Source organism: Cervus canadensis, chromosome 26 (genome assembly GCF_019320065.1).
Source record: "Cervus canadensis isolate Bull #8, Minnesota chromosome 26, ASM1932006v1, whole genome shotgun sequence".
Lineage (NCBI taxonomy): Eukaryota > Metazoa > Chordata > Mammalia > Artiodactyla > Cervidae > Cervus > Cervus canadensis.
This window is the reverse complement of record NC_057411.1, coordinates 4,956,635-5,244,992: the sequence shown is the minus strand read 5'-3', so window position 1 is coordinate 5,244,992 and position 288,358 is coordinate 4,956,635. Positions and strand designations below refer to the sequence as shown.

At 40.8% G+C, this 288,358-nt stretch overlaps 9 protein-coding genes, 1 long non-coding RNA gene and 1 pseudogene across 32 annotated transcripts in view; 6 read left to right on the top strand and 5 right to left on the bottom strand.

Annotated features, from left to right (window-relative positions):
* Positions 1-28,917: 28,917 nt before the first annotated feature.
* On the top strand, positions 28,918-60,002 carry HOPX (HOP homeobox). Of its 5 annotated transcripts, none has more exons than XM_043448248.1 (3): positions 28,918-29,044; positions 51,311-51,470; positions 59,198-60,002. In XM_043448248.1, the coding sequence occupies exons 2-3, from the start codon at positions 51,327-51,329 to the stop codon at positions 59,273-59,275; spliced, it is 222 nt and encodes a 73-aa protein (XP_043304183.1). In that variant the 5' UTR covers positions 28,918-29,044; positions 51,311-51,326; the 3' UTR covers positions 59,276-60,002. The 5 variants fall into 5 exon arrangements, with proteins under 5 accessions (XP_043304183.1, XP_043304182.1, XP_043304181.1 ...); XM_043448247.1 differs by lacking the exon at positions 28,918-29,044 and adding an exon at positions 50,778-50,899; XM_043448246.1 differs by lacking the exon at positions 28,918-29,044 and adding an exon at positions 50,803-50,899 and having other exon boundaries at positions 51,314-51,470.
* An 8,437-nt stretch (positions 60,003-68,439) lies between these two features.
* Positions 68,440-68,913, top strand: LOC122428407 (40S ribosomal protein S11-like). The gene has a single exon (XM_043448401.1). The coding sequence runs from the start codon at positions 68,440-68,442 to the stop codon at positions 68,911-68,913; it is 474 nt and encodes a 157-aa protein (XP_043304336.1).
* Positions 68,914-95,930: 27,017 nt separating this feature from the next.
* THEGL (theg spermatid protein like) lies at positions 95,931-133,420 on the bottom strand. Its single transcript, XM_043448059.1, has 9 exons — positions 132,836-133,420; positions 121,829-121,859; positions 118,516-118,581; positions 116,049-116,177; positions 114,666-114,803; positions 106,724-106,838; positions 100,171-100,302; positions 97,810-97,985; positions 95,931-96,263 (listed from the first exon to the last, which is right to left on the bottom strand). The coding sequence occupies exons 1-9, from the start codon at positions 133,290-133,292 to the stop codon at positions 96,149-96,151; spliced, it is 1,359 nt and encodes a 452-aa protein (XP_043303994.1). The 5' UTR covers positions 133,293-133,420; the 3' UTR covers positions 95,931-96,148.
* LOC122428218 lies at positions 126,451-126,915 on the top strand (annotated as a pseudogene).
* A 4,772-nt stretch (positions 133,421-138,192) lies between the features above and the next one.
* Positions 138,193-152,950, bottom strand: ARL9 (ADP ribosylation factor like GTPase 9). 2 transcript variants are annotated; one of them, XM_043448552.1, is made up of 4 exons: positions 152,731-152,950; positions 148,973-149,135; positions 145,767-145,942; positions 138,193-138,635 (listed from the first exon to the last, which is right to left on the bottom strand). In XM_043448552.1, the coding sequence occupies exons 2-4, from the start codon at positions 148,986-148,988 to the stop codon at positions 138,360-138,362; spliced, it is 468 nt and encodes a 155-aa protein (XP_043304487.1). In that variant the 5' UTR covers positions 148,989-149,135; positions 152,731-152,950; the 3' UTR covers positions 138,193-138,359. The 2 variants fall into 2 exon arrangements, with proteins under 2 accessions (XP_043304487.1, XP_043304486.1); XM_043448551.1 differs by lacking the exon at positions 148,973-149,135 and having other exon boundaries at positions 152,731-152,866.
* A 1,674-nt stretch (positions 152,951-154,624) lies between these two features.
* On the bottom strand, positions 154,625-181,420 carry SRP72 (signal recognition particle 72). The gene is made up of 19 exons (XM_043448547.1): positions 181,265-181,420; positions 179,312-179,432; positions 177,187-177,310; positions 175,733-175,876; positions 175,542-175,653; positions 173,982-174,013; positions 172,569-172,693; positions 172,418-172,475; positions 168,185-168,316; positions 167,198-167,326; positions 166,198-166,270; positions 164,607-164,671; positions 163,245-163,340; positions 162,271-162,374; positions 162,055-162,132; positions 161,121-161,258; positions 158,872-158,909; positions 157,325-157,484; positions 154,625-156,613 (listed from the first exon to the last, which is right to left on the bottom strand). The coding sequence occupies exons 1-19, from the start codon at positions 181,371-181,373 to the stop codon at positions 156,436-156,438; spliced, it is 2,016 nt and encodes a 671-aa protein (XP_043304482.1). The 5' UTR covers positions 181,374-181,420; the 3' UTR covers positions 154,625-156,435.
* Positions 181,421-184,016: 2,596 nt separating this feature from the next.
* PAICS (phosphoribosylaminoimidazole carboxylase and phosphoribosylaminoimidazolesuccinocarboxamide synthase) lies at positions 184,017-222,999 on the bottom strand. 8 transcript variants are annotated; one of them, XM_043448539.1, is made up of 15 exons: positions 222,618-222,999; positions 218,645-218,731; positions 216,735-217,166; positions 211,640-211,711; positions 210,388-210,453; positions 207,683-207,819; positions 203,376-203,442; positions 198,722-198,919; positions 193,603-193,781; positions 192,305-192,484; positions 192,093-192,206; positions 190,597-190,680; positions 189,569-189,749; positions 188,240-188,398; positions 184,017-186,846 (listed from the first exon to the last, which is right to left on the bottom strand). In XM_043448539.1, the coding sequence occupies exons 1-15, from the start codon at positions 222,997-222,999 to the stop codon at positions 186,680-186,682; spliced, it is 2,505 nt and encodes an 834-aa protein (XP_043304474.1). In that variant the 3' UTR covers positions 184,017-186,679. The 8 variants fall into 8 exon arrangements, with proteins under 8 accessions (XP_043304474.1, XP_043304475.1, XP_043304479.1 ...); XM_043448540.1 differs by lacking the exons at positions 216,735-217,166; positions 218,645-218,731; positions 222,618-222,999 and adding an exon at positions 215,310-215,373; XM_043448544.1 differs by lacking the exons at positions 207,683-207,819; positions 210,388-210,453; positions 211,640-211,711; ... (1 more) ...; positions 218,645-218,731; positions 222,618-222,999 and adding an exon at positions 204,514-204,531.
* LOC122428489 lies at positions 186,788-192,215 on the top strand. The gene is made up of 5 exons (XR_006265726.1): positions 186,788-186,878; positions 188,097-188,149; positions 189,296-189,325; positions 191,346-191,448; positions 192,061-192,215. It is a non-coding gene; the product is annotated as an uncharacterized LOC122428489 (long non-coding RNA).
* PPAT (phosphoribosyl pyrophosphate amidotransferase) lies at positions 204,079-238,625 on the top strand. 2 transcript variants are annotated; one of them, XM_043448548.1, is made up of 11 exons: positions 204,079-204,386; positions 224,635-224,701; positions 228,135-228,341; positions 229,340-229,452; positions 229,556-229,701; positions 230,350-230,422; positions 231,170-231,321; positions 232,004-232,131; positions 232,978-233,199; positions 234,505-234,625; positions 235,823-238,625. In XM_043448548.1, the coding sequence occupies exons 1-11, from the start codon at positions 204,259-204,261 to the stop codon at positions 236,086-236,088; spliced, it is 1,623 nt and encodes a 540-aa protein (XP_043304483.1). In that variant the 5' UTR covers positions 204,079-204,258; the 3' UTR covers positions 236,089-238,625. The 2 variants fall into 2 exon arrangements, with proteins under 2 accessions (XP_043304483.1, XP_043304485.1); XM_043448550.1 differs by lacking the exon at positions 204,079-204,386 and adding an exon at positions 223,200-223,358.
* Positions 238,626-247,929: 9,304 nt separating this feature from the next.
* On the top strand, positions 247,930-276,884 carry AASDH (aminoadipate-semialdehyde dehydrogenase). Of its 6 annotated transcripts, none has more exons than XM_043447899.1 (15): positions 247,930-248,068; positions 250,556-250,830; positions 250,923-251,043; positions 255,430-255,749; positions 258,579-258,771; positions 263,539-263,816; positions 264,120-264,226; positions 264,756-264,928; positions 265,355-265,547; positions 266,160-266,275; positions 267,747-268,542; positions 272,453-272,616; positions 273,828-273,950; positions 274,485-274,616; positions 276,399-276,884. In XM_043447899.1, exons 2-15 carry the CDS (start codon positions 250,601-250,603, stop codon positions 276,810-276,812), a joined length of 3,360 nt encoding a protein of 1,119 aa, XP_043303834.1. In that variant the 5' UTR covers positions 247,930-248,068; positions 250,556-250,600; the 3' UTR covers positions 276,813-276,884. The 6 variants fall into 6 exon arrangements, with proteins under 6 accessions (XP_043303834.1, XP_043303833.1, XP_043303836.1 ...); XM_043447898.1 differs by having other exon boundaries at positions 247,930-248,205; XM_043447901.1 differs by having other exon boundaries at positions 247,930-248,349; positions 263,539-263,780.
* Positions 276,885-286,369: 9,485 nt separating this feature from the next.
* The window catches only part of CRACD (capping protein inhibiting regulator of actin dynamics), a 292,820-nt gene continuing 290,831 nt past the window's right edge, over positions 286,370-288,358 (bottom strand). For all 5 annotated transcript variants that reach the window (XM_043447891.1, XM_043447895.1, XM_043447893.1 and 2 more), the window contains one exon: positions 286,370-288,358. This exon is cut by the window's right edge and continues 919 nt beyond it. The gene's annotated coding sequence lies outside the window, so the exon portion shown is untranslated.

Genomic DNA, 288,358 nt, shown 5'->3' with positions numbered 1-288,358 from the left:
TCAGCTTTCTTCCTGATCACTGCTCCAAGCTCTGTCTGCTCAAGCCGTGCACTCTGACAGGATGCCTTCCTTGTTCCCCATCCTCCAATGCCACCAACAGGTCAAGGCCCTGCATATTTCACCCTCTCCAAAGTGCGGGTCTCTCTGTGTCCATGCTGACTTCTTCCATTCCTGAGTTCCTGTCACCCTTAGGGTCAGGATCAAGTACTTGAGTTCAGCCTTTAACTGTTGGACTATGGAACCTTCCCTGTGCCTGGGAGTTTTAGTCTGCTAGTGAATATCTGTATCTCTTTGTAGAAGGGTATTTGACAAATCAAGAAGAGTAGGTAATTAGAAGGACTGAAAAAACCCAGTGTTGGCAAGACTGTGTAGCAACTGAAACTCTAACACACTGCCAGCAGGAGGGAAAACTGTTTGGCAATATCTATTAAAGCTAAATATTTATATCTACTTTGACCCAGCAACTCCATTCCTGGGTACACACCCAAGGGAAACAAGTGCTTATATCCACCAAAAGACATGTACAAGCATGTTTGTGTCAGCTTTATTCATAGAAACAAAAAACTGGAGACAATTCAAATATCTTATCAATAGTACATCAGATAGTATTTTATACAATAGAATGTTACACAGCAATGAAATAAATAAACTTCTGCTATATGTAATGAAATGGGTGAATCTCATAGACATAATATTTAGGGAAAGAAGCCAAACATAAAAGAACATACACTGTATGATTCCACTTACATGACGTAAAGCATAGGCAAGATAATCTATGCTGTCTATACCCCTTTCAAAGAGTTATCTCTGCAGAGTTATGATTGGGAAGTGACACAGGGGAAAGTTTGAGAGTTCTGAAAATGCTTCAATATTGATTGGGTGATGATTGCCCAAGTGTACATGCAAAGAGTTATCAAGCTATATATTTAACATTGGTATATTTCACTGTCTCCAAGTCATAAATCGATAATTTTTTTTTGAAAAAAGAGTAGGTTGTGAATAGCTCTTGCTTTTGCTATCCAGCATTTTAAAAAATCCTTTTCTTAAAAAAATCCTTTTATTAAAGGAATTTGAACCTGACTTACCACTGGCCTTTACCTTCAGGAGATGTAGACAAGGCACATATAAATGTCACATGATCCAGGACTGGTCAATCAGAGTTTTTCACACCTTGGCCACAGTATTTGGTTCAGAGATGGACATGTGATTTAAACCAAAGTAATGAGATTCACTTCCACTGCATAATCATAAAGGATTTGATTTAGGTCATACCTGAATGGTCTATTGGTTTTCCCTACTTTCTTCAATTTAAGTCTGAATTTGGCAATAAGGAGTTCATGATCTGAGCCACAGTCATCTCCCGGTCTTGTTTTTGCTGACTGTATACAGTTTTTCCATCTTTGGCTGCAAAGAATATAATCAATCTGATTTTGGTATTGACCATCTGGTGATGTCCATGTATAGAGTTTTCTCTTGTGTTATTGGAAGATGGTGTTTGCTATGACCAGTGCATTCTCTTGACAAAACTCTGTGAGCCTTTGCCCTGCTTCATTTTGTACTCCAAGGCCAAATTTGCCTATTACTCCAGGTATCTAACTTCCTACTTTTGTATTCCAGTCCCCTGTGATGAAAAGGATGAATTTTTTGGGTGTCAGTTCTAGAAGGTCTTGTATGTCTTCATAGAACTGTTCAACTTCAGCTTCTTCAGCATTAGTGGTTGGGACATAGACTTGGATTACTGTGATATTGAATGGTTTGCCTTGGAAATGGACGGAGATCATTCTGTCGTTTTTGAGATTGCACCCAAATACTGCATTTTGGACTCTTGTTGACTATGAGGGCTACTCCATTTCTTCTAAGGGATTCTTGCCCACAGTAGTAGATATAATGGTCATCTGAATTAAATTCGCCCATTCCAGTCCATTTTAGTTCAATGATTCCTAAAATGTCGATGCTCACACTTGCCATCTCCTGTTTGACCACTTCCAATTTACCTTGATTCATGGACTTAACATTCCAGGTTCCTATGCAATATTGTTCCAGGTTCCTATGCAAGATTGCCAGGAGAAATATCAATAACCTCAGATATGCAGATGACACCACCCTTATGGCAGAAAGTGAAGAACTAAAGAGCCTCTTGATGAAAGTGAAAGAGGAGAGTGAAAAAGCTGGCTTAAAATTCAACATTCAAAAAACTAAGATCATGGCATTTGGTCGCATCGCTTCATGGCAAATAGAAGGGGAAAAAATGGAAACAGTGACAGACTTTATTCTTCTGGGCTCCAAAATCACTGCAGATGGTGACTGCAGCCATGAAATTAAAAGATGCTGATCCTTGGAAGAAAATCTATGACCAATCTAGAGAGCATATTAAAAAGCAGAGATATTACTTTGCCAACAAAGGTCCATCTAGACAAAGCTATGGTTTTTCCAGTAGTCATGTATGGATGTGAGAGTTGGACTATAAAGAAAGTTGAGCAGTGAAGAATTGATACTTTTGAACTGTGGTGTTGGAGAAGACTCTTAAGAGTCCCTTGGACAGCAAGGAGATCAAACTAGTTCATCCTACAGGAAATCAGTCCTGAATATCCATTGGAAGGACTGATGCTGAAGCTGAAACTCCAATCCTTTGGCCACCTGATAGGAAGAACTGACCCATTTGAAAAGACCCTGACACTTGGAAAGACCGAAGGCGGGAGAAGGGGACAACAGAGGATGAGATGTTTGGATGGCATCACCAACTTGATGGACATGTGTTTGAGCAAGCTCTGGGAGTTGGTGATGGATAGGGGAGCCTGGTGTGCTGCAGTCTATGAGGTGGCAAAGAGTTGGACACGACTGAGTGACTGAACAGAGTGAGATTCAAACCCATAACTTGAAAGTTAATCCTAAGCTTATGTGTACATTTATAAGAAAGTGAGAGGTTCTATCGACATATGTCAACTATCTGTTGTTAGATCTATCTCCTCAGAACAAAAAGAACAACAACAACAAAAGGACTCCTAATCCTCCAAGTCCCCTTACTGAAACTGTTTCCTGACTCTGAGAAACAACTCCCTTCTATATCCATCCCTCACTTGCCTGGAAGTTGTTTGCCTCCCTGGTGAAGCAGAAATGAGTAGAAAGAGTATGGTTCTGCCTTTGTCAGATATCTTCCGTACAGACTCACGGATCACATGACCACACTCTAGCTGCAAGAGAGTCTGGGCACTGTAAGAGTCTGACTTAGTGGCCTTCATCACATCCCATTCCTATAGAAGAAGATGGCAACTCACTCCAGTATTCTTGCCTGGGAATCCTATGCACAGAGGAGCCTGGCTGGCTACAGACCACGGGATCACAAAGAGTGAGACACGCCTTAGCAACTGAACAACAACAACAACAATCACATCCCCCTGGCCACTTCTAACCTCAGCTACAGCTACAGTGCACAGCCATCCCATGGGAGCCCAGATGCTGCTCTCCTGACACCATCCCTCTTCCTGTATGAAGTCTTGTTCTTCAGTGTTCTTCCCCCTGGGCCTTCTCCAACACCCTGGGACCCTGCTTAGCCTATAGGCAATAGTACCCCAAAGTACAGAGGTGTTAATGTCCCTCTTGACAACTTCCAACCACTGAAGGGCAGAAGCTAGTAGATAAATTCTCTTACCATTAGGTGAATGGCTGTAGGAGACCTTCTGTACTGTTCTCCTCTTGATAACACACTTTCCTTCTTGACATCACACTCCTCAGGGGTCAGGTTTCAGGGGTCCCTTCGCAGTAAAATACCTAGGCCAAGTCCTGCTGTCAGACTCTGACTTGGGAGGAACTCAAACTGAGACAAGAATTCATGGAACACCTGCGGAGCACCAACTGTTCTCAGACAGCAGTCTGTGGAGCACTGTCTGTCATCTTAAGGAAAAGTTTGGAGATGCAAGAGCCTATTGGAAAATCCCAAGTTAAGGCCTCAGTGGTTTGCAGAACCCTTGGGAGAGGCAGCAGTATCAGACCATCTTTGCCTCATCTTGGATTTTCAGTTCAGTTCAATCACTCAGTCGTGTCCAACTCTTTGCAACCCCATGAATCGCAGCGTGCCAGGCCTCCCTGTCCATCACAAACTCCTGGAGTTTACTCAAACTCATGTCCATCGAGTTGGTGATGCCATCCAGCCATCTCATCCTCTGTCATCCCCTTCTCCTCCTGACCCCTATCTTTCCCAGCATCAGGGTCTTTTCCAATGAGTCAACTCTTTACATGAGGTGGCCAAAGTATTGGAGTTTCAGCTTCAGCATCAGTACTTCCAATGAACACCCAGGACTGATCTCCTTTAGGATGGACTGGTTGGATCTCCTTGCAGTCCAAGGGACTCTCAAGAGTCTTCTCCAACACTACAGTCCAAAAGCATCAATTCTTCGGTGCTCAGCTTTCTTTATGGTCCAACTCTCACATCCATACATGACTACTGGAAAAACCATAGCCTTGACTAGATGGACCTTTGTTGGCAAAGTAATGTCTCTGCCTTTTAATATGCTGTCTAGGTTGGTCATAACTTGGATTTTACTCCAGGTCATTTCCACTGTTATCTTATCTGGCTTATGTTAAAGCAGGTCATGCTGAGAGGATGGTTCCAGTCTGAAGTCCTTTGTGTAAATGGCAGTGACCTGTTGTAATTCTGCTGAGATGATGTGATTGTGTGGCTCTGATTTTTAAATAAGATTATGCCCTCATTTCAGCCCTGATCTGTGACAAATCTGGCTGACACATATAAAGTTGAATAATTATTACTGTAGCCTGGTGGGCTACAGTTTATGGACTCGCAAGAGTTGACACAACTTAGTGATTAAACGACCACCACTGGAAGCTAGGAAGAGGCAAGGTAAGTCCTTCCCTAGAGCTGACACCTTGATTTCAGATGCTAGCCTCAGAACTATGAGACAATGGGTTTCTGTTGTTTTTAAGCCACATTTGTTGTAATTTTTACATCCACCATAGGAAACTAACATAGGGGGTCTAGATGGCTTGGATACACAAGGGCCTTCTCTGTGTGAATTCATCAAACTATATGTGATGTATGCAGTCTTCTATGTATATGGTACACTTCAATTAAAGTTTAAAAAAGAGGGGCTTCCCTGGTGGTCCAGTGTTTAAGAATTGACCTTGCAATGCAGGAGACAAGGGTTTGATCCCTTGTTGGGGAAGATCCCACAGGCTGAGGAGCAAGCCCAAGTGCCACAACTACTGTGCTCAAGAGCTGAAATTACTGAAGCCCGCATGCCCTAGAGCCCGTACTCCACCACAAGAGAAGTCATTGCAATGAGAAGCCAACTCGCCACAACTAGAGAAAGCCTAGGATCAGCAAGGAAGACCTAGATCAGCCAAAAACAAAAATCAATTTAGAAAAGTGTAAATAAAAAAGAAGAAAGGAAAGTAATTAAAGCATCTCCCTTCCTTATCTGGGCCCACACCTGTGCTGCTCAGCGCTGCTGGAGAAAACCTGCCCACCTCAGCCAGGGGCGCCTAATCTCTGCAGAGCTCTTGAGCTGCCCGCCAACCCCTTCACACGTCCGTGGGGAAGGGCTTTCTCTTGCTCCCCATGAGGCTGCTTCAAAGTTCTCTTCTTAAAATTCACTCCACAAGAGGATCTCCTCTTCCACTCACATCAAATGACCCCGCTGGTAACTTGTCAATGAAAAAGGACACCTCCTAAAAGGCAACTCCCGAATACCCTGCTATTCCTCCTCCACACCTCACTGTTCCTCTTCTTTCCAGTTAAAAGGGAGGAGCTTTCCCTCCTCCTGCCAAGAATCATTCTGGTCTCCGGATCCCATCTCTTCTCGCCTCTGAAAAGCTCATACTCTTTGCAGCGTTTTCGTATTTGTAAATAAATCTGAAGAAGGAATTCATAGGGGCTGGACTCCATCTCAGGCCTGTCCGTGCTGATCGTGCTAGGCCGCCTCTCCAATGGACTCTGAACTCTGTGCTTAGCGCCTGTGGGAATGACAATGGAAGGATAAGAGCCCCTCTGGGCAGGGGAATCTTGAAGATCACATCCAGGTTAAGAGAATACAGACACTAATCACCCCTGCCTCCGGACAGTATCTATCTGAATGTAACCACAGGCTTATCGATTGTTAACTGGTTGGAATATAACCGCAGGCTTATTGATTATTAACTGTTTGAACACATAACATGTGAATGATGGGGTTATTGTGATTGCATTTACCCTTCCTTTGTAAGCCTCAAGGGATTTGGGCTGGTGGGTTTGGACGCGTACACATGGGGTATAAAAGATTTTCACAAATGCTGGTCGGGGTCCTTGGCTAAGAGGAGACTCTGACTTGGGCCCGCCGGTGTAATAAACTGCACTCCACTATCTGCATTGTCCTTCTGAGTGAGTTTGTTTCCCGGAAAGCATGGCTATAACAAATCCACAGTTCCTTCGGCTAATAGTATGATCTCTCTCACCCCTTCTCCCTGCATGTCCTGGAGGTTCTGAAATGTGTTCCCTAGCAAGATGTGCTTGGGGAAGTTTTGAGAATCCCTCCATCTTCTCTGTGTCTTTATCTGTGTCATGTATTGACCTTTTGATCTGGTATTTCCTGTTGACCCCTCCCCTGCCCCACATTCAGGCAGCTAGGCATTTTGTTTTGTCGTCTCAGGGAAGGGGTGACACAGCAGAATGTGGATAACAAAAGAGGCTCATTTTAGGCTTTGGGGTTTCAAAATCGCAGGCCTCAGAGCAAACACAATAAATTAGGAAAAATATAAACAAGCCAAGCGACCTCTGCAGAGTAGACAATGAAGAGTGCAGAGAGAGCAGCCAGCGGCACAGAGAGCTCAGAGCCAGCCTGGGGGCGGTGGGGGGTTGCTGTGGAGGCTGCCCACACCCCACTCCAGGACGGAATGACCCTTCCCCCAGCTTCCTGGAGTGCTGACACTGAGGCTCACACCCGAGTCCCTCCCCAGGCGTACAGAAGGCCGCTTTGCCCAGAGTGTGCCCCCTCCCTAGAGACAACCAGAGATTCTTCTGTGTGGTTGAACAAAGGTCCAGCCCTCTTGCTTCAACTTAGAATAACTTTTCGAGGACATTCCACGTCCAAGCTTCCTGAGGAGCTGGTGGGGGCATCTGCAGCAACTTCACCCCAGTTCAATCTCTCCCTCAGCCTGAACTTAGCTGCTGTTCCCCAGAGTTTCCCCATCCCCACGCCTTTCTAGCTTCTTGTACTCAAACATGCATCCACCTAAATAAAGGCTCCAATGGGTCCTGCCCCCTCCTGGGAAGACACCTCTGAAAACTGAGGAACGGAAGGAGTCTGGAGGGGCTCCTAGGGCCCCCGAGGCCCAGCCTAGTGCAGGAGCGTAGAGGGGTGATGCTCGACCTGTGTTGGCTGAGAAAGCCTGAGTGAGTCTCTCACTTCCCATAGGCCTGGGCTTCTGCTGGAACAGTAAGGGATCGCTGACCTGCTCAGGAGGGTCCCAGACATGGCACTTGAGGAGGTGGGTGCATGGGCCTGAGGAGGCCTCAGGGGTGGGGTCTGCATGGACCCACACTGATGACCACATTTGAGTAAGGGAACCTCAGAAGGGGCTGCTATGATGGACAGCGATACAGAGAGCCCAGGATTCTGGCCCTTCACTTCCAAGTGTTGATACTGTACACACACTCCCTCTGAACTTCCTTAAGGAGAGAAAGTCAGCCTGGGGATGGGCAGAAATATAGTTTACATGGGCTATGAAATCATATTTATCAAACCTCCATATGACCTCCAAGCCAAAAATAAAAAATTAAACATAGATTAGGGGAAATATCCAGCAAACAGGAAGAAAACAAAGGATTATTAATTTTTTTATATATTTATCTATTTATTTCGCTTCACTGGGTCTTAGTTATGGCAGGCGGGATCTTTGGTTACAGCATGCCAACACTTAGCTGCAGCAAGTGGGATCTAGCTCCCTTCCTAGCAATTGAATCCAGTTCCTCTGCATTGGGAACTCAGAGTCTTAGCCACCAAACGACCAGGGAAGTCCCAGGACTACTATTTTTAATATAAACCATCCATACCAAGTCCACACTGATGGATGAGAAAAATACAAAGACCCCCAAATGGGGGGAGGGTCTCTTATTTGCATATATTACCTTATTTAGCTATTACTTCAGTTGTCTTTTAAGCAGGTGCTATGTTTTCTCTGCCTGAAGAATGTGACGGACAGGAGAGGATGACCACCACCCAGTGGTGGAATCAGGATTCAAACCAGGAGACTGACTCTGTAGACACGGTCTTGATGCGTATGTGGTATATATAAATATATGTATATACATACATATTTGCAGTTAAAATATTTATGAAGACAATTACAAACATTAAAAATACCAATGAGATAATGTTACCTGAAAGGTGGATGCACGCGCACAGTGATTTGTGATTTTCCGTGTACATGCATCTCTGAAGAGGCTGTAATCATGATATGCATGATGGTGATCTTTTCTCTTATTTGTAGAAGTCCAAAAAGTAAGTATCAATCATGAGCCGAGGAGTGAAGTCATTTGTACACAGTTCAGGTGTCCACACTGGACCAGCTCCCTCTCCTTCTTACTCTACCACCCTGCTGCGTCACGCCGGGCTATCATTGTTGGTGTCATTGTTTGTCTCCCCAGACAGCACCATTGGTTCAAAAGGGAACTAGGGATCAGAGAGGCAAAGTGTTTTGGCCAAGGCAGCACGGCTGGGAAGAAGACAAGCATGGACTTAAATCCAGGGTCTTCTAGATTTGACACTAGTTTTTCTGACTTCTATTAAAGTTTCTATTTTCATTCCACTATTCTACTTCCTTATCTATCTAGGAATTGAAGCCTGTTTTTAAAATACACTTTTTATTTTGGAATAATTTTAGACCTATAGAAGAGTTTCAAAGATAGTATAGAGAATTATGTATGGTCTTCTCCGGTTTACCCTAAACGTTAACATCTTTCAAACTTAACTTTGTCAAAGTTAAGGAATTGGTATTATTATTATTACTATTATTAACCAAACTCCAGACTTTATTCAGATTTCACCAGTTTTCTCATCAATAATCTCTTTCTGTTCTAGGAACCAATCTGCATGTGTGCATGATAAGTCATGTCAGTCATGTCTGACTTTGTGACCTTACAGACAGTAGCCTGCCAGGCTCCTCTGGCCATGGGGATTCTGCAGGCAAGAACACTGCAGTGGGTTGCTGTGCCCTCCTCCAGGGGATCTTCCCAGCCCACAGATCTAAACTGCATGTCTTATGCCTCTGGTGTTGGCAGGCGGGTTCTTTACCGCTAGAGCCTCCTGGGAAGCCAGGAACCAATCTAAGATACTGTATTTAGTTGAAACCCATTTTTCTTTCATACATTAAAAGCATCAAAACCCACTCTTTAATTCCAGTGGAAAGCACTGTACAATTCTGGCTGTGGTTTTCCACGTCTGCTCAAACAGCTTTCAGTTTTTTGAACATCTTTGGGGAACCATGATTCTGACCATCATGAGGGCTTTGAGCAATGGAGTAATGATCACTCTCGCTGCTCTGTTGAAAACAGTTGTGGGAAAGAAAACAGGGAAACTGGTAAAGAAGCTAAAGCAGTAATTCAGCAGAGAAATGCTGGTGGCCAGGATCAGGGGAGGGGTTGCGGAGGAGGGAGTTGAGGTTGGATAAGTGATGGTAGGTTTTGTGTGTCAGCTTGACTAGGCTATAGTCCCCAGTTATTCAATCAAACATTGATCTGGGGAACTTCCCTCATGGTCCAGGGGTTAATAATCTGCCTGCCAGTTCAGGGGACACGGGTTCGATCCCCAGTCCAGGAAGATCCCACGTGTCATGGGACAACTAAGCCCGTGTGCCACAACAACGAGAAGCCCGTGCGTTGCAGCCAGAGAATAGCTCCCACTCCCGCAACTGGAGGAAGCCCAAGAGCAGTAAATGAAGACCAGCACAGCCGAAATAAATACATTTAATTTTTAAAAATTATTTTTATAAAACCCCACTGATCTGGGTATAATTGATGTGATTATAACCCACCCACATAATTGATGTGATTAAGTTTCTACTATTCTGTTGCTAAGCCATGTCTGACTCTTTGTGACCTCATGGACTGTACCAGGCTTCCCTGTCCTTCACCATCTGCCAGAGTTTGCTCAAACTCATGTCCATTGCGTAGGTGATGCCATCCGATCATCTCATTCTCTGTCATCCCCTTCTCCTCCTGCCTTCTATCTTTCCAAGCATCAGGGTGTTTTCCAATGAGTCAGCTCTTCAAATCAGGTGGCCAAAGTATTGGAGCTTCAGCTTCAGCGTCAGTCTTTGCAATGAATATTCAGGACTGATCTCCTTTAGGATGGACTGGTTGGATCTCCTTGCTGTCCAAGGGACTCTCAAGAGTCTTCTCTAATGCCACAGTTCAAAGGCATCAATTCTTTGATACTCAGCCTTCTTTATGGTCCAACTCTCACATCCGTACATGACTATTGGAAAAACCATAGCTTTGACTATCCGGACCTTTGTCAGAAAAATGATGTCTCTGCTTTTCAATACACTGTCTAGGTTAGTCATAGCTTTTCTTCCAAGGAGCAAGCTTTTAGTTGACTTTAAATTGGGGAAATCATCCTAGATTCAGGGTGGGCCTGATTCAATCAGCTGGAAAGCCTTCTGGGTGGAACTAAGGTTTCCTTGATGAAGAAGTTCTGCCCATGGACAGCACCTTTGGCTCATGCTGCGTCTTCTCCTGCCCTTCCTCATGGCCCACACCACAGATTTCAGACTCATCTAACCAGCCCTACAATCATTTAAGCCAGTTCCTGGCAATACATCTCCTGGTTCTGCTTCTCTTGTTGAACCATATATACAGATACAGATATTGAATACATTTTGTGATTTAGGTTGTTTTAAATATGAAACAAATTTCTAACGTGGAGCTGACAGGACATGCTGGTGGACTGGAAGTGGGATGTGAGGAAGAAAGGAGTCAAGGATGATTCCAAAATTTTCACCCTGAGCAGCTAGAAAGTGGCTTACTAGTCTCTTTCTAAGGTAGGAATCAATCAACTATGAAAATCATCCAAAGGAGCCCATTCAAATGACATGAAAAAAATGCCCCATTTCCTCCCAAGGAAGCCCCTTTTGAGAGAGAGGGCGTCACAGGCAGGAATGGGCAGGAGAGCCTGGCCAGCCTTGAGGTGGGCAGGCTTCAATCCAAGGGGGGAAATAGGGACTAGAGTCCCCCTATGTTTCCTGCCACTCATCCAGAGATAGTATGGTTTTATCCTGATTCTGGAAGAGCAGATCTTTTCACTGTCCCCTGCTGTGAACCCTACCTCCCCCACTGGTGTGCACTGTGTGGAAACAAGTTAGCTAAACCCTGAGCCAAAAACAAGCCGGGAGGGCTGAATAGAGACTTTATGAGTACATGCTGCTCTTTGGGCTTCTTTTTCCTGTGAAGGAACAGGGTGTGCTTGAAAGCAGAAAGTGACCTGGGTTTTTTATTTTGTTTTTTAAAAAATCTTCCTGGAAGGCAGAAAGGAAAAAGGAGAAAAGGAAAGCACAGCATTTGTTTGTCACTCGTTCTGCTCTGGTGAACACGGCGGTGGGGCCTCTGATCCCAACCTGGCCCTGAACAAAACTGAAGAAATGAAAGGGGCGTTTCCATAAGTCTGGCTGCTCAGAGAGACACTGAGGCGGCAGAGCTGTGAGGTACCAGCCCACACACCAAGACCTCCATTTCTTCTGCCTTCCAGAACGCAGCCAGCAAACTGGCAGTACTATTTCACCAAGCCTCCCCAGCACATCAGCCGTTCACAGAGAATGGGAACCTCCACCCCTGTGGGTCTGCAGTGAATGCCTCAGTTTCTAGCCTGGTTGTTGCCAGTATAAATGTCTAAGGGGTTGTCCAGTAAATAAATCCATGGATTTCCCATGTGGCACAGTAGTTAAGAACCTGCCTGCCAATGCAGGAGACTCGAAAGACACAGGTTCGATCCCTGGGTTGGGAAGATCCTCTGGAGAAGGAAATGGCAACCCACTCCAGTGTTCTTGCCTGGAGAATTCCAGGGACAGAGGAGCCTGGAGGGCTACAGTCCATGGGGGTCACAAAGAGTCAGAGACAAATGAGTGACTGAGTATACACACACACACACTGGTAAATAAATCAATAGAGCATCTTTCATCTGAAGGGGCCAGAGACTGTGCTTCTTCAGTCTCAGATAAACAGCCAATGATTTCATGCCAGGAAGCACTTTGTTAAACCAGCTGGTTTCCAGAACCTTCTTTCTCCCTCTCTCTCCATCTGCACTGGACCTCCAGTGAGAAATCAGGAGCAGGCCCTTTGACCCAGAAAAGGATCAAGGTGTTTGTTTTTCCTATAAAAGCCAAGTCTGGAACTTCTCTGGTGGTCTAATGGTTAAGAATCCACCTTCCAATGTAAGGGACATGGGTTTGATCCGTGGTTGGGGAACTAAGATCCTACATGTCTTGGAGCAACTAAGCCCATATCGCAACTAGAGTCCATGGCCATCAACAGAAGATCCTGTGTGCTGCAACTGAGACCCGATGCAGCCAAATAAATAAATATTTTTTAAAAAGCCAAGTACTCAGGTTTCAGGTGCACTTTGAGTGATTTCTGCAGGGTCATTGCTTCCTCTCCATCTGAAAGTCTCATTGCTGACGGAAAATTGGATGAGATCCTAATTGCTCAGGTCTGTGCTGCAAAGAAAGTGAAGTATTTTTGTCCTACCTCCCTCTGCCCTTGATCGCTACAGGAAAGGGAGAAAGCCCCAAGGAGTCTGGTTTGGGGTAAAAACATGCACTGTACAAGATTTTCATGAAGATTAGACAACTTGGGCCAAGGGCTTGACAACTTGGAAGCTGCCAAGGGCTCTACAGATGAGATATACAGAAGTCTTGGCTGAAAACCGACTTAGATTGACAAGCCTAACGCAGACACGAGAAGCTGAAATGGCCTCTGCAGTCTCTGGAGGGGCGGGGGGCAGGGGTTTTAGCCAGACAAGGATGGGAACAGAATCTCCCAAAAGAAGACTAGAAGAATCCTCAGCCCAGCAAAAAGCTGAGGAGAGGGGACTGCGAGTGATGTAAGAGGATCTGTGTGGTTTTCCCATTTCTAGTCTCCAGGGCTTTATGTGTATGAAGGACACACTCGGTGCCAAGGGTGCGGCCCAGGGGCCTGTGGGAAACCAGCCCCGGGAGCCCCCGTCATCTCTGTCACAGTGCACAGGGTGAAGGACATCCAGAGCGTGGGATCCCGGGAGCAGAGGGAATTTTGGCTTCTATATGGTGTTTCCAGACTAAATATTTCTTCCTTTCTGTTCATGAAGCTTCTTTTCTGATGATTCTGGCAATGCAAGCCAGCATAAGGACTGCGCTGACCATGCCTGTCCCACATCTTTCCAGCTCTTTCCAGCAGTGCTTGGCAAAGGAAAATGAGGATGGAAAGTGTGAAAGCAAAATGCCTCAGAAACATGCAGAAGGGCCCGCTGCTGGGGAAGATGAGGACAGAGCTAACGTACACTGACTGATGACCTGCTACGGGCCAGGCATTCTTCTAAGTATTGTTTATCATTAGCTCACTTGATCCTCAGTACAGTCCTATGAGGCAAGATAATTCTTGTTGCCACTTAATGCATGAGGAAGCCAAGGCATAAAAAAGTAATTCTCCCAAGGTCACGAGGGTAAAGTCAGGCTTTGAACACAGATCACCTACCTGCATAATCTTCCATTAAATGGATATAACATATTTCCCTAGCTTGTCATCAGAAAATGAGGAAACAACATGCCAGAAACGGTAAGACACAGGGTGGACTATAAAGATGTAGCTAAAGAGGTACTAAAGATGTAGCATCACAGCTTAGAATGTAAAATGGTTTTGACTACTGTATCAGTAACTTACTCTACAAATAAAAGAATATCTATGGGGCTTCCCAGGTGGCGCTAGTGGCAAAGAACCCGCCCGCCCCTGCAGGAAACTTAAGACATTTGGGTTTGATCCCTGGGATGGGAGATCCCCTGGAGTAGGGCATGGCAACCCACTCCTGTATTCTTGCCTGGAGAGTACCACGGACAGAGGAGCCTGGCGGGCTACAGCCCAAGGAGTCGTAAAGAGTCAGATACGACTGAAGTGACTTAGCATGCACACAGACTATCTAACCAAAATTAATTAAGCATAAAGACATTTATTCTTTCACATAGCAATAAACCTAGATTCAGTCCAACTTTAAAGGACTGGATCAAAGATGTCTTCATGGATCTAGATATTTTCCATCTCTTCCTGGGTAACTCAACCATGTCTCCTCCTACTCACAAGATGGCTGCAGCAGTCCCAGGCACCACATGTCAACAAGAATATATCCAGCAAAGGAGCTTCCCATAAGGCTCTCAGCAGATGTCACAGGTCAGTGGTACTAAATTGGATCTCATGCCTGTGCCTTATGCTGCAGGAGAATCTGAGGATGTGAGTAGCTACAATTCATAGCTCTACTGAAGGACAAGCACCTCCACCAAGTCAGAATGAGGTGGGGTAAGGGGTGTGGTGCCACTAATTCAACCAGCTACTTATTGTTTTTATATTTCACTCGTCTTTATCTCTAAGGTGTGGATACACGAAGAACAAATCAAGGTCATGACAACACTAATTGCTAAACCATGACCCAAAGCCAGCTCTAGTCGTGTTCCTGATCTGAGGCTGGGTTTAGATTTACATAGCTCAAAACATCCACTTCCGATGCTGCTGTGTGGTTCCCTGAAGAGACGATGCCAACAGTGAGACCCCGTGTCCCCATGGTGTCATGGGTGGTGGCAGCCTAGAGTCCCTAATTTTAGTCCTACTTTTCCCCACCAATTTAGAAAGACTCTATGTTTCTCTTTTATTCCTCAATCAAATATCTTCCTGCTCACTCCAAAGAGAGAGCTGAACAGTTAAACTGGATCATTTCCTCTTAACAGAATTTTTGTAAAATCCTAGAAGTGTCTCACGGCCACCAGAGAGACGTCAGCTGCGTGCAGCACCAGAGTGACAGGAACTGTGACTGTTAGAATTAAGTTCAGCTGCAACAGGGATGTTAAACATGGCCTAAATATGACTGCTGTGTATTTCTGTCTCGTGTAAAAGTCCTGATTTAGCATTTCAGGGCTAGTCAGAGGGTTCCACAGCATGTTCCAGTGGTCATGTATGGGTGTGAGAGTTGGACTGTGAAGAAAGCTGAGTGCTGAAAAATTGATGCTTTTGAACTGTGGTGTTGGAGAAGACTCTTGAGAGTCCCTTGGACTGTAAGGAGATCCAACTAGTCCATCCTAAAGGAAATCAGTCCTGGGTGTTCATTGGAAGGATTGATGCTGAAGCTGAAACACCAATACTTTGGCCACCTCATGCGAAGAGTTGACTCATTGGAAAAGACCCTGATGCTGGGAGGGATTGGGGGCAGGAGGAGAAGGGGACGACAGAGGATGAGATGGCTGGATGGCATCACCGACTCGATGGACATGAGTTTGAGTAAACTCTGGGAGTTGGTGATAGACAGGGAGGCCTGGCGTGCTGTGATTCATGGGGTCGCAAGGAGTCGGACATGACTGAGCGACTGAACTGAACTGAACTGAACTGAATATTAACTGAGCTTTATCTATTAATATGTGTCAGTCCTGGGTAAGAGCTCTTTACATATTCACTCATTTAATCCTCACACCACCACTATGAGGAAAGGATTGTCATTATCCTCATCTTACAGATGAGGACACTGAGAGATTTGTTGTTGCTCAGTTGCTAAGTTGTGTCTGACTCTGCGACCACATGGACTGCAGCATGCCAGTCTCCCCTGTCCTTCACTATCTCCCGGAGTTTGCTCAAACTTATGTCCACTGAGTTTGTCATAGCTTTTCTTCCAAGGAGCAAGTTTCTTTTAATTTCACGGCTGCAGTAACTGTCCACAGTGATTTTGGATTCCAAGATTAGGTGTCTTAATAAGATTGTGTCTTTAGTTAGTGCAGAGCTGAGAGGCGAACCCAGCTTGTGTGATTTCTGAGCTCGAGAGCATAACCACCCATTTGCACCACTGTACCCCACGTCACAGACCTCCCACCACCCCTCTCCCTCGGTCCTCTGGCTGTAAGACAGTCACAACAGGAAAAGTAAAGCATATGCTAAGAGCTAATTGGTAACATGAGGCAGTAGGGGCTGAGTGCTGAACTCGTGGTGTGATTCGAACAGGGAGAGGCTCCAATCCCTGGAGTGAGCAGGGAAGGCATCACAGGGGAGAGGGGCTGAGCTGGACTGTGACAGATGGAGGTGGGTGAGCCGGGTGTGGGGGATGGAGTGGGTAAAGGCTTGGATTCCCCAGGTGGCTCAGTGGTAAAGAACCCTTCTGCAGTGCAGGAGTTTCAAGAGATACAGTTTCAATCTCTGGGTCGGGAAGATCCCCTGGAGAAAGAAATGGCAACCCACTCCAGTATTCTTGCTTGGAAAATTCCATAAACAGAGGAGTCTGGAGGGTTACAGTCTGTGGGGTCACAAAGAGTTGGACACGACAGAGAACGCACCACCACAGGCTTGGAGGTGGGGAAGGAAATAGCATGTTTAAGGAATAACAAGGAATCAGTCCTGGCTAAATCATAGGATTCTTACAGAGGAGTCCTGAGGAAGACATTTGGAAATGAAGATTGGAATTAGATTAAAAAGAAACTTGAATGTTGTTCTAGAAAGCTGAGCTGTATTCAGTAGACCCTGGGTAGTCATTAGGGGGTTTTGAACAGTGAAATCACATGATGGAAGCAGTTTCTTGAGGAATAATGTGGTGGTGGGAGGGGTGACATGGAGCTTGGGAGACGGGCTAAGAGGCCCTCGAAATGGTCTGGACATGAGGTAATGTGAACTTGAAGTGTTAGCATAAGGTATGGATGGAATGGAAGGGACATGAGAGGCATCGCTAGAGCAGAAGTGAGGTGACTGGTGAGCTGGGAGCCCGGGAACAGGAGGGGCTGGGGGTGACTGCCAGTTGTTAAGGGTGAGTGATGGGAGAACACTGTTATAAACAGAAGCTCTGACTCTCACAGTCAGAGAGGAACCCCGTGTGCCATCCATCCCCTGAGAGGTCTCTATCAGGGTACCTGGACCAGCCAGTTGTCTTCTCGTTCTTCTTCGCTGCAAAGTCCCACTTCCTCCAGAGAAGAATCTAGGGTAACAAGGGAAAGCATGGATTTAAGGTCAAAGATAGGAATTTAAATCTTCCTTGATTGTTACCAGCATGGGCACATTTCTTATGGCACATTTCTGTCACCTTGGACACATTTCTTCATTTCTCTGAGATTCAGTTCTTTTAAGGAGGATAACATATACTTGATAGGGTTTCAGGGGGCTTCAATAACACGAAGCAACCCAGCTGGGGCAGTGGTAAAGAATCTGCCTGCCAAAGCTGGCAGTTTCAATCCTTGGGTCCAGAAGAGCCTCTGGAGTAGGAAATGGCAACCAACTCCAGTGTTCTTGTCTGGAGAATTCCATGGACAGAGGGTCTTGGTGGGCTACAGTCCATAGGGTTGCAAAGAGTCGAACGTGACTGAAGTGACTTAGCACGCACGCAAAACATTGTGAAGATTTTATAACTGAAAACCTAAACTAAGACTATATAATGAAACTGAGCACTAAATTGGGCTCTGAGTTACTCAGCAGCCAATGTGAAATGAGAAATAGGATGAATTTACTAGTATTGATTATGAAAATAAGTCTAAATGATTATATGCACATGCTTAGGATTTGTGTGCAAGACACAAAGATGGTACCTTGATATGAATATGAGATGCCTCAGTTTATATTCTTGCTCATAAAGAAGTCCACATCATGTGCTATTCCACCTTAGTATCATATAATCAAAGTATCATATAATCAAAGTGAAGCATACCTCACTAAATATACTTCTGTCTAGTAAAAAGCCAGTCACAGTTTTAAAGTAAATGACTAAAGAAAAAAGCAAGGAAAAGGTATGTTTGATACCTCAGGAGAGGAGAATGTAATTTGGTAAATGTAATTTTGCTTCAATGGTCTGCCTAAGAGGAACATGCTGGTCTGAGTGGCATCTTGAATTATCTTAAACAAGATAATGTGCATGCCATTGGTTTCCCTTCACTCGAGTATAAGACCAGCCAATTACATGCAATCTTTCCTCACCAGAGAAATAACTGAGAACTTTGTAAATACTACAGGCCATTATGTGCCTACCAGTCTTCAGGGAAAGGCTGCCACATAAGATGTCTGGCACCCTTTCCTGCAGAAACTTCCTTGAATTAAGAATAAAGGTTGCTATTATTGTTTTTCGCATAGCACAAGACCGAAGTACTGGGGGCGGGGCTTGTTTCTAATAGAGTTCGTGATCAAGAAGATGACAGTGTTATAGGACTAGAAGGAACACATTCCATATCTTTAGTAGTAGTATTACCATATGGCCTGAAGTTCCCAGATCTCACTACTCAGTAAGTACCAAAGAAATTGCTCTGCGATGCCCACCTGCTGACTCATATTCCAAAGCCTTTCCTTAAGATTTCCGGGCCTTACAGGGGAAGTCCTACAAACACTAACAACAAACCTACTCTCAGTGGGTATCTGCTAGTCATCCTCCTTGTTTGTTGGGCATGTACCAAACCCTGCCTTTCCTGCTGCCCCTCTAATGACTGCAGAGCAAGGGGGAAAGTGGGCATGTGGCTTCTGGGAAGAGAAGACAAGGATGTGGCCATGAGAATCTGCCCCTGGGCTTGCCCTGGACAAAGCTTTAGTTCACGGAATGGCAGACCTCTGTGTCTACTCCTGACTTGTTACATCACCTTGCACAGGTCACCTTGGTGCCTTGGCTTCAATGTCCTTTACTAAAAATGGCAAGAATGTTCACATTTTACAAAGATGTAGTGGGAACTGGCTATTAATGATTGGATGGTATTTTGAAAACAACAAGTGCAAGGTAAGTGCTAGGTCAGGAAAGCCAAAGACTTGTGGCTTCCCTAATGAGACAGTGGGATGAGCCTTTTTTTTATTTGCTTTTTTGCTTTAGGCATACAAAGAAAATAAAATTTAAAATGTGTGTATAATATTGAGAGAGACCAATATCAAATACCCAAAGTCAATAGATTATTCTTTCAGTCAGTTCAGTTGCTCAATCATGTCCGACTCTTTGCGACCCCATGGACTGCTGCATGCCAGGCTTCCCTGCCCATCGCCAACTCCTGGTGCTTCTTCAAACTCATGTCCATCGAGTTGATGATGCCATCCAATTGTTTAAGCCTCCTTAAATAAATTAAGTTGCTGCATATGTGAAACCCAGGTTACAAGGAGGATAAAGTCGTGAAAAATTCTATGCCGTGTGAAGTTACATAACTAGGGGTATTAGGACGATAGAAAATTTGGGAGGGAATGAAATCGCATAGACAACATTTGATCATTACATTTTAACAAAAACATTTAATCCTAAAATATTCTAATGGCATTAACAGCCTTAATGAAAACCTTTCCTTAAAATTTAAAGGTTTTTAGGAGATGCAAGAATACTGGAGTGGGTTGTCACTTCCTTTTCCAGGGGATCTTCCTGACCCAGGGATCAACCCTGGGTCTCCTGCACTGTAGGCAGATTCTTTGTCCTTTGAGCACCATGCTGCTAATGGGTATGGCTTAATAGGCTACTCTGATAATCAAATTTCTTGACTTTTAAATTAATTGTTCTAGATTTTAATTGTCTTTAGAAAAGAGTAGGGCACATAGGAGAAAAGATGATCTGATAACCTAGAAACATCTACTTCTCAGATTTCCCCAGAATTTGGGGGGCAGTTTTGTACACCCCCTAAAGCCAGCACTGTTGCTCTCCTTGACATTCTGCCCCTTTGTTAGAGAATGAAATGTGAAGGAGGTACTGTTAGCTGGCTTTGACACCTCTGGTTTTACTCCTGTTTGTGTAAATCAGTAAATTCCTCATTGCAGAGTTCTTTTTTCCATCTACTCCCAAATGTGTCCTAACTATGCAAAATTATTCCATCAGTTGCCTTGAACTTCCCTCGTGGCTCAGACAGTAAAGAACCCACCTGCAGTGCAGGAGACCCGGGTTTGATCCTCAGGTTGGGAAGACCCCTGGAGAAAGGAATGGCTACCCACTCCAGTATTCCTGCCTGGAGAATCCCATGGACAGAGGAGCCTGGCGGGCTACCATCCATGGGGTCACAGAGTCGGACACGACTGAGTGACTAACACTTGCCTTGGACACAAGCTAGTTAGTTATCATTGTGCCAGAGTCTTGCATGCTGAATTTTCCAACTTTTGAAGACTTCTATTTTCAGTTAGACCCTAGCACTAATTGTAATGATTCTTATTTTATTTGCAGTGAGGGTGAGAGGGCTGGAGTGGTGATGATGTTTATACTTTAAATAATCCCCCGACCTTGGGATTCTCCTAAAAAGGGCCACCTCCTGTCCTTAGCACTGACAGAACTCTGCTCCATTAATGAAAGACCATCTCCCCCAGTCATTTCCTTCCTTTCAGAGAAAGCCTGGATCCCTTTGACACCTTCATGTTCCAAATACTCCCTATCAGCCTGTGGCTTGTTTTCTATAATAGCGTCTTTGATTAAGGCCTTCTTCTATCAGGGCATTTGAATACACAATCCCCACCCCCCACCCCCACCACCCCGCCTCTCTTTTGTCATCCAAGTTCTTGCTCGATGCTTCTGGTCTCCAAGACAGCCCTCAGCCATCTGCCAGGGATTAAGATGCCTGTGAAATCCACCCTTGTGCTGCATATGCCGCAAAGGAATCTTTTGAAAACATTGACTTCTTTTCCCTTTTCAGCCCTGAAACAGTAGTTACCAGGAGATATTCGGAACATGACTACTAGGTAAGACACTCTGCAGACAATAGCTAAGGGGCAGCAAAGAAATTGAAGAGGCTTCATGATCCCTTATTTGTGCCTCCCAAGTGGTAGTTGCTAAAAGTGACTTCTGCAAACAGGCATCTGCTTCTGCCATTTACACTTAATCAGATAATCATAGAGCTGGGAGAGCCCTTAATCTGCCCTTTCACATTAGCCAGGGCCTGCAAGACTTTCTGCAGACTGTCCCAGAATCCTCAAGTGCTGTCCTCACGCCTACACCTGGAAAAGGAAAAACACCTGGGGAGATGAGACATCCACTCCTTCTGGGACCAGAGGATATAGTTTTTCTTACCCAATCCTCTTTTCTTCCTGAACAATCTTTGGGTGGATATCAACCCCAGTCCTCAAATACCATACAAGGTTGTTATCATTATCCTCATTTCACATATGGAGAAACAAATGTTCAAAGAGGTTAAATTAACAGCTTCCCTAGTGGCTCAGGCGGTAAAGAATCAGCATGCAATGGGGCAGACCCAGGTTCGATCCCTGGGTCGGGAAGATCTCCTGAAGAAGGGAACGGCAACCCATCCAGTATCCTTGCCTCCTGTGGACAGAGGAGCCTGGCGGGCTAGAGTCCACGGGGTCTCAAAGAGTCAGACACAGCTGAGCGGACTAACATTCTGACACTTTAGCTGACGTGAAAGAACTAGGGTCAAGTGACCATACCAGACTGCATAGGGCTAGAGGGTTTTCTGGGACAAGGGACGCTGAGAGCTAAAACCAGGACAATGCTGGGAAAGGCAGGAAGATTGTTTGCCCAAGGGTTGAACCAGGTCTCTAGAGCCTTTCCCCGGAACCCTGAATCATCCTCAGCCTGAGCTCTGACCTTGGAACAGATGGGACACCATGCAAAATGCAGAGTTCATTTCCCTTTGAGTCAGAGAACAAAGTCAGGGCCGTCGGATTTGGGAGATCAGCTTGGGACACCCAGTTGCAGGCTCCTCAGAACCACTGGGATGAAGAGTCCGGGAGCTCCCTCTGCAGAGAGCTGAAAGCCAGACACAAGAGCACGCACCAGCACTTAAATGCAGTTCCTCACATCATGAGACACTTACAGGAGACCTCAAATCACTGCCCACTGCGCAGCCAGGGCCTCATTACAGAAACCTCAGAGAAGGCCATGGAGGAGTCAGGTTTTTGCTGAAATGCACAGAGTAAGATTGAGCTGAATTAGTTTACAAAATCAGACCACAGCATATTTTTTTTCAGGGATGATCCCTTCCCTCTTTTCTCCCCTCACCCTCACCCCCAGGCTTTCTCTTTCAAGATGTCTCCCTGGATGACAGCAGACTAAACAATGATTGACTAAACACCGTGGTGGAAGTGTTGTCGCTGGAGCCCAGTCCTGAGTGGGTGGTCCCCCCCACACACACACTGTGTCAGGTGTTACCCCCTCACTGCTGGATCCTGGGAGGGTAGGGGGTCCCAGGTTACTGAGGGGGAGGACCAGGGAGTGGATACTTACCAATAATAAGGGAGTGGCAGGTTCCAATGTTATAAAAACTAGTAAAACTGTGCCTGGGTATTGAGTCTCCTCTCAGCCCTAAGTGGGGGCGCCATACTCCCACTCTAGTTGCTGGGGGTCCCTGCTCTCCACCCACCTGCGCCTGACTCTGTCTCCTTGGAGGACAGAAGATTAAAATAGAAAGGGCCTGGAAGAGATCACCTAGTTGGACTCCCTGCTCACGCAGGGCTGAGGCTGGGGAGGAGCTGAGCGCTGGCAACGCGGCCAGCCCGGGCGTCCACAGGCGGGTGCCTCTGGGGTGGAGAGGAGGAGGCAGGAGGAGGCAGATCTATAGCTTCTGGTCAAAACTCTCCCCTCCCTTCTGCTGACCCACAATTTTAGCCTGAATTATTATTTTCAACCCTTTTTCCTCCACTATATAAAACATGCAGATCTCTCTGTTCTGTTTTGTCTTCAAACATCATATTTTTGTTAGCTCTGTCCTCCTTTCTTCCTCCTCTCTGTTCCCAACTCAAATCATTCACGGAAGTCAAGCGTCTTAAATAGACGGAGCTCAGAGCTGAGGGGCCATCGGGGAGGAGGAGGGGCCGCTCTTCCTCTCCTTCTTGGGGCTCTGCAAGTCGCTGTTAGGAGACTACAGGCTCTGGGGCGCGTGGTCTTCAGTAGTTGCGGCCCATCGGCTCAATAGCTGTGGCTCACGGGCTCACCGCAACTAGAGAAAAGCCCCAGCAGCAACCAAGACCCAGCGCAACCATCAATAAATAAATAGACGTATTTATTTTTTAAAAAAGAAGTGGCTGTAAAGATCATCCCACGCAGCGGTCAGGAACGTGGACTATGCCTGGGTTGGACACCCGGTCAAGCAAGTTTTTACCTAAGGGTTTTGCTTTTCTTTATTCCCCTCCCCACCACCTGCTTTCTGAAAGCACAGGGCCCGTCCCTGAAATTTCAGTAGTGGGTGTGGGGACTCTTTCCTCACTCCACGTGCTAGGGGATTACAAGCAGGCTGAGGTGGCCCCAACCTGCAACATCTTCCCATTATTCATGGACCAGGAAGCCTCTCCAGTGAGGCTCCACCCTGAGAAAGTCACCACGCTGCTTCTCTTGCAGCTCATGTCAGGGATGGTAGGTCCTCATACTGAGGGAGTCAGGGGTGAAACAAGGCATCTGGGTTGAAGAGATGCCCCCTCCATCCTCATTCCACAGACAGGGTGATGCTCCTCATTACCAAGGGCCTTTCCCCCTCTGACCATTAGCTGAATGGGACTTCAAAGGAAAACAAGGCCCCTGCCCTCCCCATTCATTAGACTCTGGATGAAACTAAATGGAATGAGAAGAAAAGGCATCACGGGCCACACCAGAGGGAACAGCCTTGCCCAGGCCACTTTGTAAATGGGTGCTGCTTACAGGCGGCAGCAGTCTCGCCCCCAGTCATCCGCTGACTCAGAACTCCGTAGGGACAACAGATGGATTAGGTAAGAGGATGGATTCCACACTGAGGATGGAATACCTATGGTTCACCGAGAGAATGACCTAATCACTACTAGGTATACAGCAAACTACAACGAACAGAGTGTGGCCATGTTGTAACCGCCAGCCCCACTTCACCAGGGAAGCTGTGACACCCACTGATGGGAACAGCCAAGGGAGACACTTCCTACCCAGGCCAACTGGCACCCTCTTCTGGACCCAGCTTCTCTGTCGTGGGCAGATCATTTTCTGCCTCCCACGCTGCTCTGTTCTGCACCCTGGACAGGCTGGACCAGGCAGGGCACTCAGGAGTCAGAACTTCCACATCACCTGTAGAGAATTCTCAGTCTCTCTGTCTACAAGTTCATACCCTGGGGGCAGAACTTCCAGCAAGTATGCTTCCATATTCTAGTTACCCCCTCTTCCCCATCTGCTTCTGTACAAGTCAGATTTTGGCCTTTGGGAGGTTTGTATCCTTCACAGTGAATTTTCTTAAATGCTTTTGATAGTTTCCTGACTCCCAAGGAATGACCTCTCTCTGCAGTATAGCTCAGTTGCATGCGCTCCCCATTCATAAGGGGATGCACCCAGTGATGTCTAGCTTTGGATCGGAAGAGAACAGCTGTTCAGATATCACTGCCTTCTATGTGACTCTACCAAACACCTTTGTTTGTTGCAGTACTTGGGGGTTTTAGGCTCAAATACTTTATACCCACCATGTGTGGGTTCCACAAAGAAGACTAAGGAAAATCTGGGGTCCTGTTTTAAGTATTTGCAGTAGCTACTAATTGTTGATCACATACCATGTTCTAGGCACTATGCTAAGATAATTTACCTCTATTATATCTGGTCTTTATGGCAAACCTGTGAGATAAGCATCATTATTCCCATTTTACAGCTGAGGAAACTAAGTCTGAGAGAAGTTACACAACTTTCCGTGGGTCACATGGATCGAAAGTGGCAGAGGTGGGGCTTAGATCCAAGTCTATATGATTCAGAAGCCCATACTCTTTCCTTTCCACCATTTTTCCAGGCCCTCGGCAAAAACTTATTTTTTTTTTAACCAATTCCCGGACATTGTTCCTTCCTTGTAGAGCATAACATCTAGCTCACTTCATCCTTTATCCTAATTCTCTCTCTTTTTCTTTCTTCTGCTAAGACAGCAAAAGAGATGATTTATTGAACACGTTACATTCAGCCACAACTGGGAAGAGAACTAGCCCAGAGTATCACAGGTCCAGGGCAAAGGACCAAAAGAGACGGCTTTGACGTGAACAAGGTGAGTCTCCCAAAGGTGGTCGAGGGGATCAGAATGGCCATAGATGTTCCAGATCCACTGAGACAAGTTCTAGATGGTAGGCAATTCAACAATTTGTACCAGCGTCCCTGGCCTCTGGCTTCTCTTGTTTCCGCGTTGGTGGCTTCCACGGTGTACGAGTTTACTTGGACCTCTGCCTCATCTTTCTTCTTTTGCGCTTTAGCCCACATTTTCACTTCTTTCCTCCACTTCGCTCTGCTGTTTCTCAAAAGATGGCGCCAAGGCTGAGAGCCAGCCTAATTCTCTTGATGTTGACAACAGAGAATTCCCGAAGCTCACCACAGGGAAGAGGTCTAGAACAGCAAAGCAAGGGAAAGTAATTACCCATCTGCAGGTGTTAATTTGAAGTCTGTTAACCACCAGGAGAAAAAAAAAAAAAACCATGTGAGAATTACTGTATCAACCATATATTTCTAATTCACACATCCCAGGCAATAGCTGCAGCTCTCAGGCAGAGGCAGATGCAAACATGTGGGATTATGTTGTTCACCAAAATATAAAAAATATAATAGACAAGAGGAGGAGCAGGAAACTGAGCCTTAACCCCCCCATACCTTGTTTTGCAATCCTTTTTATAATTAGTTGCATTATTGAACTTGATGTTTCTAAGAAGTCAACAGCTTCATCAACCCCATTTGACATAGGAGAAGATGAGAGGCTAATAGATTGTATGCTATTCCTTGCACATGCAGAAAATCAGTGGTCATATAAAGACGTAGGATCTAAATCTATAGAAAAAAACCACTATGGTCAGCTACTTCCCTTAATTGTGGGTTGATGAAATCATTTTGATTCTGCTGAGAGCCAAAGCAAGATTTTCTCATTTAAAACAGGTGCGTACATGCATGCTAAGCTGCTTCAGTTCTGTCTAACTCTTTGTGACCCTATGGACTGTAGCCCCACAGGCTCCACTGTCCGTGGGGATTCTCCAGGCAAGAATACTGGAGTGGGTTGCCATGCCGTCCTCCAGGGGATCTTTCCGACCCAGGGATTGAACCTGAATCTCTTATGTCTCCTCATTGGCAAGCGGGTTCTTTACCACTAGCACCACCTGGGAAGGCCCCACTTAAAACACACCCACACAAATTGAAAACCCAATTTTTGAGGCCTGGGTGGTGCCTAAGCACTAAAGCCGTTGAAGTTATCATACTTCAAAGGACTTCTTAGATTGACAGAACTGTTGGTAGCACTTCTCTACTACCTCTCTATTCACTGAACCCTGATTTTGTTTAGATAACAGGGAAACTTGTCTGAGGAATATGGAACCTTTCCTCGGGGCTCATGAGATAAACTTTGATCAGTGTGATTCATTTCCTCTCTGCAGATAATGGATTTAGCCAATGTGGTGTTCATTTGATCCACTTCTCGGCAAGGAGACATAACTGGAAATCTGCTGATGCTTTCTGGATAGATCTTCCTCTCTGACAAAGAGAGATACTAAGGAGAAAGCCCACATCACCTCCTACCTGTCTTGTTGTTGCTTAGTCGTTAAGTCATGTCGGACTCTTTGCGACCCCATGGATCGCAGCACGCCAGGCTTCCCTGTCCTTCACCGGCTTCCAGAGTTTGCTCAAACTCATGTCCATTGAGTCAGTGATACCATCCAACCAGCTCATCCTCTGTTGCCCCCTTATCCTCCTGCCATCAGTCTTTCCCAGCATTTGGGTCTTTTTCAGTGAGTCAGCTCTTCACATCAGGTGGCTAAAGTACTGAAGCTTCACCTTCATCTAAGGATGAAATATACCAAACTACTGCAGCAACCTTGCCACCATGAGGGGTGGTAACACTGCCACTTGAAGGCTACAGAATGAAGAATAGAAAAAGTCTGGGTCTTAAGGACCTCATTGCACCACTGGACAAACTGAAACCTCATGCCTGCAGAGTTCTTAACTGATGTAAAACTGCTCTATGGCTTCAGCCACTTTCAGTTTCATCTCCATGATACACTGGATAAAGAGAAACAGCTTGAAACCAATGCATTATACAAGAGCGAAAGAAATGTGTCTGGAGCAAGAGAAGACTCTGCTGATGTCAGACTCTCTGTCTCCTGGGATGCACAGCCTTCAGAGGAATTTAGAAACTGAACAAGCAGGGCATATTTATTGAGCAAGCGCCTGCTTTGTGCCGTACACTGTGCTGGGTGCTGGGGTTACAGGACTGGAAGAGTAGGCAAGGTCATTAAGGTCAAGGAAATCACATTCTGGGAGACCCATGATAAACAAGTAAATAAATAAGAATAGGTGAAAACATTCTTAGGCAACTTTCAAAATATTGCTTCAAATCAATCCTGAGTATCAAATCAACCCAGACGCTGGAACCAGAGGTAGGGATTCAAATTCTACCTCTACCACTTGCTGTGACCTTGGGAAAGTCATTTAATTTTTTCTGAGTGTCAGTTCCCTCATCTGTGAAATGATGATATTAAAAAACCTAACTCATGGAATTGTGAGGATTAAATAAGCAAGCAAACTCTCTGTAAACCATTTTGCCCAGATGCTGGCACGTAGTCAGTTTCTCTAGATTCTAGATGATGATGATGATCACCTTTACTGTCACAAGAATTTGTGCCAGGCACTGTGGGTGTCAAAAGATGAACATAGACCCTGTATTCAAGAAACCTGGGAGGCGAGAATCCAGATTTGGCCACAGAACAGTCAGAAGTTAGGCAATGAATTAGGAGAAACAAAAGAATTCCTCTGGTAACCAGGGATGGGGTAGGCTAGGCTCCCTGTCTCCGCTTTTCTCCCACACATGTTTTATGACCATTAACCCCCTTTTCGGAGAGAGAAAGAAATATTCTGAATGATTGCTGCTCTTCTTTCACTTACAGCTGCTGTTCCCAGGAGAATCAAGTGGGCCTTTTCTTTCTCCAGTGAAGTGAAAAATATAGGTTGTGTTTATCTGGATGGTACTTACCAGTATGGGCTACATACCAGCAAATATACACAGATACTCTCATAAATGATCTCACCAAACCCTGTCTCCCTTCCTTCATCCTCTTAAAATCAAACCCACTTAATGTGTTTAGTGTCATGCAGTTGACTATTAACTCCTGTATCTAGCTGTAAAATCCAGATAAACACTGACTACCTGGGTCCCCACACCCACACACATACCCTCACCCTGATGGCCACACAAACCACAGAACATGCGCCCTGAGAGTGCATCTTCCCACAGCCTTGCTCACACACTGGTTATTTATTTGAGCTCTCATGGGGAATCCTGCAACTCTCAGCTAGGAATTTCATTAACAAAGGGAGAGGAGGGACAACTGGGAGGACAGTCTAGATGCAGAGGGAAAGAAATTAAAATCTCTTTCAAAGGGGACCTCACATTGTATCATCCTACCCTGATCCTCCCTTATAACTGTTATTTGTACGTTCTGTGCCTGAAGAAAAAAAAAACAAAAAAACTTTTCATTGATTGGGCTGTTGCCCAGGCCTTTAGTTTGTCATCCAGTCCACGGAGCTGCAAAATCAACCTCACCGAGCTTTGAAACGAGGCAACATTTAACTGGAAGTCCATTCAAAATAAGGAGCTCAGGCCAAGGGTCCAGGGTCCTGCATTTCTTCCTTTTTCTCTCAGCAGCACCTCTCTCATCCGATCTTGGTGAAGAGTTCTCCTTTGCCAAGAAAGAGATCAGGGATAAGAAGGCAGTTCCATGAGACTCTCAGAAGTCACCGCCTGAATACCAAACCTGAATAACCAGGAGAGACGGAACTCTCGGCTGTCCTCCTCCTGCCCACGCTGCAGGTTTTTCAGGTCCCTGCTTGAGCGTGCACTCCAGGCGTAAATAAACGTACTATCCACAGCCTGCGTCAGCCAACCCGGCTATTTAAGCAGGCTGGCATCAGCTAACTCAGCATCCAAATCCAGGGCTTGCTTTTGCTGCTTCCACGTAAGTAACTTTCAGAGGTTTGCCTCTCGGGCAGAGGAATGAACTTGTGTAGAGACTGGACTGAAATGCTGTCGTGACCGTGTTTGCTAATCTGATGGGAAAAGGCAGAGGCAAAAGGGAGAATTAAAGAGCCGGCCCCAAACAGGGAGCCAGAGAACGCTGAGGGGTGTGAGGCATCAGACGTTTGTAACCCAGCCTGGGGGTGGAGGGGGATTTGGAGCTGGGGGGAGTCTGTGATGACCTTTTGGCTAGCAGGTGAGATGTTTTTGTTTTTCTCTCCTATCTCTGAAAGACACAGTAAAAGCAGCGCTTGAAGGACTGTGCTCAATGCATATGAATGTCTATCCTTTAGAAGTCCATACTGCTATTCTACATCTTAGTCTAAAATCAGAAGTAGTATTATTTAAAAATATTTTTTGACCCAAAAGGAGTCAAAATTTCCAAAAGGGGAGGTGTCTCTGGGTTGATTAGAGGTGGCTCCGCTGAGAATCTGCAATGCTGTTTGTTGTTACCTCTGGTTCTCATAATCCTTATCAGTGATAACAGTGAAAACATTGATCTTGTTTAAGATGAAAATAAATATGCTCTGGGGCGTTGCAGAAATGTAACTTTGTGATATTTGAGCACCAGGTATCTAGGCAGATTGTTAAGTGGAATAATAATTAAAAGGCACAACATACCACAAAGCTTAGGTGAGAAGATCTTAGACGAGGAATGCAAAAAAATTTCCATGAGGTAGCACGGACAGTCAACAGGGCCCTGGGGTGTGTTTAGTTCAGTAGGGTTAAGTATAACCAGAGTCCAGAAAACGAAACACAGGTACTGGGGATTGGGGAAGGAAAAAGTAGGGGGAGCAATAGTAGGGGGTTTATAATTAGACATCATATTCATAAATGCATAGGACTAGAATAAGGAATGAAGCATGATGTGAATTCCATGTGTGTGTGTTAGTAGCTCAGTCGTGTCCAACTCTGTGCAACCCTATGGACTGTAGCCCACCAGACTCCTCTGTCCATGGAATTCTCCAGGCACAAATACTGCAGTGGGTTGCCATTCCCTTCTCCAGGGGATCTTCCCGATCCAGGGATCAAACCCGGAATTCCATAGTTCCTCCTTTTGGATCAAGAGTCTGGTGCTTAAAAATCTGGGGAAATCCAAGAGCTTTTTCCATGTAGTTCCCCTACCCTCTGTCCGCAACTCTCATCTGGATGCTCGTTTTCTGGATCCCTAACAGTCCATGACCCTAAATAAAGACTCAAGTACAAGGATATAAGAAGTCAAGCAAAAAATAGTACATACTGCATGGCACAAAATGACAAAATATGCAAGCTATTCTATAGTAACAGCAAGCAGCTCAGTGGTTACCTGAGTGGTTACCTCAGACAGTTACGCAGATTAGGAGGGTTTGGGGATGATGGGTTTCACTGTCGTGATTAGGCAACCATTTCTCACTCGTGAAAACTGATCAGGTCGCACACTTTAAACGTGCAGTGTTAGAAGCCAGTTATATTCAACAAGCAATAATTTAACAATTCATCTTTTTTTAGATAACTAAAAGCATTTCTAAGAATCTGCCTATGCAACATAATGAAAATGGAAACCGAGTATTTTGGGGAAAAATTATCTCAGTAAATAAAGTGAAGGCCCAAACCATCAGGGTTGTGGACGTTTATAGAACTGGAAGGGCCCCAGAGATCATCTGAGGCAGTGGTTGTGCACCTGGAGAAAAGTACCTGGGATTGAGCCCCGCCCCAGCCTATTAAATCAGAACCCAGGAATGTGTGGTCCCAGTACTACTTTTTAAAGCTCTGCAGGTGATTCTCCTGTGCAGCTGGGGATGGGAACCAGTGAGACCCAAACCACTCACGAGACTTGTGGACAGGGCAGGGCCTGCCCTCGGCCACACGGCCCCCAGCCCCTCACCATCGTGCCCCAGGGACCAAGGAGGACAGCGGTAGGACCTCAGAGGATGGCCCCCCAGCCCCTCATCACCGTGTCCCAGGGACCAGGGAGGACAGTGGTGGGACCTCAGAGGATGGCCCCCCAGCCCCTCATCACTGTGTCCCAGGGACCAGGGAGGACAGCGATAGGACCTCAGAGGATAAGGGATCCCCAGACCACTGTTTCTGGGTCCTCAGCACCACACTTCCAACTTGAGCCAGGGAAGGGTATCCGGCGCGTTTCCCACAAATTCTTGGAACCCAGACATGTTCCTGGTGGCAGGCGGGACGAATTAGTCAGAGCCTCAAAGGTGCATTATTTAAGGATTGTGCTAACGTGTGATAAGGGATGTTTCAAAACTAAAGCTTCCTTTTGTTTTCTACATAATATCTAGTTTAAGCCAGGGGATTATAATTATTGAAGAGAATCAGGGTGGATGCACCAGGCGCTCTGCTCTGGGGGACAGCCAAGTCGGTCTTTCAGGAGCTAGCCTGGGTTCTCAGCATTGGGATGAGTCTATTTGGCACCATGGGTCTTTTCATCATGATTCCCAGGTCAGCTCGGGCAGAAACATGAGTGAAGAGGAGTCTGTGGTTTCTGCTCTTCCTGAGGGGCCCTCACCTTGGCACCTGTGTCCATGCAGGGGAGGCTCTGGGGCTGCCCTTGCGGCCACAGAGCCTCACCTGCTCTGCCTGGGCCACCTGCCATGTTTCGGGTGGTTTCTTCCATTTCTCCTCCAAGTCCAATCATTTCCAGGGTCTCATCCCCTTAGGGCTTTGCTTACCCAGCTCTGGAAAACTAATTAAAGTTATAATGTTAATAGACAATGATTGTTTAATGAGTTATGTCCCTCCCTGGCATATTACATAGGTCCCAGCAAGATAACGCATCTGGGAGTTCTTTGAATATAATTACCATTGGGAGTAATCAGCAGAATCAAAGTTTTAGGCAAAATGTGCTGTGCGGGAGACCTGAGTTTGATCCCTGGGTTAGGAAGATCCCCTGGGGAAGGGAATGGCAACCCAATCCAGTATTCTTGCCTGGGAAATTCCATGGACAGAGGAGCCTGCTGAGCTACAGTCCATGGGGTCGCAAAAGAGTTGGACACGACTTGGCAACTAAACCATCACCATCACCATAATCCCTATTACTCAGAATCCCAGGCAACTTGCTGGGGGAAATTATACCAAGATTGGGAGTTTTCAATAGAAGTCCTGCAGTCTCTTCCCCTATGGACCTTCTGACACATTGTGGGCCCTAAGAGATTTCTTTTTCTGACTGAGTCTATTCTTTGTTAAATGCGTTCGTCCTCCTCAGAGACGGCTGCCTTTCATTTATCTTTCTGAGAAATGGAAAGTCACCACCAGGTCACTACAGTAGAGATTAAGAAGTCAATAAATTCTGCTCCCAGGGTTCTATAAATGCTACCTGCTTCCTTCTCAGGGCAGAAGGCTGGCCCTGGCAGAGCAACGTGCCCAGGCTTGGTGACGGGGGGCCTCCTCCCTTGGGGACCCAGTGCTGCAGCCTGGGTCCAGGTGTCCCCTTAGTTCCTGTGACTGACAGACTTTCTTCCATTTGGAAAGCTTGCTGCTGCCGCTCTTGTTGGCAAATGGCAGCTCTACTAGGTAGGGCCAGCTTCTGAAGAGGGGTGTGGTCAGGGTGTTCTGAACCTCTCTCTGGGGAAGCAGAGTCCGCCTGATACAGGAGCCACACGGCACAGAGTCCCAACTGGTGAGAACAGCCCTGAGCGCGGAGGGGAAAGGTGAGCATCGTCCTGGGCCCCTGGGGACCAGGAGACCGCAGACCCAAGCTCTTGGCAAAGGATTAGACTGTTGCCAGCAGAGTAGCACCCTCAAAATTTGGTTTAATGCTGCTGATGAAGCCAAATGTTTCTTCTAATCTTACCATGCAGAGTTTTACAAAAAAAAAAAAAAATTTTTTTTTTTAAATAAGTGACAGGTTTGCACCACTGATGAAATAGGGTTGTAAAACAATGACAGAATTTCTACCTTCTTGGGATGACATGTCTGAATTTTCCCTTGATCTTTGTTTCTAAATTCTCTCAGTGTGGAACGGCTTACTTTTCTTGGATACACACATATATTTTAAGGCCGTGTCGTGATCTGTCACCCAGGTCAGGTTTTGGATTTTGTTGACGGCTTCCTCCAACTTGAAAAAGCCAGGTGAACAGGGCTATGCCATGGTGACATTGTTGGAGGGCTGGCCTGTGGCCCGGAGTGGTGTATGAAGTGCTAACCTGCCTGTTAAAAACCAACACCTGAGGAGGGACTCCGTGTTTCCACGGAGGGGCACAGGTTCAATCCCTGGTCAGGAACGAAGACCCTGCATTCCATGTGGTGCCACGCCCTCCACCCCCCAGAAAAACCCAGCAACTGAGGATCCCAAGGCAGCCCCTGGACCACACCCATCCTGTCCACCAGCCTTGGGCATGGAGAAGAGGCTGGAGGCTGCGAAGGAAAGGGCCTGTCCCACGCGGGGGTTGCCCGTATCTGCCCTCTTCCTGGCCCAGCTCCCTTAGCCTCCCCTGCCTGCCGGGGACCTTGATGTGGCTTTAGGGTTTCAGTGCTGTTGATTCTGAACATGGGCAGGGTCTGGGGTGTATGCGTGCCTGACCAGGCGGGTGCAGATCAGGCTGTCCTTTTTCATGGCTGGGCAAGTGCCTTGATCTTTAGGTGATACAGTGAACACTCCTCCACAGATCTCCGGGGTAGACAGGTCCTCGCAGTGCAGACAGCCTAGAATGGGAAGCAGAGCAGGAGTCTGGTGGTCAGGAACCAGTTATATTTTCAGCTCTACTTCAGCTATCATGGAATTTTAAAGCGGGAGGGAAAAGCCTGAAGCATCAGTTGTTCCAGTGGATTACTACTACTGCCTCCTTTCATTCTCAAAAATACCTGACCTTGAGCAATATACTATTTGGTCACCTGTGACTACAGTATATGAAGGTACAAGAGAGTAGGGTGAGTTGCCCTGTATCTTGGGTTAGTTGGAGGCTGAGCTGACTGTGAACCCAGGCCTCCCCACTCCTCGTTCCGGCCTCTGCCAAGTCACTCCCCAGTGATTCAGGTTGCCTGTGGGAAGCATTGTATCCGTCCTGCCTGGCCAGAGAGCTGGTTTATTTATACTGGCGCACCAAAAAGAAGTTCAAAGTGAATGCTAGGGGTTCAAGGAAACTTGTGATCAACAAATCACAGTCAAGTTACTCTGATATTTGCTTTAGGCTCTTCTTAGCGCATGGCCATGTTTAGGACATGATAGAAGCTCTTTTGAAAGTAGAGAAGTTGAGTTTCTCAGGTGGTACTAGTGATAAAGAACCCTCCTGCCAATGCAGGAGACTTAAGAGACTTAGTTTCGGTCCCTGGGTTGGGAAGATCCCCTGAAGAAGGGCAAGGCAACCCACTGCAGTATTCTTGCCTGGAGAATCCCATGGACAGAGGAGCCTGGAGGGCTACAGTCCACAAGATTGCAAAGAGTTGGACACAACCGAAGAGGCTTAGCACGCACATTACTTTTACCCATCCTCATATAATTTCTTATAATTTACTTCTGGTGGCTTTGATAAAAGTGCTCAAACATAAAAATCCAGTCGGATCATTCATGAATGAACTATTCTATCTTTATATGTTAAAACAAAAACAAAGTCACATACAACATAAAGCAGACACTGATCCCTTCTAATCTCTTCATGTACACTGGGCAGGAAACTGATGTCGGTCATTCCAACTATTAGATCTAGATGGATCATGAAGGAAGCTTCCTGTAATTCTTAAAGGGCATGACAGATCTGTTTAGATAGTCTAGTTTTTGTTGATGTACTTTTGTTTCCTTCCTGTGTGCTTGCTCCCTGAGGAAATTTACATAAACGATTTCCCCTAGTGCTTATATTCCCTCCCTCCTTTCCAAATTTCTAGTCTACTGGTCCAGGAGTGAAATCTGTTTTTAAAAAATCTTTAATTCAACAATTTATTCCAGGAAGTGTCTATCACTTTATTATGTGTTCTTCACACTCTTTTTGAATAGTAGAATAGCATCCTTTGGAGCTGACTAGAACTGAGGTTTGTGAAGCATGTGTGAAGAAAGAGGAAGGTCTTCTCCTGCCTTCATTAGCCTGGTACCCAGTTCAGGATTCCACAGTTTAAAAGGAAAGAGTCTTTCAAACTAGCTCAAAAGAAATAAGTCTATGAGGAGTGGCAAAAGGCCCTATGCTGTTTAAACTGGGTGAGAGGAGGCTAGACGGTCATTTGATGATGGTACTGAAGAGCATGGGGTACATGGACATGGAAGTCAGTGGCCAGCTACTCACCTTGCCCTTCAGGGAGAAAAGTCAGCCCAGGAGGGCTGCGGCATGAAGGGTATGAGGTAAGCTGTGAAATATTCCCTCGTTATGCAGCAAATACATTGGAACAAATCATACAGGCAAGCTCTGAAAGATGGGGCAGTCCAACAATATTTTCGTCTTTGAAGTCTTTTTTTTTTTGTCTTTAGGCTCATGTCAAATTAACATATTCCTTAATTCATAGTACATACAAGACTCTTCTTAGGTTTTATATCTCATTCTATTTCTTTTGCTCTCCCAGTTTCCCTCTTTCTTGCTCTCTCTTTTAACTCAACACCACATTTTTATGGTCTACCTATGTTGCCAATTATATTTCTGATACTTCCAATGTGTTATTTCTAACTCCATTTTAATAGTCTGCTACTTAATCCATTGGTTTATCTAATCCTCTAGTTTTAGACATTTCTTCTGCCTACAATTCTCACAAATGTTGCTATAATGAATACCCCCACAGGTATATCCAACCACCGTTTAGATCTGGTTGGTGGAAGACAGGGGAATGGAGTGAAGTGGGCTAGATGGCCTGTGTTTTCTCTAAGCAATATGGAATATTGAATCACCCATACGAAATGGAGATGCCTGATATTGTAAGTTCTATTAGTATTTCACAGAGAAGGAAATGGCAACCCACTCCAGTACTCTTGCCTGGAGACTCCTGTGGATGGAGGAGCCTGGTGGGCTGCTGTCCATGGGGTCGCACAGAGTCGGACTCGACTGAAGTGACTTGGCATGCATGCATGAATTGGAGAAGGAAATGGCAACCCACTCCAGTGTTCTTGCCTGGGGAATCCCAGGGATGGAGGAGCCTGGTGGGCTGCCATCTATGGGGTCGCACAGAGTTGGACACAACTGAAGCGACTTAGCAGCAGCAGCACTCTAGTATTTCAAACATTTAGAAGCTTCCCTAAGTTTCTTTTATAAGACTTTAAAAACTGATTGAAATAATTTTCTAGAATTTAAAGAGCATGATCTTCAGCAATCACTCCTTCTCAATGTTATTTTCTTAAACCTGAGTTGGCAGTTTTAGAAGCATTTCATTTCTTTGTATTGCTGACTGATTACTGGACAAACTAAATGAAGTATTTTAAGAAATCTTATTAGGAATAAATCAGAGTGAAGTTTCTATGGTGTTTTGCTACATTAATGATCGCAAAACCTGATGTTATCAGTTGCCCAACGTTGTATCCTGAACCACTGAAAGCTGGATTAGAACCTTAACAATGGTATCTTATATCTATACCATGCTTATAATTTATAGTGATATTCATAAACTTAATCTGTCTCACTGAATCCTACAACAACCCTGTAAGACAGGTGGAGTAGGATTATAGCTTCAATTGGAGATGAAGAAATGGAGGTTCAAAACAATTAAGTGAGTTGTCCAAAGTCACTTGAAGACTTAAGTGCTACTGTTGGAAGGAGCATGCAGGTCTTCTGATGCTCCATCCAGGCTCTCTCTGCAAAATTATATCTGATGCTCAGAGAAAAGATCTACTGCAGGTTCAGAGCTAGCTTTCTGGTGTATCTGTCCTTTCCAATTATTTTGGAATTGTGATGTTAATTGTGATGTTAATTGTGATGTTAATGGTTAGGCTAGAGCTGCACGCCCTCTGTTTATCCCATTAGCTGAACACCTGTTCATAAAAACCACTCAATGGGGGGAAAAAATAAGGCCCATATAACTAAGTATCATGGCAACAAGCAGCATGCATGGTTGGACTTTGGCATAATTTGGAGCTCTACAAAGAAACCAGGTGCGTTATTACTTAAAGTACAGTCATAAAATAAGAATGGTAGTTGGACCATAAAAAATAATAATTGATTCAAGTGTATTTGTGCAAAGAGATAATTCCATTCTATCAAAGAACCTTTCCAGCAAATGCACAAACAACCTGAGGAAGTTACGCCTGCTTGCCCTGGGCAGGTTTCAACAGCCTATGAGCCAGCAGCCAGAACATCTACTGATCATGCGTGTGTAGTCCCATGAAGATGCCCAACTACTGTTCCTTACTAGGTAATTAGGACTCAGGCAAAAATACTATATAACCCAGAATACATTTTGAAAAACAATAAATCATGATGACATGTCACCAGAATTACAAATGAACAGTGCTCTTCAGAGTCAGGCACAGGAGCGAGATTATTTTCAGAAGGAAACTAATTTTTTAACATTCTAAAGTGACAGAATGGCCACAGAGAAATATGACAATTCTACTTTATTCTCAATTATCTATGCATGGTTTAGAGGGACCAAATTTTTAAAATACCAGACTGATTTCCATCATCAGCATTTAAAGTTTATGTTTATTTTTTATTTGGCTGTGCTAGGTCTTATGAGGGATCATAGTTGCAGCATGGGGAATCTAGTTCTGTGACCAGGAATGGAACCCAGACCCCTTGCATTGGGAGGGCAGAGTCTTAACCACTGGACCACCAGGGAAGTCCCAACTTTTAAGTTTTTGAGCATCCTTCCTTTTCTATGCAACAAACACATGCACCTCAATACTGACTTAATATAATTAATGTTCTAAATAAAACATAATTAGGAAGCTTAATGGGTGACACAAAAACTAATATTAAAAATATACTCTAAAACATAAAAAGAATGTTAATCTGCCCTTTTGATTTATTTGTGCCATTTTTCTTCTCCACAAACTTCAGAAAGTTGATCTTTTGTTACTTGATTCTAAGTTTAGTAGTGCAAATTTCTCTTTATGTTTAATGGTTTTCTTTAGAAATACCATAACAGAAGTCTAATTTCTTCGTGTGTTAGAGCATCAGACATTTTTCAAAGAGAAGGTTGGATGATTCAGTTTTCTGCACAAGTCTCATGCCTCCTGTGTCATCTGGTTTGAAAAGGCTTGGCTCTGTATCATGGAAATCTCTAGTACAAGCCATTTCATGTTATTTATGTTTGATCATATGACCAATCTCTGTTTGATATGCAACAGGTATTCACACTTACTAAGCTCTAGTACAACTCTGCTAACAATACCCAAAGCAGGCAGAAGCCCAAGCATTATTCACTCTGTGAGATAAATTCTATTCTGTGTATTCAAACTGAAATAAAGAGGAAAGTTAGGAAATTTGAAGCTATAGTGTACCCTCTTACCTTTTAACCATAGAGCTGCAACAGTATGCTTTCGTGAGAGCAAAAAGCAGCCTCCTATTCAATACTTTGGGTAGGTATATGTGGTCTGTCCTCAAGATCCTAATAAGGCCTACATCTTGCTAATACATAATAGTAGCTCAGATTGCTAAATTCAAAGGAGAATTTTTACTATCCCACACCAAAGTGAGAAATTTAACATTTTACATGTAATGAGGGGATTAGACATCCAGGTTTGCCTGGATATTTTTGATATATGCCTATTGCTCTGATGTAATTATTCAAGTATCCTTTTTACACTTAAATGTCATCACTCAAGTGAAGACAAATTATATGACCATGTTAATTTAACAGATAGACTGAATATTTAAAAAGCATCGTGGCTCAAAATGTTTCTTGGATCCCTTGGATGTCCTTTGAAGTAGAAACTAGGTACAATGTGTTGAGTAGATCATGGACATGGCCTAGAGGGACACTGTACTCCCCTTTCTCAGACCCGTGACATCATTAAACTGCTGAGGAAGAATAACATGAAAATTCAAAACCCAGGCCATTCTCATCACCAGAATTTAAAAAGAAAAACGATCTCAGAGGTCATCTGACCCAATAACTTTACTTTTTCTGGCTGAAGAAATAATCATAACACTCTTGGAAATGTGTATGTTATTTTACAGCTTTCTAAGTTGCTTCATGAGCATGATATTCAGTAATTTCACTGGATCACAACCAGAGTAAATAGGCAGGAAGGGAAGTTTTTATTCACATTTTACAGAGACAAGAACTAAATTTCAAATAAGTTAAAAAAAAAAATCCCCAAACCAAAAAAACCAAACCTCAGCCAAGGTAGTGTAACTATTAAGTAGAGGTGTTAAAGTTGAAATCAGCTCTGACTTCTTGCTCAGTGATCTTTCCATTATTCCATACCAGTTTAGTATTTTCACTCATTCATGAGGATTTAACATGTATCTCCTACATATAATTCATCTGTTAAAGAAACACAAACATTCCCTCTTTAACTAAAGCTACATACTCGAAAGAACTTTATTTCTGCTTCTCTTTCCCTTCCCACCTACAAAGAGCTCTGGCCAGCAACTAAACTGTTCTTGTCTGACAGCACCACTTAGGGACTGGCTAAGGAAATGTGAGGCACAAAATCTTTTCTACCCCCTTCTTCCTTGTGTCTTGGGCAAAAGGATAAGGAGGAGAGGACCATGCAACGTAACCTCTGTCTTTTTCTTTACCATTCACATCATTAATCGTATCCCAGATGACCTACTTTTCACATCAGTCTTTCTCAACATTCCCCTTTTCTTCTTCTTCCTCTTTCCCCCTCCTTAGTTCATCTAGGACACACAGACAAAATGTAGTTCTAATTACTATGCCTTCATATCAAGACAAAGAAAAGCCATAATTTTGGAGTGAAAATAAAGTTGAATCAACATGCGTTTGATCATAAGCCTTCACTGCACACCCAATAAAGTGTCAGGGACTATTCTGCATACTTCACATGCATCAAAGTTGTGCTATAAGCCTCTAATATTCTCAAAACTTTCCCTGCCAAACCCCTTTCATATCTGCACCAAAACCTCATCTCTCTAAGTCAAATTTTAATTAACACTCCTTTTTTTAAGCATTGCTTTCAAAATAAAGAAATGATTTCTTATTAAATTTCACTAGTATAATTCATCAGGATTATTTTCTATTCTTTTCTAGTTATAGCATTTCAGTTACACTCCCTTTTGTGGGTTAGCCTGGGATTCTATCTACTATCATTATAATACTATAGTTTATAGTATTATTTCTAGAGAAAAATTTCTGAATTCATAACAATCATAGTGGAAGTAAACCTTTGAAAAGCAACCTGCTTACAAAATGGAGATCTCCTCTAAGAAGATTGTGGAAATGGGATTGCCCTCTTTCATTTGCCAATTTCTTTCCAAGGAGGTACACTGAGTGCTCCACTTATTTCACAAAAGGAGTCTGAGGTTTTATTATTGATTTTCACTGTTTTCCCATGTTTCCATATACAAATCTTTGGATTAGAACATGAGTTGGGCTATCAGTGAAAAGAACTCAGTGTTCAGGCAAAGAATTTTATGTCCAGAGTTAATTAATGATTAATTCACTGCTGGAAGTCATTCACTTCCAACAGTTTTTCATATCTTGCTATTTTCTGTAAATGGCTATAGAAGGTCTGGACTGCTGAAGGATTTGTTCCAACAATAGTCTTAGGAGGTTCCTTAATCAAGTCAACAAAACTGTGTACATGTAAGGGTTAAAAATAGCAGCAATACTCATTAAGATCCAGCTGATCTGGTTGGAGCCAACCCATCTGACCCATTCTGTCAGATGCTGTAACTCTTTCTCATTTGTATACTGTATTATTCATATAATGTCATCTTTCAATTACATCTGTACCAATTAAAGAAGAGCATGTGGGGGGGAGTGTGGAAAGCTAGCCTGACTGGTGGTGCTGCTGGTATTAACTGAAATCACAACTAATCCATTTAGCTGGGTCAGAGTCATGTCTGGTCACCAGGGTTGAGAAGCGTGTCACACGGAGGAAGCTCTGCTCTCAGACCAGCCCCACCCCACGGAAACCGGAGCAGACAGGGGACACAGCCTCACTCCTCCCCAGAGCACCACTCAGCGTGACTGCCCCCTTCCCGCAATCACCTGTCAAGGTGCTTCTATCTACCTGGCTACTTGTGCACAGAGGAAAGGCAGTGTAGTGGTTAAAAACATGGATGCAGAAATCACACTTTCTGCGTTTTAATGCCTGCTCTGCCACTCACTTGATTTGTGACTTGGAGAAAGTTATACACATCTCCTTGGGGGAAGTGTATAATTTCCATCAGTTTACACATGTATTAAGTGGAGACAATAAGAGTGTCTATCACATAGTATTATTGTTCTTCTAACAATTAAATGAGTCAATATGTCTAAGACATTTAGGACTGTGCCTGGCACATAATAATTACTCAATACATACGTTGTTGTGAGGTTTCTGTATCTGATTCGAAAATAGGAGTCAGCTCTGTGTTGTTTGGGGCAGTAAGAACCAAAAGGCATTATTAGGAGGCTAGAATGTTAATTTTTCCAGTGTTATGTTTTGGTTTTAAACATGGCCGGTCCTGATTGTTGAAAACATAGAGCACTGTCTTCCTAACTTTTATCCTAAATCAAGTCATGCCAGGTGACATTGGCTACATTCAGTTCAAAAGACACACAATGAGCACCTATTAAGTGGTAGACACGCCTAATGAATGCTGGAGAGATGGAAATGTGTAAGAGATGACATAAACACCAAGGAAAGCCTATAATTTGGTGGGGAAGACAAGCCCATGAACAAATTATTTCAAAACGACTTCAATTTGGTCTTTATTCTCATAGGCTAAGACAGACTCAAAAACTCTACTCACCAATTCATAGAATAATTGTTCCTGCTTATTAACTTCCTCACTACTCAACTTCTGTCCTAGTAATGCTTTCTCATTAGTAGATGAAAGTATAAGTTAGGGAGTGGTGGTGAGGAATGAGCAAAGAAACTAATATTTATGGAAAATATCAACAGCTAAGTTCAAATCAATATACAATGTGTAGAACTGCTAATGAGAAAACCTGCCACCCCCATCTGGTTAGTACTGAGAAGTTCCATCTAGGAATATCTCTTAAGATGGAGCAATATATACAGCATTTGATTTTTTTTTTTTTTTAAAGGTTCTGATTTCAACCATTGTGCGTTACCATTCCAGAAAGATAAAAAAGGGATTGAAACTCAGAAAGAGTAAAACTTACGATTCTTATCAGTTTGCTACCCAGAAGATGTCCTACTGAACTATGGTTTTTAAAAAACAATAGTACAAGGACTGGGGCTTCCTAGGTGGTGCTAATGGTGAAGAACCCTCCTGCCAGTGCGGGAGACACAAGAGACATGGCTTCTATCCTGGGTCAGGGAAGATCCCTTAGAGGACAGGATGACAACCCACCGCAGTATTCTTACCTGGGAAATCCCATGGACAGAGGAGCCTGGCGGGCTACAGTCCATGGGGTGGCAAAGAGTCAGACACGACTGAAGTGACTTAGCATGAAGACACGCATAAGGATTTCCCTGGTGGTTCAGTGGGTGGGACTCTGCACTCCCAAAGCAGAGAGCCTGGGTTCCATCCCTAGTCAGGGAACTAGATCCCACATGCTGCAACTAAAATCCCACATGCCACAAGGAAGATCCGGCACAGCCAAATAAGTTAGTTACTTTAAAAAATAGTATTTTCCATAAGCAAACACTTTACAGTTTAGAAACACTTTCCTTACAACGATATCATATGAACTTTACAACAGAGCTGTGAACTAGACTTAGGTGTGCATTATTCTACCCCTTCTTTCCATGAAAGAAATATGCAGGCTCAGCAAAGTGATATTTCAAACAATTAATGCCCAAGATTTCTAGTTGTTTGACCATTTGACTACATTAACTCAAGTTTCAGTTTGCTTTTAATTCTGCTGAGTTTCCTGAAATAGAGGAGCTTCTAAGGCAAGAGGAAAGCAAGTCTAAAGAGGAGGACCTGGAAAGTACTAAGCCGAATTAGCAAATACCCAGAACCCAAATAAAAGTGTACATAGGATATACAGAACTTAAAGCAAGGCAGCATTTCATATTTTTAAGTCTTGGCTTAACTCCTAAGAGATATGCAACCCCAGAGCAGGGCTGAAACACTGAAAACTAAATCTGATGATACCTTCGCCTAACAAAACTTTGAGAAATGAGAGGTACTTGGGATGGTAGCATTGCTGGTGACCAGTTGGAATGAATGAATTCAAGCACTCAGCCTTCCTGCCCCAGGGAGTCAAGTGCAGCATGTTTTGGGAGAATAAAGCGTGCTTGTCATTGTGAGCTGGCAGATGGTTCCATGTGTGCCCATAGCTGTTACGCTGGATCAGAATTTAAGAGTTCAGATCTTCCCAGAAAAACTTGAATGTTTCCCCAAAATGTACTTCAAAGTGTGGAGTCAGAACAAAACTTGAAAGGGGGTGACTTCATTCTCTCTGTTGCCTTGGTGTAGATACTAGGGCTTTCCCAGGACAGGTGAGGAATTCTGCAAGAGGGTTGGGCTGTGGCCACCACTAAGGGAATGAGACTGGAGAGACCAGTCAGTCAGAAATGGCCTGGCTGCCCCAGTTCCAGTTCTTCGCTAAAGGGAAAGGCCATGACTATAACTGGAGCTCAAAGAGCCAAGTAGGTGATTTAATCATATCTTAGAATTTTTGTGACATCAAAAGAGTGTAAGGAGACTGCATTTTGGAAGTAGGCATCAATCTTGCTCATCACATCAAAAGCTGACGTTACAGCTGTGGCCAGAATAAAAAGAATTCTGAGTCTTCCTCTGATGCTGTAGATAAGTTAGTTAACGTTTCTTGACCACAAAGTGAAGTCGCTCAGTCGTGTCCGACTCTTTGTGACCCCATGGACAGTAGCCTGCACCAGGCTCCTCCGTCCATGATATTTTCTAGGCAAGAGTACTGGAGTGGGTTGCCATTTCCTTCTCCATTTTGACCACAAAACAGGACCACTTCCATTCTGATTTCTAAGAGGATTGTGAGCAAAACTGAAAGAACTAATAGGAACCCGCTTTTAAACTGGAAGGCAGTACCCCCATGATCATGGTATTGCAGTTCAAACACTGAGCACATTAGTTGATCTCACATGTTTATATCCTATTTTAAGCCCACAGCCAAATAATCTCTTTTATTCTTCCTGCCTATCCCTACCTCCTTTCTTCTTCCTTATTCAGTCATTTTAAGTCCATCTCTGTTGTGTTGATCTGGAGACTTTGATATTTGCTTTAAGGGTGCGGTAACAATAAACTGACATGGTTAACACATTTTTTAAGTGCAGAGTCAAGTCCTGACTCCCAGAAGCTCTGTAGAAGGAAAGATAGAAACATTTTTAGCATTATACAGACAAAAGGTCTGCTGTAATTAGTTTTCCATCCATCTTTCGTATTGTTCTTGGTGACAAGTGGAAATAACGAGCTAGCCTGAAGACAGTCTAAACTCTCCAAAAATACCTCACATCTCCTTCTGGGCTCCAGCAGGAAACACTCTTTTTACACACTACATAGTGAACATATGGAAACTTAGAGCATCAAGAAGCTAAGCAGGATGGAAACATAAACAGCTTCAAGAAGGTTTAGATATTGTTCGTGGACAAAAAAAAAAAACCTAACCATTTTGGAAAAAAATTTAAAAGTTTGACAATACAAGTGTTGATGAGAATGTAGAGCAAAGGAAATGGTGTCCACTGCTGGTAGCAGCACAGTTTTTCTTTTTTTTTCATTTGCAGTTTTTTAAAACTAATCTTTATTGGAGTATTGTTGCTTTACAATGTTGTTAGTTTCTACTGTACAGCAAAGAGAGTCAGCTATACATATATATCCCCCTTTTGTTTGGATTTTCTTCCCATTTAGGCCACCAGAGAGCACTGAGTCCCCTGTGCTATATTAGCCCCCTGTGCTATATTAGCTATATTAGCCCCCTGTGCTATATTAGCTATATTAGCCCCCTGTGCTATATTAGCTTTATTAGTCCCCTGTGCTATATTAGCTATATCAGCCCCCTGTGCTATATTAGCTATATTAGTCCCCTGTGCTATATTAGTTATATGAGTCCCCTGTGCTATATTAGCCCCCTGTGCTATATTAGCTATATTAGTCCCCTGTGCTATATTAGCTATTTAGTCCCCTGTGCTATATTAGTTCCCTGTGCTATATGAGTCCTCTGTTCTTATTAGTTATCTAGTTTATACATGATATCAATAGTGTATGTATGAGCGGTATAGTGTAGTTTTGTTCAACAATTTTGGAAAAGAAGTTGGTATAATGTTGTAAAGCCACTAGTCAACATACTTTATGACCGGTTCCACTCCTAGAGAAATCCTCCTAAAAGTGCTTCAGAGAACATAATACAAAAATGTTAAGAGACACCATGTTCATAATAGCAAAATACTGGAGACAACCCAAATATTCACCAACAGGAAAAGACATAAATACATTGTAGTATATTCACTAAATGGAAACAACTGAATATGAATGAACTTCTCTACATGCTAAGATATGAATGAATTTTGGAAACATGTTGATGGACAAAGCAATTCACAGAATTATATATAGTGTGATATTGTTTTTATAAATCTCAAAAACATAAAAACTTTTTAAAAAGCTCTTTTAGGGATTCATACATATGTGATAGAACTAATTTTTCCATAATATTGTAAAGTAATTAGCCTCAAATTAAAATAAATAAATTAATTTTTAAAACTAAAAATAAGTAAATAAAAAATAATTTTTAAAGAAAAATACTAAATCTTCTAATTTCAAGGTAACAAATATTAAAAAAGAGAAAAATATAAAAAAGAAAAATTTTAGGTCATCTGTAGTCCCACAGTCTAGATATAAACACTGTTAACATTTTGTTGTATTTTCCTCTTTTTAAACAAGTAAAATTGTAATCAATATAGCATTAAAAAGTCTTTTCCTATTTAGATTTGGAACCTTGTTTATCTGAAGACAGCAATGATACTATGTGTGTAGGTGTATTCATAATCTAATGTTCAGTTTTCAGTTGTATTACATAAATTGTCTATGTAAATGATAACTTAAAATTTAGCGTTTCCTGCATTGGAAAATTCAAGAATTTAGAGAATCGTTTGTCAAGGTTGACAAATCTCTTCCAATGTAATCTTTGATTTCTAAATCAATTATGGAAATTTGTATGGTAATAGGCTGGAAGGAATTTTCCTTATGATGATCTGCTGTCTTAATTCTACTCTTGGAGTTCCCTGGGGTCTCAGTGGTTAAGAATCTGCCTGCCAATGCAGGGGACGCAGGTTGGATCCCTGGTCTGGGAAGATTACACATGCCGTGGAGCAACTAAGCCCGTGGGCCACATCTGCTGAGTCCGAGCTCTAGAGCCTGTGCCCTGGAACAAGCGAAACCACCACAGTGAGAAGCCTGTGCTCCGCAACAAAGAGAAGCTCGTGTTCACCACAACTAGAGAAAGCCCATGCAAAGCAAAGAAGACCCAGCCCAGCCAAAAATAAATTTAAAAAAATTCTAGTCTAACACAGGAATGTCTTTTTCTATGAGGAAGGGGCTATATGTATAAACTTCATTGTGAAGCAGAAAGTTAACACAACATTGTAGAGCAATCGTACTCCAATTTAAAAAAAAGAAAAAGCTTGAAAGAAAAAAAAATTTTTTTTTTTAAGATTTATTTCATTTTTTGGCTGTGGTGGGTTTTTGCTGCGGCATGAAGGCTTTCTCTAGCTGAGGTGAGCCGGGGCTGCTCTTCATCGTCTGCTCTGAGTTCTCATTCCGGCGGCTTGTCTTTTCATCCCGATGGCTTATCTTGCTGCATGGGCTCAGGAGTTGTGGAACACAGGCTTAGATGCTCCTCGGCACGTGGGATCTCAGATTCTTAACCACTGAATCACCAGGGAAGCCCAAGGATATGTTCTATTTGAAAAAGATTTTTAAAGGGTATTTTATTATTTCTGAATTTTTCAAAGCATAGTGAAATTTCTCGTGATAATTCATATGAAAGGTAAAGTGTATAGTGTAAAGGTAAAGGTATAGTGTAATGTCTAAATTTCTTCTCCAATGTGTATTTTTAGGAGTTATTCCTTTAAAACTACCTCAACCCACTGTCTGCTCAAGTGTTGAGATGATATACAGCAGCAGAGTTAGAAGGTACTTTAAAGCATCTTTACAGTATAAGAAAGAAGAAGTCCTAAATGTTTATAGTTTATTTTAACGATTAAGTTGCAAAAGCTTGTGCGAGCCGAAATACTTTTCGTGTTTCTGCCATGCTGGCTTCCTACGGTGTGGTTTTGGTTCAGAAGGTCTGTAGTGGTCCTGGATGTTTCTACAGGTGATTGTAAGTCCCAGCACGCATGAGAACTACTGTTCTAAGCTTAAAGACATTAACCACCAGGTTCATATTTGAAGAACAAATGAAAACAAGAAAAGTCCTTTCCTTTAACACAGCCTTGTGTTAGCCTGAGGAAGCAGATCAATATTCTACCCCTGTGTGTCAATTTCTGAGAGACACTGGCAGCCGGGGCGATCCCCCCGGCACTCCATCCGGAGTAGCTCAGTAAGTGACGAGGGAGAAAACTCTGCTTCCAAAGACCCACCACTTTCCTTGGAGAAATGGTGGCTTGTTATTGTTTACACTTAGGAAAATACAGAATGCTTCAGGAGCTCATTGCTCCCAGAAAGCCCACAGTGAACATGGAGACACAGGCTAAAGTAACTTGGGACATGACCCTGAAGAATGATCCTTCTGCTTCCTTGGTTTTGTCGGTTCACCATGGGACGGTTTATGAGGAGAATCTGCCACTGATCACTTTTTTTTTTCACATGTATTTATTTGACTGTACTGGGTCTTAGTTGTAGCTTATGGGATCTAGTTCCCCAACCAGGAATTGAACCCAGGGCCCCTGTATTAGGAGTGAGGATTCTCAGCCACTGGACCACCAGAAAAGTCCAGGAAATCCCATGCCACTGACAACCTTTTTCTCTTAGTTTGGTATTTGCGGCATTACAGAGAGGTCAGAACGGCTGGGAAGGGGAAGAGAAGATGGTAAATGTGAGCCCAGAGGGATTTCTGCAGGTTCCAGCTAGTAACACTCTCCATGACCTGGTCCATATAGGTAGATGCTTTCAAAAAAAAAAATAAGTAAATGGCTATAGGATTAGGGGACAAAGGTAAAGCTGTAAGATTGGCACAAATGTCTCTCCAGGCATTGAAATTTATAAAAAAGCCAGCAGTTTTCATTTAACCTCATGCAAAGGTTTATGTATTGTCTTCTTGCAACCACAAAAGAAAACACAACCACAGGACTCTTTGAATGTTTCATAAGATATTAATAACCACAGCAACGATACAACTTATGCTGAGTAAAGTTTAAGAAGCTTTAAAATATTTTTAGTTCCTTTCATCTGACATTGTTTAGACTACCTTCAGAGATATTTTTCAACCGTTTCCTTACTGGAAAGAGTTGAGAAGTTTTATAAGGCCAAGGTTACTAGGGTGATGTGATTTATAAATTTCCTTTGAGAGAACGAGAGGGAAAGAAGAAATGGAGGAGGATCAGCAAACACATGTTAACCAAAGAGAACTGACACAACAGAGACTGAGTTTTGTGGAATAAAAGGTAGAGATCTCTACTGTGGTTAGATCTTCTATCCTCATTTCTAGAAATCAAGTTTGTTTGGTGTGCCTTAGAAAAGTAGGTACTTTCTAATGGTCCTCCCATAGCAACCAACCAAGTCTAATGCCCTCAGTCAAATAACTCAAGGAGTGCTTTAAAGCCAAGTGCACCTATCCATAAAACCTCATGCGAAGTCCTGTAACAGGGAGCCACAAAAATATAAGAGAAAATGCACCTGATTAATAACGTGTCACCTTTGAATCATATAATAATGGTTAAGAAACGAAAAGAGGAAAAGAGTACATGAGGAACAGTCCTTGAATCTGAGCTCAGTTTAGAAATCTGTGCGTTTGATGAACACTTCTGGAAGACCAGGGATTCTACAAAGCAGCAGCAAAAATTTTCCTGGAAGAGCCACCATTAACTGTGTGACTGGAAATAGTTGGATTCTTTCTAGGGCAAGGAATAAACTCAGAGGCAGCAGTTTCCTCTTGCCTGTGTTTTCTTTTTTTTTTTTTCCAGGCAAAATGAGCAGTGGTGGGTGGTTCCAGTGGGCAGCTTTGGCTGGAGTGGGTATCCTATGAGGTCAGTCAATGCCCATTCAAAATAGCAACAAGCCCCTGCCTGATTTTTTCTGCCAAACTGAAGACAGGATGGCCTGTTGAGAAGGGTCTAGAAGAGCAGTGCTGAAACAGAAGCCAAGGCTTTCCATTCCAGGATGCTGGGCACCAAGGTTCTTTCCAGCTTGGAAGTTCTGTGTCAAAGAAAGAGGCGGACAGGTACCAACAGGAGAAGAGGCATTTACGCCCTGGCATTAACCTCTTCCTGCCTCAGCACTGTGACAGGCATCACTGGGACAGATTTTAAAGTTGGGGAGCACAGAACTGCCCAAAAACACCGAGATTTCACTATGACCTAACAACTGGTTTGACCCCAGGATCTCTCACAGTAGAATGATTTCTTGTCTCACCGGAAACCCTCTTCAAGTGACCAAGAGGAGACGGAAAAAACATTTAGGGAGCCCAGGATGCAGGTCACGGTAGAAAAGTGTATCACAGCCTCGGGGACGTTATGCAGGCAGGTCAGTGGACTGCGGCTCACCCTCAGGCACAGACTACATCAAAATCCACTCAGGATCGTGCTGACTGATTTTGCGATTGTTTGTTAAAACAACAAACCAAGGTGTTTCCCACACATGTGCTTGTCTTTTACTGTCAGTGATGGCAAGTCCTGACCTGTCTGTCCCAAGTCCTCAGCCAAGAACTTGAACACTCTAACTTCCTATATCTCAATACATCTTAAACTAGGGGAAGGGGAGGGGTGCACATCTGCCATTTTTTAGCCCCATTTCAGAGGCTACTTAAGTATGAGACATGCCGCAGGAAGTCATGTTGCCTCAAATCTGCTACAGCAATCCATACATGCATGCTAAGTTGCTGCCGTCGTGTCTGACTTTGTGACTGCATAGACTGCAGCCTACCAGGCTCCTCTGTCCATGGGATTCTCCAGGCAAGAATACTTGAGTAGGTTGCCATGCCCTCCTCCAGAGGATCTTCCCTGACCCAGGGATTGAACCTGCATCTCTTATGTCTCCTGCATTGGCAAGTGGTTCTTCACCACTAACATCATCTGAGAAGCCCTTGCTAGAGCAATGTTTGGCTCTAAAGTAAGGAAATATAGAAGACCTTGAAGCTGGTCAAAGACCTGTTCTCTTGACTTTGCAGTTATTTTTAATACAATCACAGGGGATGTCTGATTTAAAAGATAGTTGCTGTAGATCCTCCTCAGCTGGGTTTGGGCTCTGTTTTGGAGATCCTCATCTAAAGAGGTTCATAGTGAAGTGGGCTCTACTGTACCCTGCCGGAACCATGTCCGGGCCACCCTGGGCCATGAACAGCCGGTTGACAGGAGGCTTCCTACTCACACCTTTAGTTTGAAAAACCTGGGCTAAAGGGATGGAGGAGGTTGCAGATTGCAGGGTGACTCACACAAGCCCTCAGGTGGAAATTTCTCCTGCAGCGGAGTCCCTGGCCCTGGGAAGTGCAGGGGTGAAGCGCTGCGGACCTATCTCCATTGTAAAAGGGAGAGATTAAAAGCGCCGCCCCCAGTTTCCCAACTTTCAAAAGTAACTTCTGTCCTCTGGGTCATTTCTCTGAAGGAGGTGTGGGGTGTACCGCCCTCCCTGGAGAGGCTGCAAAGTGCTAAACCGCTTTAGAGGCAGCAGGGCTTGCAAGGGTGAGGAGTCCCGCCGTGGAACCGGGCTGCCAGCCCAGCTCTCCGTCAGGACTGTCCCCAGGGCAGCTCCCTCTGCCCGGAGGAAGCGTTTGAAGGCGGTTTTTCAAAAATCACCGCCGCTCTTCCTCCACTCCTTCCTTAAAGCCTCAAGGCGGGGAGGACGCGGCCGCCTCCTCCTCCCGTTGTCCCAGAGCAGTAGCCCCGGGGAAACCTGTTGTAAAAACAGGGGTGAGGGGGGAGGCCCAAGGACGCGCAGGTCTACGGGGGGACCCCCTGGGCGCGCCCCCGGAAGGGCCCCGCGCAGGCTCCCGGCACAGCCTGCAGCGCTGGATACCCGCTGCACCCGAATCGCCGTTCCCCCCTGCACCCTGCCCACAGCCTCGCTCATCACCGCCGCTTCTCCCTCCCCAGCAGCCGCGCCGGGACCATGTCGACCGAGACCGCGAGCGGCCCCACTGAGGACCAGGTGGAGATCCTGGAGTACAACTTCAACAAGGTCAACAAGCACCCGGACCCCACCACGCTGTGCCTGATCGCGGCGGAGGCAGGCCTCTCCGAGGAGGAGACCCAGGTGAGCCCCGGCGCGCGCCCCGCGCGCCCACACTGTCGCCCCTCCGGACAGCCTCGATCTCGGGAAGGGGAGGGCCTCCCTCACCCTCGGCTCCCGCCTGGCCTTCTTCCCCCGGATCTGTCAGCGTTTCTGCCGCACCCCGGGAGCCCAGACCTGCATCGCTTCCCGCGCAGCATCCCTGCTTCTCGGCTCCACCCGCGCCGGGTCTGCCCTGCACCCCAGCCGCGTGTCTCCCGCAGGAGCTGCTTAGAAACCCCACGCCCACCCTCCCGTCTGCTTGATTTTGCTCTCTCCCCTACAGCCAGAGAAAGCACGCTCTCCTCCCGCCGGGCTGGGAGCCGCGTCTCTGGGCCCACGTTTGTCTCGCTTTCCCGGGTTTAGTTTCTCCTCTGGGCTCTGAGCGAAACCTTCCGGAGAGGCGCCGTGGGCGCCCACTGAGCCCGGCGTCCACGAATCCAGTCCCAGCGGGAGTGTCAGAGCTGGACGGGATCCTAGTGATAAGCTCTAAATTCAGTCCTCGGGGTTGGTAAACGAGGAAACAGATTCAGAGGGAGGGAATTGTCATGATGGCCCAGGTCGTTATGCATGCTCTTGCCACCACATCTCGCTGCAGCTTCCGCTCAGCTGCAGAACTAAAATTGCGGGGAGTCAGGGAGATTTGGTTCTGATTTTTAAAAATTCCACGGCTCTAAGGAGATCTAGGATCTTTTTTTTCTGGAGTTTTCTGACAAGGTAGACATCTAACATTACAACTGAAGGGAGTGAAGAAAGAGGTCACTGTAAGTGCATTGATTTATTTATTTTAAAAGCTTCTGTATTATCCTGAAAATCGTTTAGGACAGAGAATGTAACACTGCCCAGGAAGGAGTACTGGCTTCTTCAACCGACTGGTTTTTGTTTGTTTGTTTTTTAACCCTTGCCTAAACTCTGACTTCTATTTTCCCTTTGGTCATGGAAAGACAATTAGTTATGCTTGATAATACCACTTGGAACTCCTCTAGCATCTCTCCCATGGGAACCCAAAGCACTTCACACCAGTAGTCTCAAATCTAATGCAGAGACTTTCTTATTCTTCCCATTTTATAGACCAGGGCATCAGACATTTTTTCTCTCCTCACCATGAATCATACTTAGATGAAGCTTAAGAGCTTGTAATGGGTGCTTCAGTGGATCCTAGAATCAAGACCCCAAGATACATCTTGGATCCCAAGTCCAAAATGATTTTTACTAACTAAGCCTTTGAACGTAGTGGGCTACAGTCCATGGGGTTGTAAAGAGTTGGACTAACACTTTTTGGAGAATTTGCCTGTAGGAGATCCTCCCATTCCGAGGTCAAACAGAAAGTCAAACGTATCTTTTTAGAGAAGGAAACAGCTGTCTGGCTAACCAGAACCAGAACTTAATAGAAGGTGATTTAGTGTAACCCAAGTCTAACAGCTCATGTTTCTGTGAACCACCCCCTCTTTCCCCGGGAGGCAGCCTGCTGAACTTTTGTCATTTAAAATCCCACGCTATATTTAGAAAAGAGGAGTGATCAGAGAGACAGTAACTCAACTTCTTAAAAAGAAAGCTGTGGATTCACTGTGGGCTCTGTGAAAGTGTTAGTCACTCAGTCATGTCCAAGCTCCTCTGTCTGTGAGATTTTCCAGGCAAGAATACTGGAGTGGGTCACCATTCCCTTCTCCAGGGGATCTTCCCCACCCAGGGATTGAACCTGGGTCTCCCACATTGCAGGCAGATTCTTTATCATCTGAGTCAGATTCTCCCTTGGCAAGTTACTGTCATTCCCTTACCCGTAAAACAGAATAATTACGTTGACCTTTAGAAGAGATGATACGTGCCACCTATTGTTCCAGGTATCCTCTAAGTATTAAATCCTTTGTTTTCCACAACAATGCTGTGAAGTAGGTACTTTTGGCCCATCGCACAGATGAGGGAATGAGACACAGAAAGGTTAAATAATTTGCTTAAGACCACAGCTGGGAGGTGGCAGAGCTGGGATCTGTTCCCTGGGAGTATGGCCCCCTGGCCTGGATGCTGAAACACCTTGCTGTTTTCTCCCCACAGAAGAGAAATGGAAACAACTGGGTGGGGTGGGAGGAAAGGACTGAAAATTCAATTTATGTTCTCTTTCTTCCTGGGAAAAAAAAAAAAAACAAAACTATATCATAAATGACAGTCATCTCAGGCTGCATTCAGTCTTTCCTCAGGATATATCTTATATGAGAGAACTGAACTGAAATCAGGTTTGAGGCAGGAAGAAAGAGAGGGCACCCTTCTGTAATCAAGGTCAGCCAGTTCAGGCCCCTACACAGCAGTTTCCTCCACCCTCTAAGGCAGCCCTTCTCCCATCTCACCTCTTCTTCCACCCTCAATGGGCAAATGGTCGACCCAGCTCAGAAGTGAGCCTTGGCGGGATGAGTCAGCCTCATAGCAGGGCCCTTCGCTTCCTTTTCCTGCCACAAGGCCAACACCTTCTTCCTCCCCAACATTGCCACAGCTTGGCTTTACCCCTCTGTCTTCCAGCACCAACCACAAGGAAGCATCTGAGACCCCAGAGCTCAGAGAGAGGCGAAATTTACCAATTTCAGAGGAAGAGGCTTCCTAGGTGACCCTCTGTCGTCTCTTATCAGATTGGATCTCATCTTCCAACTTCCTGTCCTCCCCACCACCCACTGCCATCCCCTTAACCTCTTGCCAGCCCTCCCACCCCCGTGGGCACTGGTGGGTGGGAATGGTTTCCCTGGAGGGACCCTTTAAATAACTGATGGAGGCCAACGTGTGCTGGGCCTGTGTATAGGCAGTGTCTGGTATCAATGCTTTCTCTGTTTCTTTTCTTTATTAATGTTGCCTTTTTCCATAAGAACAGATCGTCAAAGCCAAGATAATATTTATTTCACATGCTTGCTCCCTTTATGCCTAATACCACCCACTTCCAGAATTGGATTCATATTCTTTTTCCTAGAACAAGGAATACTAGAAAAAGAAAAATAAGCATGCTATGCTACTGTGAGATATTAACAGTTAACTCAAGCTGATTCACACTGCTGATACTTTGACAAAAGTAAGAGGGACTAAAAGGTTAAACTGTCCCCTGACTGGGGACTTTGACACCTTTATGGCTGTTGCACTGTAGGACAATGTTCTCTACTTGGAGGGGACACCAGCAGGAACCCAGCGTGACGTGAAGGATGCTCTAATGGGAATAACTTTTTAAGGTGCATTTGCTGGGATCCTTGTTGTTCAGTCATGTCTAACTCGTTGGGACCCCAGGGACTGCAGCACACCAGGCTTCCCTGTCCTTCACTAGGTCCCAAAGTTGGAGCAAACTCCTGTCCATCGAGACCATGACGCTGTCCAACCATCTCATCCTCTGCTGCCTTCTCCTTTTGCCGTCAATCTTTCCCAACATCAGGGTCTTTTCTAATGAGTCAGTTCTTTGCATCAGATGGCCAAAGTACTGGAGCTTCAGCTTCAGTCCCAGAATGGATTTTTTTCTCATGACAGTAATTAGATTTCCCCTATATTTAAATTAGATAAACTTTACAGAATCCCAATCCCTGTGTCTTTTATTATTTTGAAGTCAGTGTGAGAAGGGGCTGGGAAAGCTCTCCTCAGTCCCTTGGGAGGTTAGGATGATCTGCCATTTTCTATTATCACTGATTCAATCCCAGTGTAGTTGGCATTGGTTCTTAGATTGGTTTCCAGAATTTTTATCTCCTTTTAACATCCTGGGATTCTTCCCAGAACGCTGGTTTTAATTGTTAGATGCTTCATCAGTGAAAAAAAACCTTTAAAGGTCTCCTCCTAAAAAGAATGAAATGTTAGTTACTGGAGAAAAGGATAGGAACAATGTTATTTTGCCTTAACCCTTCTACATCACAGGGTCTAATTATCATCTGTTCCCTTGGAGTAAATAAATCTCCATCAGTGGGTGAGGCTAATGAGGGCATCCATTTATAAGCAAGCAAGGGATGAATGTCTTTCCCAGGGGATGACTGACCAAAACAAAGAAGAGGAGAAAAACCAGGTGGAAAATTAGTCTCGACATGAGTGAGATGTGATAAGATTTCACTCTGAAGGTGAAAAAAAGCAAGCAAGGTGTTTAATGCTTTTTGTTGCTGGTTTGCTAAATTATTATACATGTGTGTGATTTAAAATATATATCTTTAGAAAATAGCTGAGCTTTTCTTGAGCCTCCCTGATCCCCCAATGCTAGGGTTCAATTTATTAAGCATTTGGATGCCAACTCACCAATTCACAGATGTGGTCATTGCTGAAGTTATTTTCAGTAACTGTATATTAATATTCTGCTTCATTACTCATGTAAGAATTGGCTCTTCTGAATGAGTCCAGCTCAATCATTTTGTCCTAAATGAATCCTGATAGAAAATGAGGCTTTCTCCCTCCAAATTTTAATTAGTTGGTCTGTAAAACTCTGCCGTTTATTCAGCTCTAGTAACTGGAAATTCTGTTGAATCAGACCTTGTAGCCGCAAAACCCCTGCAGAGGCACCTCGTTAATGAGACTGGAACCACAATGCCCTCACACCAGATTCCAGAGTTAACTAAATACACGTATGGATCACCGAAGCGAATATGCCCATCTTTAGCAGTAGAACATGGGCTGCAGTGTGAAGTGTTGGTCGCTCACGTGTGTCTCCATTTGAACCTGTGGACTGTAGCCCACCAAGCTTCTCTGCCCATGGAGTTTTCCAGGCAAGAGTACTGGAGTATATAGCCATTGCCTTCTCTAGGGGATCTTCCCCACCCAGGGATTGAACCCCGGTCTCTGGCATTACAGTCAGATTCTTTATCATCTGTGCCACCAGGGAAACCCAGAACATTGGTTAAGGCCACCAAAAATACATGAATTCTCTATTCTCCTTAAGGAGGGAGACCCCTCAGGAGTGAAATACTGCATCCAGAAAGCAAGCCCTAAGAGAAGGTTTCCCTAAGAGAAATAAGCTGCCACACCAATAGTACAAAGGTGTGTAAGACCACAGATCTCAGTGACTGTGTAACGAAGTCAGTGTGTAGACGCTGTTGAACAGTTAGGGTGACATAGAGGCGTGGTCCCTTGCTGTTCAGCCAGCCGAGCCTTGGTGCAGACCCTCGACCATCCTGTCTCCTCGCTTCCTTCAAGCTCTCAGGCCTTGAGACACAGAAGCACTCCTCCCCCTGTGGTCCTTGCCCTTTCTTCTCATCTTGGGTGTATGCTGAAGTGCCCTTTGACTCCCTAGATCTCTGTAGAGATGAGGTCTCCCCCAGCGTGGCCCTGGAGCCCACCCTGTTTTTTGGGAGGCTGTGCAAAGTCAGAGACATCTAAGTGTCCCCACACACTCTCCACACCATCTCCATCAGAACATCCCAGGTCTGGCGTCCGTCCCACAGCTGTGTTCCTTCTCTCTGCTTCCTTTCTGTCCCCTCATCTACTGGCCCCTAGAATAGGTACATTTTAAGTTCATTTTGTTTTTTAATCTGTGTTTGTTTATTTGGCTGTATTGGGGCTTAGTTGCAATGCACAGACCCTCTAGTTGTGGTGCATGGCCTCAGTTGCTCCCAGGCATGTGGGATCTTAGTTCCCTGACCAGGGATCGAATCTGCATCCCATGCATTGCAAGGTGGATTCTTAACCACCAGACCACCAGGGAAGTCCCAGGAATAGGTAAGTGTTAGAAACCCAAACAGGACAATAGAAACTCCCTAAGCTTCCCTCTTCACTTATAGTTGAGCTGACTGGCGCTCTAACTTCCTCAAGTTCTCAGAGCCAGTTGGTTAGAAGAGAGCTTCCTGTTGGCAGGGCCCAGGACTGCAGAGCCCCCAGCAGTCACCTGCTCAAGCAGTGAGGTGGAGAAACGGTGTGTCACGTTGTGTGAAAGGTTGGGAAGAACAGGAGAGTAAAGCCTAGAGGTTCCGTCCCTCCCATAGAGCCTTCTTCTCATCGTCTCCCATGTCGATCAACGCTGGCTGCTTCTATGCCTTTACTCTTCCCTCTTCAATGTTGTTTTCTTAAAAATCCAGATCCCTTCTGGCCAACCTTGTTCATACCCCAGACTCTTCCCCAGCATGGATCTCCTCATTTCCCCTTTGCAGAATTCCTCACCCCTCGGTGGTATAATAATATACAAGCATGTTGTAGCTCAGTCGGTAAAGAATCTGCTTGCAGTGCAGGAGACCTGGGTTCAATCCCTGGGTTGGGAAGATCCGCTGGAGAAGGAAATGGCAACCCACTCCAATATCCTTGCCTGGAAAATCTCATGGACAGAAGAGCCTGGTGGGCTGTAGTCCATGAGGTCGTAAAGAGTCGGGCACAACTGAGCGACTACCACTTACTTATGATCAGTTGTGTCTGACTCTTTGTGACCCCATGGACTATAGCCCCTCCAGGCTCCTCTGTCTGTGGAATTTTCCAGGCAAGAATACTGGAGTGAGTTGCCATTTCCTTCTCCAGTGGTATAATCTCAATGGTGTAATAAAGGCATCTCTGTATGTTATAACTGATGCTTTTGAACTGTGGTGTTGGAGAAGACTCTTGACAGTCTCTTGGCCTGCAAGGAGATCCAACCAGTCCATCCTAAATGAAATCAGTCCTGAATATTCATTGGAAGGACCGATGCTGAAGCTGAAACTCTAATACTTTGGCCACCTGACGTGAAAAACTGACTCATCGGAAAAGACCCTGATGCTGGGAAAGATTGAAGGTGGGAAGAGAAGGGGACAACAGAGAATGAGTTGGTTGGATAGCATCACTGACTCAATGGACATGAGTTTGAATAAGCTCCAGAAGTTGGTGATGGACAGGGAAGCCTGGCATGCTGCAGTCCATGGGGTCAAAAAGAGACAGAAGCGACTGAGCGACTGAACTGAACTGACTGATATGTTGTAAGGCAGTTTTACAACATACGAAGAATGTTTTAGCCTTTCATCTGGGCCTTTTCTAAATCCATGGTTAATTTTGTGAGGTATGAATATTTGGGTCACACAAATCTAGAAGATTTTGAGTAAACGGGGAGTTCTACTCTATCTTTCCTCACTGCTCAGCGGCCCTGGAGCAGGAAAGACTGGGCCAGACCCCTCCATAGATTCCCCCAAAAGAAGTGCCCCAAGGTTGGCCAGTGCTTAGTTTTTCATTCATTTTATTCGACAAATGCTAACGAAGCACTGGTGGATGACTGAGGCCCTTGGGATCACCCCACATTGATGAGGTAAAGCAGCTATATAGATTTATCTGGGGAAACAAGGAGATGCTTTGATCTCTTTTATCATTCAACAAACATTGATTAATCTCTGTTAAGCCCTTATGCGAGGGGCTAATAGTGATAAGACGGATGCAGACTCTGCTTTCATGGCTCTTATCTTTTAGAACGAAATGTAGACTAAAAGCAAGTGAATGCACAAGTTAATGAATTCATTACAGATATTCAAAGTTCTGTGAAGGTAACCAAGTATTAAAATAGAGACTAAGGAGATGGATAGAGAATCTACTTTAGATAAAATGGTCAGGGAAGGCTTCAGTGAGAAGGTTTTATTTAAGCATAGGAAATAGCATGTGCAAAGGGCCCGAGGCAGAAAGGTAAGGATCACAGTGAGAAGATCCAGCCCCATGGGCTCATTCTTACTTTCCTTTTTTACAACTGGGTCACAGAAGCTACTCTGAGAAAGGGAGAAAGGGAATGGACATTTTTCAATCTATGACAAGTAATCTTGCACATTTTCCTCCTCCAGAAATGGTTCAAGCAGCGCCTGGCCCAGTGGCGGCGGTCTGAAGGCCTACCCTCTGAGTGCAGATCCGTCACAGACTGAGGAGGTGGTGGGCATTGGCGCTCCCCTTCATGAAGACCATCTGCTATTTCTCTTCTCAGCTTCATCAAGCTATTTTGGTTTTTCAGTGTAGCATTGTTGTGTCCCACTGTTAGTTGTCCTGCTATTTAACACAATGTTGTATTTTTTAAAATGTACATAACTAGAGAAGATAATAACAGTTTTTCTGTGTGCAAGCACGTAGGAAGCTATGTGCAGCAGCTTCTGTGTAAAGCAGAGGTGTGGCTGCAAATGATGTGGCTGGCATTTCCTTTTGAGTCATGATGACAGATGGTGTTAAAAACCACCTAAGTTTCCTTTTGACCATCACCTCCCAGTAACAATTTACTGTTAACATCCATTTCAGAATGGTCAAGGCTTCTGTTGAAAAGACAACATGACCAAGAGAAAGACGTATTTCCTTCTAATTCCACTAAGTCATTTTCCTTGTGTTTCATTTAATACATTGAGTGAGAATACAGAGGGACTTTGAGTCATGTGGATTTCATAAAGCAATTCCTTGGATTATAGCTGAATTAACTTGGAAAGCACTCAGGCTGGAAGACAGAAATTCCAACTGGCAAAAATCAAATAACTAAGGGGAAAAATCCACAAAAGTCTTGAATTTCCCTTATTTAAATACATTTGTCGATTTATTTTGCTAAACAACATGAACTGCTTTTTGTCTCTGAAATGATGTTCTAAATAAAACCTTAACATTTTGTGAAAATGCATTGAGTCCTCTGCAGATTTTTACCTGAATCACAAGCATATCAAAGGAGAGCAGAGTAGCTTAGCGTAGGAGCAGCCTGACAAAAGAGCTGTCATTTTCTAATCCTTGCTGTTCAAAGCGTGGCCCAGGACTGGCGTCATCAGCATGAGCTGCAAGCCTGTGAGAAAAGTGCAGAATCTCAACTCCAATCCAGACCTACTGAATCAGAATCTGCATTTTCAACAAGCTCTCCAGGTGATGAACATGCACATGAAAGCTTGAGCAGCACTGATCGAAAAACTCTACAGTCGATTTGCATCCATTTTCCATTATACATGGCACATGAAACGGCTTAGCGGGGTCTATCAGTTAAGACTATGTTTGAGTGCATGGAACAGTAACTTAATTACAATGGATTAACCAAATAGGCTTTCTATATGTTTGTTTAATTGACTGTTTTTACGTAAGACATCATCAGCAGGTAAGGGTGACAAGAAACTGCAGTCATTTTATTTTCCTACTTTCCCATCTTTAGCATGTGGCTTTTGTGTTCATGGAGACCAGATGGGTGCATTTTAAATAAAAAAGGAAAAAACAAAGGCAAATGCAAGGTAAGACTCTTCCCTTTAAAAGTTTCTGGAGGCCCCTACCTAGGGACTTGCACCTACATCTCATCGGCCAGAATTGGGTCACATGGTCACTCCCGACTGCAAGGGAGTCTGGGAAGGTGAGCATATGTAATTGGGCATCATGCTGCCTTAAGAAAAATTAGGGTTCTCTTGGTAAGGAGACGAAAGGGGAGGATGGATAGTGGAAAGGCCACTAGCAGTATCTGCCAGCCCAGCCTAGAATGAGGCTGGCGTGCACGTCTGAACTCTTAACCGACAATGGGGACACAGCCTTTTCAGTTCTTTAAAAACAGCCCGGAATAAGAAACAATAACAGTCATTTGGAATACAAATGTTTACAAGATCCCATTGAACATCCTTGGCAAGCTTCCTCGTCCTTTACCTTAAAGCATTTCTTCTCTAAACAATTCACAGTGAACCAGCGTCTGAGCAGAACAGCCTCGTCTGGCAGACTCCGCTGAGGCCCGTCGGTGGTAGTCTGTCAGCACATGACTCGATGCTGACATCATGTTCTGGAAAGAAAGAAGGGAGATGCACAGGAATGTGTGCACTTCAGAAACACCTGCATAGGGAGAGCATTCTTTACTGTTCAAAGCGCTTTCATAGTCACGGGCTAACAGGGAAAAATGCACCGTTAGTATGACAGTAGGCGAAGCACACCCAGACAGGGCAGGAGATGTGCCCACGTCAGGCAATGAGACGCCAGGTCTCAGCCCCAGCTCAGAAGTCTAGCCAACACACCAGAGAAATGATTCAAGAACAAGCCATCCAGGATGAGAAGAGTTAACCAGCTGAGCAGAAAGCGCGCCTTTGGCTTGGAGTTGAGAAGCATGTTTATGGTAGAGAATCACTTCCTGTGTTTATCTGGCCCAAGAGTCGAATCCTTGAATGGCAGGTGCTGGAAGGGAATGAGATCAGGCATCCTTTAACAAATTAATTATTCAATTAATATATGCTTCTAACTAGGGTCAGGGTTTTTGTTTGTTCATTTCTTGCATTTGAAGTACTCCTTGATGATATCGTTGTCATGGTCCTTAACCACCATGACACATGACCACAACTGCAACCAACCACTATGCCAGGTGTTTCTGTCAGTGTTTCAGCGGTCTGCCCACTGCCCTCATTTCTTGTTGTCATCAGCCTTAAGGCTGATTTAGTGTTTAGCAAGTGGAGCAAGCCCGGTCTGTGCTTCTGATGGACAGGCTGTGAATTGGAGGTTTCATGATCTTCTCCTCGGGGTGGATTGATTTTCCAGAGCAGCTCACAAAACTCGGGAAAAGTTTACTCCCTAGATTACCAGTGTATTATAAAGGCTGTAACTCAGCAAAAGTCAGATGGAAGAGATGCAGAGGGCAAGGCACGGGGGAAGAATGTGGAGCTCCCAGGCCGGCTCTGGGCGCCACTCTCCCAGCACCTTCTCCTCTTTACCAAGCCAGGAGCTCTCTGAACCTTGCACTTTAGGGGCTTTTTACAGAGACTTCATTATGTAGGTGTGATTGATTAAATCATTGGCCAATCATGATTAAACTCAACCCCCAGCCCCAATCCCCTCCCTGGAGGTCAGCAGTGGGAGGGTGGGAGAGGGCTGAAATTTCCAGCTAACCACCTGCTTGATTCCCCTGGTGACCAGTCCTCATCCTGTGGTTATCTAAGGCTTTCCAAAAATCACCTCCATAACACAAACTCAGGTGTGGTTGAAAGTGAAGTGAAACTCACTCAGTCATGTCAGATTCTTTGTGACTCCATGGACTGTAGCCTGCCAGACTACTCTGTCCATTGGCTTCCCCAAGCAAGAATACTGGAGTGGGTTGCCATTTCCTTCTTCAGGGGATCTTCCTGATCTAGAGATTGAACCCGGGTCTCCTGTATTGCAGGCAGATTCTTTACCATCTGAGCCACCAGGGAAGTCCTTGTTATTCATGACGAGGTTCCTTTTGCCTTTCTCACTCTGGAGCTACTTCAGGAACTGGAGCTCTTTGAGGGCAAAAGACCAAATACTATTAAAAAAAAATAATAAGACGTTCCCATTGCTCTTATCACTTAGGAAATTACAAGGGTTTTGGGAGCTGCGTGCCAGGAGCTAGATGAAGAGCAAACATATATATTACTTATTAATAATCATGAGATCACAATATCCTTAGAAAGATTCTTCCTAAGGGAGAATTTGCTCTTTTGTTTATGAAAACACCTTGATGAGTTTTGGGGGCCATAAAAACATAAGCCTAGAAGGGAAGAAAATGAAGAATTCAGTGGCTGTGTACAAGAAAGCAGCAGAAACTTGGGACTGTGTCCCATGGATGCTCAGGTGGGTGGCTAGCTGGGGCCCTCAGGCACCAAGGGGAGTGACGGAGGAGCATGATCTGGGACAGAGCAAGACTCCAGCAACATGCCCGCTGACCCAGAAGGCTGGTGGGGTTGACTCAGGGACTTTTAAATGCCATTTTATATTAACACTGCATAGCGGCTACCATTCCACCACTGATCTTTGTTATCCGTCACCTCGAGGACGGGGCTGTTGCACAAATTGGCCTTGCCTTGGCGATGCTTTGGTGGGTGGAGCGGGCAGGAGCTGCTTGGGCCATGTCTGTGGCCTGCAGTGGGCAGCAGAAGCACTTGTTGCAGTCTGCTGTCTTCCTGTGAAGGGGTAACAACACCCCTTTGCATCTGGGGAGCACCTCCCACTTCATGTGGTAAAGCAGTTAATCATAGCATCCCCATTTCCCCGCCCTACTCAGAGTTAGACACACGACCCAGGCCAGACAATCACAACACCACGTCCCTTCGCCCCTGGGGACTGAACCTAGATATGGGCTTTGGGTCTAAGCTGGGCCAATTAAAGTCCCTCACCTGAGTTTCCCCAGCTGGAATGGTAGGGGTAGTTCTCTACTGTCCTCATGCTTAGAAAGTCGTGAGGGTGGAGGCCTGGGGTCGCAGGCAGCCATCGACCCAGCTAGGGAGAGAATGTCATGAGAGAATGAAGCCAGGCAGAGATGGAAGTTAGAAAGAGAGAGACACAGAGAGTGAAAGAGCATCCCTGCCGTCCTAGGTCTGTGAACTAGTGAATCCCCTTCTTGGTGTGTATCTGCCATTTGCAGCAGAAAGAATCCTAACTAATGGCAGAGTGAAAAAAGGAAGAGATGAGTGCATAGAAGGAGGAATACTGGCCACTAGTGTAACTATGAATCCAGAAGAAGCAGGAATTCAGACTAAAAGAAAGCTAGGAATACATAGGCCAACAAACCCTAAAAATAACCGGACAGAACACCAGACAATTCTCAGTTGATGGGGACTTGAGAAAAAGGTTATTTTTGCATGTTAAAGGAAAAGATGACCACTGACAGGTAGATAACTTATGGACATTAAATATATACTTTTTGTAATTAAGTGCAAATGTTTGATCGATAAGATTTTGTTACCTTCTTGGGGATATTTGGCTACTCTCCCTCAACCCTGGCCATCTCCATGCAGCAGTCTTGTTCCACATATTCCACTTTCCACTAAAGGGTCATTTGAAAACCTCAACAAACTGTTTCAAATGTATCCCTGCCCAAACTCAATGCCATAGTAACTAGCAATAACAACGGTAATAAGAAAAGTCATTTAAAAACGCCATATTCTCGGACTTCCCTGGTGGTACAGTGGACAAGAATTTGCCTGATCCAGAAAGATCCCACGTGCCTTGGAGCAACTCAGCCTATGCACCACAACTCCCGGGCCCATGCACTGCAACTACTGAAGCCCGCCTGCCTAGAGCTCATGCTCCGCAACGAGAAGCCCCTACAATGAGAAGCGTGTGCACAGCCACTAAAGAAAGCCTGCTTGCAGCTACAGGGACCCAGTGCAACCCAAAGATAAATAAACAAATAATTTTTAAAAAAAACCTTCATATTCTATTCCCATGATGGAAGTCCTAGGAGGTAGCGGGGTGCACAGAAGTCAGGCAAGGATACGGAACATGAGCCATGCTTTTATTGACAAGGCAGGAGAATAAGATTTCTTGGTCTTATGAAGCCCAGGGCTTTGATGGTATGGTGTCTGTGAATAATTATAGGCATGAAGAAGTTAAGGTTTCTAGAGAGAGTCTCCCTTCAGCTTCACCATCAGCTGTCATCTTACAAATATTCAAACACTGCTCCATTGGGGATGTACTCCTATAAACATGAGTTTTCATGTGACTTCTTATAAGAGTTTACCACCTAAACTTAGAAAAATATGAGAAACATTGGACTTGAATCTCAATTTATGTAACGCATCCAACTACCGAAATACTCATGACTAACTGACTCACAGTTCATGTGACTCATCCTTGGAGTTCCAGATGAGCAATGCAGAAGGATTTTCTTTCTCTTTCTTCTAGATGCAAGCTCCCTCTCCCCCTGCTTTTTATTTAAAAAAAAAAAAAACAAGAAACCTTGTACCTTGGAATTCGACACTGCCTAGGAGCGAAGAAGGCAAGTTTCTGACGATAGTGATGCTGAGGATAAGAATCCTCAAGGCACAGCATAGGAACCATAATACAGAAGCACAGAATCTTTTCAAGATACAGAATGTGTGTTCATGAACCAGGAGAGGAGTATGCACGTATATTTATGTCCCCTTTCTCCGGGGGAGAGCTGAGGCAGAGAACGCTGGTTGTCCCCTTAGGCCTTCTCTCTCTCTCTTTTTAAAAGAGTGCTTGCTGTTGGGTTTTTGTTTAGCTGGTTATGTGTACACTAGCATGTCTCTCTTTCTTCCTGTAATTTTATCTGAGGAGAATGGCTCTCCAGCTAAAGACTAAATAGTGTCATTTCCCATGTAGTTAGATTTTTTAGCCAGCCTCCATCGAGCTCTGCTTCCTGGTATTCACGTATTTGCATAGGCCCTTCTCATAAGGAACCAGGGCTGGTCTGTGTGGCCAGTTAAAAAAAAAAAAAGCAGAAATGATGTGTCACTGCTGAGATTAGTTTCTAAAAGATACTGCAGCTATTCTCTCTCTCTCTCTCTCTCTCCCTGCTTCTTGGATTAGTTGCTCTGGGGAAAGGCAGCTGCCATGTGGAACTGAGACCCCTGAAAACAGCCAGTAAAGATAGAGGTCTGCCGAGAACCCTATGAGTAGGCTTGAAAGCGCATCCTCCAGCCCCTGTCTAGCCTTCAGATAACTGCAACCTCAGAACCACAATCACTCAGCTACACTGCTCTTGAGATGGTTTGATAGGGTAAAGGTCTGTTGTTTTAATCTGCTAAGCTTTGGGATAATTTGCTATGCTGCAATAGATAACTAAAGCATGCATGTGACCAATGAAGTGATGTGTGCTACTTCCAGGTAATGCTCCTACGAAGAGTGAGTGTGCTCTCTCGTCACTCTTTCCCACTTCCCATGATCAAGGATATGAGTATCCCATGATCAAGGATGTGAGTGTCTCAGTAAGTGGAAAGCCCAGGTGGCCCAGTGGTAAAGAATCCACCTGCCAGCGCAGGAGATGCAAAAGACGCGTGTTTCAATCCCTGGGTCAGGAAGATCTTCTCGAGTAGGAAACAGCAACCCACCCTAGTATCCTTGCCTGGAGAATCCCATGGACAGAGGAGCCTGGGGAGCTACAGTCCATGGCGTCGCACAGCTGAGCACCATCCACACAAGGCTTTGAGCTGTCTCAGCTCATAGATGACAGTAACCCCTTAGGCTCAGGAGGGCAACAGAACAGAAAGAGCCTGGGCCTCAGGATTAGTCAGGAAATGCCAGGTTTAGCTGTGCTGGCAACCTCTGATCTCAGTGGCCTGAGAGCAATGCTGTATTTCTCACATCCACGAATCTGAGGCAGTTCTGAGAAACTCTTCAGGATGGCTGTCCTTCATGTCAATAGTCCTCCCTCAAATTTCAGGGGGAGAGAAAATAAGCACGAGAGCCTTGCACTGGCATCTAAATGCTTCGGTGACACACCTCACACTCATTCACATTGTTGTTGTTCAGCAGCTAAGTTGTGTCCGACTCTTTGTGACCCTACAGACTGCAGCACGCCAGGCTTCCCTGTCCTTCACCATCTCCCAGAGTTTGCTCAGACTCATGTCCATTGAGTTGATGATGCCATCCAACCATCTCATTCTCTGTCACATTTCACTGGCCAAAGCAAGCTGCATGACCACAACTAACCCTAAGCGGGGTTAGCAGAGAAGCACATTCCTTCCTTATTCCCAGAGGAAGAAGACTGGAAACACTTTTTCGTAGAACTAACAACCACCAAAGTACTCAACACCATCAACTCATTACACCAACCCTGGACTTCTATGCAGGATGATAACTGGTAGAGAAATAAACTTACATATTGACTAAGTAACAGTGTTGGGGACCTCTTATTATAGAGCCTAGCTTTTATCCTAAGCAATGAAGGCATATAGATTAATGAATGGACCTATATTTTAGTCAAGGCCACAGCTTCTGGCAGGAGGGCCTTTCACAGCTATAAGTCTCTTCAGCTTCCAGTAACCTCTTCCTCTCCTTGATCCATTCTAATCCAAGAGGTAATAACTGTTACCAGCCCCATGTTTCACTTCCTTGTTGGTTCCCTTAATACCCCTTACATCCTTGTACAGTACTTTCATTCAGTTCAGTAGCTCAGTCATGTCCCACTCTTCGCAACCCCAGGGACTGCAGCACACCAGGTTTCCCTGTCCATCATCAACTCCCAGAGCTTGCTCAAACTCATGTCCTTCTCCTAATTACTTCTGATATCTATTTCCTGTCAGTACCCAAACCAATACAATACTCCTCCCTGGACTTATAGCTGTTAGTCAAAATAAGCGATGACATAAGAAATGGGTAGATGTGAAAATCTCAGAAGGATGGTGATGATGTTTTAGATCAACAGTGAAATAAAAGAGCAAACAGGGATTAGCACCCAGATCTCACAGTGCACGGGAAATCTATCCCCTCTATTGGCATCATCAAGACGGTGAGAAGCCAAGTGGCATGTTAAATACTTGCAACTTTACACTAAAACTGTTCCAGCAAAAGCTATTTGACACACTTATTCAAAAATTAAAGCTTATCCCCAAATATCTCCATTATTCATTTCAAATATCACTGGCTTACCAACTTAATTCCTTAGCTGGAGTTCAACTGAGTTCAGCCAGGAAGCTTTGAATTAGAACATGGAATTTGCCAGGTTTCTGTTTGAACAAGATTCAAGGCGCCTCCAAATTTCACAGGTCACAAAGTGTACAGCTCACAGCCTAACTCATCTAGGGTAAAAGAAGGAAAGAGAAAAAATAGTGAATGAGAGAGAGTGTGTGTGAGAGAGAGTGGTGGGGTAGGGGGCTAGGGGAAGAGAAGGAGGAAGGTTAACGAGAGAGGGAGGGAGGAAGGAAAGAAACTGCCTATCAAATTCATAGTAAGAAAGGTGATTCTTCAAATGAGGAGCTGCCTCTTCCACATTAAAAAACCAAAATACCCTCAATTTGGAGTGCTCCGCAAGGCCAAACAGCTAGGGGACCCAGTAGAGAATGCAGCTTTGCTGCCAGACACATCAGCTTCCTGTGGAGGGATCTGCAGGGGCTGAAGGAAGAGACAGATCAAGGAAAATGACTTTCATCCATAAAGATGTCTGGGATATAAATTCCTCTAAGATCAAACAACACAGTGGAGAAGAAAATGAAAAATATGAGTCTTCATCCATTTATTAAAATATTCACTCTTTCTAATACAAAGCAAACAATGCCAACAAAATCATGCGTATTTTGTCAAGATGCTTTAGGCTCCAAGTGAGTGAATATCCAACTGAAAGTGTCTTATCAGGCTTTCTATTTTCTCATAGAAGAAAGGTAGGCCTTCTTTTTTTCAGGAAACGGGGAAGATGGCAGACATTCAGACTGACCATGCGTGCCAAAAGCAACCAACCATCTTTCAAAATAAGAAGAGGGTCCTGCTTAGAGAAACTGGCAAGGAGACGCTCCCACAATACCACAAGAACATAGGTCTGGGCTTCAAGACACCCAAGGAGGCCATTGAGGGCAACTACATCGACAAGAAATGCCCTTTTACTGGTAATGTCTCCATCCGAGGGCAGGTTCTGTCTAGTAACCAAAATGAAGATGGAGAGGACCACTCTCTCATCCTTCCAGACTACCTCCACTACATCGGAAAGCATAACCGCTTTGAGAAGGGTCACAGGAACATGTCTGTGAGCCTCTCCCCCTGTTTTAGGGGCGACCAGATCGGGGACGCTTTCACAGAGGGCGACTGCTGGCCCCCGAGCAAGACGGTGCCCTTCCACATGCACAAGGTCACCAAGGCTGCCGGCACCAAGAAGCAGGTCCAGAAGTTCTGACACTGGACCCCCTGCCCACTCCTCCAAACAGAACAGTTATTTTCCCAGTCCAAAAAAAAAAAAGGAAGAAAAAAAAGTAGGTGACTCTAGGTTTGGCTAATTCGACAACCTAACTAGGCCAGAGTGCTGTGTCCTCCTCTCTGAGTTTCTCTTCTCTTTCTCCTCATGGTTGCAAGATTACTATTTCAGTTCCAAGCATCACCTCTCACATGACACCATCCAGACACAGGAAGGGAAAGCCTTGGCTTTCTCTTCAAGTATCTCTCATCTTACTCTCCTAGAGAGAAAAAGCCTTCCCCAGAAGCCCCCAGCAGTCTTCCCCTCGCCCCTCATTGTCTGGAATTTGCACCGCATGCCCACTCCACGCTTATAACTAGCAAAGATAATCAACACTTAGAGCAGACTGGTGCATAGCAGGAGCTCATTTACCATTTGCCAAATAAATGAAAGGTGAATTGGACTGACAGGGTTGCCTTAGACTAATTACAGTCTGTTTCCTAGAATTCATTTTCCTAGAACACGTCGTTAGGTGGCTGAAGGAAATTTGTATTTTCTTATCAAGGAAGAGGGAAGGGGCTCGTCTAGTGGCTTAGTGGTAAAGAATCCGCCTGCCAATGAGGGGACGTGGGTTCAATCCCTGGTCTGGGAAGATCCCACATGCCTCAGAGCAGCTAAGCCCACTCGCCACAACCACTGAGCCCACGTGCTGCAACTACTGAGCCTGCACCCCAGAGCCTGTGCTCCGTAAGAAGAGGAGCCTCTGCAATGAGAAACCCATGCACAGCAACTATTCATAGAGTAGGCTCCGCTAGTCACAACTAGAGAAAAGCCGGTGCACCAGTGAAGACCCAGCACAGCCAAAAATAAATCAATAAAATTATTTTTTAAAAAAAGGAGGAGGGAAGAAAGGATTTTGAGCAGTCAGCAAACAGCATGTGCCACATTAAGTCATTTATTTTTTTTTTAATTAATTAACTTATTTCTTGGCTGTGTTGGATCTTCGTCGCTTTGGACGGGCTTTCTCTAGTTGCAGCAAGCTGGGGCTGCTCTCCCCCGCTGCGCTCGGGCTTCTCATTGCAGAGACTCCTCCTGTTGTGGAGCATAGGCTCCCAGTGCTCGATCGTCAGTAGCTGCCACACACAAGCTCAGTAGCTGAGGCTCACAGGCTCTAGAGTACAGGCTCCATACTTGTGGCACATGGGTCTTGTTGCTCTGTGGCATGTGGAATCTTCCCGGACCGGGGATTGAACCCATGTCCCCTGCACTGACATGCAGATTCTTATTCACTGTGCCACCAGAGAAGTCCAAGTCATTTCTTTTCTTTCTTCTTTTTTTTTGGTCAAATCAAGTGGCTTGTGGGATCTTAGTTCCTCTATCAGGGATTGAACTCAGAGCCCTGGCAGTGAAAATGCCAGGTCCTAACTACTGGACCACCAGGGAATTCCCGCACCATTTCTTCTTTAAGCAGAGAAAAAGAGCAACCTAAGAAAGAAATTATTACTAATAGTTACTTTAGGAAAAAATCGTTCTTTGGATTTAAACAAATTGTTCATGCAAGGGAGTAGTATCTTATTAGGGGAGAAGTTACCATGTTCTAGAGAGAAATGAACTTTTTTCTTCCCCAGCTGAGACATCAGTTCCTTTAGGATATTCTCTGCCCATACCGAAAGGTTGTTGCTGAACAATAAGACCCCGGGATTCTTGGCCTCTGGAGGAGACGAATTCAATCCGGGGCCAGAGACGAGGCTGGATCGCTCAGAGCTTTTGTGTAATAAAGTTTTATTAAAGTATAAAGGAGATAGAGAAAGCTTCTGACATAGGCGTCAGAAGGGGACAGAAAGAGTACCCCCCTGCTAGTCTTCAGCTGGATGTTATATAATCACTAGCAGTCTGTTAATGAAAAGAAAGGAATGTCTTAAAACTCAGGATGGCACCAGGCCCCTCATCATAAATTGCATTTTGTGATAATCTTGGCACCAGATGATTCATCCCAGGCCATAAAATGATTGACTTGAATCTTGTAGAAGGGCAGATTACCAAACAAATAGTTTCGTTTGCATAGATTAGGGGAACACTATCTGAGTATAACATACTGGTCTGTCAAGTAGGTTCTGAGCCATTTGGAGGAACTTACAGAGTCTGGGGTAAATGCCTAGCACATTAACATAGCTTAAGACAAACATTTCCATAAGAAAAATGTATTGGTTAACTCAAGGTTTTGAGAATAGTTAGCTTCAGGTGAAACCAGGTGTCATGGCAAGACAGTATTTTAAGAGAAACCTCCTTTTAAATTTGTATAGAGAACGGAAAAAAATATGGCCAGTTTGTTTCCTCCTGCTGCTTAAGAGAGATAAAAATGTCTGGCACTTGCAGCCTATTTCCTCCGTTTGGAGACCCCCGGCCTTCCTGCCTGTTACCCTCTCAATGCCCAGTCTGGGTTAGGTGTCTTTCCCGTGTATTATCAAAAGCACTCTTTACCTCCCCACAGCATAGCACTTGCCACACCAGATCGTACGTCACTGTCGACCCCTGCTGTGGAGACTGTGTGTGTTCACTAAGCTCTTTCCTCTGTTTTCCATGCGCTCAGTTATGTTTCCCAACCTCCCCTGCAGTTAGCTGTGACCACGTGACTCAGATTGGTCAATGTGGCATGGGTGAAGTGATGTTTGCCACTTCCAGGCTTGGCCTTATCATGATAACTACCCATGCAGGCTCCTAAACTCTCTTTCGGATCTGCTGGCTGAATGGAGAGGGTTCTGTAGACATAAAAGAATGTGGAAGGAGCCTTGGACCCAGAAAGACCGCATGGAGCAGAACACCTGTCTTCATGCTTGAAGAATCTGGTTTTTTTTGCATGTGTGCTAAGCCACTGAGAATTAGCTGTTTGTTTGTGTGTTTTTGTTAGTGAAGTCATCCCACCCTGACTAACACAGTTCCACATTAGAATGAAAACCTCTTGAGAATAGAAATTTCCTCTCTCTTTTCCACCAGGTATCCCTTGCTTTGGGTAGACTCTGGCAGTTGGTGATGGACAGGGAGGCCTGGCGTGCTGTGGATCATGGGGTCGCAAAGAGTCGGACACGACTGAGTGACTGAACTGAACTGATTCCTTGCTTTAGTATAGTGCCTATCACACAACAGGCCCTTAAAGCATTTTTTTTTCATTATACTGGGAAATATTTCACTCTTTGGCCTCTTCCTTTGTTCTTTGAAATAACCAACTCTCTGACCCTCCCTGGTTCAATCACGGCCACATAAAGGAATTCCTTCAACAGCAGCTTTTTACCCCAAGGAAGCAGAGATGACAAGTGGCTGACTTTTTTTTCTGCTATTACTCTGCCCCCAATACCCCATTCTATTTCTGCTCCTCCATCAAAATCGTCAACATTTTTTTTAATGAGATAAATGTAATTGTCTCAACATGTGTCAAGTACCTGAGTGAGTGTTAGTCAATCAGTTGTATCCAACTCTTTGTGACCCCACCGACTGTAGCCTGCCAGGCTCCTCTGTCCATGCAATTCTCCAGGCAAGAATACTGAAGCGGGTCACCATGCCCTCCTCCAGGGGATCTTCCCAACCCAGGAATCGAACCTAGGTCTCCTGCATTATAGGCAGATTCTTTACCATCTGAGCCACCAGGGAAGCATCAAATACCTACTATATGCCAAAATAGCTTTAACTTTGCAGTAATGTATCAGTAATTTTTGATATCTCCTCACAGCTCTACACTGAAACTAACAGTAAATCCTTTTAAAAGAGGACTGGGGCCCCCACGTTGATTGTCCTCCTTGGCAACGAGGAAGGGAGGAAAGAAGCTGACTCTCACATGTAAACTCTGCATTGCGAAGAAGATGACACCCGGGGGCAAAATGAAAGGCAGAAGCTTTCCCCCAATTTTTATGTGTTTAAAAAGAATACTCAACAAAGCATTTAAGGATCAAAAAGATCAGTGTCAACAAGGTGCTCTGATGTAAAATGAGTCAGAAATATTCTTGCTATTACCCCCAGCACACATTACATGCAAGTATTGCTGAACCTCTAACCAATGTTTTGGAGTAGTATTTGAAACACCAGTGATATCACCTGGGGTATCTTTTTAGAAAAATATTTGTTTATTTATTTGGCTGCGCTGGGTCTTAGTTGTGGCACATAGGATCTTCAATTTTCGTTGCAGCATGCGAACTCTTCAGTTGCAGCATGTGGGATCTAGTTCCCTGACCAGGGAGTGAACCCATGCCCCCTGCATTGAGAGTACCAAGTCTTAACCACTGGGCCACCAGGGAAATCCCTGGGGGTAACTCTTTAAAATTGCAGATTACGAATTTTTAATTAGCTTTCCTCCCAGTAAAGTTCGAGGGACACTGCTACTTAGCCTGTTTTTTTTTAAAAAAAATCACCCATTTTCAACACACAAACTGGAAACAACTTTAGCATCTCCCATTCTGTCAAATCCCTTTCCCTTTTATTAATAACTAGCTAACGTCCCTGCTAGGAAACCACCCCAAAATAGCTGCAGGATTTTCTTCCTTCTGCATTGGTTGGGGTGGGACAGTCACAGGTGCCCTCCATGGCCTCTGCGTATTATTTTGCTTTCATCACTCAACTGCAAAGCATGGCCAGTTCATATCCCACAGGTCATGGCAAATTTATGCAACCAGGAACTTGGCTCAGGTTAAGGTATTTACTGATTTTCTGTTCATCTCAAAAACACCCACTGGAGTTCTCAATGTTAGTGAATGTGTCAAATGATACAGCCATCTCTGAAAAATTGTTTGATAGTATCCACTAAAGTTAAAACATATCTTCTGTTTAACTAAAGATAGTTAAACCTATTTTCTGACCCATTGGTGGGAAAGTTCTTTACCTCTAGCGCCACCTGGGAAGCCCCATAAATACTGTATCAGTTCAGTTCAGTCGCTCAGTTGTGTCCAACTCTTTGCAACCCCATGAACCACAGCACGCCAGGCCTCCCTGTCCATCACCAACTCCCGGAGTTTACTCAAACTCACGTCCATCGAGTCGGTGATGCCATCCAGCCATCTCATCCTCTGTCGTCCCCTTCTCCTCCTGTACTGTATAGATTGAGGCAAATACAATGTAAATGATATGTAAATAACTGCTTACAAATGGCAAATTCAAGTTTTGCTTTTTGGAACTCTGGAATTTTTTCTCAAATATCTTTTGATCCATGGTTTGTTGATTCTGTGGATGTGGAACCCTGGGGTTCAGAGGTCTGACTATATTTACCCCCATCACCTACCACCAGGTGGGTTACTAGCTAAAACCTCATTGCCCTTCTGTAGCCAAATGTAGCTGTTGCTGATCCTTTCTTCATGTCTCTTTGAAATCTTCTAACTTCCTTTTTTTTTTGCCCATTTCCATCTTTTTCACAAATTGGCTTCAGCTTCTAGTACCTTGATTGGTGGATTTAAAAAGGACCTATGACCAACCTAGACAGCATATTAAAAAGCAGAAACATTACTTTGTCAACAAAGGTCCATCTGGTCAAGGCTATGGTTTTTCCAGTGGTCATGTATGTATGTGAGAGTTGGACTGTGAAGAAAGCTGAGCGCCGAAGAATTGATGCTTTTGAACTGTGGTGTTGGAGAAGACTCTTGAGTCCCTTGGACTGCAAGGAGATCCAACCAGTCCATCCTAAAGGAGATCAGTCCTGGGTGTTCATTGGAGGGACTGATGCTGAAGCTGAAACTCCAATACTTTGGCCACCTGATTTGAAGAGCTGACTCATTTGAGAAGACCCTGATGCTGGGAAAGATTGAGGGCAGGAGAAGAAGGAGACAACAGAGGATAAGATGGTTGGATGGCATCACTGACTCAATGGACATGGGTTTGGGTGGACTCTGGGAGTTGGTGATGGACAGGGAGGCCTGGAGTGCTGTGGTTCATGGGGTCGCGAAGAGTTGGACATGACTGAGCGACTGAACTGAACTGAACTGAACTTGTGGTTTGGGACACAGTCCACATAGATTTGCCAAACAGAACGAATGTCATACAAAAGCAGCTTGGTGAACTACTGGCAACGGCGGGTTTAGGACACTAAAAGCTAAGGTTCTGGGAAGCCAAGATGAAGATGGTTAAATAAACTATTACAGTTAGATAAGAAATACAAAACAGAGCACATAGGCCCGTGAAAGTCCCCATATTTCTAGCTCCTTTCATCTTAGCTTTTTGCTCAGAACTTCACAAACTATAAAATGCAGGTTTTTCAGGGCAAAAGTGCCAACCCATTTGGACAGAATTCAACTTTTGTTCCAAAGGGAACAAATGATTCTCTGCCCACAGTTGAGTCATAGCAAGCTAATCCAAACTAAGAAAAAACTTCAAAGCATCAAATATCCCTCTTTAAATTACTGAACATTCTGAGTCACCCACGGAAAGGAAAATAATGGTGAATTAGGAGGAACTAAGGGACCTTCTTGACTTGGAGGAGGAGTCTGTCCTTGAGGACAAGCAGCTATCTTTGCTGATTAATGTTAATGGAAAGAAGATAGGGCATGAGAGTGGTCACTTCTTGAAGGAACCCAGCTTGCTAAGAAGTCACAATGCTCTGGGCTTCTTAAGTGGCTCGGTGGTGAAGAGTCTGCCTTCCAATGCAGGAGACACTGGAGACATGGGTTTGATCCCTGGGTGGGGAAGATCTCCTGGAGGAGGACGTGGCAACCTACTCCAGTGTTCTTGCCTAGGAGATCCCATGGACAGAGGAGCCTGGCTGGCTACAGTCCACGGGGTCACAAAGAGTTGGATACGACTTGGCGACAGAACATGCATGCATGTTTGATGCTCTAGGCTGGTGGTTCTCAACCTTGGCTGCATGTTGGATTTCATATGGTGCCCTAAAAACCACTGAGGTCTGGATTCTACCCTAGAGACTCTGATTTAATTGGTCTGGGCTGTGGCCTGAGCATCGAGATTTTTAAAATCTCCCACATGATTTCAATGTGCTGCCAAGGTTGAAAACCACTGACTTAAGTTCCAGAACCCAGCAGGGAACTTAGCAGGCTACCAAACATTCAGTAAATACTTGTTACCATTGGTCATAATAATTTTAAAAAAGAATTTTTATTGAGATAAAATTCACATAACATAAAATTCACCATTTTTTAAAAAACTTATTTATTTTTAATTGGAGGGTAATGCTTTATAAAATTGTGTTGGTTTCTGCCATATATCAATAGTCACCATTTTAAAGTATTTAATTCATGGGATTTTAGTATACTCACAGAGTTGTGTGACCAGCACTATTATATAATATCAGAACATTTTCATCACTGTAGACTCTGTATCTATTAACAGACAGCCCCTATTCCCCCTTCCTTCAAGCCCCTGGCAACCATTTAATCTGTTTTTTCTCTTTATAGATTTACCTATTCTGGACATTTCACATAAATGGAATCATACAGTACGTGGCCTTGGTGTCCAGCTTTTTCAGTTAATGTAATGTCATCAGGGCTCATTCATGTTGTTGTATGTATCAGAGCTTCACTCCTTTCTATGACTGAATAACATTCCATGGGTATACATTCATCAGTTGATGGACATGTGCATTATTTCCAATTAATATGGAAATTGCTGCTTCAATCATTCATGTACAAGTTTTTTTGTGTGTGTGTGTGAATGTATATTTTCGTTTCTCATGGGTGAATACGCAGCTAGACGTGGCATGACTGAGTCACACGGTAAATCTGTATTTACCTTTTGGAGGAACTGCCAAACTGTGTCCACAGTGGCTGCACCATTTTATACGTCAGCATGTGAGGATTCCAGTTTTTCCATATGGTTGGCAACATTTATTGTTCTCCATTTAAAATGACATATAGTGCCTATGAAGTGGTACTCATTGTGATTTTGATTTGCATTTTCCTGGTGAATAACTTGCTGAGCATTTTCCATAAACTTATCGGTCATTTGAATACCTTCTCTAGAGAAATGCCTGTCTAAATCCTTTACCTATTTTTAAAATGGGTTATTTGTTTTTGCTTTTTAATTGTTGAGCTGTAAAGCTTTTCATATATTTTGGCTGTTGGATCTTTATTCCATACATGGTTTTAGAAATATTTTCTCCCACCCTATGGATTGTCTTTTCACTTTCTCAATAGTGTCCTCTGATGCATAAAAGTTTTTAGATGAAGTCCAATTTACCTATTTTTCTTTGATTACTTGTGTATTTGGTATCATATCTATGTGACACTAATTTTGATAAATAAAGCCATTTTTTTCTCTTTAGCTGGGGCAAGCAGCATCTGAGACGGCTCCAAATCCCGACGCCGGAGATTCATGCTCTTGTGGAATCCCCTACCCCTGCCTGGGTTAGACCCCACGACAAAAGTGATGGGGTGTCACTTCCAAGATTGGGTGACAGAAAGACTGCTGCTTGCTCTGTTTTGCTCACCCTTACTCTGAGGGATCCTGCTGCCCTGTGGAGAGGCCCACACGCCAAAGACTGAGGGAGGTTTCCAGTCAACAGCCAGCCTGGAGCTAGGCACCCACCTAAGCTGCACCCAGATTCCAGACCCACAGACACTGAGATAACAAACGCTTATTATTTGAAGGCACTGAGTTGCAGGGTAGTTTATTACACAACAGTAGATAACTCATACGATGACTTTCTGCAAAGGCAAAACAAGGAAAAACGATCAACTAGACTAAGGCCCTGGCAGCCAAGCACTCTTGCCTCTGAAGTGCTCAGTCGCTTCAGCCACATCCGACTCTTTGTGACCCCATGGACTGAAGCCCGCCAGGCTCCTCTGTCCATGGGATTCTCCAGGCAAAAATACCGGAGTGGGTTGCCATTTCCTACTCCGGGGTATCTTCCCAACCCAGGGATCAAACCTGTGCTTCCCATATTGGCACACGGATTCCTTACCACTGAGCCACCTGGGAAGCCCTTAATATAACATACATTATATGTTATATTATATATTAATATATTAAATGTAAAGTAATATATTTATTAATAAATTAGGCATGTGTTCATAATATATTAATGTACTGTGTATTAATATAATACATTAAATTTAATACAACATGTAAATAGATGTACATATTAATATATGCTATGTAATAAAAATAAAATATAAATAACTAATTTTAGATCAGTAGTACCCATATTTCCAAAACACTCATTCAAAGCACCTCAACCAGTTTATCGCTTCCCTTCTTCCTCTTACCCACAACTGTTTGCAGTACCTTCAAACTGGTATGAGGTTACAGAATACAAGTAGTTATAATATCTGTCTAAACACAATAAGGTTAGGCAAATAACTTCATTATCCAAGTAATATGCAATATAAATAAAGGGACCATATAATACATTCCCAAGACAGTCTTGATTTCAAACCTCCTTTTTCACGTTAATCACATTAAGAAAACAGTTTGCCACATATATACCACAAGGTCAAACAGCAACCATTTAAAATCTATTGCAAGTTTAAATAATTCAATTGCATCTCAACTAAATTACTCCATTTGCACCAATAATTGGGAGCTACGAGGGTTGAGTTAATGAAACAAGAACAGAAGTTTGGTAATTAATAAATCAGTCATAGACCATCTGCTTTTTTTGAAATTTGGCTTTCCCAGGTCTAAGTTGCGGCATGCAGAATCTTTAGTTGCCTCATGCGGGATCTAGTTCCCTGACTAGGGATTGAACCCCAGCACCCCACAGTGGGAGCGCAAAGTTTTAACCACTGGACCACCAGGGAAGTCCCAGTCATAGATCATCTTCAAAAGCCCAGAAAGTTTCAAAATAGCAGCAACCTAAGATTTCCTGTTTATGAATTTAACTGCGTCTAAACAAGGATATTAAGCAGGGAACTTGCCTTACCCAATCAGGGAGAAAAGCCACGGCAGGGTCAGGTCTAACTCAGATCCCAGACAGAAGGGTTGTTTTGCTTCCAGGAGCTGAGCAGCTGGCCGGAGGAAAGCGAGAGAGAGCCTTTGGTATTCCTGCCCTGGCCAACGCGGTCATTCCTTTCATCTTTTCTCATCAGGAGTCCGCTTTGTTGTCCAGTCTTGGTATAAAATATTTATTCCATAAAAGCACATAACTGTGTGGTCTGAAGATTATAAGGGGTCTTTTTCTTCACTTTCTGCTCCTTTGTCCACTGCACTCCTTGATGCTTGAGGAGCATGGAAAACAATTAGAAAAGCAAAGACAAAGAATTAGAACCATCTGAGTCACTCAGTAAAATTAATTTATCTTTTTTAGAATCTGTGACTTATTAGAGGATATTAAAAAGCTTGGCAAGGTACACCCAAATTCCCCAAACACAGACTAAATGCAGCTCATTTCAATACAGTAAACATGGAGGGGATGGCCCCCAGGTGGCAGACACGGGGCTGGGCCCGGGGGTTAGGGATGGATGAGGCCTGGACCACTCTCACTGGACAGGCTGCTCAGCACCCAGCCTCCACGTTTCATGCAAATAGCCAATCATTGTGTGGTACAACTGAAACTAATATAACTCTAGATGTCAGTTACATCTCAATAAAATTTCTTAAATTGATATAGTTGAAAAAAAAGTTAATGGCCTTGACAAGTTTCAGGGTTTCGAGGGGTGAGGGGCGTGGAGAACTCCATCAGCCCTAGGTGGTGGAAGCAGGAGAGGAGAAGTGACTGGAGCAGAGAAGAGCTTATTCCCCTTTCTCTATCATCACGGTACCTCCCAGGGGGAGCCACCCGGGGCCCTGGGACTCCAGCCCACACAGCCAAAACCCTGGGAAGCTAAATACCACTCGATATGCAGAGCGGCAGGGGCTTCCCTGGTGACTCAGATGGTAATGAGTCTGCCTGCAGTGCAGGAGACCTGGGTTCGATTCCTGGGTCAGGAAGATCCCCTGGTGAAGGGAATGGCAACCCACTCCAGTATACTTGCCTGGAGAATTACATGGACAGAGGAGCCTGGTGGGCTACAGTCTGCAGGATCACAAAGAGTCAGACACAACTGAGTGACTTCCACTTTCACACACCGCGGCAGGCTCCTTAAGGAGTTGATCAGAAAATGACTAAAGCTGTCATCAGACAACTCACAGAAAAGAAAGCGGATGTGTTCACACAGCGCCCTTTCCGCAGATGCAGGGCCTACCAATGCTGGACAAAGTTACAAACCTTTGGGCTGGTTTCTGAGACCCTTTCCCCTTCCATTTCTTGCCCTAGTCTCCCATGGTGGGGGCGGGTGCGGTGGCCGTTGCTGTGGCCTGTTCCTTCCTCCCTCTCACTTTCTTCCATCAAAACTTACTTGTCTAGTGTCTCATTCCTTCAGGGTTTGCTCTCTGCCGAGTATCAGGCAGATGTCATCTAAGAGCATCACCAAAGAGCACATTTACATTTTAAGACAGGCCTCTGGTGCCTCAGCTTAGAGAAGTATTCGATGTGAGGTTGCTGGGGAAGCACTGTGGCATTTAGGGGTAGGAAACGCAATGTAGTAAGGTTTCCACCCCTTCCCTCCCCCCGCCATAGTAATATGGTTGTTACAATCACCATCCTCTTAATGATTTGGACTGAAGCCTTTCCATTTGATGAAAAACAGTTTTAAAAATCCACCTGATCTGGTGAGCTGTGTTCAGAGGTATTCAGTGTCTGCAAAGGTAATTCAGTGTCTGCAAAAATGTAATTGTTGGCAATGACTAGGAAGGGAAATCTTAGGGTTTAGTGGCCGGGATGTGACCATCACTGCCCCACAGAAGCAATTCAGAGCTTGCTTCAAAGTTGGGCAAGCTCAAAGGAAGAACCACCGAAGGTCGTCAGGAGCACACCTTCTCACTCCACAGGCGCTGGGGAGGACATAGGAAAACCAGTCACGCTATCAGACAGCCTAAAATACATTAACAGAGATGAGCCTCCATGCAGATAAAATATGTGGCCAAATAATATTTTCAAATACGGATTTCTTCCTTTTCGTCTCTGTAGGGCTCCTTCCCTTTCTTCCATCACAGCAGGCTCTGGCCTCATTGCCTTGAGGAAGGGTTTCTCATGGGAGAAAACATATAGTTTGAAAGTATTTTTGCTTCTTGTTCCAAAAACTTAATCGTTTAGGGAATCCTGGGGGTGGGGGACATTGCAGAAAAAATTAAAGAAAGAGAATCCATTCATCTCCAGACTGGAAGGTGTTTTTACAGGTGGAAGTCAAGAGGAAAAAATGAGAGGTGATGGATTCCAGGAGCAGAAAAGGTCTGTGCCTGCCTTTGCAGCAGGCTTCCCAGGTGGCGCTAGTGGTAAAGAATCTGCCTGCAGGAGACGCACTGGCTTCCATCCTTGAGTCAGGAAGATCCCCTGGAGGAGATGCCTGGAGAATCCCATGGATAGAGGAGCCTGGTGGGCTACAATCTACAGGGTCGCAAAGAGTCGGTCACGACTGAAGCGACTTCACTCACAGTACTACTGTGTGTTAGTCACGACTTTGCAGCACAGTCACTACTCAGGCAAACAATCCCAGAGAGAAGACGGCTGTGTCGAGACAGACAGGATCAGAGGTAGCCCTGCCAAAGACTCCTACATGCCAGTCACAAGGGAAACCAGCGGAAAGCGGGAAGACCTGTAAGGAGCTTGTGGAGAGAGATGACATGTCTAAGCAGTAACCTGCATGGGCCAAGGTCCAGAGGATCCTCCCCACCCCACCCCATCCCCACCACGCAGCGTCTTGGCATTCAGAGGTTCCTGGAACCCCAGAAAGATGGGAGGCTGTTTTTCCACCTTCTCAGCATAGTAAGGCTTGAGGTCAGAAAGCAAGCTGAGTTACAATAAAGGCCTGGGGTTTTGTTTGTTTCATAGACCTGAGTTTATGCCCAGGATTCAAGGCAGAGAAGGTGGTGAGTGGCCAGAGCGGGGAGTGGGTAAGTGGCTCCAGGGCTGGAGGAGACTGAGGTCTGATTGTGAGAATGAGTGTGAACTCTCCAGCATTATGGAGTTTCCACTGCAGAGAAAGGGTTACAGAACTGGTTCTCCCCTGAGCAAAAGCTGTGTTCTGATGAAGTGAGATGGCTGATCAACAAGATTCTAACAGAAAAGCACTTTGTTAAACACCTTCAAATATATTTTCTGATACGGTGACTCCTGTAGTGAGAATTGCAAAGATACAGAGTTTTCTTACCAAATCAGTTGAAGAAGATTTGGAACTTATCCTATAAAGGGTAAAATTTGTTCCTCTGAATAGATTGATTCAATGTTCATAACAGTCACCCAAATGAGAAAGCTTCTTTTGGCAACGGGAGCAAGACATTCTATTGCTCTCATTTTGTTCTTAATCCTTATGCCCTTGCAAAATAAACAATGCACCTTTAGGCAAAGTAAACAAAGAACTGGAAGCATGTTTTAGCCTTGATGATTCAAGATTTCCCTAAGGCTCGGCCATCTCTTTATCCACCAATTTACCTCTTTTCTTTAATGAAAAGACTATTAACTGGGGGTCAGTTTTGCATTTTCAGATAAGTTGATCAAAGTTCAGAGTTCCCATATACTTCCTCACAGCTACTCCCCACCCCCCAATTTCTCCTGCTAGGCTCAGTCATGTCCAACTCTTTGCAACCCCAAGCACTGTAGCCTGCCAGGCTCCTCTGTCTATAGAATTCTCCAGGCAAGAATACTGGCATGGCCATTCCCTTCTCCAGGGGATCTCCCTGACCCAGGGATCGAACCCAGGTCTCCTGCATTGCAGGCAGATTGTTTACTGTCTGAGTCACCAGGGAAACCCAATATCTTTTATTAATGTGGTACAATTGTTACAATTGATGAGCCAGTACTGATACATTATTATTAAGTAAAGTCCACTGTTTAAATTAGGGTTCTCTCTTTGTGTTGTGTAGCCTTCGGATTTTGACAAATATATAATAATACACATCCACTGTTACAATATCATACTGAATAGCTTCATTCCCCTAAAAATCCCCTGTGCTCCATCAGTTTGTCCTTCCTCCCTTCCCCTCCCAAAACTGTCTACCACTCCAATTGACTTTTATCATTAACACAACTCTAGAGAAAATAAGGACCTCGTAAATGTCAGCACTATTTACATAGGTTTAAATTAAGTCCTCGTCTTTGCCAGTAGGCAGGCTTGTATTTTGTCCATAGTTGAAATAACTGTATTATTTTGAATTCTAATTGTTTTCAGTCAACATTATTTCACAGATCTATTGCCATGTGCAAGCAGAGTTCACATACTTATCATCTCTAATCTTGTCATAATTTTAAAGATGAATTACTTCATAGTTGCCATGATTTTGCAGGATTAATTGCCCTACAGTTTTTTTGTTCAAATTTTGTTCAATTTTGAACAAAATTGCTCTTTGTTCAATTTCTAGCTCTTCTACATAAACACTTGCCATTGAATCACAGTTTGATGCTTTACTCATGAACTAAATGATGTCTTAGTTTTTGTCCATATTTTACTCAAGGAACAAGCTTCTGTAGTTCTTTCATAGGTCAAGCTCATTTCCCAAAGGAATAGTGTATGAGGAGTTCATTCCTAGAGTACAAAGATCTGTACCTATTGCAGCACATTTTTACTTTAATGCTCCTTTTAATTTTTAAGCACTATTTAAAATTTTCCCACAGGGCTATCTCTTAAAGTGTGCTAAGTCACTTCAGTCATGTCCAACTCTTTGCAACCCTATGGACTGTAGCCCGCCAAGCTCCCCTGTCCACGGGATTCTCCAGTCAAGGATACTGGAGTGGGTTCCTATGCTCTCCTCTAGGCGATCTTTCTGACCCAGGGATCAAACCCACGTCTCATGTCTCCTGCATCGGCAGGAGGGTTCTTTGCCACTAGTGCTGCCTGGGAAGCCTTAATAGCATGGTATTAATTTGGTTGATGGCCTTATAAACACCATTTATCATATATAACTTTCATTCTGTAGTTTTTGACTTATAGCTGTATTTTTCAAGGCTTAGTTTTAGCAATATCCTGACTTGAATAGTATTTGATAGGATTTATAAAGCCTTTCAAATTATAGCAATAGCAAATGTCAGAATAGTCTCAAAGAGTCACACACCGCTGAGCAACTGAACATGCAGGCATGTCAGGATAACAATGTAATTCATGCTAAAATGACAAATAGGATTCCAGATGTCTTCAAGTAACCATAGTTCTGCTGACGCTGAGGATGAAGAGGACTAGAGCTGGCCAGCTAACAGGACTCTGCCAGGTGCTGGCAGCAAGAGAGAACAGTTCACAAGTCACTTCCTTAGGCGGCAAGGCAGTATTTCTATATCATACCACCATTGTTGGGACCTGGAGTTGATACAAAGATTTTTTTAAACTGAAGATTTAGCAGTTTTAAGTTTGAGATTCAGCAGATGCGGAAAGAAACCTTCTCAGAGCTTCCCTTATCTGACTAAAAACAGCAGCTTCTGGGAAATGAGGCTGCCATAAATCCCCTCTGTGGCTCTGAAGGCAGAAAGACTACTGCACCTGCATAAACAAACATTATTACAAACGTCTTATCCCATTTGCTCTCCTAAAAATCCACATGTCTTTCCTAAGGAAACCCTTTCTCCTCCCTCCCTTGTTCCTGCTAAGTCTATAAACCTCTAATTTAAACCATTTAAAGAACTGCTTCTTTTGTTGGTTTTCATATGCAAACAAATAAACCCTTTTCTCTTGTTAATCTCTCTTGTGTTAATCTCTCTTTAATTCACAGGCTCACAGACACTAAACCTCACAGAATAGAGAAGTTTTTCCTTTCTAACATTTTAGATTCACAAGAATCAAATTTGCTTACCATGCATTTCCACAGCTGAATGCAGCCCTCCGCCTGCCCCACTGAATTTCATATATGCATTAAAAACATTAGAAATTTGTTTTCTTCCTTTCAAGCTGCAACTCGTTTTATCTGCTCACCAAAAAAAATTTGTGTGTGTGAAATGTAATCTTTTTAATTATTTTAAGAAAATTGATGTGTTACTTTTTTATTTTTTAAGAAAATTTACATTATACCAGTTTCAAGTTGTTGTTGTTCATTAAGTTCTGTCCCAGTCTTCCTGACTTCACGGACTGCAGCACACCAGGCGCCTCTGTCCTCCACTATCTCCTGGAGTTTGCTCAGATTCATGTCCATTGAGTCGGTGATGCCATCCAACCATCTCATCCTCTGTCGTCCCCTTCTCCTTTGGCCTTCAGTCTTTCCCAGCATCAGGGTCTTTTCCAAGGAGTCAGCTCTTCGCCCCAGGTAGCCGAAGTATTGGAGGTTCAGCTTCAGCAACAATCCTTCCAATTAATATTCAGGACTGATCTCCTTTAGGATGGACTGGTTGGATCTCCTTGCCGCCCAAGCGACTCTCAAGAGTCTTCTCCAACACCACAGTTCAAAAGCATTAATTCTTTGGCACTCAGCCTTCTTTATGGTCCAACTGTTACATCCATACATGACTACCGGAAAAACCATAGCTTTGACTAACCCTATTAGTTGCAAGAGCACATATAATTATTTGACATTTGTACATATTGCAAAATGATCACCACAATATGTCTACTTAACATCTAAGGATTTTCTTTTTTTCAACATGAGAAACTTCCAAGGAGCTAAAAACAGCAACTAATTTAAAGAGGCTTTGTCCTGGCTGTGTAAGAATCAGTCTGACCCCTGGGCTATGATTTTCTTTTCCTTCAGAGTTACTTTGCAGAAATAGGAGGCAGGCTGTAGCTGTGGTCTGCCATTTTCCATGCAGCTTTTACAACTTGCTGCTGCAGGAAAAGGCTTTGAAACAGCCATTTTTCAGCTAACTTCTTACATTTGTTTCAGTAATATAGATGCTGAAGAACCCCAGCCTGCCAGCCTTGTCTGTGACTCTGAGGTGCTGCCTAAAACCATTACAATATTGTTAATCAGCTATACCCCAATACAGAGTAAAAAGTTGGGGGAAAAAAAGAACCACTCCATGTGTATCAAACCTATGGAGATGAGTTTTTGTTTTGTTTTGTTTTTAACAAGGAAGTTATAGGAGTTTTTAAACATATTTTAGAGATTAATCAGATTAACCCCTTTTCAGATATACAATTTACAAATATTTTCTTCCATTCTCTAGATTGCCTTTTTACACAGCTGATTGTTTCTTTTGCTGTGCAGAAGCATTTGAGGCTGAGCTAGTCCCACTTGTTTATTTTTGTTTTATTTTTTTGGAATGAAAATTCATGCCTGGAAGGCTACAGTCCTTGGGGTCACAAAGAGCTGGACGTGACTGCGCTATTAACACTTATATCTTACACTCCCTGGTGAACCCATACTATTTCTGTGATCTGTGTAATTTAGAGCCTTGCTACTGAAAGCGGTGGGGTTCACACACTCAGTAGACAGCATGTGAGGGGATAAACTGTGTCTACCCCCTGCCAAGACCTTAGAATGTGACCATATTTGGAGGCAGGGTTTTTAAAGAGATAAATTAAAATGAGGTCATTAGTGTCGGCCCTAATCCTATATGCCTGGTGCCCTTTTAAGAAGGAGTTTGGACACAGACGTGCAGAGAGGGCGGACGTGTGAAGGGAGAGGGAGAAAGACGGCTGCTGTCTGTAAGGCAAGGAGTGAGGCCTCAGAAGAAACCAACCCTGCTGATACCTTGATCCTGGATTTCTAGACTCCAGAACTGTGAGAAAGTAAATTTCTGTTGTTTAAGTCTCCAAGTCTGTGATTCTTTGTTATGGCAGTCCTCAAAAACTAATACGGAGCATTAACATCACCTGGGAGCATCTTAGACGTACTCATTTTCAAGCCCCAACTCAGACATACCGAATCAGAATCTCTGGGGAGTGAAACCCCAAATCTGTGTTTCAGTAAGTCCTCCGAATGATACCTGTGCAGCCAAAGTTTACGCAGCACTGATCCGGAGTAGTGTTTCTCAAGTTGTGCACCAGCCATCACCTGGGCGGCTTTGGTAAAAAGAGCAGTGCCTGGGCCTCACCATGGCATTCTGGTTCAGCTGGGTGAGGGTCCAATGGGCAGTGGCCGCAAAGGCAGACCCGGTTTAGATATTTTCTAAAGCGGCCCTGTTGACTCTAAGGGACAGCCAGGGCTGAGCTCCCCAGGTCTAGAGCCTGCTGACGTGGTCTGGAAACCTACAGAAGAGATGACTGAGTGTGGGTACTTTGGGTAAACTGAGGCAGCTTACTAACCTCCTAACATAAGAGGCCTCATCAGTAGTGTGTGATTTCAAGAGCAAGACGGATTCCTCCTCTAGAAATGATGACCCATCCCTCTTCTACCTGCAAATCCTCAGTTCCTCTCTATGACTTGGTGTGATGGTTAGTTTAATGTATCAACTTGACTGAGGTGTCCAGACCAAACATTATTTCTAGGTGTGTCTGTGAGGCTGTTTCCAGATGAGATTAACCATTTGAACTGGTGGACTCAGTATATGGCCCTCCTCCACGTGGCTGAGCTTCATCCCATCCATTGGGGGTCTGAGTAGAACAAAAAGCAGAAACGGATGGAATTTGCCCCTTTTTCCCTTGCCTTGTTTCTAGAGCTCAGACATCTCAATTCATCATCTCAAGTCAATCTCAAGCTGAGATTTATGTCATCAGCTCCCCTGGGTCTCAGGCCTTCAGACTTCAACTGAATTACACCACCAACTTGGCTAGGTCTCCAGCTTGCAGATGGAAGATCATGGGTCTTCTCAGCCTCCATATCTTGTGAGCCAATTCCTCATGATAAACTCCATTTAGATAGATATGAAGAAGGAAGAAGGAAGGAAGGAACAAAGATAGGAAGAAAGAAAGATTTCTTTCTGCTTCTGTTTCTCTGGAAAAACTTGGACAAGCACAAATGCCACAGCGGTAACAGCATCTTACTAGATGGGACCAGCCTGACACCAGATTGAAAGGGGGAAATTCAGGGGTTCTGGACCTGGTGTTATTGCCCTTAGTCTTACATGGACTGGGGATGTGCAAGGGTCCTTCAGAACAGCTTAAGGATGTATGTGGCCATTTCTCTGAGGGCTTAGTAAAGCTTATATTCTAAGCTTCCAGGATTCCTGTTTAGGATTTTATAAACTCTGAGGTGTAAATACCTGATTAGATTTGCTGAGCCCTTTCTTCCTGTGTTTGCATTTTAAAAAGGGATAAAGTCTTTAGGTCACAAGAAAACAATTCTGGAGGTGAAATCATTTTATGTACTAGCAAACTGGCAGGAGAAATGGGGGCTGGACTGGAAAATAATGCTACTAATGGTAACTATTACTGAGTATTTCTGCCTGCCAATGCAGGAGATATAAGAGATGTGAGTTCAATCCCTGGGTCGGGAAGATTCCCTGGAGATGGGCATGGCAACTCACTCCAGTGTTCTTCCCTGGATAATCCCATGGACAGAGGAGCCTGGTGGGCTTTAGTCTGTGGGGTCACAAAGAGCTGGACATAACTGAAACGCCTTAGCACTCACATGACTATACGTTGAGCACCTCATCCATCGTCTCATTTAACCCTCACAACAATGCTGGAAGTAAATCGGGAGAACTTGAACCTAAACCATCTGGACCCACACAGGTCACTGTCTGTATTAGCATGACTTTCACCACTGCCTCCAGTAATATGCTTTAGGAAACTCTTGCCCAGGGAGATAAAACTATACACAATTTTTGCTACTGTCCTGAAAGTACTCCGTGGATCTTATCAATTCTCAAAAGTTCCTTTAGAAAACTTGCCCTGCTGTGTCTGTTAAGCCCTTGCTCAGTCCTAAACAAGCCCCAAACATATAAATCCCCCACCACTGCCCTCTCTTCAAGAGATGCTGCTAAGACTCTGTCGAGGAAGGGATCGCCCTGATCTCAGCGAGCTACAAACTCAGCTTCGCTTTGTCCACCAGTTCCTTCGTGGTGCCCTGTGGAGCAGCATTTGACAGCACCATGCTTATATCCATTTTGCAAATTAGGAAATTGAGGCTTAGTTAATTTATCCAAAGATACAGAGCTAGTAAGTGGTGGGTCCAGGGTTCAAATCCTACCATTCAGATTCTAGAAAGCACACTCTCCGCCACATCTACACCACCTCTCTTTACATTTGAAATCATATAATACAGTCACTTATTCTTCCTCTACCAAGGATCAACCAAGAAAAACAAATACAAACTGTGAAAGAACATGTGCCCTCAGGCTCCTCTCCTCACTGCCTGGGCTGTGTCTCTGCTGACAAAGGTGGTCACAGGCCAGGACTTCCTCAGATAGGTTGCAGAACCCTTTGGAAGAAAGAGGGGAGAGTTAGGTAATGTGGGAAGCTCCACTTTGTCAGTGATCAGCGCACTCCTCTGCCTCAATCCACGCAGCTTTACACTAGACAAGAGTGTGCATGAGTGCACGCTCAGTCGTGTCCGACTCTTTGAGACCCCAAGGACTGGGGCCCACAGGCTCCTCTGTCCACGGGATTTCCCAGGCAGGTGTACTGGAGTAGGTTGCCATTTCCTTCTCCAGCGGATCTTCCTGACCAGGCATCAAACCTAGTCTCCTGCATCTCCTGCATTGGCAGGAGGATTCTTTACCACTGTGCCATCTGGGAAGCCCCAACCTGACAATCATGGGTCACTTAAAAATCGCAGAGGAGCCAGAACTTAAAATGGATGGCTCTCTGACCTACGCCATGCTTTAAGCTTTGCTGAAGCCAGGACTGTGGTGCTATCCAAGCCCCAGGACACTCCTGCCTGCTGAGATCATTACAGAAAAAGCAGTGTGTTACCTGGGGTCTGTTACTGCTTTCCTTTGATGCCCATCTGCCTCAGCCACCCTTGCCCACTCAGAGAGCACTGCCTGCCCACCACCATCATGTCCCTGGCATCCCAGGGTGAACGCGCTCCCCACTTCATGCTGAAGACCAGCAGCTTCTTCCTGCTCCCCACCCCAGAGCCCACTTTCTCTGTCTCCAGCCTGCTGCCAGCCCTGTCTTGCAATGCAAAGTAGGAAGTCCAACGTCCTGGAAATTCCAGCAGACCACGCCTTGGCAACAGAGAGCAGGCAGGCAGATGCCTGCTGCAATGGGTGGGGAAGCTTTCCGACCTGGCAGCACCTCCCAGATGGAGATGAAAACCCAACACAAACTGTGGAAGAACGTGTGCCTTCAGGCTCCATCTCCTTACTGCCTGGGCCGCGTCTCTGCTGTTAAGAGTGGTCACAGGCCAGGACCTTAGGAAGCAAGATCCTCTGGGGGAAGTTAGGTAACGTGGAGGGCTCAGCTTTGCCAGTGACCAGTACACTCCTCTGCCTCAGTTCACGCAGCTTCTTACTGACCCACCAGGAGCCACTTAAGTTCAGGTCTGCTACAGGTTAGATCACACATGTCAACGAAGGGACTTACAACAGCTGGTTGAGGAGAAGTGTGTGCTCACTCATTTAGCAGACCTGAACCAAGGACCTGCTCACAAACTGTGGACATCAGCCCACTGCAATCAGCAACCCCTGTGGCCCTCCCCACCCACCACAGCTTCAGTCTCTTGCTCCACCGGCTTATTACCTCTTTGCTCACTGTTGCTGAATAACAAATCAACCCCAAACAGGAACTTTAAACAATAACCATTTTCTTTTCTGACAATTCTGTGGATTGGCTGGGCAGTCTTTCTGTTGGTCTTGTGGGCTTGATCACGTGAATGTGTTCAGCAGAGGGCGAGCTGGACGCTGGGATGGGACCTCTCTTTCCAGGAGGTCTCTGAAGGTCTCTCGAGGGTTTCTCTTTACGCTGTTCTGGAGCAGTGATCTAAGAAGGCAAGAGCAGAAGTTACAAGTTTCCCTGGGGCCTTGGAAGTCACTTCTGCCACCTCCTGTCAGTCTCAGCAAGTCACAGGGACCCTAGACTCAAGGCGTGGGGGAGTGGACTACACTTCCTGATAGGGGTATTGTGTTTTCACTGGGGGTACAATGAGGAAGTGACTCCATTCTCCACAAAGACATGGGAAGCTTTTTAATATTCACTATTAATAATGACTAAGCAGACAAAGCCTACTTACCATGTACTGGGTACTGTGCTAAGCACTTCACGAGAACCCAGTGATAAACATTATCTCCCAATGCTCCTGTTTCCATGTGGAGAAGGAGAATTCCCCAGAGAACTCCCTCATTTTTGCCCTCACCCACCCCTATTTCCTCCTTCCCATGGCAGCAGTGACCCTCTGCTGGTGAATCTAGAAGGAGTGCGTTTCTTCTTCCTTGAGATCTCAGAGCCATAGGCAGTGTGCTCTGTCTGCTCTGGGGGCAGCTGTGCCTGGAGGAGGGGTATTTAGAAATCCAATTGGTTCACTAAAATCACCTTCTCCAAACAGCTTAATCAGTGGTAAAGGAGTTATGCTGAACTCCATCTGTCTGGGTTTCTCGACTGTTTCTGAACTACGGCAAGGAAAGGATGGGTGTAATTTATTGGAGACTTTCAAATCTCAACAGCACACACTCTTAGCTCCTTTTCATTGAGAAGTAATTTGTACAAGGTTGCACAGCTAAGACTCTGTGAAGCCTCATTCTGGAACCAACAACTTTGAACAGAAACAGCACTGCCTTCACCTGCTCTCTCCTAGACTGCAGGGAGCCACGTAACATTTATGCTCCCATTTTCCTTCCTTCAACCAAGTTCAGGTTAACAAACAAAAGTCAGCTTCTTCTCTGTTTCCACTTGCTCTTCACCTCTTAAGAGTCAAGCAGTTGGAACCCAGAGATCAACAGAGGCATCCTGACCTTGGAAAATTCAGTTAGGGTTGACTCGAAACCCTTTCGCACCAGAAGTGTGTTGAAAGTTCTAACTCTCGCCCACTCCCCTGGATTTGGGGTAGGAATACCAGTTTATCTCATTTTACCTTACTTTAGTGGGTTGTAACTCCACCATCCTATTTCCACCAAATTATAAAATATCTTACCATCTTGTATATGCCATTTCTCCCCTACACCAGCCATGGAATACAGACAAATTACCTTGACTTTCCCACTTACTTAGCCCTAAGACCAACCATGTGGGAGGCAAGCAGACCAGGCTGGTGGCGGGCAGTCTTGCGAGAGTTTTGTGCTGTTCAGGCCTCTCAAGCCTCTGTTGAGAACTGTAACTGTCCGTCCTTGCTCCCCTCAGACATTCCACTTCATTATGTAAAACTTCAAGCATGTCTAATAGAAGAGAGAATGTTACAATGAGCCCTATGCTTCCATCACTTAGTTTCAACAATCACCAACTCACAACCAAGAGTCGTTTCATCTATATGACTCATCCACTCCCATTGGGATTATTGCAAAGCAGACTTTAGCTAGGGCACCCCAAGTGGCACTAGTGGGAAAGAACTCACCTGTCAATGCAGGAGACATAAGAGATGAGGGTTTGATCCTGGTTTGGAAAGCTCCCCTGGAGGAGGGCATGGAAACCCACTCCAGTATTCTTGCCTGGAGAATCCCATGGACAGAGGAGCCTAGTGGGTTGCAAGGAATTGAACATGACTGAATCAACCCAGCACACACATGCAAACTCTAGATATCACTTCATTCACAAATGTCTCAGCTTCCATCTCTAAAAGAATTGCTTTTAAAAGCATGACCAGGACTTCCCTGGTGGCCTTGTGATTAAGAATCTGCCTGCCAATGCAGGACACACGGGTTCAAGCCCTGGTTTGGGAAAATTCCATCTGCCTCAGAGCAACTAAAGTTTATGCACCATAACTACTGAAGCCCGTGGGTCCTAGAGCCTGTGCTCCGCAGCAAGAGAAGCCAGCACAGGGAGAAGCCTGCACGCCGCAGCTAGAGAGCAGCCCCCGCTCGCCACTGCTAGAGAAAGACCACACGTAGCACCAAAGATCCAGCACAGCTAAAACATAATATTTTTTAAAAAGCTTTTAAAAGCATAACCACCGTATGAATACCCTCCTAAACATGATCAACAGCACTTCTCCAATACCAGCAAGTACCAAAGCAGGATTCCTCGCCTCCTCTCAGCAACCCCCAGTCCCAACCACAGCTAACTGAGATGACTTGCACGCGTGTATCTCTGGCAACTCTCAGGTCTCTACGCTGCCACCCAGACCCAAGGACCACCTACCTGAACGCGGTGGACTGCCTCCCGGGCAGAGCAGGCTCAGGGCCTACAGCCCGCAGTACTTCTAGGAACTTACAAAGATGGTTTAGTTCTTTTTATACGAGAAGGAAAATATGAACTTTTAGTTTAAAAAAAGTCTTAATATAAAATATAAAAAATATGTTCATCTTTAATATAGTCATAAAATATAATTTTAATATGGTTTAACTAAGCTTACCTAATGAGAACTTTCAATTAAACTTTCATCTTAAAACCAGAGGAGTGAACCATGGAATATTATCAGAGGCAGAATAAAACAGTTTCAACCTTTATCCTGTGTCCTGAAAAATTTCAGGACTTTCTGAGCTAGTGGCTTTAAAAAAAAAAAAAATCCTTTGATAGTTTTGGTAGACTATGAATAGTCTCATTGATGCCATTTTCCAAAATGAACAATATTAACTTACCCAAATTTCACAAATCTAATAATACTATTCTCCACCTTTCTGCTAATAAGGAGCTGAAAATCACTCCAAGGCTTAACAGAGACAGTTAATACAACCATCTGGGAATAAAAGCTGCAGAACGGTGAACATTTGCAGCTGTAACACTTGACAGTTAAAAGGGGTGAGAAGACATTTGAAGCTTCTTAGAGAAATTATTATAACTTTTGGTAGTTAATCACAAGCCTCTGTATAATTCCTCAATAATCTTATTTAATAACTGCTTCTTTAAAGGATTTAGGAAACTTTCAATTTATACACAAACACAAAATAAAGACAGGTACACATACATATGAACATAAACACACACATATCCACTCCAGGGAGCAAATAAAAACAAATTCAGATTAAAGTATTGATACAAGTAACCAAGCAGAAAAGCGGCACAGACCAGCTGTCAATCTCCTGGGGTAGTGGTGGGGGTGATGATGGTAGCAGCTGTTATTTTTTGGTTTCCTGCTATGATTAGGCACGATGCCAGGAATTTTATTTGCTGAGGGGGCTCACCACATTTGAACATTACATTCATTAAGCGCTAAGATTCTTGTGTGCAAGTCAGAGGAGACAGGTAAAAAGTGAACACAACTTAGGGCTTTAAAGACAGAACTGGAGTTTGTGGCAAGACGCAATCTGCTTAAAAGTAGTTTGAATGTCATAGACTCTCACCTTTCTTACTGAATTTTCACAGATATCCTTGAATAGATGTTTCTTTATTTGCTGTTTGTCTTAAGGGTCATTTCCAGAAACTTTAGTTTTTGTTTTACTTGGCTGTGCCAGGTCTTAGCTGTGGCATGCAGGATCTTCCATCTTTGCGGAGGCGCCCAAACTTTAGTCGCAGCATGTGGGATCTAGTTCCCTGACCACGGTTAGTTCCCAACCCAGGCCCCCTGCATTGGGAGCATGAAGTCTTAGCCATTGAACCACCAGGGAATTCCCCATATTTCATTTTAACCAATAAACCTAGCTTTTTTTCTTTTCCTTCTATCTAAAAAAACAAAAACAAACAAACAAAACCCCCAAAAATCAAACCAAAACTACTGCATGCTATTACCTCTCCATGACACCAGTTATTAGCTTAACATAAAGGCTTTAGAGATAGAGCTCAATCATCTGTAAAACTGGTTTCCAAACAAGCTCATATTCATGCAAATCTAGATAGGCCATAAAAGTTAGTTTACTCCATAAAATACTAATCCATGGAGATAATAAAACAAATTAAATTTAAAAAATTCTGGGTGGATGCAGTTTGACAAAGCATTACAGTGCTTACCAAATGCCTAGTTTCTGTCACTCATGATAAATGACTCTGAGCGTGAGAGAAGGAAGAGGCTGGTGGAGATGGAATCATTTAATCTATTTCCTGTGGAAACACGAGGCAGCACTGTTTTTTGTGGGAAAGCACTGCCTTCACCCTTGGCTGCATGACATTTATGCTTCTGCAAAATGGAGACCAAAACACTCCACCGCAGCAACCCCAAGAAGAACCAAAAGACTCCATCACCTTATTCCCCAGAAGAATCAGTCTTTTGAGCTACAAAAGCTGCCCAAGGCTCCCTTCTGCTTCCAGCTGTGATGATAAATAAATAGTAGTAAAACATAAAGTCTACTGGTTTAATCAAACATTTTGAGAAATGAAAAGCTATCCTCCAGAATACTGCTTCATAACCTTTTCCAGGTCGTGAATTAGTTTCAGACTATGGACTATGATAAGAACCATGGATGTGGACTTCTCCGGTGGTCTGGTGATAAAGAACCCAACGACCAGTGCAGATGACATGGTTCATTCCCTAGTCTGAGAAGGTTTCACATGCTTCCAGAGAAACTAAGCCCACACGCCACAATTACAGAGCCTGGGTGCTGCAGCTAGAGAAAGACCACAAGCAGCAGGAAGATCCAGCACAGCCAAATAAAGAACCATGGGTGCTATTCCCAGAACACTCACATACGTGCAATTGTACATGGACTCATAGAAGATCTATGGACCCTGCAAAGGCTGTCTTCAGACTCTAGGTTAAAAAATTCTGATCCAGAGTAAGCAGAAATTACCAACTTCATCAATAATTTGATTTTAATATATAACTATATCTTTTTATAAAATGATACTTCAATTTGGAGCTGAAAGTTACAATTTGACTTATAACTCTATGGCAATATAATCTAGGCTGGATCTCAGTGTTCTCGCTTGTAAACTGAAAATGATAATAATTATCTCATAAGGTTACTGAATTTTCTTTTATATGTATCTAGTGCAGCACTTGCCACAAAAATATTGAATAAATGTTCACTTACTCATTCAAAAAAATATAGTAACCTGTTTCCTAAATTTCATCTACAGATTATAGAAAGCATTTTGACTTATCCACAAAGGCTTCACCGTTTTTCAGTGTTACTTCTTGGTAATGAGGGGGCAATGGAAAAATAACACGAAGAATGATTTCAGTCTTCAGGATTTATTTGAGAAGACAGTGAGATGAGATCAGCTACTGGAGAACATAGATCTCACCAGGAAAAGAAGAGCAAAACCAGCAAATGTAAGGAGGCTTTGTTTCTTCAGGTCAGTCAGAGCAATGAGACCGATAAGACGTGCATGAGGAAAGAAGTAAGGATAGTAAGGCGGGCTATCATTTTCTCTTTAAAGCATGCTGGAGTCCCCAGACCTGCTAAAGACATGATTGCAGATCACGCAGCGTGTTCCCTGGAGGTCCTGTGTGTATTGAGGGGCGGGGGCTACAAACCAACAGCACCAGACTAGGGAACTGCGGCTTTCTGGTTTTAACGTATAATAGGTTCTGCCAACTCCTGGATCCTCGGAGAACACTGTGTTTTCAAAGCAGCTGGCTTGACTTTAAAGACTTCTGGATCATAATATACAATATGCATAGGAGTCCTGAAATGGAAAAAAAGATTCGACTTGAAATAGGATGAAAGGGAAAGAGAACTAACACTCCTCAGGCATCCACTATATGTTAGGCACCGTGATATTATCCCGTTTTACACTTGATCTTAGCCAAAAGGCCGAGAAGCGATTCTTATCCCGTTTTGATTTTCATAAGCATCTCATAAAACAGGTATCATTGACCTCCACTATACAGGTAAGGAGATGAAAGCTCAGGCAAGTCGTAAGAATGACCTGTGGTCAAACCTAGATTTGTGTCAGATTCCAAGGCCTTTCCTCTTTCCATAGAAAGTGAATTCTGGAAATTCCTCAATAATTTGGCAATGTTAAAACAAAGCCAGACAGTTCACTAGTGAACTTGAAGAAATCATGTTTTTTTGAAGTTTCCATCCTTAACCACCAAATAAGAATTTTGCTACCAGGACAGAATCTTGAGTACCTGGTCTTACTCTTCCCTTTCCTTTGTCAGTGTACGGAGAATAAGTGCCATTTCATTTGATGTTTAACTTTTTTTTTTTTTTTAAAAAAAGAAAAAACCTATTGCAAAATTTTAGAATATTTTATTATATAACATTGAATATATTTCCTATTCCCTGAGCTCAAGACTACTGCAACTTTTTCAGTTATGTTTTCTTGATGGTGCTAGAAAAAGGGGATCAAGTATTATCCCTTGAAGGTAACAAAATGAATTGAGGTTCAGGCAAGTTGAGAGGTCTTCTGAAAAATGAACAGGAATTAGAGGCAAGTTTTTCTTTGTTTAATATATTTTCTGATTTATTTGAAATAGTTCATCCATGTACATGATGCAAAAACGTTCAAAAATTACAAAAGTCTATTTAGGGAAAAGTAAGTCTTCCTCCCATCCTAGCTCCCTAGGCCCCCAAAGTAACCATTGTTACCCGCTGATTATGTACTCCTCTGAGATAATATAAGTGGGCTTCCCCCATGGCTCAGCCCATAAAGAATCTGCCTGCAATGTAGGAAATTGTAACAATTATGTTTCTGTCCTATAATTTGTTTTCCTCAACAATATAAGTATAGATGTGTGTGAGTCACTCAGTCCTGTCCCACTCATTGCCCATGGACTGTAGCCCAACAGGGTCCTCTGTCCATGGAATTCTCCAGGCAAGAATACTGGAGTGGGTAGCTATTCCCTGCTCCAGGAGATGCTCCTGACCCAGGGATCAACCCCAGGTCTCCTGCATTGCAGGCACATTCTTTATCACCTGAGCCACCAGGGAAGTCCCAACAATAGAGATAGATTATTCCCCTAATAATATAGATAAATAATCCCATATCCATAATAACAGAGTTGTATCCTAGGTCTAAAGCTCAATACTAGTCCACTATTTAATTGAAGTCTTATCAACAATTCATTGTAAGAAGACCATAGATTTGCCACAATAAATGTAACAAGTGAGATGATTTAAAAAAATCTATTGTTTTCCTACAACTCATTTCACTGACCTTACTAGATCAGCTTTTCCCTCAATATCCCCAGGCTCTCCTGTCCCATCTTAGCCTTTACTTGACATACCTTGCATTTGGGTTAGCTAGTTCTTGAACTCTGGGAGATATCTTGGAATGGAGAGCAGCATAAGATACTGGCCAGAGGGCATTGCGGGGAGGTAAATAATCTTTATGAAGAGGCTTGGCCTTAGCTAGAGCTAGTATTCGAGGGCTAGGGTGGGCCAGCAAGGCAGCGTGGGAGATCTATAGTGGAAACAAAATGACAGAAAAATCTCACATCTCTCTTTCCAGGTATAGCCTTTATCGAGTCACCAGTATTTCTCTCCTGATTCCTCTCCGAACTGGCCTCTCTGCTTCCCTTCTTGCCCCGTACTATCCAGCCTTCACACAGCAGTTACTGAGGGCGAGAAGGTGCATTTTAACAAGCGTATTCCATGAGCCAGAGAGTGTTTTCAGTGATCTGCCTGTATCATTCCCATGCAATCACCATAATAACTTGATGAGGGATGTACTTTCTAAGGCCCAAGTCAAATCATGTCACTCTCAGGGTTTAAACCTTCCAGCAGCTTTCCATTTTGCTAAGAATAACATTTAGGCTCCTTACTGTGGCCAAGAAGGTCCTACATGATCTGCCTGCTATTGTCCATGACCTCACCTTCCTTCCATCTCTCCCTTGATCACTAAGACCCCAGCCACACAGGCCCCTCTGGCCCAGCTCTTTCCATCTCAAGACCTTTGCACTTGCTAGTTATGCTTGAAACTTTCTTTCCCCATTCTTGTCATGCCTCCTCTTCCATCATTCAAGTCTCTAGACTCAAACATCACATTCTCAAGAAGCTCTTCCCTGACTATCCAAGATATATCGGCCATTCTAATTACCCTCTTCCACAATACTTAATCTTCTTGACAGAACTCACCAACATCTGCCTTAGCTCATTTATTTTATTGTTGGTGTGTTCATTGTCTGCTTCTCCCCACCAGAGTATAAGCTGCTTGGGAGACATACCTGTTTGCCCAAAACTAGACTAGATTCTGGAGCATAATTATTGCTGAATAAAGATATGTTGACTGACTGACTCATTGACTCCTTTTGGTCCTACTTTGGAAACCACATCTGCAGGAGGCCTTTCTATTATGTTGCTTTATTGGTAAAATAGGAAAGATGACATATAGCTACTATTCTCTCTCTCTCAAGAGTATAATTATCTGCAGTAGTTGCTCAGTCACGTCTGACTCTTTGTGACCCCATGGACTACAGCCCACCAGGCTACTCTGTCCATGGGACTTTCCAGGCAAGAACACTGGAGTGGGTTGCCATTTCCTTCTCCAGGGGATCTTCCTGACCCAGGGATCGAACCCTCATCTCCTTCGTCTCCTGCATTGGCAAGTGGAATCATTTTTTTAAAAGATTTTTTTTAAACCCCCAAACAATTCTAGCAACTAAAGACGGCTATAATCACATACCAAGGAAACCGAGAATCAAGTTTTGATTTGTCCAAAGGTCACAAGTCATTTTAGCAAACTCAAGTCATTCTCTCAAGGTTTTTTTTATTTCCTAGGGGATTTCCTAATAGAATTCCACATCTAATCCTCAGATTCCTATAATGATGAAATTGGTCTGACTTCCTTTGGCAACATGATCATTAGGTATTTATTGAAAACTCGATTGGGATTAGAAGTCAAGTAGCCACTACAGTGAATGGAGGGGAGTGTCCGGGAGGAAGAGTGAGGGAAACCACCAAAGATGTTGGGCTCTGTGCTAAACACCTGCCTTATCGATTACCACAAGTCACAACAGGCCTGAAACTGGGAACTATTATCTTGACAATCCCCTTGCTCACAATGCCATCACAGCTTTAGGACTTTGGCATGTGCTCTTCCCTTTACGAGAACATTCTCTTCTCTTCTTATTCACTTAGCTGACCCCTTCTCATTCAGCTCAAATAGTCCTTCCTTCAAGAGGCTTTCCCTGATTACCATACACAAGAAGCGTATTCTCTACCCACAGCCATAGTCACTCCTTTCCCATTTTCTTCATAGCACTTATCACTAACTTGACATCATCTTATCTGTTTACTTATTTTTTTTTCTCCCTCCTTTGTGTTCACCAGCCTTGGTGTCTGGCACGCAGAAGATATTCAAATCCTTATTAAATGAATAAGGCTCAAGAAGGTTATCACATCACAGAGCTAGCAGTAGTGAGGCAGGAACCTGAACTCAGCTCTTAATGACTCCCAAATTCATGATGCTCTTCGCCCACAACCCTCAACCTCTCTCCATATCTTGCAGCTAGGTCTTCCTTCCTGCCACAGACCACTCTTTCAAGGTTTCTTATCCAATGACTTTGGTCTATGCCCTATGGAGGCAAAGTAACACCTGGGAATGAGCAGAAAGTGAGCTGAAGGATGCCAAGGTAGTGACAGCTTACAGGACGAATGGGCTTTTCACTTCTTTCTCTTTCAAAGCACAGACCCTCTATCTTGATCCGTGGATGGGCAAGGTCTACAATTCTAGGAGCTGCAATAGCAGTCAGGGTAGACGACAAAATCTTGGTTTCAATCTAGGGGAGAAAAAGAAAACAGTACTTATAAACATCAAACACTAAGTACTATCTAGGTCATAGTTACAAAGTAGCATCTGATTGCTGGACCAGGCTTCTTAGCACATTCAACAGAAGAGATGAGAATATTGTAGTAACCCATGATTATAGCCGAAAGCATCAATTTCCATCCTTCTGAAACTAGGTTGTATAGATTCAAACTCAGTTATTTTGGAACTTACTGTTAAACTAAAGATGGAGAAGAACTGAACAGTCCTAAGAGTTACTATTAAAAAAGACTTAGGATGACATTCACAGAGGTAAAAGGACTTCTTACAGCATATCCATCCAAAGTCTCTGGTGGCAAGTAACCTCAGGTACTTGTAATAGTAACTTGACTTCTTTTGTGGGCGTGTGTTATTTTTAAACTCTTAGAAGATTTAGAATTAACTGTCAAATAGCTAAGAAAATACAACTCATAGAAATAACACTTTAACTTCAGAATAAGTATGTGCAAAAATTGATGAAGTTTGAACAGGGACTGTGGAATAGATATGGTACTACATCAGTGTTAAATTTCCTGATCTTGGTAACAGGACTGTAGTTCTAAAAGATAATATCCTATTGTTAGGAAACACAACAAAGCGCTGAGGAAAGGGGTATACGATGTCTGTAACTAACTTTCAAAAATGATTCAGGGAGGGAGTTCTCTGATGATCTAGTTAGGATTTGGCACCTTCAAATGCCGTGGCCCAGGTATGATCCCTGGTCAGGGAACTGAGATCCCAAAAGCTGTGCAGGGTGGCCGAAAAAGGAAAACATGTGAACTGAAAAGTGATTCAGGGAAAAAAATTAAATACACACACACACACACTACACAGAGGACAGAGAACGACAAAGCCAATGGACTTTAATTTTTGCAGCTTGTCAATAAATTTGAAATTACTAAAAAACAAAAAATAAGCATATGTTAGAATAAAAAGTAGGCACACGTTTTAAGAGAATTTGGCCTGTAAGAATGATAACATTACAACTGCAATTTGCAGTGTATCATGGAGTAACTGATTTAGAAGGATGACATTCAGTTGAAATCTTAACTTTATGTGATTCTGAAACAGGCTGGGACCTGGGACCCTTTATTGCAGTGCCTTTACCTCGACAAATGCCTCCTGGAGCAACAGAATACAAAGAAATTATAAGGGGACTAAAAGAACCACTTATGTGCACAGCTGGGGCAAATTATGACTAAGTAGAAGACACAAAAAGGCCAAAACTCAACTGCCACTTTGAGATACCAGGAGCAAAAGCAGGATGCTATGCATGATCCCTGCACGCAGCGCCACCAAGGGAGCTGGCAGACCACCTAGGCCACCCTTCCTGTCACCTACCTCTGTGCTCGGGCACTCAGCTGAGCCCAGCTCTCTGCAGTCCCATGGTCTGCAGCCCACCAGGCTCCTCTGTCCATGGGATTCTTCAGGCAAGGATACTGGAGTGGGTTGCCGTTTCCTCCTTCAGGGGATCTTCCCAGCCCAGGGATCGAACCTGCCTCTCCTGCACTGGCAGGCAGATTCTTTACCACCGAGCCCCTGGGAAACTTCATCTGCCCCCACCCTCACCCTGTTTAAGGGAGCAGCTCAGCCCCCTCTCAGGAAGCAAGCAAGGGCACCTGTTACTTGTTTTCCCGATGAAGCCTTGCCTGAATTTTTCATCTGGCCTCTTATCCATTTGTTGATTAAAGAGTCCAGGAACCTGGGCCAGTATCAATGCTTACAACATTAAAAAACTTCAGAAAAAAAAAAACATTCAGGTTCACTGTATTTATAAGTTTAATGTCTTCTATTTTTAAATAACTATTTAATATTTGAGGTTTTATTAATGTAGATGGTTGACATAAAGTAACTTTAAAAGAAATCAAATATAATATATTTAGGCTTCCCAGGTGGTGCAGTGGTAAAGAATCTGCCTGCCAAAAAAAAAAAAGAATCTGCCTGCCAATGCAGGAGACACAAGAGATGCAAGTTCGATCCCTGGGTCGGGAAGATCCCCTGGAGAAGGAAATGGCAACCCATTCCAGTATTCTTACCTGGAAAATTCCATGAACAGAGGAGACTGGTGGGCTGCAGTCCATGGGGCTGCAAAGAGTCAGATACGACGGAGCAAGTAAGCATGTATAAATATAGTTTAAACTATTTGAATGAATTTAATTAAGTTTGTGTATCAGATATTACTTAGGACTCTTAAAAGTTACTGTCAAAAACTTCTAGAATTATAAATAGAATAATAAAACTACCAAACTAAACTTAAAAGCCTAAGAAACAGATCTTCTAATTTGAAATTTTAAAAATTGGCTATTAATTACTGAAGAGCATACCTTTGCACAATCTTTTCTGGATACAAAAATCATGCTCAAGGATACCAAAAGACTTGCATCACTGGGTGTGGAAGTTTTTTTCTTAAGTGCCTATAAATTCTTTGCCACTTCTCTCATGGAGAGGTGAGGTTTGCAGCCCTGCCCCCTTGAATTTGGCCAGACTTGTACCTGTATCAATCAACAGAATATGCCTGCAGGGACATAATGTGACTTCCAAGGCTAAATCATAAGAAAAACATGGAGCTTCTACCTGATTCTCCAGGAAGGCTCACCCTTGGAACATTACAATTTAGGATATTCCTTCTCAGAATACAGCTGTCATGCTGAGAGAGGTCTAAGCCACATGGAAAGGCCATACAAAGGTGACCCTGTAGACAGTCCCAGCTGAGTTTAACCTTCAAGGCATTCCAGCTGGGGGCACTACAAATAGTTGTTGTAATGGACTGAATCAGAGATCAAATTGTGAGCTATCATTTCATGGAGAAAGCAAGGGAGTTCCAGAAAAACATCTGCTTTATTGACTACACTAAAGCCTTTGACTGTGTGGATCACATTAAACTGTGGAAAATTCTTCAAGAATTTTGAAGAATTCTTGAAAGAAGAATTTTGAAAAATTCTTCAAGAAAATTCTTCAAGAGATAGGAATACCAGACCACCTTACCTGTTTCCTGAGAAACCTGTATGTGGGTCAAGAACTGGATATGGAACAACTGATTGGTTCAAAACTGGAAAAGGAGTATGCTGCTGCTGCTGCTAAGTCTCTTCAGTTGTGTCTGACTCTGCAACCCCATAGACGGCAGCCCACCAAGCTCCCCCTGCCCTGGGATTCTCCAGGCAAGAACACTGGAGTGGGTTGCCATTTCCTTCTCCAATGCGTGAAAGTGAAAAGTGAAAGTGAAGTCGCTCAGTGGTGTCCTACTCTTAGCGACCCTATGGACTGCAGCCTACCAGGCTCCTCCATCCATGGGATTTTCCAGGCAAGAGTACTGGAGTGGGTTGCCATTGCTTTCTCCAGTATATTGTTACCCTGCTTATTTAACTTCTATACAGGGTATATTATGTGAAATGCCTGGCTGGATGAATCGCAAGCTGGCATCAAGATTGCTAGGAGAAATATCAACACTCTTAGATATGCAGACGATACCACTCTAATGGGAGAAAGTGAAGGGGAACTAAAGAGCTTTTTGATGAAGGTGAAAGAGGAGAGTGAAAAAAATAGCTTAAAGGCAAACATTTCAAAAATGAAGATCATGGCATCTGGTCCTATCACTTCATGGCAAATAGATGGAGGAAAAGTTGGGCTCCACAATCACTGCAGATGGTGACTGCAGCCATGAAATTAAAAGGCGCTTGCTCCTTGGCAGAAAAGTTATGACAAACCTAGACAGCATATTACAAAATAGAGATATCACTTGGCCAACAATGGTCCATGCAGTTGAAGCTATGGTTTTTCCAGTAGTCATGAATGGCTGTGAGAGCTGGACCACAAACAAGGTTGAATGTTGAAGCACTGATGCTTTCAAATTGTGGTGCTGGAGAAGACTCAAGAGTCCCTTGGACTGCAAGGAGATCAAACCAGTCAACCCTAAAGGAAATCAACTCTGAATATTCATTGAAAGGACTGATGCTGAAGTTCTACACACTTTGGCCACCTCATGCAAAGAGCCAACTCATTGGAAAAGACCCTGATGCTAGGAAAGACTGAAGGCGGGAGGAGAAGGGGACGACAGAGGATGGGATGGTCAGATGACATCACTGACTCAATGGCCGTGAATCTGAGCAAACTCCAGGAGGACAGAGGTGCCTGTTGTACGTGGGGTCACAAAGAGCTGGATGTGACTTAGCAACTGAATCACAACCATGGACTGAATGTTTATATCCACCCCCTCAACACCCCTCTAACCTCCAGCCAAGTTCATATGTTAAAATCCTAACCCCCAGTGCAATGGCACTGGATGTGGGCCTTTGATAATTAGGTTCAGATGAGGTCATGAGGGTGGAACCTCCACAAAGAGACTAGTGTGCTTATGAGAAAAGGGAGGGAGATCAGAACTCTCTCTGCTTACATACAAAGCATAGGTCATGGGACACATATCGGGAGGATGGCTGTTACAACCCAGAAGAGGGTCCTCATTAAAAAAAGAATCTAGGGGCACCTTGATCTTGGATTACTCAGCTTCCAGAATTGTGAGAAAGAAACGTCTGTTGTTTAAGCCACCCAGTCTACGGTATGTTGTTAACAGCAGGCCAAGCAAGGCAGGTATGGAGCTTTCAGTGGATTTCAGCTCCCTACCATTTGAGACACCCAAACCCATTAGAAATCTCTCAGTTGAGGCTCCAGACATCATGGAGCAGAGACAAGTCATAACTGCTTCCCTGTCAGAGCTGCTGACTCAAAATCCTTGAGCAGAGTGGGCTTCCCTGGTGAGTCAGGGGTAAAGAATCCGCCTGCCAACATAGGACACAACTCGGCAACTAAAAAAAGCCTGAGCAGCAATGAAGACCCAGCACAGCCAAAAATAAATATATTTTTAAAAATTTATTTTAAATCCTTGAGTGTAACAAAATGACTGTTGTTCTAGATCACTATGTTTGGGTGTGGTTTGGTAGAAAGCAACAGAAAACCAGATCAGAACTTAAGGATGAGTGCTCTGTTCGGGCATACTGGGTTTCATTGCACTTTGCAAATACTGTCCTTTTTTTTTTTTTTAATTAAAGGTTTGTGGCAACTCTGCATCAAGCAAGTTTATAGGCACCATTCCCCCACCAGCATCTACTCACTTTGAATCTGTCTGTCAGATTTGGGTAATTCTCACAACATTTCAAACTTTTTCATTACTGTTATATTACACCGATCTGTGATTAGTGATCTTTGACTTTACTATTGCAAAAAGATTATGACTCACTGAAGGCTAAGATTATGGTTAAGAATTTTTAGCAGTAAAATATTTTTTAATAAAGGTATATACATTGGTTTTTAGACATAATGCTATAGCATACTTAATAGACTACAGTAGTGTAAACATAACTTTTATATGCTCTGGGAAACAAAAATATTCATGTGACTTACCTTATTGCAATATTTGCATTATTGGGGTGGTCTAGAACTGAACCCAAAATATCTCCAAAGTATGCCTATATTAGTCCTAGACTATCTGGAATTTGTTCTCTGAGCAGATTAGTTTTAAAGCTATTAATGATCCTATTGCCAGGGGTCAAAAAAAAAAGAAGAAAAAAAGACACCGGCAGTCCGTGGCATGTACTGATAGAACTGAAGCATGATTTGGGGAGCCAAGCAGGTGCTGACGGAAATCTTTTTAAGGAAATAAACAAGTGTCTGGGGTGGGTTTATCGCCCCTAAGTGCACTGGAGAAATGGAGAAAAGAATTATCAGCTCAGGGCTTTAAATTCCCACTTGAAGGTGTAGTTAAGAGACTGGAAAAGTTTTTGTGACTTACCCAAAATAAATCCTTATCTCCTATGGTCACAGGACTGAAAATACTGAAAACCAAACTTGAAATCTACTTCTGTGAATAGTGTAGTTCAGTGCAAATTGAATTCCCAAACTTATACCGTCTCCTATGTTAAAGTTAGGGCAATGACTGAGAAGGAATTGGACCTTGAAAATTGGAATTGAAACATAAGGGCCCGTTCCAGTGAAGCTGGGTACCCGTGAGTATCCTACGCCTTCCTCCCTTGTCTGAAGAGGTGAGACTCTCCTAGACGGGAGAACCTGAAATGGCCACTGAAGTATTTTCCAGGGAACTGCTCATTTGCCCCTACTCTCTCTCATTTCTCCTAGATCTATGACCAGACCCAAGTCCCAGCTGCCATGAAAGTCTTCCATAGACTTCTCATCAGCTCCCATAATTTCTTAAGGTTAATTTAACATAATACTCATTGTGAATCTGCTTCTCACATCAATCCTGACAGAAAAGTTCATTTGATGAGAGTGGAAAATAAACAGGAAGAAAAGAGAATATCCACCTAGAAATAAGAGGGGAGCACATCACAGTTACAATCAGGTTACAAAGTCTATATAGAACTGTTTCTTTCACATAGACCACTTACGCTTTTTGGAGGAACATAGTTTGGATTTGTGGCTTTGGCTATTGAGAGTCGTAATATCCGAGGAGAAGGATCAGAGAATTGAACAGAATCTCTTATTAAGTAATCACTGAAGGGTCTATAGGCAAATGGAACATGAAATATTATAATCACTGGAAGAACCATAACTCCATTTTCATTGCTATAATTAACCGCCAATCAATTATATATATATTGTTTCTATCTCAGGAGCATCTTTTCCCAAAATCATTCATGCTCCTTCTGTTAGATTGGTATTTCTCAAAGTTGTTTCACTATGATCCACAGTACCAAGTACATTTTATATTATGATACAGTATATGTAAATTTGCCTATCTGAAACTAAATGATCATGAAACGATGCTCTCCCTAGGCAATATATTCTGATTTTTAAAATTTCATTTGATTTCATTAAAAAAAATAATTGGAATTGATTTCATGATCCACTGATGGGTTGAGACTTGCAGTTTAAAAAACACTTCACTGTCTACCAAAACCTCATATTAAAACCCTGAGATAAAAATTCCAGTCGCTATCGAGAACCTTCTGTGGTAGACTTCTCTGCAGAGCAGTCTGAGAGTACTGGCCGTAACTTCCAGCAACCTGGTCGATTATCATAGTGGTTTTCCTATGTATGCCTTTTCCAGAACAGAGATCTGTCAAGCAACAAACCTACAAACATAGTATGGAAAAAGTTTTTCTCAAATAAATACGATTACCCTCTAGGATTAGTCTGTTAGATTTAAAAGCTGAAATATTGCTGGCATATCATAGAATTTACCCTTTTGAAATGTACAATTCAGTGTTTTCTGGAACATTCACAAAATTGTGCCATCATCACCACTACCTAAATTCAGGATGTTTTCAATGCTCTAAAGAGAAATCCCACAGCTATTAACAGTCCTTCCCCATGACTCCATTCATCATCCCTAGAACCAGTACTCTACTTTCTGTCTCTATGGATTTTCCTGTTCTGGACATTTCAAATAAATGAAATCACACAAATATGTTGCTTATTGTGTGTGGCTTACTCTACTCAGCATCTTTTCAAAAATCATGTATCAATTGTCATTTCTTTTATGGCTGAATAATATCACATTATATGGACTTGTCATATTTTGTTTATTCATGCATCCACTGATGAACATTTGAGTTGCTTCCACTTTCTGGCTATTTTAAAACACTGCTGTGAATAACCATGTAAAAGTTTCTGTGTGAACATGTTTTCAATTCTCTTTGGTGCATGCCTAAGAGTAGCTTTGCTGATCATACGATAATTCTATGTTTAACATTTTGAGGACCTGGAAAACTATTTTTCACCCCTTTTACATTCCCACCAGCAATGTATGAGGGTTTCAACTTCTCCAGTACAAGTTATTTTATGTATATTAATTATTATTGACACTCCAGAGGTGTGAAGTAGAATCTCATGGTTTTCATGTGCATTTCCAAGATGATTAATGATATTTAACATTTCTCATGTGCTTTTTGGTTTATTGTATATTTTCTATGGAGAAATGTCTATTGAAGTCCCTTGCCTATTTTTTAAATTGGGTTGTCTTTTTTGTACAATTTTAAGAATTATTTATATATATATTGAATACTAGTCCCTTATATGATCTGCAAATATTTTCTCCCAATGTATGAGTTGTCTTCTCATTCCCTTGAGAGTGCCCTTTGATGCAAAGAAAGTTTTTACTTTTGATGAAGTCCAATTTATTATGTATTTTTTGTCACATGTGTTTCTGGTGTCATGTCTAAGAAGCCACTGCTTAGTTACAGAGATATATGCCTATGTTTTCTTCTAAGAGTTTTACATTTTTGCTCTTATATTTAGGTCTGTGATTCATTTTGAATTAATTTTTATGCTTGGTGTGAAGTAGGGGTCATTTGCAAAAGAATGAAGTTGGACCCCTATTTCACACCAAACATACAAGGAATGAAAAACCCAGTTATCATGGGCTTCCCTGATAGCTCAGTTGGTAAAGAATCCTCCTGCAATGAAAGAGACCCTGGTTCAATTCCTGGGTTGGGAAGATCCCCAGGAGAAGGGAAAGGCTACCCAATCCCATATTCTTGGACTTTCCTTGTGGCTTAGCTAGTAAAGAATTCACCTGCAATGTAGGAGACCTGGGTTCAATCCCTGGGTTGGGAAGATCCCCTGGAGAAGGGAAAGGTTACCCACTCCAGTATTCTGGCCTAGAGAATTCCAGACTGTATAGTCCATGGGGTCACTAAGAGTCAGACACGACTGAGCGACTTTAAAAAAAAAACAAACCAGTTATCATAGCGCCATTTGTTTAAATGACTATTCTTCTTCAATTAAATTTTCCTGGCATCCTTGTAAAAAATCAATTGATATAAACATAAAGGTTAAAAAAAATAAAGGCTTATTTCTGGACTCTCAATTCTTTTCCATTGATCTGTATGTCTTTTGATCTTTCCATTGATCTATATCTTTATGCCAGTAACACACTGTTTTGATTATTGCAGATTTTTAGCAAGTTTTCAAATTGGAAGCTGTAAGTCTTCCAACTTCGCTCTTCTTTTTCTAGACTGTTTATTTGCTACACTAGGTTTCTTGCATTTATATATGAATTTTAGAATCACCTTGTCAATTTCTACCCAAAAAAGATAGCTAGAATTTTAATATGTGTTGAATTGAATCTGTAGATCAATTTGGTGAGACTTGTCTTCATAACAAAATCAAGACTTTCAATCTATGAACAAAGAATGTCTTTCCATGTATTTAAATTTTCAGTTTCTTTCAACAATGCTTGTCATTTTCTGTGTACATATAATTCTTTTGTTAAGTTTATTACTAAGTATTTTGTTTTTATTTTTAATTATAGTAAAATACATACAATGTAAAATTTACCATCTTAATCATTTTAAAGTGTGTAATACAGTAGTGTTAAATGCATTCACATTGTTGTGAAACCAACCTCCAAAACAATTTTCATCTTGCAGATCTCTAAATCCACTAAATGGCTCCTCATTCTTCCCACCACCTCGTCCCTCACAATCACCATCCTACTTTCTGCATATGAATTTGACTGCAGTTGGTACTGTGTATAAGTGGAGTCATATAGCATTTGTGCATGTGATTGGCATATTTCATTTAGCATAATATCCTCAAGGTTCATCCCTATTGTACCATGTGTCAGAATTTCCTTCCTTTTCAAGGCTGAGTAATATTCCACTGCATATATTATTATTATTATTCCATTGCATGTATGATTTTTGTATATTGATCTCGGATTCTGTGCCTCCTTGAATTCATTTATTCAACCCACTCCAGTATTCTGGCCTGGGAAATCCCATGGACAGAGGAGGTGGGCTACAGTCCATGGGATTGTGCATCAAACACAACTTAGTGACTACACCAATATTTTTACATGGATTTCCTGAGATTTTCTATATATAAGATCATGTCATGTATGAGCAGAGAGAGTTTTACTTCTTCCGTTCCAACATGAATACCTTTTATTTCTTTTTCTTGCCTCATTGCTCTGACTTCAATCTGTAGTATGATGTTGAATGGCAGCTTCCCTGGTGGCTCAGTGGTAAAGAACCCACCTCCCAATGCAGGAGACATGGGTTCGATCCCTAGACTGGGAAGATACCCTGGAGTAGGAAACGACAACCCACTCCAGTATTCTTGCCTGGGAAATCCCAGGGCCAGATGAGTCCTAGCAGGCTACAGTCCATGGCGCTGCAAAAGAGTCAGACACAACTTGGTGACTGAGCACGCACACATGATGTTGAATAAAAATGGTAAGAGCTGATGTTCTTGTCTTACTCCTGATCTCAGGGTAAAAGCATTCAGTCTTTCACCATTAATTATGATGTTAGCTGTGGGTTTTTGTAGATGTCCTTTATCAAGTTGAAGAAATTCACTTTGATACCTAGTTTGTTGAGTATGATGTGTGTTAAATTTTAAGTTCTTCTTTTGAGTCTATTCAGGTAATCATGCTCAGTTCAGTTCAGTTCAGTCGCTCAGTCATGTCCAACTCTGTGATTCCATGAACTGCAGCACGCCAGGCTCCCTGTACATCACCGGAACTTGCTGAAACTCATGTCCATCAAGTCGGTGATGCCATCTAACCATCTCATCTTCTGTCGTCCCCTTCTCCTCCTGCCTTTAATCTTTCCCAGCATCAGGATCTTTTCCAATGAGTCAGTTCTTCCCATCAGGTGGCCAAAGTATTGGAGTTTCAGCTTCAGCATCAGTCCTTCCAATGAATACTCAGGACTGATTTCCTTTAGGATTGACTGGTTGAATCTCCTTGCAGTCCAAGGGACTCTCAAGGGTCTTCTCCAACATCACAGTTCAAAAACATTAATTCTCTGGCATTCAGCTTTCTTTATAGTCCAGTTCTCACATCCATACATGACCACTGGAAAAATCATAGCTTTGACTAGATGGACCTTTGTTGGGAAAGTAATGTCTCTGCTTTTTGATATGCTGTCTAGGCTGGTCATAGCTTTTCTTCCAAGGGCAAGCATCTTTTAAATTTCAAGGCTGCAGTCACCATCTGCAGTGATTTTGGAGCCCAAGAAAAGAAAGTGTCAGTTTCCATTGTTCCCCCATCTATTTGCCATGCAGTGATGGGACTAGATGCCATGATCTTAGTTTTTTGAATGTTGAGTTTTAGGCCAGCTTTTTCACTCTCCTCTTTCACTTTCATCAAGAGGCTCTTTAGATCCTTTTCACTTTCTGCCATTAGGGTGGTATCATCTGTATATTTGAAGTTATTGATATTTCTTCCAGCAATCTTGATTCCAGCTTGTGCTTCTTCCAGCCCAGCGTTTCTCATGATGTACTCTGCATATAAGTTAAATAAGCAGGGTGACAATATGCAACCTTGATGTACTCCTTTCCCAATTTGGAGCCAGTCAGTTGTTCCATGTTTGGTTATAACTGTTGCTTCTTGACCTGCATACAGATTTCTTAGGAGGCAGATAAGGTGGTCTGGTATTCCCATCTCTTGAAGGTTTTTTGTTCTATTTGGTTTACTACATTGATTTCAGAATGCTGAACTCAATATATTCTTGTATTCCTGGAATAAATCCAACTTTGTCATGGTGTATAATTGTTTTTATATGTTGTTAGATTTGTTTTCCCAGTATTCTGGTGTGGACTGCTGCATGTATATCTGGACTTGGTTAGGTAGTAATTTGGTATGAACTGTTACATATATACTCATAAGAGATATCATTTGTCATTTTGTTCTCTTTGACCTTTCCTGGTTTTGGTGTCAGGAATAATATGGATCTCATGACCTAGTTTTTGGAGGAAACTGAAGGACTGGTGTTAGTTCTTCTCTACATGTATCACTAAGTTTATCAATGAAGGCATCTGTTCCTGAGCTGTTCATAGGAAGTTTTTAAAAATTATTAATTAAATCTCTTTACTTATTATGAGTCTTTTGAGATTTTCTATTATTCAGTAAGTTTCAGTAGTTTGTCTTCCTAGGAATTTGTCTGTTTCATTTATGTTATCTAATCTGTTGACCTTATAATTGCTCAGAGTAATAATCCCTTATAATCCTTTTTTATCTCTATAAGTCAGTAGTACCAACTCTTCTTTTGCATATGATTCCTTAGAAAGGTCCCTTCTTTCTCTCATGATGGTTTAGTTGCTAAGTTGTGTCTGACTCTTTGCAACCCCATGGACCATAGCCCACAAGGCTCCTCTGTCCTTGGGATTTTCCAGGCAAGAATACTGGAGTGGGTTGCCATTTCCTTCTACAGGGGATCTTCCCCACCCAAGGATTGAACCTGGGTCTCCTGCATTGCAGGTGGATTCTTTGCCAACTGAGCCACCAGGGAAGCTCCTTTCTTTCATGATTTTAGTAATTTGAATCTTTTTGTCTTGATAAGTCTAGCCAAGTGTTTTTGTCATTGCTGTTGATCTTTTCAAAGAGCCAGCGTTTGATTTTGCTGATTTTTCTCCATCTCCCTAGTTCCTATTTGTTTCTACTATGATCTTATTATTTCCTTCCATCTGCTACTTTTGAATTAGCTTGATTTTCATTCGTAATTTCTTAAGATGGAAGATTAAGTTATGGTATTCAATCTTTTATTTTTTAATGTAATCATTTATAACTAAAATTTCCTGCTAATAACTATTTTAGCTATAAGTTGTGGTATATTGTGTTTTCATTTTTATTAATATCAAACTGATTCATTCTTTGACCCATTGTTTTTGTTTAGGAAGGTATTAAATTTCACATATTTAAAATTTCCCTTCTGCTATTGGTTCCCAATTTCATTTCACTGTGGTCAGAGAACTGGTTTTGTATGAATTCAATTCTTCTCAAATTATTGACATTTGTTTTATGACCTAATATATGATCTATCCTAAAGAATATCTCATGTACACTTGAGAAGAATGTGTGTTCTGCTGTTATTGGATATACTGTCCTATAAATGTCAGTTAGGTATTGTAGGTTAATATGAAACATCAAAAATGTCTCAAAAATTGGTGACAGACAAATATTCTTTTAGTTTATAGACTGAAATCTCTATCAAATTTACATGTATATTTTAACTAAATTAACAGATTTTATTGAATGAATTGATAAATAAGCAAATTTTGTGGAGGAACTGGGCCACTTTTGCTGGATTTTATGATGGAAAAAGACTCAAGTGGTCCAGTTCAACCACTCCCTGAATGCAGGAATCTTTTTTAAAATCCACCTAAAGTCATCATTTCTGTTTGTGCTTGAACATTTTCAGGGATTTGGGTGGAGATAGCAGTTGATTTCTCCAGATAAACACTTTCCCTACTGAATAGCTATCAGAAAGATTTCTGTACCCTTAGGTGACACTGGCTGCTGTATAAATCCCTTGTTCTACTTCGAGTTCTAGAATCAGCATTAAGTAACTTTAATTTGATTTTCCCTTCCTCTTTCAGATGCTGACCTTTTAAACAGAGCTATCACCTTTTAAACAAACAGTTATCACTGTTTCCTTGGTGTCTTCTCTAAGTTAAACATATTATTTCTCCTAAGTATTATTCATATAACACTTTCCAGAAGACTCAACATCTTATGCATTCCCATCTGAATAGTCTCAAATTTACTGTCAGCTTCTTAAGGTATAACATCCGTGAGTGGACATGTACACCTAATGTGCTCTGACTAACGTAGTTCACGGCAGTAGTTTCACACTCCTGTATGTGAACCTTGTGCATATTCCACTAACACAGCCTAACATTTCTTCCAATGACCTCATTACAATCATAGTTCTCATGTGGAAGATATCACCTAAGCTGTCTTTTAAAGTGAAAGTCGCTCAGTCGTGACTGACTTTTTGTGACCCCATGGACCATAGCCTGCCAGGGTCCTCTGTCTATGGGATTCTCCAGGCCAGAAAACCAGAGTGGGTAGCTGTTCCCTTCTCCAGGGGATCTTCGCAACCCAGAGATCTTTTAAAGACAAGTAGAAATCCAGCATTTAAAGCAAAAGGAAGAGCGTTTATAGTCACAGGGGCATAAGAGAACATAAGAGAATTGTAGGGTGGAGAGGGAGGTGGGAGGGGGGATCGGGATGGGGAATACGTGTAAATCTATTGCTGATTCATGTCAATGTATGACAAAACCCACTGAAAAAATAAATTAAAAAAAAAAGAGAGAGAATTGCAAAAACCTGTAATGTTTCATTTGAATATTTTTGAAGTCGCTGACAATGGTGAGTATGGTGTGAATTTTAGCTTCACTACAATTTGAGTCAAATGTAATTATTGATGATGATCTTCTGATTACCTACATTTGCTGTAAACTTTAGATTTTTCACTCTGATCCTTTGAAAACCAAGTGGACTTCTTTTTTGTGAAATTGCATATACTCAAATAAGAGCAACAATATTGTGACAGTCACCAAATCAGATGAGAATTTACAGAGATTCTCAAGGCACTCTACCTGTCTATTAGGTACCCTCTCTTGTATCTGTTGGGCTGTGCCAGCTTCTGGATCCTTTTGGAAGGTTGGCAAAACAGTGCAGGAGAGGAGATCTCCCAGATTACAGACTCTCTACCGCAGCTATAGCAATATTGAACCCTGCAAGTTGTAGAAGAGAAAGTGAGTGAAACAGGCATGAATTTGAATTATTAAATCCAACCAGCCTAATAGTGTAATAGGAGCCCACAAAGAAGTAATAAATTCTATACATTTTCCAACCAATTCTATGAAGACAGCATTACCATAAACAAAGACACTACAAAAAGAACGACATTAGAAAAAAACTACAGATCAATATCTTATGAAGACAGATGCAAAGATTCTAAGATTTTGTTGGAACACAGGCACAATTGTTTACATATGTCTATAGGTGCTTTCTCAGAGTTGCAGCAGACAATTTATGGCCAATTTTACATCTGGCCCCTTCCAGAAAAAGTTTGCTGACTTTTAACTAAATTGTATATTGAAGGAGGTAGAGAAATGGCTACCTCAATTATCATATAAACCAAACTTCAAATAATGGTTATCTTCACTTTTTTCTTTACTTTAACTTCCCTCATGCCTGTACCCATCCTCCCCACACCTTATCATCTTTCCTCAAAGTGCCAACTAGCAGAAAGTCCAGTCATTCAACAAACATCCAAAGAAAACAAATTTGCAAAGGGCATCAAAAGTCTTAACAACATTATTACTTTTAGATGCCCTACTTAACTCATTATAACCACGCCCATGGGTGCTATACAAAATTCATAGTTTCATGAATAAAATAAGAGTTATATATTGTGCTATATATAGTATATAGTATATAACACAATATATATGGTATATAGTATATAACACAATATATATAGTATATAACACAATATATACAGTATATAACACAATAGTGTTATATATTGTACATGCATCTGTGCTGTGGCTTCAGTCACACCCAACTCTTTGTGACTTTATGAACTGTAGCCTGTCAGCCTCCTCTGTCCAAGAGATTCTCCAGGCAAGAATATTGGAGTGGGTTGCCATGCCCTTCAGGAGATCTTCTCGACCCAGGGATCGAACCCTCATCTCTTATGTCCCCTGCATTGGCAGCTGGGTTCTTTACCACTAGCACCACCTGGGAAGCCTGGTGTATATCCTTGCATAACACCCTCATTTTATTAAAAAATCAAAATCATGATAAGCCAAGAAACTGTAAGATATAATACAAGTCTGCAGTAGCTAAATATTAGATGTTGCTCTGGAAAAGTTTTACTGTAGCATCAGATTGGAAATGGATATAGAATCTGTAATATTTAACAAATTTTGTGTTTCTGAAAACACACAACCTGGAAACACACAAATACTAACCTATTAGGTACATATCGGTGGGAGACTTCCTTAGGCTGGGCAAGGCTCTCTAATCTTCGGGTCATTTGAGCTTTCAAAGCACTCTGGGAAACAGGGCGAATAGGATCTTGATTCCCCCAAAACAGTTTTCTGTTAAAAATCACGAAAAAAAATGCTAAGAAAATTCACTGATAATTGACATCTTAGAAATGGCTCTTGGTGGCTTCTCTATTGATTTTACTACACTTCAAGAACAGCTCTATTATAAAATTTTACAATTTCCAGGCATCAGGAGCTGATAAACTGCTTATGGAAGTTAAAACAAGAACAAGGCTGTTTTATCTACTGTCTTAAAAGGTGATGACCAAAAATGAATCTATCAGAGACAGTTCTGTTTCTGCCATCATGTAATGGACACTGCAATTACAGTAAGATCATCATAAAATGGGCACACCACTTATCCACACTGTGACTCCACTTTGGGTGAAGCACTGTACCAGATCTAATTAACTCCCGTAGACCCCACATTCAAATACCATCACACTAGGGCTTGGGATTTCAACATGTAAATTTTGGGGGGACACAAACATGCAGTCTATATCATCTGATAAAGTACTGGCATTCAAAAATACAAAGAATTATTAAAATTCAACAATAAAAAACAAACAACCCAATTAAAAAGTGAACAAAAGATGTGAACAGACACTTTAAAGAAGATGATACACAGATGGCAAATAACCATATGTAATATGCTCAACATCAGGTCATTAGGGAATTGCAAATTAAAATAATGAGGCACCTCTGCACATTTATTAAAAGGGCTAAAACACAAAACACAGATAACACCACGCGCTGGTGAAGACGTGAAACAACAGGAACTTCCATTCGTTGGTGGTAAGAGTGGTACAGATCATTTGAAGACAGTTCTGCAGTTTCTCACAAAGCTAAGGTCATAGTCTTACCATATGATCCAGTCGTTGTACTCCAAGGTATTTACCCAAATGACTTGAAAACCTTTATCTACACAAAAACCTGCATATGACTATTTACAGCAGGTTTATTCATAATTGCACCAAGTCAGAGGCAACCAACATGTCCTTCAGTAAGTGAATAAACTATGGTACCTCCAGACTATGGAACATTACTCAATGCTAAAAAGAAATGTACTATTGCAACGAAAGGCCATGGAGGAACACTAAAGGCATTTTGCTAAGTGAAAGAAGCCTGTCTGAAAACTTACATATTGTACAATTCCAACACTACATAACATTCCAGAGAAGGTAAAATTATAGATACAGTTAAAAGATCAGTGGTTGCAAGGGGTTTGGAGAGAAGGGAAAGAGGGAGAGGGATCAATAGGTGGAGCACAGGTAATTTTTAGGGCAGTGAAACTATTCTGTAGAATAATATAGTGTGAATACACAACGTTACACATTTGTCAAGACTCAGAGAACTGTGCAACACAAAAAGTAAACCCTAATGTACACTATAGGCTTTCGTTAATAATAATGCTCAATATTTGTTCATTAACTATAACAAATGTACCACACTAATGCAAGTTAACAGACTTCCCTGGCGGCTCAGACAGTAAAGTGTCTGCCTACAATGTGGGTGACCTGGGTTCGATCCCTGGGTCAGGAAGATCCTCTGCAGAAGGAAATGGCAACCCACTCCAGTACTCATGCCTGGAAGATCCCATAGACGGAGGAGGCTGGTAGCCTACAATCCATGGGGTCGCAAAGAGTCAGACACGACTGAGCGACTAAACTTTCACTTTTCAATGCAAGTTAATAATGTTAATAATAGGGGAAACTAGGGGAGGGGTGGTAATACAGAAACTTTCTCTGTAGTTTTTTCTGTAAGTCTAAAACTGCTTTAAAAAATAAAATCCATTAATTTAGAAAATAAAAGATCAATGGATGAGGGAAAAAAATCAGGCTTTGTTCAGACCAAAAAAGAAAAGGGGACATCCTGTGACCAAGAGTGGAAAGCCAGTGGGTCCAGCCCGCTGGAGACCCCAGAGAACAGGTGTGCTCTTGGCAGAGGCCTAGAGACACAGGCCCAGATGTTAGAAGCTGCAAATGCGAACTTGGAGGATGGACACAAGTGTGTCCCATGTGTGTAGAATAATGCCCTGGGACAGTGATTCTCAAACCTACCTGCCTGTTAGGATCACCTGGGGAGTCTTTAACACTCCTAAAGTCTAGACTGTGCCCCAGGCCAAGTGAGTCAAGATCTCTGGGGATGGAACCCAAGAATCAGTCAGCTTTTAAATTTTCCAGATGACTCCAGTGTGCAGACAAATTTGAGAATCACTGACCTAAGTTTCAGCTTCCTTGTGCTGACTCAGCTGAGGTGACAATACTGATTCAGTGGCCCCACTTGAGCACAGAGGTGCTAGGATGCAGAGTAAGTGGACAGGTGAAAATAATACTTATTGAATGTAAGGAATAATCATCACAAACAAGACCACATAACATTACCTTACCTATCTGGGGCTCCCCATTGTTTCTTAGGCCTAGAAAGATCTTGAATTCTCTTCCTAGAAAAAGAACTAACAAATACCAGCAGATTAATTCAATGAGGATGCTTAACAAATATGTTTACATTAGATGTAATCAAACAAATCTCATCTGAGGGAGAAATAAAAACCAAGGTCCTATTATACGGGATTTGAAGAGTGCTAAAAAAAGCTAAAAGTATTCAATAATATTGTGAACCCCAAATTCTCACTTTTAAAATCATTAAAAATATACTATACAATAAAAGACAATAAATACACAATATGACCAAGAATGTACTATCTCCAGAAGAATCCAAGTAAAATGTACACTTACTGGCAAAAACCCTCAATTTTCATAGTAAGTAAATTTGTAAATGCTTGATAGCACTGGATGTTGAAAAGACTGTACAAGAAAATTTCCAACAGAATTTGTGGCTTCAGGTAAACTATGAAACAGGCAAAATATACTCTGGGTACCACTCAACCTCCGACCTGCCCTATTCTGCTCCTTGGACTTCCCTGACTATTCTGAATCCACCTGCAGCAGAGACAGTTTGTGGTCCCCAAGTATCCGTGTGTTCCTTTGCATTTTCCAGACTCCTTTGCAGCTATTTGCAGCTATGTGACTAATTATGTCTATCCTCAGCAGAAGTTAATGAACAATAACAACAAGTCTTTCCAAACATGAGATTGTGATGGTGGTTTGAGATAACCAAAAGATTCTTCAGTGGTTAAATGTTTGAGATCTGATATGTAATTGATGGATTTCCTAGGGGGCTCAGTGGTAAAGAGTCCATCTGCCAAGGCAGGAGATGCTGGAGACACAGGTTCAATCCCTCTGTGGGGAAGATCTCCCTCTGGAGAAGGAAAAGGCAATTCACTCCAGTATTCCTGCCTGAAAAATCCCACGGACAGAGCAGTCTGGTGGGCTACAATCCATGGTGCGGCAGAGTTGGACATGACAGAGTAACTGAACACATACATATGTAACTGATGCAATGTACCCTGCCCCAAGCCATGTCTGCTATTGTCTGGAAATAATGAAGATACTGTCCACTGCCAAGGGGAAAAAAAAAACTACACCCTTACTCAATTAAAAAAAATGATTTTGCCACGCAAGTCGAACTCTGCTATGATGGCCCGAACCAACTTTCCAGGGAGGGTGGGTGGCTAGGTGGCGGAAAAAGCAAACTATAGTGCAGACAAAATATCTTCTTATACATGAATCTTTGCAGGCAATTTAGCTCCTGGCTCCATCATCACCTCTAAGCCAGGTTTTCCCTCTCTACCTTTTCGTCACCACCTAAATAATATTATTTTAATGCATCATTTTATATATCAGACTACTGACAGTTTCTCCATTGTATTTATATAGATAGTTAAACTGTATTGTTACTTTAATTGGAAATTATCTCATTAACACCTGTTAATCTTGTGTGATCATTCACTTATTGTGGGTTGTGTCACCAAAGCTACGCCTTCAACCTACATCTCTTCATCTTAATGTAGGCTTGCCCTCTCTCTCAAGTATTACATTAAGTAATTAAGTAATCTACTTAATTACATTAAGTAGATACTTACAGCATCTACTTGTGACCCTGTGCAGAAACAAAAGAATGTGGTGGAGGGATCTGAACTCTTCAAGGCATATTTTTTTTTAATGAGGATTACTTTGCTTTTACATGTCTTCATTGATAATTAATCTCCTGTAGTTCACCAATAGCTAACAAAATTTTGGAAATTCTTACCTTAGGAGCAGAGCAATAAATATATGTTTATATAGCAACAATTAGGAAACAATTTCATGTCTGAATTGATGGGGTAATTCAAATAATTCTTTCTTTTGGTCAGAATGCTCTTTTACACTTGACTATTTTGCTTATCCTAGAGTAGGAAATGGCAACCCACTCCAGTATTCTTGCCTGGAAAATTCCATGGACAGAGGTGCCTGGCAGGCTACAGTCCATGGGGTTGCAAAGAGTTGGACATGACTGAGTGACGGAACACCCATGTATATTTTGCTTATACTAAATATTTCTTTTAAAACCATCAGGTACAGCACATTTGTTTAACAAGATTATTTAGAGAATTGGGACAGGCACAGATAATAGAGAACAAAATTTTCTCACAGAAACAAACCAAATTAACCAATCAAATGAAAGCAAGAAATAATATAACAACAAAAACACTTAAAGAAACACTCTTCATAGTCTTTTTTTAAGTATAAAAACTTTCCAGATGTAAATGATTTCACTGTCTGTTTAGTAATAGGAGAGTCTGCTCACTTGGCATGCATTTATTTGAAGTAATTTGGTATTTTAAGTGGATATTCAGTAATACTCAGTAAAAGTTAGTTCTACCAGATTTGCTGCCTACTCATCTTACAACCTTGGGAAAGTGACATGATTACTCTGAATTTCACTTTCTCTCAGAAAATCTAGCTGATTATATCCACCCTATCAACTTCTCAGGATTCCTGTGAGAAAATAAAATTTAAACAGCAAAGTAGTACATAAAAATAAGGCAGCAGTGTTTAATGCCTAAAAGAGGTGAGGAAAAAACAACTAGAAAATATAGTACTTAGGAAATGCAAACTAAGTCCAACCAATAACAATAAATGTAGATGGTAAACAATAACAATATGATTAATTACAACTCACTTATTAAAAGAGTGAAAAAATAAAATCTGGTATTATTTACTTCTCATCTATATAAGCCATTGATAGGAACCTTTAGTATTTTCTCTTGAGTGATTTTATTCTATTACCTCATCTAAGTATATCTTAACCAAATCAAGAATAAGCATCTGTTTTCAGGAGACATCTAGTTTGTACACTGCATGTACACACACACACATATTTCTTTTTTTTCATAGAGGGCACTTTCTTGAAATTTCATTAGCGACTGAATTTTGAGTTAGAGGCAAGAGGAGATTGAGACGTACTAACAAGGAGCTTCACAAGGTCTATGACATGAGATGGTGAGTGCAGGATCCCAGGTGCCTTTAGGGCCTTGGACCTTTAGGTTCAGCCCTGTCAGGTGGCACACACAGCCTGAGCGACAGGTAAACACCGAGCGAATCTAAGGGGAATGCTCCCACACCTCTGTCCTAACCACTTTATCGCTCTTCTTTCCTCTTCCCAAGGGAGCTGCCCCTAGAAAAGGGCCTCATGACACAGGGAAAGAACACAAATCTCCTCAAAACTCCCAAGAGAAGCTTTCACTTCAAATGCCCCAGATTGAGTGCCGCGTTCAGCTAGTAAAGTCTGGGAAAACAGTGCTATGTCTATCCTCTTACCGTTTCCTTACAAAGTCACAAGGACCAGGATCTGCAAAAGGAAAAGGAAAAGCAAAAATAAGATTCAATAAGAATCAAAGATATTCCCGCACACCACAACTAAAACAGTCCACATGCCACAGACCAGCATGCCGCAAAGATTGAAGATTCCCAAGCTGCAACTAAGACCCATGGCAGCCTAATAAGTAAGTTTTTAAAAAATCAAAGATATGATTAAAAATAGCCATTACAAGTCAATAAACAAAGGGACTAGGAAAAATAACTATTTGGGGGAAAGGCCAAAGTGGCTCCGATGGTAAAGAATCCATCTGCAATGCAGGAGACCTGGGTTCGATCCCTGGGTTGGGAAGATCCCTGCAGAAGGGCATGGCAACCACTCCAGTCTTCTTGCCTGGAGAATCCCATGGACAGAGGAGCCTGATGGGCTGCAGCCCACGGGGTTGCAAGGGTCAGACACGACTGAGAATCTGAGCGCAGCACATCTTGACAAAGTAAACCACAGGTAAATCAAACAGTTACATTTCTTCTTTTTAAAAAATTGACTTAGAGTAAAAATAAAAGAATATCTACTTAATGACTGGATTTTAATCTGCATTAAAGGTGATGAAAGATAGAGAGGAAACATACAGATTAAAATATTTAAAACTTAAAATGTGTGTCAAAAAATAAACCTTAGAAAACAAAAACTGGGAGAAATATGTAGTAACAAAATGATAAACTCTTAATATCTGAAGAGTATAAAAGTACAGATGAATAAGAAAAACACTAAAAAGGTGTCAAAAGTTAAATAGACAAAGAAGAGGAGTTCAAAGAAGAGGAAGACATGTGAAGGGCTAATAAATATAAAAAGTTCAAACTTGCTTGTAATCAAAACAATGCAAATAAAGAATGAGATTTTTTTTAAAAAAACTATCACATTAGCAAAAAGTTTTTACAAAGGATAACAATGCTGGAAGGATCAGATGAATAAGTACTTCCACGCTTCTGGTGGATATTTAAATTAGTTCATTTTGTGAAAGATAATTTGGTGTATGAGTCAGCAATACTTACCTTCCTTAACCTAATTCTACTTCTAAAATAGAAGTACTTTAGAGTACTTTAGAAGTACGTACTCTTTAGAGTACTTTGGAAGTACTTCAGAGTACTTTCTTTAGTCCTCTAAAGAAGTAAGTACAAGTGTGGGCAAAGACTTATGCACGAAAATGTTAACGGTGGTATCTTCAGCACCATTATCTAAAAAGCTGGATACACCTGTATTATCCAAAATGGATGAAATGGAAGCAAATTAAAATTCATGTTTAGAAATTCTTTTTTAATGTGGGCAAATATAGGCCTTATCCTAAGGCCTATTACAGTAGGCCTCTTTAGGACAAATTGTTCCAGTTTCTCCTGGGGAGTTTTTAATCATATATGGGAGCTCTGAAATAACATTTTCTACCGTCTGGAGTGCTCGGGGTAAAGGAAAGTGGGTGTGCTCTGACACCAGATAGACATGGCTCAAACCCCAGTTTTGTTACTTACTCAACTGTTCAATCTTGGGCAAATTAAATAACTAATGTTAAAAATTTTTAAATTAGGATTCTGCTTAAATTTCTATAAGTAAAGGAAAAGTTTAAGTAACTATTAAGTTTGAGTAATTGTAAAGTTTAAGTAATTTACTGTCAAGGGCTCCAACTATGAAAAGTAATATTAATGCAATGAAAACCTGATTGTGAACATGTATTCACATGGATTTTCACTGATTTCTTTATGCCTTTATACCCTCCCCCTCATTTCTAAAAGGATTTGAGATTGCTTACACAAACACATAACAGGATATTCTCTAAGATGAAAAATTCAGGAAAACAGGTAGAAAAAAGGTGGAGGAACAAGGGAAATAAAAATACAAAACAAAGGAAGAATGTAAAATAAAGTCATGTACCATTATATCTGAACTTTTACCACTGAAAGCAAAAGCCATAAACTTTTCCTAATATGAAATCTGAAAGAAACTCCTCTTGTGAGGTCTCTCAATGGTTTTATACACACATAAAATAAATTATAAGACTTGATAATGAAAAGATGAAGAAAATCTTATTTTCTTAGATTTTTCCTTCTTCAAATTTTATTTTTGATATATGTATTACATGAAACCAAGATAAATTTTAAAAAATAAGAAGTTTTCAGTAAAGTATCAAAATAACTGAATATAAGGCTAGATTTTGTTCCCCAAAATTATTTCTCAGAAAAGTGGTTACCTTACATGCAAGTCCTTGTAAGAACTCATCTTAGGAAGCACTTCCTCAATTACTTTATTTTCCCAACAAAGAAATGGCAAACAAAAACACAGCAGCCCGAAATAACTTCAGTTAATGCTAGAATGAAATAATTATAGAGCTCTCCATACAACTGAAGTTTAAATCTGTATTTTACAAAAGAGGGAAGAGGTAAAGAAATTTAACACAGATTTAATAATATTTTGGTGATATAATATTGTAATCTTAAGCACTGGATGTTGTTTTAAACAAACATCATTTTAAAAAGCAAAAAGAAAGACAAAACACAAAGAATGAGGTGATTGTATTGTGAAGATAGAAGTACAGCTACAGAATGAAATTTTTAAGAGTTCTGTTATATTACATGAATGGGTTCCTAACAATAACCAGGAACAGCATCAAAGACAGATTCAAAAGGGACCAGTCTTATCCCTAATGCTGTGATGGAATCTAGGCAAAAACTGAAACTGGCTGCTGAAATGTGGATGGGAACTTTATCAAGGAGGGATGAAGCCAACCTCATCTGAAATCACTTGTCAACCTGAGAATCATCGCAAATGGGACAGCCTGACACCATGTGCCCCCACGTACCACCTATGAAAAATTCTTGCTCAAAACAACATAGTTTCAATCTAAGCAAGTCTCTCAATCTATATGCTTTGCAAGAAACAGAGGAGCTAGAAGAATAAGTTAAAGACATCACAAAAAACAAATTAAATTCAGGATATGGGATATTTTAACCAATTTTTCTAACAAGTGTGTTTTAAAAAGGGAGAGAAGATTAGAGTTAGTGTTAAAAAGTAACAGAGAAGAGCCACGTGACCCTTTTTTGAGGCCTATTAGAATGAATCAGCTGTAAAAATACAGTTTTGAGACAACTAAAAGTGAAAATTAGTCGCTCAGTTGTTCTGACTCTTTGTGACCCCTTAGACTGTAACCCACCAGGATCCTCTGTCCACGGGACTCTCTAGGCAACTATATTGGAGTGGGTTGCCATTTCCTTCTCCAGAGGATCTTTCCCACCCAGGGCTCAAACCTAGGTCTCCTGCATTGCAGGCAGAGACAATTAAGAAAGCTTACATATTTAACGGATATTAGATGGTATTAAATAATGATTGTAGATTCGAAGTGCAAATAATGACACGATAGTTATGTTTTTTTAAAAAAATCCTCAGTAATTAGAAAGGCATACAAGGTACTATGGGCTAAATGACATGCTGTCTAGCATTTTCTTTAAAACAATTTGTCCTACAGGAGGCCCCAAAACGTGTGTGTGTGTGTGTGTGTGTGCACATGTGGATGTGCGCACGCGTGTGTGTATAGTAGGAAGGGTTGGCAGGAGAATGCCTAGATGAAATGATTAGCAAAACGATAAATATTAAAACTAGATGGGGGTGTATTATAACATTATCTATTTTGGGTGCATTTGAATATTTCTATAATAAAACTGTAGAGATAAAAATGATTTTTCTGGAAAAACTGTTAAATTAGTCAAGAGGTAACCATACTGGTATTAAGCATGCAAGTGAAAAAGTTGAATAAAACTGTTTTTCCATGAAATATAACATTAGAAATAACTATTTCTAAATTATATCATTGATTTTAATGTTATTTTAATTTTATAGGTATAGCGAAGTTAACAAATTCTAAATAAACGTTTGTCTATTCTGTCTTTCTCCCTAAAAGATTATTTATTCAAATTGGCCAGAATTTTTTCAAATTTCCTTATATTCAAGAATCTATAGTAATCTCACTTTGGCAACACCTTGCTGTATCAAATTAAGCAGTTGTATTAACATCCAGACTCTCAGCATTTACAAGTGTCTGTAAGAGTGCTTAGTTCACACATCTCATTTCACTAGAAAGGAAATGCGCATCTATGACAAGACCAAAAGTAACTTCCAAATCTCTTACCTCCTAATTTAGTGCTCTTTCCAATAGCATCAAGCTCCCTCTCCTACTAAGTAAGTGCTAACATTGAAATCCCCAGAATGTGGCTGGAGCCATGATTCGGGCATAGCAGTGTTCAAGCAGCCATATTTCTCTGGGGGCGAGGGCAGGATTGCACGCATTCAATCCATCCTTGGGGCAGACCTTCCTGAGCACGACTCTAGTAACACTCCCCATCCCTAAAATATTTCCCATCTCCTTTTTCCTAGTACTTTTTTTCCCCATTCTTCTCTCCCAGGGATCTCCATTCTCACTCCAGTCTAGCCACTGAGATATTCCAGGCTTTGGATCGAACCAACAGGGCTTTGAATGCTGGTCCCACCACTACAGACCCACAAACTACCTAGTCTCAGATTCCTCATCTGTAAATTGAGGATAAAAATACTTTGCAGAACCTTTTCTCAAGCAGCCAGGAAGATGGCAGACATTCAGACTGGGCATGCCTACCAAACACAACCGATCATCTTCCAAAATAAGAAGAGGGTCCTGCTTAGAGAAACTGGCAAGGAGAAGGTCCCACGATACAACAAGAACATTGGTCTGGTCTTCAACACACCAAAGGAGGCCTGGGGAGCACTTATATGGAGAAGAAATGCCCTTTCTTTTCCAATGGTACCATCTCCATCCAAGCGTGGATCCTGTTCAGTGGCTAAGGTGAAGATGCAGAGGACCAGTGGCATCACTGAGATGACCTCCACTACCCAAAAGCACCAGCTGCTTCATACCATAAGAATATGTCCATGCACCTTTCCTCCTGTTTTAGGGATGTCAAGATCCTCAACATTGTCACAGTGGGTGAATGCCAGCCTCTGAGCAAGACTGTGCTTCAACATGGAGGTCGCCAAGGCTGCTGGCACCAAGATGCAATTTCAGAAGTTCTAAGAGTGGACCCCTGCCTACTACTCCAAACAAAATAAAGTTATTTTCCCATTCAGGAAGAAAAAAAAAAGTACTTTGCAGAGCAATACAAGAAGGACTTTCCTGGTGGCCCAGTAGCTAAGACTTCGTGCTCTCAATGCAGGGGGCCAGGGTTTGATCCCTGGTCAGGGAACTAGATTCCATATGTGGCAACTAAAGAGCTTGCATGCAGCAATGTAATGTTAGCTCAGCAGGTTAAGAATCTGCCTGCAATCCAGGAGACACAGGAGATGTGAGTTGGATCTCTGAATTGGGAAGATCCCCTGGAGACGGAAATGGCAACCCACTCTAGTACGCTTGCCTGGAAAACCCCATGAACAGAGGACCCTGGTGCGTTACAGTCCAAAGACTTGCAAAGAGTTGGACACGACTGAGTGACTAACTTTCACTGTCAGATCACGATGGGCCCTGGAGGAACCTCTTATTCTAAGGCCGACAGGAAGAAGCCCCGAAAGGATTCTGAGCAGGATGGTGAAAAGCATCTCCCCTTTAAGAGACAATCAGAACGTTATTGCTGTACTATGCCCTTTAGAGATCTGTATTTTATTCCATAGCACACAAACTACACTGCTCACGTTGCACCAAGCCAGCAAGTGGAACCAGCTGGCTTGTGCTCCAAACCATCTTCTGGGGAAGGCTGCCATCTGCTGGGAGGAGGCATGACCAAGGCTGTTCCCTGAAGGGGGCACTCCTTACACCGGATTCCCTCTGCGTGTAGCAGGAAGCGTTTGTAACATGAAATTATAGCTATTCTCCACCTTCCTCTACCCTGTCTTCTTAAGGAGACCATGTTTGAGCCGCTCAGCCTTCAGGTATGACCAGGACACCACTGATCTATCAAGGAAAGGCAGGGACCACCTCTCAGAACAGATCTAGTGGGGCAAGAGAGAGGCAAGCTGGAGCTTGAGAGGAAGAGGAAAGGTATCTGTGGGGAACAGTTGTCATGGTGACAGGGACTTGGGAAGAGATGTGTCTCAAGAACATTTTAGCCTGCTTTGCTCTGTATGAGATGGTATAATCCCCCGGAAGATACTTCTGTAAAACCTACATTACTTCTCAGAGCTTTCTGAAGTAAAATTTGTGCTTGTTTTAGGTACATGATGGTTTTGAAGACTGGCCTTAAAGTAGTCAAGTTCTATGCTGGGCATGACCATGTAAACAGACATTGGGATGTTCTCTGACATGACAGGTTAAGCTATATAATCGTTACTACTCTTCATTCTTCCTTGATCTTCTCTCAGGCACAGCTCCCTCGCACTGTGCTCCCCACTGCCTTAGCTCTGGGTCATGTGGGCAAGAGATGGGAGAGTCTGGGAAAGGCTTTGGCTTGCCGGTGAGAAGGCAGAGGAAGAGGCCAAGCTCTTCTGTCTGATGTAACAACAACAAATACTGGGGCCTCCATGCAAACTAGAGCTCAAAAATATCACCTCCCCAAGCCACCTATGAAGCTATGTTTCCTCTTATACCCCTCAAGTCTGTACTTTCGTGGCTTTTTTCTCTATTTTCAAATATATGCTTCATTTCACCTGATTTTATCTATGTTAAGACAGCATTAGCAACTGAGTAAGCACTAAAAGTTGGGTTTATATAATTTAAAAAGACACATGTATCCCAATATTCATTGCAGCACTACTTATAATAGACAGGACACGGAAACAACCTAAATGTTCACTGGCAGATGAACGGCTGAAGGAGATGTGGTACATAGATACAATGGGTTATTACTCAGCCATAGAAAGGAATGAAACTGGGTCATCTGTAGTGATTCAAAGAGAGCATTTTTGACAGAGAGATCTGGTACATATTTATAAGGAGGTGACAAATACTTAAGAGAAGAGCAAGCTGACAGAAGAAAAAGCAAGTGAAACGACTGAGCAAGGAGCAAGGAGGCCCATGTGGCTGGAGAGCAGAGACGGTGGGGACAGTGGTGGGACAGGAGGCTGGAGAGACAGTCAGATCAGGCCTTGTAGGCCTGCTCAGGGCTTTCAACTACAAACTCTGTGACATGAGAACCTCTCAGGAGAGCTGAGAGCAGAAAATTTGCGTGTAATTTATGTTCTAAGGGATCCCTGTGAATGCTACCTGAAGCATGAACTGGTGGGAATAGAGTCGGGGATGCATGAATGGGGCAAGAGTGGAGGCTACTGCAGCAGATCAAGCAAGAGATGATAGTGGTTTACAAAGGTGGTGAAGCTCTGGATGTTAAGAATGGATATTGTCACGACATATTTCAAAATCAGGGTTTGCTAATGGCTTGGAGGCAAAGTGTGAAGGAAAATCAGGTGTCAAGAATGACTCCAGGTTTTTGACCTGAGCACCTGGATGAATGAATGGTGGTGTCATCTGCTGAAATGGGGAACAATGGAGGAAGATCAAGTTTGGGGGTAAAAGTAAGAGTTCAGTTATGGATATGTTAAATTTTACATTCCTACTAGATATTCAAGTAGGAATGTTAAAAGACAACTGGTTCTAAAACTCTGGAAAGAAAGAAATTGAGGCTGGAGATAATTTGGGAAGTCATCAGCATACAATTAAAGCTAGAAAGGATGACACTGCCCAGGGAACAAGGAAAGTCTAAAGAATCTGAGAGCACCAAGCCATCACCCACTTCAACTGAGAGGCTGGGAAGAGAAAGATGATCTAGCAAGCGAAATTGAGTCAGGAACAATCGATGAGGTAGGATAATGATGAAGGCAGTGGTATCCAGCAGTCAAATAAAGAAAGACCTCCAAGAAAAAAAGGAGTGAAAGTATCAAACAAGTAAGATGAGGATGAAGAATCCGTCATTGAATTTGGCAAGCAGAGGTCATTGTGACCTCAACTAGAGCAACTTCAGCTAAGTAGAGGGGATAAAAGCTTAAGTAGGTTCTCAAGACAATGGGAAGAGAGAACATGGAAATAATAACTCACAAACAACTATTTTGAAGATTATTTTAGAGAAAAAGGAGTAGAGAATAGGAGTGGTACCAGGAAGGATACACAAGGCTAAGGGGAGGTTTGGTTTCTTCAAGCTCGGAGTTATTGCTGCAAGTTCATGTGCTGATAGGAATGATCCAGTTGAGAGTGAAATAAAATGATCCGGGAAAGAGAGGAGCCAAGAGCTTAAAGTTAGGTGGGATAGGATCTAACATAAAGGTTGAGAGAATGGCCTCTGGTAAGAACAAAGACAGTTTGTCTATTATTAACAAAAGAAAAGCTAGAGTATATGTGTATAGAACCTGGTAGTTTGGTAGGTTCCATGTTAGATAATGGATTGATTAGGGAAATGTAGTATGATTGCCAAGCAGCACTGAAAACACACCTGATGTTTACAGTCATGGATTTAAAGATCGGTCAACATAGTTGTTTGTTCTCTCTCTCTCTCTGTTTTTCATCTTTTCAAGTGCAGACAAGAACTGGATTTAAATAAGCAAGAAAGATAGAGGGAGAGACAACGAAGCCAATACTTGCAAGGAAGTGATTCCATAGGTAGACCATGGACTATAAAGTGAGAAAGGAGAGACAAAAAGACATAAGGTAGTGAGTGATATATAATGAACAGTTGATAGCATCAGTGGATTAGAGGTCCCTTGGAACAGTTGATAGCATCAGTGGATTAGCAGTCCCTTGGAACAGTGGACAGCATCAGTGGATTAGAGGTCCCTTGGAACAGTGGATAGCATCAGTGGATTAGAGGTCCCTTGGAACAGTGGACAGCATCAGTGGATTAGAGGTCCCTTGGAACAGTGGATAGCGTCAGTGGATTAGCAGTCCCTTGGAACAGTGGACAGCATCAGTGGATTAGCGGTCCCTTGGAACAGTAGACAGCGTCAGTGGATTAGCGGTCCCTTGGAACAGTGGATAGCGTCAGCAGATTAGCAGTCCCTTGGAACAGTGGACAGCATCAGCGGATTAGAGGTCCCTTGGAACAGTGGCCAGCATCAGTGGATTAGTGGTCCCTTGGAACAGTGGCCAGCGTCAGTGGATTAGAGGTCCCTTGGAACAGTGGCCAGCATCAGTGGATTGGAGGTCCCTTGCAACAGTGGCCAGCATCAGAGGATTAGTGGTCCCTTTGAAGCTGAAGAATTGAGAGGGTACAAAGAAGAGTAAGTGAACTGGAAAGATGGGAAGTGATTAGAAATGGGAAGTGCTTGAAATAGATATTTTGGAAATGGTACAGCAATCGACATTATCAAAGGCCAGTACAGTGGATGTCTAAGATGGGGTGAAAGATCCCGTCATTCAAGATGAAGAGGTCAAAGAACTAAGAAGCCAAGTGGATCACCTGTATGGATACTGAAATCTCCATGCATGACAACAGGGTTGGCAGTGGACAGAAAGGCAGTCAAGTAGAGCAGTTTCAGTGGAGTGGATAAGAAAGATGCCTAACTACGTGGGCTGAGGAAAGAATTACAGACAAGAAAAAGGAGTCAGTGAGTACAGACAGCTCTTTTGACAAGCTCTGCAATGACTTGCAGAAAAATGCAGAAAAATGGAGATGATTGAAGGAGGAAGGTCTGAAGAAGACCTGAGGTTAAGGGTTACTTCAAGACAGAAGATTCTAGAGTGTATGTGTATGCTCATGGGTCTGATTCATTAGAAAGGGAGAAATTGATCCTGTAGGAGAGAGGGGAATAACTGCTGGAACAAAGTTCTTCAGGAGACAAGAGTGGAATCCAAAGCACATGTGGAAGATTTGCTTCTCATAGAAAGAGGTGTGACTCTTCCCTAAAGTATGAGAAGAGACAGAATCCATGGATGCAGATTCATGTAAGGCAATAGATTAGTGCTAAGAAAATAAGGGAGTTAATGACATTGCCTCTATTTTCTCGAGTGTGAGGCAAAGTCTTCAGCTGTTTGGAGTCAAAGATGTGAAGGCTTGAGGAGATGTAAAGAAGACATTTAGACATCTTCTCACAGATTAGGGGAACTAATATGCTAGGTGAATAAAACAGGCTTGCTAGGCAGTGCCAAGTGACCAGCTGAGATCTGTGGTCATGAAACTGAAATAAAAGCAGTCAGTAGGGCTGTGTGACTTTGTACAGGAAGAGTCAGCTGCTCAGGTGTAGGCAGAGGGTGGTTGGTTGGGCTTAAGGAGGGTTTGAGGTTTTCCCAGGAGAAGTACTGTGAATGGCCAGAGAGCCAGTGGGGTGGTAGAAGATGTTGTGAGTAAGCAACTGAAATGGCAGACCATAGAATCAAGACTGATAAAGACAAGTCAAGGAGAACATGAGATAAAACACGGTCAGCCAAGGGACTGGAAGCCCAGCGTGGTTAAGGAATTGTTCTGGAGTCATCAATGAGAGGCCATACGTGAGCTGGATGTTTATACCCCAAAATCCCATCAGCCCTGTTATCTTGTCAACCTGGTGAAGACCGAGCATATAGTAAACACTTAGTAAATGTACTCTTTGAATTTTGCTCAATAAGTGTTTTGTTACTATATCTTTAACAATATCATAACATTTACTGAGTGCCACCATGTGACAAACAATGACAAAAATGTCTTCCCTCCAAAGATCCCTCCCCTAGTTGAGATAGTGATATAATAAAAAATTTTAAGTGCTATAACAGTTCAACGTGGCAACCCAGAGGACTGCAATGTCTAGCTGCACAGAAGTCTTAAGAAGGGCTTCAAAAAAAGTGGCAGTGATTAGGACAGCTAGCAAGTCACCAGGTGGAGAGAGGGCAGAAAGAAGAGATTGTTTCATTAGCAAGAGTCTCAATTTCCTATCAGGCCTTCTTTAGGTCCAAAGACAGGGCACTGAAAAGCAGTAGGTAAATGACATAAGTATCACCTTCCTTTAAATCAAAATGGGCCCTTGCAGACAAACCTTCCCATTAGCGCCCCCAGGTCTAGATGGGGTTGGGTTGCTCAGTGCCCCGGAGAGACCCCAACACCTACCGCTCAGGGAAGATGGCGGCAGCTGTGGCGGGAGTCTCATCAGCAGAGATGGGGAGACCATCACTCCGGCTCTAGGAAGCAACTCGATTTCTTGAGGCTTGTGGGGCGCGCGGGGAACAGGGGCCCCCTGGGGCTTTCGGGGCTCTCGGGGCGCATGGGGCCCGCAGGGTGCATGAGGTTTGAGGGGCTTGCGGGAATCATAGGGTTGGTAGAGCTCACAGGGCTTGGGGTGACTGGGGATCTCGTCGGACTCCGCATGCTCCTGGGACTCGCCTCGCTGGTCTTGCTCGTCGGCCTCCTCGGAAAACCCCGCCTCCTCAGACGCCTCTGGCGGCTCGTTCGCGTCGAATATCCTGACGACAAGGGGCTTCTGGAGGGCTTCGGAGCGAGCCGCTGTTTCTGCCGTGTGGTGCCCAACGGACAGCCCAGAAGGACCCGAAGACTCTTGGCTCTCCATTGGCGGCCCAGAAGCTCCCGCTGGTTGACTGCCGGACGCCGGTCACCTTCCAGAAGATGGAAGAGGACGCGCGCGGCCCGCGCCCAGCCCCAGCGAGTCCAACCCGCCTGCGGCCACCGCCCGACAAGCCCCGGCCCCTGGGCCCCTCTCTGCGCGTTCTCCGGTTGCCAAGGGGACACGCCGAGCTGCTGGGGCCCGCCCAGGCTCCTCCAGGGAGAAATGAGAAGCAGCTGAAAAGGAGAGGAGGGGCGGGCTCCTGATCGGCTGTTCTTACCTCCTTGAAATCTGTTTCTGTGGTGTTAAGTCAAAACTGTGGTGTTAAAAAAGACTCTTGAGAGTCCCTTGGACTACAAGATCAAACCAGTCAATCCTAAAGGAAATCAGTTTTGACTATTCACTGGAAGGACTGATGCTGAAGCTGAAGCTCCAATACTTTGGCCACCTGACGCGAAGAACTGACTCATTGGAAAAGACCCTGATGCTGGGAAAGATAGAAGGCAAGAGGAGAAGGGGACGAGAGAGGATAAGATGGTTGGATGGCATCACCGACTAGATGGACATGAGTTTGAGCAAGCTCTGGGAGTTTGTGATGGACAGGAAGCCTGGCGTGCTGCAGTTCATGGGGTCGCAGAGTCGGGATACGACTGAGCGGCTGAACTGAACTGAAGTCTGTTTCAAAGCACATACACTTGCGTTTAGGATCATTATATCTGCTTAGAGAGTTAACCTCTTTACCATGTAATCCCCCTCTTTTAAAAAATCTATATTATTTTTCCAGTTTTATTGAGAAATAATTGATAAACATCCCTGTATAAGTTTAAAGTGTACAGCATGATGGTTTGATTTGCACTTATGGTGAAATTACCACAATAGATTTAGTTAACATCCATCATCTCATATTGATACAATAAATAGAAGAAAATTCTCCTTGTGATGAAAATTCTGTACCAATTTACAACCCCACCAACAGTACCAAAGATCCCCTTTGCTCTATATCCAAGGCAGCATCTGTTATCTCATCTTTTTGATGATGGCCATTCTACTAGACTTAAGGGGATCTACTCACTTAACAACTTTTCTGTATATTATTATTGTTGTTCAGTTGCCAAGTTGTGTCCAACTCTTCGCCACCCCACGGACTGCAGCATGCCAGGCCTCCCTGTCCTCTGTATATCATACAGCAGTGTCAACTATATAATCATCATGTTGTACGTTCTATCCCTGGTACTAACTTATAACTGGAAGTTTGTATCTTTTGTCCACCTTCCTTGACCCACCCTGCCCCCGGCCACACCCCTCCATCCATGTAACCAAAATCTGATTTCTTTTTAGGAGTTTGTGTTTGTTTTGTTTAAATTCCACATATCAGTGAAATCATATAATATTTGCTTTTCTCTGCTTATTTCATTTAACATAATGCTTCGTGGCCCATCCATGTTGCAAATGATAGAATTTCCTTTTTATGGCTAAATAATACTCCACCGTATACACTACAAATTCTTTTATCCATTTGCCCAGCAGCGGACACTTAGGTTGTTTCTATGTCTTTGCTATTGTAAATAATGCTGCTAGGAACATGGTGGTGCAGATATCTTTTTGAGTTAGTATTTTCATTTCCTTTGGTTATAGTCTCAGAAGTGGAGTTGCTGAATTATACGGTAGTTCTTAGTTTTTTGAGAAGCCTCCATACTGTTTTTCACAGTGGCTGTACCAACTTACAATCCCACCAACAATACCAAAGATTCCCTTTGCTCTACATCCAAGGCAGCACTTGTTATCTCGTCTTTTTGATGATGGCCATTCTACTAGGCTTGAGGGGATATCTTATTGCTTAATTGATATTTCCCTAATGAGTGATGTTGAGTATATTTTCATGTACTTGTTATTTATAAAAGAACTTCTTTGAGGAAAAAAAAAAAGTCTGTTCAGGTCCTTTGTCCTTTATATTTTTCTGTAATGGAGTGTATGAGTTCTTTATATATTTTTAATATTAACCCTTTATCAGATATGTGGTTTACAAATATTTTCTCCAATCCATTGGTTGTTTTCTTATTTTGTTGATGGTTTCTTTTGCCATGTAGAGGCTTTTTAGTTTGATGTTGTTTGTGCTTTACGTACAATTGCCCTCTTTATCCCTGGTAACTTTCATTACTCTGAAGTCTCTGCTTTCTTTTGATTAGTGTTATATCTCTCGCCATTCATTTAATTTTAATCCATATGTCTCTTTATACTTAAAGTGAGTTTCTTGTAGGCAACATATGGCTGGATCTTTTTTTTAAATCCACCCTGACAATTTCTGTCTTTCAATTGGTGCATTTAGATCCTTGACCTACAAAGTGATTATTGGATTAGTAGATACCATATTTTTATTGTTTTCTATTTGTCCTTGCTAATTGTTTCTCTTTTTGTCTTCTACTCTTTTTCTCCCTTTTGTGGTTTTCAGCATTTTACTTGATTTGATTTTCTCTTTTCTTGGCATATCAGTGATAATTTCCTTTATTTTTTCAGTGGTTGTCTTAGAGTTTGCAATATAAATCCAAGTCTACTTTAAAGAACACTATACCATTTCACAGGTAGTGTGAAAACCTTATGATGACTAAATCCTAATTCCTTCCTCTCATTCCTTCTATCACTGCTGTCGTAACATTTATACACACACATAAGCATACATGGTCAAGTATAGTGGTTGCTGTTATTATTTTCAAGAAACTGTAATCTGTTAGATGAATTAAGAATAAGAAAAATAAGTTTTGATTTTATCCTCACTTATTCTTTTCCCAGTGTTCTTCTTTTATATAGGTCCAAATTTCTGAACTCTATTATTTTTCTTCTCTCTTAATCTTTCTTGCAATGCAGAAGTACTGGCCACAAATTCCCTCAATTTTTGTCTCAGAAATTCTTTTTTCTTCACTTAAAATTTTTTAAAAATTAATTAATTTATTTTGGCTCTTTGTTGCTGTGTGGGCTTGGCTCCAGTTGCAGCGAGTGGGGTTACACTATGGTTGCATTGCACAGGCTTCTCATTGTGGCGGTGTCTCTAGCTGCAGGCTCGAGGGCACCCGGGCTTCAGTAGCTGCGGCTCCTGGGCTGTAGGCACAGGCTCAGTAGTTGCAGCTCGCGGGTGTGGCTGCTCCGTGGCCTGTGGGATCTTCCTGGATCAGGAACAGAACCCATGTCTCCTACACTGGCAGGAGGGTTCTTTACCACTGAGCCACCAGAGAAGCCCTCTCTTTCACTTTTGAAGGATTTCACAGGGTACACAATTCTAGGCTGATGGTTCTTTCTCTCAACGCTATATTTATTCCACTGTCCCTGTTTCCATAGTTTCTAAGAAGTTTAATGTATTTCTTATCTTTGATCCTTCACAGTAAGGTGTTTTTCCCTCTGACTACTTTCTAGGTTTTTAAATTTTCTTCATCTTTGATTTTCTGCAGCTTAAAAGTGATATGCCTATGTATAGTTTTTGGGGGGCATTTATCCTCCTTGATGTTCTCTGCACTTCTGAGATCTCTGGTTTGGTGTCTGACATTAATTTGGAGAAATTCTCAGTCACTGTTTCAAATATTTATTGTTCCTTTCTTTCCTCTTTCTGGTTTCCCATTAAACACATATTGCAACTTTTGTGGTTGTCCCACAGTCCTTGCATATTCTGTTCTGTTTTTCTAGTCCTTGCTCTCTTAGATTTTCAGTTTTGGAAGTTTCTATTGAGATATTCTCAAGCTCAGAGATTCTTTCCTTAGCCATGTCTAGTCTTTTAACAAGCCCATCAAACATTCTTCATTTCTGTACAGTGCATGCTGTGTCTCTTCTGTGTTTTTTTCCTTTTAGTATGTCTTGTAGCTTTTCCTGATAGCCAGGCATGATGTATTGGGTAAAAGGAACTTCTATAAATAGGCCTTTAGCAATGTGTTGGTGAGGTGGGGGAAGGGAGAATATTCTATAGTCTTATGATGAGGTCTCAGCCTTTTAGAGACTCTGTGCCTCTGGACTGCAGACTTAAGTCTTAGTTTTCTGCCCTCTTAGGTGGAACAGAATGACTGGAGTGGACTAGAGTTGGGTATTTCCTTTCCTCCAGGTCAGTCAGGCTCTGGTTACTCTCTGCTAATAACAGAGTGGGATTCCCAGGTGGCTCAGTGGTAAGGAATCTGCCTGCCGTGCAGAAGGCTCAGGTTCAATCCCAGGTTGGGAAGATCCCCTGGAGAAGGGAATGGCAACTCACTTTAGTATTCTTGCCTGGAGAATCCCATGGACAGAGGCGCCTGGCGGGCTACAGCCCATGGGTGGCCAAGAGTTGGACACAACTGAGTGACTAACAGGCAGGCACTGGTCCCCATGGGGAGTTCCCATTATGAGTCTCTGCTCTGGTAAACTCATTCTCTGTATTCCGTTCGCCTCTCCAACACAGATTTTTCAGTCTGTTCAGCTTTTAACTTGTTAGAATGGCCTCATGGCTTCCAAGCTTCTTACATGCTGGACTGGAAACTGGAAGTCTTTAAAAAAAAAAAAAATTAGGACGAGACACTAAGGTTAAAAGTTGGATTTGTATCATATCTGTAGGAAAGCAAAGTTATCACTCTTAAATATTTCTAGGAAAGATAAAGCTTATCTATATAAAAAAATAAAATATCAAGAAGTTGAAACACAAATCCCTACAGTGTTCTGTTAGTGGTAGTTTCTTAGAAAGAAGCCTTTCTTAAATCTTTCTGAATGCTGTTAATTTGTATTTCTATGTGACTTTGATAGTGTTTAGTTTTCTTATTGCCCTATCCTGATTTCTTTTCCCACACTGTTAAATGGATCCACTTAAAGGAAAGACACCTGGATGTACTTGAAAAGAGAAAAGTTATTAGAATATTTTAATGTAAACCTCATTTCATCGAGAAACTACAAATGGGATGAATGCTTGCTAATTTTCACTTTAATTTTGTTGATTAAAAATCCAAATCCCTCCAAATACATTGTTTACCGATACTTTTAAAGTTCAAAATCTAAATAGAGGTTCTTTTAATCACCTAACAGTCTCTTATATGTGTATACGTGTCGTGCACTGAGAAAGCAGGAGATGGCTTATTTTTTATTTGAGAGTGGAAATTTTGGCTCCCAGCCTGCCGTGTCGCGTCCCCTGGTGGCATCCAGACCGTGAGTCTCGTGGAGGCTGTGCTGGTCACTCATGTCTGCAGCCAGCTGTGCAATCAGGTCTCTGGCGTCCTGCATGATGGACGGTATCTCTGAGCCGCTCTCAGTCACCTGGGTTCCGAACAAGAACATCTTCCTGTCATTTCCCACCTCAGATAATGCCAGAGCTTCATGGATATCTGTAATGTGATAGGCTGCTTCAAGATCCTTCACAAGAATGGAAAAAGAATTGAGAAAAAGTTGGTTATTTTGCAACATTTTTGGATAGATACATTTATTACTCTCAATGACCGCACCTCCATGATAATATCGAGGATGTTGTAATCCCATTACTAGGATCCTAAAGGCTGTTTGAATATAAAGATTTTCATCAGAATTATATCAGCATTTATGAGTTATTATCAAAAGAGTATTTTCTGGAACAAAGTTAAGCCAATATGATACCTTAATCAATTTCCTAACCAGTGCGATCCGCTTCTAGTTTTGTTTTTCCATTTTTGTCTGAATTTTCCCAAGATTTATTTTTTAACTTTTTAAAATAACTTAATAATTTGTTCATTGTTGGCTGTGCTGGATCTTTGTTGCTGCATGGGCGTCTCTCTAGCTGTGAGCAGGGGCTACTCTCCAGTTGCAGAGCTTGGGCTTCTCATCGTGGTGGCTTCTTCTATTGCAGAGCACGGCCTCTAGGGCTCGGGCTTCGGGAGTTGCAGCACAAGGGCTCAGTAATGGCAGCTCCAAGGCTCTAGCGCACCGGCTCAACAGCTGTGGCTTAGCAGCTTTGCGACATGTGGGATCTTGCCGGATCAGGGATCGAACCTGTGTCTCCTGCACTGGCAGGCAGATTCTTTTCCACTGAAGAATCAGGGAAGCCCTCCAAGGTTATTTTAAATTTGTCTTTACAATAGAAGCTTGATTCATTAATTGGTTTTTGCCCATATAATATTTTATTGATTATAGCATTTGGCAAAGGTGAGTTTTCTTTTGCAAAAATTATTTCTGCTGAACAAAAAGTTTTACATCAAATTTGGGGGGATGGAGGGAGATAGAGAAGGGATCAGGGATGGAATAAATTTAGAAAATGGTGTAGTAGGTGAAGAAGGCTGAGAGGCAAGAGCCAGGTGGAGGGAAAGAGGATGAGATGGAGAATGGGGAAGGCTTAAAGGAGGAAAACCCATCCGAAGAGGCAGAGAGGGGAGAGATTAAAACGAGGAGACAAAAAGCATGTGTTTACGCTGCATGCTAAGATTGAAACATGTTTCTTTGCCTCTCACACATCAAGAGTTATTAATGGCAAATAACCTCTGATATTTCCTCTCCTAAATACATATGCAGATTCAGTTACAGTTTTTAAGTCTTCTGCAAAAGTTCCAGCATTTTCACTCTTAACATTGGATTTGTAATTGGCTTTTTGTTTCATGGTGCTCTCCCAAAGCTTTAGGGCATCATCTGAAAAGAGTACAATATTGTCATTTTCTCTTGTACCAATATGAACCTATCAAATTCCTGTGAGTCTGTGAGGTTTTCTTCACATGGTATCATTACCTTTTCTGGTTCTTCCACTTTATTGCCTATCTGAAACCTGAATTCATTTAGTCTTAGAGCATGTAGTGAATTTTGCAATTGTGTTAATGAATCTAGTAACATGTGGACAATGTCTCAAGTTAAAAGAAATGCCACCAGTGGAATTGGAAAGGAAGAAAATAGAAGGGTGCTGGAAGGCAGGAGGGGCTCCTTGTAATGAAAAAAGAACATCAGGGATAAATACCATTGTACTCCACACTCACATAATTGTGTCCTAATAGATGTCATCACTCAAAGAATAACGATAGTAAGATGACTCTTAAAAAATATTTATGTAATAACTTGAAACCATGAGTCATCTAAAAGTTTAAGTTACTTTGATCGAGGAGTAATAACCAAGGTGAACTTAAACTAGAATGTGTGTTTGCTGCTCAGTTGTGTCCAACTCTTTGTGACCCCAGAGACTGTGTCCCACCAGGCTCCTCTGTCCATGGAATTCTCCAGGCAAGAATACTGGAGTGGGTTGCTATTCCCTTCTCCAGGGGATCTTCTGGATCCAGGGATTGAACCCAGGTCTCCTGCATTGCAGGCAGATTCTTTACTGTCTGAGAATATCCAAACGTTTTATTATTAAACCCCAGTAAAAGTTATAAATTTGACACCAAATGGTCCTGTTTATTCAATTTGATGAAGAGATATAAACCACAAAGGAAAGTATCGATAAATTGGACTACTAAAAATGAAAACCTGTGTATTAAAAAGAGAACCATAACAAAGTAAAATGTTAACAATAGGTTGCTGCTGCTGCTAAGTCGCTTCAGTCGTGTCTGACTCTGTGTGACCCCATACACGGCAGCCCACCAGGCTCCCCCGTCCCTGGGATTCTCCAGGCAAGAACACTGGAGTGGGTTGCCATTTCCTTCTCCAGTGCATGAAAGTGAAAAGTGAAAGTGAAGTTGCTCAGTCGTGTCTGACTCTTAGCGACCCCATGGACCGCAGCCTACCAGGCTCCTCCGTCCATGGCATTTTCCAGGCAAGAGTACTGGAGTGGGGTGCCATTGCCTTCTCCGCAATAGGTTGCTAGAGAAGATATTTGTAACGCATGTAACAGAAATAGGACTATTTTTCCAAAAGATATGAAAGGCTCCTACAACTCAAATGAGAAAAGATAAACACCCCAAAAGGAATTTGGGGAAAGATATTAAAAGCTCATTCACAGATATGGAAATTTGCTTCAAAGAAATTAAACTAATTTGAAACTAATAACCAGTGAACATCTGGAAAAAATGTTCAGGCTCACTAGTAATTAAGGAAATGCAAATTAGAATAATAAGATAAAATTTCATTCTCATGAGACTGGCAAAAATGCAAGTTTGACAAACCAAGCATTAACAAGGGTGTAGCCCTATAAAAACTGTCATATACTGCTGGTAGGAAGAATAAATTGGTTCAATATCTTTGGAAAGCAACTTGGTAATATCTAGTAAAACTGAATATGTGAAAGAAAAGTGAAAGGTGCTCAGTCACGTCTGACTCTTTGCGACCCCAGGGACTATACAGTCCTTGGAATTCTCTGGGCCAGAATACTGGAGTGGGTAGCCTTTCCCTTCTCCAGGGGATCTTCCTAACCCAGGGATCGAACCCAGGTCTCCTGCATTACAGGCGGATTCTTTACCAGCTGAGCCACAAGGTACAAATCCCCAAACCCAGCAATTCCTCACGCCCTAGAGAACTGTTGGTACACATCTATGAAAAGACACACGAAGATTCACTATAGAACTCTTTACAACAATGAAAAATTGGAAATAACCCAAATGCCCAACAAGAAAATGGTAAAGTGGTGGCATATTCATGCAATGCAATACTATACAGCTCACTTACATTTACCATGATGTTCTAAATCTTCATAGTTTGTGTTACTTAAGATGCTCACTTAAAAAAAAACAAACAAACAAAACTCCAGGCTTTTTAAAAAAATAATCTGCTGGACTAGCATTTATGGTGGACTTTAATATAGGCTCCTACTTTTAGATCATCATTATAATGATTTATTTTACTTCCATAAACACTCACTCATAGGAGTGGGAGAAAGGGTAGGAACCGAGCTCTGTTATGACTGATAAGCCTGGCAACTGAGAGAGAGGCTGCAGCATTACAAGTACTCTTCAGAGATACTGCAAATTGGGTTCCAGATGACTGTGATAAAGCAAGTCTACTGTGATAAATACTCACAATAAAGCGAGTCACATGAAGTTTTTTGTCTCTTGGTGCATAGAAAAGTTACTTTAACACTACTGTAACCTATTAAGTGTGTGATAGCATTATGTCTAAAAATACATACATACCTTAATTTAAAAATACCTTATTGCTGAAAATGCTAACCATCATCCGAGCCTTCAGCAAGTCATAATCTTTTTATAATAGTAACATCAAAGATCACTGATCAGAGATCATCATAACAAATCTAATAATTCTAGAAGTTGGAAATATTGCAAGAATTCCCAAAAGGCCACACAGAGACATTAAGTGAGAAAAGCAGCTGGGAAAGTGGCACCTATAGACCTGCCCCATGCAGGCTTGCCAGAAACCTTCAATTTGTAAAAATCCTAACATCTGCAAAGCACAGCAAAGTGAAGCGCGATAAAATCAGGTGTGCCTGCACAATGCTATAGATGTCTAATGTTTTTTTAAATTTCTTTTTATTGTAGTAAGATACACATAACAAAAATTTCCATATTAGCCTTTTTGAAGTGTACAGTTTGGTGTACAGTTAAGTAAATTCACATTATTGTACACCATCTTCAGAACTCTTCAACTTGTAAAACTGACACTCTGCACCCGTTAAACAATAGCTTCCCATTTCTCCCTCCCCCAGCCCTTGGCAACTGCTATTTTTTGTCTCTCTGATTTTAACTGCTCTGTGCCTAGTCGCTCAGTCGTGTCTGACTCTGTGACCCCATGGACTGTAGCCTGCCAGTTTCCTCTGTCCATGGGGATTCTCTAGGCAAGATTATTGGACTGGGTTGCCATGCCTTCCTCCAGGGGATCTTCCCAACCCAGGGATTGAACCCAGGTCTCCCACATTGCAGGTGGATTCTTTAACCATCTGAGCCACCAGGGAAGCCCTTAACTGCTCTAGGGGACCTCATAAAAGTGTAATCATACAGTATTTGTCCTTTTGTGACTGGCTTATTTCACTTAGCATAATGTCCTTAAAGTTCATCCATGGTGTAGCATGTGTCAGAATTTCCTGACACATTTAAGGCTGAATAATATCCACTGTACATATACACCACGTTTTGTTTATCCATTCATGCGTGGATGGACACTTGGGTTGCTTCTACCTTTTGGCTACTGGGAATAATTCTGCTATGAGCAAGGGTGTGCAAACATCTGTCTGAGTTCCTGCTTTCAATTCTGTTGGTAATATACCCAGAAGTGGAACTGCTGGACTATATGAAAATTCTATTTTTAATTTCTTAAGGAACTGCCATACTGTTTTTCATAGTGGCTGCACCATTTGACATCCCCACCAACACTGCACAAGGCTTCCATTTCTTCATGAGTGTTTAATACTTGAATGCATGTGTGTGAAATTCAGGTCAGGCTAGCTAATCAAAAACTACTTCTGTATACTGACACATAGTATGTGTGTGTGTGTATGTTAGTCAATTAGTCATGTCTCACTCTTTGCAACCCCATGGACTGTAGCCTGTCATGCTCCTCTATCCATGGGATTCTCCAGACAAGAATACTGGAATGGGTTGCCATTCCCTTCTCCAGGGGACCTTCCTGATCCAGGGATCAAACCCACGTCTCTCAGATTCTTTACCATCTGAGCCACCAGGGAAGTCCATGATACATAGTAAGCATGCAAAGATTTTGTTGAAATCAATTCAATAGTCAGTAAATGTTTATTTAATTAAACTAAACAGATATTTGTTGAATTCCTACTATATACAAGGTGGTGTACTAGGTTTTTACGTAGGACACACAGGTGAATGCCAGTCTCTGTTCTGAAGGAATTTTTTTTCCTTTTTTTTTTTTCATTTATTTTTATTAGTTGGAGGCTAGATTACTTTACAATATTGTAGTGGTTTTTGTCATACATTGACATGAATCAGCCATGGATTTACATGTATTCCCCATCCCGATCCCCCCTCCCACCTCCCTCTCTACCCAATCCCTCTGGGTCTTCCCAGTGCACCAGGCCAGAGCACTTGTCTCATGCATCCAACCTGGGCTGGTGATCTGTTTCACTCTAGATAATATACATGTTTCGATGCTGTTCTCTCGAAACATCCCACCCTCGCCTTCTCCCACAGAGGCCAAAAGTCTGTTCTGTACATCTGTGTCTCTTTTTCTGTTTTTCATATAGGGTTATCATTACCATCTTTCTAAATTCCATATATATGTGTTAGTAAGTATGCTGTAATGTGTTCTGAAGGAATTTGCAGCTGTGGGCTTTCCTGGTGGCTCAGACAGTAAAGAATCTGCCTACAATGCGGGAGAGCTGGGTTCTATCCCTGGGTTGGGAAGATCCCCTGGAGAATGGAATGGCAATCCACTCCAGTGTTCTTGCCTAGAGAATTCCATGGACATAGGTGCTTGGCAGGCTATAGTCTACGGGGTCGAAAAGCGTTCAGACACGACTGAGTGACAAACATTTTCACTTTTACTTGGTATCTTTCAGGGGATTGGTTGCAGGACCCTAGAAGACATCAGAATCTGCTCAAGCCCCTTATATAAAATGGTGTCATTTTTGCAAATAACCTATGCACATCCTCCCTTATACTTTAATCATCTCTAGACTACTTATAATATCTAATACAAGGTAAATGCTATGAAAATACTTGTCCACATGTGGCAAACAGGAGTTTTACTTTCTGGAAATTTATGGAGTTTTTTTCCCCTCTGATTCACGGCTGGTTGAATCACAGATAAGGAGGGCTGACTGTATACTCCAGTAGACCTAAGAGTATAAATTGAAATGAAAATACAGCATATTATTGAATATTTAGCTCTTAAAAGCAGACATTTCTTTGGGTCATCTGTAGAGATGTGGATGGACCCAGAGTCTGTCATAGAGAGTAAAGTAAGTCAGAAAGAGGAAAACATCGTATATTAACACATACATGTGGAATCTGGAAAAATGGTACAGATGAATCTATTTCCAAGGCAGGAATAGAGACTCAGAGGGAGAAGATGACTTGTGGACATAGAGGGGGAAGGAGAGCATGGGATGAACTGGGTGATTAGGACTGACGTATATACAATACCAGGCTTCCCAGGTGGCTCATTGGTAAAGAATCTACCTGCCAATGCAGGAAACGTGGGTTCAGTCCCTGGGTGGGTACGATCCCCTGGAGAAGGACATGGCAACCTGCTCCAGTATTCTTGCCTGGGAAATCCCATCAGAGGAGTCTGGCAGGCTACAACAGTCCATGGCGTAGCACAAGAGTAGGACACGATTTAGTGACTAAAGAATAACAAACATACACTACTATGTGCAAAATAGATAACTAATGGGAACCCGCTATAAAGCACTGGAAGCTCAACTCAGCGCTCTGTGATGACCTAGAGGGGTGGGATGGGGGTGGGAGGGAGGCCTAAGAGGGAGGGCGTATCTGCGTATTAGGACTGATTCACTTCTGTTAGCAGAAATTAACACAGCATTGTAAAACAGTTATACTCCTATTTAAAAAAATAAAATTTTAAAAATAAATTAAAAAGATCAAATTCAAAAAGTAAACATTTTTATTTACTGCATTAATAAAAAATATATTGAGTACACTTTATATCTGCACAGATTTTTACCTGTTTGTTTGCAAACACAACCAGAGGAAGGACTGGGTTTGTTCCAATTAGTTGATGAAGGTATTTCTTGGCTTCAGGTAATCTTTTGTGATCTGCTGAATCCACCACAAATACCAACAGCAAGCCCTTGGACAGGTACATTTCCCAATAGGAACGGAAAGGTTCGCTGCCGCCAACTACAAAGGAAAGCAAAGGAAGAAGACATGCACACACAGATCTCAGAAGCGTCCATCGAGGCAGCCAGGTAAGGCACATTTTGATAATTTCTGAACACTGGCAGGTCTTCTGATAAAAGACCTCTGTGAGACTAGACCCAATTCTGAGAACAACCAGAGCGATGTTTCTGGGGAAATGATTGGTGGGGATATTTACCCTCCACAGGCGGTTCATTAAGTTCTGGAACACAAAGGACCAGCATGGTGGTAATTTAGTCATGAAGTCGGGTCCGACTCTTGCGACCCCATGGACTGTAGCCTGCCAGGCTCCTCTGTCCATAGGATTTCCCAAGCAAGAATACTGGAGTGGGTTGCCATTTCCTTCTCCAGGGGATATTTGCAACCCAGGGATCAAACTCAGGTGTCCTACATTGCAAATTTGCACCACAGTGGACGCCTCTCGATCTGTTATACAGAGCAGTCATGACAGCCTGTGCATGTCTATCGAGTATGGATCAGTAGACGGGAGTAGTCCACTGAAAGAATTCAGGGTGCTGGGTTTCTCTAAAATGTCTTAAATGGATTGATTTAAATGTCATTGGCTAGCCTCTCTTGCACAACTTTTTTCCTTTCTCAAAACCCCAAATCTAATTTCCTTTCTTTAATCTTGCACTGAAAGTTAATATGATCCTGTGGGTATTCAAGTATACTTGCCTCAGAAAAAAAAAATGTCTTTGGGTTATTTTGTTCTGCTGATGCTTCCCAGAAGAAACTTTTTGGAATGGTAACAATACAGACACAGTGAATTCAGTTTTTATTTTTCTCCTGGGACAGAAGTTGACAAACAATGGCCTACAGTCTAAACCTGGCTCACTGCCTGTTTTTGTACTGCCCGTGAACAAAAAATGGATTTTACATTTTTAAACTTTTGGGGGGAGGAAGAATACCATTTTATAACACATGAACATTATATCACAGTTGGATTTCAGTACAAGCCAAGTTGTGCAGGTTTGTTCACACAGGGTCTTGCCTTGCTTTTGCAGTATTGAGTAGCAGCACAGAGATCATGTGGCCACAAAATCTATATGACCTACTCTTGAGCCCTTTGCAGAAAAAGTATGCAGGCCACTGTTATGGGCCCTTAACAAAAACATTTCAAAAACTAATAGGAAAGGGTCTTTATTTGCCTTTCCTTTATTTTCCTTTGTACAGACAGCCAGGCTGGTCATTCTTCAAAGTATTTTGTGTTTTAATTTTTTAAAAGAATGTAATCTAAGTAATTAACGTACGAGCTTAAACAGGCATGTTGCTTCCCATCTTTTTTGCCAACACCATGACATTTCACCTATAATAGGAATTGTTCTCTTTTAGTTATTAACTTCTTTTTTAAAAAAAAATATTAATTGGGGAGGGCGCAGGACTGGAAAAAAATTATTCATTTACTTTTTATTGTTGGCTGCATCAGGTCTCAGCTGTGGCGTGGGGATCTCCACTGTGTCATAGAGGCTGAGCTCCAGCGGCCGAGCGAGGGCCCCAGGGCCTGGGCTGAGCAGTTGTGGCTCATGGGCTCTGTTGTCCCGCGGCATGGGGGATCTTACTTCCCCGACCGGGGATCAAACCCATATCTCCTGTATTGGAAGGTGGATTCTTAACCACTGGACCACCAGGGAAGTCCCTAGATATTAACTTCTAATTTAATGGTAAAATAGAGAACACAGTTCATACGATGCCTCTTTGAAAACTCCGTTAAGACTTTCTGTATGGCCCAGGAAGTGGTCCGTGTTTGGTTACTGTTCCATGGGTATTTGAGAAGAATGTGAATTTTAACTTTTTGATGAAGCTAAAATTGTCTAATTGGACAATTTTATATTGTTCATTAGATCAAATTGGTTGACTGTGTTCAAACATTATATACTCTCTGAAGTTTTTTTCTGCTTAATTCCGTTAATAATTGACAAACATATGTTGAAACTCCTCACTCCGACAGATCTGTCCATTTCCCCCCTTAATTGGAATCTTTTCTTTTTTCTTCCTATCTTCCTTTCTTTCTTTCTTTTTATTCTCTTTCCTTTCCTTCCCACCCCCCAACCCCTGCCCTTTTTCACTTTTTATATTCTGAGACTCTTTTCTTAGCCATCTATTTCATTAAAAATATTATTTCTTCTATAGTTTCTGAGAAATTGAAATCTCTATTTCTAATAATGCTTTTATCAGAAAGATTTGCCTACAGCTTTAACAGTTTCTCTGCCCACCATTTTCTTTTCACAACTGGATGAAAGCAAAAATTCATAGCATTTTCCTTGCATACTGGAGGTGGGGGTACAGAAAATGCCTGGTCCTCTGGCTTGAGCATCCTGATGGGTGAGGAGACATTTCTGATCAGAGGGACAGGAGCAGATATGGAGCTTTATCAAGCATTGGCTTGGACAATGTTAAGTTTGAGAGGCCGATGAGATAGCTGGGTAGAGATGTCAGGTGACATTTGGGTATGTTTGGCTGGATAGCTAAATTTGGGAGCACGTAAAGAGAAGATAAGAGGATCTGATACAACTTTGGGAAACAGCAATATTCTGAGAGGCAGTGACTCCAGAATTACTATAGAGTAGGGGCTTCTGGGTTGTGATCTGGGTCATAACAGGTTTGTGAATATTTGCATTTTCGAGAAGGAAGCACACTATATTTACCTAGATTGGATTTTTATGGGGGGTTAGTAAGGAGGAGGGAGGCTATTAAAGGAGAGGGTGCTAAAACCTTCCTCTTAACTCCCTTTTATCACCACCACTGGAAAAAGGAGAAAATAAAAAGAGCAGAAAGTGGTTTTACCCACATTGCACCCTAGCATTCATCTACATATGCATTCTAACAGTCTAGGAAAATCTGGCCCAGGGTTTCATTTCATAAGGACCTATCATCCATTTCATATTCATTTTATCATTCATTTCACAAGGGCCCATGTGATGCTGACAACATCGCATCTGGCTTAACGTCTGACAATCATGTGGCTATATAAGCTAAAAGCTACCCCCAGAACCACTGAGAAAGAGCGCTTACTCTCCAGGAACTCCATCTGGTGGTCCTGGGTGCTGATGCACACTGCATTGAAACCTTGGGTGGGGGCCACACTGCGCTGGACTCGGTTTAAAGCAAGAAAGTGGAGAATACTGGTCTTTCCTGCCCCATCCAGGCCCAGCACTAGGATCTGCTTATTTTTCTCCTGTGAAACAAAAGATAAGCCAATAAAGCTATGCTATCAGGGCCTTGTTTTCTTGGCTTTGGGAAGTGCACTTGCCAGTATTTGTGAAATTGTAAACCAGAATAAAACTTTGCAAAAAAATTCAATAGGTCTAGAACAAGCTGTACTAGTCAGTTTGTATTTTATATAATCAGTCATTACTTATGTGATATTAACTGCATACCCCCTCTTAATCTTCCAACTCCTGGTCAATTTATCAAATAAATACTTTATGTATATCAGGATTTATAGGAGGTGCCATATTTTCAGGGCCAATTTTCACACTTCACTTGGCTTCCCTAGTTCATGTTCATTGGAGACTGCATGAGAATTCAATTTGTTGTTTGGGGTCTTGGGACCTTCTTGGTCCATGTATTGACTCTGCCACTTGGCATGTAAGCATCTAAGGTTTCATATTATTAATCTGTCTTGTCTCCCCAAATTGAATCATAGATTAAAAGTTCTTAGGGCAAGGTTACTCTCTTCTGTACTTTTTAATATAAATATTGTTAAATAAAAAGGCAAAGACTATAAAAATTGTTAAACTAGTTCCAGTCATATTAAAATCTCATGCTAAAACCTGATGAACTAGATGTAAACTTTAGGAAGAAGTATTCCACCAGCATACCAGCCTTACAAATTTTTATGACAAGTGTTTGAGGGACAAGAAGGACAGACTGGTATGAAGAGAGAAACAAAGTTCAGAGTGCTTAGAAAGGTGGCTTTTAGTGTACAAACTTCAATGTAAACAGTAATAAATGAGCAACCCAGTCAGACTGTTCATAGGAATTCTATTTCTCAAACAGCTTACCAAAGAGGTTTCTCATATATGTAAAAAGAAAAAAAAAAAAAACTTGTATACATCTTCAAGAGCATTGGTTTAAAAATAAAAATCTCATACATTTCTACTTGAACACCAAATGTTGACATTAGACATAGACTGCATGCTAAGTCGTGCCAGTCACATCTGACTCTTTGTGACCCCATGGACTGTAGCCCGCCAGGCTCCTCTGTCCATGGGATTCTCCAGACAAGAATACTGGAGTGGGTTGCCATTTCTTTCTCCAGGGGATCTTCCTGACCCAGGGATCGAACCCGGGTCTCCCACATTGCAGGTAGATTCTTTACCGTCTGAGCCACCAGGGAAGCCTTAGACTTAGACTAGATTTCTGTTACAAAAAAGTGATCCTCAACAGCACTATACGTTTATCCCATGTCCCTCCTCTCTGTAATATAGAAGATCTGTGTAAAAATAAGGTGTTTTAAGGTCTGCTGTAATAGAGACGTATGTACAGGGAATCATTTATGAAACCTGTCTAGTGAATAACAGGATTTTTAAAAGCAAATGTTTGTTACTGGAGTGAATTCTTGACGGCTCTTGAAGCAAATGGTACTTCCATGGGTGTGTCCTATATCCATCCCCACTTCTCCATTCTCTTCCATCTGCCTCTAAATGTTACAGTGTCATTCTCAGAGAGTTATGATAAGGAAAAGGGACTGGATGCTGCTCTAAGGGGATGTCACTGGATGGTTTTAAATGAATGCTTTAAAGCAACGGTGACCAAGAAATGGCTGCAAGATGTAGACTGTGTCGCCCCATTATCTCCACCAATGGCCCCACACTCGGGCTACCCCAACATATTTTAATCAGTTCCAAGATTTCTTTTTTCACATTTTAACATCTCTGAAATGAGGGCTTTACAATCTACGGTATATCATATTTTGGCTGGAAGCATTTTTTTTTTCCTTTCTCTGTGGTACCTAAAATAATGGCATCTTGGATCTTAAGAATTTTCTGAATAAAACCCGTTTCCTACTCTCTTTCCAATCACATCGCTGCCACTAACCTGACCCTATTTAGAAATCCTGTAGTCACTGATGCTTTACATTTTGCTTACTTTTTAGTCTAAAATACAAGCTTCTTCATGTTTATAATCTCTTAAGAAAAGCTGGGGTTACTGTAAACCAAGAGTTCAGACATGAAATGTGATTCAACACCACTGTTCCTTGCTAAAGGTTATTCCTTTAACTATAAGTGAATCTATATAGTCTGTTTTGTGTGTTCAGTCTCAAAGTTGTGCCCAACACTTTGCAATCCCATGGACTGTAGCACACCAGACTCCCCTGTCCTTCACTATCTCCGAGTTCGCTCTAACACGTCCATTGAGTTGGTGATGCTATATAACCATCTCATCCTATGCTGACTTCTTTTGCCTTCAATCTTTCCCAGCATCAGGGTCTTTTCCACTGAGTCGGCTCTTCACATCTGGTGGCTAAAGTAATGGAGCTTCAGCTTCAGCATCAATCCTTCCAACGAATATTCAGGGTTGATCTCCTTTAGGATTGACTGGTTTGATCTCCTTGCAGTCCAAGGGACTCTTAAAAGGCTTCTCCAACACCACAGTTTGAAAGCATCAATTCTTTGGCTATTTCACCAGAGAGCAAATCTCCGTTAATAATTCATGTTGTTCGGAACCAGAAAGCAGCTCTGAGCCCAGGAACTCCAGGAGTACAGAGCCCACTAAGTTGAGCCAAATAATGCTTATTTTTTTTCTTCTCTCCCAATTTTTAAATTGTGGTAAAGCACACAACAAAAAAGGCTTCCCAGGTGGCGCTAGTAAGAAAGGACCCACCTGCCAATGCAGGAGATATAAGAGATGTGGGTTCCATCCCTGGGTCAGGAAGATGCCCTGGAGAAGAGCATGGCAATCCACCCCATATTCTTGCCTGGAGAATAGAGGAGCCTGGCAGGAAACCATCCACGGATCACAGACAGTCATACACAACACAAAATTTACCATCTTAACCATCTTTAAACCCAGAGTGATATCGACTTCATTCATAATACCGTGCAACCATCACCGCTACCCATAACTATTCATCTTGTAAAACAAACTGTACTCATTAAACTCCTCACCCCCCTCCCAGCCCCCAGGCCCCAACATTCTGCTCTTTCACTCTGATTTTGAACACACTAGGTAAACCATCTAAGTAGAATCATACGTATCTGTCCTTTTATGACTACAAAGGCTGGTTTCTGAGGCCTCTCAGTTAAACCTTTGTGACCCTCTCTTCTGGGTGCTGGTGGTCTGAAAACAATGTAAGTCATAGTAACCAAAGCACCCACAGAAAAGGTCCAGGCAGTCCCCAAACACGTCCTGCACAAATTCTAGAAACCTACACCTTCACACACACACACACAAAACAGAAAAGATAGGAACAGAGAGAGCATGTGTGGTGGGGGTCTGGGGGCTAGTGTTCGGCGCTGGCCAGAGATGGGGCTGGAAAAAAGGCTGTTGCCAGCGCCGCTGTGAACATCATCAAAGTGTCTTCTTCAACACTAGACCTGGACGCAGGGTCGAGGTTAGGGGTGAGTGGGCGAGCGGCTGGGGAGAAGGGGTTTGTGATGATGGGTCATTCGAAGCTTGGCACATTCCGATTCCACCCGCGGATACAAAGCCGGCAAAGGAGACCGGATTCCTTCCGGCGCGTGCCCACCCGGGGTCTCGCACGTAACAGAGCCGGCGAAACCCTGGACAATGGCCTCGGGTGAGGGTCCGAGGCAGCGGTCTCTTACCAGCGGCGCCGGCGGGATTTTTATCAACGTGCTGTTGTCCTTGTCTTTCTCTTCTTTTTCCTTCAATTGCTGCTGCTCTTTCTCCGTTCCCCGCTCTTGCTTCTTTTCATCCTCATTTCTCTTACTTTTCTCCCCCTTCCTGTTCTCCTTTTCCTTAGCTTTCTCCTCCTTCCCCCCTTTTTTCTCCTTCCCGTTCTCCTTTTCCTTAATTTTCTCCTCCTTCCCCTTCTCAGTTTTCTCCTCCTTCCCCTTTTCTTTTTTCTCCTTCCCGTTCTTCTCCTTAATCTTCTCCTCCTTCCCCTTTTCTTTCTCCTTAATCTTCTCCTCCTTCCCCTTTTCTTTCTCCGTAATCTTCTCCGCCTTCCCCTTTTCTTTCTCCTTGATTTTCTCCTTCTCCACCTTCTTTTGGTTTTTCTCCTCCTTTCCTTTTTGCTGAGTTTTCTCTTTCTCCGGCTCCTTCCCCTTCTCCCTCTTTACTTTCCCCCTCTCCATCCCCACCCCCGGGTTTCCTTCCCTCCTCCCGCGCGCCCGCGCGCTGGAGCTGCTGGGCAGGGTCCCGGCCAGAGTGGTAGCCACTGTGGGGGCAGCGCGGGGGAGACGTAGGTCCACGTGGCGAACAGCGCCCCGCTGTAACCAACAGCCCCGCCCCACCCCAGGGCCCGGGCAGCGGCGTGGGCATCTTGCGCTCGCCCGCAAGCCCGCGGTGTGGAGCTAGAGGGGCGAGCCCAGGCCAGGGGACCCGGGAGACCCGGCCGCGGGAGCTGGGAAAGACCGGTGAAGCAGGAAAAGCGTCCCCAGGTATCGCTTCCTCGGAAGCGCGCGCCACCACGGCGATATGCGCTCGGGATAGGTAGGGTGTCTCAGAAAGGCCTTTCTCGCCCACCCATCTCAGCCTCTCACTTCCCCGGCCTCCTCCCAGCCCCTGTGTCTCCGACCAGAACGCTGGACAAGGCACCCGAGTCCTGAGAGCCCCAGGCTTTCCCGCCTTCCCCTCGTTAATAACAAGTCTGGAGGGTGAAGTTGGATATCTCCCCCCTCCTCACCCGTTCTGTTTAAGTCCACCAGCAACGTCTAAAACCGCTATCCAGGAGGCTTAAGGAAAAAGGAATGTGACTGGTTCCCTTATTTCGCTTAAAAAAAATCGCTCTGGAGATTAGTCTGCCAGGATCACAGCTACTGGTAAAACCAGGCATTAAAACCACAACTAAAGAAAACTGTGGTTCCCAATGATCGAATAAGTAGTATATCAGAAGAGCCACGGGGCTCTGCAAAGATGGTGTGAGAAGTATAGGGATGGTCCTTTTTATTATTTTGTTCAACCGCACTCTTCAGTATGGTCCACAACCTAACAAAATCATCTAAATGTGGTGAGCCGACTTTGCTTCATCAGATCCAAGTTTCTAACAGGTTTTAAAGGAATGAACAGGTTTCAGAAAGCTTGAGTGATGCAACAGTTCTTAAGTTGTTGTTAAGGTTAGCAGTTTCCGAAGTAGTCTTGGAAGTGCCATCCGCTAAGCCAGCACCATCTGCGCAGCGGGAAGCCTGCCCAACAGAGCTCCTGAGTGATCCCCTTCTTCAAAGACAATAAAGGTGTCAGCTTTTTTTCCCCTCAAAAGCCAAAACTTAAAAAATGTTTACTCTTCAATTTGGTTATGTACAGGTATCCACATGATGAATTTTCAGTGAAAATTCTGTTCTCTCAATACCTTAGTTTAACTTTCTGGCTTTGCAAGAAGGGGCAAGAGGTAATTTTAGATGCTCAGTTTAAAAAATCCTTAGATGTACTAGCAGGATGCCTCTGCAAAATGCCAATACCCCCAAACATCTTAAGTCAATCCATACTCACTGCTACATTCTTTTATTTTAAAATGTGCCACAGTGAATGGATGTATCCATATTGGTTTTTTATAAATGTACACACACACACACACATATATACAAAAGTATATATGTCATGAGTTAAAGACCTGTCCAAAAGAAGAAATAATTACTAGGAAGTTAACAGAGGTGTTTACACTTCATTTGACAATGACAATTTATTTGAACTGAGGTTCCAGTTGCTTAGTACTGATTGATGATAACAACAACTAGCAATTACAATGACTAAATAGAGAACTGAAAATTTCTCTGTTGTGCCTTGGGTCAAAATTTTTATTGATGGATAAATTTCACCAAAATTCTGTAACCTAAGAATTGATTATCCTTTCTATAGAAATTTAACAGAATCCTAAAATCATAAATTTACTAACAATTATTTTTGTAGTGGGCTTTATATTCAGAAGGAATAAGTATCTGTCACTCTTACCAAAAGACTATTCTGAGAGCTCAGAAAGTATAATGCCATAATAAATCATTCATACAAGAGGGTCTCTTGTTTAGATGCCACCACAGATTATGTTAAACAGAAAGGCAGCACCACATTTCTTACTCTGGAAAAGGAGGAAAAACTTTCAAAAAACCCTGTGAAGTTTTAGCAGGTACATTTAAACACAGCAGCACTTCATTAACAAGGACAGAGCACTAATGATCACAAGAAATACTTGCAAGTCTAAACTGAATGCTATCCTGGGCAGCATAAAATGAACACTAACTTGGGTAGGCATGCCAGTGTGTCTGCCTCACACCTGTTTAATAAGAAAGTGACCTATAAGCAAGGCAAGAACAAAGTGACACTGATATCACGGGCTGACTTTCATTACTTTGAGAAGGGTGTGAATGGTCATGCCCCGCAACTAGAAAGAGGAGTCATTTGAGATCTATTAATTGGGCCAAACAGTTCTTTTAAGCTTTAATACTGCCTACTCCTCAACTCTGGCATTGATTGCCTCTATGTTGGAAGTCAATGTTCATGCTCGATAGGGGCCATTTAAATCTTTCTGACCAAGAGGGTCCAAATCCATCTGACCTCAGCACACTGCATCTAAGTGTCAACTTCTTGCAACATTGATGTATTTCTCTTGATATCTTTGATAGTGCTAAATCAGCATAATGTTATAATTTAAAAATGACATGGGGGCATAAAGAAGTCCTACTTTATATCTGTGTGTGTATATATGTATATACATACACATACTTTTCATTACCACATATATTTAGTAGTCCATATTCCAATATCACATGACAGAGAGAATTTACAGTCAGAATAATCAAGACATTTAATTTAGTTTTTTTGTGGCCACTCATGAAGTGAAGTGAAAACACCAGTGTATTAATAAGGTCCCTTTTATTACATGCTCTTTCTAAGCAGATATTTGGAATGCTCAGAAGACTCCACTTTCAGTCTCCTAAGGCTTCCTAAGACATAAAATGGGACTTGAAGGAACAAGTATCTTTGGACTCTAGTTGAAACAGTAGTTTCTGTTTGTATCCTAGGAAACGTTGGGTAACATGCCTTGTTTCTGAAACTGAAAATAATACCAGATCAGCACACAAAGAGAAAGGATGCAACGGATATCAAGGTGGGTTAAACGCCCAACTGTTCTGCATCCTCATCATCTGTGCGAAGCAAGGTGGTACAAGTAGGCCGTCTGACTAGGCAGAGTTTGAAGGAAGATGCTTTTCTGTTTGATGCACAACAAAACAATTTCATGAAAATGTAGGGATGGGAGAGGGAGCAGCTCTGTGCTTCTTGCTGTGTTACCTTTATTTACGTTCCTTGTGTCACTGAGGCTAGTTTAAAAATGGCCTGCAACAAGAATGTTCTAATCACCAGCCACCTTTCCCACCTTTCTTCTTTTTCTGTTGCTGTTTCTTTTTTGTTGCTGGAGCCCCAGCGGGCTTCTGGTGTCGTGGGGGTATGATGTTACTTGTAGATGTGGACGCTGTGGCTCCACTGCCAGGTCTTGGCGAGGTGGGCGGGCTGCTCACAGTTTTACTGGCATCCCTGAAATCATCAGATCAGGAAAGTGCTGGTCATTCATACACTCAACAAAGGAAACCACCCCTCACCATCTCCCGCATGTATTTTCTTTTTCTTTTGGCTGTGCCGCACGGCAGGCGAGATCTCGCTTCCCTGCCCAGGGGTGGAGCCCGTGCTCCCTGCAGTGGAAGCGTGGAGCCTTACCCACTGGACCATGGGGGAAGTCCCCACACAACGTTTTCTTCTCAGCTGTGTTCCTCAATTCCCTGTCCATTTTTCCTTGAATACCATTTTTACTGCTTTTTAATTTTAAAAGTTAATAGATGGTACATGTCAAATTTAGAAAGATTAGAAAAAAATACCTTTTAATGATCTATAATCCTACCATGTAGAAATAAACTCATTTAGTAACATTTTAAATTCTGCCTTCTAGTCAAATTATTTGTTTATCTAGATATTTAGTTACCTGAATTACTCAGTGTACTGAGTTTCTTTTTGAAGGTACTATAATCCCAATATTTGCAATACAATCCTACAATCCTAGTATTTACAATACAACCAAACCAGAAGCAACACAGTTTCTTTCCTCTACATAACCATATTATAAAACATTCTTTAAAGGCTATCGGACTATAACTCTCATACTGAAAATATATTTTAAAAATTTCTTATTAATGACCTTGAGTCAATCTCAGAAAGAAGCAACCTGTGCTCAACTGGGGAGCAGTGACTTACAGTTCAGAGGAACCTCCTGCAGTTGCTCCCTGGGTCCCTTTTCCAATCTGATCCTTCTTTTTACCCTTCTTCCTTCCTCGGTAGTAGGAACGTTCACGCATTGGTAACCATCTTTCTGGATCTGGGGTCACTTTTGGGTCATAATTCTTAGGCAGTTTTCCTGTATAACAATTAATTGATAAAGAAATGAGAGATCTGTGCATAATGTTTTCGAGATAGTTTGTTTAAACACTGTGTCCAAACTTGGGACTAAACATTAAAACTGAAATAATAAACTTTTTATCTGAGAAAAGTTTTATTTATATAATCTAGTAGCAGAAGAGGCCTTATTTCTAAGCATAACACAAAATTCAGAAGCCCTAATAATATCTCATAGGTGTATCTGTATTAAAAAAAATTTTAATTCTCATTTAGTAAAAGATACTCTCAAAAGAAACAAAACAAGGAAACATTTGAATACTACGTAACTGAATTAATATCCTTAATATAGAATTAGTTTTTGATAATCAATAGGTAAATCATATATAGAAAATGGGCACAGCTGTAATTAGAGTAGGCCTGGAGAAATAAAAGTCATTAACCATGTAAAAGATGCTTGACCTCACTGATTAAAAATAAAAAGGACACGGGACTTCCCTGGTGTGGTTAGGATTCTGGGCTTTCACAGCCACGGCCTAGGTCATGTTCAAGGAACTGAGTGAGATCCCACAGGCTATGCAGTATAGCCAAAAAAAGAAAAAATTTCAAGGATAAAATATTCTACGAAGAAGAACACCCAGTGCTGGTGAGACTGGGAGACAAAGGATACTGGCAGAAGGTGTATACTGGCGCGCACGGGCACAGCCCCTGGGGAAGCAGTCTAACCGGCAGCACCAGGACTGCGCGGGGACCCATGCTGCCCCAGCCGGGCTAACGGGGAAGACGCGCCAGACTCAGGGAGGCTCCCTTCGTCCTCTGGATAGCACGTGTGTGGCCCTGCTTCCAACAAACATCTGATTACTCTAAGGCGATTCAGCTTTATGGACAGCACAGGAGAACAGAGAGGTGACGGCTACTGGCTAAACCAACCTCAACGCTAACCTTCCTCTACACTGTCAGTTTCACAAACAGCCAACTTTCTTACGCCAGTTTGATGGAGTTCTATGGTACTTGTAGCCAAAGGCACTCTACTGTGTAAGAGCTTTCTGTGTGTCGGGCACTGTTCTAGGAGCTTTTTACATGCGGTATCTTATTTAATCCTATGAGGTGTGTACTATCATATTTCATCTTACAGATGAAAAACTCAGGAAGCTATGTTAAGAACCTGTTCACAGTCACAGCAAAAGAGCAATGTTATTAGAGCAACAATTTGAATTCCGGCAAACTTCAGAACTGGATTCTTTACAGTTAGAAATTTAAATAAATGTTAGCCATAGTCAAGTCAAAACTCAGTTCCTCAAAGATATAAGAGGACAAGTTTATTTATATCAGAAGATTTCTACGTAAGGCTAACCTTAAGCTTTTATTTTATAGCTTTTTTAATCAAGATTAAAAAAAAAAAGCCTTACCCTTCTTTTTTTTCTTCTTTTTTTTCAAATCTCCCTGTCTACAAAGAGAAGAAAAATCATTATCACTGTGATAAAATAATTACAGAGCATTAAGCATGAGCAGAAGACTGAGCTAGGTAATTTATCATAAAGGAGTTTAAGATTTGGTGTCACCACACCAAAGCTAATGAAACAATTTGGATATTTATTCAGGTTAAATTTAATCAAGCTTCAAATACTGTAGTTTTTGGAAGGTGGTTTAGAAAATGAGTGACAACTGTTTTCACAGAAGAGATACAATTTACACTGGCACATGTTAAATCTATGTAGAAAGAAATTTGTGCAAGCACAAAAATCTACAGTTCTGTGGTAAATCACTTTATATTTGGCAGAACTAGTAAACAGGTAATCTAAAATCTTTGCCAGAAGAATATGCACAAGTACCACACAAGCAAAGAATATTTCTGGGAGGATATGCAAGGTAAGTTAACATCAGTTGTGGCCTTGGGTGGGAAAAGGGCAGACAGGGATTTTTGTCTCTCTACAAATTATACTCCACAACCATATCTGCAATTTCCCAAAGAGTCTCTGCATTTCTCACTTCTTTGCTATTGCTCACATTTTGTTTATCTCATCCTCATCTTCCTCTAGAGTCAACACAGTCACCTCCTCCATGAAGCCTTCCCTGAATCCCAGTGTCCCCGGAGGGACTATTTCCTCTGGTGTACTCCTCTATGCCTGCATATGACAACACATGCAACCTTTATTTTCAGCTGCTGCTTCTTTCTTTCTTCTAGACTGAAGTTTTTTGAGGGCAAGGATAATGATTTATTTTCTGTCAGCAACACAATATAACTTCAAAAGAAATTAAACCTTTGTATCGAAAAGTCAACATAAAGTACAAAAAAAAGCATTAATAATGCCTAGTGAAAGTACTTTGCTGAAACTGAGTCAATGAATATCTTAGTAACTGTCTAAGGGAAAAGACAAAGAAGATTAAAGGATTATAAAAGAACTGTATGTTCTTACCCAGCCCTGTTTTGAAAAAGAAAAAAAACAAAAAAACCTGAAAATATTTAAATAGGCATTATATGAAAATCCCCCAAGATCTGGTTTGAATTCATTATTTTGGAGTTCTTAATAAGGCTTGAAATTAGGACAATGATTAAAAGAAATTTGAAACAATATTATCACTGACACTCCAATTCCTTATTTAACTTTTAAGTTAAAAAGGAACAAGGACAGGACTCATAATGAGGCCAATCATATACTGTTGCTGATACATATTTTCTTAAGTTACGAAAAATCGGAATTTAAGTCATTCAAAAAAGGAGAAAAGACTGAAAATATATGAAAGTCACAAAATCGGGAAAGTGGTGTATCTCTTCCATTCTCTATTTATCCTGAGTCAAAAACAGAACCTTAAGGGAACATTTTATTTAGCAGGCCTCTGCTATTTTGAGATGACAATGCATGGGAACAAGGAAAGAATCAGAATTAGACTTCTTATAAATTACTGAAGCTGCCTAATGTTTCCTCCAAATCAGCAAAATGAACCTCATCTGAACTTTGGTTTAGAATTCTAAATCATGTACTAAATGTAGATCAATAACCCACAGGTAAATAAACGTTAAGTCGGGCACATCTAGCCTATGGAATACTACGCATGTGTTAGTCGCTCAGTCATGTCTGACTCTGTGACCCTGTGAACTGTAGCCCGCCAGGCTCCTCTGTCCATGGAATTCTCCAGGTAAGAACACTGGAGTGAGCAGCCATCCCCTTCTTCAGGGGATCATCCCAACCCAAGGACTGAAACTGGGTCTCCTGCATTGCAGGCAAATTCTTTACCATCTGAGCCACCAGGGAAGGCCCAGTATTATGCACAAAAAGAATAAAATATGTCTACATTGAGAACATGGAAAAATCTCTAAGACTTATTAAAGAAAGTTCAAAAACAGTTAAATACAATATAATCCCGTTTCTATAAAAAAACAGAAAAGAATCCAATCCAAGAAAAGTATTCCTAGATCAGTTTTATGTGTAAACACAAAGAAAAAGATCTGGATGTATGCACACTAAATTAGTACTAGAGGTAAATTCTGGGTGGGGAAGGGGAACGGGTAACAAGGACAAAAAGCTGGGCACAGCAAAGGAGAAAGGAAACAAAAGGGACGTAAACTTTATTCACAGGGAATTTTTACAAGAATGCATTTTTTTATCCCTCACATAACTTAGTTGCCATTAATAAATATTATAATAAAAAACATTACCCTTGCTCCTTTGGTTGATTGTCTCCAGCAACTTTTCCACCCTTCTTCCGAACATACGTAGCACCAGGAGAATTTTCAAGAGCCTCAACATCTACTTTTAGAGACATACTATCCGATGAGGGCAAGTGTTTACTAAGACTGTGACAGAACAAGAGTTCGTTCAGGAAGACAATATATATATATACACATTTATATTTTACCAATGTATCTATGCCAATAGGAAAACAGTCTTTTTTTTGGGTTCCCTTCATCAAAAAAACATTAAGTCTTCTATAGAATAATAAGTCAGCAGATCATAAGGTCAATTAAAGGTACTATATTGTGAAAGGAGAACTTGGGAAAGGAGTTATAATCATCTATTCCTTAACTTGGTAATGTACTTCAAAGTGGTGGCTTAATAAAAACTCTGTTCCAAGATAGTTACCATGCTTATAAAACAGATCTGCTCACTGCAAAGGTTTAGACTTGCGGCTGCTCAGCACCCACCATCCCACGTTGGTTTTGGGACCACACCCATACTGAGGTAACAGACATGACCCAAACTCAGCCAATCAGGGCACTAAACCCTCTCTTACATCAGGAACTGAGATGGGCAAGTGAGCGAGGAGCATTAATCAGAATGACACCGCAGAATCATGTGCAACCACCCAATAAAATATGCTGCTGCTGCTTTTTTTCCTACTCTACTTGAATCTGGAGAGATATAAGCTGCATCTTGTTGACTGCATTTTTGCTTACGGATCAAACTGTATCCTATTTGAATATCACTGTATTTTTAGATCACAGTGATTGATAAATTCTCATTTTTGCTTTTACTAGTTAGAGGAGAGGTTTTGTTTGTTGAAATTTATAACAAAAAGGCCCTGGTCAAAACAGGTAAGGGAAGAGATCTGGTGCACTACTTGAGAGAGGTCTGGAAAGATCAAAAGGATACGCTTTTGCCTTCTCAGGATCTACAAGTGAGTAAGCAGAAATAAGCTGCGCCAGGGTGTGAATATCTTTCGGATTTTGTCTAAAAGAAGAAATAAGAAAAAGTCACTGAACAGTTTATAAAACCGGAGAAAGTAATATAAACAAGCAAAGTAACTCCCACATGTCAAATAAGAGCAATAAAACTTGGATTTCTACACTTCCACCCTTCAAAGCTTACTTCCATAGCTGTTCTAGGTCACTAATTGCCTCCTTCTTCCGCCCATATTTGAGTTTGAAGTTTGCAGCTTCCCTTATCAAGGACAAATGAGCAGTAGATTTGGGCTATAGGTTCAATAAAGAAAGAAAAAAAAAATTTAAGCTACATATCTAGCAAGTCAATGAAGTTTTATTCACTAGATTAAAATGGACCTATTCATTAAATTTCTCATCTTAAGTTTTATTGAATGCACAAAACAACAAACACACACACACATAGTGGGACAGATAAATTAGTATAAGTGAAGACCGATTTAAGAATTCGGGATACAATCCATCTCTATCTAAACTGTCTTGTCTACAACTGTAAGTATTACGGCATAATCAAACCTTAAAAGTTTTTCATTATAGTTCTCAAACATTAATTTAACATAATACTTCCTAGAACACTGATCTCTCTTCACTGCTAACAGTGCTAACAGTATTCATGTCACCTGTGTGTATGCACACCTGTGTGTATAATTATATACCGCCTATGCAGAGACCCATACTGGAAAAAACAAGGCTGTTCCTATTAGAGACACACAGTCATTCCAGGTACTGCTGCTCCATCAACCACTACCATCCATGGGCTCTGCTTTAGTGGCTCTACCCTAGAGAGCCACTAAAGATGAGCTCTCTTATATGCAGTCATGTACAATTACTATTCTTATTTCTTGAGATTACACACACAAACACACATACATTCACTCAGGAAGGAGCTTCAGAAAATATAACTCTGCTTTTAAAAAGATTTTTTATTTTGCAGCCATTTCTTACTTCTAATAACTTTATTTGGACCTGCTATACTTAAAAACTGAATGATAGTCTAATAGCATTCCACTTTTTAAACACTGAGTTGAAATGTTTCAATTTGCCTTAAGTATGAAATCATTACTGTAACTTTTTATTCTTATGCAAAAATGCACCCTTATAACATTTACCCCATTTACTTACCTGATGGCTTTGATACCACTGAATGGCCTGTGTAAAGACTTCGATGGCACCATCGATATCCTCCTCATGGCTGTACATCGTCACTAATGCAGACACCTGCCCAGCCAAAGGCATGAATGAGTGAACAGAATTCCTCCATCTCTCTCAGAATAAACTTTTTGAAAACTAGTAACATTAAAGAAACAGCAAATAAAGGTTGCTAGGCTCTCTGCTAGTACCCAATCCACTGTAAAAATTGCTAGCATGTAACTAGAAACATCAAGAACACAGGGCTTTCCAAATACAAAGGTGGTTACCTACAAAAAAAACACCTCCTCTAGGGCCAGTTGACAAATGGTTTGTTACCAGTCCACAACAAGGTAAACACAGAAGTTGATAACAAGCACTTAGAAAATTAGTTTATATAGTATAAGACGTTGCCAGGACATTCAAGACATGATCACGGAGATAAACACACTAGCATGGCTAAGCTCCCATGATAAGCCTTATAAAACCAGCGCAAGCGTGCCTAGTGTGCTGGAGGGACAGCAAGGAGGCCTGTGAAGCTGGAGTGGAGTGAAAGGGGAAGCAGCAATAGGAGATAAGGACAAAAAGGAGCACAAACAAAAAGCTGTATCATTGGGAAAAATCAACAGAATTAATAAGCCTCTGGCTAGACTAATTAGAAAAAAGATAATAGAAACAAAACATCCTGCAGATGTTAAAGGTTATTTTCAGCCACATATTATATTTGATTCTAACATAAAGTAGTCACAGTCCAGTCTTAAAGTAAGATTCTTTAAGAGAAAACACTATTATACATTTACTTGTTTACTGTAAACAAGCTGTGCTGGAGAGTGAAACAGTCCCTATACAATAAATGCACATACCACCACTACAGAATTAGTCTTTACTTTGAAACAGATGTGTTCACAGCTATACTAGTGATCTAAACCTGTGATGCTTGAATAATCAGAGAACTAAAACCTAAATTTGTTGGTCACTATTACCAAACTGTTTTAACTCAAAAGAAATCAAAACTGAAGACATGATAAAATAATAGGCTAAGAAATGCCCTATATATGGTCTTAGATTATTTAAGGCTGGCTTTCAGTGGTAATACAAGGCCTAAATGGTTCCTGACACATTTGACTTAATAATAAATCAATGCTAAAGCAAAGCATAAAATGAAATTAAATTTATACCAGAAAGCTATTATTTTAAATACTACTTCTATATTATGAATATATATAAAAAAGGCAGAAATTAAAAAAGAAAAAAGGCAGAAATTAAAGTGAAAACAAAGAAATATCAGATACACCTGTGAACTTATATTAATTCCATTACTTTTTCAGTCTTAAAATATTTTAGTTATAAACTCACCATGCCTGGTTTATGCTTTAATTCCTCTATGCTTCTCAATATCAAACATGCTTTGGAAATATTACCTTAAGAGAACAAAAACAAAATTCAGCATCAATTGAAGCAAGCATCTCATGGAGAAAAAAAGAAAACAGAAAATTTAAGAGTCGTATTTTCGAACATCTCTAAATACTCAAGCTTTGGGACCTTGGAAATAATGTATTCTATCAATATTTACTCAGTTTGCCAACAAAGGAAATTAAATCCTAAAGAAACAACATACTTTGCTCGTGCCCACAAAGTTAATGACAGAACTGCTATCTGAAAAGTCTCCCAACTCTCAGCCTGTTGAATTCTATTTCTCTCTTTTCAGAGGGTAACTTAAAGGTAGGAGTCCTTCCTTAAAGGCCTTGAAACCATTACTGTAGGTATGAGTGCAATGGACAGTAGTCCTACAATGTTGAAACACTAGTTTCTATTCATTGCAAACCTTAGTAAGTTAAACTTTCCACAAAACAAAAACCATGACACATTCACTCTCAGTAATTAGTATGATAAATTATCCTCACAACAAAACTGAAAACTGGGTGAGAAAAGAAGATTAAAGAGGAAAGCAAGAAAAAGAAAAAAGAGAGGTGGGAAAAGGAAAAAGAAACAAAAGATTAAGATAAGAAATTTGAGAAAAGGGAAGCTGGTCTCAACCTGGTTTTCATTATTATTACCCCACTAAGAAGCCTTTTTAGACATTTGCCAACTCCCATCCCCTCTACCCATGAAATTTTCATTCTAGCCATCGTAATATCCAAAAGATTTTTTTCAATCCTCTGCTTCCACCAAACCAATCATCACCCCCTTGAGAATACACCTCCTGGTTTATGGCTGACACCAGAGCTGTCTGACAGCAGTCTGCCAGAATTTTCTGTGATGATGGAAACATCCTCCATCTGTGCAGTCCAACCAGCCACATGCTGGGTACAAAACTTGTGAAATGTGGTCAACACAACTGAGGAACCTAATTTTAAACTTTGTCTAATTTTAAACGTAAACATGGATAGTGGCTACCAAATAGAGGCAACACAGCTCTAGACACTCAACATTGGTTCAAAATCATAAACAAAAAGCTACTAGTTTTAAGATTCAAAAATGTTAAGTTCTCATTAAATTTCCTTGCCTCTTTTCTACCAAAGATATGGGTTATAAAGTATAAAAGAAGAATAAAGGACTAAATAAGAAAATTTGAAAACTAGGATGAAAAAGTCACACTTACTTCATGCAAACACTACCATGTGACAGACATAAGCATTTCTACGCGAGACATACACATCTGGGAAATTTAAGTATAGAACAGACGAATTCTTTGCTTCTACAGACTTTCAAGGCATAGTTGGAGAAACATTCTAACAATTTACGAATTAACCCAAGAAAAGGCCTACTAAACTCACTACTACATCTGGAGCTCCTACAATCTAGCTGTGTATTTGGAACAGCATTATGCTTCACCATGATGCAAAAATTTTAAAAATCACATAGTCTACAACTACTTCAGAATCATTCCAACCATATATTTCTGTTAACATGATTATGTTGATCATGGTGAAATAATCACGGCTACCTTGGGAAATTTTCAGCTGTGCCATGGTCAGCTTAATTTCGGCAGCATTTTCTGGATGCTGATCTGAATAGTCCTAAATAGTTGGGGGGAAAAAAAAATCACATTAATTTACACAATTAAGCATACATATTCTAACCGCTTATTTCAGCTTTATTAAAATTTTAAATCTAGTTTTAAAATATTAAATTTCTGGTTTCAGAAAAAATGTTTAAATCTGAAAAAATTTTATTCGATACCCACCTGGCTTCAAAATTATGCTCTTGGCTTCAAAATTATTAAATGCAATAACATCAAGTTTCTAAGAAGTCATCAACAGAAAAATAGTAATAAGATTACTACACAGATTTTTTTTAAGATACTAAAAAAAAAAAAATTATGACTCCTTACTCCTTATCCCTGTTCAGCAACATTTCCCCTGAAGATGGTCCTAATTTTACACTGTCCAACTTTCCAATGTGGTCTACTCTCAGGAAATTCAATGTGATTTAACACTTCATTCTAGTTAATTGAAAATCAAGTCAGTATCTCTGTAACTGGTGCTCTGGATCAGGGCTTTAACTAGAGAATACGTTACTGGTATTTTAAACCTAAAACAAACCATTGTCTGTGTGTGTCAGCCGCTCAGTCATGTCCGACTCTGTGCGACCCCATGGACTGTAGCCCACTGGGCTCCTTTGTCCATGGGATTCTCCAGGCAAGAATACTGGAGTGGGTTGACATTTTCTTCTCCATTAACAAATCATTAACTACTGTTAAGTTGATCTCCAAATAAAAAGCATTCTTCAGAGTTTATGGCAAACATTTACTAACGCAAACTTATATAAAGAAAGCTGCAGCCCAAGAATTAATTAAAGTGACACTCTGGCATGTATCTAGTGGTATGTTATCAATACTTAATCATTTGCCCATGAAATGTATAAGGCTTACATTATTCTGACATGATGAAAATGAAACAAGGCTGCAGCCATCTGACAGCTCAGGAAAAGCTCAGTTCTTTTACCTGAAGCAGCTCGATTGCTTTTGTGTGCTGCTTTTCACGGCAGAGCTGGGCAGCTTGGATCAACACAGGAAGGAGACGCTCAGGGCTTTGTGACTGTAAACTGGCAGATATTTTGCGACACTGTTCTGCCTGAAAAACAGTATTTCACACCCCACCCCACCATAAGCTGGTTAATTAAATCAAACACTAAGTCAATGACCAAAGGGAAAAGAAGCATAGGGGAGGTGGAAGGAAATCAGTTCAAACAAAATCATAGGTGAAGAACCACTTAGGGCGAGAGAGGTGGTTTACAGTAGCCTCAATTTCTTCTTATAAAAAAAAGATTTCCATTTACTGAATATAAACTACAGGTTCTTAAAGCATTTAGGAAAAATAAGTCCTAAATATTCCTTTGGATGCTTAAATTCCAGAATTTTGTTTAAATGCACACACATATTAAGTGTCACCCTGGCTTCATTTGCAACAAAATGTACAGGTATTTCCTGCTAAACTATTTAAGAACAATATGACTCAGTTCTAAATAGTGAAAACGTTACTGCCGCTCAGTCCACTGAAACCCTGCTCTAGAAGAGTACAAAATCAGAACTTAACTAGAATTTACACACATGAGAGTTAGAATCGACCTCATTTATAGCTCAGGTGATTATGCACAAACTATAATGGAAGATGGCTCTTAAATTTATACTCATGACCAGCACCTTTGCTTTTTTCCTTTAATTCAGAGAAATTAGAAATAAGGTAATGAGAAAATTATCTCATTTACACTGTGAACAGTGTTTTCTTCTTAGAAGCCACCAACTGCACACCTTTACAAAGAATTGGGCAAATTACTTATTTAATAGTTAAAATCTATGATACATGACATTCTGAAGTATGCATGAATTAAAGACAAGAAATGAAAATACAGACTGGACTGATACACCCATTATGGATCACGTACCATATTTCAAAAGGTTTAGTCAGGGGGACCAGAATTCTGTTACCTACCTGATTTGTGTACATAGCAAGTAAAGCTTTGTTAAATTCTATAGCTTGCAGTTGTTTCTTAGAAAGCTTAAACTCCACTCCTTCTGCATTGGTTAACTTCACCTTCTTCTTGGAGTCAAAGACATTTTGGTCCTGACAAAGAAAAGTTCACTCATCATTAACAGCAATCTTAGACTTCAACTCTTTCAACACTCCAAGGCCTTATTTTATGTTAACACAACAAGACAGCTTGGAAGATAATATACCTGGTTGAGGTGCCTATGCTACTATGATGCATATAAATTTGGCTTGGGTTCTTGGTTTTACCTTTCCACTATTAACTGACTGTTTTTAGCTTTTTAATGAAAAGTACAGAGGGACTGCACAAATCTTACAGTGAAAATCAGGACTACAAAAATACCTAAATTTGTAATTTCTACAAACTATCTTAAGCATTTACATGACTGATGAGTAACCTAACTTACTCCTCTTTGACATACTGTCATACATAAACAAATGACATGGTGTAAGAATGGAAGGAACTAAGTCACATTGCACCCTGAGAGGGACAACCAGACATCTGAGTGTCTACTAGCATAGCATCCTAGCTTTGTTAAATATTTATTTGCAAATGTGTTATCACTGTGCTTTTAAAACCAGGTTTTCTACTAAAGACTAAAAGGAGGCAAAGAAGAAATCTAAAATAAATTTTACTTTCTGAGTGTGAAGCTTCAATCCAATGTTAAATTATTTTAAACATATAGCAAGAAACATATAAATCCTTAAGAAACCATATTTCTAGTAGGTACTCTTATGTCACTATTTTAATACTTAAATTCACCATGCATGCCACTGCCAGATTTCTCTTCAACTTTGCCATCATGGCACTTAATAAAATTTTATATTTTCTGAGGACTCCCACACCTTGATCATCAATAAATCTAGCCTGTTTTGAAACTAGCTACCGTGTATGTATCTTTTGCTCTCTCACTGTCCCCTCAAAAGTTATTTGCATATGCTTAGGCACGGGAAATGCTTAGCCTTCAAATCATATCCCTCCTTCAAGGCTCTGCTCAAATTAGCCAACTCAGAGATCTTTTTTCTCACCAAATACCACAGTTACAAAGTATCTGACTAGAAATTTAAATGTGCATAATTTTTTTCAATACCAGAATGAGATTTTTAATACTACACAATGACTAAGACCATGGTTCGTATTTATTTTGCAATACCTAATGGATTCAGCAATATACTAAAGAAAAATTCAGAAATGTTGACTGAAGAAAAATTCAGTATATAAATATATTTATTAGGTTGGTGCAAAAGTAATTTTGGTTTTGTATTATTGAACTTTGCTATTTGATACTGAATAAACTCTTAAATAAATGCAGTTATGTTATACATCATTTTAATGCACATTTCTTGCTTTATAGTTTTTGCTAATGAATTATTACTTGCTGTTTATTTCATATGTACTTTAGACTATAGAAATGATGGTAGACAAAAGGCAAATTTGAGCAATTTTCTTATTCAAGTTCAAAATGAGTCATAGAGCAGCAGAGACACCTCGCTACACCGACAACACATTCAGCCCAGGAACTGCTAATAAACATCCAGTGCACAGTGGTGGTTCAAGAAGTTTTGCAAAGGAGACGAGAGTCTTGAAGATGAGGAGCACAGTGGGAGGCCATTGGAGGCTGACAACGACCAAATGAGAGGATCATTGAAGCTGATGCACTTACAACTGCACAAGAAGTTGCCCAAGAACTCAATGCCAACAATTCTATGGTTATTTGGCATTTGAAGCAAATTGGATAGGTGGAAAATCTCAGTAAGTGGGGGCCTCATGAGCTGACTGAAAATCAAAAAAATCGTCACTTTGAAGTGTTGTTTTCTCTTATTCTACACAACAACAAAGTATTTCTCTGATTGTGACATATAACGAAAAGTGGATTTTATACAACAACCAGCAATGACCAGCTCAGTGGCTGGACCAAGAAGCACCAAGCACTTCCCAAAGTCAAACTTACACCCAAAAAGGGTCACAGTCACTGTCTGGTGGTCTGCTTCTGGTGTGATCCACTACAGTTCTCTGAATCCAAGTGAAACCATTACATCTGACAAGTATGCTGAGCAAATTGATGAGAAGCATCGAAATCTGCAACGCCTGCAGCCAGCACTGGTCAACAGGAAGGGCTCAGTTCTCCTCCGTGTTAACGCCTGACCACACACTGTACAACCAATGCTTCCAAAGTCGAACGAATTGGGCTACAAAGTTTTGCCTCATCCATCATATTCATCTGACCTCTTGCCAACTGACTACCACTTCTTCAAAAATCTCAACCACTTTTTGCAGGAAAACACTTCCACAACCAGCAAGCAGGATGAAGAAAATGCTTTCCAAGAATTCATCAAATCCCAAAGCATGAATTTTTATGCTCTAGGGATAAACAAACTTATTTCTCGTTGGCAAAAATGTGTTGACTGTAATGTTTCCTATTAATAAAGATGTGTTGGCCTAGTTATAAGGATTTAAAATTCAGGGTCTGAAACCGTAATTACTTTTGCACTAATCTAATAGATTGAGATATTTAGTACTTCACACACACTCCTCCCCACTATTTATATATCAGTTAAAAACAATTTGTCCTCACTAGCATTTCAAATTGTTCATGAACATAAGCAGGTAGATCTTGCTGCTAAGAATCAAATGCCAGCATCAATTTCTGGAAACCTACATCATGACAACGGCCTGCAACATCCTGTAATTACTACCTTTCAATGCCACTATCCCACACCTGTGAACCCTCTGAATCTCTGCCAAATGAGGTGAGAAATACCACTCATGGCTAGAAGGACAGCACTTTGGAGTCAGACTAGAATGTGAATCCAAGTTCTACCTCTTATTGGCTGTGATCTTATACAAGTCATTTAACTCCTTTTAGCCTCAGATTATACTTCTACAAATTGGAGACAAGTACTATCACCTAAAGAGGTAACTGTGAGGATGAAATAAGCTGGCGCTTGGAAAATCACACAGCCTACCAAAAGAAACTGTTACTTTTCTCATTTTCTATTGACTTGAATTTCAAATCTGAACTTGAAATATCTTCCCATTAAAACAATGTTCCAACAGGTGTTTATTCTGACTCACACAGTACTCATTAGGATTGTTTATATACATGCTTGTAATATTTTACTCAGGGCTTGGATTGAGGAGGGTGGTGGAGAAAGAGAAAACCTGCCCATGGCTCTTCTCCCTCAAAACAAAAGCCACTAGAAAGACAAAAACTATCCACAGAAAACTCGCATTCAGACATACTAGATGAAGGAATCAAAGGCTAAACAATTTACTTCTCTAACAAATATTCTCCATATAATGAGAATAAGGGAAATATTATAGCTATATTAACATAATAATATAATCATATAGAATATGATTATTCTAATAAATAATGGGAAAAGGTAAGATTTTAAAGTCCAGTGTATATAGCTACAAAATAGTTCTATTATTTGAACAAACCTTGCAGAATCATTATGAGAGTTAAATAACGCTCTCCACTGTGATTTTTGGGCTTCCCTGATAGTTCAGTTGGTAAAGAATCCACCTGCAATGCAGGAGATCCCGGTTTGATTCCTGGGTCAGGAAGATCCACTGGAGAAGGGACAGGCTACCCACTCCAGTATTCCTGGGCTTTCCTTGTGGCTCAGCTGTTAAAGAATCCACCTGCAATGCGGGAGACCTGGGTTCAATCCCTGCATTGGGAAGATCCCCTGGAGAAGGGAAAGGCTACCCACGCCAGTATTCCTGGGCTTTCCTTGTGGCTCAGCTGTTAAAGAATCCACCTGCAATGCGGGAGACCTGGGTTCAATCCCTGCATTGGGAAGATCCCCTGGAGAAGGGAAAGGCTACCCACGCCAGTATTCCTGGGCTTTCCTTGTGGCTCAGCTGTTAAAGAATCCACCTGCAATGCGGGAGACCTGGGTTCAATCCCTGCATTGGGAAGATCCCCTGGAGAAGGGAAAGGCTACCCACGCCAGTATTCTGGCCTGGAGAATTCCATAGACTGTACAGTCCATGGGGTCACAAAGAGTAGGACATGACTGAGCGACTTTCACTGACTCACTCACTCACTCACTGTGATTTTGCTGCAATTGGACTTCGTCATGGAAAAACCTATCCTAGAACAAGGCTGGGGTAATATGCTTCTAGTGTTAAGATATAAGTGTGGGGAAACCATGGATAGTCCATACCTTGTTGATTGTAATGATGTTATTTGCAATCACGGCTAGCAATGCCACATCTGTTGGTCTGTGAACAAAAAAGTAACGTCAAAAAGGAAGATACCTTTAAAAAGAAACCTTACCCCCTATAAAAGACACTTCATTTTTATAATTCACTTACTTTAATTTTATTATCTGGTTGTAAAGTTGCAAAGCCTCCTCTGTACGACCCTGAAGCTGCAGAATATAGGCCATCTGCCCATGAATGATGGCCAGTTCTGCCTGGGGGTCTTCTTCAGTCCCATCCTAAGCAAAAGAAGAAAATTTATTCCCCGATAAGTTCTCCAAATTGATCCACATATTCAAAAGACTATATAAACCGAAAGAAAATATATAATTTTCAGGAATTTTCCTATACAGTCAGTTCGTTAAATTGAGGAATTGCCATCAAAACAGGGAAGCTTAAATGAGAATGACAGAAAGATTCTGGAAGAACATGGTAACAAGTTCAGGAATACTATTCATTGATCATTTCTATTCTTTAAAACCTAAGAATTAAAAAACAGTAAAAACCAGCATGCATGTTTAACCTTTTACAACAATACCCCTGAACTCTATAAACAGTTTTCTCATAGAAACATTTTCAGAATGCTTTACTCTTAAATCTAATTCTAATCCAAAGATTACAAAATTTTAACTAGTAATTATCACTCGTAAAGAACTTCAAGAGCTGAAACTAACTCTGTAATTAAAGTAGCAAGTCTCTTAACTGATGCCCCAGACTAATCTATATTTTCCATTCCTTTGGAGAAGCTGACTGATGCCCACACACAGTGAATCCTCAAGGCTAGGAGGCTGCTCTTTTTTGCCATATTTGGCATTCCTACTCTCACCTGGTAAGAATATGTTTACCAGGAGTGTCAGGTGCATTTGTTTCCAATTACATTATGCCATTGTGTTTGATAAGAAAATAATAAAACTTAAGTATTATGGTAAGACATGAACTATGAGTGAGAAAAGAGACTGGCTTCAATGATTAACTATGCTGAATTCTCAGAAATACTTGACAAAGGTAAGTTCCTAAAGAAAATTACTATCTAATTAGGTATGAGCAAGCAAACAGTAAGAGATCAGTGAAAAAACAATTCTGTAATGAAAGTAATTCACGACTATCTTTAAAATACTATTACACTTAAAAAAAACCCTGGAGATCATGAGTGTAGAATTCTGTAAGAAATATGCCTGGAATTCCCACAAATAGACCCTTACTCAAAGACCTGAGCCCTACATCTAAAACAGGAGAATGAATTTATATTCATATGAATTTAAAATGAAATGCAAAAAAAATAAAATAAAATGAAATGCATAAGGCATATAAAATTTTTGTATTATAATTTCTCACCCTAAGAGATTCCATCAAATAAGGGTTTTTGTTGATTTTATTCCATCAAATAAGATCCCAGAGGGTTTCTGTGATTTCTATTTAATGAATCAGCATCATTTCAAAAAGTCAGTAAATACTACAAAGAAGTCTACTACAAATTTATATTAGCCACAGTATAATATCTGGGCTTAACCACAGTGGAATACTTACAGAGTCTTCTGAAAATGAACAGCGGCAGAGATCTATAGGAAAAAATGTTTTTAAAATTAACATTGCTGGGTAACTCTCATTTCTTTTATGTTCCAACAAGCAAAAACAAAATTCTTAGGCAGAAGATTTAAGATAATTTTGATAACAAGCACATTTGAGATTTATCATTAACATCAAACATATTACATAAATATCAATCCTTGATTATTCTTGCTCTTTGGCATTTTCTTTCACTTGTAATCCCTGTGAAAAAATTGTTAAGGGAATTTAAAATCTATAAATGTAACAAACGTTGACTGCAAAAAATCAGTTATAGAAAAGTATAAAGCTAATACTCCTGCCAGCCAGAAGTAACCATTCTTTAGCATTTCAGCTATTGTTTTTAATGTAAATACACAGTTGCATTTTTAAATGAAAGTGGGATATTCTACTAGTTTGAAACCTCCCTTCCCCCATTAATATACTAAGGACATCCTTATAACAAAGATACATCTACATTTTTATTTTTAACATGAATACTGTTAATGACCACATGGTTATTCTATTCTGTGGTTATCTATTCTATGGTTATAATAAAACTAGCTAGTCCTCTAATAGGACAGAAATGCCTGTTTCTTAATTTTTGTTCTTATGAACATTCATACAGATATATATATATGAAGGTATCCAGTTTTTCCTTAAATTTCTGGAAATGAAATTCTTAGATCAAAGGGTATGCAAATTTCAAAATCTGCTACACTGCCTCAAACTGCCCACTGCAAAGCCTCTATTACTTTTACATTCAAACCTCAAACTATGTATGAGGGTGTCCTCATACATATCACTTCAATCTAGGTATGATCCAGAAATCATAATTCTTACACGTAGTTTTTGCCTCATGGTGCTCTAACCTTGGCCCTTATTTTAACCATCAGTATTAATAAACCAGACCCTGTTTCATCTTTTTTTCCTTCCTATCATTCACTGCAGTTCTACATCACTTTCATAGCTTCCAAGGAATATGTATGCAGAAGCAAGTCAAAATATTTCAGGAGTTGAGACCAGTCATAAGTTCTCTAATAAATTAGTTTCTTTTTCTCTTAATTAACAGCTTTCAAGTATACAGGTACTGTATATGGAAACATACTAAGTGGAGTGAAAACGTGCTTAAATAGTGTTATCAATGAACAAATGTAGTGTATACTGAGGCACACACACAGGCATACCATACTGTTACTATACTTGTGTACTTAATACCAATAATAATGATAACATTTACCAAATGTTTATTAACTCTGTTAACTTGCGTTTACCATTCACAGCAACTTGTTCAAAAACCTACTACTCAAACTTAAGGTTTGGCGTGGTTGAATATGGACAAGAAGACTGGTTTAAGGATAAGAGACCATGAGAGAGACACAGTCAGGATCCTAAGAGAAGGGCTAGATGGAGTCTGAGAAACTTCCACTGCATCAATAATTTCTACTTAAAAACATCCCAGAAATCAAATGTAGGTTTTGGAAATACTTTGCAAAGTTATATGCATGTTATGTTTACACATAATTTTAACAAGTGTCCAACCTTCAGCTTTCTGCAGAATTCTCATTGCCTGGCTCAGCTGGCCTTGTCCTATGAGAGCACACGCAGTATTGTAGCATAGCTCGTGTGTGCCTTCTTGCAGACCCAAGTTCTCCTGCCACAGAGCAAAACACCAGTCACACACCAGACAGGAACAACGTTTCATGGCTGTGTGCGTATACAGAGATACTCACTGGAACCACTTTTTCCCAGTTGCTTTGAGCTGCAACAACGGCTGAAAGATTTGTTTTTCTCTCCTCATCATAATCATCTTGGGAGTTTCGGACAAGATCTCTATATACAGCCAGGCATTCATCATAGCGTTCTAACCGGTATAACTAAGAGATAAATAGCAGATCAAAAATCAGAGAAGACAAGTATTGTGTTATATCCTTGACCCCGTATAAACCCCTTTTGGAACTGTTATATAAGAAACCTAATTCAACATAATGTGGGAAATTAACTGTTTTTCCTTCACAATTTTTCAATTAGTTCTGCATGCTACTAATACTTCCCCAAAGTTACTTGCAATGAATCTCTACTATACTGCATATTTGTAGGCATGATTCAGTGAGAAAAGCCATTGTATCAACTCCCATCTTGAGGTTAGGTAAGTGTCTTAGTGGGTTGTGAAAGAAAATCATTCTGCAGAAATCAACCTTGCTACCTAAGTCTGACTCAGCAATAAAAAAAAATTTTCCAGAAGATTACTAAGCCCTAGTAAACAGGAACAAAATTAGATGTTAACAAAAGGGCTTACTATTTCTAGGGGTTCATTATACTTCATCTTCATTTCCCTTTCCCAGAAACCAACTATTGTATTAGGTAGTATCAAGTATACACAACATAATTCTTGTTTATTCTATTCAAGTTGTTCTCAAAGGGCAGTGAGAACTGCCAATCTGGGTCAATTAGTCTACCATGTATGCAAAGATGGGTACCCTTTATCAATACCAAAATGCAGGCATTCACCCTAAACTAACCCAGCTTACATGAGAAGTGTTTTATGGACCTATAATCCATAAATGCACCCAAATTTTTCTTTGTTAAACTAACACTATCTTTTAGGGACAATAGATAATTCAATACAACATTATTTGCCCTAAACTGACATTTTAAAAAATCTTAAGAGGGTTTTGCTAGTTCTAATATAACATTTCTGTTTTCTTATCATAAGTAACACTACTTTACATTAGGCTTATTTGTATGTCTCAAAACTCTTTGAAAATAAGGTATTTCCAGAGATTTCATGAACTATCTGAATTCATCCAAATTCTTATTCATCATGATTTTCTTCATTTTACACTTAGAATAAAATACCAGTTAAAAACTATAAAGACTACTTCAAAACTATAGTATATAAACTTACTGGCCTTCATCTTTCCAACTACAAAGTTCAAATTTCATAGGATAGTTTTTAATTTCCCAATTACCCTGAGGAAGTCATTTGTTCACAGAAGACTATATATGCAGTTGCTCGTATGAAGATCAAGGAGAGGAAACATGCTCAAACCTCAAGAACTGGTTTGGTGGCAAGTTTAATGGATCATCAGGATGGGCTGGGGTTCCTCATCCCCGCTCCCTGCTCTAGTCAGAATCTCGTTCACTCAGGATGACTGTCAAACAGGGATTTTAAAGCAGTAATTACCACTTGTCCATAAAGCTCCTTTAGTTTGTCTGTCTGCTGGTTGGCACCTTCTATTGTCTTCAAGGCATTCTCAATTCTGTTCAGCCTGTACTCACAGTATGCCTTCTCAAAGGAAAGAGAGTTACTGAAAAAGGAAAAACCAATATGTGATTATTGGCTAACACTGCAGAGCACCCGCTGTAAGCCAGATACTGCTCTAAGCACACTTGATACATATTAAGTTATTGAATCATTAATAAGATGACAAACGCTAGTGACTTGTCTAAAATCAGACAGCTCAAAAGTGACAGAAAATACTACATTCATTTCCTTAGGCTCTCTTGTTTTCATGGATATTCTTATTTGAATTACTGGCCTTTTGAAACAAATTTATAAGAATGAAATTCTGAATTAGCTAAAAAAAAACTGTTTTACATATAAAGACAATCTCAACATTGTTTTAAATGGGTTGTTATATAAGTTTCTTAAATCTATTAATGAAATAATAAGCCATAAAATGCTGTTTTAACTTGTTAAAGAAGTAAATAATCAGCAAAGAAAAAGTAACTAGAAATCTTAAAGGAGCATAGCACTTGTAACCGAACAACTGGTAAACACACAACTACAAAACCACTCCTTACGCACACAGACTTAAGAATTCATCTACGTTAATGTCACAGATGAAACTCATTTGGAAGTTTCAACCATAATCCACAAGAAAGAACCAATATCAAGTAGATGGCAATATCCTTTATTCACTAGACTTAACAAAAAACTATTTGAAAACTTCCCCACTTCACAAAATCACCCAAAATCAAAACACTGAATTTTAGTGTAAACATGTTAATTACAGGAAAACAGTATACCTTTTATTGGGGCTTCCTTTGATTACCCTTTTATTTTTAGTAAAGTCTAAAAAAATTTTTTTAATCCGTAATACACTCAGTTGGCCCCAGTAAAAAAACAAAAAGGTATACACTGAAAGGTTTTACTTCCACTGTTATTCAAATCTACTGTGTTCCCCTCACCTCCTACAACTGACTATTTTTATTTACTGCTTCTGCATCAAGTGTTTGTCTTTGCAAACACACAAAAATACACACAGAAATTCTTATATCCTTTTCTCATACAAGAGGAAGTATATAGTACACTGTTGTGTACCTTATAAACATTAAAGAATAAATATGATACAACCTTCATTTCAATACACATTTCATTTGGGGCTTAGGCATAACTAAAGAAAAATGAAATTACAGTAACAATTCAGATTTAAGTGCACATTTCACGAAATGAAAAATGAAATAACAATAAAAGACTGCTGGACTTCCCTGGTGATGCAGCGCCTAAGAAGCCGCCTGCCAATGCAGGAGGACACAGGTTTCACTGATCCCGAGTCCTGTAACCAAGATCCCACATGCGCTGCAACTACTGACCCGCACACTCTCGAGCCCGCACCCTGCAACTACTGAAGCCTGTGTGCTTACAACCTGTGCTCTGCAAAAAGAGAAGCCAGCACAGGGGAAAGCCCACACACTGCAACAGAGAGTAGTCACTGCTGGCTGCAACTAGAGAAAGCTTTCACAGCAACCAGGATCCAGTGCAACCCCAAAATAATGATAAACAGTAATAAAATTTAAAAACTACTATATATTCTAAAGACTGCTAAAGAACTCTGAAAGATCTTGGCCTAGATCATACTCACCTAAACAGTTCTCAAAGGAGACAGACACAGAGGTCAGGCTAAGACTGCCAAACCACCCTAGAGGTCTTGACTTACACATCCCTACCCTATGTGTTCTGCCCTCCTCTGTCCCCCACCCCTTTTTTCAAATTAAACTTCTGCCGAATTGCTCTCCCTACATCCTTCAAGAACTCTTATGACTCTTGTTTATGGCCCATGCCCCTCCAGAGTTTCCCTTCTTCTTCCCTTCCCTTCAAAGGGAAGACAGGTGTAAAGAAAAGGCTCCTAAGGCATGACAGAACAGAGGTTACTACTGCTATTTCCAGTTTCAGAAACACCACTGGGAAGCAAGAGGAAAAAAGAGGAAAGGAAGGAAAAAGGTAAAAAAATCACTGAATAATGGGGGGACATGGAAATGGTTATAGCTGTGGTAAACGTGCACAAACAACTAATTAAATCACTTACTTGGCAAACACTCTGGTGTGAGTGTTGATGACATTCAAGGCTTCCTTGAAGCTTCCGTTCTGGATAAGGCAAACCACTTTACAATGCAGGGCAGTAACGTCATCTTTGTTGATCTGCAGTACTAGAGAGCAATTTTAGGGAAGCAATTTTTAAATCCATTCGCTTTGCACATTTCCACCTAAGGAAGCTACAACACCAATTTTACTGCAGCAAAAATGATTAGTCAAAATATTTTTTAAATGGCTGATCTTTAAGTTAAGAAGTGACAATAAGGAGGGCTAGTTAGCCTTTCCAGTGAGATAGCTTCTCAAGATGCATGTAAAAAAAAGTACAGTGAAATAAAGAATGACGCTATTTTCTATTGCTTTTTCATCTTGGGACGCATACTATATCCTACATATTTTATTACTTCACAGAGAAAGAAAAAAGTTCACACAGAACTTACCAGCAAATGACAGGTTTGATTATAAGTTTGTCACTAACTGCCTTGAGGTCTTGGGCAAGTCTTTTGACTGCCAAATGTCAACTTTCTGATTGCAAAATGAGTATGAAAGCATTACCTATTTTACAAGGTTATTAAGAAAATTACATGAGAATACTCTGTATAAATAAACTGTGTTTGTTTGTATACTGTAAAATATACAATTTATTTTGCTGGCAATATTTCCAAACACCATTCAAAATTTCCCTTTTCAGCTAATGTAACTAGAAAGAAATACAAGGAAGAATTCAGTTGGCAAAGTGTCAATGCTAAAGCACTGTTCAGTGTCAAAATGACTAGGATCACTTCTCCTGCTTTTGAGCAACTATAGGAATTCAACTCTTAGTCTAAGAATCAGAGTATTTTCTATCAATTAAGAAAATATATATTGGAGAACAAACTGACAGCCCTTGCTGATTAAAGAATGCCTGCAAAATACTACAGTGATGATTAATATTGGTAGCAGGCCTAGCCAAAGGCCAAAGTTAATTCAAAATAAGAATCAAATAATTCTCATTAGTAGCTGTTTTCCTCAATGTGTGAAATCACAAAAAGTGCATTGTGGGCACAATCACTTCTTTTCACATTAACTCAGCAATAGATTATTGAAAATTCATACTTGTATGTTACAGACATACCTTGGTGTGTTATTACTGCTTTGAACAGTCAAACCCTGTCCAGGTAACTACATTTCTAAACCGAACAAATACAGGCAATATCTTCAGTAAAGAATTGAGAACGACAGAGAGCATTAAAAAGCATGGCTATATTACAGTTAGGTAGTAAATGATAAAAGAATATAATGAACTGAACGTCACATCGAAGACAGTTTACTCGAAAAACGAGAGTTACTGGACAAAAAACAGAATACACCTTTCTTTTTTTGCAACATTATTTCAAATGTTAGTGCTTTCACACACACATTTTCTTGTCTAGGGACGCTGGAGGGATTCTATCTGTGGCAATGACAGGCCCAACATCCAGATCCAACCTTTCCCTCTACCCTGAGTCTGTTCAGCTTCCACTTCGTCAGCACTAGTTTCCAAATTACGTGTGCAGGTTCCTCCCCCGCGCTGGGGCCCAAAAGAAAAAGCTCCCTTAGCAATACTGTCTTGATCACTCCATTACAAGGAAAGCGAAAAGCAGGCAACGTGGAGTATTTGCGAAATAAGGCGTGAAAACAACGGAGTAAAATAAAAACAGTTTACAGAAGACGTTGGGAGCTGCGGTCTCTTTAAATCCCTCCCTCGCTTCTCGCGGGGGGAGCTAAAGAGGGAAGTACACGTGGCTCTAAGCCACCCAGGACCCAGAGCTGGCCGGGCTGAACAAATGGACTGCGACCCGCGCCCGCTGGACGTTCCTGCCCTAGCGGGCGGCTGGGGTCTCCCTTTCCCGCATCTGCTCGGAGACTGTCGCGCGCGTCGCAAGGGGGCTGCATCCTCCCACCCGCCCGGCTCTGCCCCGACACTTACTCTTGTTGACGGTTTTGAGAGCGCGCGTGAAGTCCCCGTTCTGGCCATAACGGTTCACTTCACTCCAAAGCGCAGGCACCGAAACCCCCCCACTGCCGCCGCTCGCCATCTTGGAGGAGAGGCGAGCCGACCTCTGCCCCGGAAGAGGATCTCGGAGGTGGGAAAGCGGAGAAGGAAGCCGGTGGTTGCTAAGCGTTTCGGAGTTCGAAGCGTCCCTATCCCGGAGTCAGCGTCGAAGACAGCGGTGGTAGTTCTTGTAGCTAGAACTTTGCGGAGATAGAGTTGGTACACCTTATATAAAGCGGGTCTGGAGGAATGAGGCGTCGGACCCCAGGAGGAGGCTGAAAAGGATTCACAGAACAGATTCAGCTAAAAGTAGCGTGCGTTTCCGGGGCGACCGCTGTGGGCGGAGAAGTGTCCAGGTCTCTAAAGGCGGAGCGAGGCAGAAGTCTGTGGAAGATGAAAGGTCTATGGCGTGATAAAATACCAACTAGAAACTGTAGGGAACCATTTGAGAGTAGGAGAGAAGGGGGGGAGAGAGAGAGAGAGACGGCTTCTTGCTGCCTGGGCATACTTCATAGAGGTATTGCTATTTGAAGGGGATCTTGAAAGGTGATTAGGAAAACGGGTTAGTTTTGGGTCAAGTTCACGCAGAGAAGCGAGTATGAGGAGACGCACGGAAGAAAAGAATCAAGTGCAAAACAATTTGGTGAAAATCTTTTGTCTATCCTTTGTTTTGCATTTTGAGAGCAATTAGCAGTAAGACCCGAAGGGTAATGTGTTTTGAGGTGAGAATTACCCAGGTTCAGTTCCTGGCTTTGTGACTCGCTAGATGTTTCGCTTGTGAACGTTAATATTAAAGTCCCAGTTTTCCCGGCTGTAAAAATAGGGATAATAATCATTGTTCCAGGGATAAACGATACTTCATGCCTCCTGGCATCGTAAGCACTCAAGTAGACATGGGGGCGGGGTGGAGTTTTTGTAAGACTTTAAGATGTGTTTGAATGTCAGGACAGAATACTGTCGAATATTTTAATGTTTGTTATTTTTAAAAATTTTGTTTATTCATATAAGACCTGTGGCAGGTCTTAGCTGTGGCGGGGTGGGGGCGTCCGGTGTTTTCGTGGCGGGTGTATAGCATCTAGTTCCCTGACCAGGATCAAACCCAGCCCCCTGCATTGGGAGCACCGAGTCTTTGCCACTTGGATCACCAGAGAAGTCCTTGTTGGGTACTCTTGATGAGAATGAACATTTTATTGAACACCTAGCCTGCACTCATTTCTTGTCCCGCTTCTACCGGTTCCTGCCACTGTCCTGCCCCCTCTTTGCCAGCAATCTAGCTCATTCTTTTTCATTCTTCAGTATTTCTGTTCTTTATCTTATCCGGTCCTAGGTTAAAAGTTACCTCTTTTGTCTTTGCAGACTATGCAAGTTTCCTCATTACAGGCTCTAATGGAGTTCTCTACTTCTGAGCACTGCTCATTGTTTAAGGCCTCTCTCCAGATGGACTATATTTGCCTTGTTTACTGTTGCATCCCTAGTATCTAGCCCACATCCTTGCATAGAGTTGGTACTCAGCTTTTTAACTGAATGAGTTTTTGCTTATTTCTGCCCTGATCTGAGTTCCTTGTGAACAGAAACTATGTCCAGCTCATGGTCACTGCTATCTTTACTGTACCACCATGCTAGGTTAACAACTCTTCCCCAACTGTTTGAAGTTGTGAGAAGTTAAATGCAAAAAGCTCCACTGAAAGTAAGTTTTCATTGGCTTTCTGAGGACTGCTGGGCTGAAGATGGCAGGGAGAAACTGTGACTGTCCCATGGCATGGCATGTTTTATTTAAGTCACATCATGCTCTGTGCTTATTTTCCTATTTTTAGAGATTAAATCAGCTGAAGGGATATCAAATTCAAGGTAATTTTCATGGAACCAGTTCCACTCATTCTGTCCTCTACAGTCAGCCAAATAGAATTTCTACATGATGTATTCATGTGCTAGGATGTACTTTACATACATTGACTCGTTTAATTCACATAATCACTTGAGATACGTAGTATTAGTCCCACTTTACACATGAGGAAATGGGGGCACAAAAAAATTTAAATAACTTGTTGAAGGTCACATCTTCTCAACTGGATAACTGGATACAGTTAACTTTTTTTTTTCTTTTCACTATTTATTTATTTACAGTTAACTTCTTAACCAATCTCCTCTAGTCCACATAACAGCAGAGAATGCTTTGAAACCTGTTGAATACATTATGTCAGCTCCTGCTCAAACCTACCAACAGTTTTTCCTGTCACACTTCAGGGTGGCCCATAGACCCTAAGAGATCTAGTTTTTGTTTTCGTCAACATTTCCTTCCACTCTTAACCCTTCCCTTGCCCACAGGGCTCCAGCAGTATCAGCATGTTTGCAGGTTCTCAAAAAGGCAAAGCTGTTTTACTTTCTGTTCCTTTAGTCTGGGAAGGTACTTCCCCGTATCTTTGCATGGCTTGCTCTTCACATCCTGCCCTGCTTGCCTCAAACACATCCCTCATACCCAGTCACCGCCCTCTTACCCTGGGTATTCTTCATGTGCACTTATGCCTCCTCGCACCTATCCGATTTATCTTTTATGGCTATCCCAAAGAAAATGTAAATTTTGTGAGGGTGAAGGCCTTGTCTCTGTTACTTTCCTAGGGCCTAGAATAAAATCACGCAAAACATGTATTTCACACATGGATAAACAAATAAAGCTTCACACAAGAGCTTATCTTTGTCTTTTATTTGGAGGCATTGTTTACATTTCAGAAGGCATTAAAGCAACAGCAATTTTAGGTGTGGCTTTATGTTATAAACTAGTGAGTTATTTGGACACAATTTTTCTTCCTCTTTTTAACTACAAGCCCACAAAGTCTAAACATCCAAAGATGGCAAACCAGGTAGGTTTGTGTAAGTTACTTTTTAGAACACAGTTAAAATACTTTTAAACAAGTATTTACTCTAGCACTGATGAATTATACCATTGAGGATATATGTACTCTATTAAGAAACTAATGGTGAACATTATTATGACCATTAATAAAGGTCAGTCCTGGACACCAGTCTCAATGTTTGACATGTTTATGTACTACACAAGAACAGGCAGAGCTTCTGCTAGGTGGGATAGAAGAGCTGAAATAGCAGCCAACAAATATAACAACTATTCAGAGACCTTAAGAATCCCAAGTTCAAAGATGTTCAGATCAAATCTTTTTAATTGCTCTTGTGATCTAATGTGATCTAATTTAAGATAGAAAACTAAGCAGGACATGATTTTTACAATTCCCCCCATTTCTAGCAGACAGCTAGGCATAGCACATCAGAGCATAAGGCAAATAAACTGTAAAAGTATATTTTCTCCTCTTTGGGAACTTACAATCCAACAGAGAAAGTACTTGTAGTCATTGTAGCTAGAGGAAGGTCTATTAGGGAAGGTTTAATGGAGACAGTGAAGATGAAACCCTAGTAACTCGATTTTAATGACACACGAGGACATTCTAAATCTGAAAACTATGAGAAAAGCAAGTTCTCTTGATAGGTTACATCAGTGATTCTTAACCTACAGACTATGGACAGATTTCAAGGGAACCCAGGAACCAGTGGAACACACTGAGAAATTCTGTGCAATTTTCTAGACAGAGGATCAGCAGCATTCTTATTTTCAAAGGAGTCTGTGTTGCAAAAGAAACTTATTTAAGAGTTTGTGTTTTAAGTCCCTGGACAATCTTTAAGAAGGTTAGGTTGAGAATGAAGATCTTCTAGACCAGGCTAATAACAGAATTTGACCCTTGCTTGAGATTTTGTAGATGATGGGTAAACGGTAAATTCAAGACTTGGTGATGAGTTAAAAATGAAAGGTCAGAGAAAACCATCAAGGATAAAATTAAGCTTCTGATTTGGGACAGTGAGTATAGCCAGCTATAGGCTTGGAAGATGGGTTAAGTTTGGAGCATTCAGAGGGAAATGGAAAGCTGAAAATACAAGTCTACAGACATTCACTATAAAGATGATTATTCTAGCACTATTTGTAAACAATGGACTGAACAGCAGGAAATACCAATAATTAAGTAAAAAGTAATATATGAGGAATGATCAAGACTGAGGTTGGAACAATTTGGTGTCTAGCCCAAGAAAAGGAATAATCAGGCCAGTTATACCCTAAAGAGATCATGTTAAATAAGTGATAAGATGCTAGCCTGTTAACAGTTGAGAGGAAGGTGAAAAAGCACAGTGTAGGCCAGTGGCAAAAGTTTTCAGGACTTCATCTGCAGTGGAGACTCAGCACTCGGGCTGGTGGGTGGGTAGGAAGGGAGGGACACAGATTAATTGGTAAAAACTGCCCTCTTTTCAAAGTGAACATATACATAAATTTTTACATGCAAGCTTAAGGGCTGTGTGGACACTTGGATAAAACTTTTAATGATCTGTAAAATTCCCAAGGCTGCATAATGTAATACTGACTTCCAAATATGGTTTATAGACTCATGATGAACTGTAATACTTTTCAGTAACAACTGCTCCTTTAGAGGTGCATTTTGCTCGGTATACTGCCCAGGCTTAATACTATGAACAAGAAAGAAACTAGTTATGGTCATTAACTGGGAGATTCCAATTTCTGAAAATGATGGTAGGCTGGGAATTGTTAGTCTGAATACAATATATATTAGCATGAAAAGAATTCTATGACCTACAGAGCCTTGTAAGATTTATTAAATCTTTCATTGGCAATGACAAAGGTAACTACTTTTTTTCCCATTGGAAATTGCCTTAACACTTAATGGAGAAGCTCTCAGAAGTTCTCTATATGGCTTCCTCAGTGCCCCTTCATCTTATTTATGTCGGTCTTAGCCCTAGCATTAGTCTCAGCTTTGGTCAAAAAAAGGCAATATCAAACCCAGACTTCATCTCTACTTATAGCTAAATACAACATCATTTTCTGACATAGTGACTGCAAATAAAAAACCATGCCCTTAGAATTTTGTTAAGATCATACTGTGAAAAAGGCCTGTATTGTGTTTAACCACCCTTTCTAAGACACAACCATTTTACATTTCTAAAACTTATGGGCTGAGATGTAGAAAGTAATAACTTTAGAGCTCTGTAATAGGACATTATTAGCATTTAATAAATATAATTAATTATACTGTCTACCTAACAATGACCATGTGGGTAACAGATTTTGAATGTATAGTAATTTCACTACTTATAAAGAGACATTAATAAGTATGTACACATTTTACTAATCCATGAATCGAGAAAAGCATTTATTCACTTACAAATTTTATTTTTCTCTCAATCATCTAAAATCTTTTCATCTTGATTTTTTTGGGGGCGGCAGCTGAACTAGAAAATTATAGTTTTCCTCCTAAAAAAATGCAGTGATGTTCTTTCTTATAAATTGGCCTCTCTGATTTTCTTGTCAGCCTGCTTCAAGGAAATCCATGTGTTTAATACACTTGCTCGCAGTCGGGCCCAGATCAGATGGTTATTTAATCCAAATATCTGAGCAGCACACTGAGCTGATCCTTCTGGAGAAAGGATGGTCGGACAGCCAAGACCTATTGGTTCAGAAAAGATGCAACATTGAGCTGTAAGTAAAGTGAAAATACCACCTAGCAAATTATTTTATACTCTCAGAAGCCCCACTAGCCACAGACAATAAAGCTACTATATTATCCTTTTCTAAAGTAGGATCTGTGGATGGAGTTTCCATCTTTACTATCTGGAGTGATAAAGTGATAAATAATATTCATTGGCTAGGAACAGGTATTTTATATATAACTATGACTCTTCTCATTGAATCTACTTGCAATTTACCTTTTGCAAAGTCCTTTTCATATATACTACCCTTTAACTCCCTGGTAAAAGGCCAGCAGAAACAAAATAAGGCATGAGACTAATTGGGTAGAATCATCTCTTCTTAGACAAACTTGAGGTACGTTATTTTGGTAATTTTCTAGCTATTCCTTTTGTTTTTGCACTTGACTCATTCTAATAGTTTTAAAGAAGCAATAAAAGTCAAATCCACAAAATAATTTTAAGAAATATTAGGTTATAAATTCAATACTAGTTCAGTAGATCTGTAAGACAGTAGAGTAAGTAACTTCTTAGGGGACCACGCGTTGCTCAGGCTGAGTTTTGGTTTTTCAGCTAAAGCCGTGGCAGCCTTGTTTTCATTGGAGGACAGCTGCTTCACAGTGCCCTGTGAGTCTCCGCTGTGCCGCAGGGAGTCAGTCACACGGAAACACGGGTCTGTTTTCAGTCTCCCTCCCCTGTAGGTCGCCACAGACCACGGAGCAGCTTCCTGTGCTGCATAGCGGGCTCCCATTAGTCACCTGTCTTATACACAGCAGTGTACATGTGTCAGTCCTAACCTCCAGTTCATCCCATACCCCCTGCTCTCCCTGGTAACCAAGTAAGTTCATCAGGCAGTTTCTTGAGGTGATACCATTATGTCATTAGAGTCAAGGACTAGATAGGTTACAGATCCAAAAGCTCCCATTTCCCTAAATACTCTTGGAATTTATCAGGCTCTTTGAGTCTCATGATCCCCAATAAGAATAAAGTATAAATCACAAGGATATTTAATTTGTATTAATAACTCAAATTTATACAGACCCACTACTTACTACATAACTAATATCAGCCAAATTAATTTAAGAAAAGTCAGTTCCTTTGGGAACATGTCAGAAGACAGATGTGAATGTGGTATTATGGTTATGATTTTAAAATTAGTCTTTATCACTTAGAAAATAAGTATTTAAGTATAAAATGCCATCATGCCTCAGATCTGCTTTACATAATGCAGCAGGAGAGGACTACAGGTGCAGCAAGACGTGAATTTCTGAAGCTGGGTAACAGGTATGTGAAATTTCATTATGTTATTCTCTCTACCATTGTGCATATTTGAAGCTTGTGAATAAAAGTCTTCAGAAGATTCAGTTATCTTACCACTGGGTAATCGAAGAGAAGACCACACATCCTGAGCGCCCCAGTCTGGAGTGAGAGGAGGACAGCTGATAACTGGATATGCGGTGTTACCAGACAACACCGGCCCTAAACCATTGCTTCTGCCTGCCACTGCCACAAATACAGTAGGAATGCCATCCCCTAGGTAAACGACAAATTGTAATTACACTAAGCACTCAAAAGAGATTTCAACATAGTTTTTAAAAAAAGGGGTCCCTGTGTAGTAACTCCCTGGGTTCCTTTAACAGGAGTCTCTAGATAAAGCACTAAAAAAGACACTATTATTAAATATATATTCAAAATACAAGGTTCATCCTGCCACTTACTGGATATCAAGCAATGCAGTAGCAAGAATAGTTCTGACCATCTTTGAGATCTGTAGCATTAAGGAGGTGTTAACACACGGGTGTGAGAGAGGGAATGTTCAAAGGCCCTTGCTACCATTGCTGCTTTGGCTCACTGAAGCAAAGAATGACACCACCTGACCCGCAGTTAACAGACACTAGAGGTTGAGGGACACTCTTAAGGAACTGAATTCAATAACAGAGTACCCCAATATTTAAGACTCTTCAATAAATTTTTTCTCACATCTCATAAACATCTTATTCTTTCATAAATTCGTAAGTTATTTGTTTCCTACAGCAGTCTACTTGGAATCCAAAATTTTATGTTTGCATTTTTCTGAAGAGAAAGAGACCTGGTTTTTATTAGCTTATTGTAGGGGTCTGGCCTCCACCCACCTCCCAAAAAAAGCTCTTAAAAATTCAATAACTGTACTCCTATAGCAACTACCTTTAGAAGGACTATACAACCAATATTTTCTCCAGTTGAGAATCTTTCCAGTCTATAGCGCTCCTTATTTTAGATGCTATCCCATCAAGACATTTCTTTTATATACTAAATTCTGAAATTGTTCCTTCATTTCATGTTTGACTGTCTCCCAGGAAAGGCCGACCATTAGAGATACCTGAGAGGACCTGCAGCTTCAACCTCAGCCCTTTCTTCTGTAATTGATGTGAGGTCTATTTTCTGTTACAGGGTACTAGAAACAGTGCTTGAGGGGATTAGGTAAGGACTAATTCTAGTCTTCATTTTCCTCCCATGCTTGCATTTTCAATTTTTCCTCTCTGATCCATTCTTTTACAAGCTCCTAGAGCACCTTAAAGATTCTGGAGGCAAACATCATCAAAGTTTAAAATTTTTTCCCTTAGAAATGCAGAAAATTATTTTTCAGCATTATTAGTCTAAACATAAAATTTTGGGGCAGAATCAGGAGAACTTCCTGAAATGCTCTATTTATTCAACATTTACCTTCATACTCAGCTTTAATCCTCAGAGTTTCATCTGGTCCTTTATGCGCAGAGGTGACCCTAAGTTCACATGGAATGCCAAAATCTCCACAAGCCTTCCTAATTTTTTCACAGTGATTAAGATCAGAGGTTGAGCCCATCAATACTATAACCCTGCACTGACTTTCTGGTTTCAGAAGCAACTGGAAAAGAAAAACATGAATATGCAAAAGAAGGCAAAGATAAAAATGGATTAATATGGGAATGAGTATTGTAAGAACAGTTTACAGTAAAATTACAACTTGACACAGTATTTCCGTTCTTAAGAGACCAAATTTAAGACAAGCAGAACAAAATGATAGAGGATTTATTTTTCAAAATAACCTCTCTATATAAAAGAAAGTGGCCTTCCTAATTAAGACCTAATGAGTAAGATTTTTAATCACATAAATTATGTTTACTATTATAATAAAAAACAATTAATATTCAGGAAGCTGTAAAATAGTTCATCAAAGATTTTTAGTACACTCTGTTTAACACGTTTTAAGCCAAGATAGAAGTCATGTTATAAATATTTGCAAGCTAGCTGTGTGGAATTCAAAATGCACGTTCCCATGGAAATGATGTTCTAAAAAGTAGTTATTACCCTTGGATAACCATAAACCCCATTCAGTTTCTATGGAATTATAGCAATAATAAAAATATAAACTTTAAAGTGACATTTTAATGTCACATGGAGTTCCAATTCTATACTCTTGCTAGGGACTCTGAGTAGCAACAGAAAGGTGAGTAGGAAATGTAAGGTTCCCCTGCAGGGGACAAGGAGGAAAGGATTCAAGGTTTCCCAGTAGTATCTGGGAGGCAGATTGGCCAGTTTCACTGCAAGGGGTTCCAGTGTCCCAGTGAGGACAGTTCAGCTGGGACATTTTTTTAAAGTGCTCCCTTCTTTAAAAGTCATTGGAAAAAAGAAAAGCAATGCACCCTCTCACTTTTTTTCTTTCTGAAGCAAAATTTTCTTGGAGAAAAATACATAAGACATGAAAGGTTTACCTCTACTCTTTCTGCAACCCACTCAAAATTCTTCTTTACCATCTGCAGCCCTTCAGGAGTTACTTCCTTGAGATCACGATATGACTAGAAAATAAGAAAGCTTAGAACATAAATACCAGACATGCATGAGCCCCCCCATCCCAAACACCCAGCAACTACCTCCGGCAAGCAGAGTGGGTTAATTTGAGCCACCATTATAGAGACTTATGACCTCTCACCCAATTCCCAGACCCAAGTCAGTTCAGAGAGCCAGAGTTTATTGACTGAAAAGGAGATTGGGTAAAGTATTCTACTAGTAATATTCTTCCTATCTGAAATGACTTGGTTTCTGAGTTTAGGGTACAGATTATGAAGTTTGCATAGCAAAAGATGTATCTGAAAAATATATCTGAGCCTACAAACTCATCTCTTGAATTAGACTAGAGAAGTTCAGATAGTGATGAATTCTTGCAGTTTCATTCAAAGATAACTGCTTCCTACACGAGCAATTATTAGCTGCCCTGACAGTTCTTACATATTAAATACAGAGAAGATCGTGCCCTAATTTTGTTTTTTCATAGGAGAGAACAGAATTGGAGCCTGGTAAGAGCTTAAGACCTGGGGTAGAGTTCCACGTCTGCCACTTGCTCTTTTTTAGAGATTTTTATTTGCATTTGGTGGGGGTGTCAGCAATTATTCCCAGGGCTTAAGTCATCGTTTCTTCAGGGCAACCCCCTCTTCTGGTTCAGGGACAACCTGTTCTTTTTCAGGAAGGATCATCTCAGTGTGGCAGGGAGAGCTCATGTATGGGATGATCTGACCGCTGTGCTCACTTGGATGTGCTCAATGACCAGAGAATCCACATCTAAGCTCGTAAGTTCAGCATTACCCTCTGCATTTTTGAGCATGTGCAGTAAAAATTCAGCACTCTTTTTAGGCCACTGACCCTGCGTCCAGCCCCACTGTTTGGCCTCGGCACACCTACCAACTCTACCATTGTAACGATGGATGACACATATAGCTTCCATAAAGGGACATCTTTCAGATTGGTGGCTTTTCAGATATGCATACCCTGGGCATTTTCATGAGTGTTCTTAACATGAAGATTTGAACCCCTTGATTTGCATGATTTTGTAGAGTTCTCTGGGTCAAGTGAATAGCAAACCATTTTTATAGGTCACCTCAGGTCAGGCCACTTAGCAGAAAAGCCCTGTCACTTACTCTTGTTAATTGTGAAGATATCTATAACCTTAGAGCCTTAGTTTTCAATTAATCAAAAAAGGGTAATATTTGCTCTGAGATAATAAATGAGAAATCTGCTTCATAAATGTAAAGTATTATACCTATCCTTTTCTCCAGGATATATTATACATAGAAGATATTTATCTTTAAAAATAAATAGCAATCAACAACTCGGGCTCATGTCATCAGAAATAATAAGTACCTTTCCTTTTCCTCCCATCTTCCCTTTCTCTTCTATCCCAGCCTGATCTTGCAAAGGATTAAGGATTACCTACCTGTTTGTCTTTTTGCTGGGTTCGATCTCCTGATGGCCAGAGTCTCCAGGAATCATTATCAATAACATCAGCAAGGACAATTTCTCTGGTGGTTATATCAACACCAAATTCAATCTAGAAACAGCATATCAACAAAGAGTTTTTCAACACTATACTACTAAAGACAATTCTCAGTTATAATCTTTACTTTCAAATCTCCATTTTATTTGTACCTTCATATCAACCAGTGTACAGTTCTGGGGCAACCAGGATTTCTCCAGTATTTCAAAAATAGCCTGCGTAGCATGACTCATGATATCCACTTCAGTTTGTCCTATAACAAGTCCAGCAAAGCAAAAATTTGCAGCAATTAGCTGTTCCTCAGACCACTGTGGATCATTATTGGCATCATCCTGAGAAAAAAGTATAGGAGTACAAGTAACTTAAATATAAAATATTTGAAATTTTCAGCAAACTGAGCATGATGAATTCCTCAGAAACATTCACTTTTGCTAAAGATTTAACTTTTGTTTAAAATACCCTTTAATTCACAACAATCATTTTAAACTTTTCTATTTTCAATAGCTACTTTAAGATTCAGTATTTTGGAGTAACTTATTCTAAGTCATAAAGTACTTTTAAAGAATTTGTTTTCTCTATATAAATAATTTAAATAGAAGTTTATGATTTTTATTTTTTCTTAATCAGTCAACAGAGATGGTAAGAAGACCAAAACACATTCTATTCCAACAAAATCCTTGCAGAATGCAACTTTCATAATCCCTTGACCTTACTTTCGGTAAGAATTTATACAAGACTATAAGTCTTCAAGAACGTTACTCGGTAATTCAAGAGACTCATACAATGTAAAGAGATTGGTAAAAAAATCAAATACTTTCATTTTATTCTAAGTAGTGTCCCAACTGTACATGAAGTTTTTCTTTTATGGATTCTTGATTTGTATAATTATAATCATAAGACAAATGCTTTAAACTGTGCAGTTCACTGATGTACAATGACACTGCTTCTGAAATAGAAGAAATATGCTTAAAAGCATGAAAAGAGATGAAAAGAGAGAAGCAGGTTCAGAAAAGAAAACCAACACAAACTCATAACTACTGACTCCTACATCTTCTGTTGTATGAGTCTGCTTAAAAGACACATTAACAACAACTTTCTGTATTAGAACATAAAAAGATCCCTCATATTAGCCTTCAACAGTAGACTTTAAAATTTACTGAATTGTTCCTTTTCTCTTCTTCCTAATGACTGCTAATTTCAATTTGTTCTTTTTATTCATCGTCTTGTTCCAATGTAAGATAAATAGATTTTCAAAGACATTTTCTCCTAAATTTTTGAATTATCATTACTAACTGAAGTGTACATTCGCCACAAATATTTCTGGAATGATAATTTTAGTATCAAAAACTTAAATAGAAAAAAATAAAGCTTAAATAGTATCTAAATCTTTTGACTCTGTGATAAACCTGTTGCTCAGTTACAGTAAGACAGGGAAGTATAAAATAATTACCTTAAAAAACATCTCCACTTTAGGTGGGTAGAACTTATATCCTTCCTTAACACCAGGATTTCTTTTGAGAAAAGAACCAGTTGCTATTCTTCTACAAACCCATTCAATTGGAATCATTTCACACTTCGGTGCAACGAAAGCTGTCTCCCCACATTTTCTGGTGAAAGCAGTTTTGATACCTACATATTGATAACAAAAAGAAAAAAAAAGCATTAAAATTATATTTAAAAAGTTAGATCTGAGGCATAATAAAACTCTACCCTTTATAAAAAACAAAACAAAAACTCTGTGTAGGGAGGTGGGAGGGAGGTTCAAGAGAGAGGGGACATGCCAATACCAATGGCTGACTCATGTCAATATATGGCAGAAACCAACACAATATTGTAAAGCAATTATCCTCCAATTAAAAAAAAAATCCTGCATAGCTAAATGCATTACCCTTAAATGGCACTATCAAAAATAAATATAATTTTTTAAAAACAGGCAGAAGTAGGAAAAAAATTTTAATATGGCTTTCTACTGCCTATCAAAATATTCAGGAATATTTCATTTTACGTTGCAAGGCAAATTATATACTGATTCTAAAAATCTGAGTTCCAGTGTCTCTTCATTCATTCTTTCAAAAAATATTTGAGTGTCTCCTCTACCACTGTGCACCTAACTGCACAAGGCATGTAAGTACCTAAATGGCACTAAATTATCTCTGAATCAGATCCGGTGGCAGGACTGTCACATTCATTGGTCCAGTATTATATGAGCCTTATAAAATACTAATTTATCACAATCAGATAGAGCCCTAAATTTTGGACAGCATTTTTCTCTTAATATTTAAAGCAAATAATCCTTGAAAAAGGCATTCAACAGGTACCAGCAAGAACACAGTGGCCAATCTGCCTAAGAGCAAAGAAAATATTTGTTCTTCCTCTCTTCTCTCTTTCTCAAACTGTTACTGGAAAACTAGGATAAACAGCTGCCTTGTGATGTTTGGACTGGGGCTACTTTATGTGGTGGCCTTGGAAAATAACTTCTCCAATAACAGTTACAATATATCATAAGCTGTATGTTGCAGCAATTCCACATATACACAAGAAGATTGAAAGCAGGGACTCAAACAGGTATCTGAACACCAGTTTCACTATGTTCACAGTGTTTTGGCTATTAACAGTAGCCAGAAGGGAGGAAAGGACCCAAGTGTCCAACAAGAGATGAGTGGAGTGGACAGACAAAGTGTAGTTACACAAGTGAATTACTGCTCAGTTACAAAAAGAACATTCTGATACATGCTACAACATGGATGATTCGTGAAAACATTATGCCAAGTGAAGTGAAGGTTAGAACTGTAATGCTACTTACAGGAGATACCTAAAGTAGGCAAATTCACAGAGACAGAAAGTAGGACAGAGGTTACCCGGGGAGATTATTGTCTAATGGATTCGAGTTTCAGTCTGGAATGATGAAAAAGTTCTGGAAATTGACAGTGGCAATGGGTTGCACAACACTGTCAACATACTTAAACGTCAGTGAATTGTACACTTAGAAACAGTTAACAAGGTAAATTTTACATGTGTATATTTTACCACAATTTGCACGACCTACCTTAGGTCAGGCACTATAAATTCGGTTTCTGTTTGCTTAATCCTCATGACACCTGATAAGGTGTGATGATCTTCCCAAGAAACAGGGGACACTGAGGCACAGTACTAGGCCACAACTAGGCAAGGCAGGGCTTCCAACGCAGTCTGAACTCTGCAGGCTGCCTTACTCTATGCTCTCCTGGAGGTGTTACTGTATCATCACACTAATGTGAATTAAAATACCTCCTGGAAACCTGCATGGGTTTAACATAACTATGCTCATCTTTAGGCTACAATATTAGCACCTCCAATCCCAATCTAAACCTCTAATAAGATCAAATTTTTATCATCAAAGGACTGAAGATCTTTGATCTTACCTACGTATGTATCCACAGGTGAAGGGAACCTACATTTATGGAAACCTTGCATCACGCTAAGTGTTTTACATGTTAGCTCATTTAACCATACATAAAATTTTTGAACTAGCTGCTATCATTCACATTTTACAGTAAAAGAAGTAGAGGCTCACAGAAATAATTTAGTAAGTGAGGTCATGCTGCTAGTAAGTAATGGAGCCTGGACCTAAAATGCACTATATCCACTTCTGAAACCTGTACGATTTTCTTTGTACTCCCTCTGGGTTTGACCAGGAAGATTCAATTAAAATAGGGAAAAGAATAAACTATTCTATACTGTGCGGACAGGAACTCTGGGAAAGAATGTTAAAAGTGTATGTAAAATACTTAGGCCACTTTAATCTTTAACAAATGATTGGGCTCACAGGCAGTCAGGATTTAAATCAATCCTTGACTTGAGCTGGTAACTACATAACTAGGTCTAAGAGCTCTTTTTACCCAGTAGTCATATTTGCTCATTGTCTACCAAGCTTTACAGATTACAAATCTATTGCTTAAATATAAACAATAATTACTGTAACTCAGAGGAAAGTCCTTCCCTGTATCTAAGGCAATCAAAACTACACAGAATCAACTTATGGTAGTCATACAAAAAAACCCTGCTTCTAAGACAAAGGGATTCAGTTTCCATGGTATAATGATTGTTTCTAACACATACGCAAAAGAACTTCCCCCATTAGTCTCAGTTGTTTACAAAATTCAAAACTCCTATCAAGACTACTAAGAAAATGTAAACGTCACTTCACATTATGAATTACAACGTCCAAGTATGACAGCTAATCAGCCCAGCTAACCCTGGCACCATCCCTGTATTAAGGTTCCAAGCCCCCCAACTGTGGTTTAACTGTGAGACTGTTAGTCATATCACTACTACCACGTCTCAATGTAACCACAGCGGGTTTCTGTGCAAGAAGGAACTGAAACATCAAAGGTTAACATTTGATTTTTAAGCACAGAGACTAAATCCAGGAACTTCAAAATTCCTGTATAAGCGTTAGTTCACTATATAGCATGTACAGTGTTATTTCCTATATCTATACCTATTACTCGTGCAGTCTTTTATAGTTTGTTTATGAGTGACAAAGAGAAAACTAGAATCCTGATTTACTGATTCTCATTTTGGTGCTTTTCTCACTCAAATTTCCAGAAATACCTTAATTTGGAACATATCCATGGTTATAAAGAAAGCAGTTTTAAACAGACCACTGATGGTCAACTAGACATACCATTTAACAATTAGCAAGTAAAAACTCCATAAATAAGGCTTAAATCTGTACCCTAAAACTAACAATCTGTTATGAATTTTTAAAACTTTTAGATTTGCCTTAATTTCACATTTAATTTGCCTCCATTTCAATATAATGGAGAAGGCAATGGCAACCCACTCCAGTACTCTTGCCTGGAAAATCCCACAGACGGAGGAACCTGGTAGGCTACAGTCCATGGGGTCACAGAAGAGTCAGACAAGACTGAGTGGCTTCACTTTCACTCTTCACTTTCATGCACTGGAGAAGGAAATGGCAACCCACTCCAGTGTCCTTGCCTGGAGAATCCCAGGGACGGGGGAGCCTGGTGGGCTGCCCTCTATGGGGCCGCACAGAGTCTGACAGACTGAAGCGACCTAGCAGCAGCAGCACAGTATATAAAACCCAGTATATAGCACCTTTCCACACCTTCTGTGAACCAAGTAACTTTCGTTCAGCGTGCTAAATACATAATTGCTGGAGTACTTCATTTGCGTGACCAACTTTCCCAGCTGCATGCAGGCCTTTCAGAGTCAGACTGCATCACCCTAATTCACTCTCCTGAAGCCCTGGCAAGTACACTGAATAGGTGTCTTATTAAATAAGCAAATAAAAGAACTCGGGCCTGTACATATCTTCCACTGCTTTAATCCCATAGCTACGTGCTACTATGGGGACACAGAAGCTAGTTATATTGTTAACAACTTATAGTGTTAAGCAACTATAAAAATTTGTAACATGTTCGGAGAGGAGATAACTTGTGAGGTTAAAAAAGGATCAAAGGATCACTTATCTGTACTGCAAGAGGAACCTAATACTAATTTGATGTTCTCTCTAGAAATCTACTCAGTTACTGGAAAACCACCATTCAAGGAAACCGTGAAGTAAAAATCCTGGATTGCATTATTTAAGAACTGAGGGAAGTGCTTTAAAATTATGTAATATTTTTACCTTCAATGTATAGGCGATTTATGATATGGATGACAATTTAGGTTGGCAATTAAACATATTTTTTTGTCACAGTAATTAAAAATGGGAAACAGGGTACTCTGGAAAAGGCAAAAGTACTCAAGCACGTATTCTATACTGACGGAAAGAATTTAACTTGAATTACCTTGTTTCTTTCACTCCAACTGCCCTCCACAGAATGTTTTGATCTGGATTTCATCTTTCAAATAGATTTCACTATTGGAAACAGTCTTTACTCAGTTTTAGAGTAGGAGGTAACCCTGGACATCTTGATCTAGTCCAAATCCCTCACGTGGGGAATGGCAGGATGAGAAGGTGTGGTTGTAGTCTTCAATTACTTTTCAGGGCTTTCAAGTGGAAGAGGGATTTGAAATTCTGTATTACCTCCAAGGGGCAGAGCAAATTTATGCACACAGACTTTTAGGGGTTAAATTCATCAATCAGAGCTGCCAAACACCAGAATATATTTCTTTCACAGGTTAAGTTCCTTAAGTTCCTTCATAGGTAAGCCTTTCCTAAGATGTCCTAGGAGAGGGAAGTTGCAGAGAAGATATACATGCAAGACAAAAACTGTAGCAAACTGTTGAAATTCCTCTTAACTAAATGATACTACTTAGTAATTCCAAACCAAGTAAAGTGTTACAGTTATATGTAAATTTTCGGTATAATTTAAATAAGTGTAGCATGTGAGGCATCCCCAAACATGTTGTTAATCCAAATAACCTCCTTAAAGAGATCGGAGTGGTATGTGTGAAAGGGGAGTCACTTACCTGCTTCCTAAAACAACTGGAAAAAAAAAAATCAACTGGTAATCAACATCTTATTAAACCAAAAAATGTCATTTCCCAATAAAAAGAACCAGTAAGTATACGTGAGAGAGACCACAAAGAGGGAGGCTCCTGGGAGAGCCACTCACCTGCTTCCTGTAACAACTGAAAAATACAGCTGGTAATTTTATTTGAGATTGCAGCTTTTCCTTCAAGGTGATTCTTTCTGGCTGCATTTCCTGCTGTAATCTGGTCCTTGGACTGCAGGAGGACTTTTCCTGGACTATCCAACAATTCATAGACTTCTTTTGTTTTACCCTCATAGAGTTTTTTACCAATCTTCAGTACTGTGGAAATAAAATGGAAACATCAAATTTCAGGAAATTTCGTGCAAAAGATAATTGAGAAGAATTATCTAGAATGATGAATCAGTATGCATACAGAGCAATCAAATTTTAACAAAAAAATTAACTCATCTGCCTAGGTCTTTATGCCCTACAAAGTATTTTCAATGCACCATCACATTTCACCCGTACAATTTTGTCAAGAATTACAATTATGCAAATTATCATACAGATTAGGAAACTAAGTACCAAAAAGATGCCACATAGTTAAGAAATGGCAGAGCCAGAAAAAACCTCGTCTCCTGATATCTAATGGTACACTGTGCTCTTTCCACCCTCAATTTGTCTCTCACATTAGAACTGAAGTAGAATCAGTTAAGATACATTAAAATTAATGTGACAACTAGTAATTTCATATATATACTCATAATAGAATTAACTAGAATAGCTTGCAGGAGGAAATGCTGTATTTTTCCCTACTTCTGTTTTCCATGGCAAGCAAATGGGCAAGTTCAGCCAGATGGTCTTCTTGATTTCAAGTCAATGTGCAAGAGGAGGCACCTCCATCCACTGCAGTCAACCGACCCGGAAGCACTTCTATTTTTCTACTCCTGCTTCTCTACCCTTGAACCCCCCTCCTCACTGACAGTTACAGAAAACTGTGAAAAGTAAGTGCAAGAGCATCCAATTGATGCAGGTCATCAGACATAAAGAAAAGTAGACTTTGGTCATTAGAAAGAATGATTTTGATGAAGATCAGGGATAACAGAAGTTCAAGGACTTAAAATTTCCAGGAGGAGAAACCACCACCCCTCATTCTTCCACAACACTGAGTCATTCTCAGCATCTGCATTTTTCAGGGTCCATGTGCCAGGTACTAAGGATGTACCAGTAAACCACGTTCCTGCTCTCAGGAGGCCAGAGTCTGAGAGAAGCTGAAATTAACCATCATAGTAAGTATAATGTACAGAGTATGGGATCACAGGTTCAGAGCAGGACCACTTAACCTAACCTCTGTCATCTAGAACAAAGTGAGGGTTAGGCTGAGATCCGAGGCACGGTCAAGCGGTAGGGAGCGGCAGTGAAAGGCCAGGGTGTGAGAGTGCATGGCAGAACTTCAGCATGTTTGCACCACTGCGTGTGTGTACACTCCTGCTGGGCAGAGAAGGGGGTGGGGGCAGCAGCTGAGAAGTCGAAGGAAAGGCAGGAGATAAACCTGAAGAAGAGGCAGAGGTCACATCAACAGGGAGTGAAGATAACCATTAAATGAGACAGTTACAACTCAGTTCAATGGCTGCATCTGCAGGGTACATAATTCAGAGGACCAATCCCCATCCTCTTATTGTAATGTCTTGATTCACTGACAAGGTTTAAAAGGTCCTTCCAAGATGTAGCACTAGCTTAGCACTCCAAATTCAGATTTCTTTATTCCCTTCCCAGAACCCTAACTGCACTCAATATGCCAGCAAATTTGGAAAACTCAGCAGTGGCCACAGGACTGGAAAAGGTCAGTTTTCATTCTAATCCCAAAGAAAGGCAATGCCAAGGAATGCTCAAGTTACCACACAATTACTCATCTCACACGCTAGTAAAGTAATGCTCAAAATTCTCCAAGTCAGGCTTCAACAGTACGTGAACTGTGAAAATTCCAGATGTTCAGCTGTATTTAGAAAAGGCCGAGGAACCAGAGATCAAACTGCCAACATCCGCTGGATCATTGAAAAAGCAAGAGAATTCCAGAAAAACATCAATTTCTGCTTCATTGACTATGCCAAAGCCTTTGACTGTGTGGATCACAACAAACTGTGGAAAATTCTTAAAGAGATAGGAATACCAGACCATCTGACCTGCCTCCTGAGAAATCTGTATGCAGGTCAGGAAGCAACAGTTAGAACTGGACATGGAACAACAGACTGGTTCCAAACTGGGAAAGGAGTATGTCAAGGTTGTATATTGTCACCCTGCTTATTTAACTTATATGCAGAGTACATCATGAGTTCATCATGGGTGAAGCACAAGCTGGAATCAAGATTGCTGGGAGAAACATCAATAACCTCAGATATGCAGATGACACCACTCTTACAGCAGAAAGTGAAGAGGAACTAGAGAGCCTCTTGATGAAAGTGAAAGGGGATAGTGAAAAAGTTGGCTTAAAACTCAACATTCAGAAAACTAAGATCATGGCATCTGGTCCCATCACTTCATGGCAAACAGATGGGGAAGCAATGGAAACAGTGATAAGACTTTATTTTTGGGGGCTCCAAAATCACTGCAGATAGTGACTGGAGTCTTGAAATTAAAAGACACTTGCTCCTTGGAAGAAAAGTTATGACCAACCTAGACAGCATATTAAAAAGCAGAGGTGTTACTTTGCCAACAAAGGTCCGTCTAGTTAAAGCTACGGTTTTTTCCAGTGGTCATGTATGGATGTGAGAGTTGGACTATAAAGAAAGCTGAGCACCAAAGAATTGATGCTTTTGAACTGTGCTGTTGGAGAAGACTCTTGAGAGTCCCCTGGACTGCAAAGAGATCCAACCAGTCCATCCTAAAGGAAATTAGTCCTGAATATTCATTGGAAGGACTGATGCTGAAGCTGAAACTCCCGGCCACCTGATACGAAGAGCTGACTCATCTGAAAAGACCCTGATGCTGGGAAAGACTGAAGGCGGGAGGAGAAGGGGACGACAGAAGATGAGATGGTTGGATGGCATCACCGACTCGACAGACTTGGATTTGGGTGGACTCTGGGAGTTGGTGATGGACAGGGAGGTCTGGCATGCTGCAGTCCATGGGGTCGCAAAGAGTCAGACACGACTGAGCGACTGAACTGAGAACCTAACTTCCTGTAATCTCTAAATCCTCCTCTCAGGCTTCCGACATGCTCCTCCGTAGGCCCTGAACACTGTTTCCTCCACTTCCATTCCACTACTCATCTCTTTCAGGTCTCACAGGCCATGCTGGTTGAGTTTAGACCTTATCCTGAGAACCACCACAAAGCTTAATTAACCACATCAGTAAAATGGCAGATGTCTGTTACAAAGACCATTATGGCTGCTGTGTAGAGAATGAGATGAGGTAGGGGTGAGTGGAAGAAAACTACCGACGGACAGACCAGTTAGGATGCTGTAGCAGCAAGCCAGGTGACACATAACCTGGGCTAAAGAAAAAAATGTGGGATAAGTAAGACTCAAGCTATTTAAAAGGTAAAAGTTTTAATAACAATTGATTCAATATGGGCAACAGAAGGGAAAGTTGAGGATGGTGCCTAGGTTAGATAAAAAGAAGTCTGTACCCAATGCTACTCCCTCTCAATTCAGTTGAATCTGCATTTATTTACTTACGTCCATACCACTGTGGCTTGTGGAATCCTAGTTGGCCAAACTGCCCCCTGCAATGGAAGCATGGAGTTCTAACCACTGGGCCATTAGGGAATCCCCTGAATCATTATTTATTACCTACTTGCATCTCTATCCATTAATAGAAATAACATAACATCATAGAAGACAATTGCTACCACTGTCAAAATGCTTGCTATAAATTCATAGATGAATTCAAAAGAGGCTGATGAGGACTGAGAATAATTCATGGAATTGAAATTTAAGAGTACTTTAAAGTACAGAACTTCCGCAAAAAGATAAGAACATCTAGGATGGTGCTGTCCAATAAAGGTACCCACTAGCCACAGGTGCCTATGAAACATCTGAAATGTGGCTACTCCAAACTGAGATGATGTAAGTGTAAAATACACAGTGGATTTCAATATTTTTTTAAAAACTAGCAAAAATCACATTTTTATAATGATTATGTGTTGAAATGGTACTACTTGGGATATAGTTTATCAGTAAAAATAGCACAAACTGTCTTTCTAATCACGCATGGACAAAACAATTATATATAAATATGTAACATGATAAATGCACAGTGAAGCAAGAAATTTTTTGCCTGGTGGTTTTGGAACTCTCATTGGCATAAAATGGCTAAAACAAACAAAATCTCGACAGGAAATAGAAAATTTTTCAGAAGGTTCAGTTATTAACTTTCTGAAACAGGTTATTATTAACCTAAAGGGAAAAGCAAGACTTTGGTTTCGGGAGTCAACATTAGATGTTCCTGCGTTTGTTTTGCAATACCTATTGATTGCAAACGCGAATTGCAGGTATCTCTCCAACTTCTGGCCATCTCTCGTTCCAATGACCCTTTGCGCCTTTTCCTCATTCCATGAGAAGTTCTGGATGTTACAAAAAGTTCGGAGGCCCCGGAGCGCTTTGTTTCCAACGCACCGCTCGGCAGCGTCAGGGACACGTGCCCGCGCGTCCAGTGGCCTAGAGAGGCGCGCGCAGGAAGACGGGGCACAGTCCGGGGAAGGATGCCGTGGGGAGCCAGAGAGAGCGCACAGGCCAGCGTGAGAGAGGCGGGAAGACCGCGGAGTCCCAACTCCTGCGGACGCCAGTTAACTCACCTTCGACTGCCGCCATTGTCCGGGGTGGTCCGGGGGCTTCGGCCGCGCTGGGAAGAGACGCAGGACTCTGGAAAAGAAGCGCGATCAGAGAGGCTCACGGGGCGGGGGAGGGAGGCACCGCCCACAGACACGCCCCTGGCCGGGCCGCGTGACCCATAGCGCCCCCTCCGGGTCTCTTCGAACATCGCCGCGGCCACGGAACATTGGGGGTCCCTAACCTACCCAGAGGAACCCATCCCGGAGCAAGGCTTCCCGCTGCGCAGGCGCAGCGACGCGGGCCGCCCCCCCCCCCCCCCGCGCGGGCGCAGTTCCTGGAAGAAGAAAAATGGCGCGCACTGGCGGCCCCTCCCCACTTTACCGCCGCTCGCTGACCGGGCCCCCTCCTCGCCAGAGAGAGCGGGTCAGAAATTGGAGCATACCAAGTAGTGACGGCTCGGGGGAAAGCATATGAGGAGGGACATACAAAGTGTGTATCCTCTGGGAGAGAAATGACATTAACCCCGTAAGTCCCACCACCTTCGTCTTGGTGCTAGAAAATAACGGAGAGTTCCACGTGCAGAAAAATTATCCTCCCACAGGCCTCAGGGGGAGGGCTAGCTCCACCCCCACAGGGCCCGTGGCTCCGCCCCTCAGCCGCGGGGCCTCGCCCTCCGCCCTCGCTCATTGGCGGGCCCGGAGGGGCGGGGCAGAGTGCCGGGGGGCCGACAAATCCCTCTCACTGCGGGGAGAGCACGCGCCGCCGCAGTAGCGAGGGTCGAGCCGCTGCGAAGGGAGCGGCTGTCCCCGGCCCGAGCTTCGGAGGCTTCCAGGCCGCGCAGTCTACTGGTTGGTGCTCAGACCCCTGGCGCCGCGGCGGGTCCCACCACGTGTTTTCGGCGGCGACATGGAGCTAGAGGAGTTGGGGATCCGAGAGGAATGTGGCGTGTTTGGGTGCATCGCCTCAGGAGAGTGGCCCACGCAGCTAGACGTGCCGCATGTGATCACTCTGGGACTCGTGGGGCTGCAGCACCGGTGAGCGACTGGGTGAGGGGTGGGGATGGCGGCTCGTGTTCTCCTCCATCTGCCCGATCCGCTTCCCGCGGCCGGAGTTGGCGATCTCGCGGGCGGCTGAGAACCAGGGGCCGGACCTCTCTCTTACCTGGACTGGTACCTTCCTGTGGCATCCACCAGATTGCCAAGGCGTGCGCCGGGGCTCTCTTGTCTCCCTGGACTTCAGCCTGTGCCCCGCCACCCTTAACGGTCTTTTAGGGGCTCTCCGCGCTCCCGTGTAGTGCACCCCTCCTGGATCTGACCAGATTGTAAGGCTCCAGTCGGCTGGACATGCCCAGTCGGGGTTCTTCCTCGTCTCCTTGCGCGTTTTGATCTCCCACAGCCTGAAGCTGCTCTTGTGATAAAACTGTGTGGGGTGTTTGCTAGTCCTGGACCTACAACACTTTGAGGTTTCGCGGGGAGCCTGCAACCACCACAAGCTTTTGTTTGCAAGAGCAGAGCTATTGGGCAGATGGTGTATTTGAACGAAGTCATAGCTATGGGAACGTAAGGATTCAAACCCGGGGAAGCTGAATCGGTTGATGGTCAAAAGGAACTACCGGTTCTAGATCTCATGAATTCCAACAGATAATAATCCAATCGCGGAGGAATAGTGCATGTACAAAAAATTCTTTGGTAAACATTTTAGATAATGAATGAAAAGATTAGTAGTAAGGAAATGCCAAAATAATTCCCTTCTTTAAAAGATGGAGAGAATAGTTCCTGTATGACAAGATACACATTGACTTTGAAAAACTGATAGATCCTTTGAGTTAAAAAATAACTTTGCTTCTGTGATCTTTCCATTTCCTACTAACTGAACTAAGTTTTAATATAAACAGTTTTCTTAAGGGTAAAAAATAGAAACCTAAGTTTGACATCACTGAAAGTATTACAAAGTTTCCATAAGAGGATACCTCAGCAACAATTTCTAGAACAGTTAAGGAACTTGGTGATAACACTTATCAGCAATACGGGAGAAATATGTATAAATGCATTCCAAATGATTAGCTTTCCCTCCACCAAATTTAAACTAGAAGTAGGCTTTTTGCATTTTTCAGAGTCCAGAATAGTTGGGTTTGAGTTTCACATCTTGTATATTCTTGTTTACTAAACGCTGAGAGTAATTTAGAATTCTAGGAAAAATCAAATATTTTTAATTTGAATTAATTTTGTATAATTGTGGGTTGATCATAATAGAGATCTTATTTTAAAATACATTTATGTTATTGAGAGGATTATATATATAAGCCAAGGAAAAACTAAAAGCTATTCATATGGTACTCCATAACAACATGAGTTTATAACATTCTTCAGAGAAGTTATTTTGGATATCCTGTCATGAGAAGAGGTGTACAAACGCAAGGGATCTTTAGAGTTGCCTGGTGGTGTGTGAGGAAGATATGAAACTGACCTTGAGGTTTTTTTTTTAACTATTTACTATTTTAGTTAACTCAGAGAGTTCATCCCCAAGATCTCCTATTTAAATGTGTGTGTAAAGAAAAGGAGGGTGATTTTTTTTATGAATAACTTTATTCCTAATTATATGCACTTCTCTACAGTTGCTTCTAAGTGAAAGAATTAATGAGATTAGATAATATTGATACAAGCTAAGGGCAATAAAAATGTGATTACTACGTGATGATAGAGAAAACTAAATGGATTCTATCAGGCTGCTTATTTGACAGAGCAAGTATTTGCTAAACTGTGGTGTTGAAGATTGACCTTGTGATACTTTCAGTAACAGTGGCAAAAAACCCAATAGCTTCTGAGAAGAAAGGTATTAGTGGAAAACCATTTAAATTTTCCTTGTGTAGGCATAGGATCTGGAGAAGGCAATGGCACCCCACTCCAGTCCTCTTGCCTGGAAAATCCCATGGACAGAGGAGCCTGGTAGGCTGCAGTCCAGGGGGTTGCTAAGAGTCAGACACGACTGAGTGACTTCACTTTCACTTTTCACTTTCATGCATTGAAGAAAGAAAAGGCAACCCACTCCAGTGTTCTTGCCTGGAGAATCCCATGGATGGGGGAGCCTGGTGGGCTGCCGTCTATGGGGTCTCACAGAGTCGGACACGACTGAAGTGACTTAGCAGCAGCAGCAGCAGGTATAGAATCATTAAGATTCTTTGAGAGCACTGGTTCTTGCCCATAATCCTATCCAATTCACAATTTTAGATTAGCAAAAGTCCTCACACATTGGGGAAACTGATTCTAAGAATATGAAACTTCTTTATGTCTAGAAGATAAAATCTGCTGCTGTAGGGGTGAAAGATTAAGAAATAATGTTTTTAATAGAATGGATAACAACTACATGGTCCTCCTGTATAGCACAGAACACTATATTACATATCTTGTGATACCATAATGGAAAAGAATATGAAAAAGAATGTATGTTATAAATATAGCTGAATCACTTTGCTGAACAGCAGAAATTAATCTAACATTGTAAGTCAACTATACTTCAATAAAATAAATTTTTCAAAAAATGTTTTCATTTGACAGTAGATCAAGGAATGTCAAAATTGGAAGCCTAGATGGGTTGTTATAATTTAATATAGAGTTAGTTATATACAGTGTACATTGGCAGGTGGTGGTCTGTTGCAGAAGGCTCTAGAAACTGAAATGTCTATCACTTTTGCATTGTTTTTGGTTCTCTCTCAGGCATAGATATTTAGTGTCAGGGATGACAGAACCCCTGAAAGTTGTGGTGTTATGTATTTTATGTATAAAAACAAATGGAATATCAATTACTGAACAGTCATGCACTGGATGCTTAATCCAGATGGGTTCATCCAGAAGTCCTTCTTTTTTAGTAGTCTGGCTATTTGCAGATTTATACCATAGCTCTGTTTTCTGTCAGGGGGAATTTTCAGTGTTAAGCTAATTGGTTGTCCTCATCAGCTATAAAGCTGTGTGTGTTTGCATGTTCATGCCACATAATTATAATCAAGTACTTTTTCGGACCTAAAAACATCAATGAGTTCTGAGGTTTGCAGAGTTGGGACAAACCATACACCCCATTGTAGATTAGAGATCTTTATCTTTAAACCATAGTCACAGTTTATGGAGACTAGAATGACATGGACATATTTGAAGACTCCATAAGAGGAATTACTAAAATTTCATACATTTATCACATGAATCAGCTAGTTAGCCTTTCCTTGGTTAGTTAGGGGACGAAAATGCCCTTCAGTGAATTATCATTTTCCTGTGTTAGGAATTGAACCCTATAACTGGTAAATATTTTCATACCTTTTCTAAAAATTTATGACATTTACCTGATGAAGTTGGGTCACGTAGGGAGTCTCCTGACTGCAGAAATATTCTGAAGAATCTTTTGGTTCTGTTGTTCTTTGAGGAAATTGATTTGCAGCGGTCTCAGAAGCAGTTTTCTTAAGAGATACAGCTGCCGGTTCTGCAAAAAGTATATAATATATCACTAGAAAGGCACTTGGGAGGTAGAGGGGAGGGATGCACTCAGACAAACCTATGGAATTTGTTCCCAGTTGTCTTCATTTAGTTTGTTGGGAAACCCAGGAGTAGATTGTCAGAGAACTTGCTTTGAATTGCCATATTAAGGCTGGAGTTAACTTTTTTTGTTTTTATCTCTTAGAAATAATAGCCAAACAAGTTACATTCCGCTAGTGTTTTACATTCCCTTAGTTGGAAAAGTGCCTTATCCCCCAAAGGATCTTAAGGTACTATTGCTTTGTCATTCTGGGTTGGGAACAGCCTCTTGCCCAAGCCTCTGAGTGTTGGGAACAGCCTCTTTAACAGAAGACTTGAAGTCTACCTGGTTTCCTAGTAGTAGTTTGATCTTGGGAAAGTCTCCGAATTTCTGACTGTTTCTCACCTGTTGGGCTAGACTTATATATTTTAAAGGTCCGGTGCACAAATTCAGTGCATTGGGAATGATACTTACGTGTGGTTAATCCTTAGCAGTTTCCCTTTTCAGTTGCACATGCATTAAAGGGCATTGAGAGAAGGAAAACGTGAGGCAACTCATCTGATTTGGAATTTATGTCAAAAAATGGAGGATAAAATTTTCAGCTTTCGTGAGATATAAGTGTTGTTGGGCAGGGTTGGGGAGAGTGGAGTCCTGCTCTTCTCTAATACTTTATTCGAAAAATACTTGTTGAGCTCTTCCTGTGTGTATGCAAGGCCCCGTGGTGGACACTAGGGATACTGTACGACACAAGGCTGACGTGGTCCCTGCCCCCACGGAGAGGGAGCAGAGCAGCTGGTTCAACAGAGCCGACTTGTTCATGCCCCCATGTCCTCCTCTGTAAATGGGGATAGTGGGATCACTTACCTCATAGAGTGGTGGTCGCGATTAAATGTGTTGACATGTAACGTGCTTAGAACACTACCTGGATACATGCATACCCTGTGGCCCTGCGTCCCGCTGCTGGGTATGTACTCAACAGAGATGCATACATGTGTTTATTGGAAGACATGCACAGGAATTTGTAGAGCAACCTTATTCTGAGTAGCCCCAGTCTGGGAACATTGGATAGAGAAGGCAGAGGGATGTATGTTCCTATTATGGAATATTCTATGGCAGCAAAAAAGAACAGACTCCTGCTGCAAGTAAAATCATGGATGACTCTCAAACAATGCTGTGTGAAAGAAGCTTGACATTACGAAATACATACTAAAGGAAAAGACCATTGTATGATTCTAATAATAAAACTAGCCTATGGTAGTGAACATTGATAACTTTTATGAGGGCTAACAGGCTTCCCAGGTGTGCTAGTGGTAAAGAACCCACCTGCCAACACAGGAGACATAAGAGATGCGGGTTCGATGCCTGGGTTGGCGAGATCCCCTGGAGGATGGCATGGAAACCCACTCCAATATTCTTTCCTGGAGAATTCCATGGACAGAGGAGCCTGGCAGGCTGCAGTCTATAGGGTCCCATAGAGTCGGACACAACTGAAGCGACTTAGCATGCACGCATGGGGGCTAACAGGAGAATTAATGAAGTGGGGGGGTGTTTAGGGTGCTGGTAGTGGTTTTTTTGTTGTTTTTTTTTTGCTGGTAGTGTTTTATATCTTGAGTTGAGTGGTTGGTGCACAGGTGTCTTCACTTTGAGGTCTTCAACTATTTATGTGAACTCAAAACAATTAGATCAATTATAAATCTATAAAATGCTAAAGTTGGATTATCTTAGAGATCCAGAGAGATGCAGTCATTTGCTCCATGTTGAGTTTTAAGGGTAAAGAGAAACTGGACAAATTAGGTTTTCTGTTTCTCAGACCAGTGCCTTTTCTTATATTCTGTGTTTTTCTTTATGCTATACTACATTAGGTTGGGCTTCCCAGGTGGTGCTAGTGGTAAAGACATTGCCTGCCAATGCAGGAGATGTAAGAGACGCAGGTTTGATCCCTGGGTTAGAAAGATCCCCTGGAGGAGGGCATGGCAGTCCAGTCCAGTATCCTTGCCTGGAGAATCCCATGGACAGAGGAGCCTGGTGGGCTACAGTCCGTAGGGTCACACACAGTCAGACACGACTGAAGCCCCTCAGCTTGTACGCACATTGTGAGTAACCTGTTAACTTATAGTGGGTCGGTTTGTAATGACAGCGTCATAATTAGCTGGCTTCTCCGTTTTTGTAGAATTACTAAAAAGTTATAGCCATTGTTAATTACCTTTGGAGAAAAGCAAAATTCAGAACTTACTAGTTTGTGGGGGGTTTCCTTTTACATCCTCGTATTCTAATGGCAATCACAGAAAAGTGTAAGTTAAAGGCGAACGATGAATAGATAGTTGTGCAGAAATTTGAGGTGGGAAAGTTTATGTTTACTTTGTTACTTTCACGCTTAATAAGCTATGAAAGAAATAATTTTTCAGCATTTTTTGCTCTCACACAGCTCGTAAACAATAGTCTCAATTTGTCAAGGACAAGAATAAACATGTATCAGGAAAAAGCTACAGCAGTTTTAATCAATGTGGGAAAAGTTGGTATATCTCAGACTCTTACCATCTTCAAGTGCTTTTCTCTTGATGCTCAAAGTTCTTGGGTTTTTGGTATGATTTTCAAATAATTCTTAAACAAGAGAACATAGGAAAAGAGTCATTATATGACATCGTCTAAAAGTGCATTACTTTTCAAGCATTCAAGTACACACAGAACATTTAAGTGATTGGACAGATGAAAGAGTTCAAGAATTAGGAATATTTTGGTACTAATCTTTCCTAAATCTTTAGGAAAGATTTGAAAAGAAATTGAAATCCTTCACTTAATAGGTATGTGGTTTATAATAATTTAGGGAACCATTTGAACATAAAATAGTGTTAGGAATTTATTATTGAAGAATTTTTTGCTAAGTTAAATGCAAAGAGGAAAGTTTATAAAATTTTCACTTTAAAAAGTCTAATTCCAAGGTTACATGGTAACCTTGTTTCCATTTGGCAGTTCTGAGAGATGGTTGTCTTAGGAGGCCGTCAACTTCTTCATAAAATCTCATTTTTCTTTGAAGGTTGACATTTTTCTTTTGTAAAACTCTGTATTCACAATTTAAAATTTTTGTATTTGGTATGACATTGTTTCCAGTCTCTTGTCTATTCCAAACTGCATTAATGTTCTGGCAATTTCCTCAAATATTTCTTTGTTTCTTGTGGCCCCGTTCCAGCACTTGCTTAATTTTTTCATAAGGCCATATGTTTATAAGTGCCCTGACCGCCTTGTCACACCAGCTTTCTCCAGCCTGTGTCACTCACTGTTATAATCTGTAAATGACTTTAGCATCTTCTAAAGGAATATGATTTCCTATGAATCAACATGATTCACAATTATTCAAACTTAGATACATCCTGTATTTCAGTATCATTCATTTAAAGCAAACTGGACTGACGTAAAGCATTGATAATTTCAATATGAGGATCAAAATTTTTTTCATACATTCATATTCAAATATTTTAAAATAAGACAGACTAATCCCCAATATTAGTGAGAGTAATTTAGCTGCTTTTCATCAACAGGTATCCTTGATTGCATATTTATGAATACAGAGTGTCTCAGTATTTACAGATTTTTTTTTTTTTTTAGTAAGAAGTAGGAATAGACATTTCTTTACTCCCCTACCATATACTCTACTAACTCAGGTATTCAATATAATGAGGCATTTGGGATCATACATAGTAGAGATCTTCCCTATAACTACTTCAACTGGTATATATTAGACTTTAAAAATCAAAAGAACATTTGAAATTCAACAATTTAGATCCCTTACCTGACCCAGGGATACCGTGTGGCGCTGTGAGGCCGCCCACCTCATCTGAGGCATTACTTGCAGTGTCTTCCTCTGTCAGAAAACAGAGTAGTAATTTAAATGTTGTTCACAGAACCCTAATGCACTTCGGCAGGTGAAGACTGCACTGAAAACGTGGTCAGCCTGGATCCCAGCATCAAGAGTGTAACCTCAAAGCCAAGAGCATTTGCCATCTTGAACCAAATTTAAAGGTGGCCTTAGAGGATTCACCGCCAACACCACAGCGTTGGAAAGTAGTCTGCCTTAAAAGTCACAAGGCAGGAAGCTTGGTTTGAAAGGACGCAAGTGCTTTGTGACCTAATTTGTTTAACAACTTTCGCTGTTACATTTTAATGCTGCTCTTTTTTTCATTCTGTCCTCATTGTAACTAAGAATAATCCTTACTGCAATACCTGTAAAGGAATAATAAGACTCTAAGATTAGGTGGTTTTAGCAGTCTTCATATTGAGGTATTAAGCAGACAGTGATTAACATTTTAAGGAAATTAAAATGCTTAGCGTGGTAAATATAACAGGAATTTGTCCTGGTGGACCAGTTTATGTTCAGGATGTTTACAACCCCGCTGTTGGTAATTTGGGGAAAGCTCCTCCTCATATGTGTATGTTGGATTGCTGTGTTGAAGTATAGCAATGTTATGGTAGTCTTTTGTCTCAGCTGTACTTCCCTATACACTGGAACATTTTTAAAAAAGAATTCTATGTTATTAAGTATAGGTGTCTATATAGTTACTTGGAATGATTATTCTGCAATTAGACAATTGTTTGTATTAATAAACCTTGAGGCAAAAGTGTAGACGGAGGGCTGTAAGCATATTGCTGCAGTGGGTATGTGAAGATGTACATCAGGGTAACCTCATCTTCTTATGAAGGACATGTTTGACAAATAGATTCAAGGGATTAGATCTGATAGCCAGAGTGCCTCAAGAACAATGGAAGGAGGTTTCTAACATTGTATAGGAGGCTGGGATCAAACCTTCACAAATAAAAAGAAATTTGCAAGAAGGCAAAATGGTAGTCTGAGGAGACCTTACAAATAGCTGAGAAAAGAAGAGAAGAGAAAGGCAGAGGAGAAAAGGAAAGATATGCCCATCTGAATGGACAGTTCCAAAGAATAGCAAGAGAGATAAGAAAGCCTTCACTTTGCAAAGAAACAGAGGAAAACAATGGAATGAGAAAGACTAGAGATCTCTTCAAGAAAATAAGAGATACCAAGATATCATTTCCTTTTACTTATTGTAATAGACAGAGCCTAAGTCTTCTATGATAATTCCCAGTGATTAGCTTCTTCATATTTCATTGGTCATACATTTTTAAAGTGATAATTTACTCAAAGTAGCTAATTTTCTCCCAACTGGAATCAAATTGAATCTTATGTGTTAACTCTTTTCAGCCCTCTGCTGGTCTTATTCTCTAAAAACATGACACCTTGGCTATGCTTGATGATCTTCTCTAAAAATACAGGAGCTTGAATCCACTGTACAACATAACACTAAACCAAAACCTCCAGGGGTTCTAAGTTGGAAACTAATTAGTTATCCAGAATGTGGGGGTCCATAGCTTTAGCTGGATTTTTCCTTGAAATACAAAAAAAAAAAAAGATGCTTAGTATACTTTTAAGATAGTAAAGTGTTACATTTGGGGAGATCAGTTTTATGACCAAGTGTGAATGTTAACAATATGGAGCAATGACAACTCCGATAACAATATTTATTAGTAAAAATCTATAAAAACAAAATGGGCTTCCCTGGTGGCTCTGATGGTAAATAATCTGTCTGCAATGAGAGAGACCTGGGTTCGATCCCTGGGTTGGGAAGATCCCCTGGAGGAGGGCATGACAACCCATTCTAGTATTCTTGCCTAGAGAATCCTCATGGACAGAGGAGCCTGGCAGGCTACAGTCCATGGGGTTGCAAAGAGTCAGACATGACTGAGCGACTAAGCACATAAAAACAAAATGAGCTGACCTCTAACTATTGACCTGATTTTTCCCTAAAGATAGATATCCATGTCTTTAGCTAAACATAACAGTCTTCCAAGTAGTGGACTAGCAACTTGTGCATCACAAAGTATATATAAAGTGTTTTCTTACATATTTAGCTGCTGGGATCTATGTGGTTTTATACCTTTACTTTTATATTTATTTGGAAGTTTAAAATACCATTATTTCTAGAATGACTGTAAACATCCTGTTTCATATTTTCTAGATATATTCCATACTAACATGTAAACATACCATTTTTTAAAACCTGTCAGTTTACATCTGGCTTAATATTTTCCCTTTACATAAAAGAAGTTATACTGAGATGTTGTATTTAAGTGAGTGCTCCAGAGGACTAACAAGCTTTAATCTTCTGAATTTTTTTGAAAAATCTTTAAAAATGTTTTAGGATTTAAAAATCATAAAAAATATTCTAAAGTTTGTAAACTTTTTCATGAAAATCTTTCTTTCTTATTAAACACTGTATGTGGTAATCTGATTTTAACTTCCAGTGACAAAGGGTCATTGCAGTTGTTCCTTTAGAATCCTTAGGAGCACAGAGTTTTGTTTACCTTTGTTTTCCCACTAGTCAGCTGCACGTTCCTGTTTGGTTAGTCTCCGTAATTTCTCTCCATTTTCACCTGTCAGTGTTCTAGCCGCTTTCCTTTTCTCCCATTGAGCTTTTAAAGTGAAGTTTGCCAAGACTGTGGGGCACCTGGTTTCCAGATCAGAATTGGTTTTTAAACTTTTTGATGCTGCGGGAAACTTTGGACTGAAAGACCAGCACAAGGTCTGTGACGGCTAGGCTTCCGCTTAGGAGCTTGGTCACCCCCCTGCCCTCAATTTTGGTTTGTCTAAAAGGCAAACTATCAGAGAGGAGACACACCCTAAGTGCCCTACACCACAGGGCAATGGTTCTCAAACTTCAACATGTGTCAGAATCACCGAGATACATATCGGACTGCTGGAACTCACCCCCAGTTTCTGGTTCTGGAGGAGGCCCAAGAATTTGCATTTTGAATGAGTTCCTAGATGATGCCGATGCTGCTATGAACAGCAGCCACAGGGAACCTCACTGTCATTAATAATCTCCACCTTCCATTTCTGCATTTTGGAAATGTGAATATTATTCAACAATACTGTATAATGCTATACTTGTATATGTTCTTATAATAGCATGTTAGATGTTGTGGCTGTTATATAATGTATATGATGGGTGTGTGTGTTCGGTCATGTCCAACTCTTTGCAACACTATGGACTGTAGCCCACCAGGCTTCTCTGACTGTGAGACTTTTCAGGCAAGAACACTGGAGTCGGTTTCCCTGCCCTCCTCCAGGGAATCTTCTTGACCTAGGGATCGAACCGACGTCTTTTGCCTCTGCTGCACTGGCAGGCGGTTTCTCTACCACTGAGCCGCCTGGGAAGCCCAATGTATATAAGTAAATTAAACCATGGTAATGCTGCAGGCCTCACCCTTATGGCCTCATCTAAACCTCATTTTTTCCCAAAGACCCCATCTCCAAATGTAGCAACAGTGGGGATTGGGGTTTCAACAGATGAGTTTGGGAGTGACACAGTTGAGTCTGTACAGCACCTTATAATAACATGCATTGCATTACATACACACACATAAAAACAAGAATGTTGTTTTACCTGTGCAAGGGCTTTGTCTCATATATGTCTCTCTTAGGTCTTCTGACATATTACTGACCAAGTCATCTTAGCTGCATCTCCAGCAATAACTGTATGAACACGGTGGGATATATGGTGGTGTGTTTTTTATTTACTTTTAGAACTGTATTTTAAGCTCTAATATAGTATTTTCCCTTTTAGAGTGAACTTGATACTAAAAACTGTGGTTGTTTATTTTTCTCTAGATTCCCCATCGTTAAACATATTTTAGTCTTAGGTCTCTATAAGCATCTGGTGTTATAAGTCTAACTAGGTCTTTACATAAAACTGACAAGATTATATTCACCTGCATCTCCAATAGTTACTGTATGAACACAATCATGCCATTGCTTTTGGGCTACTTGATCACTAGTTATTTTACATTTTAATTTCAATGGGGGAGATGTATAGTTCTCCAGCAGACCAGTTCTTTCCTTGTCTACTAGTGAAACATTTTAGGACTTCTCACCACCATTTCCCAATCCTAACTCTTTGTCATTTCCCTCTCTTTCCCACTCATACTTTTAGGAATTAGGACTTCATTCATGTTGATGTATGACAGAAACTATCATAATATTGCAAAGTAATTATCCTCTAATTAAGAATAAAAATTAAAAAAAAGAATTAAGACTGTATCATTTAAGGCTGATATTAAGATCTAGAAACATTGTGGCCACTCGAGGTCTTTAATAACATCTCACCCATTCCACCATTTTACATTGCAAATCTGAAGGAGGTACTCTTGAGCTCAGAGTTCCACAGAGACGGAGGTAGGACTTGTATTTCCCAACTCCTGGCCTAGAACTCGTGCAGTTTATTTCATGCAGTCATATCTTTGTGTACATTGCATCTCAACTCTTTAGGTTAAACTCATTTTGAAGAATTTTATGATGTGTCCTAGGAGAACTCACATTCTCACAGGTTTTATATTTTTCTGAGTTTTTCAATGCATTTTTTCTGTTTACTCACAATTTTACCACAACTGATATGAAAAATTTTTTGAATTTCTGCCATCAAGAATTTTATTTTTACTTCTGTAAAATTGGTCTTTCTAAACTTCTAGAAATCCAATTTTCTTTTCTTGTTTTGTATAACTCTACACCATTCTGTGTTCTGATCAAATTTGCATGAAATCTGTTTCATGATAAATTGAGCAGTTAGCTTGTTGAATCTCATTTAGTAAAACCTATTTACCTTAGACTGCTGCTGCTAAGTCGCTTGAGTAGTGTCCGACTCTTAAGTAGTGTGCAACCCCATAGACGGCAGCCCACCAGGCTCCTCCGTCCATGGGATTTTCCAGGCAAGAGTACTGGAGTGGGTTGCCATTGACCTTAGACTATATTCAGGTTATTGACATTTTTTTATATGGTAGCATGATGTTAAGATTACTTTTCTTTGCTTGCCTACCTGTCTGATCCTCTTCCATCTTTACATGGGCACATCCTGTGGCTTGCTCTTCATCTTGGGATTCCTGTTGTGAGTTTTCTGTTTTCTTGTGTCCCAGAATCGCATCCAACTCAGTAAAAAATTTCATGCTTTTAGCCACGCCTAGGTCTCTAGCCATTCTTACAATCTTGTATTCATGTTTTAAGTTTTTGTACTTCGTTCTGCACTGCTTCCAGTCTCTCTCTATTCCAAGTTTCTGGAGCTTGGCAGCAATTTGTTCAAATATCCGTTTATTTCTCATTGTGCCCTCTAGCTGCTGTTGTATCCCTTGATCAGACCAGATGCCTATTAGAGCCCTGACTTCTGGCGCAGTCCAGTGCTTTCCTCCTTCATTTGCTACAGTTGGGATGACAGTTGGGTTGTTAGGGGGCTCCAATATTGCTGTAGAGTCACCTGTATTGGGTGGGGAGGGAAAGAGATCCATGGGTTACATATATCAGACAAGGTAAATAATTGGATGCAACATTACTAAAGACAGTAATTTTCTCTATGGGAGATGGAATGCAAATTACAGTGTAGCTTTTGTCTTAAACTACTTGGGAAATCAAAATACAGAACGTGACTCTGTTCCTTATTGTGATGGTGACTGACTTTAATAAAGTTGTTTTTTTAATTAGTTACATCTTGATCATCTTTCTTCTTTAGCACTTCTTTCTCTTCCATTCTGCTCCTTTAGTATGTGGGATTAATGTCAGTGTATAGTGAAAGTTGAATATATAATTTTGTAATATTTACTTCTTTAAAGCAATATAATTATGTATAAAACAGCTTGTTGAAGACAATTTTTCCATAAGTGTGAGCAATTTATCTCCTCCCCATGCCTTTTCTGTATCTAATGACTTCCGTTTGCTCCATGTCAGAATCTCCTGCTGAAGCCTTTATAAACCACTGCCCCCATCCTTCATCCCCAGATTGTGATTCTAGTGTGCAATTCAGGACTGAGAGCCAAGACTATTCATGAATGAAGGGCTTAGAGGAAGCACATTAATAATCGGTGCTTCTTAACTCTTTGTGAAAATAAAAGATGTCCCATTGGTTAAAGACCAAATGCCATTTTAAGTGAAGTATTATATCCTTTTAATGAAAAGAAATGTGCCAGAAATTTCATAATGCATTAGGCAGAATGTCTCTACTTAGTTATAAATCCTTTAATAAATTGGTGTTAGATCTCTGCACAGTTTTGCAACTCATTTTATGATAATGGCATTTCTTGACATTATATTGGTTATTTCACAACCATATTATTTTACTCAGATTTCATGTTTAATAAGAAGGTGGTTTGGACCTCAGCATCTATAAAATTAGTCATTAAAAAAATTACCATAGTATTTACTTGGGTATGGAGGTGCTTTTATTTTGTGCTGTATTTAATGTCTTTGTTTTAAGATGTTTTTCATCTTAAATGTTAATTTAATTTTAAGATGTTCTTATTTAAAAAATTTTTAAAGATGTTTTAAATTTAACATGTTTTTCATCTTAAATCAAGTGAGCACTTTTCCTCACTTGCATTAACTTTCAGTAAGAATTTATAAGCAAGAATGGGACTTATGTTGACTTTTTGGGTGAATAAAATCATCCTTGACTTCATTATGGATTTTATATTATTTACTTTCAAATGTAAAGTTCTGCTTTTCTTAGCTTCCAGGATAGCTGAAGGCTATATTAAGTACCACACTTACTATGTGTAATTTTGGCCATCTGCTTCCTTACTATATTTAAAGCATAAAGACTGGGGATTTGAAGCTAATATTTCCAAAGTATTTCTACCAGGAAAAAAATCACCCATTTTCTCAGATTTGGTATCAGTCTTACTTTCCAATTTGATGTAGATCAGTTTCATTATATTTTTGAACAGACTGTACCATACCTACCTAGTTCCATTGGTCTGACTTGAGAAACCAAAAGTAAAGGATTTCCTGAGATGTCTTCCTTGTCTTCTGATGTAACTGACATTTTGCCTGGAAAGAGAGGATTCCTTTTAGAAATAAATGCCAAGGAAAATTAAAATTGGGTTAACAACTGATAACGCTAATAGTTTTAGTTGAATTTGATCGTATGCATGAAGGATCATAGATTTATGATAGATGTTTTTTATAATAGTGGTATAATATGGTTTAAATATCTATGTATATAAAGAGAAATCTAACTTCCTCCATTCTGTTGACATTTTGAGCATCCCCTAGAATGAAGTTTCTGAGGATGGTTGCAGTTAGTTTTCAAGTTAAACTGTGTCTTTAAAGTGAGATATTTTTTCATTTTTGTATTTTAGGTACCTCAACATAGTAGGCCCTTTAAGTGATACTAGTAATGTGAAAGAGAAATCCTGCAATACGGTAAAAGAACCCTGCCAACCTTACAGGATGAAGATGTCCCTCCTTGATTATGTCATTACCACATGTTTTTCTGCTGCTGCTAAGTCGCTTCAGTCGTGTCCGACTTCAGTCTTAGTGACCCCACGGACTGCAGCCCACCAGGCTCCTCCATCCATGGGATTTTCCAGGCAAGAGTACTGCAGTGGGGTGCCATTGCCTTCTCCAGGGGATTTTCCCAACCCAGGAATCAAATCCAGGTCTCCTGCTTTGCAGGCAGATTCTTTACCGATTGAGCTACAAGGAAGCCCATAATTATTCAAGTGGCATAGTTACATAAATTTAAAAGGGCTTCCCAGGTGGCACTTGTGGTAAAGCACCCACGTGCCAGCACAGGGGACCATAAGAGACATGGGTTCACTGCCTGGGTCGGGAAGATCCCCTGGAGGAGGGCATGGCAACCCACTCCAGTACTCTTGCCTTGAGAATCCCATTGGACAGGGGAGCCTGGTGGGCTGCAGGCCATGGGGTCACAGAGTCAGACATGACTGAAGTGACTTAGCACAAAGTACATGACATAATTTTAAAAATTGTCATTTTAAAATTGAGTTTCACAATTATTTGAGGCTAAGTTGCAGTTAGGGAATGTTTTTGATTTAGTTGGGAATATGGAAAATAAAAATCTTAAATTACATAAGAACTCTCTTTAGAGAGAAGAAGAAAAGATACTGACATACTGACATCAGGTAATTTATTGACTGAGCTTGATGAGAACAGCAAGGAAAGGTAGGGTTTACTATTCTTTTATCTGCTTTAGGGCCTGCTTCTGTTTATTGATAAGATCTTAGAGCTGAACATACAGGTGAGGGCAAAAAAGAAATATCTCTCTCCACCTTCTTCAGGGAATTTTTTTCCCTCAGGTTGATCATTCCTAGCAAGAATCCCAAAATTATATGCAGGGGACCCACACAGTGGAGATTTTATATTGAAACCCTTAAATCATTATTCTTAATGCATTTGTATACAGTAAGAAAAGGGAAAGAGTGGAAATTGGTCACTGAAGGAATGTGATACAGAAGCAGTAGGCCAAGGGTATTCTGAGATTGAGGATGATTATAGTTTTTAGAAGATGAAGCCTCTTAAGAGTCCTTTCCCAAGGCTTAACAAAAGGGACCAGATCCTCTGTCCTTGAAAGAGGGCCCCTTGCATGAAACAAGTTGATCCCAACAGTAGGAAACACACATTCACTTCTTTGCCTTCTTTTTGCCATATACCAGTAAAAATTCTGCTGGTTCCACCATAGAAAAATCAGAAGATGTCATAAATGAATCAGAATTGGAGAAAGAAGGGCTGTCTAAGCCTTAGAAGGGCTTCCTTTGTGGCTCAACTGGTAAAAGAATCTGCCTGCAACATGGGAGACCTGGGTTTGATCCCTGGGTTGGGAAGATTCCCTGGAGAAGGGAAAGGCTACCCACTCCAGTATTCTGGCCTAGAAAATTCCATGGACTGTATAGTCCATGGGGTTGCAAAGAGTTGGACATGACTGAGTGACTTTCATTCACTTTACTTAAAGCCTTAGAAAAGAAGCTGTTTGACTATGTTAAAACTTTTTACTTTTGTGGGTTAAATAAAAATCAGCCAAAATTATAAGGTGAAAGGAGGTCATGCAAATTTTTCTAAGACCTCAACTGACATGAACAGTCAGTTCATAAAATTGAGTAAATATATGTAAAATGTTCCACAGCACTTTTAATTAAACAAATGCAAAGTAAACAGTTATTGATTGCATACAGTGTTATATATGTGTTATATATGTATTTATTAGATTAGCGTAGTAAGTGTTAGTCGCTTAGTTGTGTCCAACTCTTTGTGACCCCATGGACTATAGTCCACCAGGCTCCTCTGTCCATGGAATTCTCCAGGCAAGAATACTGGAGTGGGTTGCCATTTTCTTCTCCAAGGGATCTTCCCGATTAGGGATTGAACCCTGGTCTCCTGCATGGCAGGCAGATTCTTTACCACTGAGCCACCAGGGAAGCCCCAGATTAGCATACTCCATTATTTATTAAATCAGCAAAGTCTCTCCCCCTGCCCCGGCCCCCTGTTCTATAAAAGGGACATTTCATTGTTAAAGTACAGTTCTTTTGGAAAGAAGTTACTTTAGTAATATGTTTCAAAGTAATCATACCCCACACCTTGACCGGAAATTGAACTTCTGATAGTCTATCCTACTGGGATAATTTTTAATTGGACAAAAGATAATTGGTTGTAGGAAGTTCCCTGGTGCCCCAGTGGTTAGGCCTTGGCTCTTTCACTGCCGGGGCCTGGGTTCAGTCCCTGCTTTGGGAACTAAGACCCCACCAGCTGTGCCGCAGGGAGGAGGTAGTAGATTATACTGTATGTGAGGGGGAAACAACAGGAGATACCGCAGATTTTGACACAACTGAACAACTCAGCACACACAACAGCACAGAGTTTGAATTAAACAACTCTGCCCTTAAAAATAGCAACTCCGGGACTTCCTGGTGGTCCAGTCGCTGGGGGACTGGGTTCTGCCCATGATCAGAGAACTAGATCCCATCTGCCGAAACTAGGAGTTCACATGCTGCAATAAAAGATAATGGATGCAGCAAATAAGACCTGGTGCAGCCAAAATAAATGAATAGATATTTTTTTTAAAAAATGAAAACTACTACAACTCGCTATTAGCTCAAATGATGGTTAGTGTTTTGTAGCAATGAAGTATTTTTTAATTAAGGTATGTACAGTTTTTTAGACTATAGTGTGATATAAATTTTATATGTATTCAGTTCAGTTCAGTCTCTCAGTCATATCCGACTCTTTGCACCTCCATGGACTGCAGCACGCCAGTCTTCCCTGTCCAAAAAGTTTGTATGACTTGGCTTTGTCAGGATATTTGCTTTATTGCTGAGATCTAGAACCCAATGCACAATATCCTCAAGGTATGTCAGTATTTAAAGCATTTAATCATAAATAATTTAACCTGCCAAATCCATTTGTTTTACTTTCTGTTAAAATGGAGATGTTCTTCCAAACTAGCAATGACATTTTTATCAGTTACTAGTATTTTAGTGCTTTTGTTTATAAATTTAGGAAAGTGGGAACATTAATACAGAGCAGAAAGTTCTGTCTTATTTTGGAGCTGGGAAAACAACAGTTGAGCAATACATATATATATTTTTCAGTACTCATAAAATTAAGATTAAAAATACTCTCAGAACCCAATCCATTTGCCAAAAACCATATCAGACAGGAGTAAGGAGCAGTTGGCATTAGCAGATGGTACCATTTTAATGTCTTTGTTTTTTTACTTAACAGATTTTTTTAATGGTGGCATTATTTCAATTATTTTTTTAAAATTAATGTTTACCTTGTGCAAAATAGCATATACATACAGGTCAGTTGTTTTTCTCAACCTTGATATTTCAGGCTATATTTATCATATGGACTCAGAAGTCTGGTTCTCTTACAGTTTGTTAGGTAAAAACAAAAGAAGGGTACTTTTTCTTTTTACCTTCGGTGGTCCCTGGGGCTGTACTTGGGCTCAGCGTTGCCAGGCACCTGTCATTTGCATCTTCCTCTGTGAATGGTGTGGCAGGTTCATACTGCAGGATGGCATCCAAATCATGAAAGAACTTCATAGTTTTAGAGCTGTCTCCAGAGTTGTGGGCATATTTAACTGTTCTGTATTCATATTTGAGATTTTTGTACTTTGCCCGGCACTGTTTCCAATCTCTGTATACTCCTAGTGCTCGCAGCCTTTTAGCAATGTAAATAAATATTCCTTTATTTCTCAGTGTTCCATAAAGTTGTTCTCGTATATTTTTTTCTGCCCAGACACTTAGCAAAGCTTTAACCTCTTCCTCAGTCCAGTGCTTTCCTGCTCCACTCTCCATGTTGAAAGTGACCTGGAAATGATTCACTATTTCTAGCCAAGGTTTTGTTTCCTAGGAAACCAGCCGGCTGGTTGTCAATAAGCCGTGCAGAGCTGAAGGGATCTAGTTTAACTGGTTCGAGCTGCCCCAGGGGAGTAACTTGAGAAACTGCCAAATAAGCAGGCTTCCTGATTAAAGAAGCCTGGACCTAGAAGATCCCTAAGGTTACTCATTTCAGCTTTAAAGGACAAATTACCCTTGAGACAAAAGGGAAAGAAAACCTTTTTTTGTGTTTGTTTATTTCTAATTTACTATGTGATTGTTGATTTTTTGCTTGTTTGTTTTGGAAATGGTTGGCAGAGGTTCTTTCTACGGTAAAGGTTTGTGACTAAGGTTATTTTTTTTCCCTCTGATATGAATCACTTAGTTCTTCTGACATTGGTTAACTGAAGACCACATGATTTCACTAAATAAATTAATCTTAAGTCACAAATTATTCAGTTGTATAGGATGTATAGTATTATGCATGTCTGTTTTCAGCATAATAGTTCACAGTATTTAATGCATTGGTGATTTAGCAAAATTACTTCACTTTTAATTTTCTAGATTTTTACTTTGCAGATGCATTTAATGTTGTAGTTTCTCTCGTCATTAAAATGCCTGTTATAATTTTAGAAAAGAACCTTTCTACAAAATAAATCATGTTAGTAATTGTTAATGTATATGTACATATATGGTTGAGATTTAATTTTTATTTCTACCCTGATACCTCTTCTTTGGAACAAAAATTTGTTAACAAACATCTAGTATTTATAGCATTTGTTCAGAACTACTAAAAATTGTTAAGCTAAAATTGTTAAACTAAAAGTGGAGCTTTTAGTTTATCTTTTGAGTTTATACTCCACTGTGGTGCAGACCCTTTAAAGTCTTACCAGTGTGTTACCCTGCTGAGCTGGAAGCCTAGCTCTGGCTTTCTCTGTGTCCTCACCTCATAGCACTAAGTCAGGAAATGAGATAGAGTGCCTGATCAGCTCAGGGCTTCTTGAAGCAGCATTTGTTTTCTGATGAAAAAAGAGGTAGTTATTTGTCAGAAGACATTTGGGAAGTGCAAAAAAGCAAAACAAAACAAAAACATTAATTTTATGATTCCAGTACCCACAGACATTTTACCTGCCATTTTATTTGGGGCTTTTACGTTATATCTACATACTCAACCTTATTTAGAGGTCACCTATTACAGAGGTTACAAGTACAAGGTCTGAAATCAGGTTGTCTGTGTCCTAATCTTGGCCATGCCACCATTCTCTGTGTGACACTGGATGAGTTAATTTTGTTTCTTTAGTGTTGTCCTTATCTGTAAAATGTGAACAGTAATCATAGTTACTACTTCGTTGGATTGTTTTGAAAGCCTAATAAATTGGATCATTCATGTGCATGCTTAAGACAGTGCCTGGCTTATTAGGCATAACGCAGTCTCGTCTGCTGCTCCAATCATTGTCAGCGTCATGATGGAAGTGGCCCTGCTGCTGGCAGCATTTAACGTGTTGTCAGACTGAGTTCGTGGATGTTACTGAGAAAAGTATGTTCCATAAGATTCACTAAAGAAATTTATCAATGGGGTAAATCTAACAGTTTGACACCTTTTTATATTCACAGGGGTCAGGAGAGTGCTGGTATTGTGACCAGTGATGGAAATTCGATACCAACATTCAAAACACACAAGGTATCTTTAAACATTGAAAAGTGTTGATGATAAAGGTAACAATAATCAGAAGACAGCTAGTATATGGGGGGGGGGGAACTTTGAATAAAAATAATTTGTATATAGAAGCATAGTTGATCCTTTAACAGTATAGGAACATATTTTGTATGTCATATGTACTGTATATATTGTTCTACAATAAAGTAAGCTAGAGAAAAGAAAATATTATTAAAATCACAAGGAATAGAAATTATAGTACAGTACTGTCTTTGTAGATACAATAAGCTTATGTTGACTTTTTATAATATAAGTTGTTGGTATCTGTGTTAGTATAGTCTTAAGTTGGTACAGAACACTGTACATGGTATACATATTGCTAACATAGACATCAAAAATGAAAAGATAATGTGAAAAAATTCCTGTTTAGGGGATAACAATTCATGCATTGATAACAAAGGAATAGCAATATGATTGCTTTTTGGTTGCCTAGCCCATACATAATAAGTGAATTGTTATATCATTACTTTATGCCAAATGTAAGGATGGGCTATCTACTTTAACACCAGTCTTGCACATAATCTTCTACACATTGACTGCTTAGGTGACGGTAATGGTACTGACACAAAAATGTTCATATGGTTTTTACCATATGGTTATTGGATTTTCACACAAAACCTCTCACACACCCACAGTAAGATAACTTTGTTAACTATACAATATGATGATTAATGACTGTTGATTAAATTGAAGTGGATCATCATAAAGTTCTTCATCCTAGTAGTCATGGTTCATGAGTAGGCTGAGGAGAGGTTGGTTTTCCTGTCTCGGGTGTGGAAGTAGATAGTGGGGTTGGGGGCGGGCATACTGCGTGTAACTTGACAGATACATCGTAATTTCTGTCTCACGTACTTGCTTTTTTATTTCTCTCAAAATGTTTCTGTACGATACCAGTCCTTCTACCATTTGCTTTAGTTTAGTGGCCATAGAAAGGTCTATCTTGTAAAATAAGTCAAAAGCAGTCTTAAATAATCAGAACCCTTCTGCTGGACTGTCTGATGTCAGTGTGTTTTCTGGCACTGCTTTCTTCATGTTTTCTTCCTTATCATCTGGCAGTGGTTCAAAAGCACTCATCTGCGTCAGTTATTTTTAATTTTTTGCCACATCCGCAGTCTCCTTCGTGATTTCCTTGATTAGTTCTACCGTGAATCCTGTGAAGTCACGCACAGCGTCCGGACACAGTTTTCTCTGGCATGGATTCTTCGTCTCAGGCTTGATGGCTTTTACAGCCTTTTCAGTAACGACAATGGCATCGTCAGTGGTGTAATTCTTTCAGACTTTCATGCCGTTCTTTCTGTTGGGGTTGTCTTCATGGCACCGACAGTCCTTTTCATAAGACTGTAATGAGCCTTGAACGTCCTTATGACCCCCTACAATCGGGGCTGAATTAGAGATGTCGTGTTTGGGAGCAAGCAGATCGCTTCGACCACTTGGCTTCAACACTGTTGAACTTATGGGGTTCTGAGTAGCCAAGGGCATTGCCCAATATCAAAAGAAGTTTAAAAAGCAGTGCTTTACTGGCAGGGTACTTCCTGACTTCAGGAATAAAGCATCAATGAATGGTATCAATCAATCCAGAAAAACAGTTCATGTTGTGCAGGCTTTATGGTTCAGTCCTGAGTTAGAAGACTGGCAGCTGCTGTTTGTCCTTTCCCTTCAAGGTTCAGGGGTTCGCAACTTACATCTAAGGGCAGTCCTAATTAGAAACACTACTGCATTTGCATGAAACAGGAGAGTTAGTCCATCCTTTCTGGCCTTAAATCTTGATGTTTTTTAAGCCAAACCTTTCCCTAAAAATCTCCAGCCATCCTTCGCTAACATTTAATTCTCCAGCTTTAGATCCTTCACCTTCCTTTTGCATTGTCCTCATTTAAATAACTACACTTTTTCTCAAATCTTATTTAATAGGTATGCCTTTCTTATGGCAATCCTGAACCCACCTAAGAGCTGCATTTCTGCAACAATGCAACATGTGTTTTCCTTTCTTTTTTTTTTTGCAATGGTCTGTATGCTGGATTCATTTACCTTGAAATGGCAGGGCCACCACAGCTGTAGGCCACAATCTACAGTAGACCTCAAGCAGTTCACCTTTTTCTTGTGAAGTCACGGCTTTGCTTCTTGAGGGCACTGCAGTGTCACGAGTGTCGCTTTGTGTGAGTCCCAGGGTGTCCCTCAAGGTTTACAGTATCGCACTAAACACGAAGGAAAATCCTCAGTAGCTGGGAGAGAGGCTTTTCACTGCAGTAAGCAACTTGATGTAGAGATGAGTGGTTCACCCAGAGGTGATTAACATTAGATGACATACTTGCATTCAAGTGGATACTTGCAACACTTGAACTCCCCACAGTATTAACAGGAGGTGGCTCCAAAATAATTTCAGTAGTGCAGTCTGGACTACAGTTCATTTTATGCAGTTACTTAATACTGCACCCTTATGCTTGTTTACATTTTTTGAAAAAGCAAATAGCACCAGTTATGGTTTGTATTTTTTGTGTGCATAAGTTTTGATAAATGTTAACATTCTATAATAGGTTTCTGTATATTTTTATGGTAGTAAATGATAAAATAGATTAGTATCTACAAATGTTTTATGCATCCATGACATATTCAGTTTCTTAAATTTTTTACTCTAGGCTACATGGCTCACTGTATTTTTATATCATTGCTAATCTCCAAAATTTTTTTCTGATCTATTTATTGGAAAAAAATCCATGAATAAGCGGACCTGTGCAGTCCAAGCCTGTATTGTTATGGGTCAACGTTTTTATTTTTTCTTCTACAGTGCATTTCTCTCCCACTGATAATTTGCTAGATTGACTCAGACAAGTTATTTATTTGAATACTTTAACATACTTTGAATTTAAAATTATAATTTAGTTTATTATAGTTGACAAATGTTAACCATTTAGTACATCTGTTCTTCAATGTTTTATCAAGAAGTATCTTATGAAACAGGTGACTCAGTAGGTAAAGAATCTGCCTGCAGTGCAGGAGACTCGGGTTCAATCCCTGGGTCAGGAAGATCCGCTGGAGAACGGGTTGGCTACCCACTCCAGTATTCTTGCCTGGAGAATTCCATGGACAGAGGAGCCTGGAGGGCTACAGTCCATGAGATGGCAAAAGAGTCAGACACGACTTAGTGACTAAACAACAATGTTATAAAACAAGCATGATTAATTTTGTTATATGAATTCCACCTCAGGTATATATTTTAATGCTTCACAGTTCTTACAATTAGGTTAGTCTTTTTTTTTTTTTTTTTTTGAAGATTAGAATTCTGAACCACAGAGAAATTAAGTGAACTGCATTTTCTAATTTGGAATTGTCTGAGCAGAAGCTTATAAAAGTGCTACTAGTGTTTTTTTCCCTAAGATGAGCTTTTATTTTGACTTTGAAGGGAATGGGTCTCGTAAATCACGTATTTACTGAAGACAATTTGAAGAAATTATATACTTCAAATCTTGGAATTGGACACACAAGGTATGCCACTACAGGAAACTGTGAATTAGAAAATTGCCAGCCCTTTGTTGTTGAAACACTTCATGGGAAAATAGCCGTGGCACATAATGGTGAATTAGTTAATGCTGCTCGCTTAAGGAAAAAGGTAAGGGTTTTTTTTTTTTTTTTTTAATGCTTTTTTCATGATTGTGATAAATTATTGAAAAGAAGTATGGAGGGTCTTGGTAAAGTGTATTATCTAGTTGTTGCTACCTGTTACCTAATTGCAAAGGACAACTGTAACAGAATTACCCAGAGTACTTGTTCTCATTTCAAATTCTAAGATATTCCCCCCAGAGTCTGGGGTGGGAATGAGGTCGCCTAATCTGCAGTGTAATATGCCCCTCAGGTGGTTCTGATGCATTGCTTTGGAATGGTGATTTGGAAAATTGATTTAATTATTCCCAGAACTGTGTCCTATCCTCTTCTTAGGCTCTGGCATTGTCATTGTAATAATACAGTTTTTTGCTACCAAATGAAAACAAATTTTTTATTCAGTCAAAAATAAAAATATGAAGTAAACATTATTTTAAAACTCACTGTTTAGAGATCACCACCAAAAGTTCAACTCCAAACAATACCTTTTTAGACCTAACCCCTTAACGCAAGCACTCGGCTCATCTCAGCACATCTCACTGCATCCGGGCTGACCAGTGAGGGTGGGGGGCCACCGTCACCGCAGGGGCAAACCGGTGGAAAGTCCCTACTGCAGCATGCCACTCTTATGGGGAATGTGTCCTATTTGTCAGGACTGGCCTGAGACAGTCAGAACCGCAGGCCCAAACCCTCCTGCTGTCTCCATCTGCCCCCGACCTACCCACTGCAGGGTAAAACTTAGTTTTCAAAGGCTTTCCTGTATACCTCCTAAAGCACTTTTTTTTTCCTGTTTGAAAAGCTTCAGAGACTTCCCATTGCCTCCAGCAGTAGATATACAGTATTTATTAGTATATTATTAGATATACATACCTACCATTGGTTAGAATGCAGGATTCTATAACATCATCCACACAATATCTGATATCTTTCTGTGATGGCAGGCTGCTGGGTGAAGGGAGAGTTGAAGCTTCCCCTCTAACGGTTGTGACTTTTCTCCTTTCCAAATAGCTTCTGCGTCATGGTATTGGTCTGTCAACAAGTTCTGATAGTGAAATGATCACCCAGCTACTGGCTTATACCCCTCCTCAGGAACAAGATGATACCCCAGACTGGGTAGCAAGGTAATTGTAAAAGTAGACTGAGCTTGCAGCTGTGATAATGTGACCTTTGTCTTGCATGTGTTTATAATGAAGATTATTCACTGAATTATTTAATTGATTCCAGGATTAAAAATTTAATGAAAGAAGCACCCACAGCATACTCTCTGCTTATAATGCACAAAGATGTGATTTATGCAGTCCGAGATCCCTATGGAAATCGTCCTCTATGCATTGGCCGTCTTATTCCTATTTCTGATATAAATGATAAAGGTAATGAACTTCAAAAGAAATACAATAATTTCATAATGCTTTTCCAAGCCATTGTCCTACTATAGCACACCCTGAAATCTTTAGGCATTAGGAACTTACTGAATAAAAAAGCTAGATAAAAAGAAAAAAGTGGCACATAGTTTTTCCCTCTTTTTTAGCCATTCCAGGTAGGACGTGGGATCTTAGTTCCCTGATCAGTAATCGGAGTCGTACTTCTTGTATTGGAAGCACCGACTTTTAAACCACTGGACTGCCAGGGAAGTCTTGGCACTTAGTTTTTAAAGTACATTTCCTTGAGTATTTCTGAGGATGAGCCACTTTTAATATATTTAATGGGCATTCCTATTTTGTCCTGACTGAACGGCCTATTCATATCCTTTGCCCAGCTTTTTCATTTGCGCAATATGATTTCAGTGATTTTCTTTTTGACTTGTCAGATGTCTTATTCAAGCCAGGAAGTCATTTTGTTTGAAGGAAGCTTGCGATCTTATCTTTGGTGCTAGTCAAACTAGGAGTTCTTAAAGTCATAGTCATGGATAGTGTATGAGAACTTTTGTTTATAAAATTGGTGTTTAACTGTTCTCCTGAAATAGGTAGCCTCTTTTAAATTTCTTGAATTCAATAACTGAATTGTCTTGTGATTTACAGAAAAAAAACCATCAGAAACAGAAGGATGGGTGGTGTCTTCAGAATCTTGTAGCTTTTTATCTATCGGTGCAAGGTAAATTTTGTATCATTCAACATAACAACTTTTCCATATCAATTAAAAAAGTTTTTACATGAAAGTTTTGCTTCTGATGTCTGCAAGAACACATGCTTTTAAATGCAGTTTCTTGTGTACATTGTGCTCAGCAGTTGCACTGACATTCATGTCCTGGTTTAGTCACTAAGTCGTGTCTGACTTCTGTGAACCCATGGACTGTAGTCCACCAGGCTTCTATGTCCTTGGGGTTTCCCAGGCAAGAATACTGGAGGGGATTGCCATTTCCTTCTCCAGGGCACCTTCCTAACCCAGGGATGGAACCCATGTCACCTGCATTGGCAGGCAGATTCTTTACCCCAGAACCACTAGGGAAACCCTGACGTGCCAGCAGTACCTGCTCATCCTGGACCTGGGATCTTGTTTTCAAAATACCGTGAGACTTATTTTAGAAGGGAAGAAGCTCCGCAACAAGGAATAGTTATGAACAAAAAAATTTAAGCCTGGATAAAAATGTTCTCGTTAACCTTCATTCCATTACAAATCAACAAAATGCAGGACTTTTATTTTTTTAATTCTAAATTCAAGTGTAGGGTAGCAGATTTATAGAAATTACTGTTGGAGGAATATTTTTTTTAAAGCCAATAGACTTTCTATTAAACTGAACCCTTTTTCCTTTGTAAGGAAAGGGACTCTGTGCACTTTATAATAGATAATTAGCCTTAAGGACTGGTTTGCTTCAAGTCTCCTTTATCATTGTTTCCCAAGATATTACCGTGAAGTCTTGCCTGGAGAAATTGTGGAAATATCCAGACATAAAGTCCAAACTCTTGATATTATACCAAGGTCTGAAGGAAACGCAATGGCTTTCTGCATCTTTGAATATGTTTATTTTGCAAGACCAGATAGTATATTTGAAGGTAAGTAAAATATCTCTAACTAGTGACATAAATCTGTTATCTCACTGAAACAAGAAAGTACTTGGGCCCAAAGGCTTTGAAGGCACAGATATATGTTGTGAAAAGATTACAGTTCCTCTGACTGTCAGATTTTTTTCCTTTTTGGAGTAAAGATTATGATTTTTAGCTATGTGTTAAGGTTAATTTTTTTGATTAATTGATTAACTTACTTATATTTATCTGTCTGCTTCGGGTCTGGGTTGTGACACCTCGGGCCTTCATTATGTCACGTGGGATCCTTTGCTGTGGTGTGTGGACTCTCTTGGGGTAGCGCGCCGGCTTCACTAGTTGCAGCAGCCTGGCTCTCTAGTTGTGGCAGGAAGGTTCCAGAGTACATGGGCTTAGCTGCTCTGCAGCATGTGGGATCTTCGTTCCCTGACCAGGGATTGAACCCTCGTCCCCTGAATTGCAAGTTGAATTCTTAACCACTGGACCACTAGGGAAATCCCAAGGTTAATTTTCTTTTTTTTTTTAAAGAGTGAATTCCCCCTGATTTATGTGTTTCCACTTTAGTGTTTTTTTGTCTTGCTTTTCTTTTGGTACTCAATTTTATAGCGTTCGAACAAGCTAGTTTCTTACAATAATGATGTGCTGGGCTATATTATACTAAGTAAAAATCTATTTCCTTTTCCAAATATTCTAGACCAGATGGTTTACACAGTAAGATACCGTTGTGGTCAGCAGCTGGCCATTGAAGCCCCCGTGGATGCAGATTTGGTTAGCACGGTCCCAGAATCCGCTACACCTGCCGCTCTCGGTTACGCAGCAAAGGTTATTTTCTCTTCCTTAACACACAGTGAATTGCATATTTAGCACTGGGATTAGAAATCCATGTATATAAAGAGAAACTCATCAATTTATGAGTAAGGAAAAAGACAGTGTTTCTTTACAAGAGTTACTTATTTTCCAGCCTTTTCATTTAGTGGCACTGTTTTTAGCAGATCCACAAAAAATTCACCCAAAGACTAGGAGAATGATCCCCTCATTTTAGAAAGATATCATCATACTATATATAGAGTTTAGTGGTAATATTTACTTATTATAAAGTACCCTCATAAGCCACTGGTGTATTGTTTCCTGCTGAGTATGGGTAATAATAAAGCTATTTTTAAAATTTTGTATAATGTTCTTAGTACTATGCTTAACTGCATTTTTCATAACCAAGTAGATTATATAATTATAGTGATTCTGGGGTATAATACCCAACATTCATTGTGTTGGGAAGTTCAGTTTATGAACTTTCTAAAGAAATAATATGCATACAATATGTGGATGTTTTTCATAGTGATTTATTCTTTGTCATATGTTCACATTCTTAGCATTTTCTTCCAAGACAGAGAAATAACAATACATAAGAAAGAAACATTACAAATTCTAGTAAAATGAATTGCTTTTCCCACGAAGTAGAAGACTTTTGATAATTTTTCTTTTTGCCTTGTCTTCCCTACAGTTTAGATAGTGAAGGAAAATTATAATCTGATGATGGAGAGCTCAGAATTATAACTGCATTTAAAGTTTTTACACACATGTTCTAATGGAAGCGTGACCTAGAGAAGACAGGGCCCTCGATCTCTCCATGTATGGCTGCTCATTGTCCGTTTGCTCCTTCTCTGGTAGTGTGGGCTTCCGTACGTGGAGGTGCTATGTAAAAACCGGTATGTAGGAAGAACATTCATTCAGCCAAACATGAGGTTAAGACAACTTGGTGTTGCGAAAAAATTTGGAGTACTGTCAGACAACTTTAAAGGAAAAAGAATTGTTCTTATAGACGATTCAATTGTGAGAGGCAATACCATCTCACCCATAATCAAGTTACTCAGAGAATCTGGTGCAAAAGAGGTAAGTAATATTAAAACACCTATCCTATAAATTTACAATATGATAAAATCGGTAAAATTTTATGTTAAAATTTTTATAAACCTAATTCGAAACTAACAAATCATAAAATAGAATACTTTTAAATTTGTGGGATTATTGATTACTTTTTTATGAAGATGTAGAAGCAGTCCTGCTGTAATAATTTGACACATTGGGTTATATTATCACATCGCAAAGCTTATTCTAACTAAATACTTCAATAATTCATATTACTAAATGAGATGTGTCATTTACTAATAGTTGATCAGATTTAGAAATAAAATCCATTGTGGAGAAAACGATATAGAAAGCAGTATGACAGTCTTAAGATAATTATGCTTAAGACTTCTAGCCTTTTTTAATGACTGGTTATGATTATGATAATCTCTTTGGAATTCTGTGAAAATCATGTAATGAAGACAAAGAAGTGTAAAGTTAGTTCAGCACCCATACTATAGTAAAAAAGGAATAAGACACAAATAAATACAAGAACTGGAAATAGCTTATATATCTACCAGCAGGAAATAATTTGGTAAATTGATACATCAGTATGATGAAATACAATGCAACCATTAAAAACTATACAGACTGCTAAACATGGGGAAATCTTTGCTGTTATAAGAGAGGTAAAAAGTAAATGTGGACACTGATTATAGCTTTGTAAATTTTCCTGACAAAAGTCAGAAAATAATGATAGATTTAGAAAAGTAGACAAATATAGCTATTTGTAATAGTAAGGTGTTTTGTTTTTTTTTTTTAATTATATCCTGGTAGGTGTTGTTTTCTTTATACTAATAAAATGGTAAAATAAGAGGTAGGCAAAAGTTCCTTTCAAGTGTTAGAAGAGAAAAATGAAGGTGGTTCTAGGAATGTAATAAATGAGAAAGGAGAGATCAGAAGAAAGAAATATCCTTGTCAGTAGGTGACAGAAAGAAACAATGGGCAGCTCTGTATACAGAACCCTTTACAAGTGGATAACATTTCAAAATTCTTGTCCAGGTCACTTTAGGGTCTAGAACAGGGCTGCTCAAGTAGGATTCTTGGTCATTCTTTAAGTTAATTATAAAAGTAATTCTGACTGAACACTTGGAGTTCTGTATATATATCACATGATTTTTTTCTACCTGTTATTTTGAAAGAAATTTTGTAGTATGCTTTGCTGCCCATATGTTTTTAAAACATTCTGTAAAACAATTTTATGTTAGATTTGCCAGTGACAGAATTTTGCATAATTGTTCTTCCAGTGAATGTCGAACTATTTAATGCATGAAATGATTTCTTTCCAAGGTACATATTCGCGTAGCTTCACCACCAATTAGATATCCATGCTTCATGGGAATAAACATACCAACAAAAGAAGAGCTTATTGCCAATAAACCAGAATTTGAGCATATTTCAGATTATCTAGGTAGGTATCAAAATTTCTATAAACTTTGATCTTTATTCATTTTTTAACAGAAAATCCAAGCTTATCAATCTTTACACTTTTAATGAAAAATAGTGTTCGATATTTGTTAAACGAAGACGTTATGTATGCTGAGCAGACGAACGATAGTGAGTGCTGTGACAGAGAGCTAGGCCAGGTGAGCTTGGAGGAGAAGGAAGAAGGGCTTTCACAGCAGAGATTGCATATTAGTTCACATCTCCCGAAGCTCAGATCAGAAGAAAAACAAGTACTTTCACCACAGATTTCTAATAAAACTATTTGGATGTGGGTACAAATCAGAAGTGAAAAGCTTGTGTAGACGCATCATTAACAATGAGGTCAGAAGACTTGCAGATGGAGGTCATCCTGGGAAGACATTTACCTTTCAAATTCAGGTGAGGTATAAACTATAAACATCATCTACATGTTCATCCGTGTGGTATGCCCACCGCATTCACTGCTTTATGGCTGGTGTTTCTCTTAACTGGTCATGCCTGGTTGGGTCTGAACCTTACCAGTTAAGCATTTCCAACATTACCCAACTGATACATTGTGAACACTCACTCTGCCAGGACTGTATATATATTATTGTAATATTACAAAAATGCTATAGTTAGTATTTCCCTTATCTGATAGATGAAAAATATAGACCTGGGAAAAGTAAATGACCTTGAGCTTAAATGTGAACCCAGATCTTCCTGACTTCAAAATCTATTATTCAAGAAAACTGACTCCTGAAGCCTTCTGAATCCATTTTAGACACAAATTCTCCAGTGCTATTTTAAATTATGTTATCCCTTAAATTCCAATTTAAAATTTTAAAAAATAATAAAGACCCTGTGTTTTATTGATGCTCCAGCCACCACCACCCCCCTCCTTTTTTTTCTAAGAGAGGCTAAAGGAGGGAATTCTCTAGCAGTCTAGTGACTAGGACTATGAGCTCTTACTGCTGAGGGCCCAGGTTGAAATCCCTGGTCGAGGAACTAAGATCCCAGAAGCCATGCGGCCAATAAATTAGTAAATAATTGAAATTTTTTAAAAATAAATTTAAAAAAAAGAGAGAGGCTAAAGGAGAAATTTTTATTCTGGCTTATGTTTTCCTGTTTGTAACTGTTCTCTGTTAGGCAGTTCTGTTCCAAAGGAAGTGTCATGACCTTTTCCCCCTCTTTCCTCCTTTAGGAGCAAGCAGTGTTGTGTATCTGTCAGTAGAAGGACTGGTTTCATCTGTACAAGAAGGAATAACGTTGAAAAAACAGAGAGAGAAAAAGCAAGACATTATGGTTCAAGAAAATGGGAATGGTCTGGAATGTTTTGAAAACAATGGTCATTGTACAAAGGAAGATATTATGATTCAAGAAAATGGGAATGGCCTGGAATGTTTTGAAAAGAATGATCATTGTACAGCTTGTCTGACTGGAAAATACCCTGTGGAATTGGAATGGTAGCTGCCAGGGGCAGACATGGTATTTCAGGACACAGAAGTTGGTGAAAAAGTTGTAGTGGTTATACCTCCGTTTACTAAGTTGGTACAATGTGAAATGCCACATGCTTGTGTTGTAAGTTATGAGATTTTTTTTTTTCTGAAAAGGATACGAAATTGCTATGATTTATTCAGTAATCCTGGATAAATACTTTGGCATTATCTAGGAATTTGGATGATCCTTTCAGTTTTATTCAGTACTGTTATTTTTTAGAGATCATGTACATTTCAGATCATCAGCAGTAATGCAGCAGATAGGTGAGTTTCTGTTTTAGAGAGGATTGCCAGGTATTATACTCTCACAGGTTCTTAGGAAATTTTGTGGAATGTTTAAGAGTTATTGAAATTCACTTATGGAATATTTTCATAATTGAACATTGCTAACTGCATTTAATACAACAATATGTGTTTTGTTTTGTTTTTTCACTCAAGCATTAGCTAGCTTGGTTAGAGAAGACACGTGGTTAAGTGTCATTTGCCAGGTCCATGCTTTAAAGAGTTTGCAAGAGGTTAGACTAAGGTGTTGTGATGCAAACAGGACATGTGAGCTCATTGTTCATTATATATCATACAATTCAATACATCAGATTCAATTAAATTTGAATCCATTATACCCCAGTTATCTATCACTAGCGTTCTCTTTAAAAAAAAAAAAAAACACCTTTTGTGCCTCACTTTCCTCACCTGTGCGATGAGGTGTTTATATTATTAAATTCAATAACTAGCAGTTATTTTGGTGGTTAGAGCCATCATTCCACCTCCCAATTTTAAGACAGTGAATTAGCTTTTGAAATGTTGGCTATTGGTCTGCAGTCAAGATTTCAAAAGGGAGACATACAGCAGTGATCTGCCACCTAGCTTTGAAATGCCCTGATGGTAAAAAGATGTCTGTGCAAAAAAATTTTCCTACATTTTGACTAGCAAGTGTTAATATGATCCATACTACTTAGTGACCTTATGGTAGAAGCACAGGAAGTAACCTAGTACATTTGAAGTAAAAGATAAACTTTTTTAGATTCTAACAAACATTTTATCCTTCCTTGGATTATATGCCTTTCGGTGAAGTGCTTGATCACTTGCAAACATGTGTATGCGATGAGACGATCAAGTAGAGACACTGCAGGGGCCGATTTTAAGGAACAAGGAGACAACAACCTTTTCCAGTCAGTGTGTGCATCTAATTCCAAGCATTAATTCATTAATTTACCACTTGCTCTACTTTATTGAGATCTAATGGATTAGATTTTTTTAAGTTTTTTTGTTTTTTTTTTTAATTGTTTGTTAACATCTGAGGTGACTTGCCTTCAGTCCTTGCTTATGTAAGATTTTTAAAACATAAATGTTTTTAGGTGCATTACCTTGATGTGGTGTAGTGTCCAAATCCGCCTAGAATTATAATATTTATTAATAACCATAGTCTTTTTCTCTTCGTTCAGTATTTAGTCTCATATGCTGTGTCATGGCAGGCCAGGAGAATCTGTTGACCGCTCCTTAAGCCCATATGTGGCAGGCAGCAGTGGTCACATAACCCTGTGGGGACACAGCAAACAGCATTTGAATATCGCCCTGGGACCATTTGTGCATGTAGCCTCTGGTCTTAAATGTATTCTTTGTGGCACCATGGAGGAGGTGAGACCCTTGGGTCGCTTTTGAACTAGCCTTACTTACATTTTTTACATTTGATTTTTTTAAATAAAACAAGAGACTCAGGGAAAGTACTAAACCAAAATCTCTGATTTGACGTCTGTGTTTTCCATAGTTTTTGGTTTTATTGAAGTGTTTTTAGAAAAGAAAATGGTACTGTGACACTTTAGTAATTGTACAGATTTCTGACTCTTTCTCCACCATGACCTTTTATTTCACAAGTTTCTGAAATGTGAATTACAGTTTTATATCAGTGTAATCTCAAATGTTGTTTAGCTGCTTTAAATTTATATAGGTATGGTAAGCTGCAGAGAAAATGAGAAATATGCTTTCATGGAATCTATATGGTGAACTAAACTAAGCCTACTTTTTGTGACTTCCTTGTGATGCATTGGTGACAAATACATGTAATAAGTATGTATTTTATGGTTTTTAAATATGTGCGTGTACTTTTTCTAAATAGAGATTTTTAGGTAGTGCCTCATGGTGAGCAGCACATTGACAGTCATACCCAGGATTCATTCTTGGCATCACCTAGTTATACCTTACTTCTCTGATTCAGGCATTTCAATAATAGGACATCTCTTATGAACCAGGCAAACTGTTGATGGAGTAGGAGGGATGAATAAAGTAATTAGAAATGCAGTGCTAAGTAAGCACTACAATAGTGGCCAAGTTCTGGGAAACACTAGCAAGAATAGGGAAGGTGTCACAGAAGAGGAGGCTTAGATTTTCAAACTGTGTGTGTTGTTGGGATGGAGTACTCTTTAAAATAAAAATAAAGTAGATAAATGAACAAACTGTGGTACATCCAGACAATAGAATATTACTTGGTCCTAAAAAGAAATACGCTGTCAAGCCATGAAAAGACATGGAGTGAACTTAAATGGCTATGACTAAGTGAAAGATGCCTGTCTGAAAAGAGCACATACTCTATGAGTCCACCTATATGACATTCTGGAGAAGGCAAAACTGTGGAGACAATGAAAAGATCAGTGGTTGCCAGGAGTTGGTGGGGAGAGAGGGAGGAATAGGTGAAGCACAGGGGAAGTTTTTAGGACAGTCAGACTATTTTCTGTATTACTGTGATGGTGAAAAAACGTCACTATATATTTGTCCAAACCTGTAGAATATATCGGGTTCTCATATATTACTTTACTTTGCCAATAAAGGTCCATCAAGTCAAAGCTATGGTTTTTCCAGTAGACACGTATGGCTGTGAGAGTTGGACTATAAAGAAAGCTGAGTGCCAAAGAATTGATGCTTTTGAACTGTGGTGTTGGAGAAGACTCTTGAGAATCCCTTGGACTGCAAGGAGATCCAACCAGTCCATCCTAAAGGAAATCAGTCCTGGGTGTTCATTGGAAGGACTGATGCTGAAGCTGAAATTCCAATACTTTGGCCACCTGATACGAAGAGCTGACTCATTTGAAAAGACCCTGATGCTGAGAAAGGTCAAAGGCAGGAGAAGGGGATGACAGAGGATGAGATGGTTGGATGGCATTACCGACTCAATGGATATGAGTTTGGGTAAATTCCGGGAGTTGGTGATGGACAGGGAAGCCTGGCGTGCTGCAGTCCATGGGGTCACAAAGAGTCGGACATGACTGAGTGACTGAACTGAACTGAATAGAGTATATGACACCAAGAATGATCCCTAATGTAGACTAGAAAATTTGGGTGATAATGATGTATCAGTGTAGGTTCATGATCTGTAACAAATGGACCACTCAGGGTGGGGGCAGAAATTGATAACAGTGAAGTTTATTATATGTGGGAGTAGGGGGCGTATGGGGGGCTTCCCTGGTAGCTCAGCTGGTAAAGAATCCACCTGCAATGCAGGAGACCCCTGGGTTTGATCCCTAGGCAGATCCCCTGGAGGAGGGCATGGCAATCCACTCCAGTATTCTTGCATGGAGAATCCTTATAGACAGAGGATCCTGGCGGGCTACAGCCCGTGGAGTTGCAAAGAGTTGGATACGACTAAGCACAGCACAGGGGGCATATGGGAACTCTGTGCCTTCTGCTCAGTTTTGCTGTGAACCTAATACTGCTTTAAAAACAGTCTGTGTAGAAGTACAGAACAGACTTTTGAACTCTGTGGGAGAAGGTGAGGGTGGGATGTTTCGAAAGAACAGCATGTATATTATCTATGGTGAAACAGGTCACCAGCCCAGGTGGGATGCATGAGACAAGTGCTCGGGCCTGGTGCACTGGGAAGACCCAGAGGAATCGGGTGGAGAGGGAGGGGGGAGGGGGGATCGGGATGGGGAACACGTGTAAATCTATGGCTGATTCATGTCAATGTATGACAAAACCCACTGAAAAAATAAATAAATTTAAAAAAAAGAAAACGCTCAAAAAACAAACAAACAAACAAACAAACAAAACCAAAAAAATAAAAATAAAAACAGTCTGTGTAAAAATAAAGATACCAGGGGACTTATCAGTCTTCAGTGGTTAAGACTCCGAGCTCCCACTGCAGCAGGCACAGGTTTAATCCCTGGCCAGGAAATATGATCCCACATGCCTTACAGCATGGCCACAAAAAAAAAAAAAAAACACAAGATAAAAATAAAGACACCAGGGTCCTACCTCTAAAAAACAAAAACAATAAAAATACATGCATATAGTTAAAGTGAAGAAAGCAGAGGCCATCTCCAGTATTCTGTAGTGCTTCCCCATTTTAAATATTTTTTTCTGTCATTAATCTCTGTATGTTTTAAATAATTAGCTCATACTACTTCTCACTGTACCAATTTTAGATATTATCTCTACTGCCCTGGAATCTAGCAAAGTGTGCTTTGACAGACTTAATCCACTTAATCATAATAATATCATTGCCTCTCAGAATCTTGCCCCAGAGCATCGGGTGAGTTTCTCATGCCTTTCTTTGGGTTTCAAGTAGGTATAGTCAACTTCTCTAAGGAAAATGGCCCTCATGTTGATCAAAGAGAAAATCCAGACCCCTCAACAGCAGAACTGCACAGACACTTCAGAGTAAACAGCAACATGCAATGTAAGCTTGTTTTTGTGTGCAGAAATTTTCTTCTCAGGTAGCTCAGTTGTTGGATGGCAGGAATCGATTCTTTTAACTGTTTTGGAATTTCTCACTGCACTATGTCAAACAGAAAATGATGACACAAAGGAGACCCAGGTTGGTCCTTGCACCCTTCCTCAATCATTGAAAATTGGCTTCACTGATGGATATGTTAGATGTGATGGTTAATTTTATGTTTCAGTTTGACTAGGCTCTGGTGCCAAGTTGTTTGTTGAAACACCTGTCTAGGTATTTTTTAGTTGTAATAAACATTTAAATCAGTAAACTGAGTAGAGCAGATTGCAGATTTTTAGTGTGGGTGGGCCTCATCCAGTCTGTGCAACAGACGGCAGTTTCCTGAATTGGAATTCTTGGGCCTGCACCCTAGAAACCCTGCCAGTTTCCAAGCTGTTTCAGGGCTGCAACATCAACTGTTAACCTGAATTTCTGGCCTGCCCTAGGTTTCAGACTTGCCAGCCCCCACAATTCTTTGAGCCTGTTTCTAAAGATCCATTTACTCCATTGGTTTTGTTTCTCTAGAGAACTCTAGTGGGCTCACTCTTGCAAACAGCCTGACTTCCCTCATCCTTCTAGTTTTTTCAGTCGCCAGGCAAATGTGCCGAGCCTGAGTGAACTCAACCACCCGTCAATCTTTCCTCTGCCTTCGACTGGGCAGCTGCGCTCCCTTAGCGTAAATCACACAACACAGTCCCAACCGTGTCATGGGCTACAGGAGCACCTAACAGTGACCTGACCTTGTCTCAGGGTAGGACCAAGGACTGTGGAAGTTATTTTTGAAATAATTTTTATTTTCAGAAGAAACAGTGACATTGACAACTGAGAGATGAGTTGGGAAGTAGGTGAGGAGAAGCAGTGAAATGAGAATGTACCAATACATGTGCAAAGGATCAGCAAAATACTGGGGTATGTATTTGATTATTGGGAATGGGAGCCATGTAATAGAGAAGAATAGATACTCAGGAAACAGGTGCAAAACACATGAGTCTCTGCTGTCAGGAGGGATTAAATTAGGTCAGACTTGGAAACAATGCAGCTGCTATAGATTCTATGACAAGTGTTAAGTCACAGTTGGGGAACGGTCTAGGCTTGTGCCCCGACTGAGCGACTTCACTTTGACTTTTCACTTTCATGCGTTGGAGAAGGAAATGGCAACCCACTCCAGTGTTCTTGCCTGGAGAATCCCAGGGACGGGGGAGCCTGGTGGGCTGCCGTCTATGGGGTCGCACAGAGTCAGACACGACTGAAGCGACTTAGCAGCAGCAGGCTTGTGCCCTATTTGAAAGCTAAGAAGGTAACCTGTTACTGTTTCTTGGCAGTGCACACGAGGTTCCTGGGTCAAAGACTAGAGAATTTCATTACTCGTGGCCACAGCATCCTGTTTGATGGCTCTCCAAGCCTCCAAAGTGCCCCTGGGTGACCGAGGTAGACAGAAATGGATGTCTGCACACAAAGTGGGTGGTGTTACAGGAAAGGAGTACTAAGTTTGAGGGAATTCATTCCTTTTACAGTAAGTGGAAGCAAGCCTGCTACTTGGGGAAGACATTACCTCAGCTCTGATGGATCACTCTGCAGCCTGTGCCTTGTGGTCTTTGCATACTTAGTCAGAATTTGCAGGGACACTCAGGGTCCATGGCCAATTGCTCCCAGCAGTATGCTAGGTTCATGGGATGGGGGTTGTAGGAGGATAGCTAAATTCTCATACAAAGTTTGAAGAAAGGCAATGCTGAAGCTGTTTCCATAAGAGGAGTAACTTCATCGAGCCAGTGGGGGAGAAAAGGGGTTTTTAGCCTGTGACCCAGCCGAAGCACAGGTGTGGGAACTGGATAAGGGTTTGGCAGGCTCAGAAGACTTACTAGGGTGGTCTTATAGCTGGATCTGACAGTACCAGGTGTGGGGACTGTGGAGCGTGGGGTGAAGAAGCAGTGGTCAATTGTGAGAGTTTAGGCTAGAAAGATAATGAACTATCTCACTTGCCTTACTAGAGTCTGAATGCCATGTAGGCAATGAGAGACCACTGAAGCGTCTTAAGAATGCTGTGACTGCTCTGATGTGTGCTTTAGAATGATCACTCTAGATTACCAGGTAAAAATGGTATCTTGAACAGAGTCTTCTACATTTGCTTCCTCTTACACCTCCTGAAAATGACAGTAAAGGGATTTTTTAGGGTCACAAACTCAAGGATAGATGGTGATAATAAAATTCTGAAACCAAAAACAAAGGGCTCAGATGATTTGGAAAAGCTCAGATATGCAGATGACACCACCCTTATGGCAGGAAGTAAGAAGAACTAAAAAGCCTCTTGATGAAAGTGAAAGAGGAGAGTGAAAAAGTTGGCTTAAAGCTCAACATACAGAAAACTGAGATCATGGCATCTGGTCCCATCACTTCATGGCAAATAGATGGGGAAACAGTGGAAACAGTGTCAGACTTTATTTTTCTGGGCTCCAAAATCACTGCAGATGGTGACTGCAGCCATGAAATTAAAAGACATGTACTCCTTGGAAGGAAAGTTATGACCAACCTAGATAGCATGTTAAAAAACAAAGGCATTACTTTGCCAACAAAGGTCCGTCAGTCAAGGCTATGGTTTTTCCAGTGGTCATGTATGGATGTGAGAGTTGGACTCTAAAGAAAGTTGAGTGCCGAAGAGTTGATGCTTTTGAACTGTGGTGTTGGAGAAGACTCTTGAGAGTCCCTTGGACTGCAAGGAGATCCAACCAGTCCATCCTAAAGGAGATCAGTCCTGGGTGTTCATTGGAAGGACTGATGTTGAAGCTGAAATTCCAATACTTTGGCCACCTTATACAAAGAGCTGACTCACTTGAAAAGACCCTGATGCTAGGAAAGATTGAGCGCAGGAGGAGAAGGGGAAGACGGAGAATGAGATGGTTGGATGGCATCACCGACTCAATGGACGTGAGCTTGGGTAAACTCTGGGAGTTGGTGATGGACAGGGAAGCCTGGCATGCTGTGATTCATGGGGTTGCAAAGAGTCGGACATGACTGAGCGACTGAAATGAACTGAAAGACTAAACCAGCAGGGAGCAAAGCCAGTAAGCAATCCTATTTACATCATTTTGTTTTAGTCACTAGGTTGTGTCCCAACTCTTTTGGGACCCCATGGACTGTAGCCCGCCAGGTTCCTCTGTCCATGGGATTTCCCAGGCAAGAATACTGCAGTGGGTTGCCATTTCCTTCTCCGGGGGATCTTTCTGACCCAGGGATTGAACCCTCCCTGCATTGGCAGGTGGATTTTTTTTTTTTTTTTTTTAACGTACCACTGAGCCATCAGGGCCCTAAAAAGCTGAGAAACTGGCTTCTGCAAGTAAGGATAAAGAGGGTAACTAAAAGAAAGGATTGGCAATTGCCTTGAGAGTGAATTATACCCTTATGATACCACCCATCAACCTAAAAGCCTAACTCTGAAAGCCCTTTTATTTGGGAGAGAGTAAAACAGAGCGTCCTTGTATTAGAGGACAGCAGGCACTTGGAATAAAATTAAGAGAAAATTTTTATACTGAATTCTGAGACCTCCTCCCAAGCTCTGCAGCCCTTTTTTCTCACTTGGTTTTCAAAAAACTTATCCCACGGACTCAGAACTTCCAATCAGCTTTTAAATGTCCCACTTTTAAATAATCAAGTATTATCACCAGACACCTGTGGAAGCCTCCAACATGAGAGTCCAAAACCAACAGAAGGAGCAGAGACTAAAAGGGAAGAAAAACTCGAACAAGCTATCATTCGTGTCAGAATTAAATTATCCTGGCAGGTAGCAGTAGGAGAATTAAACTATCCTGCTGTAGCCACGCAAGGCTGGATGGGCTTAAGGGAAAAGCTGAACAAGAGCACCTGAAGTAAGAGAGCAAAAGTTAGCGTTTTAAAGATGCAAATGTGTCGGGAGCTGTTATGGGGGGTCCCGCCCGTGACGAGGTCATGAAGAAAATACCGGGCAGGCAAGGCCGTCCGGGACCCCATCCATGACGAGGTCACGAGGAAAAAACCTGACAGGCAAGGCCGTCTAGGATAAGTGACCCTCCAGATTGGCCTCGGCCTCTACCCCACCCTGTATCCTCCCCCTTTTCTGCTGCTGTTCTTGTTTGCCCTGTTGCAGATTCTTGTGTTGCCTGCCGAGAGCTCTCCTGCTCCTCTTTCACTGAATGAGGACCAACTTAAAACCCTAATTAATAAATCTTCTGGACGCTGGTACCCTATGAGAGATGAAGAAAATGCTTCAATTCAAACCCTTTTGCTGGCATTCTGGCTTGGTTGATAAATATGTGCTCTCATTGCACAAAATGCTCTTGATTGTTCTAAACATCCTAAGCACAGTACGCTAACAAAAACTATTAAGCATAGGCCCCTTCACGGGGTAAAAAAAGCTCCACAAATATGATAGCCACAAATGTGCCTAACAAAAAACACTTTAGATAGAGATTAGCTGGCGACTTCTTGCAGGTGGTTAACTTTTAGACTAAGAGCCTGTTTTGTGCCATATCTGCTGTTTCTGCAGTCCTTCGCATTTCTGTTCTGTAAAAATGTAATCCTATCTAGTTCCCATAAAGATGACGCTTATTAGAAAGGAAATAGATTAATTATAAGAAAAACAGGGTCGGCTACTGAAGTTGCTTAAGCCACACCAGGTGCAAGCCATAAAATGTTAGCAGGCCTGAAGGCCAAATGATAAGAAAGACTCTTGTGAACGAAAAAGTATGTGGGTGACATCCTGTTTCTGTTGAAGGTCAAGTTGCTGTAAATGTTTTGAGATGACCTGTGTGTAAGCAATATGCACTTCCCCCAAAGATGTTGTTAAGGGTATAAAGGAGCTGTGCAAAAATAAACTTCAGACTTAGCCCCGAGCTTTGTCTCACTCTCTCATTCGCCGACGCTGTTCATCCTGAGGGTTCCCCTGGATCCTGCTGGGGCTGGACCCCCGCCCAAATGGGCAGGGGAGGATACAGATTTTAGGCCCCTCCCTCTCTAGACGAATTCAGAACCTCTGGGAGTGGAGATTCAAGAATCTGGAATGTGTTATTTTAACATTAGCACAGGCGATTCTGATACGGCCAGCTGGGCAGTGGTCCAGAGACTGAGGACAGGAGGACAGAGGATCTAACTGCATCCAGCAGGGTAAAAAGAAGTTGGGTGGGGGTGGGCATCTAGGCTTTCTCTCCCCCACTCACTGGGTGGATAATGGTGTCAGTCCCAAACACAGAAGCAAAGATACACATCTGACACTGTTCCCCACCCTGCAACACACACACACCAGATAAAAGACCGGTGGTCCACACTCATGGGCAAGTGGAGGGGCCTCTCACTTCGATGCTGCTACAGTTTCTCGCCACCAATGCCTAAGGACACAAGAGCATTGTGTTCTCATGCCTTTATATCGTCGTTTGTTGATGCCAGGCTGCTTCCTAGACAAAGTCCTTCCCCTAGACAAAACAAAACCAAAATCCTGATCATTTTGTAACTGGGCAAGTGCTCCAGAAAGCCAAACTCTGACAGCAGATGTTTACGGCAAAGTTAAGGATTTATTTGCAGGGTGCCAAGCAAAGGCATGGGAGACAGGTCTCAGATGCACCCCATCTTGGTCTTTGAGTTAGGCATGTTTTAAAGGGCAAGAACAAAGAAACTGGGATTAATCACCATCTTCTAACTTTTAAACAAATATTCATTTACTGACTTATTTGGCTGCATCTGGTCTTAGTTTCAGCAGGCGGGCTCTCTCACTGTGCACAGACTCTCTGGTTGTGGCACACAGGCTTAGCTGCTACGTGGCATGTGGGATCTCACTTCCCTGACCAGGGACAGAGCCCACCTCCCCTCCATTGCAAGACAGATTCTCAACCAGTAGACACCAGGGAAGCCCCACCATTTCTTAATCTGGTTTTGTGGGTCAGGTTGTCTGCAGTTTACAATTCTTTGGCCAGGTGATACAGGTCTGTGAGCTCATCTTGTCCTGGAGAAACAACCTGAATTTGTATGTTGCTGATGATATACCTACCTACCTACATATATATATATGTATGTGTGTGTGTGTATGTATATATATCTGCAACAGCAATTTTAGTACATTAATGATGTTATCAAAAATAGCAATCTTAGGGCTTCCTTAGTGGATCAGATAGTAAAACGTCTGCCTGCAGTGTGGGAAACCTGGGTTTGATCCCTGGGTCAGGAAGATTACCCCGGAGAAGGAAATGGCAACCCACTCCAGTACTCTTGCCTGGAAAATTCCATGGATGGAGGAGCCTGGTAGGCTACAGTCCATGGGATCGCAAAGAGTCGGACACGACAGAGCAACTTCACACACAGTCATCTGACTCTGGTTGATTAGTATTCAATTAACCCAGGATTGATGTCAGAGGAGACAAGAAAGGGAATACAGTTATGGAGGGAGAGATTGATCATAAACTCAGCGAGGGAACTTGGTTTTAGGAGAACTCGGTTTCCCTTTCCTCTCTGCTACCAGCACAGTATCTTTTTTTTTTTTTTTTTTAATCACCATTATTGTTCTTGACATTTTTCATAATTAACTTACATGCTTCCAACTCCTCTAAAAAAAGACTGCTATTCAGGAGCATAAGTAGCTTAAGTAACTTTCGTGCCTCAGACTGTTTTAAGCCGAAATGTTCTTAGTTATCATTTAAGTGCACCTTTTCCAATTAAAATGCCAGCCTTATGACAAGGAATCCGTTTGCAGGCTTCATTGCTGCATAGTCCCCCGCAGGGTAGGGCAAATTATTATTTTTAAAAAAGTGCAATGGATGAAGTCCAGTCACTCATGTATTTCACAATGTTTTCATCGCTCTTAGCATCAACTCCAAGCGATCTCTCTAGCCAGTCACATCGTGAACGAGGACCCAGTTGCTTCGAATTAAAGTTTCTCGCTCAGAGTTTCTTGGCAAGTATGAAAGGGTTCGACTCCAACGGGGTCAACTCCAAAGTCCTCACAAACTGTCCAAAATCCAACGCGCCTAGAGGGGAGATTTCAAACGAGAACAACCAGCAAAATACCAACTCTTCCGGCCTTGGCCTCCGAAGCTCGGAGAAGGGGCGGGGTGGGGCAGAGCGACGCTGTCTGCTCCGAGACGCCCGTGCGACGTCATCAAGGCGACGCGGAAGATTACGGGCGAAGCCGCGCCATTCAGCTCTCGGAAGGCTAGGCCAGATTTCAACCTTGGGAGTTATTGATTTATTCGCTGTGTGTGACGCTTTGGTGTTGGACTGGCGGGTGAAGGTCCGGATGGGCTCAGATTTCCCCGCTACCCTTTCACCTCTAGGCCTTCTGAGTGGGTCTCGACAGGAGGCGGTATCCAGTGGGGACATGTGTGAGGGAGGAGAAGTAGGCGACGTCTGGGGCTGCCTGCAACACAGGTTTGCTTAGCTTATGGGCTGGCCACCGGTTGGCCTCGGATTTGAGTTAGTGGTGTGTGGCGGGATGGAGTGGTGCAAAGATTAAACTTGACCAGTGTGCTCTCCACTCACCCTGCGTTAGACTCTCTGCACCTTATTTCAAATGTAAGTTAGCTTTTCTTAATAGCATGATTTCGAAAAGCAATTGGAAAAACGTGTTGAAGGGTAAAAAGTAGATATTAATCGTAGTCGCTTCATGAACGGTAAGAAGCCGGTGGATACCGGAAAATAAAGTTTTTAGGTTATTTATTAGTATTTAAAATAACCAGTAACCTAGGAAGAGTCCCTCGGAGAAGGCAATGGCACCCCACTCCAGTACTCTTGCCTGGAAAATCCCATGGACGGAGGAGCCTGGTAGGCTCCGCAGTCCATGGGGTCGCGAAGAGTCGAACACGACTAAGCCACTTCACTTTCACTTTTCACTTTTATGCATTGGAGAAGGAAATGACAACCCACTCCAGTGTTCTTGCCTGGAGAATCCCAGGGATGGGGTCGCACAGAGTTGGACACGACTGAAGTGACTTAGCAGCAGGAAGAGTCCCTAAGACCTCTCGACTCAATAGCAGCCTCTACAGATACGAAGTAGCAAGTATGTTAAAACTTAATGATCCCGTTACATATATAATCTGTTTACCAGATTTTCCACTTTTTTCCCCTTATGTGGTCCCAGAAATGTTTGGACATCCATTTAGTATTCTCTATTGAAACAAATGTATTTATGATTCAGTTAATGAAAACGAGAATCTTAGACAACAAGAATAGATTTTGCCTTAATTCTCTTACAGGAAAACTGGCAATTGAAAGTTTAAAAAACATAGTAATTGTATAGATATTTATAGTGAATGTTGTAATTTGTCATAAAAATGGCTTTTCAAAAAAGAATTCATTTTATCTTGTGCATCACAGAAAGAGCAAGTATTTGTAGAAAAGCTTATTAAAAATACTGCAAATACTAAAGTTATTTTATATTTAGAAGTTTGTATTTAGAAATCAGAGTATTTCTAAACCTTATGGGTGTCAGCAGTTATTCATTTTGCTCTCTTTGAAGTGAAGAAAAGTCCTTCAATCCTGTCTGACTCTCTGCGACCCCATGGTCTATACAGTCCATGAAATTCTCCAGGCCAGAATAGTGGAATGGGTACCTTTTCCTTCTCCAGGGGATCTTCCCAACCCAGGGATCGAAGGGAGGTCTTCCGCATTGCGGACAAATCTTTTACTAGCTGAGCCACAAAGGAAGTCCCTTGCTCTCTTTAGGAATATTTTATTTTCTCCAATTGATATTGATTAAATGATGTGGATGAATCAGCAGGGAAATAAGTTCAAATACTGACGGTTGTGAGGTTTTTGTTGCTGTTCAGTCATACCTAAGGTTTTTTTATGAAATGCAGCTTCACGTTTTCTTTTTATGTGACCTGCGTTGATAAGCCCAAAGAACTTTATATTGATATAATACTTTATTGAGTTGTAATATTATAGAGTCTAAATTTAAGTGAATTTATTGGCAATTTAAAAATCAAATTAGAGACTATTCCCTGGCTGCCCAGTATTTGGGGTTCTGTGCTCTCACTTCTGGGGCCCTGGGTTGGATCCTTGGTTGGGGAACTAAGATCCTGCAAAAAAAAAATATATATATATATATATATGTGTGTGTGTGTGTGTGTGTATAATATATATGTTATAAATATATATTTCAAACTAGAGTATGAAGAGCTTAGTTCTTAACAGTTCTTGACTTGCTGTGACCTTTGAAAAGTATTATATATTAAAAATAATAATAAGCACAGTTTATATAGAGAGGACTAAAATTAGATAAATGTAAGAGTTTTTTTTCTCTTTTCTATCAGAGATTGGTTTTGTTTTCACCTTCGTTCAGTTCCTAAAAGCAGACTTCACTTGAATTAGCTTTTTCAAAGTTACCGTACAGGATTTTAATGATTTTAATCAACCTGTAACAAGAAAAATTTAAAAACTAAGCATATGGTACTTTGAATTTGGTTTTACTGGGTAATAATTTACTTATTTCTTTTCTACTTTGTGGTCTATTTTGAGAGAATTCTGCATTTCTACTAGTTTCATCCTCATCTGTGCATTCCCCCACTTCTGACAGGGAATTAGGTTGACTGTATCAAAATTTCAACCCTGTTTTTCTCAGCAAAGTTACCATAGACAGGTCATAGTTCAGTGATTCTTTAATTGTGTCTTTGATATAGCCATTTTTATGAGGAGTGATTGTATAGAATTTTTTCTCTAAACATCCCCCCCCCAACAAACTCCATGAAACTCCTTGTTCCCCTAACATGTCTTGATATAGGTGGAGTTCTCTGCTACCAGTGATGTTCAGATAAGCTTCAATGAAATGACTCTTCAGGAATTGGTGCATCGGGCTGCCTCCCTTTATTCAGATGAAATAGCTGTGTGTTTTGATGAATGTAACAACCAGCCTCCAGTTTACTATACCTACAAGACTGTGATTAACGCTGCTTCAGCATTATCGAATTTTCTGCAGTTACACTGTGACTTTCAAGGCATTCGGGAAATTGGTCTCTACTGCCATCCTACAATAAACTTACCCTCTTGGATTTTAGGGTAAGATTTTTTTAGAACTGAAAATTTGGAATCTTAAAGTAAGATTATTTTCAACAGATATCCTGTGCTGACTCTGTCCTTTGTTTCTTTAGAATTCTCCAAGTCCCTGCTGCTTATGCGCCTGTTGATCCAGATTCACCGCCAGCATTATCAATTCATTTTATGAAAAAATGTAATCTGAAGTATATCCTTGTTGAAAAAGCGCATATAAGTGTAAGTGTGGCTATTTAAGTTTTTCTTTTAATGTGTTTTATTTACTTTTCAATTGAAAGGAGTCCCATCCCCATCTTGATTTCTAAATTCACTAACTCAGCAAAGCTTCTCAGTCTGAGCACTGTTGACGTTTTGGGTTGGGTAATTGTTTGTTGTGAGTAGAGTCCTTTGCATTATAAGATGTTTAGTAACCCCATGGCCTCACCTAACAGGTGTCGGTAGCACCCCTCAATTGTAACAACCAGACTTTTCTTCGACTTTGCCAAATGTCTCCTGGAGGTACCCTCCACCCTCCATGCTCCTTTGAGAACCAGTGCTCAATGACATGAACATATCTTCTGCCCTCACAATAATGAATTGTGCATTGCCTTGAATTTACTTTGTTTCCAAAGTTTCCAAAGGAAACTTTTATAATACTTGATATTTTTTTTTGGCCATGTGGCATGTGGGATCTTAGTTCCCTGACCAGAGGTTAAACCCATACCTCCTGCACTGGAAGCATGGAGTCTCACCCCTGTCCTGCCAGGGAAGTCCCAACACTTGATACTTTTATCTTTGTATCTTTATGCCAACTTACAGTAGTCAGCAACATTAAAGAACTGTATCCAAGCTTAGATTTTGAGAAAGAGATTGGCACTTAGGCCAGACCTTTCTGGAAAACTAAATATATTATTTTTAAAATTTTTAAGTGACTGCCAACCAGAGTCACTTCTAGTCAAGAAACACTGCCTTAGGTGCAAAATTGGTATTATATGTTAAGCAAGGGGCAGCCCATGTTTCATTATTATTTCTTCATTTATTGTTTATAAAATACTATTTTACCATGGAAAAAAATTACAGAAAATATGTTCACTTTAGCCTATTATTACCATTTCCTATATTAATCATTTTATATTTGAGAGTAACTTAAATGCCTTTCACCTATTTGTATATATATGCATTGTATCTGTAACATACATCAGTAAGACAATTCAAGAGCTTCAGGTAGATGGGGGGCTTCCTATGGAATAATAGGTATTAGAATAGGGCCTCCAGAAAGAGACAATGAGTACTAATTTGGTAAATAAATATCTTCTGAATATACATGTATGGTGGTCTGACCACAGTTTTCTGTTCCTCAAATTGGTTATTTGTTTTAAGCAAAACTAAGGGCTTCCCTTACTGCAGCCATGAAATTAAAAGATACTTACTCCTTGGAAGGAAAGTTATGACCAACCTAGACAGCACATTAAAAAGCAGAGACATTACTTTGCCAACAAAGGTCCGTCTGGTCAATACGATGGTTTTTCCAGTAGTCATATATAGATGTGAGAGTTGGACTGTGAAGAAAGCTGAGCGCCAAAAAATTGATGCTTTTGAACTGTGGTGTTGGAGAAGACTCTTGAGAGTCCCTTGGACTGCAAGGAGATCCAACCAGTCCATCCTAAAGGAGATCAGTCCCGGGTGTTCATTGGAACGGCTGATGCTGAAGCTGAAAGTCCAGTACTTTGGTCACCTCGTGCGAAGAGTTGACTCGTTGGAAAAGACCCTGATGCTGGGAGGGATTGGGGGCAGGAAGAGAAGGGGACGACAGAGGATGAGATGGCTGGATGGCATCACTGACTCGATGGGCATGAGTTTGAGTAAACTCCGGGAGTTTGTGATGGACAGGGAGGCCTGGCGTGCTGCGATTCATGGGCTTGCAAAGAGTCGGACACGACTGAGCGACTGAACTGAACTGAACTGAAGGGCTTCCCTGGTGGCTCAGCGGGAAAGAATCTACCTGCAGTGCAGGAGACTCAGGTTCCATCCCTGGGTCGGGACGATTCCTCTGGAGAAGGAAATGGCTACCCTCTCCTGTATTCTTGCCTGGAGAGTTCCATGGACAGAGGAGCTACAGTCCATAGGGTCGCAAAAAGTCGGACATGACAGAAGGAACTGAGCACACATGCACACACAAGTGGAACTAAAATGAGAATGTGAGGTTCAGTTTTTTAAACAGCCTTGGTGAAAGTTTTGTAGATGGGGTGGTTGGGTGGAAGAATTAATTGTCAATATCAACCTAGTCTTTATAACTGCATATAGGAAGGAGTTGGATACATAGCAAACCCCATAAAAAGTACCTTGCTTCCTTTTCCATAATTTTCATGATGGTGTGAGTGTTCTTCTGTCACTTAACACAAGAGCAGTCAGAAGTATTTATTGAGCATCTACTGTATGCCCAGGATTTCCTAGAGTGGTAGTTCTCAGCTGGCCGTGATTTTACACGCCAGGAAACATTCTGGCATGTCGAGATATTTTTTATGATCATGATGGAAAGGGGATGGTACTAGCATCTAATGGGTAGAGGTCAGGGATTCTGCTCAAAGTCTGACAGTGTACAACCCCAACAAAGGTTCATCTGGTCCAAAATGTCAGTAATGTTGAGATTGAGAAAGCTTGCACTAGAACAGGGTGTTTGGGAGGATATTAGTATGTGAAAGTAACTTAAGACAGGATTCTTACCTGGCAGTTGCTTATATAGTTGGAGAGAAAAGATTAGTACTTCCAAGGTCTACATAGTGTAATATCACCCTAAGCGAAGTATACATAACCTAGTAGAGACAGGACAGTTTTAATGGAGAACAGTGTTTGAGCTTGGTCCTAAGAATATGTGGGCCTTAATTTTTTTTTTTTTTTTTACATTATAGAACATCCTACACTCTACCTAATAAACACAAAACAAGTACAAACAGAAAACACTGCTGGATCCTGAGTTGTGACCTGTTCCTCTCATTTGTATTAATTTCTTTATTGTAAAAACTTGTTATACTTCATTAAGCTGCTATTTATCAACCTAAAAAGATATACTCAAGGGAAACTTCTGTTTTAATCTGTTTCCATCTACCAAATAACTGAGCCAGAAATTCAGCAATCTTAAGCTCACTCCCTGTCCAGAAAGTCACCAAGCTCTGTTGATTCTTTGTTCATAGGCCCTTTCCATTCATTTCTGCTGCAACAGACTCTTCAGGCTGATAATCAGTTCAGTTCAGTTCAGTCGCTCAGTTGTGTCCGACTCTGCGACCCCATGAACTGCAGCACACCAGGCCTCCCTGTCCATCACTAACTCCCGGAGTTTACCCAAACTATTGTCTGTTGAGTCGGTGATGCCATCCAACCATCTCATCCTCCGTCGTCCCCTTCTCCTCCTGCCCTCAATCTTTCTCAGCATCAGGGTCTTTTCAAATGAGTCAGCTCTTCGTATCAGGTGGCCAAAGTATTGGAATTTCAGCTTCAGCATCAGTCCTTCCAATGAACACCCAGGACTGATTTCCTCTAGGATGGACTGGTTGGATCTCCTTGCAGTCCAAGGGACTCTCAAGAGTCTTCTCCAACACCATAGTTCAAAAGCATCAATTCTTCGGCTCTCAGCTTTCTTTAGAGTCCAACTCTCACATCCATACATGACAACTGGAAAAACCATTGTATTGACCAGACGGACCTTTGTTGGCAAAGTAATGTCTCTGCTTTTTAATGTGCTGTCTAGGTTGGTCATAACTTTCCTTCCAAGGAGTAAGCATATCTGAATTGTTATGGAAGGCTCATTAAAGGCACTCACTTAAAGAATTGCATATCATTCTCTTCTTGACAAGCAAAGTCTAGTCTATGCTATTGCCACTTTCAGTTGGATCCTATCACAGATTAAGATCTAAACTCCTTGGTTTTGACGATATAGTTATTAAGGATTAACAACTCATCTCTGGTCAACAGCACTACTCATCTTCTCTCTCTCCCCCAATTCTGCAGCTTATTGGAATGCTTACTGTTCTAACACCAACATTGTCAGGTCAGATACTGTTTATTGATTGTCTAAATACCCCTTTTCTTTATTTTGAGAATAGCTACTTATAACACAGACATTACATATGAAGAATCAATCTTTGACCTTCCAGGCAAGTTAAGTTCGGCCTTCTCTGTTTTCACTCACATTGGAAGCATATTTCGTTAACACATCACATTGCAGTGCAGTTGTGTGCTTTTATGTCTCTATGTTAAAGGTGAGTTTTAAAGTAAGGATAGCACTTTACTCTTGGAGATTTCTCATTTTTCTTTTTATTCCTGGATAAAGTGCAAGTGCAATTGACCCTTGAACAAGTTGGGGATTGGGGTGCTGAATCCCGTTCATTGGAAAATCTGCCTATAACTTTACAGTTGTAATTCCACATCCCCAGATTCATCTAACTCAGATGGAGTAGTACGTTTTTACTGAAAAAAACTCAGATAAGTGGACCAGTGCAGTTCAAACCCATGTTCAAAGGTCTGTTGTACTTAAAAAAAAAAGGCCGTGCTAAATCAGTAAATGAATATTCAGTATTCTATAGAATACTAAACTATATAATAATAAACTTTGTTCCCCATTTAATACAGAAATTCAAGTCTTCCTATGAAGCATTATTGAACTATGATACGCTTACAGTAGAACATAATGACCTAATACTCTTCAGACTTCACTGGAAAAATGTCGAGCTGAGCCTGGTGCTAAATGATAGAAAAGAGAAATTTGAAAAAGGAAAAATGACAGCAAGTATGAGTTCTGAGAGCAGCAGTGAAGAAAAGTCAGAAGAGCATGTGGATGTGAGGCTGAAGCACTGCTTGGCCTATGTCCTCCACACGTCAGGCACGACAGGGGTACCTAAGATTGTCAGAGTCCCTCATGCGTGTATAGTGCCAAACATCCAGCATTTTCGGTAAGTTCTGTTCTTAGAATCCTTCTTCAGAAATTGTAATTTAAAGGGAAAAATGAATTTTGAACTGTCTGTTCTTTATAACTCTTGTTCCTATTGACAGTCCTAAGTAATCTGGGTCTCTTGTTTCAGTTACATCTGAACTTCAGTTCTCTGCAGAGTAGGGCTGCACCTGTTTGATCCAGACCTGGAGTCAAATAGCAAGTGATATGTTTGGAAAATTTGCTTCTTAATTATTAATAAGAAGAGAGGAAACATTCCTAGCAGAGGTACTGGCAGAGGTATGGGAGAAAGGAGGAGTTTGGCTTGCTAGAGTGCATTGGGTCTGAGCTGAAGAGTAGGAGACTTATGACCTCGGGGACAGGAGCCTGATAGCCTCTGTTGGAGAAGTTTGAACTTAATCCAAAAGGTAATAAGGAACCATTAAAAAGCTTGCATTTCATTAAGTTTACTCCTGTAGCATTGTGGAGTTGGTTTTACTGTTACGGCTGGGAGATGAGTAATCTCTGTAAAGTTGAGATTCTCAACTTTTGAAGAAAGAAGAAAATAGAGGGGGAAGGGAACCAGACAGAGAGAAGCAGTCTTAGGAAATCGAAGGAGGAAACAGATGTAGAACGAGAAACCTCATGAGACACATATGTAATTTTATGTCATTGTGAGTCTTATGTAATTAAAAAGTTTTTAGTAACCGCATTTAAAAAGTAAAAAGTGAAATTAATTTTAACAATATTATTCAATATACCCCAAATATTATCATTTTAATATGTAATCAGTGTAAAAATTATTTGTGAGGTATTTTACATTGTTTTTTGTACACTAGTTATTTTCAAGCTCTAGAGTATATTTTACACTTTACACGTCTCTGTATGGAGCAGCTACATTCTTAGTGCTCAGTAGGCACAGGTGTCTAGTGGCTGCCGTATCCTATGCACAGATCTAAAAGGAAGCAATGGTTAAATGCTGCAGAGGTGTCCGCTGTAATTGACCTTTCTGGTCTTTAATGACTTTTTGCTTCTAATGCCCAGAGCTGAAGACTGTACAGGCTGGAGATAAGAAAATGAGGGATAAAGATATGGAAACAGCAAACATAAGGTGTTATTTTCTGGAAACTAGTTTTAATAGAAATGAAAGAGTTATGGGAAGATGTGTTTTTTTTTTCCTTTGCTTTTAGATGGGAGAGCTGTAGGCTGGACATAAAGAATTGGTGGCGAGGATTGGTTTGGATAATCAAATAGAAGAAATATGGTAAAGGAGGAAGATACTATGAGATAGGAAGAGATGATATTTAAAGTATTGGGTGGATATACATCTTCTTTAGAAATGGTTAAAATTGGAGCTTATCTACATAACAGTAGGGGGAAGGGAGGGGAAGAAAAGGCTTCTATGGGAAACACAAATAGGTTTCTTTAGGAAAGACAGGAGGAGATAAACTATGGTAATGTTGACCTCTGCGCGTGAGAATAGTTTTCATCATCATAAAAGTCCCTTGTAGAGGGTAGAGGGGGTTTATGGTAGGTTTACTCTTGGTGCACTTTCTGGGAGTAAAAGTCACCCTGAAGATGGAGTTTATGGCAGTCTCATTCATTCCCCAGAGGTTTCTGCTGTCAGTCAGATAAGGAAAGTTCCAAGAAGGCTTCCTTCTGCATCTGTTGAATCCAAAATGTCTTCAGCTTGAAATAATTTTTATACCAACTCTGGGGGTCCAAGTTGGTCCCCACAATACCATACTTTAAGATATTTTGAAGTTAAGGTAATTCCTAATTCTAGATAGAGTGAGTTTTTTGTTGCTAATTTTTTTTCTTGGCTGTGCCAAGTGACTTACAGGATTTTAGTTCCCCATCCAGGGATTGAGCCCAACCACAGCAGTGGAAGCACTGAGTCCTAACCTCTGGACTGCCAGAGAATTGCCAGTTTTTTGTCTTTAAGTTCAAGCAGTGTCTTCATCTCATCACTGACCATCCATGCTCAGTAATAGCTTTACTGCATATATTTTGTTCTGCTCTTTGTTGAGATACTGAGAAAAAGTGCCAAATAATGAGAAAAGGGAGTCAGAGGCCTCTATTGATCATCACTGAAGATGCGGTGTGGAGGAAGTCAAGATTCTCCCAGAAAAGCAGAACCAGGAGGATTTGTCAGGGATCTTTTACAAGGAGTTTACTTATACCTGTAGAGGCTGGCTGTCAAGACTCAAGTCCGTTGGGGAGACAGTTAGAAAGGGTGACTGTGAATAGGCTGAACCCAGTGGGCACGTGCTTGTCCACAGGCAAGCCAGGAAAGAGAATCCAGGGGGGGAGAGTAATTGCTGACCCCGCTGCTCCATGGAGTCTCTTTTTCAGAGAAGGCCTGAACACACTCTCTCTCTCTCTCTTTTTTTGCCCATGCCTTGTGGCATGCAGGATCTTAGTTCCCTGACCAGGGATTGAACTCACGTCCTCTGCATTGGGAGCACAAAGTCTTAACTACTGGACTTCTAGCAGAGTCCCCTAAACACTCTCTTACAGGCCTTCCGACTGAGAAAAGCCAGCCAATCCAGGATAACCTCCTTTTTGATTAAAGTCAGATGATTAGGAACCTTAATCATATCTACAAAATCTCTTCAAGTGGTGCCTAAGTGCATAAAATATGTCATGGTAAAAAGTAGATATGGCTTAAAATGGCTTTTAACCCTTACATTTATAAAGAAGAGTTCTAGAATTAATAACACCATTTTGTTTAAGAGAGAAAAATAAATCTGGCCAGTATCTGGAAACTTAAGGATCATAAAAACTTTTTTAGGATGTATGTTTACTAAATGTTAGGCATTTCTCGTAATTACATTCTGTCTTGCCTTAGGGTGCTTTTTGAAGTCACTCATGAAGATGTTTTGTTTCTGGCTTCACCTCTGACCTTTGACCCTTCTGTGGTGGAAATATTTGTTGCTTTGTCAAGTGGAGCCTCTTTGCTTATTGTGCCAACTTCTGTCAAAGTGGTCCCGTCAAAACTAGCTGCTGTTCTGTTTTCCCGTCACAGAGTGACTATTTTACAGGTACATTTTATGAGCAAATAAAATGTTTTGTCTTTCATTGTTCAATATTGTGTGTTAGAATATATTTTGTATCTATAGCTCTTTACGGTGGATTCATGGTAATCTAGTTAGATTATCAAGGGCTGTCACCTGATGATGTCACTTTTTGTTTGAGAATGAAAAAAAATCAGTTCCGTTTATTTAATAGAAAATTCTTTTACTGTGCAATTTGTACATATTATAATAACTAAAGGAACTCAACTTTTACTCAAACCTGTTGAGATACGCCTCTCCTTTCTTAAAGCTTTGAATTTATTTTTTTTCCCACTAAAAATTGGTTTAAGTAAGTTAAATTATAATTGACTTAGAAATTTAGATTTTCTGATTTTTACCTCAATATATTTATATTAACCTAAAAAAACAAATATTTTTTAAATTTGGCATTTTAAAAGATTTTAAAAATACATCTGAAAGTATGTGACTGGTACACTAGCCTTAAGATATTTCATTGTTAAGTGGTTAATTAATAGAATTATATGCAGATCATGATAAATCAAAATTTTTAAAAATGAGACTTGAGAGGACATTAAATTTCTTCCCCAGAGACAAAATTTGATGCTGACTTTCTTTTTGGGCAATGTGTTTTTCATCCTATTAAAAAAAATCATATATATATAGGTATAGATGTAGATACATAAATGAAATCATTATAGCAATGTGACTTGCTGGGTATCACTGATATAAATTTTCTCATCTGTTAGTGAATTATTCTGTGAACCTGGGCAAGATTTTAATATAGCTTTTATTTTCCTATAAAATTCAAGGAGCATAATTTTTCAGGGAAAATATAATAAGTTCCTTAATAGATTTGAGTGATAGTTACTTAGAGAAAGGAAACTTCCCTTGCTTGTCGTCAGTATGTTATGCCTCTTTAAATCTGATCCCCTTACTTAATGTTTTGGCACAATCTCAGATAAATTTACTTTAGCACTGGTTTTTAACCTTTTTGGGATCACAGATCCTTCTGAGAAATGGATATATACTTACTAACTCTGTTCCCAAAATACAGCAGTTTTCACATATAATGTCCTTGTGATTTGATATAACTCACAGTATATACTTACTAGAAATATTATTAGCAGATGACTTTTGACTTTGTAAGGGTTCCTTGCACAGATTTTATTTACTAATAACCTTGTCCAAATCTAATTGGATACTAAGCAAGGGTCTTAAAAGCTTTCAAAGAGAATATATGCTATTAAAGTTTTAAAAATGAAAAAAAAATACAATATCTTGAATTATTGTGCGGGAGAAAGGCCCCAAAGTGAGATGGACTAAGTGTTTGAGGAAATTAAGAACCTCTTTATTTCAGGAGTAAAGAGTTTTCTCTTATGAAGGCTCAATATTTGGTTTCTCACAAACCTACAGTATATTTGGGCATTTTTTGCATACTCTAGATAACAGTGTTACATTATTTCAATTTGATGCCTTTTAAAAGTGAAACATTTTAGTTAGAGCAGAATCTTAGGTTTCTAGCTACGGAATTGTCACTATGTGTTTTTCATTTTTATGTGAATTTCTACTTAGACAATTTAGAAGAAACTGTAACATTTTCTAATTGCTTTTTCCCCCCTGTCATTTGCTAAGTCCTGTTTTCCTATGCCTATGACAATTGGTTGCAAAGGATATTGAGTTGTATTGTGCCACTAAATTCATAATTTCAGTTTATATGAATATCTGAAAAGTGTTACTGTGCTTTACCTTGCTGAACATTGATAGTTGTGCATTCATTTATAGAGTTCAAAGTTGACGTTATACTTAACACTAGAAATTAGACCAGAATATTTCAGATTCACCTTATTGAAAGTGGAGAACAGAACCATTTGGCCATCATTTTTATTTTTGGCTGTTCTGAGTCTTCATTGCTGCCAGACTTTTCTCTAGCTGCAGTGCACGGGCTTCTCACTGCAGTGGCTTCTCTCGTTGCAGAGCATGGGCTGTAGGGGATGCGGGCTCGGGAGTTGCGGCTCCCAGACTGTAGAACACAGGCCCGAGTTGTGGGCATGGGCCTAGTTGCCTTGTGGCGTGTAGGATATTCCCGGGTCATGAGCCACCAGGGAAGCCCTCAGCCATCCTTTTGACAGGAGGTTTTCCTTGTGATAAGACTTTGGTGGGACAATTAAGAACTTGACTTAACAATAATTACATGCTGGGGTGTAGGGTCAAGCTACTACTTAAATATTTTGACATGCCATAACCTTAAATAACCTCCCTGAATTAAAATTCAGGTTGTCCTTTTAGCTTTTATTGAAAGAAACCATTTAAAAATACTTATATGGAACCTGTGACCAATGGCCAAGTGAGGAGACTGGCAAATCTTCTCCCCAAAAAGCAACTATAAAGCTCGACAAAATTGACAAAAATAGCCATTTCCACACTTGGAAATCAACTATAGACATACAACTATCTGCAAAGTGGTTATGTTTTTAAAAACTGTTGAGTTTTGCAGTAGAAATGGGAGTCTGTGGCCTGAAGTTTCAGTGGTGAGGAGGGCAAGCACATTGCTGGCTGACACCGAGGCTTCATGCATGCACATAAGAGATACAAAAAGGCCTGTGGAAAATACAGGCTGGATTAAACTTAAAAATGACTTAGTTTTGAATAAAGAAGGCACAGTGCCAAGGAATTGATGCTTTTGCACTGTGATGCTGGAGAAGACTCCTGAGAGTCTGTTGGACAGCAAGGAGATCAAATCAGTCAATCCTAATGGAAATCAACTTTGAATACTCATTGAAAGGACCGATGCTGAATCTGGAAGTTCCAATACTTTGGCCACCTGATGTGAAGAGCCAACTCGTTGGAAAAGACCCTGATGCTGGTACAGATTGAGGGCAAGTGGAGAAGGGGGCGACAGAGGATGAGATGGTTGGATGGCGTAACTGACTCAATGGACTTGAACTTGGGAAAACTCCTGGAGATGGTGAGGGACGGGGAAGCCTGGCTTTCCGCAGTTCACAAAGAGTTGGACACAACTTGGTCGGACACAACTTTGTGACTGAGTAACAACATCAGTCCATTCCCAGGTTCATCTGTATAGACAATCTGTCTAATCATTGGTTGACTTCTGAGCTATATAGACACAAGGTGACCCTAAGGAAGTAAGACTTGAAAATAGAATATGTATTTTATTATTTATTTTTTGGCTGTACTGCACAGTTTGTGGAATCTTAGTTTCCCCCACAGGGATTGAATCTGGGCCTCAGCAATGAAACCACAGGACCTCCAGGGAATTCCTGAATATGTATTTTAAAAGTCAACTAAGCCGCAACACTAGTGGCCACATATCACAAGGGAGACAGAATTCACATTTAGCCTGGCAAGTTACAAACAAATAAGCAAACAAAAAATCCACAACAAAGCATTTCATAACAATAAAAAATGGTCAGTACATCAAGAAGTACATTGTTATATAAACAAGATGGTATTTGCCTAAAATTAGAGGTTCCAACTACATGAAGCAAAAATGGACAGAACTAAAAGGAAAAACAAATTGACTCAATGGTTTGAAATTTGAATACCCTATTTTCGGTAATTAAATGAAAAACTAGACAGAAATCAGTGCACATATTTTAAAGAAGACTTGAACGTTCTCAACCAAATTCCATATGCAGAGCACTATCCACCAAATTCAGAGTACACATTCTTTTCAAGTAAATTTAACATTTCCTAGGATAGAGTGTATGCTAGGTCATGAAACAAGTCTCAGGAAATGTAAAATGTGTTGATGGAAAATTAGTCAATCTAAGAAAGGAATAGAGAATTTTATTTGAGCCAACGTGAGGATTGTAGGCCAGGAGACAGTTTTTCAGAAAGATCTGAGGACTATTCTGCCTGTTAGAAGTCAAAGCACAGTTACATACATTTTTGAGACGGAAAGTTATACATTGAAGTGACATGTTGGTAGTTTACATAGTCCAGATCTGCATGTGTAGGACAAGTCAGCGGGTCATATCTGTTGTTTATATCCTGCCCAGTCTCCCGTATTTTGTCATAGCACCCTGAGTAGACTGAGACGAAAAAGAATGAACTATTGATACATGTATCATGAATCACAAGGCATTTTCACTCAATGTAGAATGAAAGGAGCCAGCTTATAATAATACTTGTTGTATGATTCCATTTTATAAAATTCTAAAAAATGACAGCTGACCATAAGTGACAAAAAATAGATCAGCAGCTGACTGGAGGAGGGGTCTAGTTGGAGGGTAGAATTATAATGGTACATAGGTAATTTTAGGGCTGAAGGATATTTTCGTTATCTGGATTGTGGTGACGGTTTCACCAACAATATATCTCAAAATTTGTACACGTTAAACATGTATAATTTATATGTCAGTATTATCTTAATAAAGTTCTTTTTTAAGGTCTTTACTCACTGTGCTGCTTAAGCACATTTTAAAAACACTTTATATACTTTTTCTACATAGAAATAATGAAAGAGGAAATGTAAATTGTTTTATAGATTTTGTTGTTTTTATCTTTAAACCTTTTTGTCTATAAATTGCATAATGAAACAATACTGTGCTTAAGTTTTTTACTAAAGCAAAATTTATATCCACATTAAAAAGGTAATGTGCTTCAGTAGTTTTCCAAATACGATTTGCCATTTAGTAAACATAGCCTTAATTTCCATGTGAACTCCTAATGTTAAACTTTGAACTAATTACTACAATTCTTTTTTTAAAGAAGTGAAGGGGAAAAAATAGTTTATTTTTGATGTATTTACAGGCAACGCCAACATTGCTTAGAAGATTTGGATCTCATCTCATCAAGTCAACTGTTTTATCCACCAGTACTTCTCTTCGCATATTGGCCCTTGGTGGTGAAGCATTTCCATCATTAACTGTTCTCAAAAGCTGGAGAGGAGTAGGCAATAAAACACAAATATTTAATATTTATGGCATCACAGAGGTATCAAGTTGGGCGACTTTCTACAGGATTCCAGAGAAGATTCTTAACTCTACTTTGAAGTATGAGTTTCAGTTACTACAAAGAGTAGAGAGAGGGTATTTTTCCAGTATCTTAACACAAATAGTGTTCTTGATAGGCACTGGGGTCATTATTTTAGCACCACTGTTTTATCTAGAATTCTATGCTGGGAATTCAGAAAACTGATACTACAGATTCTGCTAAAGCTTTTTATAACTAAACAGATAACTTTTACACCTAACCTTTTCCACTTGGCAGTCTTTGAATTATAACAGAAACTTTTTTTTCTTCATTTGGTACAGTGTGATTTAAATACATTGGTGAATATTCTATTCAAGTGAAAATTTTAAAATTTGGTTTGGGTTGTTGTGTTTTCATAGATGTGAATTGCCTGTACAACTGGGATTTCCACTGCTTGGAACAGTAGTTGAAGTCAGAGATACTAATGGTGTCACAATTCAAGAAGGCAATGGCCAAGTATTTTTAGGTGGTTTTACATTTGTTGATTGGGAATGATTTTTTTTTTCCAAGAAAAAAAGTCTGTGTTAATTTTATTCTTTCCTCAGTTTTTCTTAAGTCTAGTATTCTTTTCAGTGATGGTAATTTTTAATCTCATCCTCACAGTCAATGAAACATTTAATCAGTTACATGATTATTTTAGATAACTGTGCCTAATACTCTAAGGGAAGATAGAAAAGCAATTTAGGAACTGTAACTTGCTTTGTATTTCTTTTATAGCCTGAATTTTAATTAGAATATTTAAAATTTTAAAATTATTTTTAAAATGTTCTTAATCACATATATATTTTTAGAAATAATTTGATCACTTTGCTTATTCTACTAAGGTTGTTATTGTATGTAATTTTATCTGATAACATTTAAAAGTGAGTCCGCAATTTTATATATATATATTAAAACTTTTAAACTTAGTAAGTGAGCTTTTGAAAATGTTCTGATTTCATGGTTTTAATTTTCCCTAAATATTTTTATTACATTGGTGTTTATATCTTGTGAAGGTGGCAGAAATAGAGTATGTTTTCTCGATGGCGAAATGACGGTCCCACTTGGCACAATGAGAGCCACAGGAGACTTTGTGACTATAAAAGATGGAGAGATATTTTTCTTGGGACGAAAGGACAGTCAGATCAAACGTCATGGCAAACGTCTTAACCTAGAACTTGTACAACAGGTAGAAATGTTTAAATATTAAATATCTATTAACATACACAGGTATTAGAGGCAGCCATAACTAATTTGCTTTGCCAGGGTTCTCTATCAGTATTATTTAGACCTCAGACTTTTGTATTAATGATGAATTACAGTAGAAGACATGGATAATTCATTGTATACTTTACTGTCACGTTGAAGAGAGTTTTGTTTTTAAATAAGTGACAAAATGGATTTTTATAACTGAAAGTAAATTTATTTTGCTCTGGGAGCTATTGTTTTTGGAAAACATTAAGAACCCTGTGTGCTGGTGATAGTGATAATAGGAAACAATTTTTAAAAAATCTCTAGGGAATTCCAGAATTTAATTTGACTGTTGATTTCAGAGCATTTAGGAAGTTTATTTTTAAATGTCCTCATTGGCAGATTTGGATAATCTCTCTCATAGGTTGCTGAAGGTCTTCAACAAGTGGAGTCTTGTGCAGTTACATGGTATAACCAGGAAAAATTGATTTTGTTCATGGTGACTAAAAATGATTTAGTAAAGGATTACATCTTTGAAGAACTGCAGAAACATCTTCCAAGTCATGCAGTCCCAGATGAGCTTGTGTTAATTAATTCTCTGCCATTTACATCTCATGGTAAAATAATTTGAAGCTGCTTTGTTTCAATGCCAAATGATTGTAATTGTGTTCATAACTAGTTTAAAGACCACTTAAATCCTTATTGTTATAAGTAATACTAATATATATTATGGTAGACCCTCTATTAAATACTTTGTAAAAGTAATTCATTTTATCTCAGAAAATCCTGTGAGTAGGTGGTATTATTCCCATTTTCTGATGTGAAAAATAAGGCTTAAGAGGTTAAGTAATTTTCCCCAGATGACATTGCTAGTTAGAGTTGAAATTCTATTGAGAACTGTTTGACTTCAAAACATGTATTCTAAATCACCAAATTCTATTACTTTCCCAATTCTATCTTTAATATTTATTTCAAGATGTGGTAATTGCTTAGTAAATAGTACTATTTCTTTAACTCTTTAAATGAGATGAACATTAGCCCCTCCTTTCTTCTTATCTGATACTACATTCTGGGTAGCATGAGGCTGCTTTCTTTATTATTGATTATCTATGACAAACTATTCTATAGGATTTCTAACCTTAACAATGAAAAATGTGTCTGTTGTGACTAATGAAGATATGAAGGGTTCAAGCTGAAATTTAAAAGTTTTTTTTTTCTTTTATATTAAGGCAAAGTTGATGTTTCTGAGTTAAATAAAATATATTTAAACTACATAAACTTGAAGTCTGAGTGTAAGCTCAATGGAAAAGAGGAACTTTGGGAAAAATTACACCATTTGTGGAAGGTACAACTTTTAAGATACAAATTTGTTGTTATAAAGAAGTCATTGTATATCTTCGGGGAATGTAGCATCCTAATAAGTCTGATAAAATCTTCTAAGAATGTTAACTGCTGTCCAGATGTTAAGTAGCATAGCTTTGTTTATTCACTTTGTATTAAAATAAAAGTTAGGTTCTGTAATGCAAGATTAGATTAAGCTCCCTGTATAGAGATTTATCGGAAGTTAGGTAGTAGTCATAAAAGGCACAAGTAGACAAAACTTCTCTTGACGTAAGTTTTCCCTGAGAAGGTAGTTGAGTACAGTTATACTTGTCCAAGTAGAGAAAATAGCCCAGTCTTGCTGTGCCACAGCCTGTGGTATAAAGGCTTTAACATCATTATTCCATGAGTTTCAATGATGTGTATGTTTCTGCTTAAGGGAATTTATATTATTTATACACACACACACACACACACACACACACACACACATATATAAACAATCAAACACTTTTTTTGAAATATATATATTTACCTTGATTTATAGGTCAGTATAATTTTTCTTAAAATATGGAGTTTTCTAAAAGAAAGATGTATTTGTATAGTCTTATCTAAAAAATAGAGGATATCTAAATAAAAATATTACCCACTTCATTTTTAGATTCGTGGAAAATAATTCTGATATATATATGTGAAGTTAATGAAAATAACTATCCCTATATTATAGAAATATCAGATATTATTATGGGTTTTATATATATATTGTGGGTTTTATAATTAGTAAATCAGATGTTTTCAGTTTTCTAAAAGAAAGATGTATTTGTATAGTCTTATCTGAAAAATAGAGGATATCTAAATAAAAATATTACCCACTTCATTTTTAGATTCATGGAAAATAATTCTGATATATATATGTGAAGTTAATGAAAATAACTATCCCTATATTATAGAAATATCAGATATTATTATGGGTTTTATATATATATTGTGGGTTTTATAATTAGTAAATCAGATGTTTTCAGTTTTCTAAAAGAAAGATGTATTTGTATAGTCTTATCTGAAAAATAGAGGATATCTAAATAAAAATATTACCCACTTCATTTTTAGATTCATGGAAAATAATTCTGATATACATATATGTGAAGTTAATGAAAATAACTATCCCTATATTATAGAAATATCAGATATTATTATGGGTTTTATATATATATTGTGGGTTTTATAATTAGTAAATCAGATGTTTTTATAATTTGATTTCCTATTGTATGGGTAGAAAAACTGCTCTAAAGGGAAGTATAATTTGCAGTCCTAGGGTAGGCTTGTCACACTGTTGGTAGGATGATGAGGGGCTCCTTTACTATATAGAAAATCATGTTAAAATTTATTTTGTGTGTTTTTTGTTCATCTCAATAATGTAAGTACTGTCACTTATATTACTGTAAGTGCTGGTTTTAGGCCTTGAACATCAATGTATTTCTCCCTTCTCCAATCTGTAGTCTGTTCTGAGTCTCTCAGAAGATGCTTTGAAGATTCCTGATGAGTCACTCTTCTTAAATAGTGGTGGAGATTCCTTGAAATCCATACGGCTCCTCAGTGAGATTGAAAACCTTGTTGGCACATCAGTACCTGGGCTTCTGGAAATTATTCTCAGCAGTTCTATTTTAGAGATTTACAATCACATCCTTCAAACAGTGTTTCCAGATAAAGATCTGACACTTAGCAAGAATCATGCCATGAAAAGAAAATTCAGTGATGTTACTCAAGAGGAAACCAGTGGAAAATCTTTACATCAGGAATCTGTCGTGCCTTTACATTGTGACAATGAGATCAATGCTTTTATTGCACTGAGCAGAGGGAGTCAGATTTTGTCTTTGAAGACTGATAGGTATTTAACTAAGTTGGGACATTGCCCTTCAGCGTATCCTTCTGATTTAATTTCACAGACTGACATTCAAAATAGAGAAAGCCTAAATACTCCACCTCTTATTGGGAAGTCAGAAGATCCATCCTGTGTTGTAGAAGTTTCTGAAGAGGAGACACCTGTGATTAGGGCTGAGAAAATGGAGTTTCGTGTGAGGTGGAGGTCAGACACAGGCAAATGTGTGGATGCCTCCCCTCTGGTTGTAATACCAGCTATTGATAAGTCATCTGCAACTGTGTACATTGGCTCCCATTCTCGTATAATGATGGCAGTTGACCTTTACTCTGGAAAATTGAAATGGGAACAGATTTTAGGAGACCGCATTGAATCCTCAGCATGTGTATCTAAGTGTGGAAACTTTATTGTAGTGGGTAAGTTTCTGCATTTGAGGTTTATAGAGTTAAATGGAATTACCATAAGAAAATACCAGTAGGGCCAAGTTAAATTTAAAAAACCTGTGTATAGTGGGTTTGGTTTCTGTCAAAGAATTATAATTACATGCTGATTCACAGTGTGGGCCTTGGGTCAGAGTTTCTGGGTTTGAACCTAGCTCTAAGGCTATTACCTGCTCTGTGACCTTCAACAAGTTGTGGAACTCCCTAGAACTTCAGTTTTCTCATGAGTGTATGGTCATAATAAATAAAACATGGTGCTGCGTCACAGATTATTCCCAAACTCAGTGGTTTAGAGCAATAAACACTCATTATTTCATAGTTTGTGTGGATCAGGAATTTAGAGGAGCGCAGCTGAAGTTCTGGCGCAGGCTTTCTCCTGTGGCTGCAACCATGTGAAGGCTTTGTGAGCTGGTGAAATCCGCTTCCAAGATGGCTTACTCACAGTGCAGCTAACGCAAGACCAGTTCTTTGCTGAGTTTTGGCAGGAAGCTTCAGTTTCTTGCCGCATGGGCTTTTCTCTGAGTGACCCAAGAGAGTGAGTGAGGAAAAATGCAGTACTTTTAGTGTCTTAAAGTTGTAAATGATCATTCATGCTTTATTCTGTTATTAGAAGCACATTGTTAAGTCTGGCCCCCACTCAAAGGGAGGGGAATTGGCTCCACCTCTTGAAAGGAAGAGTATCAAAGAACTTGTAGATATATTTTAAAACTACCACAATGATCGTAGAGCTTCTGAGAGGATTAAATGTGATAATTGCTTGTGAATCCTTTAGTACATGCCTGGTGGCTCAGACAGTAAAGAATCTGCCTGTAATGCACGGGACCTGGGTTCAGTCCCTGGGTTGGAAAGATCTCCTGGAAAAGGGAATGCTGACCCACTCCAGTATTGCCTGGAAAATTCCATGGACAGAGGAGCCTGGCGGGCTATAGTCCATGGGACTGCAAAAAAATTGAGCGACTAACACTTTCAGGGCCGGACTGAGTGCTCATTGAGTGTTAGCTATGAACTGCTACTCCATTTCCTTAAGGTGCAAGTGACTTTACTTTACAGAGATATGGGGGTTCAAGTATAATGTCTCCTTGACTATCACTCTCTTTTTACCCCTCCCCCAAACTACATTAAGTTTTACTTTAGTGCTCATGGACTCTGTTTACCAAAGCTTTTCAGTCTAAATACTTAGGAATATATCTCCCTACTTAAGTTATCCTGGCTAGGATCTACTTGAATCTAAATTTGATCCTTTCCTATTGAAAACCTATATTTTGTGAATTTCGCTACAGGAAACTTTCAGTTATACATATGAATTTGAGTAATCCCTCGTCCATGAAAGGTCATTGAGGTTATTGTTTGCATCCCAAGTGTCTACCCAAAGCTTGTGGCGCATGGTGGTCACTTAGTCCTTTTTTTTTTTTTTTTTACAAATTTTCCAGATTCATTGAGATGTAATTGACATATGACGTTTTATTAGTTTAAGGTATACAATATAATGATTTGATGTGTGTGTATATTGCAAAACAATTACCACAATAAGTCTAGTTAGCCTACATCACCTGATATAGTTACCGTTTTCTTTTCCTGGGATGGGAACTTTTAAGATTCACTCTCAGCAGTTTTCAAATATACAATTTAGTGTTGGTAACTATCACTTAGTACTTTTTTTTTTTTTTTTTACTAATGTATGGTTTATATTCAGTAGTATACAGTTCTGTATTTTGACAGATGCACACTATCATGTAACCACTACCACAATTAAGAGTCCATTGTTCCAAAAAATTTCTGTTTCACCTTATAGTCATTCCTCCTATCCCTGCCACCAACCACTGATCTGCTTTTTGTCCCTGCTTGCAGGATCTTAGTTCTCTGACCAGGGATCAAAACCATGCCCCCTGCAGTGGAAGCCCAAAGTCTTAACCACTAGACCATAAGGGAAGTCCCTTAACAGTGTCTTTTGAGGAGAAGTTCTTAATTTCAATGAAGTCTACTTTATAATTTCTTTTATGGATCCTGCTTTTGATGTCATATTCAGGAGATCTTTGCCTAACCCAAGGTCACAAAACATTTTCTTCTGGAGCCGAACTGAAAGAACTTTCTCATTACCCAGCTGTTCCTGGTGTAGTCCACTATATAAGACATTTCTCTTCATCTTCACTAAGTAGGCTGTCCTTTCCCTTCTGAGCAGTAACTGCCAGAAGAAAGCATAGCAGATACTCTGGAAATTGGGCCTCAAGTGGGCAGCAGTGGTTATAATCATAGGTGGAACCACCCAGAGTGTTGGGCCAATGCTTGGATTTCACTTCCCCTGACTTACATGCCCTCCAGAAACTTGAGTGACCTTTACTTTGTAGATTTTGACCACTCCCACTTCCAATTGGAGGGGTTTTTTTGGCCACAGCAAGTCAGAGACTCCTGCTCTGTCTTCTCATCCCAGCAGCAGTTTGGAAAAATCAGTCTACTATAGTTGTCAAGACAATAGGCTCTGGAGCTTGACTTCTTGAATTCAAATCCTTGCTCTGCCACTTACTACGTGAGTAGTTTTGCCCATAACTTGCCTATAACTTAACTCTCTGTGCTTCAGTTTTGTCCTCTATATAATGTGCATATAGTCACACTTCACTGTGAGGATTACATGAGTTAATAGGAATAAAATTCTAACAGTAGTATCCTCCATAAGATAAAAAGTTAGTAAACATTTGTTGTTAAGTTCCTGAGTTGTGTTCAACTCTTTGTGACCCCCATGGACTGTAGCATGCCAGGCTCCCCTGTCCTTCACTATCACTTGGAGTTTGCTCAGATTCACATCCATGAAGTTGGTGATGCCATCTAACCATCTCATCCTCTGCTATCCTTTTCTCCTTTTGCCTTCGATCTTTCCCAGGATCAGGGTCTTTTCCAGTGAGTCGGGTCTTCACATCAGGTGGCTAGAGTATTGGAGCTTCAGCATCAGTCCTTGCAGTGAATATTCATATTGTTAATTTTAACATTTCTTTTTAAGATTTATTTATTAAAAAAAGGATTTATTTATTTATTTGGCTGCACTGAGGCTTCCTTGCTGCACGCCAGCTCTCTCTAGTTGCAGTGAGCGGGGCCTGCTCTTAATTGTGGTGTGCAGGCTTCTCTTGGGGCGCACTGGCTCTTGGGCACTTGGTCTTCTCCAGTTGCAGTTCCCAGGCTCTAGAGACACCGGCTCAGTAGTTGTGGCGCATGGGCTTAGCTGCTCTGTGGTATTGAGATGCTCCTCAACCCGGTACGGAACCTGTGTCTCCTGCATTGGCAAGGAGATTCTTAACCACTAGACCACCAGGGAAGCCCAGCGTTTCTTTTCTTTTGGCTGTGCCACGCGGCATGCAGGATCTCAGTTTCCTGAACCAGGGAGCAAACCTGCCCCCCCCTGCATTGGAAGCGCAGAATCTTAACCACTACTAGACTGCCAGGGAAGTCCCAATATTAGCATTTATTGAACACTTTTTATGTACTGGGCATTTATCCTAATTATCACGATAACCCTGGATGTAGTTGTATCCACATTCAGCAGAAAAATAATCTGAGGCCCAGCAATGCTAGATGATTTGCCCAAAGGATGGCCATGACAAGATCTGAATCCAGGTCTGCCACGGCCTCTTTCTGCTGCAGCATGCTCATGTTCATTGTTTTCTTGGCAGTGAAGCACTTCATAGTACCTTGAAAATGTAAGGTGTACTTACTGAAAAGGTTTTTTTACATAAGTGGTTACTGTCCGTTTCTGTCTTGCTGAAATGTAAATCTGAGCCAAACATAGAGCCTAAGTACACATGAAGAGCATCGAATATATGTTGTCATGGTTTAAGCCAAAGAATTATTTTCCAGTGACATATCTAAATCTCATCTTTAATATTTTGTTTGCCAACAGGCTGTTATGATGGGTTAGTTTATGTTCTGAAAAGTAATAGTGGAGAAAAATACTGGATGTTTACTACTGAGGATGCTGTCAAAAGCTCAGCAACGGTGGATCCAACCACAGGACTTCTTTACATTGGATCTCATGACCAGCATGCATATGCTTTGGATATATATGTAAGAATTCAGTTCGTCAGCTTTACACCATAAGCATAAATAGAAGAGCTTGAAATTATTAGGTGGTGTTGACTAGGGGAACAGGTATTAACTATTTTGCAAGTTTGTGATCTGGGAAGATTAAGGGGTTAATTAGCAGCCTTAATCTCTTAAGATATTTTTAACTTCCTTACCAAATTTTCACAGATTTGCTGCTCAGAGTTTTGAAATATAAAGAAGTTAGAATTTATCATCAACAATAGAAAGAAGAGAATCACAAAAATATCAATAAGATATTTTATATAAGAACCTGATTACATAAAATTTTAAAATTTAAGAATGATAAAATTAAAAAATTAAGTTGGGAAAAAATTTTGAAACAAATATGACATAGTTAAAACTCATAAGTATAAATGAAATTAAAAGCAAATATAAATCTATAAGAAAAATATAACGGTCCAGATAGAAAAATACTCAACAAAGGATATAAATGGACAGGACCCTTAAGAAGAAATGACTAGTAAATGTATGTAAGTATTTTGTATGTTTAAGAATCAAAGGAATGAAAATTTAAAACTTTAATGATAGAGAAGCAAATTAGCTTAGAGGGTAACATTAAATGCTGATGAGAATGATGGGAGGTAAGCTTTTGAGGAAGACAGTTTGACAATTTGAATAGGTAACAATTTCATATCCTTTGACTCAGTAAAATTCTAGGAATCTCTCGTTGCAAAATAATCAGAAACATGGACAAATGTAAGCACCAGACTATCTTATTTCCAAGTTGTTTATACTACCAAGAAATTAGTTACAAATAGGGCAGAGAGAGAATGTTTTATGTTCATATGGGATATGATCCATTAATGTAATATTTAACAAATTTTACAGAATAAGTGAGCTAAATTATATGCAAAGTGTATGGTATTCAGAATGATCTCAGGTATATTAAACTGTGTGTGTGTGTGTGTGTGTGCCAAAAAGATCACAAGGCAAAAATGCTAAAATGTTAGTAGTAATCTCTGGGTATTGCCTTTTGCCTTCTTTTTATACTAACTTGATTCTCCACAGTATGTATGTGTTACTTTTATACTAAAAATAAAAATTATATTAACTGGGTAGACACACACAACTTTAAAAGGGACAGGATATATTGATTTTGTGAATCACCCTCAGAAACCAATTAATTTGCTTTATTTTTTGCGCTTTTTTAAATTTTACTTTCTTATTTACAGAAAAAGAAGTGTGTTTGGAAGCTGAAATGTGGAGGAACTGTTTTTTCTTCTCCTTGTTTGAGCCTGATTCCATATCACTTGTATTTTGCTACACTGGGAGGACTTTTACTGGCTGTAAATCCTGTAAGCATACAATAATATTTACTGATTTTATTACCTGTTTTTCTTTAATGTTTTTTACTTTTGCTTGGAATTCTGAAAATTCAAAGTAGACCTCAACTAGATGTAGTCCACACAGTCCTGGATCAGAATTCACTAAAATGATTGACATGAAGTCTAGAGCCTTGAGAAAAATCTAAGTTCTGTGTTATATCTTTTATCAATTTTTTAAATTGGCAGAATGTTCTCAGTTCTATCAAGAACTTTGTGTCCATTCTAAGGAGAGAGTTTATGTGCTAGTTATTTGTTTCCTGGTTTTATTGCAGGTTTTTATCTCAGTTCTCATAAATAGCATTTATGAGATTAATTTTATAGCTGTGTATGTACACTAGCTTCATTTGTAATCAAGCTATAATATATAAGCTTCACTTACAATAGTCAGCATGCTGCTGTAGCATTTTCTGATGTTACCTCTTGGAGGTTTATGGATTTGTTTTATAAAAGTAATTGATGAGTAGAATGATTTAAATGCTATGAATCACGTTTTGCCCATACCAGGCCACTGGGGACAGAGTTTGGAAACATTCCTGTGGAAAGCCACTCTTTTCTTCTCCACGGTGTTGCCTACAGTATATTTTTATTGGCTGTGTAGATGGAAATTTACTCTGCTTTACTCACTTTGGAGAACAGGTAAAAAAATGTCTAGTTCTGTTTTACTTATCTTTCTCAAAGGCATAGTAGTCGGTGACAACTAAAGTAAAATTTTATACAACATTTTTTGACCCATCGTGTTGAAAGCTAGTTCTGTTTTAATTGTTAGCCTGTGGATTTTTAAAATTTTGAATGATGCTGTAATAGATTTAAAAGATTCTATCCAAACATTGTTTTAATTTTGCCATCCTTCTTGTCCAGTGTTAAAAATGTTAACCAGTTTTTAGCCAACTTAATTATAACCTCTGTTCAGGTTGTGAAAATTGAAATAAACCCCTGCTTTTTCTATGAAAACCAAAATCTGTCACAGACTTTGTATGGAGTTTCCGTCGTCAGCCTCGTGATCAGCAGGGTAGGCTCCTGATCTTTCGTTAGGATACTAATCTCTCCTTCTTCACCCACAAGTGACTGCGGCACAACTTCTGTGCTTTTGATTTGAGGGGTTACTCTGTGGACTTGAGTGTACCAGCTCCAGCATAAGCTAGCCCGTTGATGGCTGTGATTGCTCCGGGTGCCTTTCATTCTGTTTCCGCCCCTCATACCCTGGCAGTTTCTTTTGTTCTGTGTGACAGTTATTTTGTGATGAAACCTTTTTTTTTAAGTCTTTTCTCTAACTTTTAAAGTTGTTTTAAGTTTTTGGTTGTGTTGGGTCTTCCTTTCTGTGTTCAGGCTTTCCCTCGTGGTGGTGAGCGGGACTGCTCTTCGCTGCAGTGCTGGCGTCTTCTCCAGGAGCACAGACTCTAGGGCACTCAGGCTTCCGTAGTTGCAGCCCAGGGGCTCAATAGTTGTGATTTGAGGGCTTTACAGAACGGCCTCAGTAGTTGTGGCGCATGGACTTTAGTTGCGTGCAACATGTGGACTCTTCCCAGATTGGAGATCCGAGTCCATGTTGCCTGCATTGACAGGCAGAATCTCATCCACTGTACCACCAGCGAAGTCCTGTGATGAAATCTTTTATTAAGTCCACTTAATATTTTTTATTTAGAAAGTAATTTGAATATATTCTCACCTTTAGATTTCTAAATAGTTAGAAGAGGCAAAGGTTCTTACTCATTTTTTTTTTTCCTTCTCTGAATGAGCCAAAGAAAGATTAAAGTAATTTTGTCCAAGTCAGGAAGAAAATTGAGGTTACACACCATGTATCATGAATATACCCATTCTTTTTATTTTGCTGCTACTATGGATTTGTGAACATTACCTTAGACTTATGCCTCTTTTTCCTGTGTGTTTTAAAATATTGGCTGACAGGGTAATCTATAGTAGCTTTGAAATAAGCAAATAGTATATATCTACAAGGTAGACACACAACTCATAGTTCTTTGTTTAAAGCTTTAGTTCAACTTACTGCGCATAAACTTTTCCTCTCAGCTTACTTACCTCCTTCTTCCTACATCGGGAGACTAGAGTAAGATACAGGTTTTAATAAGATACACTGGAAACTCAGTGCAGTTTTATCTTAGAAATCATTGTCTGAACATATTAATAATGACTTTTGGATGAGGTTTGAAATGAATTTATATTATTATATAGTGGTGATTTATGTAATAAGGGCACTGGTGTTTTTTATGTTAGATTTTATCACTGGGACAGAGGTCTAATCTGAGGGTGCTACTTTTCAGAGAAAGCTATTATTTTCTCTATGTATATTTACCATTCAGTAGCCTACATCTCTCACATTTTATTAAGAATTTCATAAAGCTTTAATCTACAGAATTGTTGAAATGAGATGAATAAATTATTTTTGCCTTTATCACCCTTCAGGTTTGGCAATTCTCTACCAATGAACCAATCTTTTCATCCCCATGTACCTCAGCATCAGAGCAAGAAATATTTTTTGGTTCTCATGACTGCTTTATCTACTGTTGTAGTATGAAAGGTCACCTCCAGTGGAAATTTGAAACTACTTCAAGAGTGTATTCAACGCCTTTTGTTTTCCGTAACCACAACCATGCCAGTGAAATGTCACTGGCAGCAGCATCTACTGATGGGAAACTGTGGATCTTGGAATCTAAGAGTGGACAGTTGCAAAGTGTTTATGAACTTCCTGGAGAAGTTTTCTCTTCTCCTGTGGTCTGGGAATCAATGCTTATTATTGGATGTAGAAATAATTATGTTTATTGTCTGGATTTATCAGGTGACAAAGGTAATGAAGTGCAGTCCTTAGAATATACCTGAGATATTTGAAAATATTTTATGTTACTGAGCTTGTGGATAGTCTTATATTAAAGATTATATTTTGTTTAAGAAGCTTGTCTATTACACTTTATTGGAAAACAACCATGCTTTACTTCCTATAGGAGCAACAGATGCTTTTACAAGGAATTATAGAAGAAAATACATCCTAATGCCTGTTAGAATTATTAATTAAAGGAATATTGATGTTCTTCTAATTTCTATAGATGTCCTACTTTGGTTTTTATATGAAAGACCTCTGGGAAAAAAGATCAAAATATACTTGGTGAGTTAAAAACTTAGTCTGTGATGTAATTAACATTAACACTATTCACTCCTTTATACTGAGAATCATAACGAAATGTTGTCAAAGATAGGCTCTATTTATCAAATTAGTTTCCTTAATTTAGTATTTTTAAAGGAACAAAGTACCAATGTAGAATAATATATATATATATAGATCTACTCTGTATTGTCTCAAGTTGATATACCTTCTTTTCTCAATTTTTAATATATGAACATTGACTAATATTTTTTACACCTATATTTTTCAATTTATTAGATTTTACTACTGTAGCAGCTGTTTCTGTTGTCAGTAGTTTGAAGGTAGGGAGCGCAGCAAAAACCAGGAAAGAAGAAAACCTCTTCTGCTTTTAAGTGTCGTGATTTCTCGTAACACTTCACTCTGCTCTTTCCGTCCCATGGCGCTTTGCTTGTACATACTCCATTTGCCTGACCTGAGTTGCCTCCAGGTCCAGTATCTTCTCTGGAAGCCATGCCCTCTGTGCTTCCCCCTTCTCGTACGCCTGGGCTAGGCCTGTGATTTGCTTTAACCTAGAGAAGGCAGTGATGGTGATATTATGCCACTTTCTGAGCCTAAATTTTAAGAAGATGTGGTAGCTTCTGCTTCTATAGCCATGGGAGCCCTGAGCAGCCACATCAGTCTGGCTGTCTACTGGAGAAGAAATGTAACGAGGGAGCCATGAGCTAAGACTACACTAAGAACCAAGGAAGCCAGTGAACGGTGACCGTCAATGATATGGCCCCCAGCATTCCAGCCAACTCCAGCTATACACTGTGTTGCTGACCTTTCCCCTAATTCTGCAGACAGCTGTAGAATCATTTCATTTGTTCATTCATTGACCAGTAGAATCTCAAATATCAAACATGCCAAAGTTCTTGGTGGCAAGCAATAGAAGCTAAATTTGGGCTATTTTAAGTAGAAAGTATTTATGTATTTTTATTGACATATAACTGATGTACAATATTATATAAGTATTATATAGAAATTCACAGTTTTTAAATGCTATATGCCTTTAAAACATGGCTGTATTCCCTGTGTTACACAATATATCCTTGTAGCTTATTTATTCTACACACAGTAGTTTGTACCTCTTAATCCCTTACCACTGTTTTGCCCTTCCTCCCATCCCTCTCCCCACTGGTAACCACTAGTTTGTTCTCTATATTTGTGAGTCTGATTCTTTTATGTTAGATTTACTAGCTTGTTCTATTTTTTTAGATTCCATGTAAAAGTGATATCATACAAAATATTTATCTTTCTCCGACTCATCTCATTCAGCATAATGACCCTCCAAGTCTATCCATGTTTTGCAAATGGCAGAATTTTGTTCTTTTATGGCTGAGTAGTATTCCATTGTATACATACACCACATCCTCTTAATCCGTTCATCTGTTGATGGACACTTAAATTGCTTCCATATCTTGGCAATTATATAATACTGATATGAACATTGGGATGCATATATTTTTTTGAACTAGTGTTTTTGTTGTTGTTTTTGTTTTCAGATATATATATCCAAGAGTGGTGGAATTGCTGAGTCATATGGTAGTTCTATTTTTAGCTTTTTTGAGATACTTCCATACTGTTTTCCACAGTGGCTACACCAATTTATGTTTCCCCTCAACAGGGGATTCCCCGTTTCTCCACTTCCTCAATCTCATTGGTTGCTTGTGTTCTTTTTGATGTAACCATCCTGACCTGTGTGTCGTGATATCACATTATAGCTTGTATTTGTACTTCCCTGGTGATTAGTGATGTTGAGGATCTTGAGCCTGTTGGTCATCTGCATTTCCTTTCTGGGAAAAATATCTGTTCAGGTCTTCTGCCCAGTTTTTAATCAGGTTTTTTTCTTTTGATGTTGAGTTGTATGAGTTATTATATATGTTGGATATGACCACAAGTTGGTCATATCATTTGCAAATATTTTCTCCCATTCAATAGGTTGTCTTTTCATTTTGTTGATGGTTTCCTTTGCTATACGTAAGTTTTTAAGCTTAATTTGTTTCCATTTGTTTATTTTTGCTTTTATTTCCTTTGTTTTAGGAGACAGGTTCAAAACAATATTGCTACAATATCTGTCAGAGTGTTCTGCCTATGTTTTCCTCTAGGAGTTTTATGGTTTCCAGTCTTATAGTTATGTCTTTAATCCATCTTGAATTAATTTGTGTATATAGTATTAGAAAATGTCCTAATTTCAATTTTTCACATGTAGCTGTCTGGTTTTTGCAGCACCAGTTATTGAAGAGATTTTTTTCCCCCTCCATTTAATAGTCTTGCCTCCTTTGTCATAGATTAATTGATTGTAAATGTGTGGGTTTCTTTCTAGGCTCTCTATTCTGTTCCGTTGATGTTTTCTGCCAGTGCCATAGTTTTGATTATTGTAGCTTTGTAGTATAGTTCCAAGTCAGGGAGCTTGATTTGTCTAGATCTGTTCTTCTTTCTCAGGATATTTTAGCTGCTTAGGGTCTTTTGTGTTCCCATATAAATTTTAAAGATCTGTGAAAAATGCCCTTGGTATTTGATAAAGACTGCATTGAATCTGTAGGTTTCCTTGGTAGTATGATCATTTTAACAGTATTAATTCTTCCAGCCCCTGAATATGGTATATTTTCCCATCTGTTTGTGTTGTCTTCAGTTTCTTTCATCAGCGCCTTATGGTTTTCCAAATACAGGTATATTACCCCTAAGGAGGTTTATAACTAGGTATTTTGATCATTTTGATGCAGTGGTAAAATGGGATTATATACTTAATTCCTCTTTCTCATTATTCACTTTTGGTATATAGAGATAGAACCGATTTCTGTATGTTAATTTGTATCCTACAACTTTCCTAAATTCATTGATGAGCTCTAGTAGTATTCTGCTGGTGTCTGGGATATTTTGTGTATAGTATCATGTCATCTGCAAACAGTGACGGTCTTACTTCTTCCTTTCCAGTTTGTTGCTGTTGTTCCGTTGCTCAGTTGTGTCCAACTCTGTGACCTCATGGACTACAGCACGCCAGGCTTCCCTGTCCTTCACGTTCTCCCAGAGTTTGCTCAAATTCATGTCCATTGAATCGGTGATACCATCCAACCATCTTACTTTGCTTGTCCAATTGCTGTGACTAGGACATCCAATACTGTGTTGATTCAAAGTACCTTGAGTGGGCATCCTTGTCTTGTTCTTGATCTTAGAGGAAATACTTTCAGCTTTTCACCTTTGAGTATGATGTTAGCTGTGTGTTTGTCGTATATGGCCTTTATTATGTTGAGGTATGTTCCTTTTATACACACCTTCTGGAGAGTTTTTATCATAAATGGATATTGAATATTGTCAGAAGCTTTTCTGCATTTATTGAGGTGATCATACGGTTTTTATTCTTCAGCTTGTTAATGCAGTGTTATACTGACTGGTTTGCAGATACCGAAAAGTCCTTGCATCTTTGGGATAAATCCCTCTTAGTCATGTTTTATGACCCATTTAATGTATTGTTGGATTCAATTTACTAGTATTTTATTGGGGAATTTCTACATCTGTCTTTATTAGTGATATTGGCCTATAATTTTCTTTTTCTTTTTTTCTGTAGTATCTTTGGTTTTAGTATCACAGTGATGCTACCTTCCTAGAATGAGTTCAGATGCATTCCTTCTGCAATTTTTTGGGAATAGTTTGAGAAAGATAGGTGTTAATTCTTCTCTAAATGTTTTGTTGAATTTACTTGTGAAGCCATCTGATCCTGGACTTCTATTGGGAGTTATTAAATTGCTGATTAAGTTTCATTACTGGTAACTGATCTATTCATATTTTCTATTTCTTCCTGGTTCAGTCTTGGCAGATTGTACATTTCTAGGAATTTGTCCCTTTCTTCTAAGTTGTCCATTTTATTGGCATATAGTTTTCCATAGTAATCTCTTCCGATGTTTCATATTTCTGTGGTGGTTTTTGTAACTTCTCCTTTTTCATTTCTGATTTTGTTGGTTTGTGCTCTTTTCTTGATGAGTTCAAGCTAAAGGTTTATCAATTTTTAAAATCTTTTCAAAGAAGCATTTTTTAGTTTCATTGATGGTTTTGTTGTTGTTAAAGTTTGCTTTATTTGTGCTCTAGTCTTTCTGATAGGTTTCCTTACACTAACTTTGGGTTTTGTTTGCTATTTTTCTAGTTTAGCTGTAGCATTAGGTGCTTTGAGATTGTCCTCATTTCCTGAGGTCTTGTATCACCGTAAGCTTCCCTCTTAGAACTGCTTTTGCTGTGTCTCATAGATTTTGGGTCATTGTTTTTCATTTTCATTTGTCTCTGGGTATACTCTTTTAATTCCTCTTTGACTTCCTCAGTAATCCATTGGCTTTTTTTCAGTAGCGCGTTGTGTAGCCTCCATCATGTAGTGTCCTTTGTCTCCTCCGACAATCTCTATTTTAACATCTATTTTATCAGGTGTAAGTATTGCTACTCTGGCTTTCTTATTATCTCTATTTGCATTCAATACCTTTTGCATCCCTTCACTTTCAATATATGTATGCCTTTAAATCTGAGTCTCCTATAGGCAGGATTCTTTTTTTTTTATTTTGCCTTCAGCCACTTGATGTCTTTTGGAGCATTTAATCCATTTACATGGGAAGTAATTATTGGTATGTATGTTCTTATTGCCATTTTGTTAATTGTTTTGGGGTAGTTTTTGTAGGTTTTTTGTTGTTGTTCCTGTCTTCTTTTGTTATTTGATGACTATCTTTAATGTTTGGATTCCTTTTCTTTTGTGTATCTATTATAGATGTTTGGCTTGTAATTACCATGAGGATTATTTATGTAGCAGTCTGTATTTAAGAAGATTGTTTTAAGTTCTTGACCTCTTAATTTCAAATGCATTTTAAGAATCCTGTGTCTGTACTTTCCTCCCCTCACAGTTACTGTTTTTGATAACTTCTTTTTGTTGTTCAGTTTCTAAGTCCTGTCCAACTGTCTGCAACCCCATGAACTGCAGGACACCAGGCTTCCCTGTTCACCATCTCCCAGCGCTTGCTCAAACTCATGTCCATTGAGTCGGTGATGCCATCCAGCCATCTCAACCTCTTATGCCCCCTTCTCCTCTTGCCCTCAATCTGTCCCAGCATCAGGGTCTTTTCCAGTGAGTCAGATCTACGCATGAGGTGGCCAAAGTATGGGAGCTTCAGCTTCAGCACCAGTCCTTCCAATGAACACCCAGGACTGATTTCCTTTAGGATGGACTGGTTGAATCTCATTGCTGTCCAAGGGACTCTCTAGAGTCTTCTCCAACACCACAGTATGAAAGCATCAATTCTTCAGCACTCAGCCTTCTTTATGGTCCAGCTCTCACGTCCATATGTCCATATTCTTGTTTTTTAACCTCCCTACTAGCTTTGTGCATGGGTGATTTCCTACCTTTACTGAATCTTTGCTTTTACCAATGAAATTTTTCATTTTGTAATTTTCATTTTTCTTGTTGTGGCCTTTTTTACTAAGAGAAATTCCTTTAATATTTCTTGTAAAGCTGGTTTGGTAGTGCTGAACTCTTTTAGCTCTTGCTTGTCTGAAAAGATTTTGATCTTTCCATAAAATCTGAATGAGAGCCTTGCTGGGTAGGGTATTCTTGGTTGTAGGCTTTCTTTTCATCACTTTAAATATGTTGCCCTTCTGGCCTACATAGTTTGTGATGAAAAGTCAACTGATAGCCCTTTATGAGTTCTGTTCTATGTTATTTGTTGTTTTTCCTTTGCTGGTTTTAATATTCTCTGATTTTTAACATTTAATTACAGTATTTTGGTGTGTTCTTTGGGTTAATCCTATATGGGACTCTGTACTTCCTGGACTTGGATGTCTGTTTCCTTTCCCAGGTTAGGGAAGTTTCAACTATTAATGTCTCAAACATGTTCTCAGCCCCTTTCTCTCTCTCTTTTCCCCTGTGATGTGAATATCAGTGCATTTGATGTTGACCCAGAGGTCTCTTACACAGTCCTCATTTCTTTTTCTTTTTTTCTCTTCAGCATCAGTGATTTCCACTGCTATGTCTTCCAGGTAACTGATCATTTATCTGTACCATTTAGTTTACGTTGATTCTTTTTAGTGTATTATTAATTTCAGTTATTCTTCATCTTTGTCTGCATATTCTTTATATTTTTAGTGAGTGTGAGTAATAGTCGCTCGGTCGTGTCTGACTATGGCCCCAGGACTGTAGCCTGGCAGGCTCCTCTGTCCATGGAATTCTCCAGGCAAGAATACTGGAGTGGGCTGCCATTTCCTTCTCCATTATATTTTCCAACTCTTTGCCAAAAACCTTTAACTTTCACTCTGTGTACCCATTTTTTCCCCAGATTCTCTAATCATCTTTATGATCACTACCCTGAACTCTTTTTTTCTTAGGTATTTGCCTTTCTCCACTTCACTTAGTTCTTCTTGTGGGGTGTTATCTTGTTCATTCGTCTAGAACATGTTCTTCTTTTGCCTCATTTTGCCTAAGTTGCTGCTGGTATTTTATGTTTCTGGTAGGTTGGTTGTGTTTTCCAGCCTTAGAGCAGTGGTCTTCTGTAGGAGACATCCTATTGCCCCGGCCGTGCGCGTCCCTCTCATCGCCCAAGCTGTATGCTATGGTGGCTCCCGCCGTGCGGGTCCTTGTGTTGTCCTGAGCAAACTATGTGGGCTGTCTGGGAGGCTTGGTTGGCTCCTGGTCAGGTTAGTTGCTAAGCCCTGCCCTGTGCAGAGGGTACTGGCCCCTGGTTGGTAGGACCAGGTCAAGGGTAGCTGACTGTAACTATAGAACCCCAGGGGGCCCAGGGCTCGTGCTGGCTCATCGGTGGGTAGTCAGGGTCTAGAGGACTCCAGGGCTGTTGCCCACTCTGTGGTGGGTGGTCAGGGTCTAGAGGACTCCCGGGCTGTTGCCCACTCTATGGTGGGTGGTCGGGGTCTAGAGGACTGCCAGGCTGTTGCCCACTCTGGTGGGTGAAGTCAAGTCCTGAGTTAGTGCTGGTCTACTGACAGGCAGAGGCAGGTCCTGGAGTCTGTCCACGTGTGAGGCCGGGGGTCCCGGAACTGTTTTCAGATCACTGCTGAGAAGGAGGGGTGGGGAGGGGCTGTTCCTGACACAGTTGGGTACAAGGTCTCAGATATCCCAAAGCTTTTATTGCATTGCTAGTGGGCAGGGGGCAAGGACCCAGGCCCATGTCATCCAGGACATGGCCTGGGCTGCTGGTGGGACTTCAGGATACAGGATTGTGGCTGTGTTGCATCTGGTGTCTGCCCTGGGTAAGGCCAGTCCAGAGGTTGGAGCTGGCTCCCTGAACAGCAGAGCCAGGCAGGGCTACATCTTGGGGCTAAAAACTAAAGGGAAGATTCCACAATGGTCCTTGCCAACACCAGTGCACATATGGTAGAAGGAACTCCCAAGGATGGCTGCTGCCAGTGTCTGCGTCCCCAGGGTGAGCTGCAGCTGCCTCCTGCCTCCGAAAGACTCCACGATCAGCTGGTAGGTCTGACCTAGGCGTCTGTCAAATTCTCTCTTATGCCCTGAGTCCCAGAGCATGTGAGATTTTATGTGTGCCCTTTAAGATGAATTCTCTATTTCCCCTGGCTCTCTGGGAGTCCTGAAAGTAAACCTCACTGACCTTCGAAGCTAAGTACTCTGGGGGCTTATCTTCCTGGTGCAGGACCCCTGGTCTGGGGACCCCAATGTGAGGCTCAGACCTCATAGTCCTTTGGGAGAACCTTTCCGATATAATTATCCTCCCATTTGTGGGTCTTCTTTCCAAAGATATAGGACTTGACCATATCTCGAATATTACCATTTATCCACTTTGTTGTGGTTCATTGTGCTTAAGCTGTGTAAGAGCTTTTGGTAGGTTCCAGTGGTTAATTATCAAATGTTGCTCTGGAAATACTTGGGATTTTGGTGTGCCTGTGAAAGGAGCTAAGCTCAGGGTCTTTCAAGATGACTGACTGCCATCTTGGTCAGTCTCCTCCAGAGTGAATTTTTAAAAGAATATTAAGTCTCTTGCAGAATTATAGAGGGCTAGAGCTATACAGCCAGAAATAAGGAATGCCTAAAATCATCACTTTGGGCAGAAGACAGCTGCTGTCCTTAAAACCAAATGCTTACTTTATGGCTGACCCCACTAACACCAGACGCTGGTCGCTATCACTGCCAGACTTCCTCACAGATCCCCCGTCTTTTGGCCAGTTGCTCCCAATCCACAGTCCCTTCCAATCTGAGGTGACACATGTCGCGCCCACCAGAGTAGAGGAAAGCACCCAACAGGCATTCCAGCCACAGTAGGAGGCGAGTGCCGCCCTCTGCCAAGACCCGCAAGACGGAGACCTCCCCCAACACAGGAAGGGCATTGAGGCCATGGTCAGCCCCAGAGAACAACAAAACTTCTGCCAGGTTTCAGATCCCCGCTGCTTCGCCTTTGATGTATTCACCACCTGGAGCTGTTGCTCAACGCCTAGTCCAATTGAGAGGGAGGGGCTTGGTTGGGCCACACTGGGACCTAAGGCAAAAGGGAAAATGAGTAATACTGACCCCGTATTTATTTAAAATTTTGACACTTGTTCATCATGGAATTTCCATTAATCTTTAAAAAAAAATATTGCATTAAAATGGCACTGCTCTTGATTACCTTTTTGGCACCCAAGGCCTTGCTCACGTCACCCCATTTGCCCTTGTCTGGCCCCGCGAGCCAGTAGGGCTGGTCTGGGGCCCTAAGCTGTTTCTCACATGCTCTCAGCTTGCGCCCATGCTGCTGTTCCATGGCCCATACTTTAAGAGGCAGTAAGATCATTTTGTCTGAGACACAGACCAATTCAAATTTAGGATTCAGATAAACATTTTATTTGTCCCCTACTCATTGAAGTGAAAAAGTGGAAGTGTTAGTTGCTCAGTTGTGTCTGACTCTTTGCAATCCCATGGACTGTAGCCCGCCAGGCTCTTCTGTCCATGGAATTCTCCAGGCAAGAATACTGGAGTGGGTAGCCATTCCCATCTCCAGGGGATCTTCCCAACTCAGGGATCAAACCCGGGTCTCCTGCATTGCAGGCAAATTCTTTTTTTTTAACCATCTGAGCCACCAGGGAAGCCCATTTTATTTGTCCCCTACTCATTATTTTTCTCCAAAAATATCTAATTAAAAATTAATAAGGTACCCTATAAAATGCCTTGAAATTGTACCCTATAAAATGCCTTGAAATTTATCTTTCTTAATAAAAGCTATGTAAATATGAGCTCTCTGTAGATGGTCACTGAAATCAGTAAAAACTTCAAAAGGAAATTCCATCAGTTCCAAAGATCTTGTGGGTATTTTTTATTGAAAGGTCTTTTTCCTTCAATAATGGACATTTACATTAAAACTTTATACAACCAAAATCTCAAAATAATATTAAAATCACACTAAGGTATTTTCATTGTTAAGTCTACTTCATTTTATTGTTGATAAAAATATTGCAAGACACTTGTAATTCTAATGTTTCTGCTTTAAAATAAGCAATTAAAACTAAACGTCACAAGAAGAGACAATACATACTATAATTTGCTAATAACTGGCTAAAATGATAATTTAATAGTAACATGTATAAGAAACAATTGCACTTGAAAAAAAAGTAAACAAAAAACCTCTAGTTTTGTATATTTAAGTCTTATGAACAGAGGTTAATCATCTATAATCTTGCCAGAAGTGTATGTTTGTTTAAATTAAAAAAGAAAAAAAAAAAGCTTGTGTATTTAACTAGCAATCATTCATTCCTTTTAAAAGTCTTGAATTCTCATATGCTTTATAGAATTTCCCCCATAGTTTGTTGATCAGAAAAGACTGCAACGTAACTAAAGAAAAATAACACTTCATTGGTATTTAGTGCAAATTTGGAGTAATTTTTACATGAAGTATTAAACATGTAGCCTTTAGAAGCTGTTGGAAGTAAGTGCTATGACTGTCTTCTCCTCAGTATGCTCTTCTTTTAAAGATTTTGATGGAAAATTTTCAACTGAGGTATTTCTCCTCCTTTGCATGGGCTCAGTGGTAAGCCAGTACAGACTTATCTACCATTCTTTGTTAATGACCTGATTTCTTCACCTGTTCTCTGCCATTACTGTGATTATTATTCAAAGCTGACAGCGTGAAAGAAAAAGTCAATGCAGAAGAATTAATGTAGCACTATAATTCTAGGGCTCTAAGTGGAAAGATTCATATTAAAAAAGTGTTATATTTGTGAGGAAATCATTGAAGCTAACAAATGCCTACATATTTGATTTAGAAATGAACAGTGTGGAAAACGTGCAGTGGAATATTAATAGCGTCTCACAGCCATTAAGAAAATTAACGTCCCATTGATTCTTAACAGTTTGAAGGTCCACTATATGTGGTAACGCCAACTTGCAAAAGTACAACTATCCACTTCACACATGCCAGGTACTACCATGAGGCTGTCATGGTTTCCAGAAAGAAAATGCCTTCTATATGGTAAATATCTTTGCCCTCAGCCTTTCTTTAAGGTACATAATAGAATAACAGCACACTGTCATTGCATAAACATAAAGAAAATGATACTAAGACTAATAAAATGTGTTTTTGTAGGGTGTAATTCTTCCCCTGCTGCACTAAGCAAAGGATCTGTATTAAGATTTTGAAGTCAGAATCGAAGAAAAAGGGAATATGTCAACATCAAGAAATGTAACGTACTAGCAATATGTGGGTTTCATGTAAAGCAAACTTAGGGAAATAAAAGTGAATACTTGTGGCATTTAAATTGCCAAGCTCCCCCCACACCTTTTAAAAAAAATCTTGTGTATAATAACAAGGCCACTTAAAACTCTTGAGATGTTTTAATGCTATTGAACATTTGACTCTAAATATGAATTACTTGGCTATGGCAAAGAAAGAAATTCCCCACAGGAAGTCCTTAGTACAAAAGGCTTCAAACCTTGTCTTACTGTTAACTTTCCCTAGCGACTTCAAAGATTTTCAGAGACATGTAATGTCAGTAGCCTCTTGTACTCCATAATAAATGGCTGGTTTGGAGGTTGCTTTATTATTTTTCTTGTCTCACTTTTGCTGCTTTGGGTGAAGTGAGCCTCTCCTTCGGAGGTTTAAAAAGTAGGTAGCACTAGAAGCAGTGTATCTTACACTTCTCACCCTTTGTGATATATCAGAAGTTATCTGAAGAATTTTTACCAGAATATACACAATCTGGCCCCATCCTTACAGAATCTCTGAGTAGGTCTGGGATAGAGTCTGAACTTGTTAAGAACAACTACACTAAATGGGGATTC

What these genes read in the sequence shown, in the direction of transcription:
- HOPX (XM_043448248.1), top strand. Translation starts at nt 51,327, where the DNA reads ATGTCGACCGAGACCGCGAGCGGCCCCACTGAGGACCAGGTGGAGATC. An exon ending in TCTCCGAGGAGGAGACCCAG is followed by an intron (nt 51,471 to 59,197) that starts GTGAGCCCCGGC and finishes TTCCTCCTCCAG; the next exon opens with AAATGGTTCAAGCAGCGCCT.
- LOC122428407 (XM_043448401.1), top strand. Translation starts at nt 68,440, where the DNA reads ATGGCAGACATTCAGACTGACCATGCGTGCCAAAAGCAACCAACCATC.
- THEGL (XM_043448059.1), bottom strand. Translation starts at nt 133,292, where the DNA reads ATGGAGAGCCAAGAGTCTTCGGGTCCTTCTGGGCTGTCCGTTGGGCAC. An exon ending in TGTGACTTTGTAAGGAAACG is followed by an intron (nt 118,582 to 121,828) that starts GTAAGAGGATAG and finishes GGTATTTGTTAG; the next exon opens with TTCTTTTTCTAGGAAGAGAA. An exon ending in CAATGGGGAGCCCCAGATAG is followed by an intron (nt 116,178 to 118,515) that starts GTAAGGTAATGT and finishes GATTTTTAACAG; the next exon opens with AAAACTGTTTTGGGGGAATC.
- ARL9 (XM_043448552.1), bottom strand. An exon ending in TTGTGTTTGCAAACAAACAG is followed by an intron (nt 138,636 to 145,766) that starts GTAAAAATCTGT and finishes ATTCTTGTGAAG; the next exon opens with GATCTTGAAGCAGCCTATCA.
- SRP72 (XM_043448547.1), bottom strand. Translation starts at nt 181,373, where the DNA reads ATGGCGAGCGGCGGCAGTGGGGGGGTTTCGGTGCCTGCGCTTTGGAGT. An exon ending in TAAAGCATAAACCAGGCATG is followed by an intron (nt 163,341 to 164,606) that starts GTGAGTTTATAA and finishes TTGGCTGGGCAG; the next exon opens with GTGTCTGCATTAGTGACGAT. An exon ending in AGTGGTATCAAAGCCATCAG is followed by an intron (nt 162,375 to 163,244) that starts GTAAGTAAATGG and finishes TTGAACCTATAG; the next exon opens with CCCAAATCTACTGCTCATTT.
- PPAT (XM_043448548.1), top strand. Translation starts at nt 204,259, where the DNA reads ATGGAGCTAGAGGAGTTGGGGATCCGAGAGGAATGTGGCGTGTTTGGG. An exon ending in CTGCTCGCTTAAGGAAAAAG is followed by an intron (nt 228,342 to 229,339) that starts GTAAGGGTTTTT and finishes CTTTCCAAATAG; the next exon opens with CTTCTGCGTCATGGTATTGG. An exon ending in TTTTTATCTATCGGTGCAAG is followed by an intron (nt 230,423 to 231,169) that starts GTAAATTTTGTA and finishes TTGTTTCCCAAG; the next exon opens with ATATTACCGTGAAGTCTTGC.
- PAICS (XM_043448539.1), bottom strand. Translation starts at nt 222,999, where the DNA reads ATGGAGAGTGGAGCAGGAAAGCACTGGACTGAGGAAGAGGTTAAAGCT. An exon ending in ACGTGACCCAACTTCATCAG is followed by an intron (nt 203,443 to 207,682) that starts GTAAATGTCATA and finishes CTTCTTTTCCAG; the next exon opens with AGTCCTGCGTCTCTTCCCAG. An exon ending in GACAATGGCGGCAGTCGAAG is followed by an intron (nt 198,920 to 203,375) that starts GTGAGTTAACTG and finishes TTATTTCCACAG; the next exon opens with TACTGAAGATTGGTAAAAAA.
- AASDH (XM_043447899.1), top strand. Translation starts at nt 250,601, where the DNA reads ATGACTCTTCAGGAATTGGTGCATCGGGCTGCCTCCCTTTATTCAGAT. An exon ending in TTACCCTCTTGGATTTTAGG is followed by an intron (nt 250,831 to 250,922) that starts GTAAGATTTTTT and finishes TTGTTTCTTTAG; the next exon opens with AATTCTCCAAGTCCCTGCTG. An exon ending in ACAGAGTGACTATTTTACAG is followed by an intron (nt 258,772 to 263,538) that starts GTACATTTTATG and finishes ATGTATTTACAG; the next exon opens with GCAACGCCAACATTGCTTAG.